This window comes from Eptesicus fuscus, chromosome 6 (genome assembly GCF_027574615.1).
Source record: "Eptesicus fuscus isolate TK198812 chromosome 6, DD_ASM_mEF_20220401, whole genome shotgun sequence".
NCBI lineage: Eukaryota > Metazoa > Chordata > Mammalia > Chiroptera > Vespertilionidae > Eptesicus > Eptesicus fuscus.
Window position 1 is genome coordinate 49903265 of NC_072478.1, and position 244026 is coordinate 50147290.

The window sequence follows — 244026 nt, forward strand, 5'->3', positions numbered from 1 at the left end:
AAATAAACAAATACTTTCACTTGACTGCCTCTGGCCTCTTTCATTTGGCTCCTTTACACATGGTCTCTTACTCAAACACATGGTCTCTGACTGCTGCCGTCAGTTTTCCCCACCTTTTGGAGACGAGTATTTGAAATGGAACTTGAAGCACCAATAAGATCCTTACCAAATGGGAGAGAAAGATCTGAGAATTGTCTTATCAGGTGAGAATATGAAGATGATGTTCTCTTGTCTCTATGGCCATGGTAACAAAGAAGTGAGATGACCTTTGAATAGCGGCAGTTACCACAAGAAAGCAGTATTCTAGAACCTTCTGCCAGGCTCAAGAATCAGCATATCTCTGTCTACTCTTGCTGGTTGGAAAGAGTTGACTCAGCTTAAGGAACTGTGATCTGAATTAAGTTACTAGGCAATCTAACAAATTCTGTTGAGAAAAAAGAATAACAGCTATTGCTCATAATACAACATTTTCATTTTGATCAGTAAATTCTATTTCTTCTGCGAATAAATCATTTTATAGAGCTGTGGCTGAGAGAATCCATTAAATGATAAGGGTGTCCCTGCTTTTCTATTCCTTCCTTGGGTAAAAGGGCTAAAGAAAAGCTCTCTCCCAAAATGTGAATAGCACTTCGATTAAAAAGTTAACACGTGTACTTAATGCCACTAAACTGTACACTTCAAAATGGGAAAAATAGCAAAATGTATGTTATATATGTTTTAGCATAATTTTTAGAAATTAACACAAAGTTTTAATTACATAATAAAGTACCACCTCTCAGCATATTAGCCTTCTAAGAAAGTAGGAAGAAAACGGATTAATAGAACTATGTTGGTCCACGTGGTGGGGTGGGGCTAGGAATAGAGAATTGAGAATTCTCTCATGTACAACAAGAGATTTCAATTTGTTTATGCTGAGACTGACACTCAGTGTTAACTGCTCTGCAAAACACGAGTCATGCTGCACTAGTGGATTTTACAAGGTTATACTCTTACACTGTTGGAATAATGTTCCTACGAGCACTGTCTGTCTACTCTTTTTTGATAGAGAAGGTCAAGGCCCAGGGTAAAGGCCATACTCCAGATGTTGTTACTCACCCTGTCAGTACTAAATTCACTCTTGGCACTTGGACTGTCTGTCAACAATGGCATGTGACTGGAAAAGAGAATGGCTCCATACCAGGAAATCCTTCTGTTCTGTGTCTGCCTTTAGTGCAAAATTTTCTATTCAGCTCTCGCTGCAGAGTAATAAACTACATCAATTATACACTTGCTGTATGCAAAACATATCGCTTAGTCTTGAGGCTGTGGCAGCACAAAAAAATATATATATACTCTTGCCATCACCGGGCTTAGAATCTGGATGGGTTGACAAAACATGTTTCTAATTAGTAATGGTTACCCTGAGGAGATTACCAGTGAAGATTAATTACAAGGGTTTTGCTTGGAGTGCCAGGACTGTTTCCCTCAGTTAATATTTCAACTACTTGTCATCTATTTTGTAAGACGATTTTTTTTACTTCAAATTCAAATTCCAACAACAGTAACAACATTTTAAAAATAATTAGATCTCTTTCCAATGTAGTGAGCCTGATTTTTGCTTCAATGTGTGTAAAGTGTAAGTCAGGTTAGTTTTCCCTTCCCTGGGAAGATGGTGTGGAGTTCATGCCTGGTCCAGACCTTCACAGCCAAGTGTCATTCCAACCTTCCCAGGGATTGGGGGCTTTATTTTCACCCTGGGCAAGTCGCTTAACACTTCATTACATCCACGTGAGAAGTTCCCAGAGGAAGCCTCCGGGAGTAGAGTTGGCTGACCTGATGCACTAGACTTGGTGGAAAAACATAATAAATAGTAGTTATATAAAGTACTTACTCTATATTTCCAAGTACTTTGCTCTTTGGTCCTCACGAGGTGCATTAGTATCCCACTTGACTGATGGAGAAACTGAGGCATGGAGCGTTTAGGTAACTTGTTCAGATCTCACAGTTAGAAATTAGTGAAGTCAGATTTGAGCCCAGCCTAGTTTTTACCCTCAGCCTGCCCCCAGGCATTAGGAGAAGCTGGTATCTCCCTGTACCAAATATATATCTCAAACTAAACCACAGGATTTGCTTCCTTGGATTGCAACTATGCTGAAGAAGACAATCTAAGAATCCTCATTTCTCCCTCTGTGGCAAAAAGAGTCTGACTCCCCTCCCCTGGGGAGTCTAGGCATGTTTTTCCTCTTTTTGGCATTCCTTGTTCCGTGGATAATAAGAGCATCCAAATAGCTTAGAGGGTTCCTTTATCTTCCTTCCCTCAATCTACTGTCTTTATCTAATTTCCTGGCAATTTACATTTCATTCAACGTATTTTCATAGCTGGATCACCTCAAAATGCCATTAAAAATCTGATCCATGAAGACTAGCAATGCATGTTATATAAAATATATCATAAATATGTATCCCTAGCTATAACCCCAATGCATTTCAGTTTGCTCAAGGCTTTTATTTTGCTAAAATAAATTAATTCAGAAAATAGTTTTCTTTCTAAAAAAGAGTTTTGTTCCCCCAAGTTACATTCTTGTAAGCACTCTCTTTCTCTATATAATATAAACGCATTTTAAAAGCTTATTTCCTTTGGTATGTTCTTAAGTAATGCTCTTATTCCCTATAGAAAGTTCATTGAAACTGCCAATTAGAAATGTAGAACTTTTGTACGTGGCCTCAGTTCCAGGGAGCAGCTTTATGTTTATCTTGCCCCCCTATCAGTGATCTATTTTTATTTATTCATGTCAGTCAACAATGCCAGTTACAAATGCAATGAAATCAAAACATAACTTAGCTTGCTGTCATGTAGACTCTGCTCTGATACCAATCAAAGCATAACCATAGACAAAGGTTCAGGTAATAGTTTCCACTTGTCAATTTTTTCACTAACTCCAACTTTACAGCATATTAATCTATAAACCTTTCCAGTGTTTACTCATAACTTGACAATTATGCATCAGCAATAGTAGCTTAAGCTCAATACACAGCATGGAATTAGATAGAAAATGTGTACATAGATGTGGTAGGCCTTACTATTACTCCTTAATATCCAGTTCTTCTCCACTTCTAGCCACAGGGCAGGACTGCACATTCCACCCCTCTAAAGTGAGGGGTGGCCTTCTTACTTATTTTGGCCAATGAAATGTGAGTTAAAGTGACATGTACCACTTCCCAATGAAAGTATTTAACTTCTAGTAATGGGTTCACCAGCCCTCTCTTTGCCTGTTAAGATATTATGGGAGCACCTCTTGCTATGCCAATGCCATAAAAATAAGTGGGAATGGCTGAGCTTGGAAAACAGCTGCCCTGGAAGCCCCCCTGACCCACAGCAAACTGCATTAGTGAGAGACAGACTTCTATCCATTGGTGATGATTGTTACAGCAGTAAATCAAACCCATTCTGACTGATAGAGTAATGTATCTATGATTTTGCATATGTGTAATTCCTGAATAAACTAGTTGCTCTGTCAATGGTCAAACATCTTAAAAATGTGTACTAATGTGTACAAGAACTGGGAAAGATAATTTGCGTAAATCAGTATATGTGGTTTTTACTTCTGTAAAAGTGAGTGATGGCACACATCCTAATGAACAGTATTGAATAGGACCATCCTTGAACATAAAAGACAGCCCTTTGTATCTTATAAACCTAAAACATATTTTAGCTAAACTAATCCTGGAAGTAGAATACAAGTACATATAGATAGGCACAGTATTTATTTCAGGGAAGAAGTTGATAACAGAAAACTTCAGATAATTTGTGTTCATTTTGAAGCTTGAATCCAAACAAATTTGGACATGGGAAAGGGTTTCTGAACTAGTACAAATAATAATAAAGTAGCTGTACTCATAAAAGCATTTATTTTCCTCCAGAACAGAACTTCCTATGAATTTCTTTAATTAACTAAGATTTCAAGGAAACTAAGGGAAAGCAGCAAAGTTCTGGACAATATGGTCAAGATGATTGCTAGACATTTCACAGACTGGACATTACCAGAAGTCCAATTTAACATTTGGAAACGTTATTTCTATGCAATATTTCACTCCCCATTGTACCACTGGAGATGTGCAAACTATTAAGAAATAGTAGGCTTACTAATGAAATTTTGTTAACATTTAGCACTAATAAATTCAATCAGAGTGCTTGAGTCTGAGTATGCTGGTTACTATAGTTCAAAATTACAGGTTACACTATGAGCCTTAAATCAACCAAAAACAAATGTGGGGTGTTTTTTTTCTAATTTACTGAAGCTGAGTATGTCACAAAAGGATGAATCACTTTAATAAGTACGACAAATTTCATGGTTTGGGCATCATAAAATTCTACCCTTATAGAGAAAGACCCAGACAGACAGACAGACAGACAGAGCACGAAGTGGTGTCCCTAAAGTGTGTTCAGTAAGAATGACAAAGGGCTTTTTATCCTGGGATTTGTCTCTGGAAAGATCGTACTTGTGTGCAGGAACTCAGATTCCATCTGTTGCTTTAGAGCCAACAGGCTTTATTGTATTGACTTTTGTGCCCTTATCTGATGGCAATAAATTCCCACCAGAGTGAAACACCAGCTTAGCCAGTGACCCCTGCTGTTCAGATCAGACAATGAAGCAGGTCTTTCTTCCCAGAGACACTGTGACTTCTGGACCGCCCTCTATGAATGGCCTTGGGATTTTGCAGTTTCCATTCAGGATTTCCTAATGTGAGCAATTAGCAGATGCTTCAAGAGTCTCATCAGCAGTTGCAACACATCAGTGAGCAATAAACTACTGGGACTAAAGAGACAGGGAAATGGGGAAGAAAGGGACAAGGGAGAGGGGGGGGAAAGTATACTGTCAAGCTCCTTGCATTATAAGAAGCACTTCATAAATATTACTGTAATTAAGAGTGCAAAATAGACTAGGTGTACACAGGTGACACGAATTTCAAAATTTTGAACCTCAAAGACCAAGGAATTACGACTGGTCCAGCAAATTTGAGGTCCTATGCGGTAAACAAAAGGTGGCTGGGGTGGGTCTGTGCAAATGGAATTTCCTTCCCTGAGGTCCATACCACTGAACTGCCGCCCCCACACCAGGTGTTTTTGTTTGGGTGAATTTTTGTTGTTGTTGTTTTGTTTTTTTTCTTTTGGAAGCAGAAGCAGTTAGGGATGCACATGTAGGGCATGCCGTGCCCTAGCCCCATTCTTTCTCCCAAAATGTATAGGGCCAAAAGACGCCTCCGAGGGAACAATAAAAGAAACTGGGTCTGGGTCTCTCCCAAGGCACCAACCACAGACAGCCTCCATGATGTGCCTTTCGTTGTTCCTGCCAGAAGCACGGAACAATAAACCAGCTTTCTCAGTCTACCGCAAGTCAGCTGTTGACTAAAAACACTCTTGTAGATGAAGAAGAGTAAAAAAAATAATAATGATATGTTGCAGTAGATTATCATTGCAGGTGTAATTTTTTTTTCAAACTATAAGAGAACATTTATTTATAAAATCACAGAGGTAGAAGCAGTAGTGTGTAGAAGAAATGGGTTGAGGAAACAAGTTATAGAGGCAAAGGAAGGAGCATGGGAGTGAGGAAGGTAATGGGGAGAAGGGGGTGTGGAGGGAGGGAGCGGGGAAGGAAACCGAAAGATTCGGGCGTGCTCTCGGGAGGGAGAGCGCCTGTAGGTGTAATTTTTTTAGTCATTCTACTGAACTCCAGAAGCATCCATGCATTCATGGCCTTCAGGCCTTTCCCATTCTGTACTTGGCACAAAGAGGTCTGGGGAACTTGAAGCCTTCACACTGGCTTTGGGCGCACCAACCAGGCGCTGTTACAGCTCTGCCCGCCAGGTGGCCCAGGGATGGCTCCTGCTTGGCTCCCAAGGACCAGCATCCGGAGCCCTGCGCCCGGCGTCCAGCGGAATCCCTCCCGCGAACTTCCTCGGCCAGCTCGCCCATCCTGAAGAAAGGGGGGCGCTGAGCTCCACGTCCTCCGCGGGGACTGGGGAAGCGGGCACCCCACCAGGCCTCCCTCGCGGCTCCCGCCCCCGCCCCCGCCGAGTCGGAGCCTCCCCGGACCCTTCGTTGGCTTTTCCAACTTCGATCTGGGGCCCCCCTGAGTCCCCGGAAATCTTAAAGGAGGTAGGAGCTACAGCCCGGGTTAGTCAACTTCTCGCTCTTAGACATGACTCTTCTTTCCTTAAAATGCGGGGCAAACACTATCCCTCCGCAGGCCCTGACCTCGTTATCGGACATCGGCGCCCGACTCCTTTGGGGTCCGAGGGCCCGGGGGATCCCAGAGCGCGCGGCGAGGAGCCGCAGGCACCAGCCCCCCTGCGTTTGCCGGGGAAGCTTCCCCTCCTGCGCGGTCCGCGTCCTCGCCGCGGGGCGCGGATGCAGGGAGGGCCCGAGGTGAAGGAATGAGGTAACGCACCCAGCCGCGAAAGAAGGCCAGCCTCACGCCCAACATGTAAAACGTAAACTATCTCAGAGCCTCCACCAGGTAAGGGAAGCCAACTAGCAACCCTAGAGGGACCATCTCTTTGGGAAATGGCGCCACCAGATGGCTGCAGCGAATCCCATCGAAATATGCTGGGGCTGGCGGGCCACGCCGCCCCGGGGTAGCAGGGGTGGCCCAAGACCACCGCCCCAGGAGAGAAGCTGACATCACCCACCCGGCCGGCCTGCCCGCCGGTGAAAGCCAAGCGAAACACCCACAGGTCAAGAGGAGTCCCTACAGCCAGCATGTAACACCGGGGGCTGGACCACTCACCGTGTGACCCGGTCCCAGTTACTTACCCTCTCTGTGCCTCCGTTTCCTCACAACTACTGACAAATTTGCAAAGTAATAGTCACACCTATCTGCCGGGTAGCAGTGAGGATTTCAGGAGACAGCCCCGCAGTTGGTCTGTTAGTACAGCCTGTTGGCCTGGGCCAGTGGTCGGCAAACTCATTAGCCAACAGAGCCAAATATCAACAGTACAACGATGGAAATTTCTTTTGAGAGCCCAATTTTTTAAACTTAAACTTCTTCTAACGCCACTTCTTCAAAACAGACTCGCCCAGGCCGTGGTATTTTGTGGAAGAGCCACACTCAAGGGGCCAAAGAGCCGCATGTGGCTCGAGAGCCGCAGTTTTCCGAACACATGCCTGGGCTAAGGGATTGTGGTTTACCAGGCTACCCAGTCCGATCAGGGCCTGCCCTAGCTAACTCCATCCTTCCCACTCAGGAGCTGCTGTCAAGGCTTAAAGCCTCCCAGAAGGTCCTGCCTTTAATAAGGAGCAAGTGTTAGAGAACTCAGGGGGTTTGCTGCTTGGGGTGTTCTATTCTAGGAGAGGTGGTTGTAACAAGGTTCTTGTATTTACTTGCAGCAAATAAAGCAGACAGGGGAGTCACATCCAAAGCTCTGCCTCCCCAAAGGGAGCCTTAGCCACTGCTTACACACCGTTTGGTTAATTACATGTTGATTTCTTCTCTACAGTTGGTCAAACTTATCCAATTGAGTTCTGGTCAAACTTATGAGGTTTACAGTGTCTACAAAATACTGTGCTACATTTTAACATGTAGCAAGAATGGCATTTACTAGTAGTAACGGGCCTGACCTTGAGACCCTTGTACACAGGGAAACCCAATCTTTCCAACAGAAAGGAAGGGTGGGTCAGTTATTTGGGGGCTAAGAAACTTGTTTCCAATTCGAGGTTGCCCCCTGAAGCCGGTGCTGGACTTTGAGAATTAGGAAGCCTACACATTACACTTGTTCTCCCCCTTTTTGCTTGCACTTCCTCTCAGCTATGCGTCCATAGGCCTTAACTTTGCTGTTCCCCAGTGGAAGCCAGAGGCTGCGTTTCCCGGGCTCTCCGTGGATATAGCAGACACGGGGGTCGGAGAGCCCTCCAGCAGAGCAGAGCCTCTGAGAATGAGAGCCAGTGTCCTGCCGGCCCAGAAACTAAAGCCGATCAGGGGGGCCAAATCAGAAACACGGATTGTCGAGGCTCGTCTTCAGGCCTGCAGCATTTGGGTGGGCTGTTGTTCACTGAGTGCATGGTGAAGCTGGGATGGGGGGAGGGGCGAGCACCAGTCCCATCACCAGGGACCCGAGGGCAGGCAGCCCCCTTTAAGTAGGCTGCCCAGAGGAATTGCCGCCCACCACCCCTTACCCTGGGTTTGCGTGAATCGTTTCCTTCCTAAAACGGGCAAGTACTAAATGGACCGGAGGTGGCGGGGGTGGGGGTGGGGGTGGGGGGGAATAAGCCATGACTCTCGGTTTGTAAAAGCAAAAGCCTTCGGCCGTTTTCGATTAAGTGGCAAGGATCTACGAAGACCCGTAGGCTGAGGCCCTGGGCCTGAGGGCCAACCCAGAGCGCAGCGGAGTTAGGGTGAAGGCGCCGCGGCCTGGCTGCACACACGTGCGCGCGCGTCACTCTGCGGTTGCACAGCGACCCCGGCTGGAGGGGAGGCGCGCCGCGAGTCACCATGCATCCGCTTTCGTGCGCTTTTCACAAGGTCCACGCTTGAGCTCCAGTTTCCATGGCGGGGGTATTCTGTCCCCCTCAATCAGCTCGTCCCCCTCAGTCAACTCGTACCCCTGCCGCGCCTGGCACGTGGGCATGCGCTTACCTGGGCGCGAACGGGCGGGGAAGGAAAGGGAGTGGGGTAGGACGCAAAGTGGGTAAGAGGACGCAGCCTGTGCCGGATGGGTCGAGGCTGGGTAGCGCAGGTCAGAGGAGGGCCGCGGGCCCGGGAACCTGGCCGGTTAGCACCGAACAGGAGGCGCGGCGGCGATGGAGACCCCACTGCAGCTCCCGGCTCCCCCTGGCGGCCAGCGGGACCGCCGGACGCCCCAAACAATGCCTCGGGTCGCGCGGGGCGCCTGGGCCCGCGCTGTTCCGGGGTGTGCGGAGGTGCCCGCCTCAAACAAGCCCAACCGCTCTGGGCTCCTACAGCTCCGCGCAGGAGGGTCTGAGGGATCGGGGCGACACCAGAAGAAAGCTGGGGGGGCTGGAGCGGTGGAGGCGAGAGAGCCTTCATTCCATCCCTGGGCTCAAGTTCCAGAATCTCTCCCAGCTCTGGCTCTGATTAGCTGTTTGATTCTAAATGTTTTCCTTTCGCTTGGGGTTTATTTTCAAAATAGTGTGTCTTGGGAGCGGGGCTTCTCGTCCTCTTGGGGCTTTACTTAAAACGAAAAAGGCCTGCGGCCAATTCGGCGGAAGAGCCGCCTTTTGCTGCCGCCCCGGCCCTTCCCCAGCAGGAGAAAAGATGGAAGCTGGACTTTTGGGTTTTGGGGGGACTCAGATTCTTGTCCAGAGATGCTCTCCCCGCAGACGGCGCCTTTCCCGAGTAGATGACAGAATGAGCTCTCACCGCCCACACATTACCCCCCTCCTCTAAGCCGTGGGACCACAGAGAGAGCAGGACGACTTGGGGTCGCCAGGCCAATACATCCTTCAGGAAAGGAGGGAAATGAGGGGGCTGCGGACACGGCCAGTGGATGGCTCCGAGTGGGCGGAGCAATAATGCGCGCGCCTTCCTTAGGAAAGAACTTCGGCGGGCTCGCTCCTGCAGGATTATCTCTTGGGATCTGCACCGCCCACCTGCTTGGGAAGCTGAGGAGGAGACGACCTGCCCCTGGGAAAGACTTGGGGCGATGCGGGGAAAGGAGGCCCCCACCACACACCTTCCCTCTGCTGGCACCCCAGTTCCAGTTTACAACTGTGAACTTACTGTTTGCAGTCCGGGAAGGGAGAGGCAGGCCTGTTTGTTCACCTCTGCACACGAGGCACCCCGCTGGCATATGCAGGGCAGTTTAATCAATTTTTGCAAGGCCACGACTAGCACTCGTGGGTCTCTGGACAGGGCTCCTGCCTCTGCCCCCCTTCTTTCCCAGCCTGCCCACCGGCACACTTTCTGCCAGTCCCTTGTGCCCGGCACTAGCCCTTACAAACCGCGCCCGGAGGCCCATCCTCCGGTGCTCCCGAGCTCCCCGGCTCCAAGGCCTGTGTGTGTTAGGATCCCGGATGCCTTCGAACTTGAGTCCTCCCATTCACTTAAGGAAGGAGGGCAGGCCTCCTCCCAAGCCCGGGAATGGTGGGCAGCGGTGTGTGATTCAGAGGAGACCCTGCAGAGGCGTTTCCACAACAGCAAAATCTAGACTGACCCCAACAACAGAACCACCCCCAACGTCTTCTTTTCCATGTCAAAGTTTTTTGCTCCTACAACTTTAATGATCATTACATTTGTAAAAGGCCAGGGCGGAGCACACGTACGGGGTGGGCCAGGTTGGTAACTGTGTGGGCCTGGGGCGGGCAGGTCCCAGGTGCAAGCTGAAGGCACAAAGACCCGGATGCCCGCCGGCTGGCGCCGGGAGATGCAGTTCCCCCGGGAAGCCCCGGGTCAGAACTGAAACTTCAGGATGGGGTCCAACAAACCCTGGTCGGGGCTTCGCCGGGGGAACTGCATCCCCCCCCCGGGGGGGCGGGAGGCGCTGAGTGCATTTCCGCCGGGACCTGGAGGCAAGGCCGCCCATCGCGTCCCCGGGGTCCCCGATCTCTCGCAGCCCGCGCCCCGCACGCTCCCTGTTGGGGCGCAGCTGCCAGGCTGGTCTGTTTGTTTGTAGTTGAAAGCAATCCGTGAGCGCGCACCTATAGGGGTGTGTGGGGGCGGCCAGAATTCCCTTCCAGGGAGCGCAACAGGGGCATTCTCAAAGGCAAACCCAGACCCAGTGAGTAGTGACCAACCCTCCTCAGATTACTCTCCACTGGCTCCTCCCTTGCTCCCCCCCGCCTCCAGATTTGCATTAAAAAGGCCAAGAAAACTCTGGCTGGGCCCCAGCAGTTGCACACACTGCTTCCCCGGGTCGGAGCCCCCCCGGAGCCGAGCCCGGGCTTGCAGCACGAAGCCGAGCGGAGAGGTCCTCGCCCGCGCCGTCCTGCCCACGCCCGGCCTCTCTGCGCTCCAGCCGTCCCGCCGCCCACTTTCCAGGCCCCGGAGCCGCGCCGAGCGAGCGAGCAGCGGGCCCGGGACCAGCTCCGGCCGCGGCCGCCTCGCGCCTCCCCCGCTCCGCTCCTCCCGCCCCCGGGGTCGCGCGCCCACGATGCCGCAGGGCCCCGGCTCGCTGCTGCTGCTGGTCCTCGCCTCGCACTGCTGCTTGGGCTCGGCGCGCGGGCTGTTCTTCGGCCAGCCCGACTTCTCCTACAAGCGCAGCAACTGCAAGCCCATCCCGGCCAACCTGCAGCTGTGCCACGGCATCGAGTACCAGAACATGCGGCTGCCCAACCTGCTGGGCCACGAGACCATGAAGGAGGTGCTGGAGCAGGCGGGCGCCTGGATCCCCCTGGTCATGAAGCAGTGCCACCCGGACACCAAGAAGTTCCTGTGCTCGCTCTTTGCCCCCGTGTGCCTCGACGACCTGGACGAAATCATCCAGCCCTGCCACTCGCTCTGTGTACAGGTGAAGGACCGCTGCGCTCCCGTCATGTCCGCCTTCGGCTTCCCCTGGCCCGACATGCTCGAGTGTGATCGTTTCCCCCAGGACAACGACCTCTGCATCCCCCTCGCCAGCAGCGACCATCTCCTGCCGGCCACCGAAGAAGGTAAGCCTTCCCCTTTATTCCCTCCCTCTGAGCTTTCCTAAGACTTTCCGGAGGAAATTCCGAGGTCCCCGCCCCACATCCCGATGCGTCCCCTCCTGCGGTGCCGGACCTAGCGGGGCGGACGCTCTCCTTGCCATAGTGTGTCATTGTGACAAATTTTAGATACACACACACACACACACACACACACACACACGCCTCTCATTCCCCTCCCGAGTTATTCCAGTTATACCTTTCTTAGGGACAGTTTAAAAAAGAAAAGAAAATGAATAACTGAACGGCATCTTTTCCTTATGATATAAAATTATTTTTGCAACCAGGGGAGTGGGGGGCTTGGAAGGGGGCCTGTGTGGAGGAGTTGGTGAGCATCTGGCTCTGCGTGTTGAAAATTGAGCTTTGGTTACAACTGCTCAGGTGTCAGAGGAAGAGGGCAGGAAGGGAATCTCCAGGAATCACTTTCTATCATCACACATCAGCTTTTATCTTAGGAGTGGTTTTAATTAGCCATGCAAAAAAGGAGTTTCCCAAGTTTTTAGAAAACAGGGGGAGTTCCTGTGCAAAAAACCATCAAAGCAATGAAAACCTCATGGGCTCTTGATATTTTTCCTGAAAGCAAAACATACACAGTGAGTCTGCACTGGCTTCGGTACCCCCTGGGAGGGGAAGGGGGCTTCCTAATCCCTCTCAGGGCTCCAGCAGCAGCTCCCTCTCCATCTCTAATTGTTTTCCTACAGCCATCATTAGTCAAAGAAAATGCAAAGTTGCTCAGCAATCTTTCCTGGCAGGCACCATGAGTGCGCAATCATCTTATTGGTTAGATTTCTAATTTATTGCAAATGTTTGGCATATTTCAAACATTTGTCCAACATACACCACAGACCAACCAATACAGGTTAGTAACATTTTATATACATTCCTAGAGCTCCTAATTGGAAATGTTTCATTTTGTTTGAGTGAGGGGAGGTAAGGGCAGTTTTATGTGTGTTGCTTTTGTTTATTTCTTTCCACTATCAGCACCGACATTATGCACTACCTTTCTCCCAAAAGCCACTTTCTCTCTTCAAAATAGAAGTTTAGGAGGTCTTCAAAATGGGCTCTGCCATTTTTCTAATTCGATAAATAACTGTTCTGTCATGAATCACCTAAAGTTTTTTTCTATGAACATTCAATTTCATATTAATGCAAATCAAATTTCACCTAAGTTTTAAAGACAGAACACTTATAAATGGAGAAATGTTCTTTCCTTTTTCGTTGTTGTTTTTTTTCCTTTTCCCAGGAAATCAAACTGTTTTAGAAGAGCCGTCAGTAGGCTCTCTGATCTTTGTGCTCCTGCACATTCCTAGGTGGGGTCAGACCCCAGAGGCAGTTGGCTTCAGTGTTGGTAAGCTTCAGGAAAAGCTGCTTTGTAGTTTGGTTGGCTGGTTTTTGTTTTATGAGTTTGTTTTTGAGAATTTGAAACAAACAAAGAAGAGCAAGAAGAACCTTCCCCAAGGGACAAAGATAAAAACGAAATAAATGTTGCTTAACTGGAGCACAAACCTGGCAGAAAGCTCCAGGTGATACAGAACCGGTTGGAGCAGGCTGTTGTGCTTCCCAAGGTGTTTCCACGGTGGGACGAGCCCCTGGTGACCCTTACACCACTAGCCACCTTCGCCGGTGCAATCTTAAATATATCTTGAAATGCCTCTCCTGAGACACAGAGCTCTCCTCCGGAGCCCAGCGGAGACCGGTTGCACTGGTGTCCCACAGCCGAGAAAGTCAGCCTTTTGGCCATCGTTTGTGGTTGGTTTTCCAAAATCTCTCAAGAGTCTTCTGGTGCTTTCTCCTCAGAGAGGCTTTGGGAACCACTCTTTCAGAGACTGAGTTTGTCCCAGAGGTGGGGAGAAAGAACTAAAAAGCCTGCACACTCTGCCCCAAGCGCCCTTTTTCTTTGGGATTCACTATGGATTAAGCAGAGCACATGGGCATTTTTGTCCATCAGAAAATAGGAGGCATGGAGACTTCCTTAGGAACGAACGACTGGTCCTTCTTTTTTAAAGGAGACAGAAGCTGGGGCCCCGCGACTCTTGCCTGGGTAAGCCCCTTTGAGTTGTTTACAAACGCCACCTGCTGTTCCCTTTTAAGCAAACTTACTCAATTTTCACCTTTCTAGCTCCAAAGGTCTGTGAAGCCTGCAAAAATAAAAACGAGGATGACAACGACATCATGGAAACTCTTTGTAAAAATGATTTTGGTAAGTAATACACCACCAACAAGAAAACATTCAAAAGTTTTATTTACCAGTAAAACGTAAGGTGCAAATCATGAAGATGTAAAATACCAATGCCATCCGTGCACCTTTCCTAAAGTCCTCTAACTTGCTCTATCCTAGTTTCCTCCCTGTGTAACAATCTTATAATGAGTTGTATCTTTTCAGATGAGTCTTATTGTTCTGCTAAGCAATAATCAATTCATGAGAATTATTCAGATTATTAATTTTCAATGGCATGTTTTCATTTCACTTGGGCTTTTTCTTGCCAGCAAGCCTTATCCTGGGCCATGGGGTCCTTCCGACACTTGACATGTGCACCGGGGATGGAAACGTAAATATTAGCCCCAGCCACACACATTGAAGGCATTAAGTTGGCCACAAATAAAAATTTAGTCCAGCGCCAAACTAAAATATTCTTATTGTATTCATAACCATCAGTGACTATATCCAGGATACTGGTTAATAATTGGAGGAGGGATTCCTTACATTTAAAAAGAAGAAATAAAGCTCAGGAATTTACTAGGCAAGATACATGAACGATCCCTGAGGACATGGTGCTTGGGGACAATAAATAATGTGTGATGTGTTACTCAAGTTCCATAGAGTGTAAATCGCTACCCTTAAGAGAATATTAAAAGAGGGAAGACGGTTGGAGACCGTCCACGCAGGACTCAGTCAGCACCTTATCTGCTGTCCTCAGGCCTCCAGGGTGAGGGAGGAGCCCAGCTAGACACGGGGTCAATGCCAGATTCAAAGTTGGGACTGGCCAAGAACTTCACTCAGACTCCTGAGGCATTCTAGCCTTCATCCCATTCCCAAAGCAGGCACCTTTTGATGCGTTTAAGTAGTTGCTACCCCTTAGAAGCATTCATTGAGGCAGAAGGCTAAACTTACTGGTAAACAGATGTGATCCCTGCTCTATCAAACAATAGTGGCCTCTAACAGGTCTGTATTACTAATTCTACATCCTCAACAAAGTACTTGAGACTGAGAGAAATCACTCCAGCTCCCACTTTTGAGAAGTGACCCCCCAGAAATCTCAGGTTGAGTCGGGTCCCTGAAACTCTGGAGATACTCCTAACCCTGCTCCTTATAACCCCAAGTCTCTCCCAGTAGGTGTCCTGGGTTTACCCTTAGCTAAGAACAACCAGAGGACACAGCTTTAGGAGAAGAGTCCCATGCCAAGGAAGGGACAAAGAGAGGGGGCAACTCTGTCCCAAGCAGTCCTTCCCCTCTGCAAGAGCCACAAGTGGGATGATAGTGTTTCATAGGTGTATATTCAAATATATACAACTCTCAAGGCCTGGCATGTGGGCAACAGCAATCCCAAATCTCCAGGGTCTTAATCAACACAGTTCCTAGCTTTACGCTACCAGATATGATTAAGGGCAAGAGAGGAAAATATAATTTTAATAAAATATATATTAAGCTTATATCTTCTTCTGACAGCTTATGTCCTTTGCACTAGATTTAATCCAGATCTCCCTCCTGACTTCCATGAAAATGTTGGTTATATTATGGGGCTTCAGAACAGTCAATTTAGGAGACATGTAGACACACACAAGACCTTCCTAAGGATGCTCTGTCAAGACGGCCAAAAAAATGGGGGAGGAGTGGGTAGTGCTAGTGTTCTCTCTCCTTAGAGGAAAAAGCCGTTCAAGACAACATATAAGTCATTACATTTAAAGTACCACACATGTAGATACCTCACAAGCTTTGTTTTCTATTTCCCCACGTTCATTTTTGTCCCAAAAGGGCTAATGAACCTACCCTACAGGAAGTACATTATATACCCCTGGTTTATAAGCAGTATTCTATATCGCCTCTGTGCTTTGGGGAAGTAATGGAATGGTAGAAGGAACAAGGATAAAAATCTGATGTATTTAACATCACACTCTTTCCCCATTGCACACCTGAAGTACAGGGGAAATGTAGAAAAACAGTCTCCAGCCCTATTTCAGAGCTGAAAGTACTGGTGAAGAAACAAAGGCCCCACCATCTGCTTTTGCATACAACCTGATGTTGAATTGGACGGTGATTATCACATCTCGTATCCCCATTCTCATCCAGGGCAGGAAACGTTGTTCTGGGACTTTAACTCCCTGTATTTGGTCCCAGCTGAGAATCCAGGGAGGAAGGGCCTGATGTTTCCCCAGGGTAATCTTTTGCAATGTTGGCTATTTTAAAGCTAGAGAAACATGAGTGATAAATGTTCCCTCTGGGTTAAAGTGATGATTTTTTTTAATGTTTGGAGCTCAAGAATGTTTCATTTGACCAGGCGAAATTCACACATGCTCTCTCTGTAATCACTGCTCTCACCATATGTCGTCCCCACCCCCACGCCTTATACAGAGGCCACAGGAGCATGTGACTTATTCCATGATATACGTCTCATAAACCCTGAGCACTCAGTGGGATGGTTCAGATGTGTATCAGACAAAAACATGGTTGGCTAAGTCACAGTGTCCTTGATTTACCTGGCTGAGCTTTGGTCATTTTCCAGTTGCCAAAAAAAAAAAAAAAAAAAGACATCTTAGTCAAATTCTCTTTCTGAGATAGAAAGAAACCGCCGAAGCAGTGATGCTCACATACACACAATACTCTTCCTCTATTACTACGATGACTCAAACGCCGTCAAAGTCAGGACGTTAGACTTGTACATTTTTATACAGAACAGTTGTCAGTGGCACCAAGGGTCTTAGGGCACATTCAGTTGGGTGAGTTAATGCTCCAACCAGGGCAAGAAACTGGAAGTTGCCTTATGAGACCACACTGGTGTTCTAGGAGGTTTGGGAACCGGCGTTCTGAAAGCTCGGCTCAGCCAGGACACTACCCAACTGGGTGACCTTGTGTAAGTCACTCCATTTCTCTGGAATTCAGATTCTTCATGTGCCAACAGGAGATTTTTAACTGGATGATTTCTTCCAACCTTAAAATTCTGTCCTTCCTCTGCCTTCATGGATTCTTGAAATGGAATTCCACCATGTATGTTTGCAGGGTTTTCTGTCCCAAAGCATGCTGTTTATGACTATAAAATGTGTCTTTTATGTAAACCACTTACTTTTGGTCTTAGCATTCTAATGAGTCCAATATCCATTTTGGAAACAGTACATACATGATCTGTAAACGCCCTGGCCTTGGACAGGCAAATGATAGCATATGAGGATGAGGTCTTCAGAAAAACACTTTTACAGCTAAACATGTGCTCTTAAAAAGAGTCTTGGATATTTTTCTCCTAGTTACTTTACCAAATCAAATGCAGCTGTAAGATCATCTCTCCTTCCCTGTAGTCTGTTCTTTAGAAAACAATGATTGTGTGATATAATTTCCTTACAGGTTTGTCCAAAAACCTATCCGACCTAATTAATTGAGTTTAAAGTTTACAGCCACAGAAGATCACGTTTCACCTAAGAGTCAGGCATTTCTTTTCATGCTGACGTTTCCAATAGGGGAAGTCCTTTGTTCAGAGCAGAGCACAAACCACGTGCGACCTACACACAAACACTAGTCGGGCTAGGAAAGTCAAATGAGTCTCACAGAAGGAGTTTTGATTTGAAACAAAGTACAAGGCAAACCCTTTGAGGCTTTAATATATATTTTTTTATTGATTTCAGAGAGGAAGGGAGAGAGAGAGAGATAGAAACATCAATGAGAAAGAGATTCATTGATTGTCTGCCTCCTGCATGTCCCCTGCTGGGGGGGGATCAAGCCCGCAACCTGGGCATGTGCCCTTGGCCAGAATCGAACCTGGGACCCTTTAGTCCACAGGCTAACACCCTATCCACTGAGCCAAACTGGCTAGGGCCCTTTGAGGCTTTAGGAATGGAGCACCTGCTGCCCCCAGCTCCCAACCCCCTTCGCACAGCTCCTGACAGTCCCTCAGCTCAAGGAAGCTCTTCCTCCATCCCCCACGCCTGGTCACACCAATATGCAGTAGAAAGGGGTGAGGGGAGCTCCCAATCTACCCTGTATTCCCTCATTATAACTCGAGTGATTCCATCCCCTCTTGGTAGCACTGAAAATAAAAGTGAAGGAGATAACCTACATCAACAGAGATACGAAAATCATCCTGGAGACCAAGAGCAAGACCATTTACAAGCTGAACGGGGTGTCCGAAAGGGACCTGAAGAAGTCGGTGCTGTGGCTCAAAGACAGCTTGCAGTGCACCTGCGAGGAGATGAATGACATCAATGCGCCCTACCTGGTCATGGGACAGAAACTGGGCGGGGAGCTGGTGATCACCTCCGTGAAGCGGTGGCAGAAGGGGCAGAGAGAGTTCAAGCGCATCTCCCGCAGCATCCGCAAGCTGCAGTGCTAGTTTGGGCGTCCCGGTTGCTTCCGACAGGCCAGCCCCAGGGCTCGGCTGACCACATCCACCCGGAGGCCTCAGCTCTCCTGTCCCAAGCACAGTCCCTGCAGCTCCGGCCCCAGCCTGGAGCAGCATCCCTGCCTTTTGCACATTTGCACCCCCAGCATTTCCTGAGTTATAAGGCCCTTAGAGGCCTCAGGAATGGATACCTATTTTCACGTAAAGGAAAACCCACCCGAGTATTGTAGAAATATTCAAAGTAATAAAACCTTGCATATTTTTATGAAGTTTTAAGATAGCTCACTTTAAAGCTAGTTTTAAGTAGATACAACTGTGACTTGGGTCTGATTCTCATGTTTTCCCTGTTTGGTTCGGGTCACCTGATTTTCACGTTCTGCTGAGGTTGCCATAACATACAAATAGCTTCGTTTTGGTATGTGGCCCCAAGTGTTGTGGGTCAGAAACCAGGTTGGGATAAAGCTGGCTGTTATCTCAACATCTCTCAGCTCCGGCCTGAGGCCTGAGACTCAGCGCCTAACCATTCACTTGACATTTTACACCCTCGTGAACTCAACTGCAGCACACACTGCATTTCCAGGTGGAGTGCTTCCATTTATAAAAAGCACATTATCCATCATAGCACGATTTCTTCGAATAAAGGGCACAACAGACACATTTTGTAATTGGCCTGAGTACTTTAAGCTTTGTTTAAAACATTTTTTTCTTATTGTTGCAAATGAAACCATTGTAGCTTACCTGTAATATACATAGTAGTTGACCTGAAAAAGTTGTAAAAATATTGCTTTAACCAACATTGTAAATATTTCAGATAAACATTATATTCTTGTATATAAACTTTACACCCTGTTCTACCTACTTGTTGTGGTCTTTTTAGTAGGAGTTGTATAAGAGTGGTCACCTCCTTTCTCCTGAGATCCAGCCTTCCCACAGTTTAAAGTATCTGTCTCTTAAGTGACACAGGAAGTGTCTCCCTGTGGCGGCACTGGGCTCCCGCCTGTGCCTCACATCTCCTTTGTACAGATGTTTACACTGGAGCCTGCAGGGAGGCGGAGATTGACAGCCTCTGCAGAGAACTCTCCTGCTCTTGCCCCTTCTCAGCAGTTCAGCTGCAGCCATGTGGCAACACTGCTCGAAACCCTAAGGTTCATGGCCTCTACTGTTGTCCTTCTCATTCCCAGAGATTTTCATAACGAAAAAGAGTAACCATTGCAAAAATTGTTAGTTCCTTCCCCACTTTAACCCTCAGATAAAGAGCCATGATCTGAAGTGCCCATTGGGAGATGGTGGGGGGGAGAGGGGCAGGATGGGTGAAAAACCAACATTAAAAGGGCAGCCTGGCCAGTGTTGCTCAGTAGTTGAGTATTGGCCTATGAACCTGGAAATCATAGGGTTGTGGGCTTGATCCCCAGTAGGAGGCGTGCAGGAAACAGTCAATGATTCTCATCATTGATGTTTCTATCTCCCTTTCCCTTCCTCTTTGAAGTCAATAAAAATATTTTTTTAAAAGAAGGACAGACATCCATAAAAATGTCCTTCCAAATACTTCATTATTTGGGAGCCTCCAGAGAAATTCTGTTAAATACGTGAGGAGACAGGCTCAGAAGGGTTGGAGAGCATGGCTCAGAGGGGCAGAGCTGAAACTCAGGCCTTTCAAAGGACAATTCTACCTTCTATTCTACCTGGAAGTGGGTTTTAGAAACCTGGTGGCACTCATTTACTCAACAAGTATTTACTGGGCATCTGCTATGTGCCTGGCCCTGTTCTAAGTGGCAGGGATACTTACTTTAGTCCTTGTTCTTATAGAGTTTACATGAGGGAGAGAAAGAAAATAAATAATCACGATTACAATTATATATCTACTAGAGGCTCAGTGCACGAAATTCATGTATGTGGGGGGGAGGGGTCCCTCAGCCCGACCTGCACACTTTCCAATTTGGGAGCCCTCAGGGGATGTCCAACTGCCAGTTAGGGGGATTGGGCCTAAACTGACAGTTGGACATCCCTCTCTCAATCCGGTACCTCTGGCTGCTAACCGCTCACCTGCCTGCCTGATCCCCCTAACTGCCCTCCCCTGCTGGCCTGGTTGCCCCTATTAACTTTTTTTTTTTTATCCCCTTCACACACAATTGTATTTGACTTCCTTATTGGCTTCTCCCTCTCACACAATTTTTCTCTCTCCTTTATGTAACACTTTTTCCTACTGACTCATCATTTATAAACTTTTCTTTCCTCCTTATTTCCTACTTCTGTTCCATCATCCTTCTTCCCATCTTTCTTCTACCCTCCCTCCCCACATTCCTTCTTTCCTTTATCTTTACCCCTGCCCTCCTCCCCTTTTCCTTCCTTCCCACCTTAATTTTTTTCTTCACTTCCTCCCTCAGACCTGCTTTGCTCCCTCCCCCATTTCTTTCTTCTTCCCATTCTCCTTTTAAGCTCAACCAGCTCTCCTTTAAAATTTTTCTTCCCTCCCTCTTTCTCTCTCATCCACATTCTTCTCTACTTACTTCCACTGTTTTAGTATCTATCTATCTACCTGCCTAATTATTCACTATCATTTATCTTTTTTCTTTTCTGACTCCTACTTTTAAAATCTGTCCCCAGTACACAACTGTACTTGATTTTCATTATAGCTCCTACAGTTCACTCATACATCCTCTTTCCTTCTTTAACCCTGCTCTCTACTGACTCCTTTATAAAGTCCTTCCCTCCCTCCTTCCCTTCTTAAAGCTTCCGTTTAGGGGACAGGGGCAGCGTTAACCCCCAGCCCAAGGCTCAGCCCCGGCCAGGTGTTCACTGCCCCCTCGTCCCTGGCCTCCCCGCCGCTGTCCTGCTCCCATTCCCTGCCTGGGACACTCGGCCCAGTGAGGGTGGCCCAGGCCCACGTGGTCTGGGTGCTGCTGCCACGAAGCAGGAGCACCTCCACCCAGAAGGCCTCGGACTGTCCTGCACTCCGTCCCGGACCCGTGGGTGCCTCCCCGCCAATGGCTGCCACTGCCCTTCTCCTGTGACTGGGTGGGGCTCCCCGCTCCGCACCACCTGCGCTCCTCCCTTCCCCGGGCACACCTGCTCTGCCCCCCTGTGGTCACCACCCCTTTCCGAGTTAAGAAACACTTCACCCAAATTTGGTTCTGATTGGTCAGTTTCTATGCCAATCAGCATCTTTGGGCCTATCAACAGGCCTTCCCTTTTTCATTCCTGCATCTTTTTCTTGTTTCCTTTCTGTATTTCTGTTTCTCCTCTCGGCCTGTCTGCATGCAGGCCTGCCTTCCTCTCCCTCTCCTTTCTTATCCCCTCCTATCGTATCCTATCCTACCCCCAGCCTTGCAACTGCCTGAGCAGAGGGCGGGGATGCAGCCTGCTGATCTGGTCGTGATGTGACCCTGTAACAGACAAATTTGCATATTCCTCTATTATTAGATTAGATCATTGCTAATTACACGAAGTACTAGTGGCCTGGTGCACAAAATTCATGCATTGGGGGGGGGGGGGGTCCCTCAGCCCAGCCTGCACCTTCTCCAATCGGGGACCCCTAAACCAGCGGTCAGACATCCCTCTCACAATCTGGGACCTCTGGCTCCTAACCACTCACCTGCCTGCCTGCCTGATCGCCCCTAACTGCCTGCCTGCCTGATTGCCCCCAACTGCCCTTCCCTGCCAGCCTGATGGCCCCTAACAGCCTCTGCCTCGGCCCCCACCACCATGGCTTTGTCTAGAAGGAAGTCAGATGGTGGGTCGACCCAGTCTAATTAGCATATTACCCTTTTAGTAGTATAGATAGATTGTATAGGATAGGATTGCTTAAATGGGGGGAAAGCCTTTTTCATCAGGAGGAGATGCTCTTGGCAGACAAAAATACATAATCCCTATATCTGGACTGATAGCCAGTCATATGCACTAGACTGCCAAACCGGTCATTAAAAAATTGAACCACTTTCTTACACCTTACACCAAACAGCTGTTGCCCTTAAAACCCCTCCTCAGCCCCCACCTTAGGTTCTGCCTTCACAGTTCACCCAGATTTGGTTCTGATTGGTCGGTTTCTATGCCAGTCAGTGTCAAAAGCTCCGCCTCCTGTGCAGCCATTGGCTCCTCACACTTCACCCAAATTTGGTTCTGATTGGTCAGTTTCTATGCCAATCAGCATCTTCGGGCCTATCAACGGGCCTGATAAGCAGCCCCAGTGGAGGCCCGAGAGAAAGAGAGGCATGGCTGCTGGCCAGGCCTGGAGTGAAAGAAAGAGGCAAGTGCTGACCAATAGCTGCCATGGAGGCTACGGTTCAGACCCTGCTTCTCTCTCCAGACCTCTCTTCCGGCCTGATCCACAGCCCCCTTGGCAGTCAGTGCTGGGTCCGGGCTCCCACAGCCACTGCAGTCAGTGCTGGGTCGCCACGGCAACCCAACACTGATTTCCGGTCGTTCGAGCCTTCGGTCGTTTTGGATGTTACAGACCCTGGGTTTTTATATATTAGGATAAGTATAGGCAATGAGAGCAAGACTATCCCAGAAAATCTGCAATTTTTAGTGGTGTTCATGTGAAGCCTTTATCTGATGGCATTTTATCAATTTACTTTAAAAGTTTCCTGAACATTTACATCTGTGACCTCTCTATAGCTCTTCAAGTTTTTCTGGCACCAAAAATCAATACCATAGCCCATAGCTTGGGCTACACCATTTTATTAGCCCCTTTCATTTTTCTCTGGCTTGCCACTTGACTCTCTTTCTCATCTAAATCCACAAACTCAAGACACAACCCTCCCTCTTCCTACAAGGCACATATGGACCAGACTAGAGAGGGGACACTCATGGATCAAGGCCAGCTCATTTTAAACATTTAGAACAGGACACTAGGGACACTGAAAAAGTCAAAGGAGAAAGAAAAGATAAATTACAAAAGAAAGGAAACAATAAACCAAGGATTTAGAGATTAGAAGGGGGAAATATGTACAATGCATCAAAATCTACTGGAAAGAGATGATTTGGAAGAAACTGACCTATCTGAATGCTCCTTTTCCAAACAAGCCAAAGGGACAGGCCCATATAATGGGATGCAAAACTTTCAGCTGTGGGGAGCAAGCCCATGCCCGGCATAGCCTCCTTCAATCAGGTGTTCAGGAGTTAGCAATTGAGACATCCCTCCAACATCTGCCTCCTGCCATATGTGCCTCCCGTTGGACTTTCCTGTCCCATCTTTGACAAGGCTAGGAGACAACAAGGCAAGCGTGGGAAAAGCAGCTAGGTTTTTATTTAATTTTTCACATTGTTTTATCATTTTGCATGAAGATTCAACTATATAAGGCTCATTTATTCTTGAATTAATCATGATTTTATTCTTATTTATATTAGCAACTATCAGATTTCTCCTGCAGATGAGAACCTGAATGTCACTCATTACTAGAGAAAGGAAGCAAGTAATCAGAAGACATTGGTTTCTGAGTTTCCTAACATGATTCTTGACCTGTTAATAAATTGCTAAAATGCCCCAAATAGGGGATCAGCCTAAATAGAAAAGTTAAAAGATATGAAAACTACATATCTACTATGCATGTAATTCCTCTTTCTTTTCCTAAATAACTTGAGAAATGAGTTTTTGTATAAGAATAAATCTGTAAGAGTTTTTTGGGCAGCATTTCCTAAGTGTACAAAGAGCAAAGGCTCTGTGTACATGCACAAGTCAGTATACTGAAATCCACAGGGTTAAAAAGGATCCATTTTATCTAATAGTGCCCTCCATTCGTCACTGTCTCTCCTCACATCAAATGATAGCTAGCCTGGATTTTTTAGCTTTTAACTCTTGTTTACTATCATGTTTTCAATATTCTTGATGAAGGGAGGGGGTCATCTTGAAAAGTAAATCCAGCCGTATGTACCCCTTGTTCAGTCACTGCATCTGGATTGTGGAATAATGTGCTTTTCGCCTTTGAAACACACTGTACAAGTACAAACTAACTCATTAACTCTAAAGATTTACTGAGCACCAACTATCGTCATTGATGTATTTATTCAGTAATCTGTATGGAGTGCTTACCCTTAGTGAGGAGGTCCCAACACATGACTACGCACAAGAAGCTCACAGTATAAGGCAGGCGAGGGGAACTTTTTTTCTGCCAAGGGCCATGTGGATATTTATAACATCATTTGCAGGCCACACAACATGATCAACTTAAAAATTAGCCTGCTCTATTTAGTCAAACATTTAATTAACTCACCCCTAATGCCTTGGCAGGGCCAGACAAACTATTTCATGGACCTTATACATAAGGCCTATGGCCTGTGGGTGGGACATTCCCCACCCATGGAGGGTGACACCTAGGCATGTAGCAAACAATAGTGACTGAGATCCACATTTCTCCAGACCCTCCTGGACACAGTCTTCCTGGGCTTCATTTGTTCTTCTGAGTATAAGTGAGTTCACATTAAAATAATACTAAAAATCGAAATCTTCAGGCCCAGAAATTTTACTGGAGAATTTTACCAAACATTTAAAGAAGAATTAATGCCAGTTTTACATAATCTCTTCCAGAAAATAGAAGAAGAAAGGATGCTTCCCAACTCATTATATAAGGCTAGTATTGCCTTAATACCAAAATCAGGCAAAGATAGCACACACAAAAAGAGAAAAATATAGACCAACATCTCTTATGAACTTAGGCACAAAAATGCTTAACAAAACATTAGCATACCAAATCCAGCAATGTATAAAAAGTATATATACTATAACCACATTGGATTTATCCAAGGTATGCAAAACTTTTCATGTTAAAAAATTAATCAATGTAATCTACCATTTCAACCAGTTAAAGAGGAAAAATCATAAGATCAAGTTAATTGATGCAAAAGAAAAAGCATTTGCCAAATTTCAATAACCATTCATAATAAAAATCTCTCAGTAAACTAGGAAACTATTCTCAAAGATTATATACTGAAAACCCTACATCTAACTTCATGCTTAATGGTAAATGACTGAATGCTTCAAGAACAAGGCAATGATGTCCATTCTCTCTTATTCAACATCATATTAGAAGTTCTAGACAGTGCAATAAGGCAACAAAAAGAAATGGCACACATTGGATAGGAAAAAAATAAAACATCTATTTATAGACAGCATGATTATCTACATAGAAAATCTCTAGGAATCTACAAAAAAAAAAATACTCCAAGAACTAATAAGTGACTTAGTAATAATACAAGATTGACACACAAAACTAATTGTATTTACATATACTAACATCAAAGTAGAAATCAAAATTTGATAACACAATACCATTTACAATTGCTCCAAAGAAAATAAAATGCTTTGATATAACAAAGCATGTATGTTGAAAATTACAAAATTCTGATGAAAGACATCAGAGAAGACAACTATCTATCATAATTGGAGAAATACATATACCATGTTCATAGATTAGAAGACTCAACATGGTAAAGATGTTAATTTTCCTCAAATTAATCTATAGGTTTAATACAATTCCTATCAGAATCTCAGCAAGCTTTTTTGTAAACATGGACAGCCAGCCCTATTTTAAAATTCGTATTAAAAAAGAAAGGCCTTAGAATAGCCAGAATAATTTTGAAAAACCAAAATGGGAGAAATCATTCTTCCTTCACAATTTTAAGGCTTATTATTTAACTACTAGAGACCCAGTGCATGAAATTCGTGCAGGGGGGTGGGGTGGTCCCTCAGCCCAGCCTGCACCCTCTCCAACATGGGACCCCTTGAGGGATGTCCGACTGCCCGTTTAGGCCCGAACCCAGTAGGATCGGGCCTAAACGAGCAGTCGGATATCCCTCTCACAATCCAGGACTGCTGGCTCCCAACTGCTCGCCTGCCTGCCTTCCTGATTGCCCCTAACCACTTCTTCCTGCCAGCCTGATCACCCCCTAACTGCTCCCCTGCCAGCCTGATTGCCTCTAACTGCCCTCCCCTGCAGGCCTGGGTCCCCCCCAACTGTCCTTCCCTGCAGGCCCAGTTGCCCCCAACTTCCCTCCTCTGCAGGCCTGGTCACCCCTAACTGCCCTCCCCTGCAGGCTTGATCGCCCCCAACTGCCCTCCCTTGCAGGCCTGGTCCCTTCCAACTGCCCTTCCCTGCTGGCTATCTTGTGGTGGCCATCTTGTGTCCACATTGGGGCAGCCATCTTTGACCACATGGGGGTAGCCATCTTGTGTGTTGGAGTGATGGTCAATTTGAATATTACTCTTTTATTAGATAGGATAGTAATCAAGACAGTGTGCTATGGGTGGAGGGACAGATACATAACATAGATCAATGGAACAGAACAGAGAACCTAAAAATGAATCCAGACAAATATGCCCAAATAATTTTTGACAAAGATGTAATAGCAATTCAATGGAGTAGGGACAGCCTTCTCAATAGATGGTACTAGAGTGTTTGGATGTCCCATAGGGAGGAAGAAGTCTAAATCTCACAATACATACAAAAATTAACTCAAAGTAGACTATGAATTTAAATGTAAAGTTATAAAAGTTTTAGAAAAAAAAAAAACAACAGAAGATAAATTTGTTTCAAAACCTAACACTTGGCAAAGAGTTCTTAGATTTAACTGCAAAAGCACAGTCCATAAAAGGAAAAAATGATCAAATGAACCTCTTAAAAATATAAATTTTTTGCTATCAAATTATCACATTGTCCATTTTAAATACCTTACTATTTTATTTGTCAATTATACCTCCATAAAGTTCAAAAACAAAGATCATGTTAAGAGAATAAAAAGACTAATTATAGATTAAAGAAAATACTTGCAAAGCACATATTTGACAAAGGACTTGTATCTAGAATATATAAAGAACACTCAAAACTCAACAGTAAAAAAATCAAGCAATGCACTCAGACATGGGTAAAAGTCAAGAACAGACTTCCAGTGGAAAAGGATATACATGTGGCCTTGATGGTGTCTGCCATGGTTACGTGAGGAGGGACTGGGAGCTGGGTGTCAAATGCTTGGCACTCACACTCCATGTGACAAAGGAGACTTCTTGTAGTGCTTAATTCTATAATGAGCAAAACATTGTGTTCAGCAGGGGTTTCAAAAACCAGAATAAAAGGGGAAAGCATTTGATTTTTGATTTTTTTAAAGCATCAAAATAGTCATGTTAGGGGAAAACCAGGTCATTGTATACTGACCTATACCTAATAAATATGTTAGTGTTTTATTGATTTTCTGAATGAAAATATGGGGGTTGTATAGGGAGATCATAATAATCTCTTTGCTGTTTTACACTTCTAATGATCATGCTGAAATTAAAAGGGGAGAGGTTCTAAGTATAGCATGGCCCTCACATCCTGGCCTAGTTCCATTAAACCTGTCTTGCAGAGGATAAGCACTGGCCTGGGATGCGAGACTAGAAAAGAAAAATTAAACTAAAAGCCACCTCAAACCAGTAACATTACCCCCTATGCAGCAGAGCCAGACCACCAGCGTGAATGCTGAACTGCTTCCTGTGCTATCATAAGGAATTATCTAGGCAAGAAAAAAGGTGAGAGGGGTGTTCAAAGAGTGGACAAAGTGAAGAAATGGACAATCCAACAGTAAGACTTCAATATGCCACTTTCAATAATGGGTTGAGCAAACAGGCAGAAGATCAACAAGGAAATAGAAGATTTGGACAACACTATGAGCCAACCAGACCTAACAGACATCTATTTTCAGAACATTCCACCAAACAGAATACACATGTTTCTTAAATTTATAGTGAATGGCCCAAAGCTGGCCCCTGTACGTGGGCCCTTATGTTGTTTACCTCTTCGCAGCCGGTTGGCAGCATTAGTTCAAAGCCAAATTCAAATTCTTACATATCCCATTGCTTTAAGTAGATCCAAAATTAGCATATTCTTAGCCATTTAGAGTCTGTCTGCTTCACATACCCTGCAGAGCTGCACCCAATATCTGCTAGCCGTAGATAAGATAAACCCGTGGTTATAAAGGACCCCCAACTGCTGCGGCCCTTCAGAGCTGACTCAGAGCCCTCCACCTGACTGCTGAGTGGCATCACCTGGATACTTCAGCGTCCTCCCCATCCCCCTCGTCCCTGGAGTTCCCTTCCCCTCTTCCCCCTTTGGACGTGGCCTCTGTCTCTGGAAGGCCTTCCACTGTGAAGGACTTCCCTCTCACGCAACCCTGTCCAAATGCTGCCCAAACTGCTATCTCGTGCTCCCGTCCGTCCTTGATCAGCCCCCAAATCTCTGAACTCATCACACAAGTGCACGTGGAACACTGTCCAGGACAGACCATACAGCAAGCCTTAATACTTTTTACAGGACCAAAATCATGCAAAGTATGTTCTCCAACCACAATGGAATGAAATTGAAATAAATAACAGAAGGAAATTATGGAAATTCACAAACATGTGAAAATTAAACAACACAGTCCTAAATATGTTTAAAATTTAGGTGAATGACACCGACAACTCAATATACCAAAAAGTATGTGATGCAGCTAAAGTAATATTTAGAGGAAATAGCTATAAATGCCTACATTAAAAAAGGAAAAAAAATCTCAAGTCAATAACCTGACCTTCCATCTTAAAAACAAAGAAGAGTGAACTAAGCCCAAAGCAAGCAGAATAAAGGAAGTTACACAGGTTACAGCAGTAGTAAATAAAATTGAGAATGGAAAAACAACAGAGAAAACAAATGAAAATAAACATTTAAAAAGAATATTGACAAAACTGTAACTAGACTGACCAAAATAAAAAGAGAAGACCCAAATTACTAAAATCAGGAATAAAAAAGAGATACTACTACCAACTCTGAAGAAGTAAAAAGGATTGTAAGGGAATACTATGAACAATTTTATGCCAAAAATTAGATAACCTAGACAAAATTGACAAATTCTTAGAAAGACACAAAATACCAAAAGTGACTCAAGAGCAAACAGTGACTCAAGAGCAAACAGAAAATCTAAATAGATCTATAATAAGTGAAGAGATTGAATTATTAATAAAACATTTTCCTAGAAAGAAAAACTCAGGCCCAGATGGCTTGTCTGGTGAATTCTAACACACATTTAAAGAATTAATATCAGTCATTTACAAACTCATCCAAAAAATAGAAGATGGGGCAACATTCCCAACTCATATTATGAGGCCAGTATTACCCTGAGAGCACAACCAGACAAGGAAATCCCAAGAAAAGACTACAGGCCAAAATTCCTTATAAATATAGATGCAAAAAACCTCAATAATCTAGCAGCATATTAAAAGTATTAGACACCATGACCAAGTGGGACTCATCCCTGGAATGCTAGCTTGGTTTAACATGAAAATTAATCAATGTCATACACTATATTAATAGAATAAAGACCAAACTCCACATGATCATATCAATAGATGCAGAAAGCACTCAACGAAGTCCAACACCCTTTCAGGGTAAAAGTGGAATAAAAGGGAACTTTCTCAACCTGATAAAGCCATCTACATAAACCCATAGTTAACATCACACTTAATAGTGAAACACTGAATGCTTTCCCTTTAAGATCAGGAAAAAATAAGTGATATTCACTCTCTCCACTCTTATTTAACATATTACTGGAAGTTCTAGCCAGCACATTATGGCAAGAAAGAAAGGAAGGAAAGGAGGGAGGAAAAAAGAAGGAAAGAAGGGAGGGAGGGAGGGAGGAGAGAGGGAATAAGAATTCAGAACAGAAAGGAGGAACTAAAATAACTATTTGCAAATGCCATGTTCTTACCTATAGAAAATACTAAGGAATCCACTAAACTATTAGAACTAATGAATGAGTTGAGCAAGGCTACAGGCTATAAGATCACTATACAATAAAAGATTATATTCTAGCATCGAACAATTAAAAAATGAGGTTAATTCCATTTACCACAGAATAAAAAGAATAAAAAAGCACATAGGTATGGAATAGATTTAACAAATGAAGTACAAGGTTTATTCACTGGAAATTACAAAATATCAATGAAAGAAGTTAAAGAAGTAAATAAATGAAAAGACTTCCCTTGTTCATGAATCAGAAGACTTAATATTGTTAATATGCCAATACTTCCCTCCAATTGGTCTACAGATTCAATGCAATCCCTGTCAATACTCCAGCTGCCTCTTTTGCAGAAATTAACAAGCTGGTTCTAAAATTCTCATGAGACTGCAAGGGACCAGGGATAGATAAGACAATCTTGGAAAAAGAACAAAGTTGAAAGACTCACACTTACCCATTTCAAAACTTAATACAAAGCAGTAGTAATCAAGACAATGTGGTACAGGCGTAAGGACAGGCACAGAGATCAAAATAATAGAATTGAGAGTCCAGAAATAAACCATTATATTTATGATCAATTGATTTTTGACAAGAGTACCAAGACAGAAAGAGAGAAGGGAGGGAGGGGGGAGGAAGAGAGGACCCTCGGTGGTCCTGGATCTGTCTCTTGCTTCAACAGTGTTTGGGCAGAACAGACCCAAGGGACGCCCCTTCTTCCAGCCTCTGACCACCCTCCTACGTCTTAGCCAGTCACCACCTTCAGAACCACCTCCAGGACCAGCCAACACACCGTTGTTGTTGTTGTTTTCTACCTTGACTCCTTATTGCCGAACCACCATAAGCTCCCAAATTCGTCAGAATTATTCCACTGAGGTGGAGGCTGCGGTCAACCTCCTGGCCAAGCTGCATTGAGTGCCTCCCACACCTACCTCTCTCTGGGCTTCTATTTTGACAGGGAAGATGTGGCTCTGGAGGGTGTGGGCCACTTCTTCCCTGAGTAGGTGGAGAAGGTAGGCGAGAAGTGTGAGGGTGCTGAGCATCCCTTAAAGTTGCAAAACAAGCGGTGGCTGCATTCTCTTACAGGACGTGCCCAAGATGAGTGGGTAAAACTCAGGACCCCATGGAAGCCGCCCTGGCCTTGGAGAGGAACCTGAACCAGGCCCTTTTAAAGCTGCAGGCCCTGGGTTCTACCTATGCAGACACTCATCTCTATGACTTCCTGGAGAACCACTTCCTGGATGAAGAGGTGAAACTCATCAAGAAGATGGGCAACCACCTGACTAAGATCTGCAAGACTGGCTGGCCGCCAGGCTGGGCTGGGCGAGTATTTCTTGGAAAGTCTCACCCTCAAGCATGACTAGGAGCCTTTGGAGCCCAGAGACCTTTGAGAGGTCCCTCTGCATTCCCCTGGTGTCTGGCTTTTACCTGAGCCTCTCCCCGAAACTACTAGCCATTCTTTTAACCACCCTGAAGCCCTCTCCCAAGCATTGGACCAAATGAAACAATAAAGCTTTTTGCAGGAAAGGAAGGGAGGGAGGAAGGAGGAAGGAAGAGGGAGGGAGGGAGGGAGGGAGGGAGGGAGGGAGGGAGGGAGTGAGGGAGAGAGGGAGGGAAGAAGGGGGGAGAGAGAGAGAGAGAGAGAGAGAGAGAGAGAGAGAGAGAGAGAGAAAGAAAGAAAGAAAGAAAGAAAGAAAGAAAGAAAGAAAGAAAGAAAGAAAGAAAGAAAGAAAGAAAGAAAGAAAGGGGAGAGAGAAAGGGAGAGAAAGGGAGAAAGAAAGACTATTCAATGGGGGAAAGAATAGTCCTTTCAACAAATGGTACCAGGACAACTGTGTACCCACATGCAAAAGAATGAAATTGGACCTCTACTTCACACTATATACAAAAATTAACTCAAAGTAGACCAAAGATCTAAATGTAAGAACTAAAACTATAAAAGTCTTAGAAGAAAACATAGGAGTAAATCTCCATGACCTGAGATTAGGTATGACATCAAAAGCACCATACAAAAGAAAAAAATATATAAATTTAAAATTTTTGTGCTTCAAGGCATAACCTCAAGAAAGTTAAAAGACAACCCACAGAATGGAAGAGAATATTTGCAAATCATATATCTAATAAAGAACTGGTATCTAAAATGTATTTTTTACAGAAACTCTTAAAACTCAACAGTAAAAAGACTAATGACCCAATTAAAAAATGGGCAAAGAATCTAGACATTTTTTCCAAAGAAGATACACAAATGACCAGTAATCACATGAAAAGATTGTGTGACATTACTAGTCATTAGGGAAATACAAATCAAAATCACAGTGAGATACTGCTTCACACCCACTAGAATGGCTAGAATTAAAAAAAAAAAATCAGATAATGACAACTGTTGGTGAGGATGTGGAAAAATCAGAACCCTCATACTTTGCCAGTGGGATAGCAAAATGGTACAGCTAATTTGAAAAACAGTTTGGCAGTTCCTCAAAATCTTAAACATAGAGTTACCATATGACCAAGCAATGTACTATGGATATATACTTAAGTGGGCTGAGAACATATATCCACAAAAAAAGTTCTATATGAATTTTTATATCAGCATTATTCATAATAGCCAAAAAGTGGAAACAACCCAAAAGTCCATCAATTGATGAGCAGATAGACAAAATGTGGTATAACCATATAATGAAATTTTATTTGGCCATAAAAAGAAATGAAGTACTGATAAATGCTACAAGATGGGTGAACCTTAGAAACATTATGCTAAGTGAAAGAAGCCAGACACGAAGGCCACATAGTGTATGATTTCATTAATATGAAACATCCAGAAAATCTATATTAGACAGAAAGTAGATTAGTGGTTGCTAGGGGATGGAGGAAGGAGGAAGGGTTGAGTATTAATGAGCTCGGGTTTCTTTTGGGGGCGATGAAAATGTTCTGAAATTAAATAGTGAGGGTTGCATGGTTTTATGAATATACTAAAAGCCACTGAATTATACACTTTAAAATGGTGAATTGTATGGTATGTGAATTGTATCTCAAGTCTGTTATGGCGGCGGGGGGGAAGGGGGGAAAAGCAGATGTCCCAAGGCTCAAGGTCACATAGTGAATGTGTTCTGAGACTTGTAGCCAAATTTGTTTGATTCTAAATCTTCTTGTCTGGACTAGCAACCAAATGCTGGACCTCCTCCTTTCCTCACATTGCAGACTTCCAGGACAATGCTCTTCGCTCCTATAGAGTGCACCACTGCCAAACACCAAGTCTCTGTCTCTGTCTCTAACTTTCCCCCTGAGCTTTGGTTAGTCTCTGTGGACATCTCTGTCTGCATGTCCAGAGATGTCTCAAAATCAACATGCATTCAAACAAATTTAACTTCACCTTCCACAACCTTCTCTTCCTTTTATGAATAGCTCTTATTGGTAGTTACTGGCTGGTGTCCTTTCCATTTCTCAGGCCATTTAAAAAGCAAAGGTAATTAACCCACCCAAGCCCAGTAAAAAATCGGTTCTCATGTTCAAGTTACCAGCTCTGACCATTTTCTTTGGTGATTCTTCACCCAGAGGACACATTACCAGGAGATTTTTCATTCTCATGACACACTAATAATGCCTTAAATACATACTTAGAATATGGACACAACAGCAACTAAGGTTGAAAATAGAGACCTTCACAAAAATACTTAGAGAGTCAGTAGTAGAGGCAGGACCCCGATTCAAGTCTTGCCAGGCACTGAGACCACACATGCCCTTCCTTCTTCACATTTATAACAGGACAAAACTTCCTTTGAGTTGTTCACTTAAAGTTGCCCCCAAAACTATAGCCGCTTTGACTGGTGGTAGCCATAAGATCTTCAGGAAAATCTTAAACTAGTAGTGTCTATTCGTTGAATTGCCCACTATCATATCCAGGGCTTCTTCTAAAACTCCCCTTCTTTGGAGACACGGCAAAATGTGTTTCCTATAAAAATTAAATACACATAAGTAATTTTATGCCAAGATACTAAATTTTTATAAATAGTCATAATTCGACATGGCCGGCACAAAATTTTTGTTTATAACCATTCAGTAACTTAAAATAATTAACATCCTTTCCAAAAAAAGGTGACATCAACAACAAACAACACAAAACACTGATATTCCATTTGTCTGATCATCTGAAATAATGTAAATATGTGTGTTTTATTTCCATGTGTGCACTATTCTAACTATTACATGATGTGCTAGAATCACTGTATATACAAAAACAACGATATCTCCAGCACTCAGGCAAGCCACAAACTCTTAGAATTGTGTGGCTAAACACCAAAATCAATGTTCATTCGACACAAGGATTAAGATAACAGGTAGAATGGAACAGACTCAGGTCTCACCCTTCCCACTGCTTTCTTCTCCCAGCCACATCTCAGCACCTTTAAATGATGGCAAAAATATGGTCTTGTCCTGATTAACGGCATCACATTATAAAACAAGTGGTAGTACTAGTACATGCACATCCCGAACTGCATAAAAAATGTTAAGAGAACAATTTAGGCCTCTTATTTGTCCATATGGATGTGCAGAGTTCTCAATGGGCCTGTAATGGGTAGGATGGGAAGGTCTGTGGCCACAGAGACAATAGCCCTCTCTCCTTCCTGGAGGAACCGCTGCAGGCCATGGACTAGGGGAAGCCACCCGTCCTCACTCTCCCTCTGTGAGGCAGTGAGAGGCCTGGGCAGAAGCATGATGACCTGGAAGTGTGAACACACCACCAATTCCATTGGGCCCAGGCCAGGCATTGTGCTAGAGGCAGTGGTGGGATAAAGATGGTTAGAATAGGGTCTCTGCTCCCCAAGCATTTGCAGTTGGTGGCTGATAAAGACATATGTACCAACACCTGGGACAGAAAGCAGCCTGGAACAGAGGCAAATGCAAAAGGCTACGGGAGCAAAGGGTTGAGAGAAATGAATTCCCACTGGGGATCTGGGAAAGCCTGGTGAGAGAACAGGACTGTCATAAGCAGGGGGATGGCCCAGAGTCCCTATTTGTCCTTACCTGTGAATGAGGATGATAATAACAGCACACCTACTGCACCAGGTGGCTTTGAGGATTCAAAATATATAAAATGCCTGGCATTAGTAGGCACTATAACAAGTGTTAGCTATTCCCACAGGTAGGGAGCATAAGTAGGGCCAGAAGTATACATCGGAAGGCTTTAAAATCTAGGAAAAATTAACCTTACACTTTGGTGTTGCTTCTATAACTGATCTTGTTTCAAGCCCTCAAGTAGGACACATATCTAAAGTCAAGAGAAAATAGAAACATTAGTTTTTTCTTTCATGAGGTTGTGGCTTCTGGTGGGACAGAGGTGCAGTGTGATCTTTGCAATGAACCTGGGGTGTAGCAGTCATGGTGGCAAGTCCTTGGTCTTAACTAGAAATGACCACGTCTCTATCAGGACAGGCTTTCCTGGGGGCGCCCCCAGTGAAGCCGTGGGGCTCCCACACAAGCCAGGGCTCAGGGAGCAGAGGCGCTGCTATGCGTTCTTAGATTGAAACAGTAAACCTCTTCTAACTTAAACGTCTTCGTCTGTAAAATGTTGGGCGGCGATCCCCGTCACTGGGGGTCGTTTTGAGGATTAAACGATATCAGACACATAAAGTGCTGAGCCTGGCACTGTGGGCATGTAATAAATATTAACTCTTTACAGTTAGGACAGCAAAGACTGGCTTGCCTGGGACAGGCTGGTAAAGATGAGACTTCTTAGAGGAGGCACCGGAAAAGGAAAACAAGTAGAGGAGGGGAGAGGAAGGGGCCCCACGGAGGATTTAAATGTGGTTCCCCTCCTGCTGAGGGGGCCTCTGCACTCAATAAACTAGAATGACCCTCGCTGAACTCCCAGGCATGAAAGTATAGCTGGTTTTTAAAAGCAGTTCTTCTTTCAAGATCAGTTGTTCAATAGGACTGAAAAGCTTTCCCTCGGAAGAGGCTCCGTCCTAAAACCTGCAGGACAACCCATGAAAAGCGGGAATGTGCCATCTCTCTACGGGGAGCAGGGAGCCCCATCCACACTGTTGCCTGAGCACTGGGACCCGCTGCCTCCTCTATTTCAAATTAACCAGAAACCTGAGAACCTGAAAGCTGAGCTCCAGCTAACATTATTTAAATGAACTGGCTGTTACATGAACCTTAAACCACATGTCATTTGGTCGCGGGGCTGCCCGGGGCCAAGAGACATTAATATAGAGTTCCCAGCTCACAAATGGATTGTGTTCCAAACGTGCATTTGGAAAGCTGTGGTTTGAAAGGCAGAATTTACTTTCCCAGAGAGGAGATGTTATAAATGGTGATTAGGGCCACGCTAGCTCACAAAACTCCATGTAACCATAATAGAGCTAAACACTGCACACTTTAGCCAAAAAAAAAAGAGTAGAGGTTGCACTGGCTGGGCGGCTCATTTTGCTGGAGCATCGTCCCATACACCAAAGGTGGTGACTTTGATTCACGGTCAAGACACATGCTTAGGTTGCAGGTTCGATCCCCAGGGATGCATTCGGGAGGCAATCAATGGATGTTTCTTTCTCACATACATGTGTTTCTCGCTCTCCCCGCCCCCCCTTCCTCTCTGTTCAAAATATCAATAAAAACATATACTTGGATGAGAATTAAAAGAGAAGAAGAAAAAGAGTAGAGGTCAATAATGTTACAGTACTAATAATTAAAGAACAAGATAAACAATAAAGTTGAGTAGCCTTCAGTCTTGAGAACTAGGAATTAAGCAAAGGCAGATTCAATGAAAGGAAGGTGGAAAAGTCTATCCAGTGAAGCTGGGGGCCAGGGAAAACTAGTCAGGAACCCTGGCAGTTAGGCCTCAGACCGGCTTGTACAATTTCTGTCTAAGCGGCTAGTGTCTGAACGGGCTCTGGGGGAGGGCTGCAGGGGGATGACTCAAAGGGAGTTAGCCTCGTCATCTCTATGCAGCCATTTCATTAGTCAAAGTAAGTCTGTCTTCAGAGTCCCTCTCCTTTTAGGAATGATGACCCTATGAATCAGTCTGCCCCTGACCTCAAGAATCACTGACGTGCAGAACTTTTGGTACCTCTTTCTTACTGGTCTCTGAGATCAGACAAGCTCTTGGATTCCGCATGGCCTGGAGGGTTTGCATTTACACACTCACACACACACACACACACACACATGCACACCCCCATTTAGACGGAATCTGCTACTGCCATCCCTTTGACATATAGGGAAAGTCCCCACCAGTTGTCTAGACTCTCTCCGTCCACCACCCTACTCCAGGTGACCAGCACTGTACCTGGTTGAAGACATTCTTAATCACCGGTTTTAGCTGTAACGCTTAGGCTCAAATGCACATTTTATTTGTAAATATTTAAAAGACATGAGAAAAGAGGAAATTAAAAAAGAGAGTTTCTTGAAAAAGATCATTTGCAAAACAATAAAGGATTTCTGCAAGATCTAACCATTAGGTGGCACCATCAGCCCAAGGCAGTTCAGTGTCCTCAGAAGGGTAGTAAAGAAATGGGGAAAGCCCTGACCGGTTTGGCTCAGTGGATAGAGCGTCGGCCTGCGGACTGAAGGGTCCCATGTTCAATTCCGGTCAATGGCATGTGCCTTGGTTGCGGGCACATCCCCAGTAGTGGGTGTGCAGGAGGCAGCTGATCGATGTTTCTCTCTCATCGATGTTTCTAATTCTCTATCCCTCTCCCTTCCTCTCCGTAAAAAATCAATAAAAGTATATTTTTAAAAAAGAAATGGGGAAAATTAATGAGTGACAATCAGCGAGAGGGTAGGAAGTCTACAGGGAACCACTTTGCAATAAATAATTTAACACATACAAGGTATTCTTGTGACAAGAGAATACAGAAGAATTTGAGGACATTCTGGGCTAGAAAGAAAGGGTGGCCTTTGCCAAATGAAGACAGACCAGAAGCCAGGTAGGGAGGCGACATGTCCAAATGAAGTCAGCATCTTTCTGTCCCCAAATCAACTGCTCTTTCGAAATTCCCATTCTCAGGGATGGCAGCATCATGTGCCCAAATGCCAGGCTCCTCAAGCTACATGCCTGGGCACCATCCTTGAAGATCAGTTAAGTCTTGTAGATTCTATCACTTGGCTCCATCCATGTCTCTCCATCTCCCTTCCATCCCATCACTGCACACAAGGCCACTGCCACCTTTAGCTGGAACTACAGCAGCAGCTTTTTAACTGGTCTCGCTATCTTGGGTCTTAGTTAAGCATCCCTCCCCCACCCTTGCAGTGAAAAGACAAGTCTAGTAACGTCATTTTCTTGCTTGCCACTCTGTCATGACTTTCCGTGCTCCTTAGAATACAGTCCAGACTGTTAAAAGTGATGTACGTAGACCTTCTTGATCTGGCCCCTGATGGCCTTTGCAGCCCCTTTCTTGAGTGGTTAAGAGCCCAACCATGGAGTCAGTCCTCTCTGGCTCAAACCCCCACTGTACCACCTACTAGCTTTGAAATTGGACAACCTCTCTGTGTTCTCCTGTGTCAAATGGAGAATATAACACCCCCTACCTCATGGGGTTGTTATGAGGACTGAACGAGTTAACACAGGTAAAGTACTCAGAGTAGGAAGCACTTACCACAATAAACTCTACTGATATTTGTCACTACCCCCTGCTAGGCTGAAAGTTCCACAATAGCAGGGACATGTTCATCTGTGAGTCCCTCTCCACCCGTAGCTTCTGTAGGTTTTGGAAAACGAGCCATCACAAACTGGAATGAAGTTGGCCGTATTTTGTAAGTCAGACTATCTGATTGTGTGTTCCCTCTTTGTCTGCTGCCCTAAATTAACACCCAAGTATTCCTAAAGGCTTACCAAGAGTCCCACCCAGCTTGTTCCAACCACGAGTCCAGGCGTGGGCCTGGGTCCAAGGGGAAGGAGAGTGTCCCCTAAAAGCGGAGGGGGCCAAGGCAAGCTGTGGGTGATTTCCACAGCAGCCAGGGGCCCAGAGGGGCTGCGTTCTCTCCCCACAGTGGAGCTTCTCCCCTTGGTGATCTTGGGAGGGACCAGGTTTGCCTCTGGGGAGCTGCCCGCCCTGATGAAAACTGCAGATAACCAAGGGCAGAGGCGCAGGAACCCCCGGGAAAGGAACACCGTCGTGGATGCTCAGAGGCTCAATCTCCCTGCATTTGGACAACCGTCTTCTGACAAATGCTTCTGGGGGAGAGAGCTGAGAAGAAGCGATCTCCCTTCCTCCCTCCCTCTCTCCTCTCCATTGCTCTCTCCCAGCTCCCCACCGCTCTCCCTACCGACCTCTGGGCCGTCCGCCAGCCCCGTCACCTGGGAACAAAAACGCTGGCCCCTGCCCAGCGCCCAGGACGTTTTAGTCGCGACGATGGCTGGCAACCGCCTCGCTCCGGAGGGGCCCTGGACCCACAGGGTCTCACCCGTCGTGCTGGCGGCGGTGATCTTCAGCTCCCCTCCTCTGGAGGAGGCCGGAGCGGAGCCGAGGGCTAAGGGGCGGGCGCGCCCGGAGGCTCCCCGCGCGCGGACCGGGTGCCGCACAGCCCGGGGCGGGGCCGCCGCTCCGCAGCCACAGGCTCGGCTCCCGACCGCGGCTCCTGCGTCCGAAGGGCGTCCCCTGCGGACTCGGGGAGACCCTCGGAGCCGGTGCTGGCGGCGGAGGCATGGCCGCGGGAGCGGAGCGCAAGGCCGGCGCGGTGCTGGAGGCGCCCCCCCAGCACGACCAGGTACCGGACGCGGGGCACAGGCCGCAGGGACACCACATCAGGGTCCCCAGGCTCACCCAGGGGCTGGGAGGCCGCGCCGACGGGTCTCCAAGCTCCCCGACCCCTCGCGGTGTGCATGGGCCAGGGATGGAGGGGCGGGGACCCAGGGGAAGACGCTGGTGCTTTCGCCTGATCCCCACCCCACCCCACCCCAGGAAGCCCAACTCCTCTCCATTTCTCTTCCTCTCCCTCCCTCCCCTTAAGGAGGACAGCTTGAGGGATGACGGGTGTACATTACGCTTGACGCTGGTTCTCAAACTAGAGCGCGCCTCAGAATCACCCGAAGGGCCGGTTCAAACGCGGTAGGAAGAGATTATTGTCCCCAAAACAGGTTCAAGTGAGGCTTTGTGGGATGTCTAAGAAGCAAGGGATTGTTCCTGGCAGGGGAGTGGGGGGTGGGGGATGGGCAACGCGGATGGGGGGGCGTGGCATGTGAGCTGGGCCTTGGAGGACGGATGAGACCTGGCCACGTGGGTGATGAGGGGAGTAAGGATTCTAGATGGAGGGAACTGCAGCCCAAATTGCTTGGAGGTGATGAAAATATTGGGGAGCGATCGTGGGGAAAGGCAGGGGCGGGTGATACACACTACGACGCTATAGGTTTGTAGTAAAAGATAAGGGAGAGCCAGGCTGTGGTTGGCCTGTGGACCACGCTATGCATTTGGGATTTATTCTCTACAGTGAGGAAGCTATAAGAAAACTCCATGGGCTTCCTTGCTGGTTTCAAACCCAGACCATCCAGAGGAGGTGATAGATGGAAAACTGCTCACCAGGAGGGGCAGAAGACTGGTAGAGTCGCCTTTACTGCTGATGTTTGCTCTCCCTTGAGGCTGGCATCACTGCCCTCAGGAGGCATGGCCCCTCTGTCAACTTGGCCCTAGGAGGGACTCACAGCTTTTCCCAAGAGCAAAGCTCTCGTGATCCACCAACCAACAGTCACTGTGTCACGTGGAAGACAATTAGAAATTGCCCTGGCTGGTTAGCTCAGTTGGTTAGAGCATCATCCCAACACACCGAAGTTTCAGGTTCAATCCCCGGTCAGGCCACACACAAGAATCAACCAATGAGTGCATAAATAAGTGGAACAACAAATCAACGTGTGTTTTTTTCTCTCTCTCTCCCTCCCTCCTTCTCTCTCCCTTCTTCTTTCTCTCTCTAAAAGTCAATCCATGAATAATTAATCTTTAAAAAGAAAGAAATGCAAAGGGCACTACAAACACATGTGTCCTCCCAAGATTACTTCCCCTACTGATTGTGTCATAAAGATAAACTTTATCTCAAACTGCTGTTACAATAAAAGGTTAACGAGGCAGGCAATCGAGGCTTCCTGGCCAGGCCCTTTGGCCAGGCTATCCCTTAGCCCTCTCTTTCACAGCAAAAAAAAAGAAAGGAAGAAAGAAATGCAGAGTCTCGGTCCCCACCCCAGAACTCCTGAATTAAAATCTCCATTTTAACCAGACTCCTGGGTGACTGCATAATGATTGGCATTTAGCGTTCAAATGGCCCAATATAGTGCATTAGCAGTGATCAAGGGAAGGCGGCACGTGGGTGAACTGCAGGTCATCCACAAGCGCTTCCTGAGGATGGTCTCTGTGCTCTCCAGCTCAGTCTGCAAGGCCATGGCTACATCACCCCCTTCCCTGGGGCCAGGCCTTCAATGAAATTGAACTAGCGGGAGGACACAAAAATGCTCCAAACAAGTAGAGCCTCTAGTCAGATCTGTCTCTAAAATCTTGAACTTAGAGATATTTACTCACTGGCACTAATTGAGATACCAACAAAACATGTTTTTTTGGGGGGGTTCTTGGATTTATACATTGTATCCCAGAAGCCAGGGTGATACTGCTTTTTAGGAGGCCACTCTACAACCTTGATTGAGTGGCACCTCATCTGGTTCTCAAATATTTGTTAACTAGAGGCCCAGGCCATGAAATTCGTGCATGGGTAGGGTCCCTAGGCCTGGCTGGTGATCAGGGCCTATCAGGTTCCCCACCTCCTTCGCCCACGCGCTGTCACTGCGTGGTTCCCCACCTCCCTGCATCCTCCTTCCCTTGCCACCTGCATACTGCCACCGAGCGGTTCCTGCCGCCCCACCTCCTCCTTCCCTCGCTCCCTCAGCGCCCAGCCGCCTCCGCCACTGGTCCCCCTGGTGGTCAGCGCACATCATAGCGAGCGATTGAACTCCTGAGGGGACAATTTGCATATTAGCCTTTTATATATAGGATAATGACCTGATTACTGTTTTGGGGTGTGTGTGTGTGTGTGTGTGTGTGTGTGTGTGTGTGTGTGTTTGTAAGCAAACATTTTATTGGAGCTTTCATCCTAAATTATTCTGGCTCATTTTGTTTTTCAGATCTCTCACACAAAGCTTTCTGCGGATGATGAGTGGAAGTAAGTGATTAGTATATTTTTTATTGTTGTTACACTAAAAAAGTAGATTTCCATCTTAACTGAGAAATTAAATGAAGCCGTCATTTTATTTGTAAATTTCCTAGGATAGAGAAGGTGAGTTAGCATAACCATGCGTGCCCAAGGGTAGTATAGACCAAAACCACAGTGTGCTCTGTGCCGCCCCACAAAGCTGGATTTGTATGTCCTTCAAAATCAGGCAGTGCCAACTCAGTATTTATTTTGGGCACAAGATACATCTGGTTTTCTTCATATGCTGCTTCCCCTGTGTTCTGCTACCTGTCACCACATGAAATGAAATAAAAGTGAAAAGTCCCTCTTTTTTTGCGTTATGGTAATCAATCAGGAATGTATTCCTAATCAAAATAGGAAATACTACATTTGTATACCATCACTTTATACTTCCCAAAGTATTTCCACATTGGTTAGCTTTTTGACATGCATTTTCATTATATATATATATATATATATATATATATATATATATATATTAGATTAATGTCATAAAGCATGTTTTGTTTGATATCTATGCAAGTCCTATTTTAGCCTGATGAGAGATTTACTCTTCTATCTATATGGCCTAAATTGAAAATCTATTCATTACGTAGAATATTAAATAGCTATTTTGAACTTGGGGCTGTAAGAACTATTACTAAATTCTTGTACCTTTTTATTTTTTTTCACTTCCCATTTCTTCAGAGGAATGAGCATATTTTTTAATGAGCTTCTAAAAACCATTCTTGTCTCCTAAGCTCAGCTTCAACACAGAGACTAATAGCCATGTGATCTTACTCAGGATGTTTACCTGAAATGGACTTAAGTGTCTTAGTTTGATAAATAAAGGGTTTCAGTACATCTTTGGTACCTTCCAGCATTAACACCCTAAGATTCCATCTCAAATAAGCTGAACACAAGTAAGAATATTTATTTACTAGGCTCTGTGGATTAATTTCTGCACATTCTCCAGCAGGGGGCACCCCTGGGATTTGAATGGGGCCCTTTTCTGAGGCACTGCTCTGCTCTATATAGTAGTTCTGTAGAAACCCTAGTGAAGGGAAGGACCAAACCCACATATCCAACAAGTACCTTTAAAAGGTCACTATCTTGTGACACAGAAGATCACTCTGCAGTGTTTTCTGACTGGTACCTTAACTAAATGCACACCGTAACCAGCCATAAGTGGAAACTTTAAGAGATTTTTGTGACTGATGGTGCTTCACTGGAGATGAAATTAATGCTAAACAATATTTATAAAGTTGTTGGTTGGCAATGTTCATAATTTCCCCTTTCTTCCCTAATATTGACCCTGGACTGCTCTTTCGTCCTCAGGCCAGTGGTTCTCAATCTTGGCTGTATCTTAAAATTACATTGGTGGGGAACTTTAAAAATTACTGATGCCTAGATCACCATCTAGAAATCTGTGATCAGTTTCCCAGGGTTATCATAACAAAATGCCACAGCCTGAGAGGCTTAACCAACAGAAATTTATTTTCTCATAGTTCTAGAGGCTAGAAGTCCAAGATCAAGGTGTCGGTGATTCTTGGTTTCTTCTGAGGCCTCTCTCCTTACCGTGTGGATGGCCGCCTTCTCACTGGGTCTTCCTCTGTGTGAGTTTGTGTCCTAATCTCCTCTTCTTGTAAGGACACCAGCCCGATTGGATTAGGGCCCACCCATATGACCTCATTTTTACCTTAATTACCTCTTTAAAATCCCTGTCTCCAAATACAGTCTCATTCTGAGGCATTGAGCAATAGGACTTCAACATAGGAATTTGGGGTTAGAGGTGGGGAGACACAATTCAGTTCATTATACCCAGCAATGGTGTTTTTAATTGGTATGATCATTGAATGATCACTTAATTCATTTAATTGATCTGGGGTACAGCTCGGGCACTGTGATTTTTAACTTACAGCCAAGGTCAAGAACCACTGCTCCAGGCTTTCTTCAAAGCCACTTCTGCTATAGTTAAGCCAGATGACACCACCTTAGTGGTTTTCTCTACCATTGTGCAAAACCAAGAGTCCAACTGAAAACCTGAACATTCAGCCAATAATTAGATCAATTTAATCTAATTATTATTATCTATATATATAAAAGCCTAAGCAACTGTCACAACTGAAACAACCAAACGGACGACCAAACAGGCTGCCTGGGGTGACCAGGCTGGCAGGGGGGTTAGTAAGGGCCGACCAAACGACTGAGCAGTGGGCTGCGTGGGGCAACCAGGCCAGCAGGGGGGGCAGTGAGGGGCAACCAAACTACCTAACAGCAGGCTGCATGGGGCAACCAGGCCAGCAGGGAGGGCAGTTGGGGGTGACCAGGCCATCAGGGGGTGGCAGTTAGGGGTGACTAGGCCAGGGGGGGGGGCAGTTAGGGGCATCAGGTAGGCAGGCAGGTGAGCAGTTAGGAGCCAGTGGTCCCAGATTGTGAGAGGGATGTCCGACTGCTGGCAGCTGGACATCTCCCGAGGGGTCCCAGATTGGAGAGGGTGCAGGCTGGGCTGAGGGGACCCCACACACACACCCCACCATGCATGAATTTCGTGCACCGGGCCTCTAGTTGACAAATAAAATAACATATGTTCTTTGCAATTTTAGAACAATCCTGAGGTACAGACAGATCATTATTTTAAATTTGCAAATGAGGAAACTGAGGCTCAGAGACCTTAAATGACTTATAAAAGACTATATATGGTGATAAACTGGCCAATCAAGGACTGGAACCCAGGCCTTTCCAGGACCCATCAGTGATTTTTTTTTTTTTTTTTGGAGGGGGGAGGCGGGCATAACTTAACTTGAAAGGACAAGGCTGAAGTCAATACACATGGAAAAACTAAGGGCTGAGAGGAATTGGCTTTGCTGATAAGTTTGGGCTCCTCCTCTCAACTGCCTCTTCCCCAAGCCTGGGGGAAAGGGAGGAACCAAGAAAATTTTAGGAAAACTTTGCAGTCAAAGCTTAAAACCCCTTACATTTGAAATCTCTAATTGCTTCCTATGGGCCCAGCCTATTTTTTTCGCTAAATGTGCAAAGGTTGAGGACTTTTGCGGATGACCTCATTTGCTGGTTCCAGCCTGCAGCAGGAGAAGATGTACAAGATGCACCGGGGCCACGAGTCCATGCACGTGGAGATGATCTTGATCTTCCTCTCCACCCTGATCATCGCCCAGATAGTGCTGGTGCAGTGGAGACAGAGGCATGGCCGGTCCTACAACGTAAGTCACCCTGGTGGCTGCTGGAAGCCTGCTCCTCTGGCGGCCACATCCCTCCTTTTTTTTTTTTTTTTTTTACCACTTTGAAGAAATGGTTTAAGTCAGTGATTCTCAACTGGGTACAATTTTGGCCCCAGGAGACATTTGGCAACATCTGGAAACATTTTTTATCCTCAGTGGAAGGGGTTGGGGTATGCTACTGGCATCTCTAAGGTAGAGGCCAGGGATGCTGCTCAACATGCACAGGACAGCTCCTTATAACAAAAGAAATGTCCATAGTGCAAGGTTGAGAAGCCCTGGTTTAAGGAAACCAATTTTCCTTTTGTGCATGAACAACTTCCGCCATTGGCCCAGGAAAGGAGAATTAGGAATTCCAGAAACAAAAGGTGAGGCTGTCTAACTTTGTTTCATTCGCAGTAAACTCTGGCACTGATGGCTTGCATATTCATGAAAGCTTGTTTATGCTAACACTGCACTGACAGCCACATAGGGCACAATCCCATTTTCAAAGACCAATCCCACTCAAGCATGTCCACTTGACCTTTGCCATCTTACAGCCCCAGGGGCATCCCCTGGGCTGTTGGGCCTGAGACCTTACAATGTTTAGAGCAGTGGTACTCAAATCTTAGGGTATAACTCTTATCACCTAGAGGGCTTATTAAATCAGATTCTCAGGTCCCATCCTGAGTTTCTGATTCAACAGGTGCCCAATAATTTGCAAGTCTTGCAAGTTCCCAGATGGTCCTGGGACCACATTTTGATGATCAATGGTTTGGACTTGAGTGTGGCCTAAGTGAAGAAACATTGCAAAGGAAGAAGGTCCTCAATGATCACTCTACATGATTCTGGGTCTTGGACTGGTCATGTATAAGAAGACTCGCCTGTGACATATGAAGTGCTGGCTTAGACCAGTATTTCGTTTTCCTCGTACCCATCATAAAGATTATTTTCTGTGTAGCACAGGGTCTAAGGGAATTCTTTAGAGTTCTGTATAATACTTACATTTAGGCAATTTTGTACATTTTATATAGAAAGAGCAATTTTGGGTGGTTTGTTTGTTTTCCTAGGTAGAATAGAAAAGAGAGGGAAAGACATTGAGAAATATCGATGTGAGAGAAATACATCGATTGGTTGTCTCCTACACGAGCTCCACCCAGGACCCAGGCTGGGGAGGAGCCTGCAACCAAGGTACGTGCCCTTGACCAGAATCGAACACAGGACCCTTGGGTTCACAGGCCAATGCTCTAGCCACTGAGCCAAACCAGCTAAGGCTTGGGTGGTTCTTGTTGTTGTTTAGATGGGGTGGTGGTTTTTATTTAAAAGAACATGAATCAATTTGCTGCCATGTCATTATTGTCTTGTTAATTAAAATAAACATCCTCTACATTACAGAGGTTTTTGGGGTTTTTTTAATGAAGGAGACTAGAATTAAACCTCATTAGCTATGCTCTCATATCAAAGAAAAGATTTTTAAATATATCTTAAACAGAGTTTCCTTATCTGCAAAATAGAAATGCCTAACAGAATTTCTGGAGAAACTTACTTATACTATAAAAACACTGATATGTTAAAAGCAAATGTTTGGAGAAAGATATGTCATGATAGCACTAATAAAAGAAAGCTGGATTAAGCTATATTAATTTCAGGTAAAGCAGACTTCAGAACAAGGATAACTATTAGGGATAACGAGGGGCATTACATAATGATACAAGGGTCAGTTATTCAAGAAGACACAGAAGTTCTTTTTTTAAATTTATCTTTATTTAATAATAAATAAAGTATTACAGTTGTCCCCTTTTCCCCCATTGGGCCCTTCTAGCCTGCCCCTGTTGTATATGTGCCTAACAACAGAGCATCAAAATATATGAGGCAAAAACTGGTAAAACTGCAAGGAGAAATTGACAAATCCCCAATTACATTTGGAGATTGCAACACCCTCTTTCAGTAGCCAACAGATCAAGCCAGAGGAAAATTGTAAGGATATAGTTGACCTGAACAGTACCATTGATCAACTTACTCTAACTCTTATAGAATGAGTCATCCAGCAACGACAGAGCACACATTCTTCTCAAGCTCTCATGACGCATTTACCAAGATAGACCACATTCTAGGCCATAAAACACACCAAAACAAACTTGGAAGAATAGAAATCACACAAAGTACAGTTGACCCTTGAGTAAACAAGTTTGAACTGCACAGATCCACTTATATGCAGATTCTTAAAAATCAATATTCAGTCAGTCCTGCACACCCCAGGTTTCACATCCGTGGCTTCAAACGACTGTGGACTGAAAAGAGAATCTTTGATCTGTGGTGGGAATAAACTTATTTCAGAGGGCTGATTTAAGTTATATGCAGCTTTTCAATGGGGTGGCAGGCGATGGGCAATGGTGCCCCTAACCCCTGCCCCAAGCTGTTCAAGAGTCAACTTTATACTCTCAGACCACAAAAACTAAACTAGAAATCAATAACACAAAGCTAGAAAAATCCCCAAATACTTGAACTTTAAATAATATAATACTAAATAACACGAGTCAAAGAAGAGGACTCAAGAGAAATTAAAAAACTATTAAAACCAAATGAAATTACAACATATCAAAGTTTATGAAAGGTAGAAAAGCAGTGCTTAGAGGGAAATTTCTAGCATTGAATCTATACATTAGAAAAGAAAATTAGGGTCTAAAATCAGTGATCTAAGCATCTACCTTTAAAGTATGAATAAATAAGCAAACTATGATATCTCCATACAATAAAATATTAGTATATAATAAAAAGGTATGCACTATCAAGCCATGGAGAGACATGGAGGAACCCTGGTGAAACCAGCCAATACAAAGGCCACATACTATATGAATCCAATTATATATCTCTAGAGGCCCAATGCACGAAAATTTGTGCAAGAGTAGGCCTTCCTTCCCCTGGCTGCCGGCACCAGCTTCCCTCCAGCACCTGGGATCTGGACTTCCCTCCTCCAGCCGCCTGCAGGCACCTGGGACCCGGGCTGCTTCCTTCCTGCCCTGGCTTTGTCAGGAAGGATGTCTGGAATGACGTCCAGAAGATGTCCACTCTAATTAGCATATTACCCTTTTATTATTATAGATTCTGAAAAATGCAAAACCATAGAGAGAGTAAAATGATGGTTGGATTTTTTGTTGTTGTTTTTGTTTTTGTTTTGGACAGTGGTTGCCAGTAGTTCATGGAGGTCAAGAGGAAGGACAAACAAGTGAAATAGGAATTTTAGGGCAGTAAAGTGGATCTGTATAATACTGTAATTTTGGATACAAGACCTTATGCATTTGTCAAATCCCAACGAACTACTGTATACAGCACAAGAAGCAGACCTTAAGGTAGGCAAATTTTTAAAGATCATTTAGGACAGTGGTCGGCAAACCGCGGCTCGCGAGCCACATGCGACTCTTTGGCCCCTTGAGTGTGGCTCTTCCACAAAATACCACGGCCTGGGCGAGTCTATTTTGAAGAAGTGGCATTAGAAGAAGTTTAAGTTTAAAAAAATTTGGCTCTCAAAAGAAATTTCAATCGTTGTACTGTTGATATTTGGCTCTGTTGACTAATGAGTTTGCCGACCACTGACTTAGGAGATTGGGGATCCCAGGGAGAAATGCAGATGGTGACAAGAGAATCTGACTTCATTATAAATGTTTGAAACAACCTCACCGAAGGGCATTGGGGGTCAAGGTGCCGCTCCAAGAGCCTTTGGAAGTGAGACGAGTGTGGTAAGATTAAGGCACTAGAAGCTGCACACGAGCACTGTACTCTAGTGGATAAAACAGTTCCCCAGGAGGGTATAGGTTAACAATTCCGATCCTGCTGCATATGTATGTACACTGGGATGGGAAAATTATGTAAACTGTGGCAGATGGTGGGAGTGGGAGTTTATGGATAAGCAAGGGGAGGAAACTTTTTAAAAAGTAGGAAGTGCACACAATATATGTGAACAGTTTTGTACGTTAATCATTATTTATACATTTATTTATGCCCTGAGGGCATTTTTAATTACACATCAAGTATTATTTTCACATTATTTCATGCATAATTTGGATCATGTACGTCAGAGATGAGGGACTAATCTGAAAAGCTCAGAACATTTTCAGACACAGCTTTTAACAAATAGGTTTATCTTCTGAAGAGATCATTTCATTTGTCTCTTCAGATTCTGCTCTGTGGTCTGTAGAAGCTGTGACTATCAGAGCAGCTTATTATGATAAAGCAAAAGAAACAGGTTATTTAGAAAGCAAAGTTTTAAAACATAATATTAACTGCTCCTAAGTGATGCCAAAAAGTGTTGAGAGAAAGTAGATAGAAAATGGAATGTTGTTATTTGGTTTGGGATACAACTAAATACCTGGATGTTTCCAAATACTCATATTTTTAGCATAACATAGTCCAAGCATCTGGATATTTGAATTTTTCTCTTTCCAGCTGATAGTGCTGATATGGTTTAGATATAGGCAGAGCCTCAGAATTAAATTATTTCCAAATGCTTTTAACAGCATTCAATTAAAAATAAAATTTCATTCAACACCATCCTCTCCACCTTCTTTTATGTCTCCTACTTTTCATATCTGCAGGAAATAGCGGGGGAGGGTGCGGAAAAAGAACCTTTCTCCTTCCCTTCAAACCAGTAGAGAGCCTGTTGACTACATACACAGAATTGGGGTTTTAGACACACCGTTAACTTGCCTCAATACACTGGCAAATCCTTAAGCCACAGATTGAAACATTGCTCTATTTAAAACAAACTCCCTGCAATAAACCATTAGGTCTGTTCAAAGCTTTTTAAAATGAGGCAAGGCACAAATATACACATACTGATGTAATATTGCAGAAGCTCCTTTAACAGTTTAAATAGCAAAATCAACAGTCTGAATTGAAGATAGAAATCTAGAGCTAGTGGATTTCTAAGAATCCTTCATATGCCATGATTCCATTATTTCACTTATTCATTTTATGCCCACACTTTCCTTCATTGCCTTTGTTCTGATAGCACAATATTCTTGGAGTCATTTATGTACATGATGATTTTCTGCTTACCTCTAGTATCCCCCTGCTCTCCCTCCATCCCACCCATACAAGTACACACAGACATGTGTACACGTGGCTGCAAACATAGTAGTTTAGGATTTGCAGTGCAAAGGAAATAAGTATCACATACATACATAACTTCCCTTCCTTCCTTCCTTCCTTCCTTCCTTCCTTCCTTCCTTCCTTCCTTCCTCCCTCCCTCCTTCCCTCCCTCCCTTTCTTCCTTCCTCCCTTTCTTCCTTCCTTTCTTCCTCCCCCCCTCCCTCCCTTCCTTATTGTGTGACCCATTCACCATCCTGTACAACTAGACAAAAGATATCTTTGTTTTGTCTTGACTTGCAATTCTTTCCAGATTCATCCATAATGCATGGTAAAAGGAAAAACATGGTACCACTGGGCAGCATCTGATCCGTCAGGACAATCCTCTTGCCATGATGTGCGGTGGGGAGAAGGTGGGTGATGTGATCCAGATGCAGGGCCAGTCATGCAGATGTGTTTTATATGCACATGCCCAGATGGTGACCCCTCTGGCATCATTAATGTGTCCCAGCTGCCAGGCTCCTCTGTTGCATGCATGCACCTCAAGTTCACATATTTCATGTGTTTATTTATGAGGCACAACATTCCTACATTTCATATGTGGCAGTTACTATTAAAAATGAGAGGTTTTAACTGCTCTGGAAATTGATAAAGAATTTTTTAAATTGCTATGAAATGTGGCCCTTATTTCAAAAGGACTTCTCTGTACAATCATTTAATTCATAACACAAATTTCTGACCTTTGTCCTTACATGTTGAGAAAATGTGGTGCTGGGTTTAGACTTTAAAGATAGTTAATAAATTGAATATTTGCATACAGAATATATTATAATGATATATATTTTTTGCTTTCCTTTTATTTCTAATCTCCAAGGCCTATTTTTTAAAAAGTTGCAGATCTATACATTTGAACATTGTTATTTTCTGTTAATTAAATCCAGGCATCAAGTAAGAGAAATTTGGGATTTTCCAGGAATGGGTTGTATTTATAAATCCACAAGGAGAGAACTAGTTTTATAAAAATACAGTCTAATGGTCACTTCAAACCATCATGTATTATAACTCCACCGATTTGAGGAAATTGATTAGTCTTGTAAAATTTGGCTTATAACCTAAAGTATAAAATATGGGAGCATAGTAGTTCCACTGAATTAAAATGAACCAATTCAAATTTTTATTTAAAAAAAAAAAACTTCAGCATATTTATGGGGGAAGTAAAAAGATGAATCAAACTCTTAAAACAGAGAGATGAAAATGCAAGTGACAGGTAATCAGATTTTGAAAGATGGAGTTCATATCCATTTTCTTCTTTGATATCAGAAGTAATGAACTAAAAAATTCAAAACCTACAATAAAGCATAGATGACTATCTCCACAATAAGCAAAAGGAAATGAGGGACCCAAATACTGATGAGATTTTTAAGGAGCTCCACACTTATTCTCAGCAGTAGAGGGTCAGTCCGACTGACATGGCTTAGTGGCTTAGTGATTTAATGTTGTCCTATGAACCAGGAGGTCATGGTTTGATTCCCATTCAGGGCACATTCCTGGGTTTCAGGTTCAATCCCCTGTGTGGAGCATGCAGGAGGCAACCAATCAATGGTTCTCTCTCATCATTGATTTTCTATCTCTTCCTCTCCCTCTTCTCTGAAATCAATAAAGATATATACATATTTTTTAACTAGGTTATTTAAAAAAAAAAAAACACGTAGAAACTCAAAGTTGCTAATGCTGAATGTTAAAAGGAGTGAATCTTGAGTCTTGGTTTCCTCACATATGGTTTCTGGTCCTCACAAAAAGTATTCTACTTCCTTAAAGAAGCCTGTTTTTCCTATTTGAGTATATATACATACTAGAGGCCCGGTGCATAAAATTGCACACAGGGGGTGTGTGTCCTTCAGCCCAGCTTGCACCCTCTCCAATCTGGGACTGCTGGCTCCCAATTGCTTCCCTGCCTGCCTTCCTGATTGCCCCTAACAGCTTCTGCCTTCCAGCCTGATCACCCCCTAACCACTCCCCTGCCAGCCTGTTTGCCCCCTAACTGCCCTCCCCTGCAGGCCTGGGTCCTCCCACAACTGCCCTTCCCTGCAGGCCCTGTTGCCCCCAACTTCCCTCCTCTGATGGCCTGGTCACCCCTAACTGCCTTCTCCTGCAGGCCATCTTGTGGTGGCCATCTTGTGTCCACATGGGGGCAGCCATCTTGTGTGTTGGAGTGATGGTCAATTTGCATATTACTCTTTTATTATATACTAGAGGCCCGGTGCACGAAATTCATGCACGGAGGGGGGTTGTCCCTCAGCCCAGCCTGTACCCTCTCCAATCTGGGACCCCTCGAGGGATGTCCGACTGCCCATTTAGGCCTGATTCCAGTGGGATTGGGCCTAAACGGGCAGTCGGACATCCCTCTCACAATCCAGGACTGCTGGCTCCCAACTGCTTGCCTGCCTGCCTTCCTGATTGCCCCTAACCGCTTCTGCCTGCCAGCCTGATCACCCCCTAACCACTCCGCTGCCAGCCTGTTTGCCCCCAACTTCCCTCCTCTGCTGGCCTGGTCACTCCTAACTGCCCTCTCCTGCAGGGTTGATCACCTCTAACTGCCCTCCTTTGCAGGCCTGGTCCCTCTCAACTGCCCTCCCTTGCAGGCCGAATGCCTCCCAACTGCCCTCTTCTGCTGGCCATCTTGTGGTGGCCATCTTGTGTCCACATGGGGGCAGGATCTTTGACCACATGGGGGCAGCTATATTGTGTGTTGTAGTGATGGTCAATTTGCATATTACTCTTTTATTATATATGGTGCACGGTTGCACGGGTGGGGGCCAGCTGGTTTGCCCTGAAGGGTGTCCCGGATCAGGGTGGGGGTTTCCTTGGGGCGTGGGGCGGCCTGGGTGAGGGGCCTGTGGTGGTTTGCAGGCCGGCCACGCCCCCTGGCAACCCAAGCATAGGCCCTGGTATCTGGGATTTATTTATCTTCTATAATTGAAACTTTGTAGCCTTGAGCGGAGATCAAGGCAGGCCAGGGCTGCAGAAGCTTGGCTTCCTCCATCACCAGGGGCAACTCAAGCCTCCTGCTCTCTCCAGCTCTGTGGCTGCTGCCATTTTTGTTGGGATTTATTTATCTTCTATAATTGAAACTTTGTAACCTTGAGTGGAATCCAGGGCCAGGGAAACCCAAGCCTCCTGCTCACTCTGTGGCCTCAGCCATCTTGGTTGGGTTAATTTGCATGCTCGCTCCTGATTGGCTGGTGGGCATGGCTTGTGGTGTAGCAGAGGTACGATCAATTTGCATATTACTCTTTTATTAGATAGGATATATATTTCATAAATAAAAGTGCAAGCCCATTCATTAGCTTTGACCATACCCACAAAGTAGGATGGAAAATTAAAGCAATTATCTGACTAATTCAGGCAAGAGTAAAGAATATGTATCCTTCCTTGGAAGTACTGCCTTGAATTCTAAAACAAAAAGCAGGTTATAGGATATTTTTTTCTGAACTCTTTAGTTACCTCAGATTTGCTCCATGTGTATTTTTGTTCAAATGCATATGTATAATGACAACTGTACTGTTCTCTGAAAGATTTAGAGCAATGCTAAGATTACGAATCCAGGTTGTTTTAGGGATGAAGCAATTAAAAGAGAATGAAAAGCCTGGGAAATGTCTTCTTATTTGACATGGAAAAGAGAATGGCAGTGGCCTTGCCTTTTTCACTTACATCTTGAAGTCCTATCAAATTTGGTTATTGACCTTTGGACTATTATAACCAAGATCTTATTAAAAGACCCAAAATTACATCCATACACTCTTTTTTTTAAAAGCCACCTCCTTTTATCTTTTTCAAACTTAAAAAGAGTTTATTTGTTATTTCGTATATATATTTAGTTTCTAAATATAAGACTTTAAATGTATTAAGAGACAATTTCTATTAGAAAGTTTTCATTGTGTAAGGCCACCTCCTTTAATTACAAAGATGAAGAGAGTAAAGACAACAAATAAATTACATCAGCCTTTGTTTATATCCAGATGACATATGTACATGCATGCTATAACAACTCTTTCTACATCCTGGCAGGCATGATTAATCGATCATGATACTCTTTAACACAAAACCAGGACCCACGCTTAGAATCCTCCTCAACAGAGCATTGCCAGGTGCCACCACCAATTAAAGTCCACACCAGAAATTAAACCTTGTTGCCATTTCCTTCTTATACTGGTGCTGAGTAAATAATAGGTGGTTAGTCTACAGATGATAAAACATAAAAGACCAAAGATTATTGCTATTGTTTAAACCTATCCACTTTTCACAAGAGAGGTGAATAGCTCGTATTGTTACAGAAAACCGGAGAAGAACCAAGCAACACTTAGAGAGATGGAGTTACATTTTATTATTATTATTATTATTATTATTATTATTATTACTATTATTATTACTAGAGGCCCGTTGCATGATATTCGTGCAAGAATAGGCCTTCCTTCCCCTGGCTTCACTCCGAGCCGCCCAGGAGCCAACACATCTCCATTCCTCGGCCGCCAGGGAGCCAGCAAGTCCTCACTTCTGTCCAGAACACCACTCCAGTAGCTCCCTCCGAAGCCCCCCTTCCACTCATAGCAGGCGTCACGCCCCTCCCAGCCGCTCCACTCTGAACCTGCATATGCAAATTAACCTCCATCTTTGTTTGGTTAATTTTCATACTCACTCTGATTGGCTGTGGGCTTAGCTGAGTGATAGTTAATTTGCATGTTTCTCTTTTGTTAGGTAAGGTTATTATTATGTGCGGGGCCCAGAGGAAATGTCTCTCAAATTCTGGGCGAAGTCACACAGGAAGTTTCCTGTATTTATACCTTTTTACCCTCTTTGTCTCCCAAATATGGGGTTTTCCAGTCCCCTTTGCAAATTCTTAAAGAGCCCCTATGTGCTGGGGCTTTGAGACCTCAACCAAAGGCTTGGCCGGTGCCAGCACTGATAACTTTGTCTGGAGAAGGTTTAATGGCCTCTCTGAAATGGGAGTAGTCTTATTTTCCTTATTATTTAAGCAAGCATTTACAGAAGCCAAAATAGCAGGTTTAAAATTTCAAGCAGCAGTTTTTATATAAGATGGATGCTTCAGTATTAGGCCCAAACGATCTAACAATTAGGAGTGTCAGTCACTACGGTAACCATATCAAGTCATTGACCTCCAGCCCATCAGTGTATTCCTGCTTCCTGCCATGTGAGCTTGAGGCCGGCCAACTTACAGAACCATCTGATGGCTACTTGGACTCAGGTCAGTGGTATAGACCAGTGGTCGGCAAAGTCATTAGTCAACAGAGCCAAATATCAACAGTACAACGATTGAAATTTCTTTTGAGAGCCAAATTTTTTAAACTTAAACTTCTTCTAATGCCACTTCTTCAAAATAGACTCGCCCAGGCCGTGGTATTTTGTGGAAGAGCCACACTCACTCAAGGGGCCAAAGAGCCGCCTGTGGCTCACGAGCCGCAGTTTGCCGACCACGGGTATAGACCACAAAGGGGTTATACACAGAGGGACAGGAGATAGTCTGATCCATGTCTTAGGGCTGCCTAGAAAAGGCAGCAGAAACCAAAGAGGAAAGACAAGAAGCAAATGGTGGGTTGCAAATCTAATCGTCAGGGTTGAGGTAACAGCACAGTGGGGACTGCAGGGTTAACCCTGCGGCGTGCACTGGGACAGCGGGCAGAAGCCTCCCAGAAGCTGCTGGGACACCACTTCCTCCCTTGAGATCAGGTGCATTTGCACGTGTGCCCAGGTAGTAACCACAGCTGTTTGCTGGGCGCTTTCCCTTCAGGGATTTCCTTTGAGCCCCACCTCAGTCAGCAAAGGCAGGCGGGGCAGGCATTGTTATCTCCCATTTTACAACTGAAAGGAAGCTCCTTTATCCAAAACCACACCCCTGTCCAAGCCTAACGTTGCTTTCCTCTGAAATATCCCAAAGAAAGCAAGTGTCGGAAGCTGGGTATTCTGAATTATTTCCCATTCGAATTTTCAGATAATTGTGCCAGCCGGCTCCATGTGCGTGTTACAGAGGAGTTTGTAGTTGAATGGTTAACCAGTTGAGTGTACAGACAGCATTCTGAATCTTTTGACAATGGGCATGCCCTTCTGGGCCCTGAGTCATTGAAGGAGACTTTCTGTTCATTTCTCTAACAGCTGGTGACCCTGTTGCAGATGTGGGTTGTCCCTTTGTATTTCACAATAAAACTTTACTGGTGGCGGTTTCTGTCTATGTGGGGAATGTTCTCAGTTATCACCAGTTACATCCTCTTCAAAGCTACACGAAAGCCCCTCTCCGGGAGAACACCCCGGTAGGTATTCCACTTGTTTCTTCTCCATCATCCCCTTTATTGTAAACACTAGAAAGTATATTTAACTTCCATTTTCCTGAATGGGGGTGGGGGGGTGGTAGAATGTTATGCTTCTTTTTTTTGTCTTCAGTAACAAAACTGTTTGGAGATTAGCCATAACACTGTCAGTTCACATTCATTATTTAATGGTGATTCAGACATGCCTGTAAAATTTATTACTTTAGCTATTAAGTAGTGAAGGCCAGGGAGAAAGAGAAGTGAAACTGTTAAGTTTTCTAGAGCACTGTTTGCATGTTCATTTTTAACTCAGCATTTTGTTTATTCCACTGTAAGTTGTCACACACATTTTATAAGAGAGCAAGAGTTAGAAGTCCACATTTTTTAACAACTCTGCATGAGGTTTGTATCTGATAAATCATAAGAAATGATTTATTACTCTCATAACAAACGAGGCTTTAAAATCCCATTGATCATTTTAATGACCATTGTCAACCTCTGGACATTTATATAATTTCATCACATTATTCACATCTTTCCAAAGTGCTTATAATGTGCCCACAAGCTTGCTCTCCCTCTCCTTGTTCTTTAGATAAGATCTGAACCCAATTCCAGCTAAAACTGGAATAGGAGAAAGAGAAAATAGGTAAAGTGTTTAATGGTAATAAGACAATGCCATTTAATGGTAATAAAGACAAATGATCTTTGTCGGAAAATAAGTCATAAACGCCTGTAAAATATTTTTATGATTATTTGGCCATTCAGATGTTTGTATTTAATCCTCTAAAAAAGTGGGAGAGCCCTAACCGGTTTGGCTCAGTGGATAGAGTGTCAGCCTGCAGACTGAAGGGTCCCAGGTTTGATTTCGGTCAAGGGCATGTAACTTGGTTGCAGGCACATCCCCAGTGGGAAGTGTGCAGGAGGCAGCTGATCGATGTTTCTCTCTCATCGATGTTTCTAACTCTCTATCCCTCTCCCTTCCTCTATGTAAAAAATCAATAAAATATATTTTAAATTTTTTTTAAAAAGTGGGAGAGACAAGATCAGCTTTTCCTTCTAGTATGGAGAAGGAAAAATATGCAGTAAGAGAAATTAGATCAATACATTTCATGATAAAGATTGAAATTCAAATAAATGAATTTAGGCTTATGAGCACTTTAATTTAATCCCACATTGGGAAGTGCTTGAGGTGGTGTTAGGAGACCTTCTATACTGGCCAGTTTGAGGTCTTAGTCTTTGTAAGGACCTGGTTCCCCCATCAGCAAATGGACAGCTGGGACCCTTCCTTCCTACAAAATGTTGTAAGTTATTTAAGACTTGTGATGTGATCTAAGTTTTGGATGAATTGAAATGTACTTCCTTTCATCCCCTGGATATAATCCACATTGTATTTCAATGAAAGCAGTTCTCTTTTCCAATGCATAATGCATTCCCCTGGTGAGACGCAGTCCTTCTGTGCACATCAGCTTATTCAGTGCTGAGACCTTCACTCCAGGAAATACCCAAGTGCTGCCTTGTTACCCCCATGGCTCTGATAGCTCAGATGGCCGGGGTCCCACGCCCTCCGCTTCTTGTGCCCACAGTGCACCACGTCAGCTTCTTCCTCCCTGCAATAGTCTGAGGGCCAAGCCACTCCACTCACATGTTAAGCAGACCCAGCTGCCGCTTGGAGAGAAACAATGGAAGAGGCCAAATAGGGACCCTTTCCTTTTAGAAAAGCAGTAAGGATAAAGAAGCTCACTGAGTAGAGGTAGTGGGCCCTAAGCATCTTTATGGATCTTTGCTTCATCATCACATTATAGCAAATGTGCATGGTGCGGAGGGCAGACCCCAGAGGAGTGGTCTTCGGTGCCAACGCAGTTTAAAAACCGCTGTTCCTCCCCCAGAGCACACCAAGCCCCGGCTGAGGGGCAGAGTCGCAGATAAGAAGTGGGTTTCGTTTCTACTACGGTCAGGTTGTCTGTCAAGCAATGTTCAGGCTCAAAAATAGGCCACAAAGAGCGTGGCCTGATCCCATCGAGTCTCTGTGGACACTGCTCTGAAGCCCTACCCCAGTTTCTGTCCTGGCTTATCTGTAATCAAATTAACAAGGAAGTTCTGGACTCTGGGAACCTGTACCCCCAAAAGGAGGAAAATGTAGGGGGTGACATTTGGAAAAGCTAATACTGTACATCCCTCATGATAATATGACCCAGTAAGCATTTAATGTGCCAAGTCTTTGAAACATTAATACATTATCTCACACAACCTTCAGGACGATTTAGAAGCTGGTGTTGTCATCCTCCCTTTATACATGAGCAGTCACAGGAAGAAATGTGGAGTAGGGTGGCCAGGGTCCCCCAGGTAGTAAGCGGCAGAGCCCAGAAACAACCCAAAGACGGCCGAAATGCCAGGCCCCTGCTCCCAACAGCAGGCTGTGGCGTAATCACACCAACAAACTGCCTTGCACAGAGAGACCCTGCACTTACAGAAGTTGTGAGGAACACCTCTGGTGCTGGCACCACCTTGAGGGGGCCCTTCAGGTAGAGAGAGGATGTGTGGGGTTCAAAGAACCCCACTCTGGTGCACGCTGGTGTTTTGGGGTGAAGAGGGAGCTCCTCTCGAGGTTGGCCACTTTTCCCATCATCACCCCTTTTAGCAACACCAACGTCCACCTTGATCTGACTGCACTAAGCAAAGACTCAAACTGTTCCGCACTGGCAAAGCAAAAGGACCCACCCGACGGCCCAGGGAGACACTCTGGCCCCTTTAGTGATGACACAGCCTCACAGTGATTGGAGTCACCTCCTGCAGGTTTCCCGCTCCGCCTTGTAACTCCTCATTGCTGAGGCCTCCCTCAGGCAGGATTATACTTGGAGGAGGAGGTGTGCTACCCGCCCCTCCCGCCCCAATCTCTCGACTGCCCTTGTATGTGAGTTGCTTGAAATAAAGAAAGCATTTCACCATAGAAATTATGTAAATGACAATTCATTTCTCCAGTTAGCCCACAACCCCACTTAAAACATGTTTCAGAAAGTCCCTTCTGACTGGAGCTCAATGAAGTGGGGTACCTTTTAAAATAACATCAAAACATTACATAAAACCAACTGGCGTGGCCCAGTGGTTGAGCATCAGCCTATGAACCAGGAGGTCACTGTTCAATTCCCAGTCAGGGCATATGCCCGGGTTGCAGGCTCGATCCCTAGTGTGGGGCATGCAGGAGGCAGCTGATCAATGATTCTCTCTCATCATTGATCTTTCTATCTCTCTCTCCCTCTCTGAAATCAATAAACATAAATATATATTTAAAAACCACTACATCAGTAATATCACAGAACTAAAGCATATGATGCAATGGCTCCCACAGGGAGGAAGCCAGGGGAGGTGGGAGAGTTGAGGACAGGGCTCAAAGGGTTGGAGGTAAGAGGGTGGGGTCAGGTTTCTGTAGTGAGACTCTAAATGAAGTTTGGTGTAGAAGGCAGGAGAGGGGCTTCGGGAGGATGAGGAAAGAAAGGACTGAGAGGCAAGCAGGTCCTCCCGCCATTTTTGCCCTTGAGAGCATCAGTCCAGCCACCCCCTATTGTCTCTGGGCACCAAAGGTAGCCTCCCAGCTCGCGGCTCCTCCTTCCACCACCTCTTCCTGTCTCGGGGCTGGAGGAGGGGGGACTTGTACTGTGGCACACCAGGAATGGAGCTGGGTGCCAGCCTCCTCCCACATCCTCCCAGGCATGAAGCAGTCTTGTGGCCCATTGCATAGCTTTTTCTAAGGGTTTTACTGCCAGGGCTGAGGGCAATGAACAGGGTTCCATTCTAGATCATCTCCACTCCATCCTCCATCCCCATCCTCTCACTTCCCCACCGAGGCCCTGTGGGAAGAAGGAAAGGCCTTAAGAGAGGTCATGGTCAAGGCATCCAATGAGCAGAAAAAAACGAGGCTGAAGCACTCTTCCAAGTTCATCCCAGGGCTAGGGGAGGGGCTCTTTGATGGAGATGAGATGGGATGAAGGCTGAGGTTGTTTGCTCTGGGGCTGGGGGCAGCAGGAGGAGCAGGAGGAAGGGTAACTCCTGGAGGAGGTGCTGTCTCCTCGTGACTTCTCCTCCCAACTTTGCTTGTACCTCCAAGGTACTCCTGCCAAAAGCACTCTAAGCTAACTAACCCTGGAGCCAAATGGGAAAAGGAGGGGAAGGAAGAGGCAGGGTCCCAGGTAGAGTAACCATCCCTGAAGGCCATTTTTACTTGAGGAAGATGGGTAAATTACAATGAATTTATATATGCATATACACAGAAACACATGTACATGGTAGCTGATATAATATACTTATGTTCTTTGTATTACATAATAAATAGAATTTTAGAAACTCAAAACTGACTTACGACAATGTTTAAAAGAGATAAAATACTTTATCATTTATCGTGCTCTGTGTTTCTCCCCATTTTTCACTCTACAGATTGGTCTACAAATGGTTTCTTCTCATCTATAAACTCAGCTACACATTTGGTGTTGTGGGTTATTTGGCTATCATATTTTCATTGAGTGGACTCCATTTATTTTTCAAGTAAGTATCTCCAATGAAGACATTAATATCTCCAAGCACTTGCTTGGAACATTCATCTGGTCAAATTCTCTGTATCTATATCTTATTTATTTGCCTTTTTAAAGAAATACCCTTCCTTACTCCACCTAGAAAAGAACATTCCAAAGGAAGTTATACAGCTTAATGATCCACGTAAATTATTGAGAAGAGCCCTGGCCAGTTTGACTCAGTGGATAGAGCGTCTGTCTGCGGACCGAAGGGTCCTGGGTTCAATTCCAGTCAAGGGCACCTGCTGCCGAGAACCAATTCCAGCATGTAATAATTACAAGAGTTTTACCAAAAGGTTGGTGAAGCTTGGGCAGCTCAACAAGGGTGAGCCACATATGTAGTTTACCTGTTGGAAACGGCTAACTGGCACTTCCCCCAAACCTGAATAAGATAATAGTCTGCTGCCAGACAGCTCAGGGCATTTTATTGCCCTCTGTTGGCCAAACACCTGAACAGCCGTAGGCTATTCCCCAAACTGACAATGCTTCTGTACCCATTGATACCATACCCTTTGAAGTATATTATCTCCACATTGCCTTAGGATAAATTTTATGAATAAAAGCAGGTTCCTTGGTCAAGGTAAGAGTCTTTAGCTGAACCTGCCTGGGTCGTGGGCTCGATCCCCACTAGGGGGCATGCAGGAGGCAGCCGATCCATGACTCTCTCATTGATGATGTTTCTATCTCTCTCCCTTCCTCTCTGAAATCAATAAAAATATATTTTAAAAAATTATTGAGAAGATATCAATGCATGCAACAACTTTTATGACAAATGAATATTTTTCTCTTTCTTTTTATTGATTGATTTTAAATCCTCACCCAAAGAGTGAGGATACTTTTTCCATTTGATCTTAAAGAAAGTGGAAGGGATGGGGATGGGAAGAGGGAGGGAGGGAGAGGGAGGGAGGGAGAGAGAGAGAGAGAGAGAGAGAGAGAGAGAGAGAGAGAGAGAGAGAGAGACATCGATGTAAAAGAGACACATTGATTGGTTGCCTGGGCTGGGGATGGAACCTGCAACCCTGTTATGTGCCCGTGACTGGGAATTGAACCCAAGATCCTTCAATTCGAGGGCCGATGCTCTACCCACTTAGCAACACTGGCCAGGGTTCCAATCTATATTTTCATTGGACGGTACAGCTTTGGAGTTTTGTTTCTAGCACCCATGAAATCCCTTTTGCTGGGGACAGTTGGAAAAAGAGGAACTGAGTGCTTAGACATTGAAAGGGAAGTAACGAGATAACAGAGCAAGAAAATCTTGGGGGAAATAAAGGAAATCGGGATCATTATATCTATGACTCAGACCAAGTTCCCATTAGGGAGAGGGTGGCTGAGAGGTGCTGTGGAGAAGGTCCTCACCGGCGGAGCTGAGGCTGTGTAATCAACCTGTGTCAGGAAAGGGGATTTCAGTCACACCACGCTACGGACACCAGCTCATTTTCATTGCTACTTCATAACTGTAATTTTGCTACTGTTATGAACTGTAATGTAAATATCTGTGTTTTCCGATGGTCTTAGGCTCTACAGCAGCAGTTCTCTACCTGTGAATCACGACCCAGGTTGAGAACCACTAGCAGGGTCATCTAAGACCATCGGAAAACACATATATTTACATTACGATTCATAACAGTAGCAAAATCACAGTTATGAAGTAGCAACGAAAATAATTTTATGGTTGGGGGTCACTACAACATGAGGACCTGTATTAAAGGGTCGCGGCATTAGAAAGGTTGAGAACCACTGCTCTAAAGTGTTGTTGATTATCATTGCATTGAGATCCTCTTCTGTGAAAACATGCGTTTGTTACTATACTTTTTAAAAATATATTTCTTTATTGATTTCAGAGAGAAAAGGAGAAGGAGAGGTAGAAACATCAGTGATGAGGGAGAATCACTGATCAGCTGCCTCCTGCACACCCCTTACTGGGGATCAAGCCTGCAACCCAGGCATGTGCCCTCAGCTGGAATCAAACCTGGGACCCTTCAGTCCGAAGGCTGATGCTCTATCTACTAAGCCAAGCCGGCCAGGGCTGTTACTATACTTTTTATCAACACCTGCTCCCTTGGACTTGGAGGGAAGGTCATCTTCACTCCTCCCACTGCCCTAGTTGTAAAGTTACTCAGGCAAATACTACGCAGCAGTAAAAAAGAAGGATCTCTTAGCCTTTGAGACAGCTGGAGGGACCTAGAGAGTATTGTGCTAAATGAAATAAACGAGTCAGAGAAAGACAAGTATCACATGATCTCACTTTAGATCTTTATATGTGAAATCTTAATAACAAAATAAACTGATGAACAAAATAGATCCAGAGACATAAAAGCATGGAACATACTGTTGAATCTCAGAGGGAAGGCAGGGGTGGGTGGGTGGGTAGGAAGAGATTAATCAAAGAACTTGTATAAATACATGCATAACCCATGGACACAGACTATAGTGTGGTGAGGGCTTGGGCTGGGGATAGGAGGAGGGCTAGAAGGGGTAAATAAAGCACTTAATCCTCTCTAATAAAAGAGTAATGTGCAAATTAACCATCACTCTGCTACATAAGCCATGCCCACCAGCCAAGCCACGCCCACCAGCCAATCAGGGGGAGTATGCAAATTAACCCAACCAAGATGGCTACCAGAAGGGAGGCTTGGGTTTCCCCGGCAACAGAGGAAGCCAAGCTTTCCACACACTCTGGTGGGCCCAGGCCTCCACTCAAGGATACAAAGTTTCAATTATAGAAGGTAAACAAATCCAAACAGAAATGGCGGCAGCCACGGATAGATCAGGAGGCTTGGCTCCGCTCCAGGCTACAAAGTTTCAATTGTAGAAGGTAAATAAATTCCAGATACCAGGGCCTCTGCTTAGGTCACCAGGGGCATGGCTGGCCTGCAAACCACCACAGGCCCCTCGCCCAGGTCTCTCCACACCCCAAGGGAATCCCACCCTGATCCAGGACACCCTTCAGGGCAAACCAGCTGGTCCCCACCCATGCACCAGGCCTCTATCCTATCTAATAAAAGAGTAATATGCAGATTGACCATCACTCCAACACACAAGATCAAGATAGCTGCCCCCATGTGGTCAAAGATCCTGCCCCCATGTGGACACAAGATGGCCATCACAAGATGGCCAGCAGGGGAGGGCAGTTGGGAGGGACCAGGCCTGCAAGGGAAGGCAGTTGAGATGGACCAGGCCTGCAAGGGAGGGCAGTTGGAGGTGATCAACCCTGCAGAGGAGGGCAGTTAGGGGTGACCAGACCGGCAGAGGAGGGAAGTTGTGGGCAAATAGGCTGGCAGGGGGAGCAGTTAGATATCAATCAGGCTGGCATGGGAGTGGTTAGGGGGTGATCAGGCTGGCAGGCAGAAGCAGTTAGGGGAAATCAGGAAGGCAGGCAGGCAAGCAGTTGGGAGCCAGCAGTCCTGGATTGTCAGAGGGATGTCTGGTGAGATCGGGCCTAAATGGGCAGTCGGACATCCCTAGAGGGGTCCCAGATTGGAGAGGGTGCAAGCTGGGCTGAGGGACACCTCCCCGCCCCCATGCACGAATTTCGTGCACCGGGCCTCTAGTATATATAGATATATATATATATATCTCCAGGCAAATCTTGAAAGGATGAAGATGCCACCTGTGTTGGAATTCCCAAGTCACATCACAAAAGATCTGTACCCTCTAAGTCTACAAACTCTCTACCTTTACATTTCCATCTCAGATTAACAGAGCCTAAAAACACCCAGAATAAAGTTCCTGAGACAGACTACCCAACTCCTCTCCACTCCCTTCCCAATTCAATCAGACCCATCCAGGCCCATTGCTAATATTGAGACTGTTGATAGATATAACAAACCAAATATGCAATGATTAAGATTTAGAAATTAAATTAGAGACTAATTATTTACTTTTTAAATAAAGGTCTTCCTCTTGAAAAAGAAAGGAGGTTCTAATAGATAATCCTATTGTATTTGAAATATAATCCAAATACCTGACAACTATGACATAGTAGCAAAAGGCCTCAAAACTTGAGGTTGATTCTTGATTCTATCTCAAATATTTTCAGGTAAGATAAAGTATTTGAAAGCATTATGTAAAGTCTGAGGTCTAAAGCAGGGATTCTCAACCCTAGCTGTGTTACAGTTGTTATCTATATAGCTCCTAAAAAGCACTTCTGTGCAGACCCCATCCAAGGCCACCCAAATTAGAGCCCTTGAAGAGGGCTCACATATCAGTCTAGTTTTAAATCTCCCCAGGTGATCCTAATCTATATTTAGGGCTGAAAACTATTGCTCTGTTAAAGAGGTTTGGAATGTTACCTGCCCAATGGGATACCTAGGGTCCAGAGAGCTTCCAAAAATATTGCTGCACAGGCCTCATCCCCACAGAGTGTGATGTAATTGCTGCCCAGGTCCTTTTACGCTCACCCCAGCTTGAGAACCATTCGTTAGAATCAGCTTGTCTAAGGACCGAGATCTTAAGAAGCATTTGAAGACTCTCTCAAGAATTACTTTGTCCACTTAGCACTGAGTGGTAAAATTTTAGGGAAATTTAGAGAATTTAACATTTTTCATTAACAAAAAGACAAACTATACCAATCAATGAAAAAAAAAAAATACCGCCAAGTTTCTATTAGATACTGTGGCAGGAAATACTCTCCTAGCTGCAACACTCCCACTGCCCCCCCAAATGCCACATTCCTATTTTCTTGTCCTGCTGTTTTCAATAGAATCAAGGCTAGAGATTCCATGGATTTTGGCATTGTGTCGCTGTTCTATGGCCTCTACTATGGCATAATGGGGAGAGACTTTGCAGAGATCTGCTCGGATTACATGGCTTCTACTATAGGGGTAAGTGTTGCTTTTATTATTTGTAACCACTTGTGGTATATGGAGAAACGGTCTCATCTGACACCATATTTGCATCCATTTTCAGAAATCAATAAATTTTTCTTGGTTCTCTCAGCCCAATTGCTCCTTGGATTCTCCTTGCACCAAAAATTGTCTTTGCTAATTAATTAGAAAATACATTTCTCCTTGATATAAAGTGGTTAGGAAATAATGCATCTTTTAAAATAAAATATACCAATTATTTGAAAGTAACCATATCTAGCATATCCAATTTGCCATAATTTAAAAGGTTAAAAATTCAACAATACCAAAAACCCATTATTTTTGCCTACTACAAATAAAAGTCATATTTGATGCAACTAAAACACTTTAGAATCAACCAGTGCCTCAGGGTAATACTCATCATAAAGATCAGTTATTGTTATATAGCATGTGAAGAAGTAAATAACATAAAAAGTGTGTTAAATGTAATTCTGACTGTATATTGTTCCCTAGAATTAAAAAAAAAAATCCCTAATAGTTTAACTCTCTTAAAAATAAAACTCAGAATGGACATACTTGCTGGTTGGATGGATTTCAGAGTCAGATATTGGGAGCATCTATCTGTGTCTGACACATGCACATCTCTTAAACATAAACCAAAGCCTGCAGGGCAGACCCAGTGGTTTCAGGAATTCTCAGCCATGTCTCTTGGTACACGGCCGATCTGAAATGGAAAATCTAGTGTGAGTGGCAAGAATGATCTTCTGAACTGTTTTCTCTCTCCATTTATGGGGCAGGGCTAAGTAGACATTATCTTGATTTCCTTTCCACCCATCTCCATAGGCTCTATCTGACCCTTTTCCTTGAGCTTAGAATCCAACTTCTGTGGTGAAATGCTGGAACAAGATATCTTTTGGGATTCCTCTGCCATGTGTCATCTGTGGGCCAACTGCCTTTCTTATAAGGCTTAAAGTCAACAAAGGAGGAAGCATTTCCACTCCCAGTTCCTCCAACAAAAACCAGAAACCATACCCTTTTAAAAATTCCCAGGGCTTCTGGTGCTTGCTGATGGGCAAGAGAGGAAGAGAAGAATTGTATGCCCCTCCTTGTCCAGTGGGTCAGGAAGAAGAGATTTAACTAGCAAGACAAAGTCTTGAAGCACCAACTTTCTGGAGACTTCTCACCTGATCACACCCATCCTCTGTCATCTTCACTTCAGCTAACAAATACGTAAACGCAATGCCTCGAGCCATTGGGATAGCCCCCAGTGACTTGAATTGATGGTGTATGCATGTGTGTGTCTCTGTGTGTGTGCGCGCAGGCACTACAATCACATGAGGATTAAAAAATATAGAGATGCCAGGGTTTACTCCAGAGCTATGAATCTCTGGGTAAGCTTAAAAGCTTCCTGTGTGATTCTGAGCTACATCCCTGAATAGAAACTGTTCCTCTTGAATGATTCCTTTGTCAGAAGATTAGAGTGGAGATTATACTTAGCAATGTACTTTGGGTCTATTTGGGGTTCCGTGGGTATTTGTCTGGAAACCTCACACAGACTAGCATTGTTCCTATGGGGAAAAGTGTTTCAAATTCTAAACCAACGAGGAAGCAGTAAAGACTCCCTGTCCCAAAGCCTGGCAGTGTCTTCCCTGTGTTCAGAGAATGGTCTGTGCTCTCCTGTTCAACAATGCTCTGTGCATTTGTCCCAACAGTTCTACAGCGACAGTGGGATGCCCACAAGGAGCTTGTCAGACAGCATCTGTGCCGTCTGTGGACAAAAAATCATTGTGGAGCTCGATGAAGAGGGGCTCATTGAAAACACTTACCAGCTTTCCTGCAATCACGTGTATCCTTTTCATGGGAAACCATTTGGTCTTCGTGAAGCAATACTGGAAGGCACATTTCAAATAATCTGTGTTGGGTATGGGAGATGGCAAGTCAGGTTAAGACTATCTCCTCACCTACCCTCCTTCCTCTCCTCCTCCTATCCCCATCTCCCCTGCTTTGCTTTATGCTTCTGCCCATCTTTCTTCTTGAGACTTTCTGATCATCCCTGCGAATAATGAACTGCTAATTTAAGGTGAACCTTCTGCTCCAGTAATTTCCTTTTTTAAAAGGAATTTTAGTGCCACAGGGACAGGAAGGCTCATCATCTCTACAGGATGCTGGCTGGACCGTTGGTGAAGCCATAAGTGAACAGGTAGCCAAGAAGGACCTGGGAACGAAGGGGGTTGGGGGGTGAGAAAAAGAGTAAAGTTTTAGGTGCAGGGAGAAACTTGGGACTAGGCGGGTGGAGCCCCGGGTCTGAAGCTCACAGGACCAAGAGCGACAAGGTGTGTTTTGCTTTGTCATCTTAGGAAACTGCTTGTGTCATTGGTGGTAATGGGTGCAGGCAAATATCAGCTTTGGTCCTGCAAAGAGGATAATGCCACAGGCAGCAGGACACTGTAGATTACAAAAGGAGGAACCAAGATGTTAGCACCTAGTTCTTGGACCATTTGGCTCCTCCACCTATGAGTTCTGCCCCGAACAGCCATCTACTGGCTGAAGGATCTTGGGGGTTAGGGTCCAGTCAAGCCCAGGCCTGGAGACCAGCATTCTCTGGGAACTCCAGTAACTACTGAGGAGAACCTCAATATGTGGAAAGACGCCAAGATCAAGAGCCCTGAGTGAGGCAGCCTGTGCTGCCTACGCATGTGCCTCTGGATAGCAAAGTTGTGCTTGGGCTGGCCAACAACCAGTATTTTAACTCTTTTCTAAGTACATAATACTTTACTTTATAGTGTAATATCAATTTTACAATATTGCTATACACTCAGTTCAAAGCTCTGGCATTATGAGGCAGTTAAACCATCTGCCTCTTGCCTGAAAAGCCCACCTACCTCAGTCAGTAAGACCCTAGATGTGCAGCGCTTATGACTCAATTCTCTTTAATCCACACAGATTACACTTATTCAATACTGAGAGTAAAACACTGGATCAGATGCATTTGAAATGTAATAGGAACCTTTGCTCCAACATTTAGGCCTTGACATGTTAAGGTAAGAAACAAAGATACCCCATATGGAACTCAATGTTGATTTTTCAGTGGGATACCTTTCCCAAAAAAACTATCATTCTTAATAGAAATTGTCCAAGTCTGGCTGTAGTTTTAAATATGACTTACTTTTCACATGTTGGAACAGAGCCCCTGCTGCCTTTTGCAGGTGGAAATATTTTCTCTCTCCACCTTTAAAAGCCCTCCTTGGGAATTGTACATGTGTGCGTACGTAATCCAAAATGCAGCTATCTTTAAATTTGCTTTGCAGGGAGTACTAATGGCCCATTTTAGCGTGAGTCATATTAGCCAGAAGCAGGAAAACATGAGTCCTATTAACAAGGCAGGGGCAGAGATCTGGGTCTTGCTCTGTAGCCAAGAAGGGTAGAGATTCTGGAGATGAAAGAGGATCTTAAAGAGGAGGTGAACTTTTCAATGCTGGCTCCAGCCCTTCAAATGAAGGGCCAAATGGGTTTTGCTTCAAACCTTTGTTATAATACACCACTTTATCTTCACCCAAGCATGTTGCAAAAGTGACCCCAATCCCAAGAATATAAAATAGTGGAAACTGTTATTGCACACAGATCTAATATTGAGGAATTATTTGCACGGCCTTGATTGTCTACACCCCCACGACCCTCCATTTGTCAGGGAAGGGCCTTCTATATCATTGCTATTCACATGGATGTGTTGTAGGCCAGGCAGTAAATCATGAGATCTTGATCTAGAAAGATACCTTAAGATCAATGGCCATAGAAATAAATGAATCAATAGGATGGGTCTCATTATAGGTCATCATCCTACCCAAAACAACAATGTTGTGGAACCTGGGAAAATATATTTGCAAAAGCAATTGGCTTTGAGTGTTTCATTCAAATATCCATGCAATCCGTAGGCACTTAGGCTCCGCCTAAGGTGCTGAGGACAGAGATGAATGAGATGTAGCATATGGTCCAGAAGAGACATGTGAGCAGACAGTCATGATACACAGTGACACTGTGCTGTGGGAAACAGGGTTCACTCTCAACTTTGGAGGCAAAGGGCCAGACTTTCTAGATAAGGGGATGTATACAACTAAAGTTACAAATGCGTAGATTTACATTTTATTAAAGACAACCAGCTCCTTATCAGTAATTAAAAATATAAGAAACCAATAGAAAGATTTGTAAGTTTATGACCACAAATAACTTAAATTCATCTAAGTGCCTAAGACAAGTCTGATCACGTATAGATAGTGAGCAATGCACAAGAGTAGAATATGGGAAATGCATGAGAAATGCACAGTGAGCTGGGCAGAGAAATAAAATGATGCATTTACATAAGATATTACCGTAAAAAATGCATTTTCACATTCTCAATCTAATTTAATTCTTGTGAGAATAAAGTGAGGCCAATAAGCTTGGTAACTCCTTAGGGCCATAAAGCTATTGCAGCTCTGACTCCAAGCTCAGTCCTGGGGGGTCCATTGTCCTCCAGGATCTCCCTTAAAAAGTGATGCGCACAATCAGGTCATAATTGGCAGCCATTCTCTCACCTTCCACTGCTCCACCCTACAGATGGAATCATTTCCAGCATGTCCTCACAAAGCAAACCTTGCCTTTCATATCTAGAAGCTTCCCTAACAAGATGCCCAAGCTTTCATGAATTCTGCATCCGAGGTTGGTGTATTGTTGGTAAAAAGCAGACCTGCCCTTACTGCAAAGAGAAGGTTGATTTGAAGAGGATGATCAGTAACCCGTATCCTTTTAAAAAATAAGTTATGAAACGTTATCTTAAATGTTTCTGGTGTTGCATTCCTCCATCTAAACTTTCATTGTCTTCATTGTAGTCACAACAGAAAACTCTCTGTTTTCCCAAAACACCTACCTCTTCAAAACCACTTACTGGTCTCTTTTCTCCCCTGCGTCTGCTGCTATTCTGGTTAGGAACTGAAGTGTCAAAAGAGACATACTCTACTCTTTATATTGCATATGTTCCAGTATAAGGGCTTTAGTGGAAATGTGATGGGACATTACAAAAGATAGGTAAATATATGGAAAGATGAGAGAGAGCTTGGAATTTTAATTTTAAAAGCCCCAAATATAAACTAGAGTATAGAAAAGTATTTTTAAGGTGTACCAGATTTTACTATTTCCAGAACTAAGTAGGGCTTTCCCCCCTGGATATGGCTTTTTAAATTCCCTACCATGCCCTCATTTTTTCTTAGGCTACACCCTAGTGCAGTGGTCGGCAAACTCATTAGTCAACAGAGCCAAATATCAACAGTACAACGATTGAAATTTCTTTTGAGAGCCGAAAACCGACTTCTGCGCATGGGCCACGAAGTTTCAATCACACTGTACATGCGTGCCCGCACGTGGTATTTTATGGAAGAGCCACACTCAAGGGGCCAAAGAGCCACATGTGGTTCGCGAGCCGCAGTTTGCCGACCACTGCCCTAGTGATAATAATATTGAAAGAAAATGAAGACCTACTGGCTTGGTCGGCTTATGGCAGCAACTAGGATTTCTAGAGAACCAGGATCCCCATCTAAATAAACCCAAATGTCATTAAGGCACAGGCAAGTGATGGCCCCATCCAGAGCTGACTGCAAACACTCAGTCCTCAGCCACTGGTTCAAGGCCGTAATACACGTAATACACGTATCTCTTCCAGGGGTGAATGGGATTACAACATACCCCGCTTTAAGCAAGAGGCATTGAGAGGTTGGTATCAACCTGCCCAATACCCTCTCTTCTCAGAAGAGACAGCCTTTCTATACTTTCTGAGTCTCAGTCCCCTAAACTGTACAGTGATAAAGTAGATACCGCCCTGGTTCCCGCCTCTCACCAACCCTAAATGCACTTTAACAATGACTGCTGGCAGCAGCCTCCCTCCCCCAATCTCCGAGGGTTGAAAATCCAAGAAAGACTTTCATGTAGGGCAGCAGAGGAGGCAGCACTGATGGGTCTTTGGGTCCTTAGAGACTCACTGTAGCAACAGCCACCAGCTCCATCCACAGGCCTGCAGCCACCAGCTCCATCCACAGGCCTGCAGCCACCAGCTCCATCCACAGGCCTGCAGCCACCAGCTCCATCCACAGGCCGGGCCTTTCTCAGTGAGTCCGTGCAACCCAAGCACAACCAAAGCTAAAGGTGTGTGATACTCCTTCCTCCTTCCTTTTCATCCGCTCTCCCTGAATTTTCATTCTCGTGTGAGGAGACCGAGCCCAGAACCATTTTGGGTGAATAACTTATAAAACCACAATACATAAATCTTTGTTTTAAAATTGGTCACAATGTGATCATAAGTGTCACCTTAAATGATCATTAAGATGATAAGGAAGAATTGGTTTATTTTTATAGTCTTCTGAGAATAAACTTTTGAATATTGCAGGTGCTCTTTTTACTAAGACTAAATAGAAGAAAAAGCTACACGTGAAAAACTGCCTTCATGCATGTAACATTGCTATCAGAGATATGATGTATTAAGTCCCCTCAGCACAATTTATCAAAGATACCAGAGAAAGGTATATCTTACCTATGAACACAAGTTCCCCTTTTTAATATACAATGAATTTCCTCTGATGAGCTGCCCACAGGAAAACCCAGAGCTGTTTTGCTCAGTTACAGCAGCTCCCATTACCCTTGGCTTCCAATGCTGCCATTCCCCTCTTCCTCTTTCTTTCAGTATATGACCCTTGCCTTTTATTCTTGTTTTATAGTTGGGATTGTGGTATCAACTTTTATTATTAGAAATTAGGTGTATAAGAAATAATTATAACCAATGCTATAAAAATCATGTATGGAGTTTTTAAATGAGCACATAGAACTATGAAAGGAAATGCCCACTCATGCCATTGCTTATATTTGCAAATGATACTTATAAATATTTCTGCTATCTGGCCATGTACAGAGCAACCTCCTTAACTGAGATGTAGCTGGGAGCGCACACACATTTTATATGGACAAATCCTGGATTGGCTTCGTTATTTGGTAGCCTGGCAACCCATGGTGATAGGAATAGTTCAAGGCATTAACTACTCACTAGGGCTGGAATGATACAGGAAGCAAGGTGTTGCATGTTGAAATGTTTTCAAATCCTTGATTCTAGATTGACTATTGATACTCGTTTTTTAATTTTAGAGATGATTCCGAGAGTTTAGAGAACTGAATAAGATTTGGTGGTCTATCTAAGGCAATTTGTTTATGTGGAAAGAATTTAAAGAACTGAACAACGAAATAAACAAACGAAGCACGCTCTGCATCTTTCCCATTACAGTTGTTTTCTAATCCACACATGCGACCCGTGTATTACCAACGGCCCCAAGGACGTCCCTCCTCTGATCTGGCTGTAGAGTGTTACAGAGGTTTGCAAAGCACTTCTCACACAGACCATTTGGTGATAACTAATACCTTCTGACCAACCCAGCATCTTCAGAGAAGCCGGCAGAGTTGTTAAGTAATCTGCGGTTGAAGGATAAGGCCTTTTCTACTCTTTGTGCTGTGACCACTTGGCCACTTTGGCACTAAACCCTCCCATAGCGACAATTACTCCTGAAACCTCTAGACTAGGTGCCACGGCACACTCAGTGGGCCAGAGCTATGCCAGGTTTCCTGCGTCTGCCAAATGCACGCAGCCCACCCAGGGGCTGCACTGAGGTGGAGAGAATCGCTCTTAGTCTTTTGTGCAACTCTGTGTACACACACACACACACACACACACACACACACACACACACACACACAGTCACTGTTGCCATACTCTGCTTCTATTTTCTTCATAGCAGTTATCCATACCTGCAATCATATCATAGATTTGTTTATTGTTTGTCTTTCCCTCCAATGAAGGCAGAGAATTTTATCTGTTTGTTTTTTCCCTCCTGTATCTCCAGCACTTGGAGAAGTGCCTGGTATGTAATAGGCACTCTATAAATATTTATTGAAAGAATAAAATAATCCTTTGGCAGGAGGGAACAAAATTAACAGAATAGCAAAGACCAGTCAGAAAGAATTAACCCATGAATGATATGTCAGACTCCGCAAAATTAATTCATTTTAAATTACTGGTCATTTGTTAAACAGCCAACACTGTATACATAACACCAGACATCTACTCTGTAATATTTAAAGGTATTACATTCATAAGAAGTAGAAAAAAACACACCCACTGTCAAAAATATTGGCAATGTACGTAATGCTATGCAAAGTTCCATCATAGTTTTAACAAAGAAACACACTAGGATTTCTACCTGTTGGTAATTAGCCTTCGTGAAATTGCCCAGTGCTTCAGTGTTATGATTGGTTCAGCATCCAGATTACTAGAAGATTTAACTCTGGTTTAATTCTCTACTCAGCCAACATTTCCGCAATTCAATACTTACTACATACCAGGAATGTACAAGGGTTAAGGAGATAAAACAAGATTCTTTATTTTATAGTCTTGATTTTACTGACAAATATAAGAGCTCATAGTTGGATAAAATACTAACTAAAAATTAGTTTTTCTTGTGGAAAAGAAGAGCCTTTAAATTGACCTCTGGCCCTAGCCAGTTTGACTCAGGGAATAGAGCATCAGGCTGCGGACTGAAGGGTCCCAGGTTTGATTCCTGTCAACATGCCTGGGTGTGGGCTCGATCCCCAGAAGGGGGCGTGCAGGAGGCAGCCGGTCAATGATTCCCTCTCATTGATGTTTCTCTCTCTCACTCCCTCTCCCTTCCTCTCTGAAATCAATAAAAATATATTTTTAAAAATAAATAAAATAAATTGACCTCTGATATAATTGCCACTTATCTTCAGTGGAAAGGTGCATAAAGGTAGCTTTTAGAACAATTTAGAACTCTGGGCAAGTAAGCCAGTATGAATTTGCTTGGAATTCTGAATGACCCTCAGAAATATGTTAGATAATAGCTAAACAATCTCAGGAAAAAAAATAAAGATGCTTTTTTTAATGCATTTTAAGTATTTATAATTGAATCCCAATTTTGTGAAGTTATATATACATATATATAGAAAATAATACAATAATTAATAAATAATAATACAAGAATAAACTCTGTGCTTTCCATACGAATAACTGTAGACCTATTTTTGCCCACCACTGTTTATATATAAAATAGTAGAGTCCTATACACTACACATTATCTGTGGTTATCTGAAGGTGCAAGGATAAGAGCTGATTCTTATTTTCTTTTATATAATTTTATCTCTTTTCCAAAATTCCTATAGTGAACATGTTTAACATTCACAATCAGAAAAATAAAGATTCTTTTAAAAATATTCCTTTAAATCTATCAATTAAGTGTTAAGCTATTTTTCTATTGCTGTGCACATTATTGCAATTCAATCTAGGAGATCAAGTCCATGTTAAATGTATCTAGTTCTCATAATTAACATTGTGTTTAATGTAGGAAATAGAGAAGTAAAGCAAAGAGTCCATTATTGTGTTTGGTTTCTGCGGCACCTCCTCAAGTTTCCTTCTCCTGAACTTTTCCATGTTTTTCTTAGGCTGGCCACTGTTTCCTCCATAACACTCTCCTGGGAGTTTGTATGAGGGAGAGTAGTGTTATATGGGTGTTCCAGGGCCTATAGCCTGTTATACACTTAATGAACTTACTTCTTTGGGATATTTTTCTGTGAACAACAGGATCTCTTATATTCCTGCTAGTACTCTTAACAGAAAAATATCCATTTGTCAACCATAATACGTAAGGAGATGAATTACTTCTTGGAAAATAACAGCCAACATCTACTCCAGGCATCCCTGCTGCCCCATGCAGCCACCTCATGGTTCTCATTCTCATGGCTTGGTCCTCTCGCCCTCCTCACCCCTCCAGAGGGAGTGGTGACCAAGGGGCATGTGCACAGAGACTTAGTGAACATTACTGTACATTGATATCTACATCAGGCCCTAAGATCTCGATATTATTATTCCCTACTTGAAGGGAAAATATTTTGGGTCAAGTTAAGTAACTTGCCCAAAGATACGTACCTACTAACCCAGGACTTTCTGACTCCAGAGTCCAATTAACCACACAAACCCAGTTCCAGCTGAGAACTGAGCAGGGTCAAAGGAAGTTCACTTCCTTTCACACGTGGTTTCCAGCTTAAGAAGGTAGTTGCACCAAGTCAGTAAATAGCATGGATTGCATTAAATTTAATGTGTTATTAAATCTACGTTATAAAAATTAACACGGAAATGTTATCTATCTTTCAAAATAATTGTGTGCTAAATATTTTTTCTCATTATGAGGAATTTAGAGGTTTATACTTGTTTAAAAATATATTTAGCTCACAGGTACTATTATAAATTTTCAGAAGAAAAAAAAAAAGGAAGGCCTTTTTAGAATCAGAAACAAGACCTTTCAGAGAAGCAAAAAGCACCACGATGCCAGGGAGACAGACTAGAAGACGGGGCTGAGAGCCAGGGTCACTCGAGACAAATTAGAACCGCACCTATAGTTAGAGGCTGGAGGAGGAGGAGTCAGGATATGGACAGCTTCTTTCCAATTCTTCTAAACTGAGTATTTTATTTACTTTATTAGTTTGATTTTCAGTGAAAAACGTAATTTACTGTATCTTGTGTTGTGTACCCTCACTCAAGTAACTATGGCTAAAGAAACCTATCAAATACCCAGACAGACAGACAGGCCCACTTAACATGAAAACACACGCTTTTTTAGGTAATTTGTATCCTGTAAAGTCTGATGGGGACACACAACACTCTTTTTCTTGGAATAGCAATATTGGGGCTGGGTGACCCTAACGTTTTGCCTTTTTGACTAGGAGACAGCTGGGTGGGATGGCTAACACCCTCTGTAGGCATGGATGAGTCTGCTAGCAGAGCTGACTACAGTCATTTGAAATCTTCTGTTCATCTGTGCAATTTCCTAATGAACTAAACCATTTGCTACAGATAATTCAGAAAACAATAATGGACTTAGATCCTGATTACCTCCCAGGATAAAGAAAAACCAAATCCCTTTTTTTTTTTTTTCAATCTGCTAGTAGTTTTTATAAAACAGCACTCTAGATAAAACTTGAACCGTTTTAGTAAGCAAAGCCTCAAGTGGTTTATATATATACTTGTGTCAGAATGGACTTAGTTATAGCTAGTGATATAAAGATCACTACCAGCCTGGCCAGCGTGGTTCAGTGGTTGAATGTTGACCTATGAACCAGGAGGTCAAGGTTCAATTCCCAGTCAGGGCACATACCCGGGTTGCGGGCTCCATCCCCAGTGCGGGGGAGCATGCAGGAGGCAGTTGATCAATGATTCTCTCTCATTATTGATGTTTCTATCTTTCCCTCTCCCTTCCTCTCTTAAATCAATAAAAATATATTTCCGCCCTAACCGGTTTGGCTCAGTGGATAGAGCGTCGGCCTGCAGACTGAAGGGTCCCAGGTTCAATTCCAGTCAAGGGCATGTACCTTGGTTGTGGGCACAGCCCCAGTAGGGGGTGTGCAGGAGGCAGCTGATTGACATTTCTGACTCTCTATCCCTCTCCCTTCCTCTCTATAAAAAAAAAAAATCAATAAAATATATTTTAAAAATATATTAAATATTTAAATATATAAATATATTTATTTATATATTAAAATAAATAAATAAAATAAAGACCACCACCAGTCCAAGACTGGCCTTTAATGAAGGAACTTAGGACTTTATTGCAGTTCTCAAATTGAACCAGAACCCCTCCTGCTGAGTTTCATCAGTGGGCCACTCCAGGTAGGTCTTGGTGTTCATGATCTTGCGCAGCTTACAGAAACGCTGGGGAATGGCCTTCTTCTCCAGGGGCTCCAGCAGAATGAGGATGGCAGCATCATTGTTCTCATCAAAGAGGCGAAAATGGGAGAAGTCCAGCTCGTACTTGCACCACTCGCTCTTCACAAAGTTCTCGGAAAGCACGAAGATGGTTTTGTGGCTCTTTTCGATGGAGTCAATGATATTGTCAATAATCCATTTGCCAGGAACGAAGTCCCGCTTATGAAGACACAGCTTAAAGGGAGGGTTGAAGTGCTCCAGCTCCTGGACCATCAGGTTCTCCACCCAGTGGGAGTCCTGCTCACTGTAAGACACAAAGGCGTCATAACAGAGGTCCCTCTGGGGGGCTCTCCTGGGCTTCCTTTTGGCCTGGAGCCAGGCCCACATCATTTTCATGTACCACAGGCCATGGAAACGGTGGCACAGAACCCCAGCGAGCAGGATCAGCAGGAAAAGGGCACAGCATACGGCAGACACCACAGCCACCCTGTGGCACTCAGAAGCCGAGAGATGAGTGTCCTGCACCCGCTGGCCCCGCACATGGGATGGAGAATCACACAGGTAGTGTTCTGGCCAGTCGGTCAGGACTTGGGCCAGGGCTTGGTGCCCCTGAGTAAAGGACAGGAATTCACAGGAACAGATGAAATTGTTGCTGCCAGCTTCCAAAGTCTTCAATGTTTTAAAAGAATCAAGTTGCTCCTTGGAGAAAGTATTTATTGTATTTCTGCTGATTCTCATGACTAGTAACATGGGTAAGGAGGAGGCATCTGGTAGAGTCTTCAACTTATTTCCGGAAATATAAAGTTCTCTGAGTTGTGGCAGAGTCAACGAAAAGGAACTGAGGCTGTTATTGCTAACATCCAAAACTTCCAGTGTCTGAGGAATGCATTTGGTTAAACTCTGTATTCTTGTATTGGATAAGTTCAAACATTTCATCCTTTCTGGCCACTGACAAGTTTTAGATATAGGGTGGAAATTATTCTTGCTGATATCAAGGTTAGTCAGACTTTTCAGAGTAAGCAAAATTTCTCCAGTTTTTTCTAACGACCTCAAATGATTCTGCCTTAAGATTAAGGTTTGCAGGGAGGGCCAGGCATACTCACAGGCTGAGTTTTTCAATAAGTTTTCAACTATCAAGTTGCCACTGAGGTCCAAATATTCTAATGATTTTAAGTGTTGCGAAAGTGAACAAGGAACTAGGAAAACCTTACTGCTTTCTATTGTGATTCTTTTAACTGTTCCAGTAAGTGAATATAAACTGCTCAGATCAGAAAATAAGTAAAAATATGGAATATACAACCTCCGTATTGTTAATGTCTGTATTTTACTTATATCTTTATTTGTGTCCATAGCAGTTGTGTCAAAATCACCAATTCCATTGAGGGTGCAGCTATCAAATTCCACATCTACGATTTCAGAAACATAATTCAGCAGTTTCACCATTTCGTTAAAACCTTCATCCGTGATTTTCACATTTCTAAAGGTGAACTTTTTAATTGTCTTGGTTTCATTGGTGGATACTATTGAAAAATGGAAAGTGTCCAAATGAGTATCTCTCAGTTCCAAATGTCCCAAGGAACTTAAAAGATCTACAGAAATCTCCAGCAAGAAAGTAGGCTGCTTCACCCGAAGGATCAGGTGGCTGATGTTCTGAATCAACTTCAAACTCCTTGGCGCATACTTCTGGAGATTGGAAGCATCAATCTCAAGCTCCTTAAGAAACGTTAGCCCCACAAAATCCTTTTCCTGAATTTCAGTGAAGTGGTAACTATGTCCTACTTTTAGGATTCGCAGCTTGGTGAGATGAGAAAAAAGAGATGTTTTCCCAAGTGTTTTGTAAGGGTTTCCCAGTAAGTTTAAGAAGTTCAAGGAAGTAAGGGGCCTGAACCAGGAGGCTGATAAATTAGATAAGTGATTATAGGATAAGTCCAAATGTTCAAGACTCCCCAGGGAGAAAAAGGAATCTTCCTCTATCGTGTCAATGCTGTTGGATCCCAGCCTCAGAGCCTTGAGGTTCACACACATCCGCAGGTCACTGTTGCTGACGTAGGCGATCTTGTTGTTGGACAGGTCGAGGCTCTTCACAGTTGCCATGAGCCCGGAGGGGATGGAGATTAAAGATCTGGCGTGGCCATCGCAGACCCCAGTGGGGTCACAAGTCAGAGGAGAAGCCTGATCAGGGGCCCCTTCCTCGAACAGGCTGATTACGCTCCCCAAGACCCACGCTGTCCACAAAGCATGTGGCATCGTCCCGTGATTCAACCTACAAATAAAAGAGGCTCAAGTGAGTGAGTGTGTTTGACAGCATCTTGTATATATTTACCATGCACTGAGCAACCTTGCTGAACTAACTTAGTAATTCCACAGTTTGTAGGTTTAAAAAACATTTTTCTATGTATACAATCATATCACCAGCTAGGTGATGGTTGTATTTCTTTTTTCCAATCCTTATACCTTTATTTCATTACGGAATGTTGAATTTATCAAATTCTTTTTTTTTTCTCCCTGTATCTATTGAGATAATAACATGAATTTCCTCCTTTACCCTGTTAATAAACACTGGTGATTACATTAATCAATTTCAGTGTTATGACAATTTTTCATTTTTAGAATAAACCCAAATTAGTCTGGATATATTCAACTTTTTATATATTTCTGGATTTTATTTACCAATATTTTGTTTAGAATTTCTACACCTACATTCAGAAGTTAAATTACCCTATAAATTTTCTTTCCTTTAGAACTCACTAAGGCCACCTTCTGAGCCTGCAGTTTTTGTTGTTCTTGTTTGTTCGTTTATCTTGGTGTGTGTGTGTGTGTGTGTGTGTGTGTGTGTGTGTGTGAAATACATTAAACTTATTTAACAGCCATGGAATTATTCAGATTTTCTTTTTCTTCTTCTGTCAGTTTTGGTACATAGTGTTTTTCAAGATTTTGTTGTTGTTTTTAAATTTTTAAACTTATTGACAGTTACTTATAATGTCCTCTTATTTGTCTGCAGGACCTATAATGAATTCCCCTATTTTATTCCTTAGATGAGTTACTTGTGCCTGGTTTTTTGAAATATCTTGCAATTTTGAATTATTTTATTGGCATTGTCAAAAAAACCAACTTCTCACTTTATAGATCCCCTATTTTCTATTTCATGAATTTCTAGCCTTATATTACTGTTTCCTTAATTCTGCTTTCTCTAGATTTTACTCTTCTTATTCTAATTTCTTGAGGAACATATTTGCTCATTAATTTTCAGCCAATCTTCATTTTTCATATACACATTTAAGGTCATGAATGTTCACTTAAGCATTGGTTTAGCTGTATCCTCCATGTCTCATTCTCTTCTGTTCTTTCCATATTTTAGTCTTTTCAAGTTCCAGTCTAGATATTTTCTTCTGAAATGTTTTCTAGTTTATTATTCTTTTTTTGGCTGTGTTTAATCTACTATTCAATCCATCCACTGCTTTTAACTTTTTTGGTCATTGCAATTTTCATCTTTATAATTTCTATTTGGTTCTTTTTCTCATCTGCTATGTTATTTTTTATAGTTTCTGATTCTCTGCCAAAACTTTCCGTATTGCCTTCTATCACTTTGAACACAGTAAGCATACACTGGTAAGCTGCAGCACTTTTGACAGCTTTAAAAGACAGGAAGTAAAGATTAAGGTCGGGGCAGTCATGGATGACTACAGGAAAACAAATCCTCATAGAGATTACAGCATAGCTTTGATTTGTCTGGATGGCTCAGACAGTCTTAATCTATGGATGACTATAGGAAAACAAATCCTCATAGAGATTGCAGCACAGCTTTGATTTGTCTGGATGGCTCAGACAGTCTCAATCTCTGAAAATGAATTAACATGATTTCTGGAATGCTAGTGCTCATGGATATCTGCAGAAACAAAGGACGTTTTTCTAGAAGATAACACTATTTTAGGCCTCAAATGTCTGTCTACAATTTTTCAAAAGTACACAATTAAAAAAACAACAACAACACAACAATCCAGGTAATAAAGGAAGGAAAATAATAAATATGAAAAGAGCAGAAATAGGAGACAATAGAAACTAACCCATAAAGACTATTGATCTATTGATCTAGTTTTGTTCCTACGTCTAAAATCAACAGGATCAAGATGAGACAATTACCACTTGGAACTCTATTTATTCCATTGTGTTTCTGGTTAATTGTTATTGAAAAAATCTTCTCAGTATAACTGTACTGGGCAACCAAAATTTTTTTGTTTTTTTCCACTTTGTAATACATAGCACAGATCTTAAGAAATATATATTTGTTTTTGGCTAAGAGTTAAGGTCAAATACATCTATTTTTAATTTTTCCTGGCCTTGTTTCTTTAAGATGTAAAATTTATAAGGACATAGATCTTGGGCTATTTCATACAAATATTATATGGTACCTATAGAATGGTGAGTTTTCAACAGTAATAATTATTGATGATGCTAAAACTACAGTTAACAACTTGACACTTAAGTTCAGAGTAATTTTTCTCTCCTTTTCGTTCCTCAATACATTACAGTGTGGGGCAGAGAACTTAATGGAAGACACTGAGGAAGGAAAAGGCAATAGCTAAAGTTAGACTGTATGGAGTCATACCTAAATGAGGGATGGGGGTCTGGACAAAGTATAAAAACCATCTGCTTGAAGAATTCAGAAAGCAGACAGGGTAGTGAGGAATTATTCGTCCTGGGCCTTGGAGGATGGAAGTCTGAGAAGCCTGGCATTAGGGGCAAATTATGCTGCAGACATCTGCTGACCCAGAATAGGGAGGAAGTTGAAACCCTGTGGCCCACAGTGAAACCACAACTAGATATCCACATTAGGGCTAGGGAAGTAATGCCTGGGTGAAGAAGGAGCGGAGAAGGGACTCGGCCCAATGCATGACAGAGAACTGAAAGTTGACTCTCCATAAAGTCAGGTACAGGAAAAAGGCTTCAGATGCCTTAATTGAACAGGGATCTGAAAAAATCTCTGCCCTCTGACCCAGAGTCTCAACCTGCCATATATGCTGGTATAGATCCAAATATTAAAAGATACAATAACTAAAAATTTTTCAAAATTGAAGAAAAACAAATGTTCCCAAATTACAAATGCAAATTGAATCCAAAACAAAAAGATTAAAAAAGAGAATAGAAATTTCCTAGCCCAAAAAATGATGGAATAGTCTCTTCAAAGGACTGAGAAAACATACCTGTCAACCTAGACATCTATGCCCATTTAAATGATCATTCAATGGCAAAGATGAGATAGATATTTTCAGACATTCATCAACTAAAAGAGAATTGTTATCCAGAGACTCTTTGATTAAAGTACCCCAAAACATATGTTCCTTAGCAATATGGAAAATGAACCTGGTAAGAGTAGGCTGCAAAAAGAAAACTTGAATTTTTAACAAATGCACTCAGAAACTCAGATGTGGCTTCCCAGGATGAGGAAAAAGTAATGTGGGGGAAAACAATTTTGACAAGCCTACTATTTGGAAGGAGTAAATACAACTTGTATTTATCAAAAGATCTTTATGAGGAGGTCACACCCAAGATGCCATATACAATCACTAAAATCAAAACAAGATATTTAACCAGCCAAGCCAAATTGGTTTTTGTTGTTGTTATTGTTAATCCTCACCCCCTGAGGATATTTTTTCCCAATGAATTTTAGAGAGAAAAAAAGGGGGGAGGGAAAGAGGCAGTAGAGAGAGAAAAAAACATGTGAGAGAGACACATCGATTGGCTGCCTCCCCCACGTGTCCCCATAGGCGGGGGTGGAACCTGCAACCCAGGTAAGTGCCCTGGATGGGAAATTGAACCAGAGACCCTTTGATGCATAGGCCAAAGTCCTAACCACTGAACAACACAGGCCAGGGCAGCCAAGCCAAATTCTTTAAAAAACAATGCAAAAAAAAAAAAATTTAACTGATAGCTTAGAAACTTCCAAAACATGCTATCAACTTCTGGCATTATAAAAAGTTTAAAGATGCAAATGTTCTCTGCTTAAAACAGGAAGAAACTTAAAATACGGGTGAATAAGTCATTTTCAAAAAGTCACGATGTTTGCTATTTCCCTTTTTTTTTCTTCAAGTCATGGCACCCTACCTACCAGTTCCTTTTGGGTAAAGATCTGAATTAGTAAAGTTCAGCTAAGACCTTCTGCAAGATTTGAATCATCTCAGATTTGAATCCTCTCTTCCCCAGGGGAAAAAAAAAAAAAAAAAAACATGATCCTGGCTTGCACCTAATTTCCAAACAAAAGATAACATTTGCAGAAGTTGAAGAGGTTAAAAAGGCAACGTCAATGCATTCTCATTAAAAAAAAAAAAATCTGCTTAAACGCTGTGATGTCCTAGTAATAACTGTTTAGATATAATCATATCTGGCATCACTCTAAGGATGAAGGAACATGGAGGGGTCTCAGAGACCACCCCGGAGCAGAGGCCAGGCTCGGGTTAGGGAACGAGAGTCCCTAACCTTTCCCACTTCTGAGCCCCCGTGACCAAAGTCCACCCTTGGGAAGTGTGGTCCTAGCGAGAAGCAGCAAGCGCAGGCACCTGCCCCGCAGGACGCACAGGTGCAGCCCCGAAAGCCCTGCCCTGGGCGCCTCCCTCCCGCTCCGAGTAAAGGCTGCCGAGGCCGTGGGAGGGCGGCCCTTGGGGAACGTGGAAGCCCCAGCTCGGGCCCGGGTCGCCGCCCACCTCGGTCCCCAGAGAGACGGGCCCAGCGGAAGCCACCCCCGGGGGCCTCCGAGGGTGCTAGGGCTCCCGGCCCGTTTCTCTCCGGGGCCCCGGTCCCTCTCCGGGTGCCCCCTGCTTCCCCCCAGGGCCGACCTCCGCCCGCCTTCTCCCGTCCGCTGCCCCCCGTGGGGCCGCGCAGCCTGGGGCGCAGGAGCTCGAGGTCCCCCCGGGCCAGGTGCGCTCCTCGTCTTTGCCTGCGCCCCCGGCCAAGGTCCCGGGGGCCGCGTCTCCCCTCCGCCCCTGCCCGACGCGATCTGGGAAAGGATGCCAAGCCCCCGCGCCCGCGAGCGCGGCCCGACGTACCTGCGAGACGCGGGTCCGCCTCCAAGTCGCGCCTTCTGACCGCCTCCAGCCGGGACCCGCCTTCTGGTTGCCTCCAGCCCGGATCCGCCTTCTGGTTGCCTCCAGCCCGGACCCGCCTTCTGGTTGCCTCCAGCCCGGATCCGCCTTCTGGTTGCCTCCAGCCCGGACCCGCCTTCGGGCCGCCTCCGGACCTAACTGCGGGCTCCGGGACGAAGCGAGGGGAGAGCGCGCGGCGGGAACCACCCGGCCCGCCCGGGGCGCGCCGCGGCGGGGAGGCGGGGAGGCGGGCCAACCTCGGTCCGCGCGCCCGGAGGCTGTGCCCGGCCGGCCGCTGCGCTCGTCCTGTCGCCAGCTCCGTCAGGTGACTCTGACCGGGGTCGCGGGGCAGGAAATAGAAACGAAATGCTGGAAGCCCCGTTGGGATTGCCCGAATCCTAGGGGCAGATTTCGCAACCCCGGAGAAGGCTGATTACCCAACCAGTCAGTATTTTCATGGATCTTTGGACATCCAAGCCTCACATTACCCTGAAACACAGCGTCTTTAAACCACTTCTCCACTCTTTTCCATCCTTTGAAGCCGGAATTCAGGCTCAGGAATCGTATCTCTCATTCTTCCCCGCCTTTCAGCACTAGGCTCTCCGGTGTTAAAGTAGTTCACCAATCACTACCCAGATTTTGCAGGCAGAGCAGGTACGTACAGCCCCAGGTTCTGGGGTCTCCACCCGCCGCCCGCCCCCCGCCCCCCCATCCCCAGTCCTGTGGCAGTCCCTGGTGCTGCACTGTCTCCCATCCCTAGTCTCTCCCTAACGAGATGTGGGAGCCACAGATGGCTGAGGTTTTGAACCTGAGCCCTTCCCATCCTTCCCTTGCTCCATTCCATCCCCTTTTCTCAAGGTAATTCCAAAAACAGCCCTACATGGGCTTTCTTCGTTGCCACAGAAACTGGTTTATCCCAAGCAGTGAGGAATGTTTTATAAGGAAGCAAACCAGTACCTTTTAAAAAGTAAACTGCCTTCCTGTGAACAAAGTACACATTTCATGTTCATAATTCCACTTGATCTTCACAAATCGAGATTGGAGGCCGGGGAAGCTTTCTTGCTCCTCTTTTACAGACGGGGGGAAATGCCATGCAAATTGTCAATGACGGAACTGAGATTTGAAGCCAAATTTTTATCCTAAATCCAGGTTTTCTCTGTCCCTATTCCACACCCCTAATTCTCATTAAAGGTTCAAACCAGGGCATGGGTTTTATTCTTCCTTTTGCAGTGAAACAGGGTCACTAAAACAGAGTCAGCACCAAACACTTAATGCTTGTTGAAGGGTGGGTGGAAACTTCCAGAATGTCACTTAGGTCTGGAGGAGGGGAGTATAAACATCTGACATGGCCATTGCAGACACACAGTGGGACAGCAAGGGGGAGAGTTAGACCAGTGGCTCCTTGCCCTGACTTCCTGCCCTTGCCACACAACCGCTGCCCTCCGTTAAACCTGGGAATGAAGAAATAATAGTGCATGATTTCCAACTGTGTAGTTAGACAAAACCATGAGTGTGCAACTAGTATCATTTTATTTTTATTTATTTATTTTTTAATATATATTTTATTGATTTTATTACAGAGAGGAAGAGAGAGGGATAGAGAGTTAGAAACATCGATGAGAGAGAAACATCGATCAGCTGCCTCTTGCACACCCCCCACTGGGGATGTGCCCGCAACCAAGGTACATGCCCTTGACCGGAATCGAACCTGGGACCTTTCAGTCCGCAGGCCGACGCTCTATCCACTGAGCCAAACCGGTTTCGGCAAGTATCATTTTAATATCTGTAAGGATGGTATGGTCTCACCAGGCAGAAAGAATATGAAAAGAAGGCAGAATCAAGTTCCATGTTCTTTGGAACTCCTTGGAAAGTATATGGGAATATCTGAAGAACCAAATAACTGCTAAATCCAATCGTGTGGTGTGGCAGTGTGGGTCGGCGGGGTTGCTGTTTTCTCTGTGAGTGGAAAAACTGAGGTCGTAATCTGACTCAAACACAGGGACGTGAGCAAATTTGACCACTGCCTTCTTTAGGTTCAGTCCCTGTTAGGAAGCATAACTAGGGTTCAGTGTGTACTAGTCACGGGGTCATAGCCAAGAACACTGCCACCTTCCTGGCCAGTTTCACTGGTTAACTATTTATGAAGGAGTTCCCCTCATTATGAATGATGATGTAATGGTTTCCTACGTGTGTGTAAGTATCTTTGAAAGCCCAGAGATTGCTGTTTTCTTGGCAATTGTATGGATAGTTATATTTGGCCCAAAAGGTTTCTGGATGCAATCCCTGGAAGACTTACAATTTAGTGTTTCCATGAATCTGTGAATACTTTGTTCTTAAAGAATTGTCACATTTAAAATAATTTGGCCTACTAGAGTCAAGGTCAAACTTAAAATGTATACTTTATTTATACTTATGATTTTTAAGTTGAAATTTTTCTGTTTGTGGAATCATATTGAAGCATTTGTCACACATTGAAACATTTAAGACGGCTTAAAGTTCACCGTATTTATATGTGTGTTTCAAAAGTTAACTCAGGAAAAGTGTTGTTACGTCCAACAACTGAGATACTTTAAGAGGATTTCAAATATATTACATGTATAAATGCAGCTTAAACTATTTTAAAGTTTCATTAGCTATGTTTGTAAATAGGATCAAACATAAGCCAAAGTCCCTTTTAAAGTGATCTTTGAAGTTGGTGGATTTACAAATAGCTAGTGGACCCTAAAGGCTTAAGGAAGGACAAGGTTTTTAACTTTGCAAAGTTAGCCATTTACATACGAAATCACAAAGCCAAAGCAAATCCTGCAGACAAAAAAATGTTGAGAACATTAAAAAAATGAAGTTGGAGTTACTCAAAACAATGTCCAAGTCCTCCCTTCCTCCCCTTGCGGCTCTTCCTCTTCTGCTGCCCGTCAGCGCCGCTTCCTGCGGGGCAGTGCGTCATGGCATGCCTTCCAGCCTGCTCCTGTGTGTCCGGCCATCTGCCCTGCCCTTCCTCATGCTATGGCTTCTTTGCACTTTCATCAGCTGGTAGAGATCCAACTGCGTAGACGCTGTTTAACATGCAACAGTTCCAGTCCACTTGGATCACTAAGGGGTGATCTGTGCTAAACCCCAGTTGCTAGGATGGGATGAAACCTCTTGTTCCACGGTGTTCCACAGAGGGTGTCCTCAGAGCCAGGAAAACCCCCTCCCTGATGAAGCGAGAGAATCTCTGACTATTGCTTCCCTAATCTTTTGTAGAAAACCAGTTGCTCTGAGGCCCTGGGCTCACCTCATGCCCTCCTACATCTGTCATCATCCCATCCGCTGACCTAATCCCTCCCCCGCATACTAGTACTTAGTTTTCCTTTCCAACTCTCCTTTTCAAACGTATCCTTCCCTACCCTGTTTCCCTAGATCCTAGGCCACTCCCCACAGCCTGCTTTCCTCTTCAGAAGCCCTGTTTATGATCAGGTACATGCCAATCCCTTCCACACTTAAAAAGTCTCCTGCCCAGACATTTCTTTCGCGCTCCAGACCTAGAGTAAGCAACTTCCTACTTGAGACGTATTTCCACATGAATGTCTCAGAGCATGTCCACGCAACAAGTCCAGATCTTAGGTCATGAGATTTCTTGCCAAGGCTGGTTCTCTTCTAGCGCTCTTCAACACGTGGCACCGCCATCCATCCATCCGGGTGCGTCTGCTACAGCACTTTGTCCAGGTAATTTTACCTCAAATCCATCCAAGTCTTTTCATTCTTACTGCTGTCACCCTAGTCCAAGCTACCCTCGCCTCTCACCTGGGCTACAAAGCCTGCCTCCCAAGTGCCTCATCTGCGTTGCCTTCTCTGCAGCTCCTTCTTCACGCTGCATCTAGAGCAGCTCGTCCAATAAAAACACAAAGGGAACTACAAATGCAAGCTACTTGCATCATTTTAAATTTCCTAGTAGCTACATATAAAAAGGTTAGCAAGAAACAGGTAAAAATGGATTTTAGTTACATTTTATTTAACCCAAAATACTATCATTTCAATATGTATAGTATGTGTGTGTGTGTCAATATTTTAAAAATGAAATACTGTATATTCTTTTTTTCTTATAAAGTACTAGAGGCCCGATGCATGAAATTTGTGCAAGGGACTTGGCCCTTGCAGCCCTGCCCCCTGACCCCCACTGGTGGTTCTGGAAGGTTGTTCTGGAAGGTCGTTCCAGAAGGTCATTCTGCTGTCTGGTCTAATTAGCATATTAGCTCTTTATTATATATAGGACTAGAGGCCTGATGCACGAATAGGCCTTCCTTCCCCTGGCTGCCAGTGGCTTCCCTCCGGCACCCAGGACCTGGGCTGCTTCCCTCCTCCAGCCGCCTGCAGGCACTCAGGACCTGGCTGGCTTCTCTCTGGCCCCGGCTTCGTCAGGAAGGATGTCCGGAATGACATCCAGAAGACGTCCGGTCTAATTAGCATATTACCCTCTTGTTATTATAGATTCTAAATCCAGTGTGTATTTAGCTTTACAGCACATCTCAACTAAATCCAGTAACACTTCACGTATTCAGTAGCCATGTGTAGCTAGTAGCTACCATTATTGGACAGTAGAGAAGATCTTCAGTGATCTTTTTAACAATGCAAATCAGATCATTTCATCCCACCCCAAGTTCAAAATCCTTTTGTGGGGGGTGATAAGGGATCAACCAACGAATTTCTATGCATATAAGCATAACCAATAGACACAGACAATGGGGGGGGGGGGGGGGGCGGTGAAGGCCGGGACTGGCGGGCAGGAGCAGGCTGGGAGATGACAAAGGGGGGTGGAAAGGGGACATATGCAATACTTTCAATAATAAAGAATTTTTAAAAATACTCAAAATAATTTTTTGTGGCTTCCATATTGTTCTTAGGATTAGGACTGGAATACTTAACAGCCTACAAGACCGTGCAGGGTCTGTGGTGTGTTTCTGCTTAACCTGCCGGCCTCTCCTCCTTGCCCCCTCACCATCTGTGTACCAGCCACATTAGATTTTCAGACATACAGAGTTCCCACACACCACAGGCCCTTTGCATGTGCTGTTCCTTCTGTTGTCCATGCTATCCTCTACACCAGGGGTTCTCAAACTTTTTAAACGGGGGGCCAGTTCACTGTCCCTCAGACCGTTGGAGGGCCGGACTATAGTTTAAAAAAAACAACCATGAACAAATTCCTATGCACACTGCACATATCTTATTTTGAAGTAAAAAAAACAAAACGGCAAAAACACCCAGCGGGCTGGATAAATGTCCTCAGCGGGCTGCATGTGGCCCGCAGGCCGTAGTTTGAGGATGCCTGCTCTATACCATCCCCTCCATCGTCACCACATCTTCACCACCAACATCATCTCCAGTATTATCACCACTACTACCCCCCACTTCACCATCACCATCAACTCCACCGTCACCACTACCTCCACTGGCACTGTCATCCATCCCCAGCTGTAGACCCATTTCTCCTTCAGTTCTCAAGTCCCCTTCACTCCCCTTACTCTTCAGCCTGGGTTTGTGTTATTTTCCTTCATAGCATTTAGTTAGTTGGCAACTACATCATTCCACTTGTGTGATCAATGCATGTTTCTCTCACTAGGCCGTAAAAAGGAATTGTTTGGTTTAGCTCACCATGGTAACCTCAATGCTCACCCGGTAACTTGTACATAGTAGATTTCAAGAAAACTTTTGAATAAATAAGTGAATAAACCAGGATGTCAGGAAATAAAGAACTAGAAAATGGGGCACAGAATAGAGCTTGAAGAAAGAAGTCAATGGAAAAAAGAAGGAGGAGGAGGAGGAGGATGAGGAGGAGGAGGAGGAGGAGGAGGAGGAGGAGGAGGAGGAGGAGAAGGAGAAGGAGGAAGGGGAGGAGGAGAAGAAGAAGAAGAAGAAGAAGAAGAAGAAGAAGAAGAAGAAGAAGAAGAAGAAGAAGAAGAAGAAGAAGAAGAAGAAGAAGAAGAAGAAGAAATGATCAGTGAACACAGTCAAGTTCAGCAGGAGAAATCCCAAGTGGGGAAGGAGGTATGGGAGGTGATTACTTCTGTTGAGACACTGTCTGTGCTAAGATCTCTGTTAATTGTTTTATGTGTGTTTGTTTAATCCTGTAACAAGTCTATGATCCAGGTTTTATCTGAGTTTTAAATTCAAAGAGGCTCAGAAAGGTTCAGGAACTTGCCAAGTCTGATTTCAAAGCCTGCCTGCCATGATTTCACCAGTTCCTTGACAACTTCCCACACTTTATAATCTTGCTAGATTTGTTATTCACTGAAAATGTGGCCAAATGCTCAATAATAGAAAAGCTGAATTACTTATAGTATGTGTATGTGTATCTGATGTATATGTATCCATTTGTTGCTAGGTGGAGTTTTTTAACACAAATGTTGCCCAAAATGCATTTACAATTCAAGTATGATTGCCTCATATGAGAATCTTAAGCAAAAGTAACCTGGCAAAAAATGATGTCATTTATTATTTTAAGTCCAAGAAGGAAGTCAAATGATGATTGAATAATGGCTCAAGTATGGGACACTCTCAAATATCAGTTAATTTCCCTTCCTGTTTATGTGAGGTTATGCATATCCCGTACCTAACAGAATGCTTGGCATACAGAAAGGGTTCAAAAATAGCTATTACTATTATCATCATTTCCCTTCCTGCCTCATTGCAGCTCTTCATTTATTTCTTGCAAACACACTAAAATATAGGTTCTTAAACTATGCTGCTCTACAGGCCACACGGAATCCCTGCCGTAGGTCAGCTTCTGGATTGACATGGGACATCCATCAGCTGTGGCCTATGTACCACGGATTCAAGCTGAGACGACTCATTTCGTGGGCTCAGCACAAGCCAGCTGTGCCCATGTCACATCAATATGGGAACACTAGAGCATGGCTCATAACAACAAGTGCTTTGCAGTCAGGTTGACTTGGTTCAAATCTTGCCTATTACACATGCCAGCTTTGTGTCTGAGCCAATCACAAGACTCAGTTTTCCCATCTGTTACATGGTTGCCTTCTACACTGACCGGGAATTGAGCCTGCAGCCTTTCTGTGCACGGTACAATGCCCAACCAACTGAGCCACTCCTGCCAGGCTGAGAGGCAGACATTATCAAGAAAGTATTATTCTTTGGGGGACCTGTTAAGAACTAACTGGGCAAAAATCCTCTATGGGAAGTTGTGCCACAGAAAATATTCACTTGGACTAATAAGCCCCTTGGATAAAAGGCAAGTACAATAAGCCCTCACTTAACATCTTCTATAGCGGCGGTCGCCAACCGGTGGTCCACGGACCACTGGTGGTCCGAAAGGTTGGCGACCGCTGTTCTATAGGTTCCTGGAAACTGTGGCTTTAAGTGAAATGACATATAACAAAATCAATTTTACCATAGGCTGATTGACATAAACACGAGTTAAGGGATATTTCTATGGCATACTTCTGGTCACAAAAACTTCTACATCAAGACCCAAAACACCTCTATTATTAAACACTGAAACAAATGTGAGCTAGACACACAGTTAAGAAAGATGAGTAAACGAATAAGAGTTATTTTCCAACCTGCTTATTCCAGTTCGAGGTCGCAGGTGGCTGGAGCCTCTCCCAGCAGCTCAGGGCGCAAGGCAGGACCCACCCTCACAGGACACTGTCCACCCTCCACCGCAGGGCCCATCACATACCCACACCCAGACTGGGCAATGGAGACACACCAATCCACCACACATGCACACCTTAGGGAAAAAACGGATCCCTGGAGAGAACCCACACAGACATGGAGAGAACATGCACACGCCACACAGACATGGGCCCCAGCTGGGAATCTTTTTTCCCCCCTCATCAGCATCATAATGAAACAACACTGAACCAACCAAACACCGTTTTTCAAGCACCTGCTGCGTACTGAAGAATGTAAACATTACTGGGCTTTCGACGTTAATATGAATATTGTTTCCTTCTTACCAACCAGATGAGCTGTTTCTCTCAGTTGAGTGTCCAGATGAGTGTTGCCTGACCAGTGTGGCTCAATGGTTGAGTGTCCACCCAGGAACCAAGAAGTCACTGGTTGATTCCTGGTCGGGCACATGCCCGGGTTGTGGGCTCGACCCCCAGTAGGGGGCATGCAAGAGGCAGCTGAAGGGTGATGTTTCTGTCTATCCCTCTCCCTTCCTCTCGCTATAAAATCAATACAAACATTTTTAAAAAGAAAATGGGAGTGTTGATGGCATAGGTGCAGGTGTAGGTGCAGGTTTGGAGCAGAGGGTATTGCCTCATGCAGGTTCAGTTGGGAAAAGGATTTGGAAGAAGAGGGTTGCCTCTGAAGTAATTTTCCTTCCTGTTTATGCGAGGTTATGCATATCCTGTACCTAACAGAATGCCTGGCATACAGAAAGGGTTCAAAAATTGTAAGAGTCCAGGCAAGAAGAGGGGCTAGAGCAAGGAGGCAGGGAGGAACCCTCTTAATGAAATTTTGTTTGCCTTTGCCTCTTTGTCAATGGAGGGCCCCAGGCTTAATCTGCAGGCCCAACAATAACTCATTGATTACTCTCTTGGAGGAAAAGAGAGAGACTTGGGACTTGGCTTTGGCAAGAAAGGGACGTTGCTCTTTTCCAAGAATGAGGAAGTATTCTAATAAGTTTTTCCCCACACTCACAGAAACACTACAAGAGCTGTTCTGTTTGTCAGCCTTAGAAACTTGCGTACTAGGCAATACCAGCCATGCCAGGAACTGGTAAGGACAACCTTGTTTTGCCCAACCCAGTATGTGACACACTGAAATTCCGCTTTTGCATAATGTTTCAGAGAAAGATGGCAATTTTAGGAAATGAAAGTGACTGCTGCGGAGGACCTGAACTCCCTATGGTGTTGAAGCTTCCTGCCCAGGAAGCTATCAGCAAGGCCAGGGTTGAAAAGGGAGGATGGGAAAAGAACAATCACTATCTATCAGGCACCTACTGGGTGCTAGGCATATGTTAGTTGCTGGGTGAATAGCACACAAGTCAAGTTGTGGTCCCTGCCCTCAAGAAGCTCACAGTCGCCAAAACCGGTTTGGCTCAATGGATAGAGCATCGGTCTGCGGACTGAAGGGTCCCAGGTTCGATTCCGGTCAAGGGCATGTACATTGGCTGCGGGCACATCCCTGGTAGGGGGTGTGCAGGAGGCAGCTGGTCGATGATTCTCTCTCATCGATGTTTCAAGCTCTCTATCCCTCTCCCTTCCTCTCTGTAAAAAATCAATAAAAAAAAAAAAAGAAGAAGCTCACAGTCTTTGGGGGAAGAGATAAATTGAGCAAGTAATGCCAAAGGGACCATATAAACAACATTAGACACGAGGCAGAAGTCTCTTAGCATCCCTGTGGAAAAAATTATGAGCCCGTTTGGCAGATGGGCAACCTGAGGCTCAGAGAGATTAGAGAAACTCGTAAGAAGTATAGTCAGGATTTGAACTCCAGACATCTAAATCCTCTTTCTTTCTTTTTAAAAAAATATTATTTTATTTTTACATTTAACATTATTGAATTGCTGGACAGTTGGAGTAGTATCTGGGCCTGTTTGGGGATCAATTTGTTATTGCAGCGTAACCTAGCCTATCCCAACTAATACAAAAATCAGTTCTGGGTTTTGGATATTATTCTGATTTAATACATTTTTTAATGAAAGAAGGAAAGCAAATAAGTAGTTGGTTTCTCTTTGGGAGCTCTGTGGACCTAGGCCACGTGATGCGTTGAAGAACCTGGACTGACCCGGGACTGCCTGCCCCTTTTGCTGTAGGGATTGCTTTTCATATGGAATTTGAACCGAGTGGTCATTCACCACTGCAGTGTGGTAGCCTATCCAATCCCCATGTCACTGGGCTTGGTCTATTCCTTCACTTTTTAAAAGATTTCAAATAATTTCTACATCTACTGTGAATGAATAAATATGCAGCCAGCCAGACAAAATGAACCTGAAAGGATATTGAGTAAAATTTTTGTTTGTCTTTAGTATCTAAAATAAGAGTTTTATAAATACTACTGGTGGCCCGGTGCACGAAATTCGTGCACGGGGGGGGGGGAGGAGTGTCCCCTCAGCCCAGCCTGCACCCTCTCCAATTGGGGACCCCTTGGGGGATGTCTGACTGCCGGTTTAGGCCCGATCCCACAGTGATCGGGCCTAAACCAGCAGTCGGACATCTCTCTCGCAATCTGAGACCACTGGCTCCTAACTGCTCATCTGCCTGCCTGCCTGATTGCCCTTAATCCCTCTGCCTGCCTGCCTGATTGCCCCTAACTGCCCTCCTCTGCCAGCCTGATCTCACCCAGTCTCTGTCTTTGTTTTTCTCCGAAGTCCTCCAGGCCTCCCTGTCTCCCCCTTCCTCTTTCCTGGCTGGGAGGGGGCAGGGCCAGTAGGGGAAGCTCCACCCTCTGCCCACCCTGGGGCCTCATTCTGAAAGAGGCTCCGAGAGTGAGCTGGGAGGGAGGGAAAGAAAGGGAGAAAATGCTGTGAGCTGGTGGGTGCTGTGTGCGTGTGTACGGTTGTGAGTGAGTGTGAGTGCTGGCCCTGCCTCCCCCCCCCATCTCTGCTGCCACAAGTCTCCACCCACCAGAGCCTGCTGCGCATGCAGCCTGGGCGTTAGGTCAAGCCTCCGGTCATTGTGGATGTGACAGATCCAGGGTTTTTATATATTAGGATGCACATTCTACATACAAAAATACTAAATATGTACATTCTGATTTACTCACTTCTTCTCTAGACTCCAGTAGGGACACTAAATTGTTCAAATGTCTGGGTCACACCAAAATAATTATTTTTAAATGTTCACCTGAGTTTGCATAAATATTATAGGATATGTATTTTTAAAAAGTTGTATTTTAAAGGTGACTTTTACACTATTTGCCCAGTATTTTGATTGTCATTAGACTGCCTTGAATTTTGTATATTGGTTATGTATTTAAAGACATTCTTATGTGTGATTAATCCTAACCCAAGTAATTACTACATACCTCATTTTATAGGAATTTTATTAGGGAATGCTTGGTGAAAGTTTCACTTTGCCTTTGCCTTTAAATTCTGTCCTTTTATAGCATGATGAAAATTTTATTAGACTTTAGCATTTGTTTTTAACATACTTACTTTTCCCCATTGTTAAATAAAATATACTTTCCCTTAAGATTTAATTAAAAGTCTTTTGGGGGGGGGCAGGTGGGGTGATAGTAGCACATGCTTATAATAGACAATACAAAAATGTGGCTGAAGATACAAAATCACTCCCAATCCCACCCAGTAGATGGCGCATCCCCCCCTATTCAGTGGGATCATACTGTATGTAACTTGGTGTCCCACTGTTTCATTGCTGGTGTCACTCTTACAATGATTTTTAGAGGTGTCCCAGCATTCCAACACCTGCATGTACTATAATTTGAACATATTCCTATTGTAGAACATGCATTTCCAGGTCATCACTGTTCTAACGTTGTGATGAGTATGCTTGCACGTTGTTTGTACTGGGCCGAATAATGACCCTTGCCATTCACCTGCTAGACTTTCATCACCTCGCTCACCATACCTCCCTCCAGAATAGTGAGGACACCAGGGACAGTTGCTGGACAGAGCCAGTGTTCACGCTCTCTCCTTGTCTGACTGGTCCCATGGCATTTTGCACATCTGACCTCTCGGCCTCTTGGCTTCCTCCTACCCTGTCAACGGTTCCTCTCAGTCTTCTCTGCTCCTGCCTCTTCTTCTCCACTCCTACACATGAGGGTGTCCAGGCTCAGACCTCAAAATTCTTCTTCTCTCCAAGAGGCCTCATTCACTCCCATCGCCTTAACACCATCAAGAGGCTGAAGAGGTCCCAGTGCTGGTCCCCAGGCCTAAACTTCACCAGCTTCAAATCTGCAGATGCAACTAACTGCCTGCATGACTTCTCTGCTTCACACTGTCCAAATGGGAACACCTGCCCACTGCCCTCCAACCAGATCCTCCCCAAACGCTCTTCTCTCATCAACGGCATCACCTTGACTCAGCTCTCGGGGCTCACTCAACTCCAACTCACCAATCAGCATGCTTATAACAAACCAATTCTCCCCATCATCTCCACTGCAGCTGCGGATATCTAGTTGGTATTATTGTTACTTCTGCATCCAAAGAACCTTTTCTCTATTCAGCTGTCAGTGATTTCTTTGAACCTCAAATCAGCTAACATTTCTTCTCTCTTAAAATGCTCCCGTGGATTCCCACCACACCTTGAGTAAAACCCATCCTCTTGTCAGTGGCCTGCAAGGCCTTATGGAGGCAGCCTCTGCCCACTTCTAGGGCCTCACCTCTTTCCCCTGTGGCCCTTGCTCTCCAGGCCCCAGCCACACCAGCTTCCTGCCCCAGGGCCTTTGCACCTGCCCTTTCCTCAGAGGCAAATCTTTGCCTGTTGATCTTGGAACAGCTGGCTCTTTCTTGCTGTTCAAGTTTTAGCTCTTTGAGGTCAATGGGGACGAAAGGGGGATTTTGTAATACTTTCAACAATAAAGATAAAAACAAAAACACATTAATATTTAAAGAAAGAAGGAAAATTGATTTTTTTAAAGCCTTACTTCTTTAGACTTCCCCTGACCACCTGTTGCCCCTCCCCCATTTATCACATCACCATTTCATGGCCCTCAAAGCACACAGCAGTATCCAAAACATTCCTTGAATCTTTTGCTTGTTTCTTGCCCGAGCCCTCCTTTTGGAATGTGTCAGCACAGCAGGACCTAGCCTGTCCTGTTCTCCGGTGAAGGGCCCCTGGGACTGGTCCCAGCTCCTAGACGGTCCTCAGTAAATATTTTAAACCAAGAAAAACTTCCAGTTTCCCCATCATTGAGTTTGGCCTTAGGACTAAAGGTAATATTCCAGTTAAAGTGAAGGTTTATACTTTCTTCTGTATTTAGTGGAAGGACTTGTTTGGATTTCTGAGGGGGATTGAGGGATCAATGAAAGTAGGAAAGTGAATTAGATCAATGAGCACAACATACATCTAAGGTCTCATGTGCTCCTCAGTGGGAAAGTTTTGAATTCTATACTGAACATGAATTTTTTTTGTGGTAAAACATACATTACACAAAACTTACCATTTTAACGCTTATCTGTACAATTTGGTGACATAAAGTACATTCACGTTGTTGTGCAACCATCACCACTATCCATCTCCAAAACTTTTTTTCACATCTTTTCAAACTAAAACTGTACATGTTAAACAATCACTCCCCATTTCCCCTCCCCCCTCAGCCCCTCCGCCATGCTGCTTTCTGTCTCTATGAAGCTGACCGTACTAGGTGCCTCCCAGGAGTAGACCCGGAAGGCATTTGTTCGTTGACTGGCTTATTTCACTGAGTAGAATGTTTTCATGGTACATACACATTGTGGCACATATAGAATTTCCTTTCTTTTTAATTTGATTTTACAGAGAGGAAGGGAGAGAGGCAGGGGGGAGGGAGGGAGGGAGAGATAGAGAGGAGAAACATCAATTTGTTGTTCCACTTATTTATGCATTCACTGGTTGATTCTTGTATGTGTCCTGACTGGGGTTTCAATCCGCAACTGTGGCATATCAGGATGACACTTGAACCAACCGAGCTACTTGGCCAGGGCCAGAATTTCCTTCCTCTTTTTTTTTTTTTTGTTAATCCTCACCCAAGGATATTTCCCCATTGATTTTTAGAGAGAGTGGAAGGGAACTGGGGAAGAGAGACAGAGAGAGAAACATCAATGTGAAGGGAGACACATTGATTGGCTGCCTCCCACACATGCCCCGACAATACCAAGATCGAACTTGTAACCAGGTCTGTGCCCTTGACAGGGAATCAAACTGATGACCCTTCGGTGCATGGGCTGACACTAACCATTGAGCTATGCCAACCAGGGAGAATTTCCTTCCCTTTTGAGGCTGAATATCCCATTGTATGTATTTATCATGTTTTCTTTATCCATACATCCATCGGTGGGCATCTAGGCCAGCAGTCACCAACCGGTGGTCCGAAAGGTTGGCTACCACTGATCTAGGCTGTTTCCACCTTTCGGTTGTTGGGGATAATGCTGCTATGAACGCAGGAGCACAAATCTTTTTTTTAAAAAATATATTTCATTGATTTTTTACAGAGAGGAAGAGAGAGGGATAGAGAGCAGAAACATCGATGAGAGAGAAACACGATCAGCTGCCTCCTGCACACCCCCCACTGGGGATTGCCCGCAACCAAGGTACATCCCTTGACCGGAATCGAACCTGGGACCCTCTATCCACTGAGCCAAACCGGTTTCGGCCACAAACCTTTATTCAAGTCCCTGCTAACAATTCTTTTGGGCCTATACCTAGAACCTACATTATTTTTAACAGTATTCAGTGTCGGGGGGCTTCACCCGCATCACGATTCTAACTTGGTAGCCTGAGAGGCTTCTAGTGGTCCTGGCATGCTTGCGGGCGCGCCTTGCAGAGGGCGGTCCCGGATTTACTGTATATGCTTGCCCTCCTTGTCCCAGGCGCCCACACACCCCATGGCAAAGCGAAACCAACTCAAAGCAAGTAAGCCCAGCAGTCCACTCAAAACTATCTCCTAGGGAACTTCCAATAAAGATGAGACAAATGTCACAAGGAGATGTTTATTAAAAGTAAAAAAAACATTTTCAAAATATACACACACCGATCGATTAGTCCACCGCCCCAGGGACTGCTCGAGTCATTGATGAGCAGACACAAACCCAGCCTGGCAGGCACGCACCGCGACCTGACCCCGGGGGCCTGTGCTTGGAGTAAGGCTGCTCACTCAGGGAAACCAGATGCTGCCGGGATGCCCCTGCTGCTGTCACCCCAGTGACTGCCCTAACGGAGGGGAGGGGCGTTCTGGCCGTAACTGGACAGGCAGAACAGGGTTAGGCTCGCGGCTTCACCGTGGCCACCGGGGCCAGAGAGAACCACCCTCCACCCTGAGCTGGGTCGCCCAGCCAAGTGCCCGGCTGCTGAGCTGGGCTTTCCCAGGCAGCAGCTCTCAGCCCCGCCTGCATGTTACAATCAATGGAGACCGTGGGAAGAAAGATGCCGATCGCCTGGTACACCGGTCAGTGACATAAGAATCGCAGGGAATGTCACCTTACCAACTTCATTGTTTGCAAGCTGCCTGGGGGCTCTGATGTGCATGGGGGGTGGGGGGTGAGGGAGGGAATGCAGCAGCCACTTCTATCCCAGTTTCCACCTTCCCCAAAGCCTTCCTTGTTCTGACTGAAAACATTTGGCATGTTGGGCACACTCCTTGAGGTATAAAGTAATGACATATGGATGCTTAGTTTCTACCACTGATTTGTGAAAGGTAAAAAAAAAAAAAAAAAAAAACAAAAAAACCGGAACGCACTCAGATTTCATTAAAAAAGTTTATTTTCATATAAAAGTGCCAAAATATCCACCAATGTCGTAATCTATCTCAAGAACCAGTTTACGCTAGTCATCAAAACACAAGCCTCTTTATTCACATTGTTTAAAAGTCAAACTCTTCTCACACATTCCCACAGTAGCTCGAGTCCCTAGACAGTGGGAAATTTGCGTTCCTATTGGCCGTGGTAGTCCATATGTCCAGGTTCATGTAGGCACGAAACGGGTTGAACCCCGGGTAGTATTCCTTGCACATGACCGCCGGGTTCTCCATGTGAGTCGAATGTTCCGTGGTGGGGCTGATGGGGCAGCAATTTTCATACACATCGCTTTGCGGGGCCCAGATGGAACCAAAAAGTCCAGACATTGGAGATAAGCTTCGGGTGCTTGTGAGGTAGGGCTGATGTGTAAATGAGGAGGGGGGAAAAAGAGATTTTTTTTAAAAAAAGAAATATTTTTTTAAAAAAGTCTTAGAAAGGCAATGTCAAGGTTGGATGTATACGAGTGGATGCCACAGTGGTATCCATCCAAGTCGCTGGGGCGCTATTCAACTATTCTCAACCATCCAGGTGGCTTGAACTCCATTTTCCACAAACACAGGGTTGTGAAATCCTCATCTAACTGGGTAAACTTATTTTCAACCCAAGCACGGACCCACAGTTCAAATGTCCTCTCTGTAAAAAGCTGCTGAGTGGATCTGAAAGGGGCGAGGTGTGGGACTTGTAAGCACGGAGGGGCGGAGGGCGTTCGTAGGCAGGAAGCCCTCAGGGCCCCGCCACTGACCACGGACACCTTTCTGTGACGTCCATTTCATCTCTGATCACAGATGAAAAGGTTAGCGGGGGCCACAGAAACACAGCTATGGCCCCAAGTCAGTGTTACCACAAGCCATCACTGCTGGTGTAGCTTGGAAGTGGCTAGAATGCCAATGTCGGCAAGCCGCCCCCCCACCTGCCCCCGTCTGATCATGTGTTATGCTCCTTCAGAGGGTGGGCTCCTCTGATCTAGAGCAGGGGTGGGGAACGTCTGGCCTGAGGGCCGTACAAGGCCCGCGAAATCATTTGGCCTGGCCCTGCCAAGGCATTAGGGGTGAGAGTTCATTAAATGTTTGACCAAATATAGCGGGCTAATCCTTAAGTTGATCATTTTGGATGGGCCCTCGAATGATGTTACAAATAGCCAAATGGCCCTTGGCAGGAAAAAGGTCCCCCACCCCTGACCTAAAGGAAGCAAGCCCGGCTTTAGCTGACCCGAACCCAACTCTATTGCTATGTGAGACCAGGACTGAAAAACCGGCAGAAAGAAACGGGAGGCGCCCAGGGCCACAGCGCGGGCTGGGCAGCACTGACCGGATTGCTGACGAGACCAGGGTGTCCCCAGGCGGTCGGCATGTTGGGCGGGGTGTTCCAGGTAGACTGCGCGTTGTGATCAATAAAGTCTGTCTGAATTTCAGCAGGACACGGGAAGCCATTGGGGTAATTCATGTTTTCTACAAAGAACGGGAGACATCAACGCAGGTAAACATTTTTGTGGTGCGAACTGAATTCTCACTCTCAGCAAAAAAACTCTCAAGGCCTTCCTTACTATGCGGACAGGCTGAAGACAGACGGAGCATACTTACTAACCTGTGTGAACCGGGAGTTCCACTGCCGCTCTCAGGTTCAAAGCTGTTCATCAGACACATCACCCTGGAAGCCCTCAGGGAAGGTCTACCTCTGGGCTTATGTCCTATATATTTGATGATTTGATGGGAATCTTTCTGATACACAGAATACACTGTACGACTACGATGGATGTCAATCACGTCAAGCTTCTTACCAGCCCTTAACATTTTCTTTTATTACCTATCAGGCCAACCTCAGCCACCTGCATATATACCATATGGACTGACAAAGGCAATACCAAGCCAAGCACTTAGCTAAGATTAATACACACAGCCTCATAAGCATAGAAGAAAGTTACCACGGCACCCCCTTGTGGTTACCATAGAGCAATGCATGTATCAAAATCCACGTTAGTGCAATATCTAATATGCCGCTTATTGTGTCTCTGCCAAGGTAGCTCTGGTATGACGAATCATGCTTGTACTGTAATGTACAGTGAGAGAATTTCCCAGCTCATCAGGGAAATCTCATGTCTCTTATTGTTTATTATAACAGGTGCTTGAGCCCAAGCACTGGCCATTTCCCACAGTTTCCCCTCCAAGCTTCTTCCCTTCTTCTGCAACACCACGGGGGCAGAGGCGTCAGGACATGCTGAGGAGCAAGCAGGGAGAGGTTTCTATTTCAGGTGGCCTGGCTGCCGAAGAAGAGGAGCCGACCGCGAGCACCCCAGCCTCCCATGGGGAAGCCACAATGTCAGGTCCACCGAAGGCCAATGACCGGGTTCTCTCTTAGGGTGATCGGTAGAAGCCCCCAAGTCACCCAGGTGTACAGGGCTTTTTGAGGCCCAGAAAATTATATATGGCAGGGTATGCATAACTAGACCCACACAAAAGCGGTCAGCAGCCTTCTGCAAGGTCATTCTCAAAGGCCACTCACTGTTAAAGGCGCATTCTTAACAACAACAAGATAAACAAATAAACAACCACCAAAAATAAAAACAAGCTCATGAATACAGTGGACCTTCTGACGGTTGCCAGAGGTGGGGGTGGGAGAATAAGCAAAATGGTTCAAGGGCTTACGAAGTACAAAGGTCTAGGGATAAGATAAACAAGTCCTGGGCTGTCATGTACAGCGTGGCACTGTCGTTAATACTGTAGTGCATATTAAAAGTTGCTAAGAGAGTAAATCTTAAAGAAAGTTCTCACCACAAGAAAAGAAAACTATAACTATTAACCATGCATGGTGAGGGCTGTTAAGGACACGTTGGGTGGCGATCATTTCTCAATATACACACATGTCGAATTACGATGCTGTACACCTGACACGAATATAATGTTATGTCAACTATGGTCTAAGGTTTGTAAGACACTTTCTTCTGCAGTGAGTGCCTTAAGGCCAAACACTTCCTGCTTTGACTTTCTGAGAATAAAAGAATGGCACTGGGCTCGTTCAAACAGCTTTTACCTTCCGGAAAGGCATTGTAATCGTTCAGCTCCAACGGGCAGTACACACTGGGGAACTGGCCTTCGCAAGTTGCACTCCAATCAATGAAACTGCTACGAAAAAACAAGAGGTCTCGTTTCAGAAACAGGGTGTCGACAGATCAAGTAAAGAAAGAAGAAAGCAATTTTATGGCCCAGCATCCGGATCACTGCTAAATCCTCCGTTTTGGGAAATAGGTGTACTTTCTTCAGTCATAGAATCAAAGGTTTACTTAACACTCATCACCAATGACATGCCATGGCAGGGCAGATGCTCGGACGAGGAGCACACTCCCTGTATAACCAGGATAAGTAACCAGAGGCGGAACTAGGCCGTGGTTATCAGCGCCGAGGAAGAGCCACTGGCCTACCCTGAAGCGTCTTCGCTCACATCGGAAGGACTTCAACACGTCCTGCTGTGCAAGTGCCCACCCCTCACGCAGAGCAGGGCCAGCATTCGCCTTGGGTAAATCACGACTACAAAGACCATGACTCAGGATACTCTGATCACTGTTATCAACTGGGTTCTCATTCCAGAAAGAAAGAAAGTAAATACCACTGTAATAAGCTGACCTCCCCCCGCAAAGAATTCAAATGGATTCTGTGACGAAACACAGATATAAACATTTTCTCAAGGTTTCATAAGTCAATGACATAGTCATAGCCATAAACAAATTTAGGGAATGGCCATTGCATAACTATTTTTCAATACTCAATTTATTTGATCTTTTAAAAATGTAAATGGGTTCAAGATTAATAGCAGGAAAAAATGGAAATCTTTGTACTGTCGGGGGGTAGGAATTAGGAATGATTGCTTTTTCAATCTTTTCATTTTAAAGAAAGGAGAGTAATGATGTGGTCTTCAGCTGTATTACCTATTACTTCTATTTCCTTTCCTGTTTCTCTCGATGCTGGGTGTGTACTTTTCTAAGACATCACAACACAACTCCGAAAGGCAGATGGCGATGCCCGGCTGAGGTAGCCGGGGAAGGAGGCTGGGCCCTCGATTCTGTGAGGACAACCTAACAGGTGGAATTCCAGCTCCCACCGCAAGGCCTCAGGCCCAGGGAGGCGGCCGTCAGCCAAGAGACCTGTACCTGCTGTGCACGGGGGCCGGTCCCTGCATCACACCCGGCACCGTGTTCTCCAGGGCGCAGTTGAAGCCGCTTGTCACACACACGGGCTGCGTGGGCCACAGGTCTCCAGGGGGGTACAGACCTGAGGAGGAGAGCAAGGCCTCTGTCCCCCTTCTCCCTCCAGGAAACACCCCGTGTCACCCCCACACGCTGACCACATCGGCTCCCCCCACTCCTTTCGGGGCATAGCTTCCGGATATAAAGCAGAAATAGAGCATGCTGCTTCGACCTTTACTTCGGATGCTGTATGCCTGTGACTGAGACGAGAAGCGAACCAAAGAAGGGTAAGGTGTGCTCCGGGCACGGGGGACAGAGCTAAGTGTGCAGCCCCGCAGTGGGAGTGTGCCTTGTGAGTTCAGAACAGCCAGGAGCCAGACAGCACGGAGCCTGTGGGCCCCAGGAGGGACGTGGGCACTGACTTCGGTCAGATGGAAAGCCCCCGAGAGGTCCTGAGCAGAGTGGCTGCCGGGAGGTCAGTCTCCACAAGCTCCTTGCACTTCTGAACATCCTGCAAGCAGAGGCCCCGGATGCCTTTGTTCTGGCAGTGGTCGGCAAACTGCGGCTCGCGAGCCACATGCGGCTCTTTGGCCCCTTGAGTGTGGCTCTTCCACAAAATACCACGTGCAGGCACGCACGGACAGTGCGATTGAAACTTTGTGGTCCATGCGCAGAAGTCAGTTTTCGGCTCTCAAGAGAAATTTCAATCGTTGTACTGTTGGTATTTGGCTCTGTTGACGAATGAGTTTGCCGACCACTGTGCTGGACCATCTATTCAAGGATGTTTGCCAAGCAAAAGCCTTGCATCATTCGGTGTCTCCCTCTGGAGCAGAAGGAGACATGCCTACTGCCTGTTATAAAAGACACAGGTTCCCTAAGCTTATTCCTTCCTGTAATGCAAGCCACACGTATGCAAGCACCTGGGCCTGTTCAAATCACCCCTGCAATGTCTGGGACCAAGAGGAATGAATGCAAACATGTGATGCTCATGCACCTGGCTAGGCCCCAGCCGTGTTTCCGTTTTATGTGGGAAAAATGGCCTGGTGCAGGAGTGAGGCTGCTCACCGAGGCTGCGGAAGCTGGGATATTAGACTTGTAGGACATGAGGAGGTGGGGAAGGAAGAGGAGAGGGCGGGGAAAGCAGAAGTAGGCTAAGGTGCTGGAGCCTCACCCTTCGTATGCTTTCTAACGGGACCTCCGCAGGGGAAAGGTGAACTAAACACAGGGGTAGCCCCGCACTATCCCGGAGCCCTTGTGCCTTGGCTACAAGGAGGGAGCCCAGTGTCGGCGTACAGGGGGCGGCCGAAGGCAGAGGGTCCCAATGATGCAGGTGCAGAAGGCAGGTGCCTTCCCAGTGCACAAAAGCCCAGTGACATTGTTCGGAGAAGAGGGCACCGGGGCAATGGCCCTGCCCCGCCCAACCCCCCAGCCCACAACGTGGAACACCTGCACCTGGTGGTGTCCGGAGCAAGTGGAACGAGCCTCACCTTTATCTTCTTCAACACCTGCAGGCCCGGCAGGAAGGCTGGGACAGGGAGGTTCTGCATATTGTGGGAGACTATTCACGTCGCTGTGGGGAAAGCGAGAAAATGGACAGCGCTGATGTTTTCTGTACAAGGAGATACTGCAGTTGTATAACCAAGTCTGGCTGAGTGTTTACCCAAATTCCTCCCCCAAGAAACCTATGGATACTAGAGACATATGGTTCACAGCCAGAAAAAGGCTGAGGAATATTAACCTTTTGCACTCGGATGTCGAGTGTGACTCGACACGGTTAGCATCAGGTAGCACCTCTTTTTATACTCTTTGAATGTATCAATAATTTGAAATATAAAAAAATCCAAATAAATAAGTTTGTATGAAAAGAAACTCCAGTTTCTTTTATTCTGCCGCGCTTTGTAAAATCTGGGGTATTTAAAAAATTAAATCCCGAGTAGAATAAAGGAATCGAGAAAAAAGCAAGTGAGTGCAAAGGGTTAAATTCCCAAGACCCAGCAAAGTCGCCCTTTAATAAACAACTAAGCATTTTTAACTAAGGTCACCGAGGCCATCGGCAGTGCACATCGGCCTGCCACCAGCTGGCAGCAATTCTTAACCCCTGGTTTACTTTCTACCCCTCACAAAAACGGTTCTTACAGACCTTTCCTTGTACCCTTGCTGAGTGTTTATTTTCACCAACTCACCAATTTAATTTTTAAAAATATATTTTTATGGATTTCAGAGAGGAAGGGAGAGGGAGTGAGAGATAGAAACATCAATGATGAGAGAGAATCATTGACCGGCTGCCTCCTGCACGCCCCCTACTGGGAATGGAGCCCACAACCCAGGGATGTGCACTGACTGGGAATCAAACCACGACCTCCTGGTTCATGGGGCGATGCTTGACCACTGAGCCGGGCTCACCAACGTATTTTAATGACATCCTACCCTCTCACAAAGTGGCCAATGCCTAAGAAAACGAATTTCGTCTCTCGCTCTGAAACCCTCTCCTCCTGCATGTCCTCCTCCCTCTCACTCAATAGAAGGTGCGTGTTTGTTTTGTCCGATGCTGCTGCAAGCATCACACGGTGGGACTGTAAACACGCAGTATCTTCCAGGTTCTTTCAAAACTTCCTAAGTCATCAATGCTTGGCTTTATTTCAAGTCCCAGCGAAGAGGAGATGATGTCCATTCTTATACCGACAGTGTCTTCTTTCCACTTTCAGGATGGGAGGCTTTCTGACACAGTCACATCACAGGAAGGGCCAGCGATACCAGAGACGCCTCCACATGAACTGTGGTCACTTGGAAGGACCCCCCTTTCTGAATTACTAGTAAAATCAGATTTCCCCTCCTCACATTCTTCGAACGTTTTCATCCTTTACCCTGCAGAACCAGGTACGAAGCGGGAACACGCCGATAGAAAGAGCAGTGCAAGAAGCACATGGAGAATGCCGGGAAGCTGAAAACTTACGTGGGGCTGCAGATGTTATGGCAAAGATTCAAGGAGATGGGCGTTTCTGGAGGAAAGTCGTTCTGTGAAACATTGTCTCCTGCATAAACGCAAAAGAATTATTGCAAGTTTTTCCAAACAGAATTCAACTGCATGATGTCTTATAATGCAAACGGTTAATTTTATTAACCCCTAATGAGTGATTTATTTCTCACTTTAAACTGATAGTCACACATTCAGTAATTTTATTATTAAAATGTCTTATAATTTATCTTTTATTTGAAAACCCAACATTTAAATGTATGACTTTTGGCTTAATAATGTTTTCTTTATGGGGGGAAAAAAAGCTGAAACCATTAATAATATATAATTTTTTAATGGGGGTTTTTCTGAGAAAATAAATTTTGCTATATAAATAGACCAGCTTATAAAAGTAACATGCTTATCGTAGGAAATCTATAAAAATAAACAAAAGTTTAAAAAAGGAAAATATAAGACACCTATAATTATACTACCATTATCAACATTTAGAGATAGTTCTTACAATGCCTTTGATGTATACACATATGTGTAAAATTGGGGTCATATTCATATATACTTTGCCTTTTTGGTCTTTTACACCATTAATCATGTTGGGGACATTTTCCTGGTATTACATAACCCTCAAATTTGTATCATTCTTCTGTCAGCCTTCCCCTACTAACAAAAGCTACACTTCTGTTTTTTGTTAATGTTAAGCCCTGAATTTTAAAAAGTCTTATGTTATATGCATCCAAATATATTTAAAAAACAAACAAAACAAAAACAACTCTTGATGAACTTTAAGGGAGAGATCGACAGCAATACGTTCATAATAGGGGACTTCAACACCCACTGACATCACTGGACAGATCTTCCAGACTAAAAATCAACAAGGAAACAGCGGCCTTAAATGACACGCTAGATCAAATGGATCTGATATTTACAGAACATTTCACCCCAAAGCAACAGCATACACATTCTTCTCAAGCACACACGGGACATTCTCAAAGCCAGGCCCCATGTTAGGGCACAAACCACGTCTATACAAATTCAAGGGAAACGTGGACTGAAATCCCATGTGGACACGTTGTCTAGGTTTTGATGGCTACGAGTGGCCGTCTCTCGGACAGGGCCTGCTTTTATAGGTCTCACTGCTGGTGGGAGGGCCGTTCTCAGGACTCACCCGCTGGCAGGAAGTGCTGAGGGGCGCCCCCGGGCTTCTTGTCCCCGTCGGAGCTGCTGCTGCTCCAGCTGCCCCAGCTGCCGCGGCTGGCACGCACGCTTCCCGAGGAGCTGCCGCAGTCCGAGCTGGAATCTGAGCAAGACTTCTCCACGCACTTCTTCCCCGGCTTCTGGAAGCAGCCCTCTGCGGGAAGGGAGAGAGAAGAGCTGACCCCATGTTTCCCTTCAGCCAGTTTCAACTTGATGTCATTTCCGGTCACAGGAGAGAGGAGACGTGATGAAGACAGCAAGGTTCACCTTCAGGGTCAGCTGACTTTGCTGAACTGCAACTAGTGATGGGATTTGGAGAAACAGTGGGGATGCGCTATGCCTCCTCTGCCTGTGGGATGGGCCATTAAGCTTGTTTGGTTCTCATTCAGTCCATAGCGATGATAACTGGATCGAACAGTGGTTCCGGGAATAACAAACACTTCTATCAAGAAAACTGAGGCTGCCCTAGCTGGTTTGGCTCAGTGGTTAGAGTGTCAGCCTGCGGACAGAAGGGTCCTCCTGGGTTTGATTCTGGCCAAGGGCACATGCCTGGGTTGCAAGCTTGATCCCCAGTATGGGGCGTGCAGGAGGCAGCCGATCAATGATTCTCTCTCATCATTTGATGTTTCTATCTCTCACTCTCCCTTCCTCTCTGAAATCAATAAAGCAATATATTAAAAAAAGAAAAAAGAGAACCGAGGCTGGTCTATTGGACTGGAGATCTGTAGGTAATTTCCCCCTCTCTTCTATTAAGATATCCACCAAGAGCTTCGAAGTATAATTTATGTGTGGGTGGGAAGAACCTCCAATAGATCAAAAAGCAACACATGTATCAAGGGAATGAACAAAAGACAAAGAGAGAAACTCCCTAACTCCGCCAGCCTATGTGCGCTGATGTGGGCACGTGCCTGGGAACCTGGGTGCTGGTTGGGAGGATTATACCTCTCTCCACCCTGTATCCCACCTGACTTGCCAACGTCAGTGGCCCTTTAGCCTCCAGCTATGCTCTGCCCTACCCTGGACCTAGCATCGAGTGCCCTCTGCCTCCCACTCCCAGGGACGTGCCCAGCAGCCCTCTGGGTGGGGCACTGGCCTGGCTCTGCGGGAACCACCTGGCTCAGGTGTGAGAACAGCTGCTATTCTCCTAGCCTGGCCATTCCCTAGAGCAAGCAACCACTGTGCCTTCAGCAGCCTCCATGAGGACAGCCGAGAACGGCCAGGTTTCAGGGAGTTGGGTGGAGGAGGGGACAACACGAGAGGCCTGTCCTGGCTCAAAAGAGTCTTCGCTTTCTAGTCTCATCTCGACAGCTTTCCATTTGGGCTTCAGTAATCAAAGCTGCCTGTAAAGTGACCATCTCATCAAGATGCCGTTTCTCACACTGGGTACTTCCTCAAGGAAACAAAAATCCCATCCAGAAGCGCCATTCGTAGCTCAATGGGTTCCATACCTGTCTCTCTCTTTGCGGCAGGTAAGCTTCTTCCAATGCCAGCGTCTGTTTTACACCTGTCCCCAGGGGTCTCCTGTGGACACCAGTTTCTTACATCGATGTCACGGCTCAGCTCAGATCTTTCAAATTCACTGCACACAAGTTTTAATTCACTCTGTTCAGAAGGCCTGGAAGAGTCACCAAAAAAAAAAAAAAAAATATATATATATATATATATATATATATATATATATATATATATATATCACACCCACATGTTATACATGCATACTGCTTTCCAGACTATTATACTTGAAAATATGAATAGGGAGCACCTTTAGACCTCTTCCCTTAGGGTCCTGATGGGAGAAAGATATCCAAAAGAAAATGATTCTGTTGCTTTAGAACTAGAATTAATTTGGAGGTCATTAAATCCACTTTTGCATTTCATAGCGCGAAGAATGAAACTCCACAAGGTTACATGAATCACTCAGGGTTAACTGGTAAGTGGCAGGCCCTGGACCAGAATCCAGGACTATTGGCTTGTCCGTCTTGGTTTTAGTGTAAAATATTATTCTGAATAGAAGAACCCGCTCCTTGGTGTCTGGGGGAGAGTGCTGAGCATCTGTTTGAAGTTTTTCTTGTTCATTCATTTAGCAAACATTTGCAGAGTGACAACCATGGCCATGTAGTGTTAGAAAACATGCAGTGTCTACAAAGGATCAAGTTCCTCCCCCAAGGAGTTCATGGTCCAATAACAATCTCTCTCCTACTAGACCATGGACTCCTTGAGGGAAGAACGGTCACGCAATTCTGTAAATAGCCACATGGAACTGTGCAGAGAATGCCAGGGGACACCTAGTGATTATTTCACACGGTCGGATTTCAGTCCTCAAGTTGGTTTGCAGTATGTGGGATGTAGCACGGGATTTCACTGGTTTCTGACCGCTGAAGGGAAAACGTATGTAGGCAGAAGCAGGAAGGAGCCAAGGAAACAGACAAGCCAACAGCCCCCTACTTCGTAAGCATCATGGTCCCAAAACATCCTGACTGGCTACAAGCTACTTGAAAGCCTCATTTTAAAAAGTTGTTTCTTCAGCATGTCAGAAATCTGCTTTCAAATATATATCATAACATTTCATTAGTGAAATTCCACTCTAATTTCATATCTTTCTATAGGTTCATTACAGGAAAATATAAAACTTAAGAGTGACCATAGTAGTAAATCAAGTTTTTCTAAAAATACACATAAGAGACTACAAGGTGTAACTTTCCTTTCTATAAGATACTGCATGACAGCTTTCAATTAATTCAGGCTAAATAATTTGGGCCTACATCAGGAAAATTAGCTATCAACAATTGCTATTCAGCATTAACAACAAAATAATAGTTTATTTCTTTTTGTTCATATTTGCATTTTTCTGATTGTTCACTGTGAGCCTCGGACTACCAGAGCTTGGAGTGGAACTGCCTGGCCCTTCTCAGCAAAATGCGTGTGAGAATTGCTGGGGAGCGTGTCACAGTGCTGAGTCACCGAGTCTCAGCTCCAGATGCAGCCTCCTGGGGACCCGGGGACAGACGCTGTAACCAGAAACACACGCACTGCCCATCGGCGGTCCTCGCCACATGCGGGCTGTTTGGCCCGAGTTCCCTTCCCATAAGAAGGGGAAGGCAGCGAGGTGGACCTGGCCCCGTGCGAATCCAGAGCCGCTGGAGAACAACTGCACAGAAACTCATTTAAGCTGAGCTCACAAGAAAGAGAAATCCCCAGATGCTAGAACTCAAACTAAGAAAAAGCCAGAGGGGTGAGAATGGAGGGATGACCTGAGAGGAAACAGGCTTTACTGCCCAGGGCTTGAGTTTTCACACCCAGACAGCAGCGCACAGGAGTTAGGGAGGAGGCTAAGTCTCCTAAACTGGAGCCCTGGAGGGGACACTGTCCTTGCAAGGGCACCTGGAAAATGAAAAGTCCCTCCATGGCCCGGGAGAAAGAGGCAGGGGAGTGTCTGCCTCTACACACTGCTGACCTGGTGCAAAACAACAAAACCCAAACCTCAAGCTGAGAAGTTTACATAACACTAGAGGCCCGGTGCACGAAATTCATGCACTCAGGGGATGGGGAGGCCACAGCCCAGCCTGCGCACTCTTGCAGTCCGGGAGCCCTCGGGGGATGTCCCCAGGAGCAAGCTATCCTACAGGTTGGAGTGTCTGTCCCTTGGTGGTCAGTGCACAACATAGCGAGCAGTTGAGTGGCCTTAGCATACCATTAGCATATTAAGCTTTGATTGGTTGAATGGACGACTGGACGACCGGACACTTAGCATATTAGGCTTTTATTATATAGGATTAGACTTAGAGAGATTTCTGGAAATGTGGAAATTTGGAATTCCCAGATAAACACTGCCCAGCTCCTTCGTTTTACTGATCTATAATAATAAAAGCGTAATATACTAATTAGACCGGACGTCCTTCCAGATGACCTTCCGGACGAAGCTGTGGTGGTGGGGGCTGAGGCAGAGGCAGCCGCTGCGGTGGTGGGGGCTGAGCCCCTTGCACAAATTTCGTGCATCAGGCCTCTAGTAAGAAAATAAAAGCTCAGCATGACCAATGAACCAGGAGGTCACAGTTCAATTCCTGATCAGGGCACATGCCTGGGTTTCGGGCTCCATCCCCAGTAGAGGGCATGCAGGAGGCAGCCAATCGATGATTTTCTCATCATTGATGTTTCTATCTCTCTTTCCCTCTCCCTTCCTCTCTGAAATCAATAAAAATATATTTAAAAATAAATAAATAAAAGCTCAGGGAGAGTAAGTGTCCCAGGAAGCAAGGCTGCCAAAGGAGAGTGCCAACAGCCTAGTTCCAATCCCAGCTCTGCCCCTCGCCCCTCCGGGCTTTAAGTCATGTCTGGACACCTCTGTCTCTGCAGCTGTAAGCACCTACTGCGGGCAGGACGGAACCTCGGCCTCCACGAGTGGTATTGTCTCCTTTCATGCAAGGTCCTGGGATAGAGGGTGTCTTAGGCTTTTTCTCTAAAACCTCCCAGAGCTTTTAGCATTTTGTAAAGTAAAAATGTGAAAAATCTGTTCAATTGAGGGTATTTTTAACAAAAACACAACTAGAAAATACGTTAATTTTAAGAACATTTATCTCAAAATACAAACATCTACACTCTCCCATTATCTGTATCCAACATAACAAAACTAAGATTCAAAGATAAAAGCTAAATGTGAAATGATAGAGTAAAAATTAGATAGAAATCTTGAAGGGATTGTAAAAAGTACACACCTCAAGGCCTGAGCAGCACCCCTTTTCTTGTTTTTTCTACACGTTCGATTTTTATTCCAATTTAAATTTTGTAAATTTCCTTCTTTTTTCTCCTGAAGCTTCTTCTTCCTGTCTGGATCTTCTTGCTAAAGAGAAAAGCAAACCTTTAGTTAAGGCTCGAACGGACCAAGGTTACATTTAAGAAAACCAACCAAACAAACCAACACCACTCTATGGTATTTTAAAGGATTTTGCATAGAAAAATTTGGTTAATTTGGAAAAGGAAAGGGAGGATGTATTTTTTTAAATAAACATTTGAAGACCAACTCTGTATGAATTTCATAACGTTCCAACGTTGAAAACGGAGACGTACATTTCTCAAACTCTAGTTTGTTTTCATTTCCCTTCTTTCCCTACCCCCCTCAACCTCCGCAAAAAGAAAAAAAGAAAAAAGGTTGCCTATAAAATTCCTAAGGAGCAAAAAAGGAAAAACATCTGTTAGCAATTTATGGTCAGCTTGCTGTTAACTTCAGCAGCAATAAATGCCCCAGCCTTCACCTGTTAATTTGGCATGGGCAACTCCCATGAACCATCACTGAAGAAAGATCATATAAAAACTCCACTCAGAAGTAATTTGTGTATTTACATTTTTATTTGTTTATAGATGAACTTCAGGGGAACAGCCAAATCCCCACAGAATGCTCCAAACTAGTTTAAGCTTTCTAAGTACATAAGGCAAGAATATGCTGGATGTTTTTAAAAGTGGTTCTGAAAAACTCAATTTAGCATGAGCTACATGTACAGGTGACCCTTGAGCAATGCAGGAGTTAGGGGTGCTGATTCTCTCCATGCAATCGAAAATGCACACGTAACTTTTTTCTTTAGTGTTCAGTATAATACATTTATTTTACCTGGGTTTACAAAAAATTAGTTCATGTTATCTCTGTTACAAAATATGTCAGCACTGAAATAGCTTGGGATAATATCCATGACTTTGATGTCTCATGGATATTTCATGGCTAATCTAAACATAATTATTAAAACTTCTAACTCCCCAAAACTTAACTACTAATAGTCTACTGTTTGTTGACCAGAAAAGCCTTACCGATAACATAAACAGTTGATTAACACATATTTTGTATGTTATGTGCATTCTTACAATAAAATGAGCTAGAGAAAAAAAGTTATTAAGAAAAAATCATAAGGAAGAGAAAACAACATTTACAGTATTTATTGACAAAAATCCGTATGTAACTGGACCCGTGCAGTTCAAACCTGTGTTGTTCAAGGGTCAACTCTATATTTTATATATACGTAAAAATTATAAATTATATATATCCTATCTAATAAAAGAGTAATATGCAAATTGACCATCACCCCAACACACAAGATGGCAGCCCCATGTGGTCAAAGATGGTTGCCCCCATGTGGACACAAGATGGCTGGCAGGGGAGGGCAATTGTGGGCGATCAGGCCAGCAGGGGAGGGCAGTTGGGATGAACCAGGCCTGCAAGGGAGAGCAGTTATGGGTGACTAGGCTGGCAGGGGAGGGCAGTTATGGGTGACCAGGCTGGCAGGGGAGGGCAGTTAGGCGTCGATCAGGCTGGCAGGGGAGTAGTTAGGAAGTGATCAGGCTGGCAGGCAGAAGCAGTTAGGGGCAATCAGGCAGGCAGGGAGGCGAGCAGTTGGGAGCCAGCAGTCCTGGATTGTAAGAGGGTAGTTGGACATCCCTCAAGGAGTCCCAGATTGGACAGGGTGCAGGCTGGGCTGAGGGACACAATCCCCCCCACCCCCTCCCTCATGCAAGAATTTCGTGCACTGAGCCTCTAGTATAAATATAATTTTTTTTTTCATTTGGGCTTTTTCCTCTTTTAAATGTTAGGCATTGTCTATTAACAGGCCCAGGGAAAGGGGAATTCCCTTGTCTTTTAAATTTTTAAATAACTCACACTTCTACTGTCTTCTAATGCTTACTCTTTCTCTCCCTAGCACCACCTGCCCTGAAGCAAAGACACTGTCAGCAGCAGAGGCAGTGGGAGCTCACACTGAGACCCCAGGGCTCTAAGGGGGAGAGGTCTTTCCTTCTCGAGGCCTCACAGAGGCAAATCCCCTAGCTCAGGGAGTCCTCTTCCTATAGACCCTCAGGATTCACATTTCATAAAGAGCAAGGATTGGCTCATTGTACCTTCCTCTTTCAGGAGGCTGGTCCAGAAATCAGAGTAGGAATCCATGAGGTTCTAACCTACACTTGGCTAACAAACATGACTTGGGAGAAAAATAAAAGGATGTCAATGCCTGCCTGTTACACATCTGGGGTGTCGAAAGCCTCGTGTATCTATGAAAGCAATATGCCCACTATAATAAAGAAACTCCAGAAGTAAATGAAATTGTAACACTGCATGTGGTGGGATTATGGGATTTTTTTTCTTCCTTCTTTATACTCCTTTATTTTCTCCCCAATAAATATGTATTAAGTTTTCTTCTGATTCTGAAGGTATTTTTAAAACATGACAATTAGGCACACAAAGCTCTATTCGACAGGCCCTGATGCTAATTGCTCAAATCCCGATGGGAAACAAGACACATTACAGAAATCTGATCAGAGACAATTCAGAGTTAAACATTAGAAACCTGCCATATTTGTGCATGTATTGTTTCCTGTGTATTTCTAACTTTGGGGGAGGGGAGGGTTCTCCTCCCCTGCCCTATCTTGTCCACTTAAGGACCAAGAGAGGCTTTTCAAGCAAGGACCTGAGCCTTTCTGTCCCTCCAGGGTCACAAAAACAAAGGATCAGTCTATGTGGAGTCAGAGACAGTGAGTCAGAGACTCACTCTGACACCGGCCGCCTTCCTCAAATCAATCAGGTTAGAGCAGTGGTCGGCAAACTCATTAGTCAACAGAGCCAAATATCAACAGTACAACAACTGAAATTTCTTTTGAGAGTCAAAGTTTTTAAACTTAAACTTCTTCTAAGGCCACTTTTTCAAAATAGACTCGCCCAGGCCGTGGTATTTTGTGGAAGAGCCACACTCAAGGGGCCAAAGAGCCGCATGTGGCTTGCGAGCCGCAGTTTGCCGACCATGGGGTTAGAGCAAACAACAGGGTACGCATCTCAGGGCTACGGAGAGGTGGGGCTTGGTGGTCAGAAGCATCATCACTTTCTCTGAATATTAAAAAGCGTGAACTTGAGGACAGTGCCGGACACTCTGGACTCAGAGATGCGAATGGAATGACCAAGCAGCAGTGCCCATGAGCCAACACAGGACAGGACGGGAACAGGAAGATGGTGTGAAGGAGAGTGAAAAGATAGACATCACAGAGGAATGAAAATGGAATGAACGGCCTTTTTTTAGCCGTGTGTGTGTGTGTGTGTGTGTGTGTGTGTGTGTGAGTGTGTCTGTGTGTGTGTGTGTGAGAGAGAGAGAGAGAGAGGGAGGGAGGGAGGGAGGGAGGGAGGGAGGATCTGGCTCTCTGCTTTCTGGTAGGGAGGGTGTCACAGGTAGGCAGGCAGGACTAACCAGAAAACTGAGGGCCCGTGTAGCGTTGCAATTAAGACCACAGTCTCTGAGGCCAACCTGCCGGGTTTGCTTCTCACTGGCGCTTTCCGGCTCAGTGATCTTGGGCAAGGAACTTAGCCGCTCAGTTTCCTGACTCTTCCTCAAAAGGCTGTTGTGAGGATTAAATTGGCTGACGCGTAGTAAGCAGTTTATATAAGACTTAGCTATGATCATCAGCATTACTGAATTATTTGGTCTAGCTAAGTTCTCTGATCTCCTGGATAGAAGGGACAATTTGACTGAGTGCTGGGTAGGGAAATAAGATTTCCTAAGTTTAATAAAAGCAAAGGGAGAAGCCAAAGAAGAGAAATCACAGGCTGACTGCACCCAGCCAATGTACATACATGAAAGCAAATAAAAAATAAGAGGAAAAGGACAAACTAAGAAAAAAAATGGAATACACTGATCGACAAAGAATTAACAGCTTTACATATATATGTTCTCATAGAAAAAAAAAAAAAACAATGGAAAAGTGGGCAAAGAACATGAAATGCAAAGTCACAAAAGAAATATAAAAGGCCACAAAAAAAGTGTTCATCTAAAATATTTAATAATAAAGCATATTTTTATGAAAGGCAAATTTAGACCAGCTTGTATCTCCTCTTTCCATTTTGGTTTTAAAAACCTCAACTGCATGTTTCTGCCTACAAACTCTAGAGAAGGAAGGGCTGTGGGTGGGGCAGGGCAGTGTCAACAGTGTCTGACTCTGAGCAGTGAATGGGGAATGCAGTTAGACATTTTACATCTTCGTTTATTTAAAAAAATATATCACCGGTAGGATTTTGGATGGATGATTTTTTTCTTGTGTTTTCAGAATTTTACAAAAAATGAAGTGAAGAAAAATGCTCCCTTTTCCCTAGTAAGAGATGTACCTTCAAATTAAAAAAAAAAACCCACAATCGTTCACCTATCACACTGACCAAGACTGCCCAGAAAAGTGCTGCGGAGAGCAGAGTAAAACCAGCCTCCTGGTGTATCGTGCATGGGGACGAAAGTCGCTCTCACCTCCCTGGGAAGCAACCTGGCTGCGCACGTGAGGAGCCTTAACCAGTGGCTCCTCTCTCATTCTCCTCTAGAAAGCTAGAACAAGGAGGGATCCGGTATGTAGGCAAGACTGAGGAACAAAATCGCTCATCAGAGTGTTATTTATGAAAATAAAAAGTTGTCAACAACTTTATGTCCCACTGCAGGGGAATGGTGTAGGTAATGGCATAGTTCAGGGGTCCTCAAACTTTTTAAACAGGGGGCCAGTTCACTGTCCCTCAGACCGTTGGAGGGCCAGACTATAGTTAAAAAAAAAAAAAACTATGAACAAATTCCTATGCACACTGCACATATCTTATTTTGAAGTAAAAAAACAAAACAGCAAAAACACCTGCATGTGGCCCGCGGGCCGTAGTTTGAGGACGCCTGGATAGTTAAATGATGGAATGCTATGTAACCCCGAAAACAAAGCTCCTGTTCATTCCTGACATGAGAATATTTAGAATTACAACACTACAACAAAGCTACGTAAACACAATAACAATCCTGCATTTTTAACAATTTGCAAAGAAAAGCAGAATACGGAAAAGTGGGAAAAGTGGTTCATTTTGGGTAGATCTTTTCCTTCCTTCTTTGGGCTTCTAAGGTCATCACGAATGCCTTTACTAAGGAGGAAAAATTGCTTCAAAGAAAATAAACAGCCAAGGCAAGGGTCAAAATTTAGTTAGTGGCACCCAAGTCCGGGCTTCAACCTTCTTTGCCAATAAATCTAGAGGAATGATCCTATGTAGTATACAGATTTATGTAATTTTCTAAGCTGCAAAATTAGAGCCTAAGAATACTCTAGAAAAACAAACAGTGAGCAATGTACTTGGGAATGTGTTGATTGAGAATGATTTTCTCCAAACCAACAATGAAATGGAAAGCATACTCACGCATGGGATTTTAAAGGAGAGTTAGTTCTACAAAACTGGACGTGAATCACTGGGCCAGCAAAGAAATGACAGGGCACAGCCCCCATGCAGCACCAGAAAAATCCACGGCCCTTAACCACAAAGCACAGCCTGAGTCCCCCACATCCTGGGACTCCTGCATCCTGACTGTCCAGCTGGCGGCCACCATTCGGTGCAGATGTCTGCCCTACACAGGCTCACGGACCAGAAAAGGAAGGAGGAACACAGACAACGACTGGGCCCCAGTGCAAGAAATGTCTGAGCTCCAGGGAGTGAGATAAAAAACAAAAAATAAAGAACTTGACTAAGTTAAGAAAACCAAGGGCAAGTGTGGAGACCTAACCTGAGCTAGGAGCTGTGAGCTCAGTTTGAGACGGGAGAATGGTGCCCACACGGGTCTGGCCAAGTGGATGCCAGCAACAGCACCCCATGACACTGTTGCTCTGGGCCACCTCCTCCTGGCAGCCCTCAGACTGAGGGGACCTGGAATGACTAGTTCCTACTGCTCCTCCCAGCACGAGACTGTGGGACTGTGGGGCCAGCACATCTCAGCATCGGTTTCTACCTCATTGCAGGCAGCATCTCGGTCTCCAAGGTCCATCCCTAACCCCATGCATCCCACCTGGCCCCAAGTCAATGACTGTTTCTGCTCCTGCAGGCATGCCCTGCCTTCATCATTTGCCCCAGCTTTACCTGCACCATCTACTACTGAACCTGCACCCTCAAGCCGTCCGTAACTTTAACACTGCAAGGTTCAGACTCAGGCCCTGGGTGTTCTCTCTGCATACACCTCAGAGAATTCAGGGTCACCCTTAAACTCTAACCTCCACGGGGCCAACTCCCCAGTTGCAAGCTCCAGGGCTGACTTGCCATGAGAGCTCTGGTTCCATATCTCCCTCTGTCTACTATCCTTTCTCACATCCAAGTCCAGCCGCCCCCTGTCAGTAATGATCATAGTCATACCTGTCATTTCCTTGGTGCTTAGTCCTCATCAGTACTTAGGAACTCCTGCTATGCTGAGCCCTTAACATATCAACTCATTTAATCCTCATAATCCTATGAAGTAGATATACTATTTTATATTGGTACTAGAGGCCCGGTGCACAAGACTTGTGCACTCATGGGGGGAGGGGTCCCTCAGCCCGGTCTGCACCCTCTCACAGTCCGGGAGCCCTCGGGGGATGTCCGACTGACAGCTTAGGCCCACTCCCCTGGGGAGCGAGCAGGCCTAAGCTGTCAGTCGGACACCCTTAGCCCACCGCTGCGCTCGCCAGCCATAAGCCTGGCTTCTGGCTGAGTGGCGCTCCCCATGTGGGAGTGCACTGACCACGGGGCAGCTCCTGCGTTGAGCATCTGCCCCCTGGTGGTCAGTGCACGTCATAGTGACTGGTCGTTCCGCTGTTCAGTCTATTTGCATATTAGCCTTTTATTATATAGGATTATCATTATATTATTTTTAAGATAAGGAGACTGGGGTGTTCAACTTGTCCAATGTTATTGAACAAATAAATGATAAGCTGGATTCAAGCCCAGGAAGCCTGGTACCCATTTGCTTAAGAACAGCTTCTCTTGAGAGTAAAAGCTAGCTGATGCCCACCCCCCACAAGTTATTTTAGTACCTCCTGTATAATTAGAAAATAAATAAAACTTTCTGGACACATCCAACTCACCAATTATCAATGCAGATCTAAATGCATGATAACCAACTCCTTTCAAATGGAGGAGATATACATGGACAGTTACAGTCATTACACAGACATCTGCACTCTAAGTCTGGAAAATTGGTACTATTCTAATAGGCAAGAAAAAAAAAGAAGTACAGACCTCGACAGAAGTTATGTCCTGCTTCTCAGAACACACGTCTTCTTTCGACGCTTTGTGGATCTTCTTTTCTGAAGAAGACTTTGTGTCAACCTTCTTCAAAGCTTCACAATTGTCCACTTCATTCTTGACAGGCATTTGCTGGTTATTCCCTTGAATGAATAAAAATGATTCCATTTCTAGCTCATTATTTCCACTCATATTCTCCACAGTTAATTCTCTTTCCCATACCAATCTCATTTAATGAGATTTAGACTTAAGGATTGGTTTTGACATCCACAGTGCTCTAGAAACCTGTTTTGTTTACAAGTGAAAAAGGACTTATATTAAAAGTTCTATGAATAGTCTTTAAAAGAGCTCAAGGGGAAAAAGGGAGGGGCACACCATTATTCATGGTGGCAAAATTCATAAATGCCAAAAGGTACAAACAACCCAAATATCAATGGGCAGATGAATAGACAAAATGTAGTACACATACAATGGAATACCATTCAGCCTTAAAAAGAGATGATTCCTTGTACAAAAATGTGAACATACTTAACACTGCTGAACTGTACACTAAAAAATGGTTAAGGTGGGAGAAAAAAGAAATTCTGATACATGCCGCAACATGAATGAAGCTTGAAGACATTATGCTAAGTGAGATAAACCAAACAAACATTACTAGTACATGATTCTACTTGTTTGTGAAACCTAGAATCATCAAACTCATGGAGATAAAAAGTAGAATGTTGGCTACCAGGGGCTGGGAGGAGGGAATCCAGGTAATGATTGTTTCATGGGTACAGAGTTTCTGCTTGGGATGATGAAAAAGCTCTGAAAATTGGTGATAATGATGATTGATTGTATGACAAAGTGAATATTATTAATATGCCATTGAGCTTTATAATTTAAAATGGTAAATTTTGTATTTTGTGTATTTTACCACAATATTTTAAAAAGGTTGGAGAGAGAGGGGTCAAGGCTTGAGTTCTGGTCATAACTCGGGCACTAATTAGTTTTATGATCAAGTCAGTCTCTTATACTGCCTGAGCTTTAGTTTCCTTATTTATAAAATGAAAATACCACTTTATCAGCCTCCCCTAGCTGATTGTTAGAAAGAAAACACCAGAACAGATATAAATGGGCCACCACCAAAAGCCACACGAACTGTTCCAGGGCAGGTCCTTCTGCAGGGAATGCCCACCTGCCCAGTGAGCGGTGCCCAGAGGCTGAGAAATGAGCGGGAGGTGGATCCCGTGGCCAAGGCTGGTGCTGGTGGAAACCTCATCTGAAAACATGATTTTTCCATTTTTCTTCAAATGACTATCTTTCTTTAAAAAAAAGTCAAATCAACTGCAATCCTATACTAACTGGCCTCAGTCTTCTAACATGAAACAAAGTGTTTCAAAACCTCCTTTTTTCTTTATCTGAGATTCCCTGATACCTTTGCAACCTGAGAAAGACAGATGACCACGGTGCCAACGTCACAGCAAAGCGGGCTGCAGGCTCGGGGGAGATGACTGCCTGAGCGGACACCAGCAGGGCCCCGGCCGGCCCTGCCGTGGGAGCTGGGGCAGGGCGGCTTTCTCGGAGCCGGAAATTCTGAAGCTACAAGCTAAGCTCGCTCAGAGCAAGATACTTCCATCTTAAAAAATAAGTATAAGGTAAGCATACTTTTATTTTGTTAACAAAAACTGTATAAACATTGCATCACTATAAAAAAGCTGGGGAAGCATGAATCCTCTACAACAGACTGGGTGTCAGGCATCTACAGAGGAAAAGAATGCCTCCAGCACCATGAAGGAATAAAGGAAACAGCCAGGAGCAACGGAGATCGAGTCCGAAAGGGAAAAGGGAATCACAAAGACATCACTTTGGATTCTGGAAGCCATAAGCATGAAACAGAATACAGATATTCTCTTTAAAAAACGGTACCATTACTTTCCTTGAGTCTTAATTCGTGGGAAAATGGATTTCCTTCCGTTTTCTTCAGGCCAAGAATAGCGCTAAAAGTATCAGTCATCAACATTTCTTAGGAAAGATCAAATGTAATATTCAACACTAACCTACCCCCCAACAGTGGTAAAGCAGAGACTCTTAGGAAATTAATAATGCCTTCTGTGGGGACAAGAATCAGAAAAACCAGATGAATTCTAAAAGCAAGTTCTTCTTTAACTCTTTGAGAAATTCTAACATGACAATTTGCAAGAACTAAAAAATACCATGAATATACATTTCATTTAAAATAATGGAGCCATGCCCTAGCTGGTTTGGTTCAGTGTTTAGAGCATCAGCCTGCGGACTGTAGGGTCCCAGGTTCAATTCCACTCAAGGGCACATGCCGGGGTTGCGGGTTCAATCCCCAGAAGGGGGCGTGCAGGAGACAGCCAATCAATGATTCTCTTTCATCATTGATGTTTCTATCTCTCTCCTTCTCACTTCCTCTCTCTGTAATCAATAAAAATATATTTTAAAAAATAATAATAATGGAGCCATGCCCAACCAGGGTGGCTCAGTGATTGAGTGTCGACCTATGAACCAGGAGCTCAGGGTTCAGTTCTGGTTAGGGCACATACTGGGATTGTGGGCTCGATCCTCAGTGTGGGATGTGCGGGAGGCAGCCAATCAATGATTCTCTCTCATCATTGATGTTTCTCTCTCCCTCTCCCTCTCCCTTCCTTTCCTCTCTGAAATCAATAAAATTATATTTTAAAAAAATAATAAAATAAAATAATGAAGCCAATCCATATTACCCTACAGCATGTTTATTTAGAGTATTACACAATTTTCTTAATTTATCTCACAGAGTAAGAGTATTTGAGCCACGAAGAGAAAAAAAACAAATAGAACAAGGAAGAAGTAAACTCAACAAAATAACTGCTTAAAGTTTTATTATATTAAATCTAATCATATAGTATATTTGGAATAAACTACTAGATACTCATTTTAAGCTGTTAGTATCTGCAAGTAAATGAGACTATTTTTTTTTCAATTTCTGCAAATATTGGTATTTCAGAAATTTTGAAGGCATGTATCTTACTCAGTGAAAACTTACATGTTAATTTCGAGGCGTAGGGTATTATTAAATTTAAAAGTATATTACCCTTTGCATTATTATAAGCAGAAAGCAATACTATAATTGGCTATTTCTCTTTCACAGTGCTGAGGCCAGCGGCAGTGTGTCTTTAGTCTTAATTCTAAGTCTGTGCTATTCTGATCCTACACTTAAAAAAGTAATAGTCATAAACACCTGAAAAGAGACACATTTCAAAGATCATTTACATTACACAGGAAGCCCTACTCTTGTCACATGGCCAAAAGACGCCGGAACGTGGAACAAGTGTTGGGAAAACGTGGCTGTTTCCCAGGTGTTTGAGAGGTTCGTGCCAAAGGAGAGAGTGTGTGAAAACAGAGCCTTGGAGAACCTTCCTCTCCGCCGCGCCACAGCCACGGCATTCCGCAGGCACGTTTATCCACACAGCTGGTGGACACCACAGACCACAGAAGAAGCACAAGCCCTCCAAACTCGGGCTTTAGGTTTGTGTGACGTCAGCCCGTGTCAAATACGCACAGGCCTCAGTGACACACACAACAGAGAAAAGCCCAGCCGGACTCACCCCATAATTTCACCTTTCGCTGGCATGTTGTGGTCTGGGCCCTGGAGAGTGTCTGGGACAGAAATGGAACAGTAGGCATCCCACCGGCCCCGCCACGGGACACCCTCCGACAAGCCACGCTGCGGCTTTATGGAACAACCTGGTTGAGCACAGTGCCCAGAGGGTGTGCTCACACGCCCGGGGGAGAGGACACAGGGGACAGTGCTGAGCCTGCCGCCAGGAGTCCACTCCAAGCATGAGCACTGCTGCCAGGGAAGTGGTACAAACAGGCTGGAACAAGGTGTACCCGGAACACAGGTGCCCAAACCAGGTTTCACTCAGAGGACCCCAGCTTCCTTTCCAACTGGAGACGGAACATTTAAAATTCAGCTGGGGTTTTTCACTAAAGGCATAAAGCTCATTAGAGTTAGCCAACCCATAATACTTCCGTACTTTCTCCACGGTATCGAGGAGCGAAAAATATACTTATTTATATGTAGCTGTTTCAAATAAGATCAAAGGTAACTGATATTTCCAGATTCAAAAGGGTCAATGACTTTAACCGAAAAGTGCACCTTAACATGGTCCCCCTGGACAAGAAACATCAGCACAGGCTGTTATGCCAGAGGCCAAAGGCATCGGGCAAAGCTCAGTGACCATTTTATAGGTAGCTCGACTTCCGAGTCTAGTTTTGCTTACATTTTCATGGACTGTATTTGCTATAGGAGGACATCTGTCTCCTTTTAACCAAGGGACACAATTAGAAAAGAACCAGGGCAAGGGGCATGAGATGGAAGCCGCTGTTCAATACAGAAAGTTGATTAAGTTTTGTTCATCCAGAAACATTTTATGGGCTGATTAACTTTGGCAAACAGTCAGAGAAGCCAAGATAAAAACTAATGAGGAAAAGGTGTCCCTACCCTCCCAACAATAAATTATGACAGCCACCTCCCTCCAGACACAGGTACTAAAGTTAACTTCTTAGCCACGATAGTCTAAAAACGTGGTGCCTTGTCCTACACTTTTCAGCTAAGAAACCGTATGCTAACGTGTATACCTTTGCTAAAACTGTGCACGTGAACGAAAAATTCAGCATCCACAATTAAAACTCAAGTCACAGGTGAGAACAAACTCCATTTAAACCAGACCAGAGACACACAGGAGAGAAAATCATCAAGGAGGATGTAAAGATTACCATGATTTCTCCTGGAAACTTCTGGCAAGTCTGACTGGTACTGAGGTGAGTTTCTCGGCAAATGGTTTTCAGGTAGTTTCTTAGAGGTCTTCAGAGGACCGAGTTCTCGCTCCTTGAGCTCAGCTATGTTTTCTGAAATTTTAATGTCCGTTTCCTTAGGAAACATACACGTCTGTATTCCCTCCTTCGTCTGACATTCCGAAGAAGTGTTATTGGCAACCACTGGGTTTTTCAGTGTGTTTTCCTCTTTACTCAGTAAGTTTTTGGGAAAGGTTAAATTCTTTTGCAGGTTGACATTGATGCCGCTGGCATATTTGAGGTTTGTCCAGTTCTCGCCCATTATATCGGTGCACACGTCCTCTTTGGCGGTAGCCAGGGAGCTGCCCAGGGCCGCCGCCTGTTTGTCCTCGGCAGCCGGGCTGGCACTGCTGGCGGTCGATGCGCTGGGTTTGTGTTTGCTGTAATAGACTGAGCACTTGTGCTTCTTCTGAGAATGGCCGTAGGTCGCTGGGCTCCTCTTTGCCGCGTTCTGCATCCTGCTCTGCGGAGTGTTTACCGGGAGGCAGCTCTTCCCTCTGCCTTTGTCAGAGGGGCCGTAGGTGTCGAGAAAGTTCTTGCAATTGCTTCTGAATCGAAGAGAGGGAAGAAAGCACTTAAGATGGAGCCACACTGAATAAAACACTACCTGTCTGTGTTTGAATCCGTGAGGGAGAGAGGTAGCATGTGGGGACTGAGTTCTACCTTGCTTCTTCTAAAGCTCCGTGAGTTCAAAAACCTATGTCCTTACGGGAAGTCTACCGGATAATTAAATAAACGTTACAGCTGTCACACAAGGACAAAGAAAACTTTACGAAACCAAGCTGGAGTCAAAATTTACATTAGGTTAAAATAAAATTGGAAATTGGTGATATCAAAGGCGAGAAACAGCCCGCCCACACACACTCCACAAGAATTCTTACTTGTGCGAATGGGAGCCGATACCCTCCATCGGACTGCTGTTCTGCGGTGAGGAGGAGCCCGCATTCTGCCTCTGCCTTGTTTTCACGAACTCCATGAGGATGTACTGTGCTTGCTGGAAGGCTATTAAAATCACACCCAGCAGGGACAAACTGGGGAAGAAAGCAACAAGGTTCACTGTGGTTCTGACGGGCATTAAAAAAACCGGATTTATTCTAGAAGAGCAGCGAGTGGTTGACAGATAATGTCCAAAGTTACAGCATTAAAATTCCATAAGATGCATGACATCATCATTTCTGACATTTCTTAAAGACTAAAAAAACACACAACACCCGCGTTGTTAAAAATGTGCATATTTATAAGTCTGACATTTCAATTCCATTTTAAAAGATGCTTCCAGGATAAAATCGCTCTGAAAGGACCATTGTGGTTTTCCAACCTCGAATTTCCATTGCCATGGAGCGAGTAAGAGTGCCATGTATACCTCCCACCAGGACCGCCAATGAACATACATGGCTCACAACTGTCCATTTGACTTGCAGGTCCTATGAAGCTCTTACTGTTCGTTTACTATTATTATACTAAAGCTTTCCAGTTACTACTTTCTCTACTTCATGTATGTCAGGGTTCTTTAGATAATATAAATTCCACTCAATTCATATGCTTTGATTGCATGTAGGCAACATACAAGTTCACGCAACTCGCCTGCATGGCTCCTCCACTCAGTGAGAGACAGTGAAAAAGGTGGTAGTTTACCTGACAAAGAAGACCGTAAGCCTCCAAAACGACTCCTCCCAGCTGGGCCCTGGAACCACGTCGGCACACAAAGGCAACAGGTGATGAGGGAGGGTCACGTTGAGAGTGAAGCGAAACTCCAGGTCAGCTGCCGTGACGAGAGTCAGCTCACGAATGACCCAGGAAGAGGTAAAGTCTGGAGTAAACCTGGTGACAAAAGATTCATCATTGTAATCTTTAATTTTAGGCACAAAACATAATAATCATTGTAGCAAAATTTCTTACTTGTACAAGATAGACACTTACATAAAAACAACCTAAGATATTTTACCAAATGAAAAAAGGCTCCCTCCACCCAGTCGACATTAAAAACATCACAAAACTTAAGTGAGGTTAAAGCTCTATGCTTACACAATGCTGATATCTCGCGATGTGTTTGGGTGCAGGGAAAACTGATGGCAATCTAGCACTTCGAATCCATAGCCTTGGCAATTATACCCATTGATTTTCAGAGACGTCACCGTTATAGGAAGTGGTCCGATATTCTCAACTTTAAAGTTCTTTGTAATAGATAAAATTTGCTTGCTGTCTTTCAGTTCTAGTGAGGATGAAAAGTGACAGTTATTACATATGAACTGCAAAATGGATATAAAATAATTTATTGCAACGAACAATGTGCACATTAAAATGTTTTCAAAAATCAATGTAAACTCAAAGCATGATCTCTAATTTCTTGAACAGTTATAGATTTTGTTATATTACCAGAATAAAATAAAAATACTTAAATTTTTTAAAAGTTAAAACAATCAGCCTAGGTACCAAAATAATAAAAATCTCTTTTTTGTTCTTTTACTTATTAAAGGTTAAGGTTAAAAATTTATTCTTCTCAGAAGCCAAATCATGTGGATTTACCACTAGCTCTACGCACCCTCTGCCCCTCAGACCCCCCTCACACTGAACAGCGGGGGCCAGTTCAGAGGCTGTGTACGCTGCTCTGTAAAGCCATCACAGCTACTAGAAACACAGTTCAAAGACCCACTATATTAAGGGGAAGTAAATAATAAAATCCTTGCAAATAAATGAGAGCACTTTTATAGTTAAAGAGGGAAGAGTACTCTCAATTTAAAAATACTCCTATAGCCCTGGTTGGTGTGACTCAGTTGAAGGTCATCTTGTACACCAAAAGGTCGCTGGTTCGATTCCTGGTCAGGGCATATACCCAGGTCGCATGCTCCCTCGGGTACATTCAGAGGCAACCAATAGATGTTTCTCTCTCTCTCCCTCCCTCTTTCTCTAAAAATCAATAAAAACATATTCTTAAAAAATCCTATAAATTTATAACTCACAATCTAATATTTTATCTGGTTCTATAGGTTTTATATTACTCTTTAATTCTATCTCTCAAGGTCAGCTCAAAATGAATGAATGAACGAATGAATGAATGAATGAATATATGAATGTTTGAAAAATGATGAAAAATTTTTAATGCAAAGTGGCTAATCTTTTCAAAGTCAGTGTTCTTTCAGCATAGCTTTCTAAATTTAAAAAATTCCAATCAGGCATTAAACCAGTGCTACAAATTATCCAACAGTTATACTAACTAGCTTTCTCCATAGGAAACATATTGTTACACTAAAATGGTTTCAAATGTGTTCCCGAAATTAAAAATGATAACAGGAAAACAAGAATTTACCAGAAACACTTTACATCTCATTTGATTTTTGTTTTAGTTCCTCAGAAAATTCTTGAAACTAATAAAACTAGCTTAAAAGCATTTAATTTAAATACATGCATAATTTAGAAATTCTTAATGGAATGTATAAGTAAATTTGTAAGTATCCTTGTTCAGTACAGTAGCCAGTAGACAGATAGAGCTGAAGTAAATTAAAAACATTTAAACTTGATTTTCTTAATCACACCAGCTCTATTTTAAGTACTCATCAGCCACACATGGGAGTGGCACCGACACAGAACATTTCTGTTACTGCAAAAAGTTCCATTGGGTCGCATGCCTTTCTTTAGTCTTCTCTCCATTGGTGAGTTTCTAGAGTAGGTAGCTGATAACCAAATGAACAGATTCATCCTATTTATCTTAAACATCAGACACTATGCTAGTAATATAGACACTACGCTGTACTTTTCCCCTCTATATCTGTTCCATTTAAGTTGACTATTATTCTAATTGAGTGACAGCAGCCCATTTAGGCTCAGATGTGTGCCTTATTTAATTATTTGCATCGATACGATGAATTTACTGTAAACATTTTAAAAGAAGCTTCCAAGAGAACCCTTTCACCGCTGGCTTTCGCACCCAGGCCCCCCCTGTGGGAGCGCCTCGCAGGGGGACTCACGTCGCCGGCAGTCCATCAGCGTGGACTCGGGCACCTTAAATCGGAGCGAGCCGCCCGGGCCAGGCAGTCTTCCGCCCACTTTCAGCAACTCGCGCGCTCCAAATCCTTCCACGGCAATCATGTCGACAACAGTCAAGTTATTCCTTTAAGGGGAAGGAGATACAAATAAAGGGCACTGCAACAGAGTCGCTTGTACTTAAATATTCCTAGTTAGCAAAAACATGTTTCCCGTTTTGAAAAAGAAAATCCATTTAAATAGCGTGGCCTCTCCTGACAAGCACAGAACAAGTGGAATACAGCAAGAAGGAGTGAATGATCACGATCCCTCTTCAATCTCGGCCAAGAACGCAAACCCGTGTATTTCTAATAACCAGCCACCAGGGTGGTGATCCGACCCCCAAGACAAAACAAACAAACAAACAAGGAAGGAAGTAAATGAGGAGGCCACAGAGAAACACTAACAAATACAGACAAATTCCTAACGATTGTTCACGTGGTGAATGAAGGCGTTTTCACAGGATGTGTGACTAGGAGAAATTCTGCCTTAGGAATAATTCTCCCATCCAAGTACTAACCAGGCCCGACCCTGCTTAGCTTCCGAGATCAGACGAGATCGGGCACGTTCAGGGTGGTATGGCCGTAGACAGGAATAATTCTCGAAGTAAAACCCTACTGTTTATTCTGAACCAAAGATTTAAAATATCATCCCACAAATAACATACATCTACTCAAGTTCTTACTAGTTAAACAGTAATTCAGACTAGCTTTTGCTTTTTCGTGAACTGAAATCATGATTCCTAGGATGAAAAAGTGAAGTGGAAATGATGGTTAAATGATGCAGACTGGCCAAAAGCCAGTCATCACTAATGTAAACACTATAGAAGCAGAGAAAGAATTCATTTCTCAATATGCAAAATACAGTTATTGTCACATCTTTATTAAGTGATTCAAAACCTTTACTTGCCATTTAAAAACTTCTAAGTGATATGAGGTGATTGGTATTGTTTACAGAAAAATATTGTGTTTACAGAAACCACCAAAAATAAATTAACTACTAACAAAAAAAAAAAATGTAGGTTTTCTTTTGGAGTCTGGGATAGTTTAATCTGGCATGAGGTGAAGTTTATATCTATACTTCCTACGATCTTAATTCTTCAAAAGAAAGTGGGTTTAAAATGAAATACACCATCATCAAAGCATGAGGAGTCTTAGTTAAAATGCTTAAAAGAACTTGCAGCCCATTTTCTGTTTAGTAGCATTCACTTGCAGAAGAACAAATTTATACAATATACAATATACTAAATAGATTCCAGAATAAGAAAGTTGTTGCCAGCTGATCTGACACTAGAAAAGCTTAAAAAAATAACTAAAATGTCATTTATTAAAAATTAAATTTGTGCTAGACTTCTTTGCCAATGAAGAGAAGTCTAGATTTGCATTTACTGTAAATTTTTGAAAGAAGACTCTCAATAAAGACTACTTAAAGATGAAAAATAATTAAGAGTGGAAAACATTTAGCTGCTTAAATCGACTAGCAATATAACGCTTGTTTAAAAGGAAGGGGAAAACGTAGAAAGAGCCAATGGGCTCAAATAAGCACTTGTCCTTTGGGGCTACAGAGAATTCCAGAAGCGAGACAGACAGAAATGAGAGTGATGTACATCCAAACACTGTGGAATGAAAAGTATACAACAGCGTTTTAATTATTTTTTCTGAGCTAAGACAGGGAAGTAAATGCCTGTATGTGTGCTGGGTGAATGCACTTGTATGTATTTGTGTGTTCTGCCCTCTGTGACAGAAGTAGATGAGACGCTGAGTGAAATGTACTTCCCCTCGTGGATGGACGGGCCCACACTCCCTACTGCACAGGGAGGAAATCGAAGCAGGGATTAAATGTGCAGCCTCAGGTCGCCTCTCTTCTCAGACACTGCCTCTTGCTACCATGCAACACAGCCTTGCCTCTGAAGGCCCGACTAAGCCGTGAATGCTAGCGCTTAGCTAAAGACATCACATCTTCCTGAGAGGAAAAAATTCAGACAGACGAGCCGATGAGAAAGAAACTCTCCAGGACGAGGGGGCCACACCTACCGAATTAGAATGAGTGAGGTAACTTTTCCATAGTCAGCTGGCGTGAAAACGACACCGACCCTTTTCGTTGCCAGAGGCTGCAAGTGGAAGTGGAGGCTGCCAAACCTGGATCCCTCAGAATGCATACCCTGCGAATTTAATAAGTAAGTGCAATTCAACAATTCCTGTAAAGCAAGCTTCTGTCTTCATGATGTGCGTTTTAGAGCATAAACATGATGGCTTTTCTTTTAATTCCCAGATGTGACCACCCTAATCAACCTGTCGAACTTGTTTATCCTGAGAGTTCACACCAACAAACAGTTCCCAAGCCACAGCTGAGAAGTATTGGCAGAGGCTGCAGGACAACCCACACGGATGCTGGAAAGGGGACTTGCTTCCTGGCTTGGGTAGGAGTGGGGGCTAGAAGCCTTCAATGCAAAGATGTGTTGAGTGGAAAACATCACTTAGAAAACAGACCCAACAGCCTCTACTTGAACACTCTAAGGATCTGAGCAAACCACCCCCCACTGCTGCCTAACCCCAAATTCTCTTTAATATTGAATTTGAGTTTGTATGGAGACCATCTTTATTATATTTAGTCTCTCCACTCTGAAGACCTTCGTTTATTCACATCCTCCTTTATTCTAAGATTTTTATCTTTTTCTGAATAAATCTTGTGGTCTAAATTTAATATTCAAGATTTAGTTCTTTATCATTTTCCCTCTTTCCACATTTTTTAACTCCTCACTAAAAACAATTCATTGATTTCTAAGAGCTATAATCACATAATCTGCATAGTAATATTTCTCTTCTTGATGTTTCTAATTTTTAAATTTGTCTTATCCTTCCATTGTTGCTAACATTTCCCATGCTATCTGAAAGAAGAAATATTGATGGTATTTGATTCATTTTCATTAGAATTATAAGCTTCATGAAGGCAGAAACCCTGCTTTATAAATACAATAGGAATATTGAATAAGAAGCTGCTGATGTGCCCAGCCGGAGTGGTTCAGTTGTTCAGCATCAACCCATGAACCAGGAGATCACTGTTTGATTCCTGTTCAGGGCACACACCAGAGGTTGTGGGCTTGATCCCCAGTAGGGGGCATGCAGGAGGCAGCCAATCAATGATTCTCTCTCATCACTGATGTTTCTCTCTCTCTTTTCCTCTCCCTTCCTCCTTCTGAAAATCAATAAAAAAAATTTTTAAAGCTGCTGATGTTTAGTATTAAAGTATAATAATAACAGCACCATTTATTAAATGTTACTTATATGCCAGATGCTGGAATGTAATAAGCTATATAAAATGCTGAGCATTCCATAAACCTTACTGATTCTTTAAACATTTATATTATGAGTGAGAGAGATGAGGCTCAGAGAGGTTAAATAATTTGCCAGGGTCACACAGCAAGAACATGGAAGAATCTGGATTCAGAACTTTGCGTGTCCAATTCCATCCACATGGTCTTAGCCAAAGCAATTACATCTCTAAAAGCAAACCCACACAATAAAAACACAGGCCCCTTTCTTTACATGACAAAGAGTTCTAATAAAAATTTTAAGTTAAAATTTTAAGTGTCTCAAAGGCATAGACACTGACTATTCTGTCAATGTAATAAATTTTCTTTATCACAAAAGGTGTCTATTTTGGGGGAGGTGTCTTCAATGAGAGATCAAAAAACTTTTTCCAAGGAGTTATACCAATCTGAATAGAATATTTCTATGTAAAAGGATTGGCATTATTTCTGGAATTTCAAATTATGTATGATTCAAGTCTATTGGGGCAAACTATCTCTTGGTATTTGGACTAATTGACCTCGAACAGCCCTGGGAGACTGCTTGGGATAGAGTGGGACAGGCTCACTAACAAAAACAGGACGACGCTGCCTAGACCACTAACAAAAAGAAAGGAGCATCTATTGTTAGGGTGCTTCCTGGGGTAAATAAGTCTCGATTCAAAATCTACTTAAAAACACACATTGATTGGTTTAATTTTAACTTAGTTGGAGGTTATCTGTGGTCTCCCTCTTTCTGTTATTCAAGTTAATCTAGAGCTAACAGTGTACCTTTCGAGAGTTAAGTGAGGAGAAAGAAGAAAATGCCCAAGCCAGTTAAATACGTGTATGTATTAGAAGTACACAGGGTGTCCCCAAAAAATGTATGCACACTTTTAACAGTTGATAGCTCAATTTTCAAAACAAAATGTATTTGAATAAACACTGCCTTTGTAATTATTCAAAGTGTGTGCATACATTTTTGGAGACACCTGTAGTTGTATACCTACATGTGTTTACATGTGTATGCGTGTGTGTTTTTAACATGGGCTCCACTTTTGAGTGGATCCACACACACAGAATGCCTGTAAGGAAAACAGCGATATACATAGAGTCATGGAGTGGAAACTAAGGAGCAAGGCTGCCAAGTCCCTGTCAAACAACATCCTCGCCCCATGACATGTTTCTTCTTGCTCCAAAGTATAGACGCGAGACCTCCTGAGCGCCCAGGCTTGGGAATTCCAGAGTCAGCCTTCCTCATAGATGAGGCGACTGTCGTAGAAATTGAGTGACCTTCTAAACACATGAAGCCAGTTCAGCAAGAGAAGATACTTTTTTAATGTATTTGTTTTTATCTCCTCTTGCCCTAAAAAGAATTTGATGGCGCCAAGGAATCTTAAGAGAATTATAATTCTGGGGTCTCAAATTTTATGGTCTTCTACATAGGCCTGATTTCAATCGCTCTTTCTTCACTCACATGAATCCAAATCATCAAATTAAAATGATTTATGAGCTAACAGGAACCCTGGGTTCCTGTTGTATTCATTAATTGGAAAAATCTGCTACATATACCAAGTGCCTGGAATATAAAAATAAGAGAGCCACATATATTACAGAAGGACACTTGAAACATGAATCAGCGAGGCCCATGTGCTATGTGTCTAGTTGGTAAGCATTCTTTTTTTCGGTTTAAAGACGACACCCTACCCGGGAAGGGCAAGCTTTGGTGAGCTGGAATTCGCCAGTTGTGAAATTAATCGTCTGCATGTCGGCGCCAAACCTATAAAGAAAAAAAAAAGTTTAAAATAGCATTTAAGTCGCCAATAAAGAATAAAATGTGTGTGTGTGTGTGTGTGTGTATTTTATATTTGTGAGTACATGTACTTGCACATAAACTACTCTGTCCCAGCCCCCACACCGTGCCTGGCACATGATAAGTGCTCAATGATGAGGGCAGCACGGATGGGAATGTAAAGAAGAATATGGTGCCCTAACAGGCTTGGCTCAGTGGATAGAGCGTCGGCCTGCGGACTGAAAGGTCCCGGGTTCGATTCCGGTCAAGGGCATGTACCTTGGTTGCGGGCACATCCCCAGTAGGGGGTGTGCAGAAGGCAGCTGATCAATGTTTCTTTCTCATCTATGTTTCTCACTTTCCCTCTCCCTTCCTCTCTGTAAAAAAACCAATAAAATACATTTTTAAAAAAGAAGAAGAAGAATATGGTGACAAAAGCTCACGCTGTGAAACTATTTTTTTTGCTCTGAATGGTTCCTAACTATGGAAGGTACTCGAACCAAGGGTCATTTCATCTCCTGGTTTAATGTCCAGTGGACATTTGGCAATGTCTAGAAATATTTTTGGTGTCACAGCTGGGGAGGTCCAACTGGCATCTTATTGGGTAGAAGTCAGAGATGCTGCTAAACAGCTTTCAACGCAGAGAACAGCCCTCCACCTGCCCCCGACAGAGAATCACTGGGTCCAAAATGTCAATAGTGCTGAAGCTGAAAACCCTAGGACCAGGGTAGGTCCTACTGAGCCCAAAGGAAGAAACACTCTAAGCAAACCTGTGATTGTGCGAAAATAAGATATAACAGACGTGAACTAACAGTATCCTCATCGTATCCTGCTTAACAGCACTAGATTAAAATATACCAAAACACTAAACTCATGTCTTATGTGAGCCTAGAGAACACAGTGAGCCAGATTCTAGGATATTAGTGAAAAATTCATGATTGCAAAGGTTCCCTAACCAGGAAAAGTATAGTCTGCAGGGAAATGGACTTGACAGAGTAACCCTGAAAATGCCACCTCACAGACAGAACTGGTAATTGCCAACAGGTTCTATGCACCAAGGGGCTGGGTGCCCAAGGTGCACGGGTTAACACTGCGTGCAACCACATGTAGAGTCCGGGTGAAAAGCAGGAAGGACTTGAAATAATTCCGAGTCTGAACGGTGTTTCCCAAACCACCCGACAAGAGAGTCTTGCTGGCTGGTGCTTACCATTTGTGGAGCAGACGCACGGCAGCCTCGGGCTTAGGATACAAGGAGAGAGGCAGCAGCTGCAAGGACACCGGCAGAGAGGAAGGGTTCTGCACCACGAAGTACTTCACCTGGACACGGGAAAGGAAAATCAGCCCCCGGGGAGAACCCAGCATCACTCCTGCAATATCCCTGCGAAGAGCTGCATGACCTGAATGTAGTCACGAGGAGCCACCACACAGGTCACACTGAGGGACATTCTAGGAAATAAAGGGCCCGCACACTTCAAAAATGCCTACGCCATGGAAGACAAAGAAAGGCTGGGGAAGGATAAAGGAGACGAGAAACACCTGACCATGCAATGCAAGATCCTGAATTGGATCCTGAACCAAGGAGGGGAAATTGCTATAAAGTATGTCGGTGGGATGATTAGACATTTTTGAATATAGACTGAACATTAGATAACATTATTAGGATTAATGTTACACTTGCTAATTTTGATAAGTAGACGCTGGTATGTAAGATGCACCTGCTCTTAGGAACTTTACACTGACGTAATCAGAGGGAAGGGGCATAATGGGTGACACTCAAATGGCTCATAAAAATATATGTGTGGGTGGACAGAGAAGGGGAATGACAAAGTAGGCGTGGCAAACATGAAATACGGATTGAGTCTTTGTGAAGGGCAACCGGGCGTTCTTGGATTTACTCTTGAAATTGTTCTCTCTGTTAAAATTATTTCAAATTTGAAAATTTTTTCAAGTAGTCTTAGAATGTCATCCCTAAGGAGCCCAATGAGTGTCTGATGAAGTCTAAACCATCACTCAGATCATGTGTGAGATGTGCCTTTGGCAATGAGGCACATTGGGAGATGGAGTGCAAGCCTGCTGGTGTCACTTCGCTCCCTTTGCCCGTGTCACCCTTGTCAATGAGACACACACCCAGGAAGGAAGTCCACACACAGGAAGGAGAGTGGGCAGCAGAATGAGCCCAGGTTGCTGTGGCATCACAGGGCCGCTTCACCAGCTCTGGACTCCTCTCCCAGGAGCTCCTCGTTACGAAACAAACTGACACCTATTTCAGCTAGTGTTAGTCTCAATTTCCTGGTTTTCTGCAGTTGAAGACTTTCTCAACTGAAAAGATTTTTTAACTGAACACAAACTTCATAAGATGTATTTGTTCTATGCACTTTCAGCCTGCTTAGATTTCTATTCCTTCTTTTGTTCTTCTGATACCTCCCTACTAAGCATATGTGTGTCATTTAAAGTGAATTTAAGTTCATTTTGTTTCTGAAACAATGTTCTCAAGGTGGAAAGACTCGTGTAACTTAAAAACCCAAGAGATGGGGTGTCACTGACAAAGCGGTTAGAAGGCACAGGCTCCTCACCACGCTGTTCCTAAGGGCAGTTGCGCTGAAGTTCAACACCAGGCCCGGCTCTGTAACCAAACGAGGCAGAAAGAAAACAAAGGATTCCGACTCCTTGGATTTCTTCAAGGGGGCAAACCGAGTCACTCCTAAGACATTCCTCCTGTGTAATTCACAAAGGAAGGCAATATTATAAAAAACAATTTTGACACAGAAAAGAGGAAATCATTAAATATATCACTCCTACGCGAAGGAACAAGCAAGGGGTCTTGGGGAAAAATGGCTTATTCTGGGTGTGGGGACGAGTAAGTACAAGATGATTCTGGAACAGCCTGTGTTACAAGAAAGCAAGGAAGACTAAACAAATAATAAAGATCTCTGGCCGGTGTGACCCAGTTGGTTGGAGCATCATCCTGTACACCAAAAGGGTGCAGGTTCAATTCTGGGTCAGGGCACATACCAGGTTCAGTCCCCAGTGGGGGCATGCACGGAAGGTAACCAATCGATGTTCTCCTTCACATCAATGTTTCTCTCTCACTCTCTTTCTACTTCCCTCTAACCCCCTTCTCCTCTCTCTAAAATCAGTAAGTATATCCGCAGGTGAGGATTTTTTTTAAAAAATGATGAGGACATGTCAAAGAAACCCACAAACTAGCCTGAAGGGGTTCCCATCAGCCAAATCTGGGACAAATTCGCATCAAAAATAATAATGATGCCTGGCCGGCGTGGCTCAGTGGTTGAGTGTGGACCCATGAACCAGAGGTCAAGGTTCAATTCCAGGTCAGGGCACATGCCTGGGTTGCATGCTTGATCCCCAGTAGGGGGCGTGCAGGAGGCAACCAATTGATGATTCTCTCTCATTGTTGATGTTTCTATCTCTCTCTCCCTCTCCCTCTCTCTCTGAAATCAGTAAAATATATACATATTAAATAATAATAAAAATAATGATCAAAGAATCCATAGCGATGCTCAGTAAGAATATAAAAATGAAGAAGGTATTCAGAAACATCACCATTTTGTAGCCATCAACTAATAACTGACCAGGACAAGGATTATCAATGAATGCTAAAAGCATGGGTGAAACATTCTTCGGGAACAGTAAATTTATATGATCTCAAATTATCATACATGTATTTATTAATTGCAAAAGGAAATACATATCAACCATGGAGAAAGATCTGTCACACCTATAAAGGAGAGAGTCAAATGACTCAACTTAGCAATGTCAATAATGGGACAAACTGACTGATGTCCCTCCTGAGGTGATGAAATGATAAGGACACAAGACCAACCAAGTCTTTAGCACTCTTCCCAAAAATGCCTAACATGAATGTAAACTTGAGAAAGCAATAAAAAAAATCCCAAGTGTTGAACATTCTATAAGACAATTTGCGAGGACTCTTAAAATGTGAACATTATGAAAGATGAAACAAGATGGAGACACTATTCCAAAGAAAATTAAGGAAACGGACAACTCCATGCAATGCATGATCCTTGAATAGATCCTGGACTTTAAAAAAGGAAAAAGAAAAAGACAGCTATAACAGGTATTTGTGGGTGAACTAGGGAAATCTGAATAGAGACTGAGTATTAGATGGTATAATTGGATCAATGTTAAGTTTGTTGGGTATGTAATGGCAGTGTAGTAATATGTACCAGAATATTCACCTTAGGAAAGAAAGTATTTCCTAATAAAGTATTGAGGGTTATAGTATCATGATATCTACACCTTAAAAAGGTGTACATGTTTGTATGTGCATGAACTCAGATACAGATGTAGGGAGAGAAATAAAGCAACTATAAGATATGAACCACTGTTGACTCTAAATGCAATAGTGTATTTGAGTACTCACTGCACTATTGTTTCAACTTTCCTGAGGTTTGAAATTTGTCAAAATAAAAAGCTAGAGAGAAATATAAATTACTAAAAATTCAGTGCTGCAAGCTCAACAAAGTAACATGTAATTGTGTCGCTTTTATACTGAGTAAAAGAAAAGAAAGGGGAAGACCTACTTGCAGACGTCACTGTTTTTAAATTTCTTCCATCTTTCATACAATTTATTTGCCAGTTCAAAATCCACATCCCAGGTAGACTGATCCAGAGAAAGGCTCCCTTCCCAATGAGGATTTTCTAAAAGTGAGATCAGATGTAATGTTTACATTTACAGAAAACACAATGCAACTAGTAAATACTGCCAAGGCTATTGTCAAACTTCTCCAACTGACAGGAGTGTCGAGTCAATGTATGCTCTCTTTCCTCTGACTGCTTTATTGAAAGTCCCTCTGATTCAATGGCAAATGATAATATATCAAATCAAACAAACATGTATAAAACAAAACTAAACTGAATTATGTAAAGGTAGTAACAGAAAAGACACATGGCTCATGAATACAGCCTGAAACAAGCTGAAATTACACACGGAACATTTTTAATAGCTTTAAATCTAAAAGGCTAAATGTATCCGTGTAAATGCCAGTGATCACTAAAGTCTTTCGGGTTACTAGTATGTAGAATGCTGATGAACAAATCCTCAAAAGAGGGCAGAGACCAGCGGCTCAGCCTAGAGAAAGGTGTATATTTATATTTATAAACTGGTCACTTACTCAGCTTGCCCTCTCTATTTATGTGTTCTGTCCTATCTGTGCTAAAGAGCGTATCAGAGTGAACAAGTGAGAATCTCCCCAAAGAAACCTCTGGACTGTAATCCTCTCCATAGATTGGACATTTTAATAAGTCAAAAGGCAGGAACAAAACTAGGAACAGCTTCTACATCAACCCTATGGCCTTCAGTCTCACACAACGACTAGCACCCCCATAAGATGTTTATGCTCCTGTAGCTAAAGTCTGCAAAGGCAAGTCCAAATTATTTTTAATCACTTCTAGTCAACTCTTTGTTAAAAAGAACCAGAATATCGGAATCTTCCCATTTTTCCTGATAGCAAGGTTGCTAGGATGATCAAATAATGTGTCTGGAAAAAAACCACAAGGACCTCAGGATGTTTCTGGAGGATTCCTAACAATGTCATGCCATTCTGTTAGGGATCATGCTCTTTAAGAATAGAATATGATGCAATTCCGTTCACAGGACTAATTATCCCATCTACCAATGCTCATTTTCCTCCCTACTTCCCACCCAACCCCCAACTAGAGTTCTACAGAAAGCCTCAGGGCAAAATACTTACCTGCTTTTGATTTTCCCATGAAATAATGCATGCCACAATGTGCTATCACTTCAAAACCCAGACTCCCTTCCTAGATTGAAAAGTAATATATGAATAACTTAAAACACAGCACTACACATAAAAATCCTAATGCACTCAAATGCAAAGCAGACATTGGCCTCCACCTCAGTGAACTTCCATTTAACCAGAAGCTAAACCACTAGAAAGTGCTTTCTTGGCTCCCTTCAACCCTCGAATGAGAGCTCTACACTGCCTCTCTCAGGGAGGATCACGACAGGGGATTCTGTTCAGTAATCACAGTGACAACCACTGGGCCCAAAGACTCCAAGCTGCCTTCTGAATTGAAGATGAAATTAGTGTCAGGACATTCTTAGCAGGTTTTTTGAAAACTGTACTAGAATCCTCTGAGAAACAGTAAAAAAAAAAAAAAAAAGTAACTCCTAAGCTACTCAGGACATTCAAATTAGTGTCCCATTTCCTAGAGGTGAGGAAAGCATACACTTGCTACTCCCACCCATACCTGACACCTGCCTGCTCCCTCCCACAATGATCTCCTTATAAACATCTCTTGAATTAAAAAAAAAAGAAAATTTCTAAGAAATCTTCCCTGCTCAAAATATGGACGAATGGAATTAACTTTACATTTTGTTTAGTTTTCAGAAGTCCTACTGTTAGGCTCACAGCTGAACATGAGGCATTTCTATCTATAAAACACCAATGCTAATAAGTGAGAAAAATCATAAAGATGGTTGCATGAATGTCTCATAAAAATTATAGAACCCAGCGTTGTACAGAATAGCTTGGATCAAAAAGAAGCAATAACAGTAACTAAATGAAAGGAAAGAAATATTAAGGAAAAAAATGAGACATGTTTCAGATAAGATCTAAATTAAATACCATTTCCCCAGATTTTAGAAAGCATTTTCTTCCTTGCAAGCCCTTTCAGGCTTCAGATTTGGTCCATTAAAGACATTCAAGGATTATGAGCGGGTGAGAGTCACTTACCAGAGGTACAAATAAAGCATTTAACCATCTTATTTATCTCAATTCATTGCAAGTATGTGCTCAGAGCTCAATTATGTTTCCTATAGCAAGCACACATTCCTTGCTCTACAGATTTCAGAAATAAATGAAAATGAAATCAATCTACTTGTGATGTCTTATTTTACTCAAGAACCTCAAATTTCTTTATGAAAAATTGTAACTCTTTCCAAATAAAGATTTCTACATCTAAAAAATTCACCATCTATGATTGGTCTGGTAATATCCTTAGAGAGTCTTAAAGAACATGAGCTTAATTTAGTCAATAAAACCAAGCACTACAACCTAATAGAAATAAAAATTATAATACATATACAGTTTCATGAACGATACCTTGGTCGGTGCAGAGTAAATCTGTAGAGGTATTGCAAACATAGCACCTATGTTTGTAGTCAAAAATACATTGGTGAATAGATTTATGGCAATGTTTCTAACAGCAACTTTCAAAGAAAATATATTCCAACAGCCTGGAGGTAGAAATAAAGGGCCAGTGAAATTCAGAATCTAAAGACAAAAAAAAAGAAGCAAGAGAAATTACTTTCCTAACACTAATGATGATTAAAATCATTATAAAGTATGATACTAAAGTTCTATACTTTGAGAAATATAATTTTACTCAATTACTTCCAGATCAAAAGTTGAACTATTTGTATATAAATGATAGGCTTCAAATAATGTTTAAAATACAACTGTTTGTAAATTCCACAAAAGTAATCGTATAATTTTCATAACTGGCATTTTGCAAAAACCTACTCTTTTTATCACGAACTGGGCTTATTTTTACTAAGTACAATCTTTTTAGTATAAATTATATATAATAAAATGTTTTAATAATGGTAAGAGCAAATATCTCTAAAGGATATATCCTGGTCCCTTTGAGTTCCTTGAACAATAGTTTAAAAAAGAGAGAGAGATCAATCTTAAAAGTAATTCTGAAAACGTTAAAAGAAAAATACTTGCTTTAAAATTGGTAAGTATTAACTTTTGTAAATATTCATTTCATAGCATCTGACCGTAAACAAAGCGTGAAATAAAATAGGCTAAAACCTGGATGAAAATACCATGTGTACCTTCAAAAAGTGCTTGGCCTCCTTGGAGACAAACACATCGTTTATCACGACACTGCGGTCAAAATGGTTGAGGTACCACATTGTCCAAACTCCCGACGTGTTCTCATGGATCTCCAGGTGGAACTGGGCTGCAGAGGAGTCCATTCTAAAATACCTGCGAACACAGCACGTGCATGCTCTCAGCCCCGAGAGTAAGACAACTGTCAGCATTCGAAGGAGTCTCAGTCACAAGAAGAGTAGCATCATAAAACGTCAGAGAATGGATGTCCGCGCTGGGAACGACCGCACGGGTCACTTCAGCCTTCGTTCCCACAAACAGAGCATCTGAAGGACAGAGGCCGCCAGGCAAAACCAGGACCGGGTGTAGCTGAGAAACAGCGGGAGGGTTTCTCCTCCCACACCTGGCTGCCTGGCCCAGAGCCTATTCCGTGAACCGAATCGTTCACCTTCCTCTTTCCCATTCTGCAGACAACCCCTGTTTCTGGTTGTCAGCGGTGTGAACGCAAGGAATGCAGCCCAGGGAATCATACTAGCCCCAGTTATATTTTTTTAATCATTTCCGAACAAACACTCACACACAAAACCCATACGACTTCAGGGAAAGTGGGGTTAACCTACCCTGGGACCACCGGAGAGGAGAGGCATGCTGTTAGTGTTGGAGTGTTTTTTGTTTTCTTCGTGACTTCTTTCACGCCACTATCACACGATGGAGCTGTTTTGAGGTATAAAGAAATGACTGTAAAGTATAATATCTTTTATATCACTACGCCTAAACAAAAACAAGGTATGTGTGTTCTTTATAACCTTATTATTTCACTGTTTTTGTCTCCATTAAAATCATGAGACATAAATGGGAAAATCCTTTCTCAAACCTTATCTTCTTTACTGGCTTGCTGTCAGTGATCTCAAACAGGGTATCTGCCACCCCACTGTACCCCCCTCCCCTTTTATAAACCAACCTCTCACTTCTTTGGGGGGGAAAAAGAGTCAATGCATTGTGGCTTTCTTTTTATAAAGATCTGCATTCACCAAAAGTAAGAGGAAAGCCCACAGGTCTACCAGAGATGACGGAGGTGACGACTGAAGCCCAGCTGGGCGGGGTGAGAGGAGCATGTGGAGGCCTGAGCAGGACAGAAATACCGCCTCAACAATAAGACGGAGCCTCTCAGAGAAGGTGGGGATGCGTTTCAGAACACCGCTGCTTTATCCAAGCAACAAGCTGCCCTTGAGTTGGGTCATACTATTCATTAAATCACTGGGATTGAATTCTTAACTCTAATACAAATACTCAAGTGGTTTTTTTTAAAGCTATATGTATGACAAAAAAATTATAACATGAATAAAGATGTGAAAATTAAATCTACTTTTCCCTCCTGACTTCTCAATTATCTTAGAGGAACAGCTGCTAACAGATTTGTGAGTATCCTTCCAGTTTTTCTATTTTGTATACAAGTGCATGGATACCCTTAAAAACCAAAATGTACACACGCCGCCTACATTGCATGTCCACGTATGCTTTTCAATAGCCGCAGAGTATACGAACTACAATTTAACCAGGCTCCTATTAACGGGTGTTTATGTTAGTTCTGTTGTCACAAACAATGCACATTCTGTAGGTAGAGCTTTGAATATAACTTATCTGTAGATAAGTTCCTAGAAGTAGAATTAAGGACTGAGGAATACATACGGGCATTTTAAATGTTCATAGATTGCCAATTTTCCCTCCAAAAAAAACCCCAAAAAACACCCATGTCAATTTATACTCTTATCAAAAACATGAATGGTGTTTTTCCCCCCTAATCATTATCAACACAGGATGTTAACAATCTTTTTTATTTTTATCAATCTAAGTAATAAATTATATCTCACTTGTCCCTTTAAATTCACTTTCCTTTCCATATAAGTGACATGTTTTCCTGTTTAAAAATCCATTTGCATTTCTTTTTTTAAAAAAAATATGTTTTCATTTATTTTATTTTTTTAGAGAGAGAAAGGAAGGGATAGGGAGAAACATGTTTGAGAGAGAAACATTGATTGGCTGCCTCCTGAATGGCCCCCACTGAGGATTGAGCTCACAACATGGGCATGTACCCTGATCGGAAATCAAACCAGCAACCTCCTGGTGCATGGGTGACACTCAACCACTGAGCCGCACTGGCTGCGCCATTTGCATTTCTTTACAGAAATCTTCTTAACTGTGAGTACGAACCAAAAGATAGGATTGGGTTCATGCTCATCAGACCTTCTGCATCGCATTCTACACAAAGCATCAAAGCTAAGGCAGCACAACCTCTCTCTCTCTGTGAAGGGAGCATCTCCAAACACATTTTCATTCTGGTCTTTCAAATCCCCCACTGAGTTACACTTTAAACTCAAAATCCTCTGCATGTGGCAGAATAGAAGTGGCACAGGCAAGCATCTTCTCCACCCTGCTCTCAGAACGGTGGGGGCTGCGGTACGGAGAGCAAGCCCACTCTCTTAGAACACTGCCTACTCTGCAGTGGTAAGTCCTTCCACAGAAAGAACTGCCATCGATAACAAACATAAAAAGGCAGTCTCCAATATTTTTAAAATCTGTACCTTTGCAAGTAAAAGAGGCAATTTTTGTAAAGTTGGTTGTAGAGGAAGGTAGGAGCACCGGTTCAAACTGCAGAGACAGAGCGTCTCTCTGTGAGAAATGATGGACATCCTGTAACAACAGCAAAACATCCAGTTAGCACTCTCGGCCAGGCCACTGTGCATCTAATCTGAATCAACTCTGTGAAATAACTAAGGAGCTCAGACTGTCATTCATACAGCAACTGCGCAGCACATGTGTCTACAACAGTACGAAGAGGGGGGTGCTGACAACCCTCATCCAAATAGGGGTTCAAGCCAGGGAAAAGGGGTTGCAATGAAAGCAGCAGAGCGTAGAGGTAAGTGTTTCTGGATCTGTTCCTGAAAATTCCTCATGGTCTACAATGAAATACACTTGTGAGTTTAACATTTACTAGATATAAAGCATTTACAATTACCTGTATCCATATAAGGCTGTTTCCTGAATGTAATATGTACATATTTACGGCCGAATCATCTGTCCAAAAGAATCAGAGTGAGGAGGTTAAAACAAAAAGCCATATCATTCTCACACATTTCTCTCTCTCTCTAAAAAAAAAAAAAAGTACCTCGTTTTGCAACACTACAATTGAAACTTGGAGCTATTTCTGCAGAGTATTCTTTTAAGTCACAAGAAAATGGATCCTTTTAAAATATTAACCTACCAACACAGGCTCTCTAAATGATAGATAAATGCTGAGTTTGGGGTTGGGACACTTCTCCTCTGGCTGCAACCAACCGCCTGGACAGCTTCAAATATGGCTGTGCTTTCCTGGTGATTAGTCAGCCCCTCATTTCCTTATTTAGACAACCATACTTGGGAGAAATAAAATCTGGGATCTCAAACCATAGCCTTCCTTTCAAGCCTCACCAACAGAGGTGGTCCCTATGGGGCAGGAGTCTTCTCTACTTTGATGTCTACCTGGTCGTTCTGAGAATCACCAAAAGCTTGCAACAAGGAGACAGGAAAGCTCTCCTGCTGAATTATTCCTATAATCAATTCTCAAGCGTTGTTTGAACAACAATAAGAATGCCAATATCAAACTATATTTTGGAGCCATTTCTTTTTCTGAGTATGTACGTATGTGGGTGTACACACACACACACACATACACACACACACACACACACACACACACACACACACACACACACACACCAGAACAGTCTTGACAACCAATAGATGATAGCAAGTCCTACATTATAAATCTCATGGATCTCATAATATGTGTCTCCAATAAAACTTCCTAGAAACTTAAACTGATGAACTAGGTTATTTCTGGTAAGTAGAGCTGTTTTCAAAAATAAAATTCATAGAACGAACACTGAAATTCCTACTACTCTCACTTGTCAGGCATCAAGGAACAACCAGTATCCCATCAACTATTTAAAAAATACAAAACAGCAGGATTTGGTCAACTGAGCTTCTGCAAATCAGTAAAACTGCAACAAGAGACACAAGACTTCCAACACTTCGTGAATATTTATATTAAGTTGTTGTTGTGCCCAGAATGCCAAGAAAAATGATTCCCAAGGAAACTTAGAGACTAGTTTGCTTTTGCCCCTTAATTTACTCCAAAAATTTACTCACAGCTGCAGATTGAGAACCAGTTACTATTACAATCGCTTAATAATGTCAAAAGCCGCAGCTCTTTGTGTTGGAGTGTGATGATGTGATCTATAAGTAAATGTTACAGAATGATGACGCAGGTTAATCATGTTACCGTGAAAATCTGAAGCGATTCCACCTTACCTGAGGTCTCAGATTTATCTGTAGCTACATAAATAATAGAAAGATGATCTAACAAATCCTGTGTGTTTTGTTCAAATTCTTTCGAGGCGTTTTCCATTGTTACAATTATGCTCATCCGTAGCCGTAAAACATCATCGGATTCCATATAACAACTCTGAGATTAGAGGGATGGAAAAAAGGAAAACCTTAAAGAATGATCTGAACTTGGTGATCTCAAATTTTAAGGGGAAAAGCACTTAAGGTAAGGGCATGTGAACTTCTGAGAACAGAATGTGCTGCTTTATTTTTTATATCTAAGCAAAGAGGCAGGAAGAAAAAAACTTAATTTTTTCATTTTACCTTTAATCGCTGACACACTTTGTTATGTAAACTGCATTCCAGTTGCACCTGCAAGAGGCTAGTATTAGTGGTTTCTGCCTAAAGGAAAAAAAAAGGGGGGGGGGTGACAATGTAAAAGAAAGCAAAAGGCTCAATCTAGCATTAATAGCAGACAATCTATCATTTATTCAGGAACTACATTTACTCAATTGACAAACATTTGAGTATCTGCTAACTGCTGGGTGTTATCCTATTTACTGGAAATATAGCCATCAATAAAATAGTTCACGTTCTAATGGAAGTCATAAGCTCTCCCCTTGGGCAACATGAAAACTCTGACTATGGCAATAAACAGATAAATGTGTTCTAGATATACACAGGAACACTGTAGTTTGGCATCGTTGATACTTTTTTAACACTCTTTTCCACATAGGAGTCTACTTTTATCTTAAAGTAGGTTCAGCAAGCAATCGCCAATTAACTGTTCTTCTGTCTACCTTCCTTCAGTAAATGACCTTAAAAGCTATGACAAAATCATAAGAGATGTCCAAAATTCAACTGGCTATCATTCCTTTATTTTTCTATTACAGTTGACATTCAATATTTTTTTATGTTAGTTTCAGGTATACAGCACAGTGGTTAGACAGTTACCAGTATATAATGCAAAAAGTGATCTGATAAGTCCAGTGTGTACCTGACATCACAGTAATTACAATATTATTGACTGTACTAGTATTTCCTATGCTGTACTCAACATTCCCATGACTACTGTGTAATTACTAATTTGCACTTCTTAATGCCTTCACCTTTTTCTTCACCCAACCCCTCCACCAATCCTCCCCATCTGGCAATCATCAGTTTGTTCTCTGTATCTATAAATCTGTTTCTGTTTTGTTTGTTCATTTATTTTGAACTTTAGATTCCCCATATAAGTGAAATCACATAATATTTGTCTTTTTCTGTCTGACTTATTTCACTTAGCATAATACCTTCTAGGTCTATCCATGCTGTTGCAAATGGTGATACTTCATTCTTTTTTAAAATATATATTTTTATTGATTTCAGAGAGGAAGGGAGAGGGAGATAGAAACATCAATGATGACAGAGAATCACTGATGGGCTGCCTCCTACACGCCCCTTACTGGAGAGGGAGATAGAAACATCAATGATGAGAGAGAATCACTGATGGGCTGCCTCCTACACGCCCCTTACTGGGGATTAAGCCCACAACCTGGGCATGTGACCCGGACCATAACTGAAGCCGGAACCCTTCAGTCCACAGGCCGACACTCTCCACTGAGCCAAACGACTGTAATAGTAGCTGGTTCATTCTTTTTTATGGCTGAGTAATATTCCATTGTATAGATGTACCACTTCCTTTTTTAAATGTTTTTATTGAGAGACAAAGGGTGAGGGAGAGAGAAACATTGATGAGAGGGAAACATTGGTTGCCTCCTGCATGCTCCCTATTTGAATTGAGCCCACAACCTTGGCATGTGCCCTGACTGAGAATGGAACCAGTGACCTCTCGGTGCATGGGAAAATGTTCAACCAACTGAGCCACACTGGCCATGGCCCACATCTTCGTTAGCCAATCATCCACTGATGGGCAGTTAAGTTACTTCCATATCTTGGCTCTTGTAAATAATGCTGGTTCCATGTGCACTTGAAAAAAAATGTATATTCTGCTGATTTGGGGTGAAATGCTCTAAAAATATCAATTAAATCCATCTGGTCTAATATGTCACTTAAGGCCGCTGTTTTCTTGTCTAAAAGATCTATCCATTGATGACAATAGGGTGATAAAGTTCCCTACTCTGACTGTATTACTGTCATAGGTCATATTTTTAATATGTGGGAGAGTTATGAATGGAAGGGATTAGAATATATCAAAATAATACAGAATTTTGCTCTAGCCAGTGATGCTCAGTAGCTGGAGAGTTGGCCCATGCAATGAGGAGTCGAGAGTTCAATTCCTGGTCAAGGTTTGATCCCTAGCTCTGTTGGGGCAGGTGCAGGAGACAACCAATGGATCTGTCTCTCTCATATCAATGTTTCTCCCTCTCTCTCTCTCTCTCTTCCCCTCCCTCCCTCTCTCCTACTCTCTCTAAAAATCAATAGAAAGATATCCTCGGGTATTAACAACAACAAAACGACAACAGAAGAACACATTTTTCATCACGTTCAATGATCTTAACAGGCACATGAGATGCCATTGACTTATCTTGAAGACGGGAAATGCAAAGTCCCATTCAGGGATACAGCCTTTTAGTTGGGAGGGCAGGGGGCTGCAGGCGGTGAATGCACAGAAAATGTGCAGCATGTGAATCTAAGGGGCCTGGTTTTGAGAGTTCCTCCTCTGTGGAGTTTGATGTGTCTGGTATAGTTTTGCAGAAGGGTACTGGGCTGGGCAGCCACAGTCAGAACACCAGAAAATCTCCACAAGGTAAGAAGGCATTCCCCGAATCCTTGGCTGACTTAACTGTGGGAAAGTGTCTATTTACTTCAGGGAGATTTAGTACGAAGTAGAATCACCCCAATTATGTTTAATTTGTTAGATTTATAAGAATTATCTAAGTACATTATATAAGAACCCATCTTGTATTCAGTCAACTAAAGTACAGAAAAAATAAAATAGATTACATTTTAGAATGCAGTAAAAATATTTAAGGAGTTTTAACCAAGCTTGTAAATGGGACCAAGCATTCACCAACAGCTCTTTTAAAGAAGTAATTGTTGGTATTTGCTAGACTTAAACAGGAAAACACTACTGTGAACAGAACCTAAAATCTTAAAGAAGAAACATTTTTTAATTTATTTTTCTGGGAACAAATCCCACGATCAAAGAAATAAACAACAAAAAGCCCACCACTTCTCTGAAGTTGCTTTCACCCAAGTTACAAAAGACCTCCATATCCAAATCCAATAGAAACTTCTCTTTTTGCCGGATTCTGCTCTCCCACCTAAAACCATTAACCATTTGTCCTTCTGGCTTTTCCCTTTCATCTTTGGCTCTTCCCATTATGACCATCAGATGTTGGAATTATTCTGGATTCTGTCTTTTGTCCTCTTCACTCTCTCCCTAAGGGAGCCTATGACAAGTTGAAGTTTGTTTCTCCAGCTCAGACCTCTCTGCACACCTATACGTCCAACCAATGGCGGGGCATCCGCCTGGACATGACTCCCTCACACAGGCCAAGGCAGTGGGTCTTGCTGTGCATTGGCCTCCTCTTAGCACCATATTTGGTTTAAGCCAGAAACTTGAAAACCAACTTTACGTTCTCACCTACCCTCCTCAAACTAACCCCAAACCAGTTTATACTGATTGTACCTCCTTGGCAGCCCTTGAATCCATTCAGTTCTCTTCATTCCTAATACCCTAAGGATCAGGGGTCAGCCAACTGTGCCCGTGGGCCCCATCCAGCCCGCTGCCTGTGTTTATAAATAAAGTTTTGTTGGAACACAGCCATGCTCATTCCTTGTGAATTGTCTATGGCTGCTGTCCTGTTACAATGGCAGAGTTGAGTACTTGCAACAGAGGTCTATGGCCTGCGAAGAAGGTAAAAAAACACACAACTCTCCAGGCCTTTACTATAAAAGTTTATGGAGCCCTTGCCCTAGTGCAGTGGTCGGCAAACTCATTTGTCAACAGAGCCAAATATCAACAGTACAACGATTGAAATTTCTTTTGAGAGCCAAATTTTTTAAACTTAAACTTCTTCTAACGCCACTTCTTCAAAATAGATTCACGCAGGCCGTGGTATTTTGTGGAAGAGCCACACTCAAGGGGCCAAAGAGCCGCATGTGGCTCTCGAGCCGCAGTTTGCCGACTACGGCCCTAGTGGGAGGGAAGAAGGGAGGGAAGAAGGGAGGGAAGGACAGAGGCAGGTAGGCTGCTGCACCAACCTCCTCCTACTGTCCCTGTGTCCACCTCTGCCCTCTCCACTCCACTCTCCACATGGCATCAACAGTGAATTTACATAAGAGGGTACAGGGAGAGTAAATGATGACGGAAGGAGACTTGACTTGCAGTGGTGAGTACACTACAATATACAGATGATATACTATAGAATTGTACACCTGAAATCTATAGAATTTTATTAACCAACATCAACCCAATAAATTCAATGAAAAAGGAGAGAGCAAGAGCGAGAGAGAGAGAGAGAGAGAGAGAGAGAGAGAGAGATTATAAATATGCAAATCAGGTCAAGCCACTTATCTGCTTAAAACCCTTCAAAGACTTCCTGCTTGGCCCAAGTCCCAAATCCTTTACTGCAGCTACAGAATGCAGGAACCTGCCTAGTCTCTGCCTCCTTGTTTATGTTCCAGCCTCACAGGTAGACTTTCTGCTCTATTTTGCCTTCAAACTCTATTTTTGCTGATCCTGCACTTTGAACCTACATTTCCAACCGACCCTCCCCTCTACATAGCTAAGCCCAATTCATTTTTTGTGTCCCAGCTTCAACATCACTCAGGGAGGTTTTCCCTGACACCTCAGCTGGGGTAAGTGCCATACTCACACCCACAGCACCTTTCACCTGACCTTCATTAACACTCCTCATGTGATAACTCGAGGTCTGTGTTCCCCAGCAGACTGTAAGCTCCTTGCCTGAAGGGTTTACCACAATGACTACCACTTAATCGGCACTCAATATACAGCTGTGAATGAAGAAAAGTGGGCACACAGCTACATGCTTGCTTCAAAAGGGAAAGAAACTAAAAATAATAATCACTGGCTATAAAATCAAAGTATCAAACCTGATATTTGGCATGTGTTTCTGATCTAAAACTTTCCTAAAAAGTTTAAAAAAAAAACACCCACATCAGCACACTCTCAACATATCTATAATAATAAAAGCATAATATGCTAATTAGACCAGATGTCCTTCCGGATGACCTTCCTGACGAAACCTAGGCTGCAAGGGAAGCCCGGGTCCTGAATGCCTGCCAGTGGCTGGAGGGAAGCCGGTGCCGGCAGCCGGGGGGAAGGAAGGCCTACTCTTGAACAAATTTCATGCGTCAGGCCTCTAGTACATTTATAATTAAGTGGGGTTTTAATAACGTACAATTTAACCATAGATCTTAACCTGGCAAGGCAATTCTCTTCCCTAACATATTTCTTCAAATGTTGAAATAATGTCTGAAGTTCAAAATTATAATTTTGAACATGATTAAAAATCCTATTTGCACAGTAATTTGATGTAATTTAAATCCTCATGTTCTGTCATCCTTGGTACGTTTCTGGATGGGTGACTTTATAATTTACCATTCTAAATAAGGCTCTTCTATTAGCAGGAAACAAAAACAAACATAAAGCACTATATGGTTTCATTAGCTGTAGAACATATTTCAGCATCCCACCAGGGGGAGTTCCAGCACCTCCAAACTGCCCTTGAAGCATGCTAACATTTCTCAGAGAAATTTAAAGGTTCCTGTCTTCCTTTAAAACACACACACAAAAAAAACTATTGCAATCTAGACTTTAAAAAGAAAACTACAACCAAAGCATGAGCCAGTTGGGGCCACCACACATGCTGGGAATAAGAATTCCCCTGAAAGGACCCCCACCGAGCACATTTGTCGTGACAGTAGGACATCTCCTTACCCAGGAGTGTGCTGAGCAGATTATAAAAGAAACACAAAACCCATTTCTCTACTGTTGAAACCTCCCACACTATTTTGGGGAAGAAAAAAAAAAAAAAAAAGAGCTCATCAAGAATAAAAAGAAAAAATGAATTCCTAAATTTCATAGCTCAAAGAAAAAATAATTCCTTCGTCGTTTTCACATTAAGTCTATGGGGATAAATGACTTATCAAAGGGTCCTAAGGTTCGTTGGTGGGAAAATGGAAAACAATAGCAGGTCTTTTGGCACAAGCCAGTGTTTTTTCCAGGTAAATCAGAATAGACCAAGTCGATTCCTCCTAGATACTTAAAAGCCTGAAAGTTCTTCCGCACGGAAACACATATTAGAAAACCATGCCAAGAAATAATGCAAAGGACAAGAAAACAGCGATGTAAAAGCTCCCTTTGTGTGGCTTGTATTCCCTAGGTTTTGTGGTGAAGGGATATGAGTCTAGGTTAACTGGATCTAAGAGAGAAAATAAATCACCTTCCTTTATTTGCTAAGAAATTGTTCTTTGTGGACTGGGCCAGGGCCAGAGTGTGATTTGGGGGGATTGTGTGCAATTAAACAGGAAAAAAAAAAGATAGACAATGTAAATGACTTTTCTTAATAAGAGTAAACCATATCCTAACAAAAGTATACAAGAGCCTATAACATATTAATCCAGACAGAATGAACAACGTATGACGATCCCAGTAATGACCATCCATGAAAACCTTTCATTAAGGAAAATAACTTGGGAAATACAAAAGAATTACTTAGATAAGTCCCAATCTTAGGTTCTATTTTCCTCACACATTTTTCTCCGCTTTCTCAGTTGTGAATGCTAAATGTCAGAGGTCTTTATAAAGGTAGATCGTTGATGCCAATGTGTGCCTCAGTAGGAACACAGTGTAAGCCTGTGGCCAGCCCAGCCAGTGGCCCACACACACAGGGCTCGGTACCATACATTCCATACAGCACATGGTTTTGTATAGAAAGAACACTTTCTTGGGTCCCTTCCACACAACACTCAGGCTCTGTAGCCAAACTCCTAATTTAGTGTTTCCTGCGTAACAAACAGGCGGCTGAGCGAACAGTGAGCACTATTTGTTGCTTTAACCTTATGTTAAACAGCAATTGTGTTCCAACCCTCACCCCGACCACGACAAACCCTTCTGGTCCTCCGATATTTAACTGCTGAAATGAAACTTACCTATGTTGCCAGACCCCCTCACTAAAATGTTTGTAAAAAACCTAGGTACTGGCTGGAATGCATTTTTTGTTTTGGTTCGTTAAGGGAAAGGGGGTTAAAGCATATGTGTAGCATTTCTGCTTCTCCAAATCTTTGCAGAAAAGGCAGTGTGGCCAGATGACTATTCACCATACATTCGAGATGAAACCCAGCCACAAGACCTTGGGGACGTTTCGACGCGTTCCCAGGTTCAGCTTCCTCTTCAGTAACACAGAACTAAGGAACTCACCGCCGTGTGAAAGGCATTAAATGAGATTCATATGCCCAACGCAGGGCACGCACCGGGCCCTCATGAGGGAGTGTCATGATTTTTCATTCATTATTAATGCATGAAGTTGGTAAAATTCCACACCAAATCATCTAAATGCTTCTGGGAAGCATGTTCCCCACATCTAATGTGTTCGAGGGGAAACTCCTCTTCCCCACACTGTGGGTTTCTAAGAGAAGGGATTGTTTTCCTGAACACTTCAGAATCTTCTCATCTTATTTCACCGTTGGTTCAGAACCCAAGCAACGAGAGAAATGTCGTCGTAGCACATCACCTCCCACCCCACTGAATGTGCCGCTAACCCTGAAAGACAAAGCGCAATTTAGAGACCAAATTAACGCTTCGATATTGAGACTTTTGGTGGGACCAAGGGGCAGCGGCCTGTATCTTTACACTTGGGTGGCTTTGAACTCCTACAACCTGGGCTGGCACTCTCAGGAGAGCCATGTGGATGTTCACCTTGGTAGGTCACACAGCGCACGGTGGTTCTGTCCAAAGGCTAACAGCTATTTTTACCCAATTGGATGCTGCTGGACCTTAAGCAAATGGCAAGTGGCTCCTGAAGGTCTGGCTCAGCCCTTGAACCTGGGCCCAGGCTCAGCAAAAGCTCAGGTGTGAATATGCAGGCTGCTGTGGCTTGACCTTGAGCGGCAAAGGCACAGCTCTGACCTAAGTGGGCGTGGCCATGGCAAGGATGAGGCTATGAAAGGAAGGATGTCGCAGTAGAAATCAGTGTGGTGGTTCCTCAGAAAATTAAACCTACAACTACACCAAAGTAACAGGAGGGGCACAGACAGATACACAATAGTCAAAAGGTGGAAGCAACCCAACATCCATCAATGGATGAACGAGTAAACAGCACACAGTATATACACACAATGGACTATTATTCAGTCTTAAAAGGGGAGGAAATTCGGACACATGCTACAACATGGATGAACCTTGAAGACATTATGCTCAGTGACATAAGCCAGTCATAATAGGACAAATACTGTGTGATTCCACTCCTAGGAGAAGACCTAGAAGAGCCCAATTCATGGAGACATAAAAAAGAATAATGGTCATGGGGGGGGGGGGGCTGAGAGGAGGTAAGAATGGGGAGTTAGTGTTTCATGGGTACAGAATTTCAGTTTGGGAAGATGAAAAAGTCCAAGAGATGGATGGTGGAGATGGTTGCACAACATTGTGAATATACTGAATTGTACACTTAGAAATGGTGAAAATAGTAAATTTGTGTTATGCATATTTTACCACAGGAAAAGGGAGAAAGGAGAAGGAAAAGGGGGGGGGCGGGGGGGGGGAGAAAAAGATACCCCCAATCAGGACTCTCTTCAAAACAGAACTTCCAGAATACCACCTGCTGCTTATCCAGGTCTTAGAGGAACGGCTGGGCCCACCTCCTGGCAGGCAGCGTGGACAGGCTGCTCCTGATTTGTTCCCTTTTTATGCATCACCTTCACGGCTGAGAGACCTGTGAAAGGTGCAGCTCAAATACAAGAGGTTGGTCCACTGATTCAAAAGTTCCTCCCCAATTCACTGGCGCTAGATTTATGAACCATCTAAACGCTCACCACCATTTTAGATTTTCAAGATCCAACGTGACAGAACCACATAAGGGTGACCGATGTTATAAATAAATAAAAAACCCAATGAGGGTGTTCTTACTAAAGAGATATGCTGTCACGCTGGTTGAGTTAGAGAAGTAATTTGACGAAACGATGGCACAAACAAATGAGATAACCACACGGAGTTGCCAGAAGGTTAGAGGAACACACTTTACATACTTGAGTCTTCCTACTGGGCCCAGAGGAACAAAAACCAAAAAAAAAAAAAAAAAAAGGAAGGCAGGCTGATGCCGCAGGAGGAAGAGAGGGCTGCCCTTTGGAGGAAAAGCTGACGTTTTAGGGGACGACCAGACAGAGCTGGACTAGAACAGGAGACCTGGACGGGCCAGTTCCACAGACAGAGAAAGAGAAGTGAGACAGCCTGGGATCCCAGTGAAATGAGGAAATATGTATCGTTGTGCCTGTTGGAGCTTAAAAAAATACTAATAAGGAAGACAAGCAATTTTGCTACAGAAAAAGAAAATAAAAAGAACAGGGAGAAAGGAGCAATTAGACTGAAATGGCTCCCCCAAGAGGAATTAGGACTCAGGTCCAGGAACTATGGAGAGACACACTTCTAAAGCCAGGCACAGAGCCCATGGGAAGGGTGACCGAGGACCCGCACCCTCCAAGGCCAAGACCCAGGGCCACGTGAGATCTCGCAGGCTGTGAGGGGGAGACTAGGAGGAGCAGAGCAGAGAGTTCAGAGCATGGCAACATGAATGCACAGTTACTGCTGGTGCCCTAAGGGAATATGCTTGATGTTCCTGGGATTAGACTCCAAGTAAGAGGAAGCACAGCACAGAAGAAACCCATTAAAGGGGAACCAGGCAGGACTAGATAGACGGGTCCCAGGCCTGATTCAGGGGTTGGTCTAATGGGAGAGGTTTATGCAAGACGATGAAATGAGGGAAGAGGAGATCTGTTTGAACAACAGATACTTTTAGCAGACTCAAAGGTTATTGACTTTATCTTTCTTGCTTTGGGAGAACTCACAAGAAAACATCTAGAGGGGAATTAATATATATATCAAAAAGTAAAGGAAAAGGAGAAATATGGGTGCATCAATTCCAGCAAACAGCAGCCGCTTACAAGTGTTAAGAGAAAGAAAGAGACCAACAAAAGAAGCTGGTTACACAGCTCAAAACTCAACTGAGCCTTCCTAAGAGTAAGAGGGGCGCAGGGGACAACGGCACATCCTGGAGGCGCAGCCCACGACTTTAGAGAAAGAAGAGCCACGAACAACCTGGGGAGACAGGGAGTGACTCCCGGCCAAGGTCCACCCCCACTAGGGCCTGAGCTCCCTATCAACAGCAGCCCCCCCTCCAGGAACCTGCTGGGAGCAATGCTGCACTTGAAATAAGTGGGGCGAGGAAGGAAAAGCCTTCCCTGTCGTAGGTTCCAGAGCTTCAATGAGTCCACAGTAAGAGGCTCAACATCTGTGCGCACAGCCTCTGCAGCCACTCCATCCCTGAATAGAGGGCAATCCCATTCAGCACACCAATCAGCAGGGGGGTGGGGGGGGGCAGGGGTGTAAAACAAGGGCTCTGTGCTGAAAGGAGGGAAAGACACACCTAGCGACTAGCCTGCAGCCACTCTCAAGTTCTAACTCAGGAGGCTAGAGCAGCTCAGATGCTGCTTCCTGAGAAGGAACTAATGTGCACAGGGGATTCCTCCCTAACCCCCAAAGGTCTCAAATTAACTTCTTCTTTTTTAAAAAATATATTTTATTGATTTTTTACAGAGAGGAAGGGAGAGGGATAGAGAGTTAGAAACATCGATGAGAGAGAAACAGCTATCAGTTGCCTCCTGCACACCCCCCACTGGGGATGTGCCGGCAACCAAGGTACATGCCCTTGACCTGAATCAAACCTGGGACCCTTCAGTCCACAGGCCAACGCTCTATCCACTGAGCCAAACCGGTTAGGCTCAAATTAACTTCTGGACAAGCAAGCGGCTCCATCAATATCAAATGCCAAGATCCTGGACTCAGAACAACTGGCATGAATTGAAGCTGAAACCAAGGTGATGCTCTCTGTCTGTCCTCCATCTCTCTCTTTGGCAAACAGAGATACTGGGAACAATTTTTGCTTAGAGTTAGTACCTTGAGAGTAGGTTAAGGGTATGCTTTCCAAAATTGGTGGATGTTAGGTTGATAATATGATATTCTTGTTATCTTATTAAGATTCTAGACTCAAGTGAGGCTCAAGAGATACTGAGTATTGGACTACTGTGACTTCTGAAACCCCAAGGCAGTCATCCACACTCTAGCAAGAGCGAGCCCAGGCTATAGCTGCCGAGGTTTCTCCAGCTACACACAGGCATGGAGAATCTCTCTGGCAAAGTCAAAAAATAATAAATAAGATTTAGAGAGGACTTCAAATTCTTTGAATGCTAACTCACAAGCCAAACTAATTTGATATTGGGACTATGGCCTTGAACTTTCATGTCTTACCAAAGGACTGACTCTATGAATTTTAAAATTCTCCTAGAGGATTTATATTTGTTTTAAAGTTAAAGAATGTGTTTTAGCTATGTGCCAGGTACTAGTTTTACATGTATCAACTTATTCAACAGCTACAGCAATCCTATGAGGTCCTGTTATTTTTACCTAATTTTATAGATAAACTAAGAAACAGCAGGTTAGGTAATTTGGCCAAGGTCACTCAGAACCAAGATGGCCTGGTGGCCTGGTTTCAGAACTCACCTTCTTTTTTATTTTTATTTTTAATCTTTATTGTTGAAAGTGTGCATATGTCCCCTCTCTCCCTCCACTGACCCCTTCTACACCACCCCCACCCCCCAGAATTCATCTTCTTATTTGCCACCCTATGTGTGTCTCTGATGTGGCGTCCTCATATGGCTGTTTTTATTGGAGCCTTTTAACTGTTATTTGATCCCACTGTAAATGCTCTGATAGGCTGCATTGGATATCATACTTGAAAAGAATTTGGGATGGGAAACAGAGAAGAAGATGAACTTTCAACCCTGGGTACAGTGTGGCTTTGGAGCAGATTATTAATGAATTCTGTTCATTCATCTTAGAACTTTCTAGGGGCAAACTCAACAGTGTGCCCCAGAAGTCTCGGGGGGATCAACAAACAAATGGGGGTGTGGTGCTCCTGGGAGACGGGACAGGCTCAGGAAGGTGGACACACAGCCACGGGACATCTGATGACCTCCTCGTCAGAGAAGGGAGGATTGCGGGCTTAGGAATAGGTGAGCCCAATGGGTCAGGAGAAACATTAGAAGGAAAAGATTCTCTTCCCCTAAATACTCCAGTCCTCTTGCCCCAAGCCCTCTTCTCCCCTCAAGGCAGAGGGAGTTGCCTATTGGTGGGCAACAGAAAATGATCCTGTGGTATATAGGCAGGGGTGATGGGGGAAGCTAGTGGAGGAACTGGCTCCTTTCTCCTTCACCCTACAGCCTGGGTAAGGGTGTCTGTCCTTGATTCAAGCTTCCCTTGCATGGGCCACCCCATGGTGTACCTAGGAGATAGGGCATTAGCAACTCTGGCTCTTTCTTACCTCAGCTCACGCAGAAGAATGCAGCTGATCAGTAATAAAAAGGTGCATTTTAGTTCTCTAACTCCTGATTCTTATAGGTCTACTACTTCAGCACCTGGCCAGAAAGAGAGGTACTAATTACTGGGCATCTTCAAGTCATCTAACAAAATTTTCTAGAATAGTCTAATATAATGAATGTTTGAAAGGCATCAGAAAACAATCATGTCCTATAATTTCATAAATAGCTAAGACAATAATTTCTTTATTTTAAAGACATTTATTCAGCCCTGGCTGGGTTTTCTCAGTGGTTAGAGCATCAGCCTGAGAACTGAAGGGTCACTGTTTTAATTCCCAGTCAAGGCGCACATGGTCAAGGCACACATGCGGGAGGCAACCAATGGATGCGTCTCTCTCACATTCTTTCTCTCTCTCTCCTCCCTCCCCCCCCCACTCCTCGCTACTCTCTCTAAAAGTCAATGGAAAAAATATCCTCAGGTGAGAATTAAAAAATAATAAAATAAAAAATAAAGAAATTTAATTTTCAAGCATTTGTTTACTGCATGGCGATAGGGCCAAGCTCTGCACTAGGTAATACGAGAGCAAATATTGATTAGAACATGATTCCTGCTCTTAAGGAGCTTATGACCACAGTCCAGGAAACACATACACAGAGACAAAGCTTTCCAGTATTACTCTTGCTAAGACAGGGATGCTCGGAGCGTTCAGGAAGGAGGGAGTCAATTCTCCTGGGAGGCAAAAAAGAGACAAACACTGAGTGTAAAGAGGCCCCAGGAAACTGTGTTCTGGGAACCAGGGGACCCCACTGGCCTGTAAAACACATGAGGGGAAACACCCACACCCACGCCTCCTGGTATTTCTCCCTCGGCTTCCCACACTTCCCTCCTTCCTCTACTCACCAACCCTCCTTCCAGCCTCTTCCCAAGCTCCCATTCCATTGAATCATCCTCATTTGTGGCTCCGAAGAAAAGAAGATTTTTTTTTTTTTTAGCTCAGGCAATTTCCTTGCTTTTAAAAACTATATTCAGAGGTAGGTAGGAGGAGGAAATTAGGTAATGGCATATATTTACCTAACATACAGTCAGAACTTTCCAGAGTCAGACAGCCTATCATTTTTATGTAAAAGAAAAATCAAACAGCTTTTGCCATGCAAAGAGATGGCATTACTAGTAAATACATTATGATGACACCGACTTGTAGGAATTCTCAGCTATTCCACCCGGGAATTCTATTTTGTTTCATTTAGCGAATTATGTAAGACGGTGAGGAAAACAGGGCAGCTACAGAGGCCTTTCACCATTCCCTCTTCTCAATGTCCCATCTCCCAATCCTACATCAGACTTTTGCAACTTATTTGTTCGTGAGAAATCCAAGTCTTTCCATTCCTCCCCTATCCAACTGTGATGGAAAAAAAAGCGTTCCTTGTTCTCCTCCCTACGCTGATTTCACAGCTTCCCTTCCCAACGGCCAGGTTTCATTGCCAGAGGCCGCACCTCCAGAGACAGGGGGCAGGGAAGCAACCCAACACGGGCACCTTCCAGGCTGCAGGCCCCGCTATCGTCCTTGCCCAACACCTGTCACGGGCAGGCAGGCACAGGGCCTGATATCACCATGCCCAAAGCAAAGGCTGTGCCAGTCTTAAAAGGTTAGGAACTCCTGGTCTGAAATGTGTATTAGATATCACACGGAATACCCAGAAATAATCTCCCCTTCACACAGTTCAGTGACATGACACCACGGTGGGGGAGGGGACCCCCATCACTCACACACACACACGCTCAGAAAAAAGGACTGCAAGGATGTGACCAAACAAATACTCATCCTGGTTACCTCTGCTGAGTGTGACTGTGGTCTTGGGTTCTTTCACTTCTCTAATTTCCTCTGTTTTCTTATAACTACATTATAATTTTTATAATCATACTCTTTTTAGACAATTCAATGTGATACCTTGTTGGAACACACACACACACACACACACACACACACACACACACCTTTACTGGGTTTCCCATGTTGCCTCATAATTCCTTTTTTAAAAATCTTTATTGTTGAAAGTATTACATATGTCCCCTTTATGCCCCATTGACCCTCTCCAGCCCATCCCACCCCCTGCCCCAGGCCCTCACCATCCACTGTCTTAATTCCATTTTTAACAATAAATGTTATTTTGGAATGATTCCAATAGCAATAGCATAAGTTCTTTGACCTCTCCGAGACAAGTGTATGGCTGTAGTGACCCTACAGGCTGGATTCTGAGACAGGGCCAACCTCGAGTATTGTGTTTTGCCCAACAAATCACTGAAACATTCCCCAAATCTCAATGTCTTGGATCCCAAATGGCACTGAAGAAAACGTGAAAAAATAGAATCTCTTGCTTTTTCATGAGCCTAATGCAACTGTAATTACATATTATACCCCGCCATGTATTTTATAGTTACTGTCATAGAGTATAGTCAGTCTAGCTTGTACCCTCTATTAATCACTGGTCAACAATTTCTATGTAGACATTATAATGATAACTTGGAAGAAGTACTTAATAGTCTATTATGTTGATACACAAATTTATCACATCCTGTTTTTCATTGTTGAGCTTTTAGGCTGTTTCTAACTAGTGTTTTCCATTATAAAATGCTGCCCCCCAAAACCCACAGTTGCTTTGCATTTCTCTTTCCCACAATAGGAATTACTAAGTCAAAAGAAACAAAAATCATGATGACACTTACTACATATACTGAGCTGGGACTGCCCATGCTGGCTCTGCTCTCAACCTCTGCCAAGTAACTTACACTCTAAGTATGTTGGACAATTTCTAAAATAAGAATGATACCACCTGCCCTGGTAGTAAATCTGTTGAAGGTCAAACTGATTGATGTGGAGAAAAGGTGAAGTGACGCAAATCTTAGATGCTACGAGGGGCAGAAGTACTATTTGGGGATGTCAACTCAAATGCCATTGACTCATCTATCTATTAAAAACCCGGGGGGCCTCAATGTACTGAACACTACGCTGCTGCCTCTGAGATGATAGAAATGAAAAAGAAACGCCCTGTCCCACAGAGCCTCGAGGAAGAGCAGGGGAGGGGACAATAGGAGACAGTAACTCTAAGGCAGGGATTGGATCCAAGTGCATGGGACCACCGCACAGACTTGCTAGGAACCCGGAGCGGTTTCAGAGGAGGTGGTGTCAGAACTGGGCCTTGAAAGATGGAATGAGAAGGATGATTAGAGTCAAGCGGGGTCAGAGCTTATGGAGGTGAGATGGTTTGTAAAACAGGGAAGCCATGTTCGGGCCACGAGAGGTCTAGGACTGTTCTGCAGCTCCAGCCGCTAAGCATCCTGGTGCCTGACCAGCACCGAGCTCAGCTTCCTCACATCTGAGTGGCAGTGGAGGAAAGTGCACCCCTCGTGTGGAATCATCTGTAGCACAACACTGCGCAAAGGCCCGCATCGGTTCTCTGACTGTTTTCTATTTCATTCCTCGTGACGGGATTGGGTTGGGTTTGCAGCAGCAAAATATCTGATGTCGGATGTGGTCATTCTGACAACTCACATTTCTCTCAAGTTTTGAAACAGAGAGCTTATGGCCATCTTAAGCATACAAACTTTGAATGGTGACAGCTGGGTACTAGACTTATGAGGATCACATTGTAGGTATATAAACACTGAAGCACCATGTTGTACACCTGAAACTAGAAGAGAATGCTATACGGGTAAGGTTCATAACATGTTGACTCAAGAGTTTTCTCAATTTCGAAAGTTATTCAGAGATGATATGAATAGTGAGCTCCCTGATAACCATGGAAATATGGATAATCAAAGGGGAAGAAATGGCCGAACCTACATGCTAGTAATGAAATGCGTATTAAAAGAATGTGAAGGTACCATTCTATACGGTTTAAAACATCAAAAACATTTCTGTGCACGAAGCCACACACAGGCAGGACTGGAAGCAGGGAGTGGGAAGATGGTAAGACACTCCTGGAGGAATGTCATTACTAGGCACTATGGAGGTTCTGTCTTCCTAAAAAGCAACCTGGCAAGATTTAACAAGCTCTATAAAAAGGTTCATAGTCTTCAACTACAGAATCCCTCTTTATGAAATATACCCCAAGGAAACAGGTCACTTACAGGGACCTAAGAAACATAAAATATGTACATGGCCTAATGGTAACAATAACGAAAAACTGGAAACGTTTCTGATTACCAACAAGCAAACTATGAAATGTCGGCACCATGGACCATACAGCCATTAAAATGAAATACTTCTTGTTATATGCATACACGGTTTCTATACATATCAGGATTTTTTTTCAAAAGCAGAAAAAGAAGTAAAATCATCATTCTAGGTAAAAAGGCTGTATGTACTCTGTAAAAGATGCACAAATTTAGAGGGCTTCAAAGTTTGGCGTTGGCTAGCATTCAAAATAAATCGACTGTTAAAATCACCTGTGTTTGTGAAAGCTGAATGCTCTGGACCTGCGGGAGCAGAAAATAAGCATTTGTGAGCTGCTGTGCAGACCCTTCTGTAGAGATTCTGCGAGTACCAATTCCAGATACCTGCAGGAGACAGAGAGAGGGGGGGCGGGGGGATATCCCTCTATTAGTTTGAAATACATTTGCCATCATGCTAAAATACGTTTCCAAAGGAAATCGGTATTCAGCACTTTGGCCTTCAAGATTCTATTTACCCAATTATTATATTTATCTTGGACAACCAAAAAAAATGTTAACAAAAGTTGCTGTATTTCAGCAGAATATTACTCATTATAACAAACTAGAGGCCCAATGCACGAAAATCTGTGCAAGAATAGGCCTTCCTTCCCCTGGCTGCCGGCATCGGCTACCCTCCGGCACCCGGGACCCAGGCTTCCCTCCTCCAGCTGCCGGCAGGCACCCAGGACCCGGGCTGGCTTCCTTCTGGCACGGCTTCATCAGGAAGGACGTCCAGAATGATGTCCAGAAGACGTCCGTCTAATTAGCATATTACCCTTTTATTATTATAGATCTTTTCACAACTAGTCAACTTTTCTGATATGGGACCCCTGTGCTTCATGGAATCCAGTAAGAATTAACCACAAAAATGGTTAGATCAGTGGTCGGCAAACTGCGGCTCGCAAGCCACATGTGGCTCTTTGGCCCCTTGAGGGTGGCTCTTCCACAAAATACCACGTGCAGGCGCACACGTACAGCGCGATTGAAACTTCGTGGCCCATGCGCAGAAGTCGGTTTTCGGCTCTCAAAAGAAATTTCAGTCGTTATACTGTTGACATTTGGCTCTGTTGACTAATGAGTTTGCCAACCACTGGGTTAGATAGATCTTGACACTTAAATCACTTCTCGCGATGTCCTCTTTTAACGATGTCACAGGGGCAACTTAAGATCAAGAAACCTAACTACTTTGGAGAACAACAACAAAAAGATACCCCGCTCTCCCTTCTTAGTGTATTAGATACACACGGAATACCCAGAAATAATAGCGAGCCCTGAGACCTGGCCCCCACGTGCACCATCCATGTTCCCAATGAGAAATATTCCTGAGCCCAGGAGGGGAGGAGGCCAAGTGGCTAGAAATTCCCCCGATAGGTGCCTCCCTCTGGACTGTTGGCGGGGTGCGGGCTGCGGGCTTTGAAAGCCTGCTGTATTCTGTACTAGAAAACTGTGAGGCAGCTCTCACTATTCTGTCCCAGTGCCCGTCAAAGATGCATGGTGAGAGGTACAGCTCTGCACAGGCCCTGTGCGCCGCGCGAGGCAGGAGAGGGGGAAGCTGGGAGCTCAGCATCGCTGACAGCTTTACACTATGACCACTATGAGCCAGGTGGCAGCATGTCCAAACGTCTTTTTTAAACTATCCAAACCCTTTAAGTCAACAACCAAGCCATGTGACAGAAGGAAAAAGTTACTTACGTGATAGGAAAGGACTCCATGTGAGGAGGTATTAATAAATAAAGAACTTTCAATGCTCCCTTCTTCAGTAGGTAAGAAAATAATTCTGAAGGAAGTTCTCCCCATGGCCGGAATTACCTGAGAAAGAGGCACCTAATTAGCCATTTGGAACGGCCCTCCTTGAAAAATTATCTCGCACAGACTTTCTTTTGGGTGGTTTCTGCGAACAGAGGTTAGCATCTTCTGCACCCTTGCTTTATGAGTAGCAGGAATCCCCGAGAATCCCCTCACACAGATCAACAACCACAACCTAAGAGAACGTTTCAGAGAACGCAGTGGGGGCTCATGGCAAGGTAGCTGCCGAGTCCTTTCACTTAGGATTGGACTCACATGCCTCACATCTTTCCTTTTCCCTCCTCCACACACACCCACGTGTCCAACGCCTTTATCTAACACAGTTCCAGCTTTTCTTAACAAGCACATTGGTACTAAATACAAGTCAGGGAGCCCGACTGGTATGGCTCAGCGGTTGAGGGTCGACCCAGGAACCAAGAGATTACCAGTTCAATTTCTGGTCAGGACACATGCCTGGGTTGCTGGCTTGATCCCCAATTGCGGGGGGAGGGGGGAGAGGGGAGGGGCAGGAGATAGCTGATTTATGATGTTTCTCACTCTCTCTTATGCCATTTCCTTAGTCACAGGATTTTTTAAAATTGATTTAAGAGAGAGAGGAGGAGAGAGACAGGGAGAGAGGGAGAGGGGGAGAGGGAGAGAGGGAGAGAGGGAGAGAAGGAGAGAGGGAGAGATGGAAAGAGGGAGAGAGGGAGAGAAGGAGACCCACCTCCTCCATATCTCCTACTGGGGATCGAGCCCACAACCAGGGCAAGTGCCCTGACCGGGAATCGAACTGTGGACCTTCCAGTGCATGGGACAATGCTCAATCAACTGAGCTACACTAGCCAGGGCAGTACAGTAATTTTTAAAAAGTGCATCAGGTGGCCCTATCTGGTCTGGCTCAGTGGATAGAGCATTGGCTTGAGGACTGAAGGGTCCCAGGTTCGATTCCGGTCAAGGGCACATGCCTGGGTTGTGGGCTCAATCCGCAGTAGGGGGCATGCAGGAGGCAGCCAATCAATGATCCTCTTTCATCATTGATGTTTCTATCTCTCTCTCCCTCTCCCTTGCTCTCTGGAATCAATAAAAATATATTTTTTAAAGTTCATCAGTGGACATAAGTAGGCAAAATAAATAAGTAAAAGCTACTGGTAATCTTCATTACAAATTAAAAGCCACCGAAATTAAAACTACTGAAAGACCAGGGTCTTGATCTCTGTGAATGGTGCAGATTAGCATAGTAAGGAGCTATGTACTACCTCTTACTCCTGCATTTCCAAGGAGTCCTACCTACCTTAGTGCGTTCACCAGGTGAAGAGATCACAACTATTAACTTGTATTAGTTACTAAATGCTTCAACATGGGTAGTCATTTCAAAACAGATAATATTAAGTACCTTTAATGATGAAAAAGTCTTCTTAAATATACATCCATTACTACCTAGTTCAGACAGTCACACTTTTTTCCCATGGAGATATCAAGAACCACCAAAATCATGAATATGAACAACTAAAAAAGTAAGTGCTAAAGCAAACACACAGAAGGAAAGAGCTTGAGTAGCAGAAAAAGGGGAGACAGGGAGCAGAAAGTAAAAACTCGAGGCCAAAGAAAGCAAGAAAAGCTGGCAGCCCGCCACAGCATAGTTTCCAAGAGCCCATCAACACTCACCCTGCAATGAACAGGAGGCACATGGAAATGTCCCGCAGCTGTAAACACTGAGTTCACCACGACCTCGCTATCTCTACTCGGGTTATAAGCATAGAGGATCTTGGCTGCAGGGTGTCCCAGGAACCTAGGAGGGGAACAGAGGGGGGAAATAATATAGGAATAATACATTGTGTGCTTATAACTATCCATCCATCCATATATATACTTGAGACCAAAAAAGCTGTTGATGTTCATTACAAAATTAAAAGCAATAATTATCAAACCTTGTTATTAATGAAACAGTTCATCCACAATGGAAAAAAAACACAAACAACACCCCCCCCCAAAAAAAAACACACTTTTTTTTACAAGACTTATGCCAACCCACTGTAGCACCCCACTGGTTTTTGGGTTATAAGTATTCAACCCATCCAGGCCATAACATGCCTTCAAAAAGCACACGGTGGGAACCAGGCACTACGTGTCTGGCTGGAACTCTAAATCAAATGGACATATGTTGAGATAAGAAACCGTACTCATAGAAAAACCCAAGTTTTTTAGGGTTTGTTTCCTGAGTAATAAATTTAAAGAGGCTTTTCAGGGGGATGAGTTTCAACTGGCAAAGAGACTTAATAAGTCTTATAAAAACTTAACTGTTGCCACAGACCATTCTTCTAAGAAAAAATGAAAACCCTGCAACACCTTTCAGCAGTGGCTTTTACCCAGTTAAAATATCATGGGTCTTTCAGAACAGCCTGATAAAAGTTTGGCTCCTCCCTCCACAAACATGAACACAGGGAAGTTTATACGTAACTTCAAAACTTTCTGTGAACCGCGGAGTAAGGATCTCTGCTCTACGGCAAATACTCTAGCTCAGTGGTCGGCAAACTCATTAGTCAACAGAGCCAAATATCAACAGTACAATGATTGAAATTTCTTTCGAGAGCCGAAAACCGACTTCTGCGCATGGGCCACGAAGTTTCAATCGCACTGTACGTGCGTGCCCGCGCGTGGTATTTTGTGGAAGAGCCACACTCAAGGGGCCAAAGAGCAGCATGTGGCTCGCGAGCCCCAGTTTGCCGACCACTGCCCTAGCTGCTGAAGACCTTTCTTTTGGCTTTCCCACCTTCAAGGCTGGCTCTGACCAAGGAACTGTCTGGCCCACCTACCTGGAGCTACCTGCAATGTTCCCTCTAATCATTCACCTCTGGTTCCACCGCCCAATGCCGAGTTCACTCCCGTTAAATTAGCTGCCGTATTAGAGAGCCTGCCAAAGTTTCACTGAAATCATTTCTCAGTTTTAATACCCTCAGTGACAAGACCCAAACATACAGTTTTCATTAGTAAGGCCCACAAATAAAACTATATTCTAAAATCAGCAAAAAAACCTCATCTCCAATATCCTTGTGCTTTTTGAAAAATGAAGCACAAGTCATTTCGCTTACACACAATGGGATTCCCAAAATACTATAGTATCACCATCGAATTCTTGGGATTTTTCTTCTAGCTGTTCCTCCTACTTTTAATCACAGATCTTAATTGAAGATTTCATACATCCAATGTGTTTTTTTTTTTAAAATAAGTCCTGCCCTGGCCAATGTGCCTTGGTGGTTAGAGTGTCGGCCCAAGGACTGAAGGGTTTCGGGTTCAATTCCCGGTCAAGGCCACGTACCGGGGTTGCAGGCTCAATCCCCAGCTCAGCATGTGAGAGGCAACCAATCGATGTGTCTCTCTCACATCGATGTTTCTCTCTCTCTCTCTCTATCCCCGCCCCCACGTCCACTCTCTCCAAAAATCAATGGAAAAAATATCCCCAGGTGAGGATTAACAAAAAATAAATAAAATCAGTCCTTTACAGCCAGTTACAAGTAAAATACACACCAGTGTGATTAAAACCTTGAATTTTCAATGTCTTTAATAATACAACTAAAATTGTTGATACTACCATAAGCATAAAGAGTCACCTCAGAAAGCCCCACCTCAAAAGTACTGGGTTCACATTTACCTTTTCTCTCAATTAAATTAAATAAACAAGGACTTCCATGGATTATGGTTTAGGTAAATAGTAAGAATCAATCAGCAAAGTTATTACTGATGATCCTCAAAGGCTCATATCCCATTCACACAATTGGAACACAAGATTTTTTGTTTCAAAGGACACAAATGTCTCCCAGAGGAAGAGATTAGAAAACACGGCTGCAAAACTGCCATGTTCCTGGGCCGGGTGACTGCATCCACCAGCCTTCCCCAGGCCAGGCCGAGCACACTGATGAAACCTAGCTAGCACTGTGCTATTTTTACTCTATTTTTTAAATTCTATTTTTAAAAGTGTTATGAGGATAAGAATTTCCTTCGCTGGTGACAACGGGAAGATGCCCTGTTAATTTAATACTGCAAAAGAATGATTAAAATTTCTTATGAATGATTAGCACTTTAAACCTCAGGACCAGCAGAATATTAACCCTTAAAGTAATCCCTAAGAAGTAGGCAGGGGACAACTGAAAAACATGATCCTGATCAGGCACCCTAGAGGGAATCAACTCTATGAAAAGGGATGGGGCTTGCCCAAGGTCAATGTCAAAATAAACAACAGCCAAAGCTGAACTAGGGCAGGGAAGAAATCAGGAGAAGACCTATGGCTAAAGTTTTACTCTAATGCCTACAAATGATGCCATTTATCAGAAGTTAGGTAAAATGACTAATTTTTAAAGGTTCTAATTTAAACTTGTTTGTTCTCACTGAGATTTTAAAAACTTCCACAAAACCTATTTATTCCCATAATCATATCCTAGATAGATCTCACTTATAAGTAAAATAGCTTAGGAATCAGATTTATTCTGTCACTCCGTGGGCAAAACCGCATTGCTCCTCTGCAACAAATGTATGAACACATTTTAATGCATGGTCAAATACAGAGATATTGCAAAGTAACACACGCATGCATGCACGCACACACACACACACACCTGCACACATACGATAATACCTATCCTTCCAGGATTGATTAGAAGACTCAAATGACAAGAGACGTCACTGCTTTGAGAACTATAAAACTACTACATAAATGTAAGTAAATCATCCAAGGTGACTCAAGTCTAAAAATTAGCAACCTTTTTCAATCAAATAATTTAAGCATTTTTTTAATATGCTTTCAGCCATCAGGACCAGCAATTGATATATACAGCTAATTAACATTCGTAGCTAATATAAACATCTATCCATGTGCACTGATTACAGGACTTTTAGGTTACTGAGGAGTAAATATATTATTATACACAGCCAGCATCCTATGCCCTGGAATGGTTTACCTACTCTAACTGCACTTATTACTATACATCTTATTCTATCTACCAGACTGTACTAGACACTCTTTAAAGTAGGTCCTCCATTAAAACTTTTTACAATAAAGAGTTTCCATAAAAGCACTGTGCTCTCTCAGAATTTGAAATCAGTGAGGTTTTATTATAGATTTAGCTCCTAATAAAGTTTCTTGACCTAAGAGTAAAAATTCATAAACGAAAAAGCAGGCACCTAGAGTCTTATAAAGTTAGCAATCTCCCTCCATACTTTTATCTCTTCTTCCTTTTACGGAATCTCCTTTAAAAGCTCCACAAGGTACTTTACATTTGAAATCCATTTTCCCTCACTGCAGCTCCATTCTCTTGGATCAGAAGGAAATAGAAAGAAAGACACCCAGATGAATAGAGGAGGACACGCCAGGAGACCCCCACTAACTCACCCCAGATGCTCTCTTAACACCGCAGTTATTTCATTCACATAATTTTTCTCGTAACTCAAAAAAGCTCTTCGTAAAACTGAAGTGAGGTTCCAGGCTGCTAAAGCAAGCAGAGCTTTTCCATCTGAAACCCTCTTTTACTTCCACCCTGGAAACTCGAGAAATCTGAAATTCTATCTGCTCAATGCAGCAATATTCTGCATCCAGGGAGTTGAACACTTTAAGTTTCAAACTTTGTCACAGCCAACAGGAGTCCTTAAGTTCACTCCTCTCCTGCAGGGCTCCACCCTTCTCTTCCTTAATTTCATGGAGTTCACAGATTAGTCCCTCAACTGACACTCGTCACATTCCCTTCACCTCATGGTTCTTAACAGGAGGCACTGTCAGTAATTACAGCTTCTGTGCTGTCCTCCCCACCTAACTCGTTTCCAAAGCCTTAATGGTAATAACGAATGTCTGTATAATGCACATTTGAAACCTGAAGCATAGAGAGTAGGAAAAACAAGTCAGTAAATGAATCTAATGAAATTAATTCAGAAACCATCAATAGTTGGAGTTTTTCATTATAAAATAACCTGATTTTAGAAAAACAAGAACTTAATATTGACTTCCTGTTAAATTCCAATCACTACAAGTTATTAAAGTACATTTGTTAAAAAACTAAAGAAAGGGCTAAAACAATTTTTATACTCTGCTTTGTACAAAAAAAAAAATATTCCCTTTAACAATTCCCAGGATTGATTTCCCTTGGTATTCTGAACATATTTTTAAAGTATTTAACATCATACACATATAAAATATCCTGAGAGAAAATAATGCAAATTAAGTTCTTAAAAATTATAAAGAAAAGATACTTACTGAATTCCAAAATCTAGAACTGATGGCTGGAAATGTAAGCCCTTTCCACTAAATAGTTTGTCTGAGAAGCTAAAAAAAAAAAAAAGAATATAGAGATTAATTTTTGTTGTAGTTTTAAAATTTGAATGCTAAGTTAAGAGGATATCCTTAGGTCAATGGCTCTTATGAGATACAATTTAACTCTCTTGTAGATGAGTCTAAACTAGATTTTAAATGCTAAAATTGAATTATTAGAAGTCTAATATATTTCTACAGCTGCAAAAATCTAAGATACTCTTAGATTATGGTTACTATAACTTCATATCTAATGTACAAGTTCTGTAAGTATTCAGATAAAAATAGGGATAGATTTCATTTTTAATAGGCTTCATTTCTGGATGAATTCAGATAACGTGACTATTTTCATAAACCCAAATTCAAGAAAGGACATTCAAAAGTAGGTTGGGGTTGGGGTTGGGGGCTAAAGAGGGAGGAAACTTTGGCCCTTAAAATTGTTAGATTACTTATAACAAGGAAAGAATGGGGCATATAGCCAGGGTTGTTCCTGAAAGCTGCAACCATCACCAGATCTGTATTTTTAAGGAAAAGCACCACATAAAATCTTGCTTGGCAAGTCACATTTTCAATAGTTATTAAACATTATCATGACTTAATTTTCCTTAGAATCAAAAGTCACAAATTAATATACCAAAAAGCATATAAAGAAAACACATAAAAACATACATTATAATAATCTATAAGCATACTTAAATACATAAAATACAAAATATATATAATATATAAAATGCAAAATATGTGTATATATGTATACATAGGATGTGTGTATGAATGTATGTGCATATGTGTACATTTACTTATTAGTTTTGCTATATACTTTATTATCTATACTAGAGGCCCAGTGCACAAAATTCATGCACTCAGGGGGTCCCTCAGCCTAGCTTGCACCCTCTCACAGTCCAGGAGCCCTCGGGGGATGTCCAAGCCAGCGGTCGGACATCCTTAGCACCACCGTGGAGGTGGGAGAGGCTCCCGCCACCACACTGCGCTCGCCAGCCATAACCTTGGCTTGTAGCTGAGCGGTGTTCCCCCTGTGGGAGCGCACTGACCACGAGGGGGCAGCTCCTACATTGAGCATCTGCCCTCTGGTGGTCAGTGTGCATCATAGTGACCGGTTGTTCTGCTGTTCTGTCAATTTGCATATTAACCTTTTATTATATAGGATTCTTGAAGGTATTTACATGTATTGTATCTGAATTGCAGAAAAACTTTATAATAGTGTGCTGTTGTACATTCCTTCCCAACTTCACATCCAGTGACATGATGTTAGTAGCTTGAAATCAACCATGGTGGGAGTATTTACACCACATAGGAATTTGCAAACACTCCAAATCAGAGCTTTTTCCTATGGAGAAAGCTAATTCTTAAACATTAACCAACACACAACTGGAAAAAAAAACAAAACACCAAACATCCATCAAAAGATTGAATAAAACCTGACACTCAATAAAGTACAACACAACTATGAAAGGAAATGGGGCTATTTTTAACGACTATAACAGTGATCTTCAGAGCATATAAGCAAGTGGAAACAGCAAGTAGAAGAACAGTATGTATAATATGCTACCTTTTGTTTTTAAAACGAGGGAGGACACAATGTATGTACTACATTTTAAAAGTCATGTAACCCAAAAATATTTAACTGAAGAAGCTCCTAAGTGTAACCTGTATGACCGTTTTCAAAGGCTCAAGCAAGCTTTCCAAAAGACAATCTTTCCATTTTCTCCTCCCACCAAGCAGCCCTCCACCAAGCATGGTTCTGAGGCTGGTTCAGGAGTGGACGTCTGAGTTTCCGACCTGCCAGCCAACAGAAGCTCTGTGACCTTCAGCAAGTCCTCCTCCCATGTTCCTTGAAGATGCAAACAACATGGAGACCAGAGAAACCCTTCCAAAATCCTCACCTCACAGGAAGAATCCTGGCTGCAATCTTTTCTTCCTCCCTCCAATTTTCTGTCTCCATCTAAGCTTCCCTTATTCCATCCTCTCTCCTAAGACTCCCCTGTCTGTTATCTTCTGTTTGTGTCTTCTTTATTCTATCTACAACATCAGCCACATTAATACCGAATGTGACACCTCAAGTCTCCATCCGCCTAACTCCTTGCTAACCTCTCCCTCACGTTGAGCTTCCAGAGAGAAGAAGTACTATTTACTGGGCCCCCCTCAAACCCCAAGAGGCCAGGACTAACACCATGACTTGCTTGCAAAAAAAGGCCACTAACACACCCAGGAGCCTCCATAAATGCTTTTGAAGAGTCACAGGAGGCGACCGATGTAAAGAGGTGCCAACAGCAGTCACACCACGACCACCCCACTCCCAACCAAGCTGGCCAGGGCTCAGCCTTCCAGAAGAAAAAGAAAACAGGCAACTTCACGTGTCAAAAATTATCTTAGAAGATCACACTACTGTAAAAGTAATAAGTAAAATAATTAATGACAGTCTCCTTCCTGCCGTGTGTCCTGAAAGGGGATGTTTCACCAGATTTCACGCACAATGAGGGAAGTTTGTAGAATTAAATTAATTTACCCAAGATCACACAGCGACTACGAGGCACAGCCAAAATTGCAAAGCAGACCTGTCCAGGTCAGTCATGAACCTGGTACAGCATTCAGGTCTACCCAAGGTCGTGTGACCTACAGGAACCTACGCAGTCTCTCTTGGGCTTCAGAGTCCAGACAAATGTGGATTCCAGGTCCAAGGCCATCACTTTCCAGTCCCCAGTGGGTCAGTTGCTTAATTACTCTAAAGTCCCCTTTATCTGCAAAGTGGAGATGACAACCGTATCTATACCTTGCAATCGTCCTCAGTGTAAAATGAGATAAAAATGCCTTTGCTTCGTGACTGGCACACAATTAAAAGCAGTAAATACTAGATCGTGTTACTAAGAGGATGATTCTCATCTAACAAGAAAAGCAGTGAGAACAGGTGGAGAGGCCCATTGAGCTTGGAGTCAGAGCTAGCTCTGGATTTAGAAGTCCCAAATGGGGTAGTAGCATTCGCTCTGAATAGAACAAATGAATACAGACCTGGGCTCTTAGCCATTATTCTAAAGACACCCACTTTTGGCAAAGAGCTGAGCCTTCCCTTGGCAGCAGGACATATGTGCAAGGAAGCCCACGTGTTACTTATTTATTTACTTTTAATATATTTTTATTAATTTCAGAGAGGAAGGGAAAGGGAGAGACAGATAGAAACATCAACGATGAAAGAGAATCATTGATCGGCTGTCTCCTGCACACCCCACACTGGGGATCCAGCCCACAACCAGGCATGTGCCCTTGACCAGAATCGAACCCAGGACCCCTGAGTCTGCAGGCCAAAGCTCTATCCGCTGAGCCAAACCAGCTAGGGCAGGCCACATGTTATTTTGAAAGAATATCTTTCCCTTAAATCACCTAACATTTTTTTTCTTTAATCTCCTTCTCTCTTATTTAAAAAAAAAAAAAAAAAATGGCCACCTTTTTTCTCTGCATATAAAACAAACACAGTTCAAAAACGTGGCTAGGAAAAGAGGAAGGAATTTCACTGGAAATGAGAAGCCTTGGTTCAGGTCCCAGCTAGGTTATGAGCTCCCATGTGACACAGTTTCTCTTTGGCAAATTGAAAGAGCTGGACCAGGTGACTCTGAGATCCTTGGGAAAGTGTTGGGATGCCCAGACTCCTTATTCCCAGGAAAATCAATCTTTGTGCTGATATCAGACACACACCCGTTAGAAACATTCAGTCCAGTAACTGAGATCTGGAAACGGATTAACTCTATAACCAACTGTTCTGGCCATGCACAAATGTTATGTGACTGAAACACATCATTTCAAATGCAATGCTCTACCGCTTCTGAATGAGCAAAAAAGGGGCCCAGCAGCTCTCCGCAATTTAGTAAGTAAGGCATGGATGCACAGGGGTCTGGGGCCAGCTCACGGAAGATTCCCCCCCCCCCCCCCTCAAAGTTATAATCCAGGAAGCTGGACAAAGCTTGGCCAAGCCAGACAAGCAAAACTCAAAGAGCAAGAGCATTCAAAGAGAAAAGGAGAAACTTACCTAAAAAGGAAAAAAAAAAAAATCAGGCATGGTTTTGAAGGGGGAATGGGTCTCAATGAACATCTAGCATGAATGGAAACTGAATGGAGGCCACTTTCAGCACAGCTAACAGCAGGGGAAAGACGCGAAGGGTTGGGAAAGCACCATCTGATCACAGAAAACACACTGGAAAGCTAGCCTGCTGTTGGCTCTGAGTAGTAGGGTGCAGAGCAAACAGCAAGGAGGTGAGCATGAGCGGTGAGGTGAGGAAAGGAGAGAGTAGCTATGAGGGAGGCTCTGAGACAGCGAGGCAGCTAAACAAATGGCTTTCACTGGGCCAGAAGGTGGGCAGTGGAAAAGTCAGGCGCTCGCCACAACCTGCCATGAAACAGTCTTCTGCACCATGGCTCCGTGCTGGACCCTACCCCTCAAGGTACGCTGTAGTGTTTCAGATGAGGGGCTGCAGAAAGCTGCTCCGAGCAGGGGGAAAAGAACTCCACCTTCTAAGAGGAAGGTGAAGTGACCACCTACAGGGAGGGTGGAAGGGTCTGGTGTTCCATATTCTTAAATGGACAGGCTTTCCTCCAGCACCTACAGCTACTGCCTTTCAAATGCAAACTCTTTCAGTACCTGGAGAGAGCAGCAAGTGCTTGAAAACATTTTTTTAAAGTTATGACAAGGGCTTTAGCCACAGGATGAGGGTAAAATGGTGGTGTGAACAAGAGGAAAGGGTTGACACCCATTTCACAAACACTCAGGAAGGTAATGGAGTAAGTAGATCACGCAAAACTAATGCTATTGTCTAGACCAGGGGTGGGGAACCCCAGGCCAGGGAGCCATATAAGGCTCGAGAAATCGGTTGGTCTGGCCCTGCCAAGGCGTTAGGAGTGAGCTAATTAAATGTTTGACCAAATATAGCAGGTTAACTTTTAAGTTGATAATTCTGTGTGGCCCTCGAATAATGTTATAATTATCCAAATGGCCCTTGGCAAAAAAAAAAAAAAAAGGTTCCCCACCGCAGGTCTAGACTAAAGTTTTCAAGGAAAGACCTGTTATGCCGATGAACTTCTTACTGGGCTGTTCTCCGAGCCAGGAGACTCTGAGTGCCCATTCAGGCCCCAGCGCTGGACTCCCTTAAGGTGGGGATTCCTGCCCTGTAACATCTCCTTGGACCCTGAGCAGGAAGCAGATATTTCTAGGACTCTGCTGGTACTGCCAGAGACCTAGAAGGAATTCGGTACTTTTTCGGTTATGCAATAAACCTGGAATTGATCCCTGCGCAGATAGAATAAGCCCCAGCCTGGGGCTGCCACTCCTGAGCGCGCCCACTGAGGGCAAAGCCTCCGCAGGTTCCCACCCACAGTACAGACTCTGCCGGAGGCATGTCTGTGATCTCACAGTGAGTACTCGGCCTGAGGGCCTCCGGGGAAAACTCTGCATCATAATCTTAGCACTACAAGCTGTTTCCTGCTTTTACTTTTCATTTACAAAAATTCTTCTCCCCAGAAGTTTGAGGGGAAAAATATGAAATACACAGGCATGTCTACTCAAGCTAGAACTGCCATTCTTCCTGGTAAATTAACAATTTGCAAAGAAACACTTCACAGTGGAGGCAGAAGCCAGTATTTTCCCCATTAAATCCCCACGGAGGTAGGGGGAAGACATTTGGTGGAGCACCATTTTCCTAATTTCTTCTACTATAAACAGCCTGGGGCTTCAAGGTCAAAGCAAAAAGAGAAGTCCTTGGAGCAATACCAACTGTGGTCTGTTGGAGGCGCTCCTGCCAACAACAGGATAGCTGGGGTTTTAAGCCACCAGGGCATGTTGATGGCCAAGTCTTCCTAAGGCCAGGACAAAAGTCTTCCATGCTAGTCTGCCCCTTCGGTGGCTGATGGCCTCCAAATTCATGCCACCCATGGATAGGTGCTCCTTCTCTCAGAGACTAACCCCCCCAAGCCTCTTCTGGGTGGTTCCTGGACTGATTCCAGGGCCACACAGCCCCCATCCTGCCCTCTCCCAAATGCGCACCCTCTCCTTCCCTTCTCTGTCCTTCTCCTCCACTCCATGAAACTCAGCCCTCTCATTTGAGAAGACCCTCTCCTCGTGCTCCCTACCTCTTCCAGCCCTCTTCTTCCCTCCACAGCCAAACTGCTGGCAAAAGGAACAATGTCAGCAAGTACATTTATTGAGTACTTACAGTATGCCAGGTGCTGCACCCAGCACTTTATTATCTTTTAAGCCATTTCCACACACAAGGAAACGGACACTTGGAGCGTTTAAACAACTCGCCAAAGCCCATTCCGCCATTGCACGGCTAAACAGGAGTCAGCCCCAACACTAACCACCCTGCCTGCCACCCCATTTCTCTCTGGCATCCTGTACCCTCACTCGACCAAGACGGCTCTTGCTGAGGTCACCAATGATTCTAAACTGTGAACTCAAGTACTGAGCTCACTTAATCTCTCTACTGGCTAGTCTCCTTCAGTTCTAGGAAATCTCACGGAGTCTTTCCCCTCCCTCTAGGACTTCATCTTCTCATTTCCCCTCCCTCTTCTTTCTCTCTCTTCCTCTTCCCCTCTTCTCTCTCTCTCTCTCTCTCTCTCTCTCTCTCTCTCTCTCTCTCTCTCTCTCTCTCTCGTTCCTGTTTCCTCATTCTTCCTCAATTCCCACCCTCTAGGTTCATTTATCACCCAGAGGGTAATGCTCCCTACACAGACATGTGTCTTTTTATGGCTGTCCAGTAGCTAAGCTTCCTGACTGCATTCACAGGTTTCCCACTGTCACCCCTCTGGATTGCCAAAGGACCAGGAGCAGATGCCACAACACAGGAAGGTGGAGAATCGCTGTTCTGGAGTGACCACAGCGGCCGTGCAGCGGGTGACCGGCGGAGGGGCAGTGTCTTCTGAGGTCTACTTCCGTGGCCCTCTTCGGCTGCGGTTCCAGCTGCTGAGCCCACTTGGGCTTGTTTGTTTTCTGGGCCTGGTTCTTAAGTCTTCCTAGAGATTCTGTAAGCTGCCCAACCGCTTTTCAATAAATTCCTTTTCTGCTTAAATCAGCCAGAGCTGGTTTCTGTGGTTTGACTGAATCACTTCTCAAGCCTGTGTCGGTGGCCTGGACCAGACGCCCTCCTGCTGATGGCCCGAAGGCACCTCCAAATGGAATCGAAGATGGAGTTCAACGCCCTGCCTCCTCTCCCCATTGGTTCACAGCGTTGCACTACTGCCTCGGTGAGGGATGGCCCCTGCTCACTACTGCCTCGGTGAGGGAGGCCCCCTGCCTGGATGAGACCCTGCTTTCTTAACTGTAAGTACATGCCGAGGGCTGCCCTGGAGTTTGACACTTTTACTCCACTCAGCTCTCTCCCCACCTTCTACTCTCACTAGCAGGACCTTATATTCGAGAGGCACCACATTTGCATCTTGTTTAAAGAATTTTACAATATATTATTACATTTCCACATTTCACCACACCATGTGCTATAAAGGACTCCTTTAGCCAACTGGTTAAATAACTTTGCTAAAACTGACCAAAGAAAAGGCCAGTAATTAAGTCCCAACTTTCGTTCCGACTTTCTCCTTACTACACCACGCAGCTTCTCATCTACGGCTTAAAGACGTAACATCTTTCCCTAGACTCTACAACGTGTTAAAATAATTAAATACGATTTTTAAATCCGCGAAATGCAAAATACATTTGTGCTGCCTTTCAGCTCAAGGACAACAAATTAGCATGAAAACTAATTCGGTATTAGAGGTCTCCAGCAGTCAGGGTTGGGCAGATGATGCTAGAAGCCAAAACAGAAATTCACACGATGAAAGGGGAAAGGGGAGATGAGGGACCTCTCCTCCTCAATCGCAGGTAGACAGTGCAAGTTTGTGAAAGTGTGTGCAATACTGCAGCTCTTTTTAGAAAAGCAACTTTGAGTTCCCAGGGTGTCTATATAACTTTGGATATTAGCTCTCTGAACATGAGCCAGGTATTTTTTAAAGCTCATCTCTAGCCCTTTAAGCACTTCGATAGCTAAACTGACTGGTATTGTACAAGCATTAATGCTCGATCCCACTGACACTCCTGTCTTCCCTCCACCTGCAGCAGGAGAGTATCACAGCCCAGGCAGTTTGCCCCCAACCCAAAGACGGATCAGAGGCTGCCTAACGTTCGCGGCTTCCAGGTTTACCCTACGATACAAGGCAGAGCACAGTCCACAGGGGAAAAGACAGTGTGGAGCGGGTTAGGAAGAACGTTCTGGAAGAGCGGTCATTTGGGTAGGGCCTCGAAGGCTGGATATGCTGTCTCCAGGTGAAGACGGAGGAAGGAGTGCCAGACAAGGAGAAACAACTGAATGAAGGCATAAAAACTGAAGAAGTGCGTAAGGCAATTTCTGAGAGTTTCTTGGTAAAATCAATGTGTGTGTGTGTGTGTGTGTGTGTGTGTGTGTGTGTGAGTGTGTGTCCCTCGAAGGGCCAGCCTGATGACCACCTTGGCCACAGTGAGTGAAGGGGCCAGCTGCTTCAGTTTACTAGGAAGAACACAGCGATTGCTGCTCAGCTAACTCGTGTCTCAGGGCAGTCCTGTTTCTCAGAATACCCGGACAGCACTATTCAACAAGTTCAAGACTTCTCCCTTTAAAACAAGGGGGAAAAAATCTACCCTTGAATACAATTTTTTAAAAAGCATGTAGAAGTTCTTTTAATTGAACTACTACACACTACACAAGCTAGCATATACCACCCACGTGCCCACAGAGCGGAACTTTCTCGTGCCAAGCTCACTCGAGTGAGAGAATCCCACTGTCAGGATGGCTTGAGAGCTGATTTTTGCGTGTGAGCCCTGAGGAATACTGACTGGAGAAATCTGTCTAGAAGGTGCCCAGAAAAAAACAAATGCTCCTTAACCCAAGTCAGAGGGGCTGGAGTTTTTTCCTAGGGATGGGGGAAAGGGAGTGTGGCAACTTAAAAAGGTGTTATGTCAAAAACAATTTTCCCTGGGAGGTGCTCATGGTTTCATGGTTTCTTTTCCAGGGTCCTGTGACAGAGGTTGTTCTTGGCCCTTAATATCCCCCTCTCCTTCCATAATTTTTAACTGGTCACATTTCCCAGGCTCCCTTGCAGCTGGGTATGGCCATGGGACCAAGTTCTAGCAACTGGGATATAAGTTGAAGTGTCATGAGGCAGCTTCCAGAAACTCTCTGGCCCATTCCTCCCATCTGCTGCCGTGGACACACGTCTCCACCCTGTACTAAGGACCAGGTCCCAGGGAAGGGGATGCGGTGCTCGTGAGGGAGCCCGAAGCTACAGAGCTCTAGACCAGGGGTGGGAACCTTTTTCCTGCCGAGGGCCATTTGGATAATTATAATATCATTCGAGGCCCATACAACATTATCAACTTAAAAACTAGCCTGCTATACTTGGTCAAACATTTAATTAACTCACCCCTAATGCCGCGGCAGGGCCAGACCAAATGATTTCACAGGCCTTACATGGCCCTCGGGCCAGGCATTCCCCACCCCTGCTCTAGACTCTGACAGGATAGAGAAAACACTATCTTATTTTCTGTTTGCTTGGTGGAGATAGAAGGGGCTTTAGGTGGGGCGGGGGGGGGGGGGGGAGGAAGCTTTGGGAGGTGATATAATTTATTTAACCAATCCCCTATTTTTGAAGTTGCCCTTTAGTTAACATATTTTGATTTTCTACACTGCATATCAAAAACTCATATATTGGTACTTGGAATATCAGGGAGAACATTTTGTAAAGTATATGACTGTCTAACCACCATGCTTATACACCTGAAAGCAATACCAAATAATATTGGAAGAAAACAACAATGCTATCGTGTTTTAAACCACTGGTCTTTTAGAACTCTGTGACCTCGCAACTTAACTCTCACTGCAACAGCTTCTCACCCTTTGCAAACGCCAGAGCCTGCCAGTGGCCACTGCTCACCAGAGCGAGCACCAGGCCGCTGGCCCAGGCTCCAGGCTCTGCTGGCCCCGGGGGAGGCAGGCTCCACAGCCAGCCTTTCATGTGGTTCAGAACCAGAGCTTCCCAATAAATCAGGAGCTAAATGTCTAACGCCATAAAACTAACCCAAACATAACCCAAACCTGATGGCGAAACAAAGAAAATTCTAAATAAAGAAGATGGTTCCTGCTGCCTTTCACTGGGAAAGCCATTGACTGTGGTGTGGCCTACAGTGGCTCTGGTCACATGTGAGCGTCAACTGAGAAAGGCCACATATGAACCGCCTTTAGGACTGGACACCCAGAAACTACCTTCTAAATCAGAACCTTTCATTCCGCCTTATGTCTCCTGGGCAGGGACAAGCCTCCCTGCGGGGGCGGGCAAGGATCTCTGTGAGACACGTGGGGGAACCCAGACTGAAGTGGCAGCGCCAGAAATAAAAGAGGCGCTAGAAGGGACACACAGGTGAGGTCTCCACCTGGCCTTCCAGGAATAAAGTCCTAGAAGGGACCATGCTGATAAGAGCCCAACACCCTTTACACTGCAGTGAAGGCAAAGAGTAAAAATTACTCTCCTTTTTAAAGACTGCTTGAAACTTCCTCAATTATTGAGACCCATTACCTCCTTCCCCTGGGTGGCTGGCAGGAACCCTACAATGGAATCCGGCTCCTTCTTCATCTATCTAAAGTCCAGCGGCAGAGCTCTTGCAAAACCAGAAGAGAAAAGATGGGGGGAGACAGTGTCCTGTTTCCTAGTCAGTGTTAGGAGAAAGGGATCAGGTCAAAGCAGTGAAAGCGTTTGCCCAAGTCCCAGGGCCCATAGACTCACTGGGGCCCAATCTGGGACCAACTCACAAAGGCAAATTACCCAGAAAGATTAGTACAAGAGATCATCTAATGTTGTTGTGATCAGAATTTCAGTTTCCACTACTACAAAATTAAAGTAACACCCCTAGCCCAGCGGCGTGGCTCAGTGGTTGAGCGTTGACCTATAAACCAGGAGATCACGATTGCATTCCTAGTTAGGATATATGCCTGGGTTGTGGGCTCAATCCCCAGTCGGGGGCATGCAGAAGGCAGCCTATCAATGATTCTCTCTCATCGTGGATGTTTCTATCTCTCTCCCTCCCCCCTTCCTCTCTGAAATCAATAAAAAATATTTTTAAAAAATTCTAAGAAATAGAAATAATCATCAACAAATCAACAAACAACAAGTGCTGGCGAGGATGTAGAGAAAAAGGAACCCTTGTACACTGCTGGTGGGAATGCAGACTGGTGCAGCCACTGTGGAAATCAGTATGGAGTTTCCTCAAAAAATAAAAAATGGAACTGCCCTTTGACCCAGTAATCCCACTTTTAGGAATATAGCCCAAGAAATCAGAAACACCAATCAGAAAAAAATATATACACCCCTATGTTCATAGCAGCACAATTTACAATAGCTAAGATTTGGAAACAGCCTAAGTATCCATCAGCAGATGAATGTATTTAAAAGCCATGGTACATCTACACAGTGGAATACTACGCTGCTGTAAAAAAGAAAGAACTCTTACCAATTGCAACAGCATGAATGTGTTAGGGGCAAAAATAGAATATTTAGGACTAGTTATGATTATGGGAAGTATTAATCATTCTCTGTTAACCATGATTGTGTTGGTTAAAGAAAGGACATTCTGACCTGCTGGGAGTTGTACGCCCCCAGGACCTGGGAGTCAACCTTGGAACCATTCTCATTTAAGAACTGCCTATTACCATGGAAAGATTAGCAGCCTTGTTGCCCAAATAATGAAGTCCCACCCCAGCCTCCTACTTCCCATGCAATCCTTGTCTTACCCTATATAAGCAGTTGGCTTATGGGGGGCTGGAGAGCAGATTTTTGTGGATGACCTGCTGCTTAACCATATTGCTGGCAATAAAAGCTCATATATGATTCAACCCTGTCTCTGCTTAATTGGCTCAAGTAGTGACAGGCAGCAGGGACCATTGATTGTCTGGTTACAGATGGACCTGGAGAGCATTATGCTAAGAGAAATAAGCCAGTCAGAGAAAGATAAACAGCACATGATCTCACTCATTTGTGGAATATAATGAACAACGTAATAAACTGAAGAACAAAAATAGATACAGAGACATAGAAGCATGGAACAGACCGGCAAACCTCAGAGGGAAGGTGGGAGGATGTAAGGAGGGGTAAGAGGCCTGGGACTTGAATGCATGCATATAAGCATAACCAATGGACACAGACAGAAAGGGGGTGAGGGCATGTGCTAGGGGACGGGGCAAGCGGGGAGAGGTCAATGGGAGAAGGAGACATATGTAAACACTTTCAACAATAAAGAATTTAATTAAAAAAAAATAAAGTAACACCCCTAGGTCCACTGGGAGCATTAAGTGAAATGGGTTTGTAAACAGCTTTGCAATGGGCCCAGTAGAGTGTTTGCCCAGGGAGGGGAGAAGTGTCTGTTCTAAGGTCGGCAGAAAAGCAAAACAGTTTCCTACTGAGTTCCATGGACTCTACGGAAGCCCATCAGGCTAAGACAGAATGTCCTGTGTGGGGGGAGTGGGGGCGGGCAGACAGCTCCAGGCTGCACTCCAGGGGCACAGCTGCAAGTAGCAGGAGCCTCCCTTTCCATTCAGCCCAGGGAATTTAATTGTTCTTAATTATACAGCCGCCACTCACATGCAAATAGTGCACGAAGGGTTTTCCTTTTAAATTGTAATTTTTCTTTCAGATTCTTGAGGCACTGAAGTGTTATTGCTGAAGATGTCACTGAAGACAGAATGGCCCTGTGGTCGCTCAGGGTGGGAGAGCGGCCCCTCTGCACCCGCCCACTCTCCCTTTGTCTAGCCCTGCAGGCGGTTACTCTCCCACCGCCAGCCCTGCCCCAGGCTAGCTCCCGGGACTCCTTTTCAGCCCAGTTCTTCTCTAAACACCTTCCCTGCTCTTTCCAGCACTCTCCATCTCTGGACAAAGCGCAGTGTGAATCGGGCAGCAGAGAGGAGAGGGGAAAGCAAGGATCAGCTGGCAGAAAGGTTGTTTTATCTATTCAATCCCTGCTTTTGGAGTCCCAATGAACGTGGACTCCAAAAGGAGAGCTTGCTGATAAACATTGTGTTGAAGAGAATAATGGCAACATGAAAAAAGTGCTGGCAACAAGTCAATAAAAGGAAACAAAGCTGTCATGTTCAACATGATTACAACAACAAAAAAAATACCATTAGCAGAATATTAAACAGGGCCGTGTTAGGATGGGTGGGATATGAGTGACATTTCCCTTTCCCCCGGTTTTCCAAAATTGTTAAGTAGTTTGATATCTTTGAGAATATTCCAAATTTGTGGAGTTACGTTGCTGTTAGAAAACTCAAGAGCAATATGGGAAGGTACTTTCTTCTTAAGTAGTTCTTTCTTTGTGTGGATTCAAAGAACACATTTCCACATTTATGTTACTTAAAAGCTAACAAAAGTTTCAAGTCTGAAAGTTTCCATTCTGAAACGCTTGTTCCTTTGCTCCACACTCCCTAACTCACTGGTTACTGCCCCGTCTCTGTGAGCTTCTCCTTCCACCACCACCACCATCACCACCACCACCACCACCTCTTAAACAAGCCTTCCCTCCCCCCTCCACAATCACTCATTCCATGATCTGATCCAGTCTCCAGGCTCTAAACATCACCGGAGCTTTCACCCGACCCAACTTTCTCTCTAATCCCAGCACTCTGGTTGCCCACCCACAGGTTCACTGGAAAGTCTAAAAGACATTTTTTTAAAAAGTCTAAACCAGGCCCAGCCAGCATGGCTCAGTAGTTGAGCATCTGCCTCTGAACCAGGAAGTCACAGTTCGATTCCCACTCAGGGCACGTGCCCAAGTTGCAGGCTCCCAGCCATCAATGATTCTCTCCCATCATTGATATTGCGCTCGCTCTCTCACTCTCTCGCTCTCTCTCTCTCTCGCTCTCTCTTCCTTCCTCTCTGAAATCAATAAAACTATATTTTTATAGAAGTCTAAACCAACACCCATGACTTTACCTCAACCCACTCGATCCACAGCCATCGTGGCTCAGTTGTTGAAGCCAATAATTTTGGAATCAATCATCCTTGTCTGTTTTCTGCCTTATACCCCACATCAACCTACTGGAAATCTTGTGTGAGCTCTGCTTTCAAAACATACCCAGAACCTCACCACCTGCACCCTGGTCCAAGCACCAACATCTCTCTGAGTTCTTGACTGTTGACTACAATAGCCTCAAGCGGTCTCCCTGCAGTCTAGGCTCAACACCAGCCAGGCAGCTTTTTAAATCCTAATTCAGATCACTGCTCCGCTCCAAACCCCATGACGACTCCCCATTTCCAAGGTCTCACATGAGGTGAGCGCCACACTCTCCCCCGTGACCTCACCACCTTCAAGTCCCTCTTTTTTCTTTTTTTTTAAATATGGAACGCTTCACAAATTTGTGTGTCATCCTTGTGCAGGGGCCATGCTCATCTTCTCTGTATCGTTCCAGTGCTGCCAAAGCAAGCACCAGTTCCCTCCTCGATACCTGCCCTGCTCTAACCACTCTGTAAACACTCCAGGCCTTAGTTCCCACTGCAAATCAAAACCTTTAGTATCTACAAATACCAGTTACACAAAAATAGAGGCAAGCTGAGGTGCGGCCTGCCATCTGACCCTCGGCCTCACTTCTGCAGCTGCACCCCTATTTCAAGCATCAGTGGGGTGCAGGTGTGTACCCCACCCCCACATCTAGTCCCCTAGCTGGAAAGGGGGTGAATGTGCCCAATGTGCGGATAGAAGATCTGAGAGATGGAGAGAGAATCCCCAAATTCACTTACTCCTAAGGCCAACAACCCTCCTTCTTCCAGGTCATAAGAGCTAATAAATCCCTTTTAATGCTCAAGCTAAATGACTGGAATCTATTACTTGAAGCTGGAAAGGTCACAACTGGTAGTTAGATGAACCCAGAAACTCAAATGTAATTCATGAAATCAAGTAACCTTTGGAATATTAAAATACATGTTATGACTATTTATAAAAACAAATGCTTTCTGAGGAAAAGGATGAATCTGCAAAAGGCCTAAGACAACCTGCATCCTCACCAAAAAAAAAAAAAAAAAAAAAGCAAGGGGGAGGAGTCTGCATCTTTATAAAACCAATTGTTTCTTCCAGGAGAGACAGAAATGTTCTCAAATTAGATTGTGGTGATGGCTGCACAACCCTGTGGCTATTCTCAAAACACAGCGAGCCACACACTTACAATGAGTGCACTGTACGGTGTGTGAAGTGTACCTCCATAAAGCTGTTAAAAACACAAAAGCAAAAAGAACCAAAAGCAAGCACACACGCCAGCCTCCAACATCGAGCAATTCATCAGGATCCAACCTGTAGGAAAGGGAAGAGGGGGCGCCTTCTGCATCTTCTCATCCACGTGCTCATCCTTCCTTCCTGCGCACACAGACGTCTCCTCCGCAGGGACAAAGCCGTACGCAGATGCCTCTGATGGGGGCCGGCCACATTTCCCATCATTATGCAGCCTAATTCCTGCCTATTATCCAAATGCAGAATCCTTCTGCCCAATTTCAGGCAGCCTGGCAGCTGCAGAGGAAGAACAGCTTGCCCTTCCGAGGAGGCCCATTTGACATAGAACCCCTGCTGCTAAGAGGACTCCAGTCCTCGACATGTCAATCACATAGGCAGGAGGAGACCTGGGAACAGCGGCGACTTCCATGTGAGCATGTTCCTTCCAAAGCCAGCATGAGAAGATGAAGAGAAGGGCAGCCTTCAAGACTAGTTTTGGTACTGGGGGGACAGGGCGGGAAGGGGGTGGGGATTGGGGTGAGGGTAGGGAGGTGGTAAAGAATCAAATAAGAGCACAGCAAGTGCTTGCACCAAGACATAGTCTCTCCCCAGCTATCTCCATCTCCATATTAATCTTCATGAACATGCGAGCCCTGATCCTTAAACCACCTGACCTCCAGAGCTCAATGCACTCCGATATGACTCAATGACTCTGACTTTGCTTGTTCTCCAGATAATCCCTTGACCCCTCTTCAGAGGAGGCATTTCCCTATTTTAAATAGCTTTCCTTGTGGTTTTCCTTTAACTATAAACAGAGATAAAAAACAAAAATACAGTAACTGTACTTGCTACAATGAAACGGCATTATATTGCAAAGGGCCATAGTTATTCAATGAAATACTGTATATAAAGTGTTTGGTTAAGTTTTTAACTCTCATGGCAAACAACTCAATTGTTATGCTGTATTCAGTGACACTTTCGAAATATATTTCTTTCCTCTAGTAATAATAAAACGGACATCCTGTACACCCTCCACTAGAAAGACTGCCACATTCTGGCATCAGTTACGGAATTAATCATTTTAAATTCAAGAAAAGGTGAATCCCTAGCAGGGGAATATTTAAAAATGTGTAGCTCCTGAACATTTCCTCCTCCCTTTAAAAAAAAAAAAATCATCATGAGTACCAGCTCAGGGAGTCAAGAAATTTGGGCCACTGGTACCCAATTTGGCGCCTCTCAGAGATAACGAGGGGCAACCTTAAAAAATACATATATATATATATATATATATATATATATATATATATATACATACATATATATATATATATATATATACATATATATATATATATGTATATATATATATATATATATATATGGCCGTAACTGGTTTGGCTCAGTTGATAGAACAGCAGCCTGGGGACTGAAGGGTCCCAGGTTCGATTCCGGTCAAGGGCATGTACCTTGGTTGCAGGCACATCCCCAGGAGGGGTGTGCAGGAGGCGGCTGATCAATGTTTCTAACTCTCTATGCCTCTCCCTTCCTCTCTGTAAAAAATCAATAAAATATATTTCATATATATATATATATATATATATATATATATACACACACACACACACACATACACCCCAGGACTCCATGAGCTCTTCCTGAACCAGAATATCTGGGGATAGAGCCTGGAAATATAGATTTGGGGAACAGCTCCCCCAAGGAATCCCACCGTCCCTGCTCCCATTAGGAAAACACGTTTGCATTTGGGATCCACAGACACATTTACCCATCTCTCTGCTGTTCATTCCTGGATCCTTCCAGGGACACCTCTGTTTCTAACACATCTCATTTCCACTATAAAATTCCTCCGTCTCCGGGAGAGCCAGGTTGCAGGAAACAAGCTAGCTATTTTAAGCAGAAAGGGATGTTCACACAGGGAATTGATACTTACGTGGTTGTTGAAAGGTTTGAGGGAGCAGGCTCTATGCTGGGCCTCCAGGAAGGACTCCCAAACAACAGGGAACTGGCCCCCAAGGGTGCTGGTGCCTCTGTCACAGGGAAGGTGGGGCACCTCAGGAAGCTTCCCTGGGGCTCCTGAGTCAGGAACATCCTGCCAGCTGTGTCCCCAGGACCTAGGAGCTGCCTCTGTCACCATTCTTGGTCCTATGCCAATATGCTCTAAGTTGGATCCTGGGAAGAGTCATTCACTTCCTGCTACACTGCACGTTAATGAACTATGTTTCTGACACTGCTTCACTGAAGAGCAGTCACCAGAACTGAATCCAGCATGACACCTACCCTGCACAGAGGGCCCGACTGGCACCCTGCCCAGAGGGCCCGACTCGCACCCTGCACAGAGGGCCCGACTCGCACCGTGAACAGAGGGCCCGACTCGCACCCTGAACAGAGGGCCTGACTCGCACCCTGCACAGAGGGCCCGACTCGCACCCTGAACAGAGGACCCGACTCGCACCCTGAACAGAGGGCCCGACTCGCACCCTGAACAGAGGGCCCGACTCGCACCCTGAACAGAGGGCCCGACTCGCACAGACTAAGGCATCGCTCACTGTCGAGCAGTCTCTAACACCCCCACGTCTCCCGCACCTAACTTTCTTCCTCTGGTCTTTTCCTCCCCATTTCCCCTTCCCATGCAGACAACTGCTAATCCAGGTCCCAGTACTGAGCCTAATGACATCTTTTGCATTTCTTCTTCTTTGATTCAGCTCATCATGCAGCCTGTCTAGTTTTTTGTGTGTGCGTGTGTGGTTTTTTGGGGTTGTTTTTTTGTTTTGTTTTGTTTTTTTTGGCTCCTGATTCTTATCATCCAATAAACTGTCTATTTGCACCCAAATCCTATTATCCACCAAATGAATGACACTTGAACTAAGCGGATAGGGTGAATACAAAATATACTAACACCACCTTCACTGGAAAAGTCCAATAATCACATTATCAGCATGTCCCCAAATGCAACCAGCATTTTTTCACATGGTCTTTTCTGGACCATATGTCCAGCTCAGCCTTAGGTGCTACAAGCGAGTAATAAACCCTGGCCACAAGCACTTGATATTCTCAGACGAGCAACAGAGACTTAAGACAAAAGAACAACAGAGACAGTAAGAATTTTAGATGCTGCAAACAGTCTATCTGACACCAATATGAACTAGGAGCTACTCAGATCTGAAATGATGAGAGCGGTCCTTTTTTTTTTTTAAAGCATGTGTGAGGTCTCCTGAAAGGAACATATGGTAACATATTGTGTAACGGCCCACAGAGTCCATTTTTGCAATCAGATCTTACTTAATACAATACACTGTGTGACTTCAAAACATGGGCATATGTCAAATACGGACAATCTCCCACAACTACCTGGACAGGGTAGGAACTGAAGGAAGATCTTTAAAGCAAATGAATCCGTTCCCAACACAGGGAGTCAGGCCAGAGAGTACCCCTTGGCTGTGATACAAGTTGCACATGGGCCCTTGATTTCTGAATTTATTTTCTCCTCTGCGTAAACTACTTTTACTTCTAGATTTCACTTGATATCATATTTGTGCTGGCATTAAGACTCCCCTCCACCCTACTCCCTGCCTGAGGATTCCGCTTTCTCTTCTCATTGGTTTTTCACCGCTTTCAACCCACTCGCTTCCAAATCAGCAGCACCTGTTTCTAAATAAGGTGTCCACACAGGCCTCTTACTTTACATATTCACTCTGAGCAAGGAGAAACACACACTGGGAGTTTCTCTTCACGTTATGCAAAAGGTGGAAGAGACACCCACAGACGCTTGCTGATTTGTTTTAAGCGGAAAAATTTTACTTTCTTTTTTACTTTATTTTTGTAAAAGGATTCCATCTCCCCTACCACACTCACTTTAGAAGCATGCTGTGTGTAATTACCTTAAATAGGAAACTCAAAATAATCAATCATTGCTTTTACGACTGTAATTATAGCCAAGTCTATATGGAACAAAACATTTCCACCATCTACAGATGAAAGTCAAAAAAGTTCACGGACAAGAGATGAAGTGTCATTTCCCATAAACACCGAGATAAAATTAATCGCAAAATATCCTGGAAATCACCAGTGTTCATGGGACAGAGGAGACCGATGAGGGGAACCTGGCGCCCCCTGGACAGCGATGGAAGCGTCTTCTTCACCTCAAAGGACTCCGCCTCCTGATTCCAGAGGACAGAATCCTTCCAGACCAGACTAAATAAATTCACAGCTGCCCTACAGAGAGGATGCAAAACCTCAAGCCTGGGGTGACCTACAGGAGCAGATGAGAACCTATGGCTGAGTGTTTCTCTTCTCTCTCTCTCTTCTCTCTCTCTCTCACACACACACTCTCCAGGGGAGGGCTGGCTCCCCAACTCCAACCAAATCCCTTGCTATTTGAGAAAGAGAGAGACAGAAAGACCAATGTGAGAAACATCTATTGGTAGCATCTCGATGTGTCACAACCTAGGCATGTGCCCTGACCAGGAACAGAACCTGCAACCTTTTGGTGCACGGGATGATGCTCCAACCAACTGAGCCACCTGGCCAGGGCTGTTCCCCACACTATTTCTTACGTCTTGGAAACTCTACAACTGAGGTACACGTGATGATTGCCTTGCTTGATACAGCAACTTTGATACAAACACATTAGGAGACAGGCCTGGGAAGGGAACCTAGGAGACAAGACCGGGATGTTAAAGAAAGAAGAACATGGGAGAAAATGGAAGTGGAAAGTTATTTCCTCCGTAAGTTCCAAAGTAAGCCTTTTCCTCCTCTCCTTGCTTTTAATCAAACACTTGTTCTCACCTTGTTTTTAACTGTTTTGTTGTTTTTAAGCCTAGAGGTTTCCCCCTAAATTTCCACAGGTGAATGAATGAGTTTATCTGCTTTACTGCAACCAGACTATACACTCTATTTTAAAAACCAGTCGTCTTTTTTCAATATTTTCAAACATACCACAGTTTTCTCCAGTCTCTAGAAAAGAATACAGTAAATATAAAACATGTTTCTCGACCCACACAAATCTATCAACGCCAACTGCTAGGGGCTCGCAGGCAGCCTTCCTCTGTTCTGTTTTCATATGCTAGTTCCCCCTATCAATAAATTCCCATTTTTACAACTAAATAACCCTCCCTTTGAAGAGGCAAGCTGTAACCTGTTTTATATTATCCGATGCCAAAATCGGGAAGTAAGTTGAGGCTCTGATATTTCCCTCCCACCCGCCCCCGTTCTAAAAAGCCATCCATATCCATCCTGTTCTCCGCTGCAGAGAGAGCTCCGTGCATGAATGCACGCCCAGGGCCTCGCCGGGGATGTCTTTTCACATGCCAAGGAAATCCAGCCCAGATCAAGGGGAAAAAGCAGCTGCTCACGTTAACGGTACAGACAGCTGGCACTCTGGAAACACACAGGACCGAAAATCAAAGGAGCCTCTAAAAATATGGTACCAAGAAGACGAGACGGAAGAGAAACGAAGTGAAGGTGGCCCACTAAGGCAGGAAAAACTAACACAGGACAGTGAAAGGGCGCCTGTCGGGGACTTGGACAGGGAGCCGCTGAGCACACTTAGCGTCACTAAGGACGCATCGCTGTGCAAACAGTGCGGTCTTCACAGAAAGGGCCGTCCAGCACAGCGCCAGTCTCCGCTTTACCTCCCCAGCGCATTCCTAGAAACCATAACATAAATAAAGCCAATCATATTTTCCCATGGGAACGACTTCCAAATGGAAGGGTTACATCCTGGCCAAAGGCACCAAAGAAATCACAGCAATGACGATATTGCACAAAACCTATGACACAGCTTCAAACGCTGCAAATACTATAAAGTGGCCGAGTCAAGCCAGAGCATTGGAATTTGATGTAAGAAGTGGCCTGACAGACCACAGGGTCTAACTCTCTCCTCCAGGCCAGGACATGGGAACCCAGAGGGACCACTCGCCCAAGATCAGGCATCTGGTTAAAAGCCAACTGAGAAACAAACCCAGGCCTCCTACCAATCAACCAATCCACAGGGCATTAGACAAAAGTTCCATCAGACAGACAAAAAAAAAAAAAAAAAGCATATTCCGTTATTATAGAAGCTGCCTCCAAAATAAGACATACATGGAGCAAATAAAAATATAAGCACCCGTATAACACATTTTACCTGCAAGCAAGGTCATCCAGGAAGAATTCTACATGTGTGCTTGTGATTAGCAACCATTTTTCTTGTGAGCCTTTCTTAACATTTACCAAGTACTGTGGGAGAAGCCTTGGATTGCCAATCGGGGGTAGCCATGGCATTTGGCCATTCGGTCTTTCTGATTGGAGACGTGGCCTCCCTGGCCACAGGACCTGCGTGTGACCCCAGGCAGGTCCATCAGGGTCCTGGCGGGGACCACGTGCACTGGGAGGGAATTCTCAGGGTGCAAAGCTTTGAGAAAGGCAACGTAGCGCAGCCAGTGGCCAAATTCCCCACTAGACTTTCTGCAGGAGAGATGGCAAAAGTAAACAGGAGGGAAATGCGGGAAAGGCAGCAAGACAGCCTGGCGTACCTACAGTGAGATGTGCTGGTACAACAGTCTTAGGCCAGTGGGATACTGATGATTTCCACCCTCTTTGTTCTTTTATGAATTACCTAATCTTGCTGAAACAAACATGAACTTTGTAATGAGAAATGTAATGAGAAAACTATGTCGTGAAGTAAGGGCAGGGCTGATATTCAGCTAGAATGGACTCCCTTCACTGGCTGTCTGAGGCCTTTTCTGATTGGCTGGATCCTTTGGGATTCCTGAGCCTGGCCTAAAAAAACAAGAAAACTTTCAGTATAATCCATAAGACGGACGGCAGGGATGAGGGTGTAGCTTCCTTTATGGGTGTGGCCCTGATCTGGACATAAATTTTAATTTTCTTTTAACACTAGCTAACTATAGACCTTTTCCCACAATGCTATCAGTAACAGTGTTCATGGTTAGTCAACCGTGAAAATTCAACTACAAAACCTGAGGCCGGTTAGAAGCAGCTAACCTCCTCTCTGACGGCTCTCCTCAGCACACCCTTCACCACTGTTAGCCAACCACCTCTGCAAATTTCAGTCTTTGTCTTTCTAAAACCTTAATTCCTCTTCCTAGAGACTTCCTCTTCTTTTTACCTCAAGTCTTACCTCCAGACTTGCATCAGATTTGGCTTCCTGCTACACAAGACTGGGCTGTTTCCCTTTAAACTTTTTAATTTTATTATGTTTCTCTCCCCTCCCCATTTCATTCCTGAGACAACTGTCCCCATCTCTAGCTTTAGGCACACTGCCTGGCCTCGTATCTTCTAGAAGGAATTTCATTCAACAGACAGAAATGGAGACAGAGGAAATTCCTAAGTTTCACAAATACTTCTAGTTAAAACGCAACATAACTCTGGCAGTTTTAATGAATGTGGTTTGCCAACTGCTGACATAATATTTGGGATTGACATTCACAGGAAACTCTATTTCAGGTCTTAATTTGACATCAAATGCTAAAGGCACAACAAATGGTGAAGGCAAAAAAATACAGGTAATCCTACAGTCACATGGTGTTTAGTACTTTTTAGACCAAAGAAAACACAGTACCATAGAAATATTGCATGGCTCAGTGGTTGAGCATCAATCTGTGAACCAGGAGGTCACGGTTCGATTCCCGGTCAGGGCACATGCCTGGGTTTCGGGCTCGATCCCCCAGTTGGGGGCATGTAGGAGGCAGCCAATCAATGATTCTCTCTCATCACTGATGTTTCTAAGCTCTATCTTCCGTTCTATCCCTCTCTGAAATTAAAAAACTTTAAAAAGAAATATTATGTAATGGTTAAGTGAACAGATGAAGCCATAAAAACCTACTCAGTCCTGAAGTCCTAAAAAGACTAACCACCAAGAAGCAGAGTGGCTCTGGGAAAGCCCAGGGCGCTGCACCCCAGCAGAGGTGATGGGGGTTTCCTCTGCCCTAACATACAAAGGTAACCGAGGCAGGGCCTCAAGCAAACCCGTGTGGAAAGTGCTCTGTGGGAGTGGGAGGGTGGGGAAGCCGGGGCGGGGGGGGGGGAGGGAGGAGGGGAGCGGGGTATGAATGGGGAGGTAGGAACAGAAGGAAAGGAGACAGGAGAATTGAGGTGAGAATCAAGGTGGGCCTGGCACAGAATGAGACATGGGAAGGACCACCTGCTGGGCAGGCTCTCCATCCACCGGAGGAAACATTTATTAAAGAAGATCTAGGGCTAAAGCACCCAGCTAAGTGTGGCGGAAACAACATTTAAAAATAACGCCAGGATCTTGCTCTTAAAGAACTCCATCTCACTGGGTGGAGACACACACGAGACTAGAGAATTCGGCAGACAGAGCACCGAATGCTCAGAAAGAAGGAACAGGGGGGCTTCCTGGAAGCTACACCTCACCGGGCGGAGTCTCAGGGGACCAGAGAGGGGGGCCCTCTTGGCTTGGCATTTACCTTCACTCCCATCCTGGGTCCCTTCCTTCCCCGGGTGCTCGGCACAAAGCTCCCCTCCCAACCCACCCCCCGTGGAAAGAAAGGGACTACCCTTCTGAGGTCGCCTAGTATTAGCACATCACGAAAGCCAGGCCACCTATTTACTACAAACTTAGGAACTTAGAAAGTTGAAATTAAAGGGCACAAAACAGGAACTCAAAACCCACAAGCTGAAGCTTCAAAGGTGAGAATGTCCCATTTCATAAAAGGTGGTTGAGGTTTCCCACTTGACTGTTCCACATTCTCCCCCACTCCTTCGCCACAGCCCGAAACAGACTCACACTTGATTTCTCACCGTCTTCAACACATATTCAACGGTTTCTTTCACATCCAAAGAGAAGACCGAAGGCCCTGGTACGCACAGGGCTTTACTCCAAGCCATTCTGCTCGAAGATGCAGCCTCAGTAGAAGCACAAACACCAGACCAGAAAAGAATGATGGGATATTTCATTCTTCTCTAAGGGGCTGGAAGACTGTTACACAAACATGTATCTCTTCCGTAATAAGACCAAGAAATAGAATAAAAAAGAGCAACAACAAAACACAGAACATGTGCTATAACAATGGACGAACCTTGAAGACATAATGCTCAGTGAACTAAACCAGTCCCCAAAGGACAAATACTGGCTGATCCCACTTATCTGTGGGACCTAGAGTAGCCAAATTCATAGAGGCAGAACACAGGATGGTGGTTGTCAGGGCTGGGGTGGGGGTGGGGGGGGTGGTATGGGGAGTTCTTGTTCAAAAAGCACAGTTGCAGTTTTGCAAGATGAACAGTTCTGTGGACGGGTGGTGACAATGGTCGCCCAACATTGGGAATGTACTCAGTGCCTCTGAATTCTACACTTAAAATGGGTTAAAAATGGAAAACGTTATAGTACATGTTTTATCACAATTAAAATGAATAAACTCTTTTAAAGAAAAGTCTGCAGGAACTTATCGGGTCTAGCGTCCATCTGCACTTAACAACACACAGGCTTTTCTTGAGTAACGTACCATGGTTCGAGCAATTATAGTGGAGACGCTCTAATTCCTAACTGGACCATCACGGGGGGGCACGTGTACTGAGAACCTGCCTGGGAGGCCTGAGCCCAGAACTTTCCCTTGAGAAATAGCCACCCTCTTCCCTCCCAAGGATATTAGAGCCTTATCTGCAACACAGCCTCCACCACCATTAACTGATCCCTAACACACATTCCCCGAGACTCATCTTCTCCAGCCTCACGACCGCCTCGAAGAGCGATGGCACCCCCCGTCTAGATAGGAAACAGGGCCCAAGATCACACAGAGGACAGCGGCTCAAGTCTGTGCATCACCCACCTGTGGGCAGGGCTGCTCCCCAGTGTGGACTCTTCCCCCACGGAAGTCACAGCCACAAAGAACTGGCTTTCGGGTGGACTGCGAGTCCCTTCAGGCCCTGCTTCCTGCAGCTCACCCACGCAGACACCTGCTCTGCAACTTCAGGGCACTGCTTTCGTGCTGGATCCGAAGACCTCACCTGAAGAAGTGGGAGCTGCAACCCGCCCACCCCGCCCCCCGCCATGGAAGGCCCCCCGGGCTTCTCATTAATAACGCTCCAGAAAAAATGCTTGAGGTAGTGCTCCAATCCTTTCCATTGCGTGATTAATCCAGCTCAGTCAGGAAGCCCTGGCACCCCCGTTGGCCTCTAGCACAAAAGAGTAACAGCTCCCCCTCAACCTGCTCAGTCATTAGGGAACGGAGAGGAGACAGCTCGGGGCTGGCCTTTTCCTAATCTCTCATCACTGCTTCTCAAACTTCCCCCCGAAACTCCCCTGACAAGAGAATTCACTGCTCCAGGGATCCAGGGCCTTCCCAGTTTCCTGCCTAAATCGAGAAAAATAGCTAAAGGCTGGCTGGCTTTTTTTTAAAGATGGAAGCAAACTGAGCACCCTACTTCTGGGTATATTTTCATATAAAACGCTTCCTTCCAAGTCTCAAGTAAAATCGGTACCAAGAGAGATGGGCCATGTATGTTCAAAGCCTCCAGAAACCTCCCGCCCCGAAAGTGAGCTCAGATGAGGAAGCAGGTCTGGCTGGCCCTCACAGCCGGCCCCCGGATGAATTCCTGGCAAGATCTTCCCGGAGCAAATGACTGCTGATTGTATCATTCGCTTGGCATTTATGCACCGGGCTTTACCGTGGTGGTTTTGTTTTCGAGTGCATAAATGTGTAAACTCCCTGTGCTCAAGGACGGTCACACTTCCCTATTCGCCCAGGACATCAATTCCTGTTTCTTACACACAACAGACACTTGGTAGAGCAGGTTCTTCAAAAAGTCCTTGGGTAAAAGAGTAAGTGTGGAGAGAGCGGCGGGCTGTCTTCCTAGAGACTCCTCTCAGAGCCTGGCGGCGGGGGGGTGGGGGGGGGCAGCAGCAATGTATCCGTTTTTCCTCTGTCCTGGACACTGAAATTGGCCAAATTATATACGTACTAAATGTATGTATTTGCTTTAAAATTACATTTGCCTGTTGTTTCCTTCTCATGGAAACTCAAGTATTAAAGTTTAAAATTGCTCCTTTCTCCATATTCTACACGTGTCGACTATTAGAGTCTGACAGGTAAATATGTTCAAACTCCTTCCACAGCAATTTAAAGGCTCTCCTAATTCTTTTTGTTTTGTTTTTGTTAATCCTTACCCGAGGATATTTTTCCCATTGAATTTTAGAGAGAGGGCAAGGAAAGGGGGGGGGGGGGGGGGGAGGAGAGAAGGAGAGAGAGAAACATCAATGTGAGAGAGACACATTGATTGATTGCCTCCCACACACGACCTGGGCTGGGGAACAAACCTGCAACCCAGGTACATGGCTTTGACCGGGAACGGAACCCACCACTCTCTGGTACACGGGCCAATGCTCTACCACTGAGCCACACTGGCCAGGGCTTCTCTCCATACTTTTATCCCAGTTTTTCTCTTTCTGTGGTGTTAATATCACCTGATGTCAGAGTAAAACATCACTATCTCTGTGGCAAGAATAAAAAATGGAAGCCCTATTCATTGGAATTGGGTACAGTTAAGTCCTCATTTAACGCCATCAATAGGTACTTCGACTTTTAGGCAAAATGATGTATAACAAAACCAGCTTTCCCCTAGGCCCGTGATCTAAACAAGAGTTACGTCCCCAGGCCATATCATCAGCATTACAACCAAATGATGTTCAACGCCATAACATTATGCGAGGACCTGTTCTGCAAAGTCTTCGACTTCAAAACTAAACATGCTAGGCCACTAAATAACTTTCCATCCCAGCTTTTGTCACTTCAGCAACTTTCACTGAAAGGTTGGCCCCGAGCAAGCAACTGCAAAAGACAATATTTACACACGACATCAGACAACTGCTGTTGAAATCCCAGAGGACTTTTCCTACCAAATCTCTAGGCCAAGAACAAAAGGTACCACACGGCCGCCACATCTCTCCAGCTCGCGTTGTGCATGCTCACTGCGACTTCTCCCTTTTCCGAAGGCTGCTTGATCACATCTCTGATTTAAGGAGTCCTTGGCACACAGAATTGTCGCCCCGGGAGGCTGGGGAGGAAAGTACTCCACACAGAGACTATAACTGGTAGCCAGAAGTGTGACAAAGGCGTTCAGAAGTTTAAAATACAGCAAGTAAACCACAGGTGGAAGTCTCTCCGTGTCTCCATGGCCACAACAAGGACTTCCAGGTGGCGCCCGGAGGGGAGCACACCAGAAAGAGGGGGCCTCCTCAGGAACGCAAAGTGTGTCCCCTGGAGTCACAGATTCCAGCACAAAGCTGAACACTCGCTGTGATATACCCTAGGGCTGCTGCAAACAGTGCCTGAGCACCAAGTGAGGGCACTGATTTTTATAGTAAACCTGTCCCAACATATGCCCAAGACTGTCTTTATTGCTTGAAATTGCCTCTCGTGATTTTAATCGGTGGGAAATTTCTCAACAACTTACCCAATTTTCCCTTTCCGCAGGTCAGACTCGAGTCTCACTAGTCTGTACCCCTCCCTGCCCTGTCACACACATCACACTTGTTACATATCTTTTCTCTCAAGGAAGACTTAAGGCTGAGACAAAAACGAATTTCTTTCTTTTTTTATAAAATATATTTTTACTGGTTTTAGAGAGAAAGGAAGGGAGAGGGAGAGAGAGAGAAACATCAATGTGAGAGAGAAACAGTGCTCAGTTGCCTCCTGCACGCACTCCAACCAGGGCACCCCAACTGGGGAACTCTGACCGGGGACCGAACCCACAACCTGGGCCTGTGCCCTGACCCAGAATCCAACCTGCAACCTTTTGGCGTACAGGACAAAGCTCAACCAACTGAGCCACACCGGCCAGGGCAAAAAAAACCCACAAACCCACAAATGTCTTCACTATGTTTATAAGCTTTTCTATTCCATTAGCAATTTCTCAGCTACTGATGTCTGCTTCTTACTTTTATAGACTTTGCTTGACACCGGGCTCAGCCTCTTCTGATTCTACTGGCTCCTGGCACTGGCTCCTGGAAGTCCCACCTCACCCCGCGCTGCCAGTTTTTTATTGTACCCCAAACACTGTCTTCTGAAACACTGGACAGCAGCCTGCAGTGCTTTCCAAAGGTGCGTAGGAAAGGAAGAGACATTTTTATGTTCCAGTGTTCAGTCCGCCAATGACAGGGCACGCGCGAATTCTAGGGCACCTGTGAGAACGCAGCACCTGCTGCCCGACCCCCGTTCCAAACGGGAACCTGCCTGCAGTCAAATGAACGCCCTGCACGTTCACCCTGACTCTCCAGGCCTCGGCTCTCGCGAAAAACAAGTCAGGGACGTTCTGGTCAACAAAAAGTGTACAGGGGTGGGGTTTTTTCACCCTGTTATTAAACACACACTTCAAGTAAGTTTAGGAAACAGGGAAAACTAGCAACGTAAACAAACCGCCCTGAAAACCCCATCACTCAAGTTGGGCAAATTTTCAAGACATAAAAAGGAGGGTTCCAGAAGATTCCTCCCCGGTGCACAGGCTTCGCAGGACGTGCGCCACGGAGTGAGTTAACGCAGACGCTATCTGGGCACTGAGTGGTTTGGCTGGGCTGTCACAGGAAATCGGGACAAAACAGGTTTGCGACTCTGGTTCGCACGTTTGGGAACACATGACTGCATAAGCACACATACACTGCACACAAAATTTATCTTAACTGTTAAAAACCTCCCAAGAGTATTTCTTTCACTGCTACCATAGTTTTCATGAGCCTACCAGGAACCAAGCCTTGGAGGGAAAAAAAGGCTCCTTGCCTAAATGCTTAAAAAAAAAAAAAAAAAAGGCATTAAACTTCATGAGTTTCATTCAATTCAACTTTGTTTTGAACACCTAACATGTCCCAGGCAGGGGCTGATCCAGCCTTTATGGGGCCTGAAATTCATTGTGAGAGTAGGGGGGTGTTTAAGGGGCCGGGGAGGGGAGGGGAATATACATAATATATCTTACTTTAAAAAATGTAATAGAAACCATAACCACGTGAACACACTCCGAGGATCCCCCCCAGGGCCTTGGACAGGACCTGTGCAAGTGAGAAGAGAGTGGATGTGTTTGGGTCTGTGCCAGTGGGGGGTGCGGTAGGAAAAGCTTCCCAGATCCAGGAGGAGATCCAGGCAGAGATCGATCTGGAGGAGGCAGAGGAGGAAATCTCCTGGCTTGGGGAACTAGTCCAATGGTGGGAAACAAAGAAAAGACTTCAACCAACTTCCTCAATAAATGAACGCACTTGAACAACACATAATTCCAACTGGGGTCTCCAAGGTCAAAAGCTGCACTGGCACTCGGTGCGGGGAAGTTTGTGGGGAAACCAACACAATCCTCAGACACTGAACAAGAGTTATAAACCAGAACAACCTTTCTGGAAAGCATTCGAGAATATTTTTCAAAGGCTTTAAAACAGGCCCACCTTTAAAAAATAAAGAAAACTCTTCACCCGAAGATATATTTTTATTAATTTTTAGAGAGAGAGGAAGGGAGCAAGAGCAGAGAGAGAGGGAGAGAGATCTATATGAGAAACATTGATCGGTTGCCTCTTGTACATGCCCTGACCAGGCCGAAACTTAGGTATGTGCCCTGACCAGGAATAGAATCCACAACCTTTGAGGGCAAGAGACAATGCTCCAAAAAACTAAGAAACCCTGCCAGGACAAAACATGCCCACTTTTTTTGACCCAGCAATTCCAGTTCTAGAAATGTATTCTAAAGATATTATTACAGAAGTGTCCAAAGATGTAGATCAATGTGCAGCATTTTTTTTCCTTTTAAATAAATCTCATATATAAAGTACTAGATTGTAAAGCATGGAGGATTCATATAATGAACTACAAAGCAGTCATTAGAAGTGATGTAATTAGATAGAGACATGAAAGGATGGCTCACAATATATTAAGCTTAAAAATTAAGTTACACTAACTCAAAAACATATCTGCACCCTCATATTCATCGCAGAATTATTCACAATAGCTGAGACATGAAATCCATCTAAGTGTTTGTCAATGGATGAACAAGGAAGTTGTGGTATACGCATGTGTGCGCGCGTGCCCGCGCGCGCGCGCACACACACACACACACACACAATATGGAATATTATTCAGCCATTAAAAAAAGGAAATCCTGCCATTTGCAACAACATGGATAGAATTTGTGGGCATTATGCCAAGTAAAGTAAGTCAGACGAAGACAAACACTGTATAATCTCACTTACATGTGGAATCTAAAATAAACAAACAAATCAAATGGCCAATAAGCACATAAGAAGATGCTCAACTCCACTAGTCATTAGAGAACGCAAATACAAATCACAGTGAGACAGCACTTCATACCCACTAGCATGGGTGTGATCAAAAAGCCAGCCGATGGACGCTGGTGAGGATGCGGAAAAATCAGAACCCTCCGGCACTGCTGGTGAGAATGTGCAATGGTCAGACACTTGAGAAAACAGTTTAGCAGTTCTTCAAAATGTAACACACAGAGTTAGCACATAAACCAGCAGTTCTACTCCTAAATATCTACCCAGTAGAATTGAAAACGTATGTCCATACGAAAACCTCTGCACCAATGTTTATAGCAGCGTTATTCTTATTAGCCCAAAACAGGAAACATCCCAAATGTACACCAATGGATGGATGGATAGACAAAACGTGGTACGGCCACACAATGCCATGCTACTTGGTAATACACAGGAATGAGTTCTGACATGTGCCACTACGTGGGTAAATCTTAAAAACACTGCGCTAAATGAAAGAAGCCAATAGCAAAAGATCGCATGCTGTATGATTCCATTTATATAAAATATTCAGAATAGGCAAATCTATAGAAAGAAAGTAGATTAGTGGTTGCCAGGGACTGAAGCTGGGGGGTGGGACGTAGCTATGAATGGGTGTGAGGTTTCTTTTTGGGGTGATGAAAATGTTCTAAAATTAGACAGCGAAGGTTGTACACCTACTAATACACCAAAAACCACCAAATTATGCATCTTCACAGGGTGCATTCATGTGGGTTGGTGTGAATTTCATCTCAATAAAGCTGCTATTTAAAAAAAAATACAGCTGTTTTGCCATCTGATAGGATCAATCAGAAGAACACGGTGTCACTCCTGGGGTATTCCTGCCACCTACGCATAACCTGCATCTAATGAAGTGTCAGACGAACCCAAATTGAGGGACATTCTACAGAATCACTGGCTCCATCTTTTCAAAATGTCATAGCTGAGGACAAAGAAAAACTAAGGCTGATCCAGATGGAGGAAGGCTAAGAGACATGACAAGTGAAATGCAACCGATGATCCTGGATTGGGTATGAGACCTGAAAATTTCTTACTACCGAGGACAAGTAGGACAGTGGTAACATCTGAGGTCTGTGAGCTGCATAACAACAACAACAAACTCATTAATTAATAAAAATAAAAAATACAGCCATTACCTCTGTACATTTTATAGCATTTGCTAAGAAAAAAAAAATTTAACAACAGGCATTATTACACTTCTCAACTGGGTAAGCTTGAGTGAGTACAAACTTTGGCTTCCTGGTATACAATGGGGATAAGTCATGGTTTCCCAGCATAGCAGTATTTAGCTCACAGTTTTATTCCAAGGATTAAAGATTTCATTTGTACAGGGCTCTAAAGAGCATCCAGCACAAAGCAAGCACTCGAAAATGAGCTATTATGGTTATAACCTTTAAAATAAACAAAACCATCTCCATTTGGAAAACGGAAACATGACCTCCTTCTTACATCACTACACATTCTTGACTCGTTTGTCATCACTGAAGAAGCAATTCTCATCTCAGCTGAGACAAACGCCAAGTGCAAAGCAACTGAGATGCGAGAGTAACGTGGCAAATAATTGATGACAGCCGCGGGCCTTGCGGTGCAGCACCCGCCTCCTGCTCTGCCTGCCCTCTGCCATGAAACCTTCAACAGCACTCCGGGAAGGCACCGATAGCCTCATTTTACCCAGGAGGCAGCCGAAGCTCGCACAGGTTGACTTGGCCAAGGGTGCCCAGGGCGTGGGGCCGAGCAGCCCTCAGACCCGGGTTCATGTTTCCGAGAGAAAACTGGTACCTGAAGGAAAAAGCTGCTCAAAGGAATCCACTTAAAAATCCACAGTAGTTGAGAAAGAGAATTTGCATATTAAAAAAGAAAACTGAGTTAATAAAAATCAGTGTTTCGTATTTAATAAAGTTTGTTAGTATCCCAACCATGCCCTAAGTCTCTGTAGGAGCAAAGAATGAAACAAGATGGAGAATAATTCTTGACAAATACTGTACTAGCATGATATGATGAGGGGGAGGGGGAGGCTTTTACAGAAAGGTAAATTTTGCTAAAATACATAAGGACCCTATTCATTTTCACAAGGGCATCTCTTTTTTTTCTCTCATTATTTTTTAAAATATATTTTTTCTTTTTTTTTCTTTTAATCTTTATTGTTGAAAGTATTACATAGGTTCTCCTTTTCCCCCCCATTAACCTCTTCCAGCCCCTCCTGTCCTCCCCGCTCCCAGGCCCTCACCACCCCACTGTCTGTATCCATGGGTTATGCATATAGGGCATCTCTTAACATCATTTGAACCTCCCTCTTTTGAAGCATCAAATATATCACCTTTGCCAATTTTCTCTTCTTCTATTGCCAACACAAAGATACAGACCAGATGGGAAATGGGTGGAGGAGACGCCAGTATGTAGCGGACGTGTCTGAATGAAGGCCAGTTTTACACGTGTTCCATTTTTATTACATATTCTGACGTATGACAGCTTCCGAATTCCTGTGAAACCTCGGTCCTGGAGCTCAGAGACCCAATAAGAAAACGTAGAACCGAAACTGCTCATGAAATGTCACAAGCAAACTGAATGCCTTCTGCCCTATTTCAATATTGAGTTTACTCCTTTGATAGTTATCTTTTGGTTCTATCTCTTAAAAAAGTGTCCCCTCAGAGCGTAGCATTCTGTCCTGCCCGGTAGAGACCTAGAACCAACAGAAATAAGCTGTTCCTAGTCAGGCCTCAGTGCTCTCTGATAAGCACACAGCTGTGCTCTGGGAAAGGCACAGCACCTGCCCTCCCTGTCTTAGGCTAACAGGGCACACTGCAAAGTATTGGTAAACGCAGCTTGCTAGCAATGGAGCCTAAATGAGACCGCAGAATATCCGGGAGCGTTCTCAGTACTCCATCCACTTCCTCGTGCCTTCCCAATCTCTCCAAGCTCCTTGGTAACTAAAACCAGCAGACGCAAGATGAAAATTCACAAAAGATGAAGGCATACCTACCTGAGTGTGACAAACTGGTGAGTTAAAACCCCACTGACATCTGATAATGCAGACATCCTGTGTAACTAAAATAACACAGTGAAAAAAACAGAGTCTTGAGCAGGAAGAAGGCAAAAGACACGAAGGTGGCCCTAGCTGGTTTGGCTCAGTGGATAGAGCATTGGCCTGCGGACTAAAGAGTCCTGGGTTTGATTCCAGTCAAGGGCACATGCTTTGGTTGTGGGCTCGATCCCCAGTGGGGGGCGTGCAGGAGGCAGCCAATCAATGATTCTCTCTTATCATTGACATTTCTATCTCTCTCTTCCTCTCTGAAATCAATAAAAATAGATTTTTTAAAAAAGACACAAAGGTGTCAGCAATGGCATTAACAAAGGCTCAAAGGAGAATGGACTTGAAAAAGTTAGCTTGAAAGAAGCAGTGTGCATTTTTGGATGCCCTATTAAAATCTGGTAACTATCCCTTTTTTGTTGTTGTTAAAATATTGCTGAGAGGCTTAAAAATATCCAATCATATTATTTTTCCTGTATCTCTATATATAAAAGCCTAATATGCAAAGTGTTCCCTTGGGAGTTCAACCGACTGGGAGTTCAACTGCTCGCTATAACGTGTGCTGACCACCAGGGGGTGACGTGGAATGAAGGGAGGAATTTCATGCACTGGGCCTCGTTTTAACAAATCCTATCTAACAAAAGAGTAATATGCAAATTAACCATCACTCCACAACAAAGCTGGCGGCGCCCATAGCAAAGAATTTGATTTTTCTAGCAAAGAATAATATGCATCCATAGGTGTAATCGCTACTAATCTATCAGCTGACCACTCAATGAAGTTTTCTTTCAATTGTATTGAAGGTAAAGAATGGGAAGTTTATTTGCAGAAGAATCCTTTACCCGGTGATTAGAGTCCTTCATTTTCTCAGCAGCCACGCCGATATTTTAATTATGCCTCTGCTTGGTACCCTGATGGTTAGGGGTGAGTGAGAGGTGTGCCTTCCCTTTAAAGGATGGTAATCCTGAAAGGGAAGGTGTGAAAGGAGAACCAGCAGGCCACCTGGGCCACCGGCATTTTCTCAGGCAGGTCCATTTTAGGACTAATTACGCTGAAGATCTAAGAATCTGAAATTGATTCCCTTTAAATTATAGGTGCCTGCATATCCCTTGAAAAGGCTTCCAAGTACCCCCAGGTGTGCCTCCTCTGGGATCTGAAGGCCCCTGCCCTAAGACTCAGGCAAGGATAGACCTCAAGTTCAAAGGCAGATGGGGATGAAAGAGAATCCCAGTAGAAAGACTAAGAAAATTTTACCCAAAGTCTGATTCTAATTTGGGCTGCTTCATACACATATTCTTTGACAAATGAGAGTCAGGTATCAAAACCCTCACATAAAGAGGAGTGTTTTCATCCCTCCCACATCATCACACGGGCTTGCATTTTTAAATGAAAGTTTAGCCGCCTGCAAAAATGCACAGCGTCACCCTTTCCCTGACTGATCCTATTCCAGTTAGCAGGATCAAAACAAGGGCACCATAAAAGCAGCTGCGGTCTCTTACAAAAGCCATCTCCATGCAGCAGTTTCAACTTTGGGGGCCCATCACATTCTCATTCATTACCGTAGGGTGAGGTCAGTCGCATATTTTCGTTTGTTAAAAAAAAACTCTTATGGAGGAATCTGTTAGAGGGTGAACTTCCTTCAACCAAGAAATGACCGGGGAAACTTCTGCACAGTGACTGAGCCTGAACATTTCATATTTTGTTTGCACATCTGCGACTAACACGGAGGAAGGGTCAAGGATGGGAAGAAGAAAGCCTTCCCTGTACCTGTAATTGGAAGCTCTTGGAGGTGATTTTCTGTGGGTTCTTAGAAGTGGATGCTGAGACAGAGTCTGGTAGACAGGATATTTATGAAGGATTAACGCCTGTGGAAGGGAGGGGGCAGATGCAGGACTGGGCGGAGGGAGAAGTCAAGCGGCAATAGAGGTCTGCAAAGCCCTGGCCGGCACCACGGGAGCTTTGGAGTGTTTACGACCCATCAGAGTTGTCCAGTCTTGGGCTGAAACGATTGGGCTGTATACCCCTGTCTTCATCAGTCACCCGTGTGGACTGCCTCTCAAAGGGCATGTTTTTGGGTGCTGGATGGCTGTCGGTAGCTGAGGAAAACCCTAAAGCAGGCGTCCACCCCCAGCTGCCCGCACAGCACATCTCCATGCCTGCCACACTTGCCTTTCCTTTAGTAGAAGACATGGTTAAAGCGATACTTTAGGCTGAATTTCTCGACCTTGCCATCAACCTGTTTTTAGTGATCTCCCAGAATCCTTTGAACATGCTCTCTGTATTGGATAGTTCTCTGCGTTGTGAATCCTGACTTCCCAACAGAGAATGCACAACAACAACAACAACAAAAAACAGAAACAGAACCCATTACCCTGTATTACCCAGCCTCTCTTGCTGTTAGGGAGCAGACACAGGACTTCAATTCCTCCTGTTGGAGATCCCCTAGGGCAGTGGTCGGCAAACTCATTAGTCAACAGAGCCAAATATCAACAGTACAACGATTGAAATTTCTTTCGAGAGCCGAAAACCGACTTCTGCGCATGGGCCACGAAGTTTCAATCGCACTGTACGTGCGCGCCCGCACATGGTATTTTGTGGAAGAGCCACACTCAAGGGGCCAAAGAGCCGCATGTGGCTCGCGAGCCGCAGTTTGCCGACCACTGTCCTAGGGAGACTTGGGCTGGGAAATGAAATGTGACAAAACAGGCAAGGCTTGCAGGATGCATTCTGATGGCTTTGGTGGCCTCAGAGGCAGCTCCCTGATCCTGGTAGAACTGGGGTGGTTCTGGTGATGGTAGCTGGGCCCTGAACAGACCAGTTCCACGATGTGACTCAGCCTGGATCCTGGGACACGGCATAACCTGGGACCTGCTGCAGGAAATGCCTTTCGAGCATGTAGAATGGATTCTGAGATTGGCAACTAAGAACAGACACGGAATGAGGGGGGAAATAGCTTGGAGGCAGGGGGATCAGTTCAAGGACCACATAGTCCAGGTGGGACCTGGTGGAGCCTGGACTGGGACGGGCATAACAGAACCTAAGAATGGATTTAAGGAGAGTATGAAAGAATGAATCACGTTTAATGATAATTAGAATAAGGAAAGATGGGGGAGGGAGGAATCAGACTACATTCAGCATTACCTCCAGGAAATGGATTTGGGTGTGACATAGGGATGTCTGGGTATATGTGGATAATAGGGAGGTAGATGTACTTTTTGATTTATACCCTACTGTATATTGTTAACTATTTGCTTCTTCAAGTGTTTTCATGATTTTGAAAAAGATAGCCAAGGTTTGAGCCAGGAGGATTAGAAAACTTGCAGTGTCCAAATGTCAAATTTTGGTATGTGTCTTATACCAGTGTTTGAACATGTTTGTTTTGTGTGTTTTTTCCTAATCTGGGAAGTTACAATAAGTCAAATGAAAGGAAGGCTATGAAGACTGGCATTGTCAAGTTCGAAACTTATGCAGATGTTCACCTGTGTCCTAAATTCAGAACTTACGAAGCATAATTACTGAGTTTCTGATGTGTACCAAACACAGTGCTCGGGTTCTTAAGTGCTTTCTCGTTCAGTGCTTTCTTCTCACTGCTGTATTGTAGATAATGCCACCCACTAAATAGATTCCCAATACCAACCAATGAATGTTATATATCTCATAGGCTTCCTTGAATTGAGGGATGTGAGTTTTCTGCTTTTTCTTTCCTCATTAAAGATTTGCTTCTGGTCTCACCTGTGACTGTACCATAACATAACCTTACATTTCATGACCCTAGATCACTTTCAAAGCACTTTCCTAACCAGTGCCTTGTTACATTCTAGAATGAGGCTGGCAAGGCAAACATTCACCTTATTTCGCTTGTGGTAAAATCAACTTGCCCCAAATCACACCACTGGCAAGCTGTGGGACCCAGGTTCCCTGACTCTTTGTCCTGGCTCTGGTCACGAAACTGAATTAACCCCATGTTTTTCTTAACTATTAATATTTCAGTTTGTCAAACAGTCTATCCTAGTAGATTTATCAAAGCTACCTCCTAGTAGCTGCTTTAAATAGAAGTGAGTGTACATAATGTCTGACAGGCAGAATTTACTCATTTTGCTCTATGTTCAACAGCTTCCCATGGTGCCCATTCTACATATTATTTAACACTAGAGGCCCGGTGCACGAAATTCATGCAAGAGTAGGCCTTCCTTTCCCCAGCTGCTGGCACCGTCTTCCCTCTGGCACCTGGGCTTCCCTCCTCCTGCCGCCAGCAGGCACCCGGGATCCGGGCTGGCTTCCCTCTGGCCCCGGCTTCGTCAGGAAGGATGTCCAGAATAACGTCCGGAAGATGTCCGGTCTAATTAGCATATTACCCTTTTATTATTATAGATGGTTAATACTGTCCCAGTCTAAGCTTTGTTAAAGTATGTTTTTATTGATTTTAGAGAGAAAGGAAGGGGGAGAGAGAGAGAGAAACATCTATTGGCTGCCTCCTGCATGTGGCCTTACCCAGAATTGAACCAGTGACCTCTCAGTGCATGAGACGACGCTCAGCCAACTGAGCCACCCTGGCCGGGTGGTCCCTGTTTATGTTTAAAGCTGTTATGCTCCACAGGGATAAGAAGGAATAATAACCAAATCCTCGAAATGTGAAATTTCCCTTGCATTCTAAGAATGAATAAGGGAAAAAGTGAATTAAACAAGAAAGGTGCAGCAATGGAAAAACATCACGTGAACATTTGCTACGTGTTAAGATTCTTGAGAAGTTTCCTAAGTGAGAAAGCACTCTTCACAGTAAGTTTGAGAAACTGAAATTATGTCTTCGTTTGTTTGAATGCACAGTTTACAGAGTTTAACCTTAACCTTTAGGCATCTCTGGATTTTTCCAACTAAAAATAAATCTCAAGTATGTGGGTCAACAGAAATAAACATGGTCAGGAAGACTAGGAAAAAACTGAAAAAAGGTCATCCGGCAAGATAAGACTTTGCAGTAACTGGCTTTCTAGAAATTTCACATCTAGGAACAGGGTCATGGATCCCCCAGTTAAGCTCCTAACAGAAGCAAAAAAATGTGAAAAATCAAAAAGATTTTCCCAGAGTGATAATAGAGAGTTACAGCACTCCCAGGGCAGAAAAATCAAATAGCAAGAAGTTACGGACACCAAATGCTGCAAGCGTCCTCCAACAGTCAAAGCGATCTGTACAAGCTGTCTCCACACCAAAGAATAACGTATGACTAATACCAGCCTCACAAAGCCCTGCCATTGCCAGTTTTCTCCTTATCTGCTCATCTTTTCTAAAGTCATGTTAAACTGACCCTTGTCAGCAGAGCCCATTTAAATACATTTCAGCCGCATTAAAAGCTTCGTTGGGCCCTGGCCGGTGTTGCTCTGTGGTTAGAGCTTTGGCCGGAGCACTGAAGGGTCACAGGTTCGATTCCCAGTCAAGGGCACGTGCCTGGGTTGCGGGTTTGATCCCCGGTCCCAGTGGAGCGCATGCAGGAGGCAACCAATTGATGTGTCCCTCTCACATCGATGTTTCTCTCTCTCCCCACTCCCTCTCTCAAAAAAAAAAAAAAAAAATCAATGGAAAAACATATACTCAAGTGAGGATTAACAAAAGAAAATTAAAAACCTTCTGTGACTTCAATGCCTTGTTTAACACATAATAATTCATATCAACCAAAGTACAAGTGAATTATGTCAATCGACCTTTGTGTTAATTCTGAGTTGAAACAAATCTTATATTCCAGGATCTACATGTATTGATAAGTAAAGGCTTATTGTGACAAAGAGAATGCTAGCTGCCAACCCCAATAGCTGTTTTCCCCTTCCTCCTCAAAAGCAATTCTTAACTAGGCACATGGCGGCAGAACAGATTTCGTTTCCCAGTTGCTCTTGCAATTGAGATGCAATCACGTGACTAAGTTCTAGAAATGAGATGTATATTGAAATTTGGGGGCTACTTCCAGGAAGTGAGCTTGAAGGGTAGAGCCGGTAAGTAGACATTTTAGACTAGGAGACAGAGGAGCCACAACCTGGATGATTCCAGAACAGTCACATCAGCTCTGGCCCGCCCTCTGCACTCTCACATAAGCAGTCTAGAGGCAAACATCTTTCTTGTTTACTCCACTTACATCTTGTTGATGCAACCAGGTTTCCTGTCTCCTGAAACTGACCCTAATCCTAACGATACACCTCTTCACCATCACATCAGTAGCAGTGATGGTAAGAATAGCAGTAACACCTGCACACACACCCTGAGAGCCCTTCCCCTGTGCCAGAAAATACATCAGGAGCTTTACATACATCATTTATTTCATTACCTTGTGAAGTGAGCATTCTAAGCCCCATATCCTCAGTTAGGCACCCAGTGTGGTCAATCAGAAGCCCCGAACTGTGATGTTTTCATTAGCAACCCACTGCCTGCCAAACCCTGCCCATCCTCCCCGCAAAATACCTTTGAGACTCTTCTCTTTATCTGTGTCATGCTGAAGTTTCACAGTACGCTTGGTGGACCCTCTTAGTCTTTCATTGTGGAGACTTTTCTCTGCCTCCATCAGTTACTATCGCATCCATTTTCAATCTTCCAGAATTTTTTTTTTAAATTTCTTATCAACTGATAACTCCTTTCCCAAACATCTCTTCACAATGCGATTTGTCTACCTTTTCCATTTCTGTCCTGTCATAATAAATGAGGTCTTGGGAGAGTGAGGAGACTAAGTCATGTGGTCATTCTGGAATCAATTTTCACAATTTAGGAAAACAGTGCACATGCCCGTGTGTGTGTGTGTGTGTGTGTGTGTGTGTGTGTGTGTGTGTGTGTGTATTTCTCTGATCTCAACAGGCTGTGGTAGGTCCAAATCAACAAGATGAAACCTTAACAAGACCAAATGTGAACACACTTAAAGGGTTTTTTTCTTGAAAAAGAAGGCAATTAATTAAGTGTATATTGAGAAAAAGAACTTAACAGTTCCTGGTAAAAAGAAGAAAAGAAAAAGGGGAACTGAGAGGTGTAAGGGTTTTTTTGTTTCTGCTTTTGTTTTTGTTTAGCCATCAAACCAAGATGGTCCAAGCAGGAAATGACTGATATAATTGCTAATGAAATCTTAGGCTTCATTAAAATAAGCAGAGTCCAGGCCAAAAAAGAAGAAGAAGAAGAAAGAAATTCACCACATATGGCACCATTCAGATCTCAACTGAATCATTTTATCCAGTTTTGGCCAAACTTAAGCTAAAAAAAGAGTTCTGACCAATTTAACATTAGAACCGGAAAAAAACAAACGAAGAAGTTAAAAAGATGATTTGGTACGATGAACCTGGAGATGGGATTTGATAACTGTCTCCAAATCTGTGAAGAACGGCTGTCCCATTGCAGACAGTGCTTCAGAAGGCAGACTGGGATCACCTGGTGCAAGGGCCCGAGACGGCAAAGGCGAACTCACCATCAGAGAGCATCTTCACACTGAGAGGCCCAACACGGAGTCCGCCTCAGAGGTGATGAACTCCCCATCACCTGAAGTGATCAAGCGGAAGCTGAGAATCAATCAGTCAAGATGCCAGGATTTATGTCTTCCTTGGCAGAGAGTTAGACAATTCTTGTCCAGACGGATACACCAGTGGAGGATGTCCCCCAACCTAGCCTAGCCATGGCAGGTGAGTACTGGGCACCCTCCCAAGGACAGGTCTGAGCTCTAGCACCTGAGCTCTGAGCATCACTGACTGTGGGAAAGGGACTGCCCGGGACCAGTGCTCACAGATGCAAGGCGCAGTCTTGGAGCCATGAGACAGTGAGGTCGGGCCTGACTCACCCCACTTACTAACAGAAGAAAAAAGCAGCAGCAGCCAGATAAGGGCTCTGCAAAATGAGAGGCAGCCCAAGTTCTCCATGGAAGACTGCATTCAGAGACCAGGACAACAAAACCGGTCCGGGCGCACATCCCACAGACAGGCTCACACACTGCAAATGCAGAATCGGCTCTGCCGTGCCATCCTGAGAGGTGTTTCTTAATTCTGGCGGGGTTTTCTTCCAAGAAAGGTTGGCCAAAGCTCAGAGCGGATATAACTGCAAGGTCTGGAACAGACTCTGTCCTGCATATGTCCCATAAACTTCCAAAGGGCGACTTCTCCGTTTCCAGCATCCAGAGACTGGTTCCCAAAGGGACTGGGACAGAAGAAGAGGGGGGCAGCTGGGAAGCACAGCGCTGCCCGCGAGGGCTGAGTGAGATGCTCCTGGGGACTCCTGGGGCCGCGGGAGCTCACTCCTCGTTGTTCACACTCTGCATCGCGCAGGGAGAAAACATTTTGCTGCTTGTGAAAAGTTTAAACGGAACTGTGTTCACCAGAAACACACACTACACTACACACCCTCTCTCACACTCACAGACAGCAGTGATCCATGTAGGTTGCACCAAAGAATGTGCAGCCTCAATTCCAGAATCCTGAAAAAAAAATACACATTTTTATGAACCAGATCACTAAAACACATGTTCCAGGATTTCGAATTAAACAGCGAGCCGGAAATGAGTGGGAGGGCAGGCAAAGCTGGCCTCGGCCCTTCTTGGCTCTGCTGCTCCTCTCAGGGCTTCTGGGCCCAAAGCGGACTTTTAGGAAAAGTTCCCAGTGCCGGGAGGGCCCCTCCCAGGCTCTTCATCCTCTAAGGGGGCAGAAGCATATAAAGAAAGGCCTGCAGGAGGAGGGCTGCCTGCACAGGAGGCCTCAAAACCCCCGGCTCCGTCCACTGAACGACGCTTGTGAATGAAGTGAGATGCTCACTTTCCATGCTCCGTCTCCGCCCATCCGCCTCCTCCAGCTTACATAAACTCCGAGAATGGCAGGCGGACAGAAAAGGAGCTGGGCCTTAAATCTGACGGCACACAGAGAGTGAGAAGGCAACACAACGTTTTTCTTTATTTAGTCAAAAGCTTCAAAATGCTTCAGCTCTCTCTCTGCTAGCGAAAGCCTCCAGGATGTCCAAGGAAGCTGAGCCTAGAAGGTGTGCGGCCGGCCGGGTGCTCATCGTAGAGTGCTTTCGAGTTGTCTTTGTTTTTGGAATTTTCATGAGAAAAAAATATTTTGGTAGTTTGGTATTTTGGTGTTATGAGAACACAGATGAAAGAGTAAAGAGTGGGGGAAAATGTCTCTAGTCTAGATATATATATAAAATCCTAATATGCAAATAGACCAAACAGCAGAACAACCGAACCGGGTGCTATGATGTGCGCTGACCACCAGAACACGGTGGCTGTCGGCAGCAGGCAGCAGAGCGAGGAACATGGCGGGTGTTGGCTGTAGCGGGATGGTGGAGCAGGTGAGCGGGGGCGCCAGACCAAGGTGGGGCACTGGTCGCTGTCATCAGGGCAAGCCTCTGGTAGTTACTGAAAATTCTTTGCAACGTGCACGGTGGTCCCGCCGAGCGCTCACACCTGCTGCCAGCGCCAGCCCCACTCGCACCCGCTGCCAGCGCCCAGCACCAGCCCGGATAGCCCCTCAGGGCTTCTCCACCTCCCCCTGCTCCTGAGGTGCAATCGGGGCAGCAGCCACCACTCGCACCTGCTGCTGGCACTGGCCCCAATTGCTCTGTGCTGTCAGGGGGTGTGAGCAGGGGGGCAGCACAGTCAGCACATGGGAGTGGAGGCCGCGGGAGCGGGGTTGCTGGCAGACAGGGGACTGGGGACGGGTGTGGGGGGGTCTGCGGCGTGGGGGGCTGGGCAGGAGTGGGGAGGATGGGCTGAGACCTGCCCCTGTGCCCACAGCATCCTCGTGGCCCCACAGTTCCTTTCAAGGTGCACGAATTCATGCACTGGGCCCCTCGTAGATGATAGAAGGGCCAGGCGTGAATGTTTGCCATCACTTTCTAATTTCAAGTGTGTGAGTTCAGTACAGGGATAACTTTCTTTTGCCGAAGCAGACAGAACAGAACCAAAGAACCAACGGGCCTGGGACACAGCTGGGATGTGGAAATGCTGGACCCGAGGTGCACACCTCAAACACAGGCCTTTGAAAATAGGAAGAACGTGAAATGGAAGGCCTAATTTAATCCACTTAATTCTCCTGGTAGATGAATCCATGGAGCAAAAAGTGTCCAACAAGGATAGAACCACCGGTGTCTGACAGGTTTGCCTCGGGGGCCAGAGGACAGGTGACTAAGACACAGGTGTAACAGGATGTTATCAGCTTCAAGCAGCACCAGGCCTAACTCAGAGCAGGGTCAGTAAGAGTCTTTCTCTCACTTGACTCAGAACCTGCAGTCCTGGTGCAGGTGCAGACACAGACAGACACAGACGTAGACGCAGACACAGACGGGCCTGGGGCAGGTGACAGCAGCTCAATGATGTCACCACAGTTGTGCACCTTCTCATCTTGCCACCCCCTCAGCATCCTGTCCTCATGGTGCTCTGTAGAGATAAGAAAGACTCTCCCAAAGTCCTCAAAAACATTCCCTTCAAAACTACCTTCACAAACATCCAATTCTAAATCACTAGCTGGCAGATGGCATTGTTGTGGTCATACCACACACACACACACACACACACACACAGTGCAGAGCAAACTGACTTAGACCAGTGGTCGGCAAACTCATTAGTCAACAGAGCCAAATATCAACGGTACAACGATTGAAATTTCTTTTGAGAGCCAAATTTTTTAAACTTAAACTTCTTCTAATTACACTTCTTCAAAATAGACTCGCCCAGGCCGTGGTATTTTGTGGAAGAGCCACACTCAAGGGGCCAAAGAGTGGCTCCCGAGCCGCAGTTTGTCGACCACTGACTTTGACTAACCACGATCCATGTCTGGGGTTGGTCTTTCCTGCCGTTACTGCCACCCCAGCTGAGTGATAAGATGGGGAGGGGAAGAGATAAATGTCCCTTTGCCTCAGTGGGCCTCCCCATCTCCGGTGTAACCAAGCAGCCTGTATTATCTTTTATATACTGAGCTCTTATAGAAAATGCTGTTTAAATAAAGTGGTCAGTGATTGAAAAGGTTTCGTTTTGTTTTCTGAAGCTGCAGTTCAGACCCAGCTTCTGGAGTAGTGCCTTGGCAAGTACTCTTTGACACCTTTCTAAAGAATTCCTACGTTAAATCCACCAATCTGTTTGGATACTCTGAGTGGGATTCTCTCAAGCAACCGTCTTTCTGATGTGCGCCTCACCACCCTGCAGCGGCGGGCCTGGTGTCCCAAGGCCTGCTGGCCCTCTGGGAATTCACCTGGAGACTTCTCTGCCGGGGCTGACACCCACTCCCCGAGCAGGTACAGCCACGGCCTGTTAACATGCGGAAACAGCTTCTGGTAAGTAGCTACTCCTACTCTCCCTGGGCCCCTCAACCTCCCCAGGACAGGGGGACTAAGAGGAAACACCTGGCAGAGCAGGGGTTCCCCACGCCAGTCTTGGGGCCAGTGTTGAGAGCATCACCCTAACCAGCGTGTGGGATCAGCTCCTAGAGATCTCCTCTGACAGCCCAGCCATCCCAAACTCCTGCTAACTAGCTCTTCTCCCGCTTCCCTTTCCCGGGCCCACAGTCACTTCTCATCTGCAAGAAGACAAGCGCCCCTTCTTCAGGCGGCAGCCTTCACGGAGAAGCACCTGAGCAGAAGGGGCTTTGGGGGCTCCAGCACTCAGAGGCCATCAGGTTTGTCCTTAGCTAGTTCCCAGCCCCCTAAGTCAAGATGTCTTATTTTTTAATGCACCTTATGTCCTAATAAGAAAAAAAAAAAATCACTACTAAATGAAAACCCTGAACATTGTCAAGTGTCTTCAACATAGCTGTGTGTTTGTGCTGTATCCCACAGGTAGGCCATGTTTCAAAAGCAGTCCTAGGAGCTATTATAAAGACAAAACAAAGCAATGCATCAGGAACCCTATCATAAAAGCTGGCACAGACCACCACCACCACCACCCCCACACACACACGTCTCTGCTGTCCTTTAAGGTAGAGGATTATTTTAGTGTGGTATATGTAACTGACTTATTACATCATACTAGTTTCAGGTGTACAACATAATGATTCGATGTTTGTATAGATCAGTGGTCGGCAAACTGCGGCTCGTGAGCCACATGCAGCTCGCGAGCCGCGGTTTGCTGCTGTTGACTAATGACTTTGCCGACCACCGGTATAGATTGTGAAATGATCACCACAATAAGTCTAGTCAACATCCGCCTGTAATTTTTTTCCATATAAAAATTCACTATCATGGACATCTTTCTCACTCAAATATGTTACTCCGACATTATCTATATGGATGTACTGCTGTACTGACATTTAGGTTATTTCTCATTTTTTTCCCAATATAAATAGACATTGTTTTCAGTACATCTTTGTAAACTTATCCTACTGTTTCCTTAAGAAACTCTTAAAAGTGTAATTTATTTAAACCATGCACATACTTTGGTATGTGCTGCTAACTGCACAGTCCACTCTGAATAATTTCTTTTACATGAACCCCTGTAATCCTCACGCAGTCTTGGAAGGTAGGTACTATTATTTATCCCAGTTTTACAGATGGGAAAACTAAGGCTCAAGATCACACAGCTGGTAAACCACAGAGATGGGATTCAAACCCTGAGCCCAGGGCCGGGGGCCTTCTTCCCTGCACTGGTTCTGCCTTCTCAAAGGCCACCATTCCTTAAAAAAAAAAAAAAAAAAAAAGGGATTCCCCCCTGGAAGCCAGAAAAGGGCATTGGCCAGGTCAGGGTACCTTGCTGTTACCCCTCAGCCACAACTAAAACTAGGGCACCCTTCTCAATCTCACAGCAGGTAAGGTTGGGGCACTTACATGTAAGTTCTAAACGCCTTGCCTATATTTATTTAATTCTTACAACAAACTCTGCGGTCGGTACTATTCATAATACCCATATTTTAGAGAAAGGGAACTCAAGCACAGAAAGTTCTGGCGACTTGCCAGAAGTCACCAGCTAGTAAGTAGGAAGTCAAATTCACATCCAGCTGGTAGGGTTCCAAGCACATCCCTTAGCCACTGAGCTACCACCCTAACTTGAGGTTGAAAAAAAATACCCTGCCTCACGTAATCATGACCATCATCACCTGTGTCTCACCATCTTCTCCACAGCCTGCTCCCAACCACCTCTGGTTCCAGGCAAACAGCCCTAACCTTGGCTCATGAGCTTCCTTGCCCCACTCCTCCTTACCAGCTGTTTCCTCCTTACCGCCGCCTGCTACTCTCCTTCCCACCCACTACGCCTCAAGCCACCCATCCTCATCCCACTTTTCACTCTGTTCTTCCCACCCCACCCCTAGCCCCAACCCTACACTTTATGAAGCCAGAAAAAATGTGAGTAAAAAGAACTAAATTAAAAGTTCAGCTCATAAACACACACTACTTCACGGGTCGCCAAAGTCATCCGTTCCTTCTCTTAAAACTACATACATTCCTTGAGAGCAGAGCCTGTGTTTATAACCTGCTGGTTAACCAATATGCTCTAGGCTTGCTAATAACCATGCAATGGTAGTCTCCTGGTACCAGAATATTGTCTTTATTTACCGATTCCATCACAATATTTGTTTTCCCTAGGCCCAATTTGGTACATTTGAGATATTATATGCACCTTGAGACTCAAAGATGACTTAAGCAACGTTTTATGCCTATTTATTAATGCAATATAGATTCAAAATAATCTTTGAAAATCTCTCCAACTACAAGCATCATTAATTTGGAAAATGTAATGATTTGGGGAAGGATGAGCAAAAACTCAACATTTCAACAAGCTCCCTCTACTTTTAATCCAGAGTAAACTCAAGAGGAAAGAGGAAAGAGTGGGAAAAAAAATTAAGCATTTAATTTTAAGAATAATCTACAATCAAACCAATACATTAATTATAAGTCACCATCATCATAGACATTTTGATCAAACCCCTTGTTTTTTAAAACTGTCCTTTTAAATAATCTTTAGGTCAAAGTTTACATAAATCAATACTGCATTTTCCTAGCTAACATGAATGAACAATATATCAATATAAGTAGATAAATGATACTATTCCACCTTGTTTTCTTGGGCTAGTCACCTTATAGAGAGACACTAAAGACAGAAATGAGAGCAAGTTAGAATTTTCTAATCATTGCAATTGACATCGTATCTGTAAATGTGAGACTTTCATACCTGGACTCCAATTTCAGCTCTAATACTTCTCCAGGTGACAAGAACTGAAACTTTGAGAGGTGTGAGTCTCAACATTCACAGTAAAATGGAGCTAAGGCTATTTTCTCCTGGGAGGCTCTATGAATTAAATCAGCTAATACTAACCTAAAAACAAACAAACAAACAAAATCAGAAATGTACTGGTAAATGTCATTCTCTTCATCCAGACTCTTGGTTTCACGACCCATTTGCCAGATGAGATCTGCTTTGCAAGGTTATGTGGATCAAAGGAGAATACACAGCCCTGCGCTTTCAACTAAAAAGTGCGATGTGTTAGCAACTGTGCAGAAAAACCAGTATGCTTGAGCATTCTTAGTTTTAAAAATTAACATTTTAATTTAATTTCTAAATAAAAAGTTTAGGCTACAAAAGGAATACATACTCAGTATAATAAAAATCGTGGCAAGCAGAGTCAAGTTCGGGACTTGCCCATATGGTGCTTTTGTACAAAGCTGAGTAAGACGCCCCCTCTGGGAGGACACAGCACCAAGGGCAAAGGGCCGCAGGTCAGCCTGGCAACGCTGTGTGCAGCGCCATAAAGTAAGATGCTCAAGTCAGCCTCGCCCCTCTCCCTGAAGGCCAGAACAGACTTAACTTTTCAGGGCTTCAATTCCCAGGAAATTGTTAGGGCTTCAATTTTTATAATAATCAAAGGCTAGTCCTGGCCGGTGTGGCTCAGTTGGTTGAGCGTCCTCCTTTGTACTGAAAGGTCACTGGTTCGATGGCCAGGTTGCAGGTTCAGTCCCCGGTCAGTCGGAGTAAACCGATACAGGAGGCAACTGATCGATGTTTTTCTCTCTCTCTCTCTCCCTTCTTCTCTAAAATCAATAGAAACATTTTTTTAAAAAAATTAAAGGCTAAATATTTAATAGTAAGATGTGTCTTAAAGCCTCTTAATCAAGTTTCTATTTTATAGTAAAATAACATGTGCTAAGGGCTACCAAATATATTCAAGACTAGACATTATGAGAAAAATACTCCAAAAGCTATAGAAGTTTTAAAAAGCTAACATACTAGAATAGTAACTAATAACTTTTGGATATTAAAAGTCTTTATTTGGGGGACCAAAAAAAAACCTTAAAAGAAAAAGTACTCGACAAAAAAAAATAAAAAATAAAAATAGCACTACTAAAAAGTAACCTGGAGATTCAACTAAGCAGAGTGGGACAAAAGTAGGTTTACAGTCATACATACGGAAAAGAATACAGTAACTAATAAATAATAATACAAGAATAGAATAAATTGTGTTTCATGTACTCACAACTGTAAACCTGCTTTTGCCCCACCCTGTATTAATGTACACCGAGGGCTTTTTCTGTTACAAAATAAATGCGCACACCATACAAATTGGGAGAAAAATGACTAATGTGACAAAACGTTTAAAGCTGTCCCTAAACAGACGTACAGGAACAAAAATGATTTCCACTTGAATGATGACAGAGGAACAGAAGACTGACATGGACCACTGAGAAAACCGTAATACAAAAGCCTGGGTATCTAGTTTCTTATGATTAACACCTATAATCACCATCTACTTGATCAAAATCCCTAAAGGACAAAAAGGAAAAAAAAAAAAAAAAAAGCCTGCAATCCAGATGCTAGGAGATTTTTTTTCTCTTCTCCCTTTCCTCACCAGTTTCCGGCTCCATTTACTTCCCGCCTACTCCACCTTCTCTCCTTTTATTAGTCAGCGGTACAGGTGGGCACCTCTCCTTCTCCAGTTTCCCCTGGTAGCCCCAATTCAAAAGCAGAACTACAATATAAATCATGTGTGCTTACATGACACAGGCCTTTCACTCAGCAAGGGGCCAGGTCACCTGATATCTGTGTGTCCATAAGCCTAGTCCATGGCCAAACGTGTTTCTGAACTCTCAAGGCCAACACCTACAACACATCTCTGAACTAGGTTTTGTTTTTGTTGCGCTTGTTTTTATTTACTTTTCAGCTTTTTTTTTTTTTTTAATCGCAGAATTTCGGTTTCCAATGAGGATCAACACAACTTCAACGTACCCCAGGATAACTTTTAGAGGCTTAGGCGATTCGAGATAACCTTCCTCCTTTCATTATGATAAATGTGGTGAGTAAGAAACCCCTTCCCAACTACCTACACATACTTTCAAATTAAAACGAAGCCTGAATTTACAACCCAGGTTAAATGGATTAAAAGATTAGGGAATAGAGAGCAAGTGTTTTCTCCACCTCACTCTCACATTTCAACCTCAAATTACCTTAGCCCTCTAATGACTAGAATAGTCACTGTGAAGGCGCCTAATTACCAGGAATTACACCAACCGTAACCAATTTCAAGATCACAGATCAGATTTTCCCAAAACATGAATCTGCTAATTAAGTTACATGAAAGTCAAGTAACAGGCAATTTGGATGTGACATTTATCCACCTGAAAGTAGACTTATAGGTGAAGTATTAAACTTCACAGCAGCTAGTCCTATGGTTAGCACTATTATACACCTGGATAATTGCAGTTAAAATACTGTACGTGGAAGCAGAAAGAGACTAACCTGGATTCAAGCACTTCCAGGAAACACCAAAGGATTCTCCCACCCAACCAATAAATGGCTCCCAGGATTTGCTTCACCATGAGTCAACCCACAGGACTTCATCTGCTAAGTTTAGAGTGGGAATGAAACAGGTTTAAGGTACACGGACGCCACACAACACACAGAGCCTGGCAGCCGTCTCAGCGGCTGTGTTTCTCTGAATTCTAATCAAAGGCGTGTGGTATGATTGATTTCAAGGCTTCGCCCGTTTGCTAAGCTTCAGTATACAGTATACTGAAATATTCCTCCATCTTCTCACTTATTTCCCACAAGAAAAAAAAAAAATGTCACAAAAGAAAAAAAACAACGGCCCCCAGTGCTCACAATTTTGTGTGAATAAAACAAAAGCTACCTTAGATATGCAAAGAAGTAACTTAGAATCAGAAGCCATTGGACCAAAAAGGCCAGGTTCAACGGGTTGGTAGTAAAACCTGTGGGGTCTGCAACTGCCCTTGAACTCACACTCCAAAGAAGCAGCGGACCTCTACACACAGCTAGACGTGAAAATGCACAGAGCACCGGCCCAATACCAAAGTATTTCCTAGCAGCCCCAGGGTTGGGGGAGGGCAGGGAAAGGAGACGAGGGGACCCTCACAGGGCTTACAGATGAGTTTCCATATGGTTTGGGCTGCATTATATCCCTTTAAAAGAATATACTGAAATCCTAACCCCCAAGGCCTCAGAATGTGGCATATTTGGAAATAGGGTGGTTGCAGACAGAATTATTTAAGATCAGGCCATACCGGTGCAGGGTGGGCCCCAAACATGGCTGGTGAAGATGGTCATGTGAAGACATGGAGATACACAGGGAGAACGCAGTGTGACGACAAAGACAGACACTGGAGTGATGAGCAGAAGCGACCAAGAGGCGGGGAAGGATTCCCCCTCCAGATTCGGAGCGAGTGTGGCCCTGCCCACACCTTGCTTTCAGACTTCTGGCCTCCAGAACTGAGACAGAATAAATGTCTGTGCTAAGCCACCCACTCTATGGGGCTTCCTTATGGCAGCCCTAGGACACTGATACCCCACACCTGAACTTGGGTTTATGCCTCTTGACCTCCTTCATCCTGACCCCTCCGTGGGCCACTGCTCCCACTGCACCAAGGAAGAGCCACAGAGAATCCCCAGTCTGTGGTTGGGTTGGGGAGGCCTCTCCGCTCCAAAGGGTCACCTGACAGGCTCAGCCATCCTAGGCCCCTGTCCCAATTTTATCCCTTCCCTCCAGCTCTGGCCCTAACCCCGGGAAGCATTGCAGATCCTCCTGCAAGCATCTCAGACCGGAGGCAGGGGGTGGGGGAGTCAGGCAAGATGTGGAAGTTCCCTTCAGTGTGGGCTGTGCCCACACCGTCACCGTTTCCCACAGAATTTTTAGAACACTTCTTTCAGTTTTACTTGAGTAACATCTTTCCACATGCCCCAACAACCCCCCTACAGGCTCACACACTCTCTTTCTCTCTCTCTCTCTCTCTCTCTCTCTCTCTCTCTCTCTCTCTCTCTCACACACACACACACACACACACACACACACACACAGCCACGTGCCCAGAGGGAACTGGGCCAGGAGAGAGATCTGTATACACACACCACCCTGTACTGTGAGCAGCCACTCCCATCCAGTAACTGAGACTTTTTGTTACTGGGCCAAGATTTTCCACCAGACTCACTTCCCCTATAATGAGTGGATTATCCCTGAGAAAGTTCCTCAGTTCTCCCCTGGAAGCTGACCTGCAATGGCCTCACCCACCTGTTGACCAGGGATGCCAGGGCATGGTGGACCCTGACGGGTGGCCACAAAAGCTCAACCAGGAACCCTACCCCCATCCCCATAACCATGCCAGAACTCTCTTTAGAAAAATGGGATCCGCCGGCTGAAACTTGATAACATGAAAAGAATACCTACGTATTCCAGGTTTGCTAAAATCCTGGGCGGGTGAGCTGAAAGCCAACCTCCGTCTCCCAATCCCACCCCATTGTGTTACCTACAACACCATTTCTGCCTCTCACTATTTAATCTTCAACCAAAAAAAAGGATTTTGTAAGGCATCTAAGGACGCCTTACCCTGGGACGAATGGTTCTCAAACCTGAGCTGGCATCAGAATCACCTGGAGGGCTTGTTAAAACAGATCGCGTGCCCCGCCCCTGGAGCTTCTGATTCAGTGGCCCTTGGGTGGGGCCCCAGAACTGGCCTAACAGGTTCCCAGGTGGTGCTGATTCTGTGGATTCTGGGGCTTAGAGAAACAGTGCCCTACACCTCTCATTCCTCACTCAGCACAAGTGACAAGCTTGTCACTCCGTACCAGGCACTGCTGCTGGCCTGCAACCCCGTCCACCCACCTCTCCCGCAAGGACACAGTCCTGGCATATTCAGTGAGCACCACTCCCTGGCGACTGGGGCAACCCGGCACAAAGCAAATCCCAGGGGTCCCACCACGCCCTAGGCAGGGAGTGGTTCAAGGTGAGTATGGACCTATTTTTGGCCCACGACAGAGGTTCTTATAACCTGCCTTCGCACGCTCAAGAGGGAGGACTCGAGACTGAGAGGCCTGCAGTCCTCCCACAACCTTGAGGGCAGCTGGGCAGCACCCTGAGCCAGCAGAACAGACAGGTGGGAATAACCTGGCTGCCGACGCTCGCTCACCTGCTGAGTAAACCAATCCAGCACCACCCTGCCTCCTGGCTTCTTGTGAGGTGACATAACACATTCTTTATTGGTTGAGTGGGTTGAGTCAGGGCTTTCTATTACTTGAAGCTGACAGTATCTAATCACAAAGCAAAGGGAGCTAACCGGATCACACATCCGCCCAAGGACTGGAGGCAGCCTCTCAGCGCCCAGTGCAATAGCATGAGGTCCACAAAAAATCCTATAATGACAGGTGTAAAGTTTCCAGGTCCTCTCAAAAGCATGTCAGTGGGTAAGCAACACTTAGAAATAAAGCATCTGCCCTGGCCCGCGTGGTTCAGTCGGCCCAGGCACCACAGGGTTGAGGGTTCAGTTCCCCGTCAAGGGCACACACCTGGGTTGCAGGTTCAATCCCTGGACCATGTCTGGGTGCATGCAGGAGCAACATCTCTCACATCGATGTTGCTATCTCCCCACCCCACCCTGCCTCCCTTCCACTGTCTCTAAAATATTAATGGAGCCCAGCCAGGTGTAGCTCAGTGGTTGAGTGTCAAACCAGGATCCAGGAGGTCACCAGTTCGATTCCTGGTCAGGGCACATGCCCAGGCTGAGGGCTCGATCCCCACTGGGGGATGTGCAGGAGGCAGCCGAACAATGATTCCCTCTCATCATTGATGTTTCTATCTCTCTCTCTCCCTCTCCCTTCCTCTCTGAAATCAATAAAAATATATTTTTTTAAAAAATTAATGCAAAAATATCCTTGGGTATGGATTAAAACAAAACACAACTAAAGAATCTATCTAGCACACAGGTTACTGAAGACCCCACTCTGGGTCTTTCTTACAAGAGCCATGCCCACCTTCTTCAGGAGTTTGCTAGGAACCATATAATGCTAGGGCTTATTAATTCATTTGCTTCCACACATCAATCTTAGACTGAGTCTCCTACAAAGAGCAGACGATCAGCATGTGTGACTGGGAAAATGGTTTTCCAACCTACTCCGGTTTGGATACAAGGTGGACAAGTGTATCTGGAGAGAAGACGCCTCGGAGTCCGTGCCCATTCGGCCACTTCGTAGCTCTGTAATCTTAAGTGGTTTTACCTTTGTGAACTTGTTTCCACATCTACAATGGGAATGTGCACCTGGTTACCTAAGGACACTGCATGGGAAAGTACTTTATAAACAAGCAAGTATAACAGTAGAGCAACTACTTAAATCCAATTTTAATGGATTAACCAGATTAGCATGGCCTGATCTTAACAGATAAAGATTAATCATGATCCCCAAAGAATTACTTCACCAAAAATTAATATTACATAATCTGCCATGACTATTAACTGGAACACTGTCTGGATGGTTCTTTAAACCAGACTTCACCTATTATCAATCACTTAGTGGCAGCCAGAGGAACCCACATCCACAAGGTAGCACAGCCCTGAAGCCAACCTTGGACAAGGCATGCCATCGATATGAGTTACTGACTGGGTCCGTTTGCACAATGGTCAACTTGGGAGGCCACACGCAATGCCTCTGCTTTTACTGAAGCTATTCTCTGGGAACTACCTTCAAATACATCCCTGGGTTTCCTTGGACATTTCAAAGGTGTCAAATCATCTTTCCTATAGAAGTTTAGTTTTAGGCCGACAGCCACATGTCCCTCAGAGCCATGTTTTCTGAACAAAATATCTGAATAAGCTGGGCAAAAACAACAGGAATGGTGCCAAACCAATTGGTGTGTGTATCTTATAGAACAGAAAATAATGCCATGAGGCCAATATTCCTGAAACAAGAATTTTACTAAAAGATTTTTGGAAGAAAAAAAAAAAAAAGAAAAGAAACAACCAATGAGTAATTATTCAATCATGGAAAATTCTCAGTAAATTTTTGAAATTTTCAATTTCAAAGCATTTTCATGCTCACAGCAGACTTTTTAAAACTACATCCCCATTCCTTTGGGGAAAACTACAATAAACAAATAAGACTTTTCCCTGTATTATTTATAAGTTAGTTACAAAGGCAATCCTAAAACAATGGTTTCAAAACCATCTTTATTGAGCACATCTGTGAAATACTGTCTAGACTACCACAGTAAATATTCTTACATGTGTTGGGGGGGGACTCACTCTTACTCTCGAGTCATATTTCACGTGTGGAAGACTGTAACAACAAACTAATAATCTGATGACAGTTCCTTTAAAACTAAAGTAACAAGCTCCCAGGAGACCCCATTATCTTAATACTGGTGTTCCTCGACAGAGGATACTGCCTTGGGAAATTATATTTCTCCTTTGAACCTTGAAGTCCCAAGCTCTGCCACCTTCTTCAGCAATACGAAGCTGGAGTCACAACATGTCCAAACCCCCTTTACAGAACTCGTCAGTAATGCTGCCAGTACATTGGTTGCTTCTCGTACGTGCCCTTATCACGATATGGGATCAAACCTGCAACCTTGGTGTATCGGGACATGCTCTAACCCACTGAGCTACCCAGTCAGGACCACCCACCCTCTTCTCTCACTCTTGATGGTGCCTTCACCCATCTGAAATAAGCTTCTCACAACCTTTTGTGCACTTTTTAATAACCATGTTGTCACTCCATGGGCACGTCTTCCCGGGCTGTTGAATCTGCCTCGCTCTTTCTTCAGGATATGCGCCTGACTGAATGGATTCCATGGAGTTCCTTTAGTGTGACCTACTGTGACGAGCAGCAATGGTCAGTCAAGCCACCCAGCGGCAGTCAGAATGAAGCCGGCTGAGAGTCAGACATTCGGCGTCCAGCTCAGCCCCTTCTCCTCAGCAATCCCTCGTCCAGGGAACATGGGAGTCCTGGTGCTGGACACCCCACACCTCTCCAGGCTGCAGTTCCACTTATTTGGCCCAGGAATGTCAATCTGAATGAAGTGCTCTGCCTATTTTATTCTAGATTAACTCTTCACAATACACCTGAAATTATTCAAGTTGGTTCAAGCATCTTTTTCAATATGAAGATACAAATTAGCACATGCCTAACCGCTCCAGAGTCTATAAAAAGATCTATCTAGGAAAAGTAAAAATTTCAACGAAAACCAGAATTAGGATTCTCATCCTATTATACTCTTTTTCTCACCGGTTCCAATGGAGGCCTGAACAATGATAGAAATGTCAAAAGCTTCTCTAAAAATTTCACAGCCTGGAAAACCCAACAAGGCTTTTGTGGCTTGAAAACAATTTTAATATATACGGAGAACCCTGTTTCAAAGCTTGTATTCTAAGGAGAACTGCTAAATTATGAGATCTATTACAGTCGGAGGAAATTCACATTGCCCCGTGATGGCGGTGAAGCCATGAAGGCATTCACTGTGCAGCCCTCAGGGGCCATACGACCAGCAGGAGGTAGCAGGGGCCACGCCTAGAGAGAGCTACAACCCATTCTCTTTCACGACACACCAAGCGCAAAAACCCAAGTTAAAAACCGCAGCCCCTCATACCAATGTCAGTGCTGTGGTTTCAATGGCAAATATGGTTTGTGGGCTTGGATCTGAAAAACATGTCCTAAATTTAAAAATAGAAGTATGCATCCTTTCAGTTAGCAGCTCTTCACCTAGGTGTTAGGTCCTAGGTTAGGTGCTGGGAAATCAGTGGATGGAGACTCAGACAGGAACCTGGGTATCCTGGCAAAGGCCATTTCAAAACAGAGGGGTAAGTGCCCTGTGCAGGGAGACACGCGTGGTGCTGTGTGGAGTCAGGTGAGGGGGTTTTGCGGGGTGGGGAATCCTGAGAATGAGGGGAAGTGAGAAGCAAGAGAAGGCAGGCTGAAAGAGGTGAGCGGGCCCAACATTACAAAAGGCCTTCTGTGCCAAGCTCAGGCCTCTGCACTTCATCCCGCAGGTAAGGAGTGCACAAAAGGCTGTTTGTGGGAGGAATGGCAGGACAGGATGTATGGTTAGCATACATGACTCGAGGAGGAATGTGGAGAACAGGCTGGGGAGCTACGCCAGGAGGCAGGAGACCACATGAAGACGATGCAGCCATACCTGATGATCTGCTGGTGGTGGGGAGAGTGAGATGGTCGCAGCTTATGCAAATGAACGCTCCCGGCGGCCATGCACCAGGAGGGGGCTGCCTGAGGAGGAGCAGTTGGGGGAAGGGCAGATAGGACCAGCCCAACAGCTGAGTTGAGGACACACTAATCTAGCAGCACCTGAAGGCTAAAGGGAGGTCTCTGTGGGCACCTGAGCAGGTGAGACCCTGGGCAGAGGGCACACTCCTAGCTCAGGTTCCTCCTGTGGGTTAATTTCATAAAAACCCAAGAGAGTGGGTGACATCCCCTAGGGAAATGACAGATGGGAAGAGGAGACGGTCCGCAGGGGAAGCCTGGAGAGGTATGTTCAGGTTCAAAAGGTAAGATCCTATCAACAGGTCAAGACCTTGGGGTTGTGCTGAAAACACAGCTTCAGTTTCTGAAGGGGAACAAAGTCAAAAGCAGTTCCCGTCCCTGCGCGGGGGCCGAGATCCCCTCCTCTGCCACAGGAGTGTTTCCCTAGAGATTAGTCACTTTTGTCTGCAGTTACATCGTTCAGTGTGTTGCTGAAAGGTTAACAGGATTCTCTTCATGTTCTGACTCTCAGGATCTGCCTTGAACTGATGTAAACAGTATCAGGAAAGCACATTTTGCTGCTGTTGCTAATCAGATAAAAGCACCGTTAAAAAACAAAACTGCCACAGACGCTGAGCCTAGCCACTCAGTATTTATGACGTTTATATAACCATTTTTAAAAGCTGAAATAATATTCTATTCATACATTGCCAATGCTTAAACTTTTCACATTCTAACAAATAGACCCCAAAAAGGCTTCTCGGAGATATGCCCAGAGAGCCAGCCAAGCTTCCCAGAGAGGGTTCAATTCTAGTAAGAGCTGAAGTCAGCTTTCATTTGCTCTCATCACGCATCCCCAACAGCAGCCTTTCTTTCTCAGCAAAGCAATAGATCACTGCTGATATTTGAGAACACCCAGGAGGAAAGTGGGGATGGAGAGGAAAGAGGGAAGAACTTTTTTCAAATATTGCTCTTCTGGCTTTCGACCAACTACAATTACACAGCATTAGCAGAAGATGAAATCAAGATAATATAAACAAAATCTTCAATGAGGCCAATTACCCTGAAAACTTTCCCCAACTGTGTCTGAGATCACAGGCAGCTACTCTAGAACCCTCCACCCAGCAGGAACAGTGAGTGTCTGCTTCTGGCCCACTCTGGGCAGTCTGGCGGGGTGACACGGACGGAGCCTCTTCACCATCGAGATCTCCGGTGACAGATGTCAGTGCTGCCTCCACTTTCCTTGGGATATACTGAGACTCGGTACTGTGGTCAAATCTATTTCCGAGGCCCCGGTAGTAGCCGGTCCTCCATATGGGTCCTCTCAGAGACAATGCATTCATTCTGTGCGGTTCGTCAGTGTTGGCTCTACGGACGTCAAGTCCATCCTAATATCATTAAGAGTTGGCACTGTAGGGTGGTAATTAAAGTGAAAATCAGAAATGTTTGAAAAATGTGTAAGGAGAAACTCATTACTTCATAAATATAAGATTAAGGATAAAGGACATTAAAATAGCAGGGCAAATCTAGTATTGGACTATAACCCAAAGTACGAAATAAATATCCAGGAGTCTATAGCAATGTAAATGACCAAATAAATACATAAAGGAGAATAGACAAACCTCCCATACAAAAGGAACCTAAGTAATGTATGCAGGGAGAGCTTAATTCCACTCAATGACTTGCTCCACAGAGTAGAGCATGGGAAGAGGTGGAACAAACAGTAACGTCACAGACAAACCTGACAAATAGTACCTCAGCCAGGAGACCAAGTCCCCATCAAAGTGACCCATCATGTGATATGTGATGAGAATGGCAATTTATACCTGAGGTCTTCCTCACCAAACCCGGAACCCCGATTAACCATAAAGAAAAACACGAGACAACCCCAAACTACGGGGCATTTTACAAAATACCTGACCAGTCTTCCTCAAAATTGTCAGGATTTCAGAAACAAACCTGACAAACTGACAACCAAGAGGATCCTCAGAGGCACGATCACTGAAAGTGAGGTGGCATCTAGAGAGAATGGCTCCCTGGACATTAAAGGGGCATTCGAGGAAATCTATGGAAACCCAATAAAGTGTGGGGTTTGGTTCACAGTATTATAACAATGTTGGTTTCTTGGCTGTGACAAATGTATCACAGTCGTGTAAGACGGTAATGTTAGGGTAAACTGTGGGAGAGGTATATGGGTACTCTCTTACCATCTTTACAGCTTTGTATAACTCTAAATATATTCTAAAGCAAAAGGTTTATTTTAAAAGTAGCAAGAAGAAAAAAAAAAAAGCTAAAGGAATTCATCATCACCAAACCAGCATTACATGAAATGTTGAAGGGTACTGGAGGAGGAGGAAGAGGAGGAGAAGGAGGGAAAAGAAAAAATATGAACAATAAAATGGCAATAAATACATATCTATCAACAATTAAATCTAAAAATAAATGAACAAAGAAACTAATGAACAAAATACACTGATTAATAAAATAGAACCAAAGGCATGGAAAAAGACGGAAGAATCTCAGAGGGAAGGGGGGGAGGGGCAGGAAGAGATTAACCAAAGAACCTATATGCACATATGCATTGCCTATGGACATAGACAATAGGGAAAGGAAGGCCTGGGCGGGAATCGGGTGGAGGGGGCAGGGGGCGGGGGGGGGGGGGGGGGAGGCGGGGGGGGGAGGAAAGGGGGCATCTGTAAGACTCTCAACAATAAAAATTTAAATAAATAAAAGTAGCAAGACATTACATGAGCTTTGGGGGTATTAAATTTTTCATTTAAAAGAAATCGTAACTGCACAGTAGGGGTAAATGAACAAACAGTAAGTATTTGGGGGATGAATTTACTATCACAGGGCACCACACTTACAGACATCCTTCCTTGAAGAGAATTCCAGAACCTACGCAAAGAGGATTTTCTAATAGCAGCATCCAACTCATGTCCTGATCTTGTCTTTATGCATAAAAAACAAATCTCAACCCAAAAAAAAACAAAAAAAAAACCCCAAAGAGGCGTGGAAATCAAGTTGAAAGAAAGCAACTATGGATAAAGTAACAGTAAAATACTGGAATATCTGATATCAGGAAGATTAAAATACTATATAAATCAGTGTTGGTCAAACTGTGAATTATAATTAAGGTGTTTTTAAATTAAACTCCAGGGCTGGCAACTGGCTTTTTTTTTTTTTTTTAATGAAATAGAAAAGTCCTGGGGATGGATTGTAGTAATGAATGAGCAACATTGTGAATGCCCTCAATGTCACAGAACTGTACACTTAAAAATAGTGACCTGGCCAGGGTGGCTCAGTGGTTGAGATTCGACCTATGAACAGGAGGTCAGGGCACATGCCTAGGGGTTGCAGGCTCGATCCCCAGTGGGGGGCCTGCAGGAGGCAACCGATCAATGATTCTTTCTCATCACTGATGCCTCTATCTCTCTCTCCCTCTCCCTTCCTCTCTGAAATCAATAAAAAAATATTTTTAAAAGGTGAAAATGATAAATGTTGTATATATTTAACCACCAAAAAAAAAAGAAAGAAAGAAAGAAACAGAAAACAGTATACCACAGGTAGTAAGGGTAAGCACTATTGTATAAATAAATAAGCATGCATGTACACATTCATACATCCATAAACAGGCCTTCGGGTAAGCAAGTAAAAAGAAGTATCATGATGTAAAAAGTATTTCTTACCACAAGTCACTGTCAAAAAGTTTGGAAGCCACTCTTCTAATTCACTGACACAATTCTCCCTCACCCCACACCTCCACTCTATAATGACACTGTGTCTAAAGACCGATAAGGATAAAGTCTACTAATACTTTTCAGTGGGACAGAAAATTGGTGAAAAGAAAAGAAATGAATTCTAATTAATGAAAAAAGAGAGAACTGTGTTTGAAAATGAGCTGAACAAACTCCAAATCATATGCCACCAGTCTCTCTAAGGCCGGCACACCCACCCCCGGAGATGCAGCCAGGCCTTCCCAGCTCAACACACATCATCACCTGCCTACCTGCCAGCTCCACTTGGACGTGTCCTATCAAGTCTGAGATTCCTAGGAGACAACCAACCAGACATCCTGATTTCCCTCCCACTAAATCCTTTCCCATCCCAGTCATCATCTCCCCAGATGCTCAAGCCAAATGCCAGAAGCCCTCCAGGACTTCTCTTTACCCCTCCCTCACCACATCTGCTTCAGTAAGTAATGGGTCTGTTCCACCCCCCAAAATTCATCTCAGAACGTTGCATATCGCTCCACCCCCACTATGGGCAGCCTAGCCTGAAAGAGCATCCCCATTCCTCCTCACCTTTCCTTGCTCCCATTTACCCCAACAGGATTGTGACAGGCTCCGAACTCTGCCCCATAGATGCAAGCTATCCCCCACTGAAAATGTTATGCTGAGCTTAAATGGTCACTGGGAAGTTAATATTGCAAATGTCGGCATTTTTTTTAAATAAAACGCACAATCACTTTTTAAAATATATTCAGTGAAATCTAAATACCACTGCAATAATATCCATCATCTTCCATTTTCAAAAACTGCACAAATGGGCTTTCCTATATTGCTGGATATTTTCTCAAAGAATTTTAACCTAATATACCTTTATGTTCAAAGCCTTTTGCAACAAAACCATGGGTATAAATTGAAAATTTGTTTGTTTATAATTTTTGTGACTGTGTTAAATTTTTTTCTTCTGAATTATCATATTTTTATTTGTATGCAATTGATCAAACCAAAAAATTTAACTATTTATGTATTTTTTACAAATTTTGATAGGTAATTAAGCATGTCAAATTCTATTGAAAAATGCATCCTTTCCTGAGATAGATAGAACAGCCTCCATCCCCACCTCCAATTGGTTCATCTGAATATCTCTTACTACTAGGATGAGGTAGGTTAATCAGCATCCATTTTATCTCATTTTCCTTGTCTTTTTTTTTTTCTTTTCTTATTGTAAGCACTGACAAAGCTTGTTCACATAAATAGATGTGAATGAAATGAGCATTGGTGGAGCGCTATCCCTATATACTCTAAGCTCCCTCGATGTTTTATCCAAAAATCACAGAGATCTATCATTAAAAATAATTTCTGATCATCTAGCAACTGCAATTTGATTGGGTCCTCCTTCAATTTTGCTGAAAGTCAACATTTGTAAACTATCAGAGAGTTACAAATGAATTTGCCATCCTATCAGAGTGGATCAATCACTTGCTCCTGACGAATACCGTAGTTCAGATTGCTCCTTTGTCTGCCCAAGATGAAGCACATGGTAGGATCGGGGCTGGGTGAGAAGGCTGCTTTTCTTTTGTCAAGTGGAGAAGGAAAAGTTGCAAGCTCAAACAGATCAATTTTTTGAGAAAATATGGATGTTGGGGATCCAAAATCCGATTCCCTGGAAGTTATCCCTGTGCCCAGGTACGACTGAGTCTTCAAGTGCCTCCAAGGGACCAGATATCCCCGTTTGACAACTGACTGAGACAGCCTCATAATGAAAATATTCTCTTGTAAATGCAGTTGACACCGTTCAATTACTAGCCCCTGCTTAAAATCCTTTAATAACTCACTCCACATATTTAAAGAAATAAAACTCAAACTCTTTACTGTGACCTCTAAGGTCCTACCACATCTCACTATCACCTGGCCTTCTCCAAGTTCCTGGATTGCTGTCAAAGCTTCCCACCTCAGGGCCTTTGCACCTGCTGTCCGCCCCTGCCCAGAGCACGCGCTCTCTACTTGCTGCATGGCTGCTCCTGCACATCCTCCAGACCTCAGTTCAAATGTCGCCTCCTAAGAGGGGCCTTACCTGACTACCCCATCCAACTCAGTATTCTCTATCACAACAATCTCATTCTTGACAGTTCTTTTAACAGCATAACTATTTTGTTTTGTTAACAGTAATGCTTGACTCCCCCACTACACACAACACAGGTCTTGTTCAGTGTTCTATGTCTAGCATAAAACCCAGTACAGTGCATGATGCTCAATAGATGTTGGTGAACAAGACGAAGGATGTAAGCATGCCACGGGAAAAATGAAGTTGGTAGAGTGTGTGTGTGTGTGTGTGTGTGTGTGTGTGTGTGTGTGTGTTTTAACAGCTTTCTGTACAACCTTATTTTCAAACAAGGCTCTATATTATTAGAGAGTACAAATACCCCAAATGCCAACGAGAGAGGTACATTACAGAGAATATTAAGTACATAAGCATACACTTATCCAAGACTTCAGATAGCATCCAAAGTGGGCAGGGCAATTTAGCAGGTATTCGCTGCCATTTTTTTCTTACCTCTGTTCTTGAGAACGCTCCTCCATATCCTCTTCAGAATCACCCTATCGAAAAAGAACACGCTTTAGTTTTCTCAAAGGAGCACAAAACCTCCAAAAGGAAGAGTTCTTCAGGTCTCACAGGGGTGATGAACTCTGTAATGAATGTCTAAATCTATGCCGACACACAGCAGGCATTCAATAAATATTTACTGAAAGAAAGAATCACTTTAGTACGGAGACAGCTAAATCGCCAAGTGATCTCTCACGTACTCATTGTAAGCACTTTACCTGTTTAAAATTACAGTCTGAACATAACCTCAAAATTACTTTGACATCACTTCTCTCCAAAGGCATTTTTTAATGTTTCCGTTTAATCACACAAGATGAAGTTTATTAATAATTAAAGTTCCCAAATGTAGAAAATGTAATGTTTCACTCAGAACACTTGATATATTTTGACATCAAGGTAAGAAGGCTGATAAATGTTGTAAGTGGCATAAAATCACTCAAAAGTGATTCCAAAATCTTCTCCCAGACTTACCATCCAAAAATCTGACCGCACGTGTCATGTACCAGGAGGTTAAAAAAATAAAAAATAAAAAAGCCTCTTGAAACAGAAACAGAGGGCAGATCCAATTGAATGCTACACTGAAACTTGCTGCCAGGGTTCTTCAGGAACACCGACCCTTCCTGTTCCTCCAGCTGCTCTCTGACCCCTGGCTCTCCAGGTACTACTGCCTGGTGCCCTCTTCCGCACCCCAGCCCCCCACCGCACCCCACCCCCACCCCCATCCCTGCCAGTCTCCCGGGCCCAGGCTCCTCCACACAAATTCCCTCCAAATGTTAATCCACACTTGAAACCATGGGGCCCAAATCCCCATCTCCAGCACCAACTTCCCCCCCAATCACACGTTACAGATACTCAGTGAATGCCTCCTCCCTCTTTCCACGGGAGCCAGGACTCGCATGGTTTTAGTCAACACAGCACATGGGAGGTACTCCACCGCGTGTGTGGGGTGAACTAATTCACAGCTCCAGCCCCACCTCCAGCTGCCTCCAGGATGCGTGCACTTTGTCTCCCCAGAAACAGTCACCAACATCAGGAATACCAACACCAGGGCCCCTGCCAGGCGGCTTCTGGTCTCCTTCGGTCAAAGACACCATGACACTCCTTGACCCTCAGGCAAACCTTAGGGTCACTACCACACTGCTCTCCTCCCCTCACTCCAACCACAATGACCCACCCACCCAGGCCTGCATTCCCACCACAGATGGGGCTTTCTGTTCTGTTTAAGACATAATAAGCCTTCGATCCCTCCAGGGAGTCACTGTGAGGCCGATCTTCCTCAACATCAATCACTTACCACCCACATGATGTGGACCCAGCATTCAATGTCACTGTGCTACTCTCTGCTCAAGAACCTCCCCTGGCTCCCCAACTTCGAGTCAGATATATTCCAAGCTCCTTAGCCTGGAAGTGAGAGGTTGTCAATGGACCTTGACATACCCATCACAATCTCTACAGCCAGGCTTTAGCAGGGTCTCTGGGCTCCGGGTTAAAACATCAGCGTAAAACACTCGGAACCTTCACCCATGTGAGTGAGGCTCTAGGCTCAGCCCCAATGCAGATCTCTAACAGACTCCCCCATACAATCTGCTCCTCCTCTCTCCCTTCAGTTCCTTCATTTCAGCACTTGATTGTTATCTCGGGGTATTACCAGCCTTATCTCGCCAGCAACACCAACCTCTCAAAAGGCAGGGACCAAACCCTGTAATCTGCTCCCTCCACCAGAGGCAGGGGTGGGGGTGGGCAAAACTGGTGCAGGTGGTCAAAGGGTACAAACTTCCAGTTATAAAATAAGTAAATCATGAGGATATCATGTGCAGCATGGTGACCATGGTTAATAATGCTGTACTGCATATTTGAAAGTTGCTCTGAGAATAAATCTTAAAAGTTCTCATCACAAGAAAAAAAATGTGTGACTATGTACCAAGACAGATGTTAACTAGACTTCCTGTGGTGGTCAGTTTACAATATATACAAATAGCAAAGCACTATGTTTTACACCTGAAACTAACATAATGTTATATGTCAATTATACCTCAATAAAAATGTTTTAATAAAGATAATTTAAAAATACTAGTGGATATGACTATTTTTTGAAAACTTCATTCAGCAAATTTTTCTAAATCAAAACAGAACCTGAAAATTATTTCCCTCAGACCCAGGAACTTTATCACAATAATACTTTCCTGGCCAGGCTGTGCTAAAATTCATACAATGCTGTAGTGGCCAAAAGCATGGGCTCTGGAGCCAAACACCTCCTGGGTTCACATTGCACCACTGCCACTTTCTCAAGGCCTTGGGCAAGCTATATGATGACTTGGGAGCTCCATTTCCTCACCTGTAAAATCAGGTCTTTCTAATCCCTACTTCTTAGCATATTAGCACGAGATAATACTCACAAAGTGCTTAAACAATGCCGGTTAGTCTCCAACCCATGTTAGCTATTATTTTTTATACTGATAGTGGAAGTAGATTAAAACAAAAATAAATCTCTATGACAAAAAGATTTCCAAATACCCGTTAATGATTTGCTGACTGGAGCAAGATGCCATTACATCACACAGTACCTGAGATAATGAAGTATCATAGTCAGTGTCCCAGTTCCTGTTTCACTTTCTATCAATTTCCGTTATCTACTCTCACTCAGGCTTAAGGGGGTAAATTTAACAAGACATGAGATTTTTAAAGGCAGGTCCCAGGGGCCTCCGTGTGCCAGGCCCCCTGCGAGGCGTTTGCCAGAGGAGCAGGGGGCCTACCATCCCAGACCAGACCAATGAGCATCTGCTTCATTGGTTCCAGCTGCTCCTACTCAGCACCCAAGTCTGCAACCTAACCCAGGGAATCCGGAGGGAGCCTTCTCATCTCAGCCAAGGCTGAAGGGATTAAACGAACACATTCAAGATTGCCCTTCCAGCTTCTAGAACTGATACAAAAATGTGATTATTAAACAATAATAGGAAACCAAGGCTTAATGCATTTGGCCTGCCATCTTTAGAACTGAATACCCTATAAATGGGGGAACTGGACAACACAGAGACAACTGCCTCTCCTCTCCCAGGAAGAACTCATGGGCTACTACTGAGTGCCTACTGCATACAGAACATTGTGGCCACATTGGGGCAACCAGCTTAGAAGCCCAAACCCTCTGAAGGAGAACTAAATTAGGGCAACAAGACAAAGCAAAAAAATCCAGACACTCAAGAAACTCAAAGAGGGAGAAATAAAGGTGCCACTGCCAAGTTAGGAGTCAGGAAGGACCGTTCCTGTTTAAAGAGCAGGGCAATAGCACCAGTTCTTTCATTCAACAGAAACGTATTGGGCCTCCTCGGCCAAGACTCGGGCTGAAGTAAGTGTCCCAGAGGACTGACAGGAGCAACCGTCAAGGTCAGAATGCGGAAGGCCCCGAGGGCCAGAGCAGGTCAAGTGGATGGCAGGGAATCACAGGAGGTTTTTGACCTTGAAGGCGAAGTAAGAAGTTGGGCAAAGCAGTATCTTGCACACATGCAATTACTTCTTGCACATGCTATTTCCACACCACCACCACCACTTTCGATACACGTGGTCACATGAGGCAAAGTCAAAGGAAAGGACAAATTCTGTAAACCTAAGAAGAAAACCACGGTTTTTTCCTTCCTTCTCATTATCGCAATGGTTAGTTTCTATCTTCCTACACCAAACTATTATACAACATAAAAGAGCATATAACAAAAAGATATAAATAATACAATTTATCTGTACAACTGGAGGGCAAAGAATAGCCCTGAGCTATCTGCACAGCTCAGCCCCTTCAAAGCAGGAAAGCTGTTCCATGCTCTCCAATGACCGAATCATTGGAGGACAGGTGGATACTGCCAAAGTAACAGGTAGCATGTAGTAAGTGCTTACCCAGTTCCATTATTACCCCCATTTTGCAGGTGAAGAAACTGAGGTCAGAGAGGTGAAAAACGATGGAGCAGGGAGTCAAATCCTGGAAAGCTGGCCAGAGGGTCTGGCAGTTTAAAACAATTCAATTATTATATTTGGTTTTACTAATGATGCATTACTAAAATTCTTGATCACTGAGAGACCCATTAGAAAACAAAAGGCCCAATCAACAGAAAACATTTCCAAAATAAATAACTGTATAAATAACTAGTGTTGGCAAATGTATTTGATTTTTAAATGCCACATCTTCTGATACTCCTATTTCAACTATAATTTCAAAAATTTAGCTTCTGAAGCCATCTTTGGGTCTTCCTAAGTGAAAGGAACCCAATCTACAAGCTAAGTAAGCAGAAAACCCTCAAATTTAAATAACACCTATAAATATTATCTTTCTGTCGGCCTCCATGACACACATGAGGAAGCTTTTCTGAAAAAAATTCAAACTACTTTGAGAAGAATTCCCTAAAAATAACTTTCTTCAGAACTCTCTGCAGTATTTATATACATGTAAGATACATCTATACTATATGTGTGTATATTTATGCAGTTTTGATATATATATACATACAATGCAGTTTAAATAGGTAACTATAGATAGATCTGTATCTTTCCTCACCCCACCCAGGTATATGCAGGATAAGTCCCTAAAAGAAACTCATATAGAGATGAAGTATTTAGAAAATTACTTTGAATACCAGTTTCACTTTCACTACAGCTTTCATTAAGGTAGCTTAGCTATAAATGCTTCTATAGTGAGTACTCCAGAAAGACAGCTCCTAATTTCTAAGGCTTTTTTTTTTTTTTAACCAAAACAAAGTGTAGTATTACACATACAAACAAAACCAGACATTAAGAATTTCATAAAATAATGCCTGAGCCTATAATAAAATCCTATCAGGGGCCTGTCACTCCCATCTCTCAGCAGAGTGACTAAAGCTTCAACCGATGCCAGGATCAATCAGAGCCTATCCTTTCCTTTTCCTCGGCTTAGGTGGGCTTCCCACTCTAACCACTAAGAGGCAGAGGCTACAAGTGAGTGAAAAGGCAAATGCATATTAGCCGTACACCAGGGCTTCTCCACCGGGGCACTTCTGCTCCCCAGGGGCACTTGGCTACTTCTGGAGACACGTTTAGCTGTCACAGCTGGGGGGAAGAGAGGGCGAGGTGAGTGCCACTGGCATCTAGTGGGTAGAGGCAGAAATGCTCTGACTGCTTGACATGCTCCAGGGCCCAGGACAGCCCCCCACCCCAAAGAATCCTCCAGGGCCCAGGTCAGCCCCCCACCCCAAAGAATTCTCCGGCCCAAAATGCCACTCCTGCCGCTCCTGAACAACTCTGATCTATACAAACAGAACTGTATTTTTTAACACTAAATACTTCAAATGTTAAGCGCGGTTCTCTCCGTAGGGTTATGAACCACCATTTCTGATTTGTTCATTTTGTCTTTCGGTATGTTTCAAACCTTCAACAATACACATCTGTTATTTATAATCAGGGGAAAAACTCCATTTGGGAATAAACTTTTAAGATGAAGGCAGGCTATTTGCTCCCCATCCTGCTGGGACTTTTCCTCAAAGGACTAGTCTTGTTCAGCCTACTGGCCTTAGGGCAGGTCCAGAAAAAAAAAAAGTTCCTCTAAAAATCACCTCTCCGCCTTGAAGCTGTTATTTATTAGCCCTGGTTAAAATGAATATTCCAAATATCTCAAAACCAGCACTCCCAATGCTTCACATAGGAGGGAGAAAATTGAAATGTAAAACTGCCCAGCCTGTTCCGGTGAAGTTAAAGCTAGAGATCCTGTTTTTCTAAACAGCCACAAGAGACAGCAGAGAACCAAGTGCTGCCACCAATGTGGCGGTAATGAACATCTTAAAAACTGTGGCACACAAGCTGAATATCCCCTTACAATTCAAACCACTTCTCCACAAAGGGGGGGGAATGTGCTTGGGGGCACTACTGTCCAAGCTGAAAAACAGTCAGCAGCATTATATTTAAACGTGTGCATCTTCAGTCCAGTGAGAATTTCTCCTGCAAGTTAAGCCCTAAACACAAAAGCTCTGCAGCACTGTGTCTATTGCGGCAGTAAAACCCTGTTATGATGCCACAAATTCCAGTAAAATGTTACTATTTCTCTTTCCAAATGCAATCATTGTATTATATGGGGAGGAAACCCCAAACAGGAAATTCAAGTTGTATTCTAACAGGAATTAAAAGCACTGGGGGGGGGGGGGGGGGGAATCCAAGATGACAATCCTTTAAAGTCACATCTTCATCCCAAAGCTACTTAACAACAATGGCAAGTACCATCTCTAACATTTCTGACATCCATATTCCTGTGGTCCTCACGCACACAGCACCAGGTCGCTTAAAGAACAGGGCACACGTCCCCCGCCGCCCCCCAGGACCACAGCTGGCCCAGGGGCCCGCCCTTCCCCTCTGCACAGCAGGCCCGGCCCTGCTGAGGTGGCCTCAGCTCCCACCTCCTGAACTTGGGGCAGGCGTGACTCACGCCCTGTCACATGGCGCAGGCGGAGGCTGGGAAGGCCACCGTTGCCAGGTGTTCAGGCTCGGCCCGACCGTTTATTTGCCTTGCAAAGTGGCCCGAGCCGGCCTGTGCCCCTGGGGGGCCGGCGGCCTCCTGGCCTCTGCACACTCGCACACCCACCCCCGGCCCTGTCACCTGATCGTCCTCACCTGAGTGGGCAACAGGAGTTCCCCTTCTTCTGCCTGCCACAGCTCCACCACGTTCGGCAAGGGCTCAATCGCTACACGAACCAAAAAAAAAAAATGCACCGAGTTTTTAATGCACGGAAAAGAAACGCTTCCTGTTTCCCTACCGTCCCCTATGCACCCGCCTCACCAAAACAAGTCTCCCTTTCCTTCTCAAAGCGGAGGCCCCCCGAGAAGGGAGCCAAGGGTATGAGCACAATGGACGGGGTGTAAGCCGGCGGTCCCTGTGACAGAGAGGCGACAGCTAGCAGGGCCCCGGGGGGGTCTGGTGCTGGGGGACTGCTCCGAGGCCGCCCCGCGGGCTGCCCTGCGCTCGCATCCCGCAGCCTCTGGGGCGGGCATCTGCAGGATGGGTCCTGGGCGGCCAGGCTCGGGAAACAAAGCTGCAGGAAGCCGGGCCGCGGCGGGGCCCTGGCGCGCGCCACACAAAGCGGGGGCTGCGCCTGGGGTGCTGGGGGGCCGCGCACAAAGGCTCCGGGGCGCGCGCGGCTAGCGGTCCGCACGGTCCCCGAGCCCCGCGACTTCCCAGCTTTCTGTTTGCATGGGGGCGGGGAATGCGGGAGGGGACGCTGCGGTTAGAAAATGTTACCAGCCAAGAACTGCGACCGCTTTCCTTCCTCCTCCTGCCCCTTTCCCTTTCCTCCCCGCGTCCTCTAATAGATTTCAGCAGTTCCCTACAAGAAAGAGAAGGGGGGGGGGGGGCAGGGTGGAGAGGAAAAGCCAGCGGAGCGGCGCAAAGCTGACCTTGTCCCTGAGCCCCTCCCGGGCGACAGCAGGGCAGGAGGACCTGGAAGACGCCCAGCAGGAGGTTCACGGCCGCGGCGGTGCGGCAGGAGCAGCCGGGCTGCGGGCGTCGGAGCCCCGCCATGCTGCTGCTCGCGCTTCCCTCGGTGCTCGCCGCGCTCGCCGCTCGCTCGCTGGCGCCCTGGCTGCCTCGCCCCGGGCCCGCCCCCGCCGCCCGCCGGGCCCGCCCCGCCGCCGCCCCCGCCCCCGCCCTCGCCGCCGCCGCAGCTGCTGCTGCAGCTCCAGCCCCGGGCGCGCCGCTCGCCCTGCGCGCGTGTGTGCCACAGATAGGGGGGGGACGGGACGCGGCGGGGTGCGGGGAACGTGGACAATGCGGACGCCTCGGCCGCGGGCGCCCCGCCCCGGCGCAGAGCACAGGGCTGCGCGTCTGCCCAAATCTGCGGGGCGCGGGCACTTTCTGCGGCTGTGACTTAGAGCTGCCGGGAGGGACTGTCGCCAAGTGCGATTTCAACCTTTTGGGGAGGGGGGGGGGGGGGGCGGAGGGGGCTTCGCTTTGTTTAGGCACCGTCGGGTTATTGCCCCTCGGCAGGGGGGCGACGGCGGGTGGTGGGAGTGAGGAGTCGCCCAGCGAGAAGCCTGAGACAGGATATTAGTGGAAATAATGCAGTGGTTGTCAGGAAACGCGAGTGCAGCCACATGGCTACTGCCAGTTCTGCAGCGAGGATATCCGGTGGCTGCGAAGTCTGTAATTTAGAATAAAAAGAGCTCTCCCAAGACCCGAGAGGCTGACCTCAGCGCCGCGTGGCGGTGGTGCGCCCGGCGCCCTCCGTGGAGACGATCCAGCTTGTGACAGGTGGGGAAGCCTCTTCCTAGGGGATTTATAGCTTCAAAGATCTTGCAAATGCTCCCCTTCGGATTCATGTTGCAAAATTCAGCCAGCCTCTTCTGCAACATGGTGGGGGTCGAGGACGTGGTAAGTTGCCTGTTTCTAATACTAACAGGATAATAGAAGCAATACTTGGAAATATATTTTCTAGCCCTATTTTTTTGATGCTTAGAATGGAAAACTACGTCTGGGATCTGAGATCTCCTTTGATATCATGCAAAGATTTATTCAGGAACCTATTTGCATCACCTGGGAGTATTGACAATCTTCAGATCCCCCACCCCCAACCCCCATTCATTTGCTGCTTCCAGAGTAGCTTGTATGAAATTCAGAGAATATGAGCAGTGTCGAATAAAGAAGGAAAGTGACCGGGGCACACCTGTCTGCTTACGTTGATCCTCTACTTAATTGCTTCTGGTGCCTTACAGTCTAGACAATGGAAAAGCGGTGGTCAAATAGCAGGACGGATGCCGGAGGACTAAACCAATTAGAATTCTCTCTCTCTCTAAAGGACATAATACAGTACTGCAAGCCCAGTCTCACACTATGTCTGGACAAAACTCTAAACAACGTTAAATAGACTAATTGCTGGGCCAGTCTGCTTATTTCCTTAGCGAGGATCTCCATTTCCATTCCAATATGTCCCTTTTTTCTCTTCATGTCATTCTCTGGGTTTGTATTTGCCCTTTGGATCTGAAGATTCTCCATGGTGTTAAAGGGGCCTCTTATGACAAGAATACTTGCACAGCCCAATTAGGCAGTAACTGCATCTTCCAAATTTGTTTTTAAATGAAAGTTCTCTCATTGG

At 44.3% G+C, this 244026-nt stretch overlaps 4 protein-coding genes, 1 non-coding gene and 1 pseudogene across 6 annotated transcripts; 3 read left to right on the plus strand and 3 right to left on the minus strand.

The window, feature by feature from the left end:
* The first annotated feature begins 10834 nt into the window (after positions 1-10834).
* On the plus strand, positions 10835-19016 carry SFRP2 (secreted frizzled related protein 2). The gene is made up of 3 exons (XM_008144161.3): positions 10835-11584; positions 13737-13817; positions 17849-19016. Exons 1-3 carry the CDS (start codon positions 11086-11088, stop codon positions 18151-18153), a joined length of 885 nt encoding a protein of 294 aa, XP_008142383.1. The 5' UTR covers positions 10835-11085; the 3' UTR covers positions 18154-19016.
* Positions 19017-29394: 10378 nt separating this feature from the next.
* LOC129149242 (ferritin light chain-like) lies at positions 29395-31259 on the plus strand (annotated as a pseudogene).
* A 13836-nt stretch (positions 31260-45095) lies between these two features.
* Positions 45096-73291, plus strand: RNF175 (ring finger protein 175). Its single transcript, XM_028151951.2, has 7 exons — positions 45096-45260; positions 56508-56662; positions 61088-61195; positions 65924-66044; positions 67739-67872; positions 70699-70800; positions 72983-73291. Exons 1-7 carry the CDS (start codon positions 45096-45098, stop codon positions 73101-73103), a joined length of 906 nt encoding a protein of 301 aa, XP_028007752.1. The 3' UTR covers positions 73104-73291.
* A 4397-nt stretch (positions 73292-77688) lies between these two features.
* Positions 77689-84971, minus strand: TLR2 (toll like receptor 2). Its single transcript, XM_008144148.3, has 2 exons — positions 84846-84971; positions 77689-80068 (listed from the first exon to the last, which is right to left on the minus strand). Exon 2 carries the CDS (start codon positions 80050-80052, stop codon positions 77698-77700), a length of 2355 nt encoding a protein of 784 aa, XP_008142370.2. The 5' UTR covers positions 80053-80068; positions 84846-84971; the 3' UTR covers positions 77689-77697.
* A 15258-nt stretch (positions 84972-100229) lies between these two features.
* Positions 100230-242500, minus strand: TMEM131L (transmembrane 131 like). Of its 2 annotated transcripts, none has more exons than XM_054717677.1 (35): positions 242333-242500; positions 241553-241623; positions 234887-234930; positions 171583-171651; positions 167010-167133; positions 165249-165365; positions 163791-163901; positions 147113-147190; positions 146774-146927; positions 145440-145498; positions 145006-145114; positions 143044-143137; positions 142426-142579; positions 141689-141859; positions 140315-140384; positions 139145-139262; positions 137153-137294; positions 135787-135896; positions 134495-134567; positions 131535-131662; positions 129447-129589; positions 127507-127693; positions 127117-127302; positions 126363-126512; positions 125404-126029; positions 120634-120782; positions 113336-113460; positions 110072-110238; positions 108595-108777; positions 107412-107490; positions 105946-106028; positions 104423-104543; positions 103309-103397; positions 101590-101729; positions 100230-100640 (listed from the first exon to the last, which is right to left on the minus strand). In XM_054717677.1, the coding sequence occupies exons 1-35, from the start codon at positions 242454-242456 to the stop codon at positions 100365-100367; spliced, it is 4824 nt and encodes a 1607-aa protein (XP_054573652.1). In that variant the 5' UTR covers positions 242457-242500; the 3' UTR covers positions 100230-100364. The 2 variants fall into 2 exon arrangements, with proteins under 2 accessions (XP_054573652.1, XP_028007713.2); XM_028151912.2 differs by having other exon boundaries at positions 103309-103400.
* Positions 186040-186148, minus strand: LOC114233506 (U6 spliceosomal RNA). The gene has a single exon (XR_003619651.2). It is a non-coding gene; the product is annotated as a U6 spliceosomal RNA (small nuclear RNA).
* Positions 242501-244026: the final 1526 nt, after the last annotated feature.

Bases quoted from the DNA above. Each gene is read 5' to 3' on its own strand.
- RNF175 (XM_028151951.2), top strand. From the start codon at position 45,096: ATGACCTCATTTGCTGGTTCCAGCCTGCAGCAGGAGAAGATGTACAAG. The intron at 61,196-65,923 runs GTAAGTATCTCC...TGTTTTCAATAG, and splicing joins GGACTCCATTTATTTTTCAA to AATCAAGGCTAGAGATTCCA. The intron at 67,873-70,698 runs GTATCCTTTTCA...AAGATGCCCAAG, and splicing joins CAGCTTTCCTGCAATCACGT to CTTTCATGAATTCTGCATCC.
- TMEM131L (XM_028151912.2), bottom strand. From the start codon at position 242,456: ATGGCGGGGCTCCGACGCCCGCAGCCCGGCTGCTCCTGCCGCACCGCC. The intron at 143,138-145,005 runs GTACAGATTTTA...ACCTCAAAACAG, and splicing joins TGCCTCTTTTACTTGCAAAG to CTCCATCGTGTGATAGTGGC. The intron at 141,860-142,425 runs GTACACATGGTA...TTTTGTCTTTAG, and splicing joins AGGCCAAGCACTTTTTGAAG to ATTCTGAATTTCACTGGCCC.
- SFRP2 (XM_008144161.3), top strand. From the start codon at position 11,086: ATGCCGCAGGGCCCCGGCTCGCTGCTGCTGCTGGTCCTCGCCTCGCAC. The intron at 11,585-13,736 runs GTAAGCCTTCCC...TCACCTTTCTAG, and splicing joins CCTGCCGGCCACCGAAGAAG to CTCCAAAGGTCTGTGAAGCC. The intron at 13,818-17,848 runs GTAAGTAATACA...CCCTCTTGGTAG, and splicing joins TCTTTGTAAAAATGATTTTG to CACTGAAAATAAAAGTGAAG.
- TLR2 (XM_008144148.3), bottom strand. From the start codon at position 80,052: ATGCCACATGCTTTGTGGACAGCGTGGGTCTTGGGGAGCGTAATCAGC.